The 233,038-nt window shown below is 51.7% G+C and overlaps 7 protein-coding genes and 1 pseudogene across 23 annotated transcripts; 5 read left to right on the forward strand and 3 right to left on the reverse strand.

The window, feature by feature from the left end:
• Positions 1–14,233: 14,233 nt before the first annotated feature.
• On the reverse strand, positions 14,234–32,332 carry NOL9 (nucleolar protein 9). The gene is made up of 12 exons (XM_047791287.1): positions 31,925–32,332; positions 30,244–30,463; positions 29,102–29,229; positions 26,175–26,310; positions 25,957–26,053; positions 24,842–24,939; positions 20,701–20,862; positions 19,487–19,784; positions 19,022–19,133; positions 16,505–16,682; positions 15,411–15,544; positions 14,234–14,828 (listed from the first exon to the last, which is right to left on the reverse strand). Exons 1-12 carry the CDS (start codon positions 32,294–32,296, stop codon positions 14,679–14,681), a joined length of 2,085 nt encoding a protein of 694 aa, XP_047647243.1. The 5' UTR covers positions 32,297–32,332; the 3' UTR covers positions 14,234–14,678.
• Positions 32,333–32,406: 74 nt separating this feature from the next.
• Positions 32,407–46,786, forward strand: TAS1R1 (taste 1 receptor member 1). 4 transcript variants are annotated; one of them, XM_047791286.1, is made up of 7 exons: positions 32,407–33,450; positions 37,323–37,629; positions 39,993–40,754; positions 43,367–43,588; positions 43,908–44,028; positions 45,595–45,671; positions 46,223–46,375. In XM_047791286.1, exons 1-7 carry the CDS (start codon positions 33,260–33,262, stop codon positions 46,247–46,249), a joined length of 1,707 nt encoding a protein of 568 aa, XP_047647242.1. In that variant the 5' UTR covers positions 32,407–33,259; the 3' UTR covers positions 46,250–46,375. The 4 variants fall into 4 exon arrangements, with proteins under 4 accessions (XP_047647242.1, XP_047647239.1, XP_047647240.1 ...); XM_047791283.1 differs by having other exon boundaries at positions 45,595–46,786; XM_047791285.1 differs by having other exon boundaries at positions 33,388–33,450; positions 37,363–37,629; positions 45,595–46,786.
• A 346-nt stretch (positions 46,787–47,132) lies between these two features.
• ZBTB48 (zinc finger and BTB domain containing 48) lies at positions 47,133–54,885 on the forward strand. Of its 9 annotated transcripts, none has more exons than XM_047791290.1 (12): positions 47,133–47,205; positions 47,490–48,455; positions 48,586–48,705; positions 48,924–49,171; positions 51,522–51,636; positions 52,261–52,353; positions 52,638–52,724; positions 52,926–53,080; positions 53,465–53,601; positions 53,673–53,837; positions 54,236–54,324; positions 54,531–54,885. In XM_047791290.1, exons 2-12 carry the CDS (start codon positions 47,769–47,771, stop codon positions 54,825–54,827), a joined length of 2,193 nt encoding a protein of 730 aa, XP_047647246.1. In that variant the 5' UTR covers positions 47,133–47,205; positions 47,490–47,768; the 3' UTR covers positions 54,828–54,885. The 9 variants fall into 9 exon arrangements, with proteins under 9 accessions (XP_047647246.1, XP_047647244.1, XP_047647249.1 ...); XM_047791288.1 differs by having other exon boundaries at positions 47,691–48,455; XM_047791293.1 differs by having other exon boundaries at positions 47,762–48,455.
• Positions 54,886–57,188: 2,303 nt separating this feature from the next.
• KLHL21 (kelch like family member 21) lies at positions 57,189–71,040 on the reverse strand. 2 transcript variants are annotated; one of them, XM_047791299.1, is made up of 4 exons: positions 69,919–71,040; positions 66,344–66,749; positions 61,774–61,846; positions 57,189–60,357 (listed from the first exon to the last, which is right to left on the reverse strand). In XM_047791299.1, exons 1-4 carry the CDS (start codon positions 70,937–70,939, stop codon positions 60,064–60,066), a joined length of 1,794 nt encoding a protein of 597 aa, XP_047647255.1. In that variant the 5' UTR covers positions 70,940–71,040; the 3' UTR covers positions 57,189–60,063. The 2 variants fall into 2 exon arrangements, with proteins under 2 accessions (XP_047647255.1, XP_047647256.1); XM_047791300.1 differs by lacking the exon at positions 61,774–61,846 and having other exon boundaries at positions 69,919–71,020.
• An 11,888-nt stretch (positions 71,041–82,928) lies between these two features.
• On the forward strand, positions 82,929–90,874 carry PHF13 (PHD finger protein 13). The gene is made up of 4 exons (XM_047791608.1): positions 82,929–83,311; positions 85,718–85,819; positions 87,404–87,938; positions 88,316–90,874. The coding sequence occupies exons 1-4, from the start codon at positions 83,273–83,275 to the stop codon at positions 88,540–88,542; spliced, it is 903 nt and encodes a 300-aa protein (XP_047647564.1). The 5' UTR covers positions 82,929–83,272; the 3' UTR covers positions 88,543–90,874.
• Positions 90,875–91,960: 1,086 nt separating this feature from the next.
• Positions 91,961–100,283, forward strand: THAP3 (THAP domain containing 3). 5 transcript variants are annotated; one of them, XR_007136432.1, is made up of 6 exons: positions 91,961–92,098; positions 94,850–95,042; positions 98,170–98,229; positions 98,450–98,554; positions 98,675–99,046; positions 99,338–100,283. XR_007136432.1 is itself a non-coding variant. In XM_047791409.1 (5 exons), the coding sequence occupies exons 1-5, from the start codon at positions 92,025–92,027 to the stop codon at positions 98,939–98,941; spliced, it is 699 nt and encodes a 232-aa protein (XP_047647365.1). In that variant the 5' UTR covers positions 91,961–92,024; the 3' UTR covers positions 98,942–99,331. The 5 variants fall into 5 exon arrangements, 2 of the variants coding, with proteins under 2 accessions (XP_047647365.1, XP_047647366.1); XR_007136434.1 differs by having other exon boundaries at positions 99,394–100,283; XR_007136433.1 differs by having other exon boundaries at positions 98,675–99,040.
• A 16-nt stretch (positions 100,284–100,299) lies between these two features.
• On the reverse strand, positions 100,300–166,709 carry DNAJC11 (DnaJ heat shock protein family (Hsp40) member C11). Its single transcript, XM_047791408.1, has 16 exons — positions 166,600–166,709; positions 141,028–141,157; positions 138,502–138,575; positions 131,694–131,795; positions 114,348–114,476; positions 113,309–113,431; positions 111,931–112,004; positions 108,525–108,714; positions 108,002–108,087; positions 107,630–107,746; positions 104,348–104,503; positions 102,976–103,045; positions 102,508–102,565; positions 102,293–102,435; positions 101,406–101,535; positions 100,300–100,848 (listed from the first exon to the last, which is right to left on the reverse strand). Exons 1-16 carry the CDS (start codon positions 166,669–166,671, stop codon positions 100,823–100,825), a joined length of 1,680 nt encoding a protein of 559 aa, XP_047647364.1. The 5' UTR covers positions 166,672–166,709; the 3' UTR covers positions 100,300–100,822.
• On the forward strand, positions 145,611–149,586 carry LOC125132167 (succinate dehydrogenase [ubiquinone] cytochrome b small subunit, mitochondrial-like; annotated as a pseudogene).
• Positions 166,710–233,038: the final 66,329 nt, after the last annotated feature.

Genomic DNA, 233,038 nt, shown 5'->3' on the forward strand with positions numbered 1-233,038 from the left:
CCCCCAGTCCATCTGGGCCCTGCAGGATTTCTCAATGGGGAGTGGACGCACTCATGGGGTGCTATGGCACGACCCTAGTACTGTTTTCAGCTGCCCCAACGGGGGCCCCTTCCCCAGGAAGCATAGGCGTGTCTCCCAACTCCATTGAACCGAGGCCTGGACAAGGCCTCCAAGGGTCAGAGGGCACGAGCTACGGGCCAGGCCTTAGCCTTAGGCAGCTGGAGAGGCCCAGAATCTGCCCTCTGGGCTCTCACCAAGTGCCTCTTCCTCCCTGAGCTGGCCCAGCTTCACCAGGCTGCCCACTTACCCCTGCCACCCTACTCCACATCCCTACACTGATGGCTGTGCCATGCACGGAGCCCTGTGCAGGCTCAACTGATGAAAAGAGCCTTGAGCCTCATGACAGAGCATCACAGCCCCCTGCACCGTGGGCACAAGGGTGAGGTGGGAGCCAGCAGGTCAGAAGGGCCCGTGGGGGCAGAGCCACCCACAAAAAGAACCATGAGAAGAGTAAAGAATAGCTACGCAGAAAATGAAAGTCACCAGTCAACTACTCCCGAACCTTTGTAAAAATTGCACATTTTTATCTACTTGGAAAATAAAACTAAAACCCGTGGCCACCTTCCCGGAAAGAGAGCTGCCCTCAGATGCAGGAAAGCTGTGTCTGCCTGATGGTTTCACCTTTCCCCAAGGAGCAGGAATTATCCCCATGGCACAGATGAGAAAACTGGGGTTCAGCTAATAAAAAGCAGAACTTGAATTTGAACCCAGGACTATCTGGCTTCCAAGCCACTTGGGGGCCCAGACAGCCGCCCTGGGGGGAAAAGGCCGGGTGGGGGAGGGGCACCGTGCTTGGCCTCCCAGCCCGCCTCTGCCACGTTGCTGAGCCTCCTCTGTGTGACCCTCCATGGCTCCACAACCTTCCAGGGTCCCAGAGGAGCTAGTCCGGGTGGGGGTGGAGCTGGCTGTCCCCATCCCCACCCCCGACCAGATGCCAGGCAACGGAGAGCACGAGGCCCAGGCAGGGGGAGCCGGCAGCAGAAGACTCTACTTTTGGGTGGGGGGTCACCCCAGGGCTGTGGTGGGTGGGAGGGTGGTCGGGGTAGCAGGCCAGGCAGCCTGTGGACCCCCAGCTGAGGGCTAAGGTGCCAAGAGGCAGTTCAAGTAATTCCAACCATATGCCCGCCAGCCCACCCTCCCGTTCCCCCTCCCCCTCGGGCCTGGGGCCAGGGCCAGACAAATGCAGGCCCCATGGTTCTCCATCACTGGCACCCACGTAACCTGGGCCCACACAAGGTCTGGGCGGGGGGCAGGGAAGGGGGGCAGGGGAGCCCTGGCTCATGTTTACAGGCAAGTGGCCAGAGTGGGGGTGTCAGACCAAGCGAGATGCTTCATCCCCAGCAGCCACGGCTGCTTTCAGGGCCCACCCATCAGGAGCCAAGGCTGCAGGGTGGAGAGGGTTCCCTGAGCAGTTATCCAGGCCAGACCCCTCTGCATCTGGGCCTGGAGGGGCTCGCTGGGTTACGGTTACAGAACAGTGAGCCCCAAAGCCGCCCCACTGGGGGGTTAGAGGAAGATGTCTTCCTACCTCAGCTTTGGGGTGAACACAGGGAGCCCCCATCCCCCGCCTGCACCCACCTGCAGAGGCCCCACTGAGGGGCCGCTTATGCTCAGGCTCCGGATGCCCAGAGACGACGACGAGGCCTGGCTGCGCCCCTCCTACCCCCTCTCCAGGGCACATACCGCCTCCTCTCAGAGGTTCTGTCTGTCCCCAAATGTGCCTTCTGCTTCCCACCTCCCCGCCTTGGCTCGTGCCAGTCCTGCTGCTTGACGTCCGCCTCCTGCTCCCATGGAGAGTCGCCCACACCCTTCCTATCCAGGCCCCCATCCTCGGCCTTGCCTCCATCCTCCCGAGCAGGAGAGCGTGAGGCACCAGGCTGGGGGTCCAAGAAGGCCCACCCAGCTGATAAAAGGGCCCTGGCAGTGTCCCAGGGTGGCACAGCAGCCCCCACCACCCCAAGGCAGGCATCAAAGGCAGATGGACAAACCTGGGCCTTTTCCTGGGTCTGGGGGAAACCAGGAAGCTAGACAGCTAGTGATGCTGCTTCCAAACGTGGGGAGAGGGCTTCTCCTCGCCTCCAAGAGAGCTGGGGTGCAGCAGGTCCATCTCATCTGCTTGTGTCCCCAGCCCCAGATGGGGAGTGTGGTGACAGGCCTCAGGGGCCAGATGCCGCTCTGAGCACTCTTTGTGCGTTAAATCCTTTAAGCCTCATATCAGCTCCATGAGGCCGGCACTATCCCGTGTCGGAGATGGAGAAGCTGAGGCCAGGGGCCACTTACAGGCCCAGGGCCACACAGAGCTGGAAGGGGGCAAACCGGGGTGAGCTCCAGAGCTCTGCTCTCACTACGAGGCTTCCCAGCCTGGCCCTTGATGACGCAGTCACAGGGCACAGATGGGAGCCCAGGGCCCAGAGGGAGACTGGGCAGCCCCGAGCCGGAAGACCATCCTCCCAGAGTCCCAGGCCCACCTCTCCTGCCTGGCTCCTCCCAGAAGATCATGGTCTCTGGATAGGATGGTCCCAGGGAAGCCAGGTGACCAATGGCTCATGCCTTCCTCTCAGCAGGCCCCTCAGGACGGGGAGCCTTGGCCCCAGGCAGGGAGACCCCAGAAGCCAGGGACCAGGGCTGGGACAGGCAGAGGGACCAGGAGATGCAGACTGAGGCGGCTTCATCCAGTGCCTGTCATTTGCCTTGAACGTGGGGAGAGGGGTTGAGCCCTCTGCAAACCCAGCTGTTTCCTTGAGAGGGGAAGTGCCACGTGAGGGCCCGAGCAGGAGGCCAGAGAGACGTGATGAGTAAGGGGCTGAAAGAGGAAGAGGAGCAGGTGGCCTAAGCTGGCCATCCACCCCACCCCAGCTGCTTCTTGGCAGGCCTTGGCAAAGAGGGACCTGGGCCCTGGAGGGTACCTTCCCTTCCTGCGTTCACAGACCAGGGGTCCCTGGGCCCTCTAGATGCCCCTTTGGCCCTGGCTGATCCCTATCCCACCAGCTCCCTGAGGGCAGCTCCTTAAGGACTAGGATGGGTCCAGGGCCTTGCCTCTGCCTCACTAGCTGGGTAGCTCCAGGCATGATGCTTTCTAAAGCCTAAAGTTTCCACATCTGTGAAATGGGATAAGGAGAGAGCCCCCCCCCCCGCCATTGTATTGTCTCCAAAAGATCCCGCTCACATGAGGCTAAGCAGAGAGCAAGGGCTTGCCCCATGGGGATGAGGACCTGGGGGTCCCCCACATTCTGCCAAGGGTCATGCCCCTCCCCCTCACCAGGCGAAGTCCTCTGCCACTCTCGGTGACCCCCTGAGTCCCCCCGGAGCAAGTGTCCACATCTCTCATCACCTTCGGCCTTTGGGGAAGCCTATCTCCACCCTCCGGGGCAGCCTGGGGGCGCCAGCTGTGGGGCTGGGGGTGGGGAGGCTGGGCGGTGCCCAGCGCCAGCTGTGCAGCTTTGCGTGAGAAGCGGCCTCACAGGCTGTGCTAGGCTTAAGTACTCCCAGGTCAGACTGCAGAGCCTGTTGAGGAATGATGCCTGGCCTGCCAGCCAGAGGCTCGTTATATAACACGGGCCTGGGCAGGCACAGCCAGCCCCCAGCCCCCAGCTCCCCAGCCTCTGCCCCATCGGCCAACCCTGAGAGGAGACGTGTTCCAGCCACCCCTCCCCCTTACACACACACACACACACACGCACACACACAGGACACACCAGACCTCCAGCTCCAGGTAAGGGGCACAGTCTGCTCCCACCTGCCAGAAGCACATGCCAGCCAAGGACTTTCCAGGACCACAACCTGACGGTGGCCTCTGGGGGGGCCCCTGTGGGGGGCGGATACCATCTCCCAGCCAGCAGGCAGTGTGCCTGGGGCTGGCACCTGCAGGAGAGACCAGCAGGATCTGGCATGGGTGGCATAGAGCCCTTGCCACAGAGTGAACCATTCGAGAGGATGGATACTGGGGACCGAAGCTCAGCCCTCTGCGGATCCATCACTGTGGGAGGGGCTGGGGGAAACCTGGGCGGCGGCCACCTGGCTGAGAGCCAGCCTGGCCCTTAAGCCCCGCCCTCTCCCCAGACACCCGCTCAGGGCCCACCAGAGCTGGCTGAGCTCACCATGCCAGGAGGGGTCTCCCCACGTACCTCCGGGCCCAGATGCCTTTCTCAAACTCTCAGGGGCCCCAGGGGCTGGGACTGAAACTGCTGGGATGTCCAAGCGTAACAGCGCCCAGGACAGGGTTTGTCGAACCCAGGACTAAGGCGGACAGAACCCCGCAATGGGCTTCTGCTCCATCCCCGCAGTGGGCAGCAACTCCACAGCGGCCCGCACAACCAGGCTGTCCCAGGACTCAGAGTGCATGTCTGTGAGCTGTCACCGGGGAAGAGGGGAAGGGTTTAGGGAGCAGGGAGCCCTGTGCCCTGCCCAGAAGAGCCTGGGCCTCTGTGGCCCCTCCAGGGAGCCTGTGCCACTCTAACCCAGGGGCTCTGACAAGCACCCCTCAGAAGCAGAGGCTTCCGCTTGGCCAGTGACCCTGACTCAGTCCTTGTTCTCCAGCTGCCAGCTGGGCACACAATAGGCACATTGCCATTAGCCAAGTCCCCCTGTGTGCTAGGCCCTGGACCCAGAGCCTTCGAGGCTCTTCTCTTTAATTTGCATAACCATCCTGCCATTTTCTCACGTTCATCCCATCTTGCAGAGCAAGGTTCAGAGGGGCCTGGAGATCTGACCAAGTCCGCCAGGAAGTGGTGGTGGTGGGGGGCACCAGAGTCTCCTCAATCCCCCCGCCCCCCTGCCCTGGGCCACACTCTGCTCCCGCCGTGGCTGAGATACCAAGTTCCACGTGCCAGCAGGGTCCAGTCAATAAATAGCCCTCCCTGCTCATCACAGCAGCAGCCTGAGCTGAGCCATGGGGGTTCGGGGGCCCCCTCCCTTACTGGATGCCCCCCTGCTTTGCGACGCCAGAGTCCTTCAGGCCTGTTACTGATCCAGGCCTCAAAGGGAATGAAGAGCTTTCTGGACTCCCCTGGGTATTGGTGGGGGGACGTCAGACAACAGGCCCCCCAGACTTAGGCAACTCCCCAGAGAAGACGGGGTGCAAGGTCTAGTCACTGGCCAGCATCTGGCCTGACCATCGTCGCCACCCATCTCCCCACCGTGGCCTGGGGACAAGCACACCCTGGGGAGGAAGGGCCAAGGAAGAGCCACCCATGCCTTTCTAAGCTCTGCCGCTAGAATGCTGTGGCCCCAGCTCAGGACGCCATCAATCTGTTTGGGCCTCAGGCATCACTCTTTTTTTGTTTGTTTGTTTTTAGAGCCACACCCGCGGCATATGGAGATTCCCAGGCTAGGGGTCCAATCAGTGCTACAGCTGCCAGCCTACACCACAGCCACAGCAATGCCAGATCCAAGCCGCATCTGCGACCTACACCACAGCTCACGGCAACACTGGATCCTTAACCCATTGATTGAGGCCAGGGATCAAACCTGCAACCTCATGGTTCCTAGTCAGATTCATTTCTGCTGCGCCACGATGGGAACTCCCCCAGGCCTCTCTCTTGACCCTCCAAATTGGCCTCCAGAATGCAGTTTGGCACCTGGGTTCAGATCCTAGCTCCTGCTGGCTGTGTGCCCTTGGGCAAGTTGCTTAGCCTCTCTGGGCCTCAGATCCCTCATCTATCCAGGGAAGGTACTCTCAGTTCTATGTCCCAGAGTTGTCATGGGGATTAAATGACTTAATCCGGAGGAGTGGCCTCCACACTCAGGGTCTGCTCCATGGACAATGGCTGACCCTCCTAATAAGAGCACAGTCCAAATCTGAAAATACTTTTTTTTTTTTTTTGGTTGTGCCCGCAACATGTGAACTTTCATGGGCCAGGGATTGAACCCATGCCACAGCAGTGACCTGAACCCCTGTAGTGACAACACTGGATCCTTAACCTGCTGCACCACAAAGGAAGTCCAAAATGTCCCTGCTTTCATGAAAAACCTGCTCCCCACCACCTGGGAGGCAAGGCCACCCTCCCTGGTGAGGCTGCTCAGACCCTCCCGGACCTGCCCCCACCCGCTGCTCCCCGGTAGAGCGATGGTGCCACCCCCAGCCACGGAGGCAGGCTGCCCTCTGGTCCTGCCTCTGTTGCAGGTGATCACAGCGAAAGGAGCCGTCTGGATCCATTTGGACTGGGCATCCCTGGCAGCTACTGGCTCCATTCTCGCCTGAACACAGGACCCAGGCCAGCCTGGCCCACAGCAGGTGCCAGGGGAATGCTCATTGACTTGAACTTGAATCAATTCACTACCAACCATCTCTAGCAAGGCTGACTTCCGAATACCTCTAAGCTTAGTTCAGTAAAGGTGGCAGGACACCCTGGTCTCCAAGGAGGGTCCCGGCTCAGAGGGAAGCCCACGGGCCTGGACACCCGGCCTGGGGTCAGATCTGGCCGCCCCCTGGGAGGAGCTGAGACCCCCGCCTACAAACGCAGGCACTCTGTCAGCTGGTGCGCCAGGGTTTTCCCGGCCCGGGAGGGGCAGGAGGAGGAAATGCAGGCCTGCCCGTATCCCAGGACTGTCTGTGGCTCAGGCAGGATGGCTACATTCCAGTCTCGCTGCCAGCCGCTGGCCACTGCAGAATTTTAGACCTGGCCAGACAGTCTGAGAGGCTGGGCCCTCTTAAGGGCCAAGTCTGTCCAAGGAACAAAGGCGTCTGAGCCAGGATCCCAACCACAGAAAAGATTGGCCAGACGTCCAGATCCGCCGGGATTTCAAAACATCTGACCCATGGTGGGCGCACTGATCCCAATGGTTGGAAACTATCATTTCTGCCCCTTTGGACATCCCAGCAGGGACCCAGGTGGCCTGGGACAGGCTTTGTCTCCCTGTTGGCCCACGAAGGCCGGTCGTTCCCCCAGGATGCAGGCCCAGCCCATGGAGACTGCTTCTGGGCAGGGCGGCGGCTGGGTGTAGCCTGGCATGGCTTTGTAGTGGATGCTGGTGCTCTAGAGCCTCGCAATGGGCCTGGAGAGGTTCTGCCTGGGTCCTGTTCGTTTGCACCTTAAGAAAAATAAAGCAGATGATGGGCAGGGAGGGACCCAATGTGTGCGTGTGTGTGTGTGTACGCACACGTATCTTACTTTAGATAACCCTGAGTAAGGTGACTTTGGGCAAAGACGGGAACCACGTGAGGAGCCAGCTGTGCGGATGTTGGGAGGAGCCTCTCAGGCTGAGAAACAGCAAGAGCAAAGGCCCTGAGGTAGGGACATGTATTGTGGTCAAGGTATGGTGACCAGATAGTCCAGTTTGCTTCGCCCAGACTAAGAGGACTCCCAGGATACAAGACTTTCAGTTTTATTTATTTTTATTATTATTTTTTTTCTTTTTAGGGCCACACCCAGGCATATGAAGGTTCCTAGGCTAGGGGTCGAATCAGAGCTACAGCTGCCAGCCTACACCACATCCACAGCAATGCCAGATTCAAGCCGAATCTGTGACCTACACCACGACTCATGGCAACGCCAGATCCTTAACCCACAGAGCGAGGGCAGGGATTGAACCCGCAACCTCATGGCTCCCAGTCGGATTCATTTCAGACGCGCCACGACAGGAACTCTGCCCCCCCATTTTTTTTTTTTTTTAATTTAAAAATATCAAAGCAGACAAAGCACAAGAGGGGAGGATCCAAGGAGGTAAACGGGTGATAATTTATGCATATTCTAAAGTGGGGAAACAGCCTCACTTTTCATGGCCTTATGGAACTGGGGGAAAAGCTTGAAGTGCAGGGCACCTCAGACCTGAGCTTGGATTAAGGTGCCCGCAGACTGCTGGTGTCCCCAGGCCTAAGGCAGAAGCACATGAACATCCTGTATCATCCTAGGCCTCAATTTTTTTCCTGCAAATAATTTTTTTCCTTTTTTTGCCCGCCCCGTGGCACATGGAGTTCCCGGGCCAGGGATCAGATCCGAGCCACAGCAGTAACGTTGCAGTTGTGGCAATGCCAGATCCTTTATCCCACTCTGCCAGGCCAGGGACCAAACCTGCGTCCTGGAGCACCAGAGACACTGCTGATCCCGTTGAGCCACAGTGGGAACTCCCTTGCAAATGATTTCTAAAACACAATGTCCAGGAGTTCCAGTTGTGGCTCAAACCCAACTAGTATCCATGAGGATGCGGGATCCATCCCTGGCCTCGCTCAGTGGGTTAAGGACCTGGCGTTGCTGTGAGCTGTGGTGTAGGTCGCAGACGTGGCTTGTATCCCACATTGCTGTGGCTCTGGTGTAGCCTGGCAGCTACAGCTCCTATTCGACCCCTAGCCTAGGAACTTCCACATGCAGTGGGTGTGGCCCTAAAAAAACAAAAAAAAATATCTTCATAATATGCAAGAGAGAAAACACTACCTACCCTGCTCCAGTGCTGAAGAGCTCATTGACCCAGGATGAAATCTGGATTCTGTAAGGTGCTCTAGCGTCGTCTCGGGACTGACCTCTGCATATCGCTTTCCAGCACCCAGCCCCACCCATTCCTCCCTAGGCCCCCTGGGCACCCTGAACATCCCAGCCATGTCAGACGCATGCTATTCCGAGCTCCCGTTTTTTTCTCTTCCTGAGGTGGCCTTTCTCCCCCTACTCTTTTACCCAACTGGCCCCAGTTTATCTTTAAGTGATATCACTTCTTCAGAAAATCCCCCAGATGGGTGCTATAAGCGGCATCTTTCTTACGTGTGAACCTGTTTCCCCACAATCACTCTGTTTACGACCCATCAAATTGCTTTTCTATTTCCTGTTTACAGGTTCTTGCCACGTCTTAGGATTCTAGAAGGCTGGGCATTTATCTTGCTCACCGCCCCCTGGCCCCAGCACAGTGCCTGACAAGCAAGTGTTCAAGAAACATTTGCCAAGGGATTCCGTGGGGAACTAGGACACACTGAAGCCTGTTAAAACCCTAAACCTTGGAAATACAGCAAAAACATAACTAGTGGTCCTTTTGATGTCAAAGACAACATAATAATAAAGGGCTTAGAGACAGTCATGCTGAAGCAGCACAGGTGGCCGTCCTCTGGCACCCGCGTGACAGTCGTCATCTGGGGACCTGCTGAGAGGCCCGTCGCCCACATTTCCCCCAAGCCTGGAAACAATCTCCCCTGCAGAGAGGGAGCAGCGATGGAGTCTGAGTTAACTGGACGTCGGCCACTGGCGGGGCGACAGTGTGACAGACCAGCTGGCACACCTGCAGTTCCCTCTCTGGCTGCTCCCAGCAGAACCCAGTGTGCTCGTTGAGATGGGCCTGGGGCTGTGAGGGGGACAGACGGCAAGGAGGCCTGGGTGGGTGCTAGGACGAATTCTCCGTGACTCACTGTCTGCTTCCTCAATCCGTTTTGGGCCCGCCTCGGGGTGGGGGTGGGGGGCCAGCCAAAGTGGGAATGAGGGCTCTTGCAGAAGCTCAGTGGCCAGCACACCCTCAGGCCATTCCTCTGGCCAGGGGTGGGGTGCTTCCAGGACACGGCTCCAAACCTGGGTGCTGAGCGGCTGTTTCATCCCATGCACACCATTCCCGATCCCCCAGCTTCCAAATGCATCATGGCTGCATCAATAGTGAACTTAGCGACAGTGGCGGTTTAGGAGGAACGTGATGGGCCTTCTTGAAAGCTACAAAGACATGCTCGGGACCCTGTCTCAGCCCCTCCTAGCAATGGGGACACAACCTGAAGGCACAGGACTGAAGGACTGAAGGTCTGGGGTCCCCCTTCCCACCCCACCTTCCATCTCCCCCAGTCCCTCCGCAGCAGCTGGCCGGGGAGCGGCCCTTCCCGCGGGACCTTAATTTCTTCTTTCAGGAGCTGAAAGCCTCCCTCCTCGGCCTTCTCAGAAGATAGGACATTGTCTGCACCTAAACCAGAGCCGATGGCAAACACTCTGGGTGAGTCTTGCCTTCCTTACTCTCCACTCATTAAATCACCGCTAAGGACAACACGGGCCCAGCCTGCAGGAGGTGCTCTTAAAGGGCCCAGCCGAACTCAGCAAGTGAGGGGTGGCAGCGACCCCCTTCAAGGCCCACATCACTTCCTCTTCTTACTTCTCATCAACCCTCCTTTCTGGACACAAGAAGAAGCAAACGGACTCACCGGTTCCTGAACGCAGGCTGAGCCAGCTGCAAGGTGGAGACCCGCTTTTGGTCAGGGCTGAATTCATGTTTGACCTCTGGGGTGGTGGCACCTCGTCCGGCCCTTGAGCCAGGTGCTAGCCCTAGCCCCACAGTCGCTGTCCCTCTTGGCCCCGCTGCAGTCCCAACAGCGGAGGGCTTTGCCCAGACTCAGGTCCAATCCCAGTTTCTCCAGCTGAACCGTCTGCACAGAAAACCAGCGAGCTCTCAGCCCTGCCAATTCGCTTCTGTTCCAACACAGACCCTCTGGGCGTCGCATATTTTAACATATGGACTCTGTGGCCGCGTTTTGCACCACGTCTCCTTGCTGGTGGCTTTCTCCCCTTGGATTTTCCATCCCCAAGTACCCATATGCTCCCTGGCATGCACGTCTCACACTGTGGGCCGCCTGGGCGGGTGACCGCCCTCCTTTCCTGGAATCAGCGCCACGGAGACCCTGGTCTCCGCAGTCCCACCAGCCTGCGGCAGTCCCCTGGCTGGACTCCTTGGCCAGGAGGAAGGCCTGAAAGTTTGGCGGCTTCTCCCTCCCTGCCCGGCAGACCTTCACAGACTGGAGACCAACCCAGTTCCAAAGCATTGGAGAAACCCCAGCCACAGTCCACCGAACACCACGGCAGCATCAGGGCCGGTCACCATGGCAACCCTTGGCTTCCCAGCCCAGCACATCGTCTACCCGGCCGGCTCTGTGTGCTGACTCCCAAGACTGCTTACTCAGCTCCTGGGATCTCCAGATTGGACCTGCTGCCCCCCAGGTCCAAGTGCGGCTCCTCTCAGACGGCTCCCTCGCCCCGCGGGCTGCCCTCGCCCCATTCTTTTCCTGGCAAAGCCTTGGAAACCTTTAACTCGGCAGGGCCTCCATGGAGGCCTGACATCACGTGGCTTCTTCCCCCCGCTGCACAGATGGCCCCCATATTTATTTTAGCCACTGTTTGGGCTGGCTCGTCAGCCACGTCTCGGTCCCTCTGCCAGGCCCCACCCTCGGTGTGCGGGCCGAGGAGCTGAGCGCTCGCTCGGGGACAGGCAGTGACAGCACAGACCCCTGGCCTGCTGGCTCGCTTTCTGTTTGAACCCTCCTGGGAGCAAAATTATTTCTCCCCCTGACACACGCGCGAAGAGAGTCCAGAAATGATTTCGTTTACATACTTGGGCCCAAACAAATACATTAATGTAAAATTCCCACTGCAGTTTATCCCACTCAATACTCAAAAAACGGAAAGAACAGTACAGGCCCTTTTTTCCAGACAGGTTTCCCGTCTTCCCCGCTGTGACATCCAGAGTTCACTACCCTCCTCCAATGGTTCTGCCATAATTTCTCTTAGGCACTGAAATGATTTCCTGGAATAAAATGATCTATTTATATCTGTAACAGAATTACACAATTAAATTCATATTCTCAAAAATATTTAATGGTATAGAAGTTCACATGTTCGGTGGTTTGTTTTTTTTTTGGCAGAAGTTCACATGTTAAGTGAAAAGAGCTGAACAGGAAACCATACATACAGGAGGACACCAACCCTGTCAAACACCTGCAAACATGTGCATTAAAAAAAAAATACCAGACGAGACAGCGCCGCAGCATCACAGTGATTACGTGGGAGGGATTTCAGGGTCACTTCCTGCATGGGTGCGTCAGTCGCATGATTGGGGTTATGAAAAGCTCCTGGGAAGGGGATCTCACTGGACGCCACAGAGCCACCCGCCCAGGCCCTCAACGGCACCTGCAGCAGGAGGAGGAACAGCGTCCGCAAACCTGCCTTGGGGCTGCCGGGGAAGATGGTCAGCGATGCAAACATTTTGTTTCGGCTTCCACCCGACCTGACTGCGAGGGACACCATCATGGACCTGCCTTCCAGGATTCACAACCCAACCAGAGACAGGCCACATGCGAAGAGGCACCCCCCACGCCTGCCAGAGATATGCCTCATGCCCTTCTCAAGCAGGGTCCCCTAAGGAAGCGCTATTGCCCATCTTAAAGAAGGAAACAGGCTCCGATTAAATACCCCCCCCCCCAATTCTACTGCTTGCCAGTGGCCCAGCCAGGATTTGAACTCAGAGTGCTAACATCAAAGCCTGTTGTCATAGCCACACAGCCACATAGGAACCTAAGGGCAAAAACTGCCAGACAACTGAAATGTCCCATGTTACTTGGTCCTCACACCACCTGTCCGGCAGGGGTCCTGGTAGGGGCAATGGCTCCCTCGGCTTAGCCAGGGCCTCCTCAGCTGGCCACTCCAGATTTTAATTTCTCAAAAATCACAATGCAAGGCAGCCGAAGGCCCAGTTCAACCGCCCGGCCCCCTCCCTCAGGTCTTCTGTTCTACATGGAGGTCTCAGATACCCTGGCTCCTGCCCCCGGGCCTGACGGGGGACAGATGGGGACAAGGGAACCACCTCTGTTCCAAAAATAAGATCAGCCCTAGAACTGGAGACTCCTTCCATTTTCATGTCTGCCTGTTCTAGAAACAGATCTAGAGAATGGACTTCAAAGAAGCACAAAATCGGTCCCGTGTTCCAAGTCAACATAGAGCCCTTTCTCTTGAAAGAGCAGGTGCTGCTCTGAAAATCACACACAGACATGATTAAGACTGTTGGTTGAGATTAACTCTCACTACCCTCCTGAACCACCACCGGCTGTGGAAACGACAAGAGGCCCAGGCCATCGACACTGAGAGTAAAACGGGCAGACACCCAAGGTGGTTGCCCAGCCTGGCACACCCCAGGCTGACCCCAGAGCCTGACCCCAGCATCTCTGGCCAGCTGACCAATGGCTGACAGCTCCCTCTAGCGGCAACGCTTATCTTCTTCACTGACGGAGACTAACGACAGGGAAGCTTAAAGGCTCGGGACACAGGACACAGGTAAGCCTGGGCTTAATGAAAATGCACATGATCTGCCACCACTTTCATTCGTCCTGAGACGTGCTGCTAAAGACCTACAGTGAGTTCTCTTGTAAAGACACAGGACCTAGGGAAGGAGGCAAAATGCTGATGGACTGTTAATATTCTCTGCGAGATCACGATAGAGAAACATGTACAAGATAAACCGAGATATAAATAGATCTTAAATGGCCTCTAGGGTATCAAAACTAACCCTAGAGCATCCACGAGGTGAGGAGAGGCCACCAGAGTACTTTAGACAAATATCAATAGTTTAAATGAACGTACATGTAAATGCACACATCCTAAGGGTCCTTCAGGTCCAGCTGAGATGCTGCCTCAGGAAGTCTCTCACCGGCCTAAACACAGAAATGACACGATCTGACCGGGTTGTGCTTTTACCAAAACCCCTTCCGACCTTGGAGGGCAAAGAATCCTGACCACCAGGGAGAAGATGAAGACAGGACGTCCACTGTTCCCCAGAGTCTCTGGGAGGACAGCACCATCACTGGCACAGAGTTCATGTCCTCCCGCCAAAGCCAAGGGCACGGCCCCCCTTCCAGTCCTAAGTCTTCCAGACCGCCTGGTTTCCGGCTCTGCCCACCGTATGTTTTCAATCTCAGATCAGAAGTCAGTTAGGACAGATGTAGTTTTAAAGAGGCCCCAGGACAGGCTTCTTGGATTTGAGAGCATTTTTTTCAGCACAAGACCATCAGATTTTTTTTAAAAGGCTCTTGAATCAACCTTTTCTCCATGGAAACTTGATTAAATTTAACAGGTGAAATGCAAGCAGAACCCTTGACCCGTGTGCATGGCATCAAATGAGCAGGGGTGGGGGAGGGAAGGGTGCCCACCTGGTGAGGCCCCAGTGGCCGCCACATCCTGTGATGTGATCCACCTGCTGGCCAGCCTGCCTCCTTCCCGGTACGTTTCTGCAGTCTCAGTTTCCCCAATTTTTTTTTTCTTGGTCTTTTTTGGGCCGCACCTGCAGCATATGGAAGTTCCCAGGCTAGGGGTCAGATCAGAGCTGTGGCTGCCGGCCTTCACCACGGCCATGACAACACCGGATCCTTAACCCATGGAGGCCAGGGATTGAACCTGCATCCTCTCGGTCACTGTATTGGGTTGTTAACTCGCTGAGCCACAACGGGCACTTTTTTTTTTTTGGCCACATGTGCGGCATGTGGAAATTAGCAGGACAGGGATTGAACCTGTGCCACAGCAGTGACAACACCGGATCCTTAACCACCAGGCCACCAGGGAACTCCTTCAGTTTTTCTATTCTTATCCAGATTCCAACAACCAGGTCCTCGAAAACCTTTTTGAGGAATCTACCACGTTCTTAAAACTGTTTTAAAATGGTGCTCAAACTTTTCCCTGCTGCTTTGTCCCTTTAACGAGTAAAAGAGAAGGCTGGGGGAATCTCCAGGTCACCTGGATTCAAAAAGAGGCTTTCACGTACTCTAAACACCCATGAGTTGTGCAGGAAAGACTGGCCGCCGGTAAGAGTGCCGTTTGGGCCACAGAATCTTGTGAGTCTGCTGCCGCCAGGCTGGAGGCGGAGTCCAGCTCCTGGGGGAAAAGTCCCTCGCCGAGGTGGGGGCATCGCTGTCAGTGTGTGTTTCGATAGAGTTTAGGTTTGGGGTGCACCTTCTCTCTCTGTGTTTCCTTGATTTCTCTTGCTCCAATTTTCTCTGATGCTCCAGGAAGTTTAAAATTATAATCTGTTGTGACGTAAGGGATCGTCCCTTCGAGCCCACGCTGAAATGCAGACACAGAGCAAATACGTGGAAACACGTCAAATCTGGCCACGAAGAGCCTGCGGTTTCCTTATCCCCCCCCCACCCCCCGAAGGCAGCGTTAAAGGCCAGAGTCCGGGTGAAATCCTCCGGCTCCTCGGTCCCACCCACCACTCAACCCCACAAACACATCACATGGCACGAGAATGGGGGGTGGGGGTTCTCTCTCAAACCAGCAGGTGACGGGGGGACACTGGCTGCCTTCCCAGTCTGGGGTCACACAGATGCTCTTGGCCAACACGACCCTCTGTGACCTTCCCCCGGGCGCCCCTGAGGACGGTCTTCAGGAAGGGCCACCCTGGGGTGCCCCCTCTCCTCTCACCCTTGACCCCCTGCTGCGATGACGGCTCTACCCCAGGGGCACCTGACCATGAGTGCTGCCCATTCACAGCCCTGGACCTCGGAGGCCACGTGGACACCGCACTGTGCCTGGCTTGCCTCCGAAATAACCTGCTCCCGGGACTCTGGCCCCGGCATCGGGTCCGCACAGCCCACTGTGGGCACGGCCAGCGGGCTCGGGGGCGGCCCTGGGAGCCGGGCTCACCTGGCTCTTGAGGACACACTGCGGAATGGAAATGGCTCCGACCAGCAAACAGTTCACGAGCCTCAGCTGCTCCGGGGGCACAGGTGTGAGTATGTGGTAAAGCCTCTTCTCCATGTCAACCCCTCTGCAGATTCCTGGACGGCACACAACACGACATGCACACAGCCCACCCTGCTGGACGACGGCGAACCTCCCCACCACCCACAACTGCAGAATGGCCTGGAAGGCAAGACTTTCAACTCCAGAACTATACCCTGCTGCGTACTGACCTCAGCGGGAAAGGGAGGCTTGGCGAAGGGGGCAGGGACCCACACCCGCTGGGCATGGCAGGGCCGGGTCCAAGGCTGGACCCGCGTGAAGGGAAAAGCACCAGGGGGGCCCAGATCACGTGTGTGCCAGGTCACCCCTGAACGGAGTCCAGAGACGAGGCTTTCCCACGGGTCCAGGACAGAAGTGGGGTGAGTACAGTGAGAAGAGATGAGGTGGGGGACTCTGACATTCTGAAAACAGAAGGCACCAGGCCTGCGAGCGGGCTGAATGTGATGACAAAGGCAAGGGGTGCCAGGAGGCCCCAGGGGCCTGGCCCAAGCACCAGAGTAAATCTTGAAAGGGCCATTGATGGTCTGGGAAACAGTGACAGTGCAGGGACGGGAGGAGGAGATCTGGGGAGGCCACTGGGGAGGAGGAGGCTGGACACCCGTGACCTCAGTTTGGACCTAAGGCTCAGGTGCCGCCAAGCACACTGGCAATGGAGGCGTGGCACCCGACACGCCGCTGCACTGGAGAGATGCACGGAGGTGAGCCCACAAGTGGCCTCTGAGCCCCCGCAGTGGGTACTGGCCTACAGAGAACGCGTCCAGCAAGGAGGCCGTGGCCAGGCCCAGAGGAACCCTACTTAGAGGAGCTGCCAGGAGAAGCAGAACAAGGGCTGCTCGTCCTGCCCTCCAGCCCCCAAGGCCCACCGTACAGAAGGCAGAGAAGCTCTCTGATCACTCCGGCCAAGTGACAGCTACAAGGTCAGGACCCGGTAGCCACAGCCCAAGAAGTGGATCACCTTCAGGATGTTTACAAAGGCATCTGTAACTCGGACTCACCAAACCCCAGACAATCACAGATGGGCGTCTGGGCCAGAAGGATGGGCCCGTGTGCATAACCCCTGACATCGTCCAGGATCTTGCAAAGGCCGACCCAGCTGGCGTTCACCGCGTACAGTATGTGGGTAGGAGCCACGTCGGCGTGAGTAACCCGCAGCGCAACGGCATTGAAAGGGACCTGGAAGATAGGCTCGCATCACCCTCTTTTCATTCGACTCAAAAGACGACTTTTCCCTTTTCCCTTTCTGGCCGCATCTGAGGCATGTGAAAGTTCCCAGGCCAGAGCTGGAACCCACGCCACAGCAGTGACCCGAGCTGCTGCAGGGACAACCCCGGATCCTTACCCTGCTGTGCCGCAGGGGAACTCCAATTTTAATTTTCACAAGATGACTAAGGTTTTATCTGCCAAACTGCCTACCAAAAAGCATCTGGGAGTTCCCATTGTGGTGCAGTGGAAACAAATCCAACTAGGAACCATGAGGCTGTGGATTCGATCCCTGGCCTCGCTCAGTGGGTTAAGGATCCGGCGTTGCCATGAGCTGTGGTGTGGGTCGCAGACACGGCTTGGATCCTGTGTGGCTCTGGTGTAGGCCGGCAGCTACAGCTCCGATTAGACCCCCAGGCTGGGAACCTCCATATGCCACAGGAATGGCCCTGGAAACGGCAAAAAGACAAAAAGAAAAAGAAAAGAAAAATCGGAGTTCCTATCCTCATGCAGTAGAAATGAATCCGACCAAGAACCATGACGTTGAAGGTTTGATCCCTGGCATCGCTCAATGGAATGAGGATCTGGCATTCCCGTGAGCTCTGGTGTAGGTGGGCTCGCATCCGGCATGGCTGTGGCTGTGGTGCTGGTCGGCAGCTGCAGCTCCGATTCAATCCCTAGCCTGGGAACTTCCATATGCCGTGAGTGCGGCCCTAAAAGGCCCCCCCCCCAAAAAAAAAGAGCACCATGCACCCAGCCAACCCCATCAGGGATGGATGAGCACCATGGCAGAGCTGAGTGCTCTGAGCTCTGGAGTCAGACCGCCTGGGGCTCCTGGCCCAGCCCAAACTTTTACTGTGGCCCCTGGGCACACTAACTCAGTGCCCTTGGCCTCGGTTCCACCATCAGTGAAACAGGGAATAATAACAGGGCCTCAGTGAGCGAAGGGTCAGCAGAGGCTTAGGAGACAGCATAGCGCAGAGGAAGTGTTTAGGAGATGCGGCCTGTTTCTCTCTTCTATTCCTGCATCATCTAGAATCCTACTCTTATGGTTTCTGCCCAAAATAATTTTTTTTTTAATGGCCGCACCTGCAGCACATGGAAGTTCCTGGGCCAGGGGTTGAATCTGAGCCACCCACAGTGACCTGAGCTGCTGCAGTACAATACCTAACCCACTGCGCCACAGTGGGAACTCCCCGAAGTAATTCGTAAGAGTTTGGGATCCAAGATGTAAATACTTTACTGCTAGAATCTACTTTTTTGTTTTCAGCTGCCCCAAAGCTCAGGGAATTCCTGGGCCAGGGAATTCCCTGATGCAAGCTGCAGTTGTGACCTAGGCCGCAGTTGGGGCAACACTAGATCCTTAACCCACTGTACTGAGCTGGGGATCAAACCTGCATCATAGCGCTGAGAGATGCCACCTGATCTCCCTGCACCACAGCAGGAACTCCTACTTTGGGGAAGGGGGGGCCTGGGGCATGAGGAAGTTCCTGGGCCAGGGACTGAACCCACACAGAAATGGCAGCAATGCCAGATCCTTAACCTGCTGTGCCACATGGGAACTCCTTAGAATCTACTTTCATGATAACATGAAACTCTTTAAGAGTGAGCTCTGGGTACCAAGCCCTGCTGGGGACGCCGGGCCACTCTGTGAGGTCTGGTCCTGTTCGCAAATGACAGCCCAAGTTGCCCTCAGCTCAAGCACTGGAGCTGGGCTGCCTGGGTGTAATCCCGGTGCCACTTCCAGCATTCGGCAGAACATTAACCAGGATGGCAGTAGTCACGGCCAGCGCAGCAGTGAAGGTCACAACTCTGGAGCTAGGCTGCCTGGGTCTGGGGCCAGCACTGCCACACATGCTGGATCACTCAGCCTCCCGTCTATCAAATGGGGACAGTCACCAAATAAATGCCACAGAGCTGCTCTGAGGAGAAAACGAGTGACGTGCTATAAAGTGGTTAGACGTGCACTTGGGGAGTTCCCACTGTGGCTCAGCGGTAATGAACGCAACTAGTATCTACGAGGATGTGGGTTTGATCCCTAGCCTTGCCCAGTGGGTTAAGGATCTAGAGCGCTGGATCCACAGCGTTGCTTTGACCTGCGGTGAAGGTCGCAGACGCGGCTCGGATTCCATGTTGCTGTGGCTGTGGCGAAGGCTGGATGCTGCAGCTCTGATTCAACCCCTAGCCTGGGAACCTCCATGTGCTGCAGGTGCGGCCCTCAAAGAGAAAAAAGGCATGCCCTCGGTGGGCAGAAAGGCGCTACGTGTTCATTAAGTAAAGAAAGTAAAGCGGTCCCCCCACAGTTGAGTTACCTGATAGGGTGTCAGGCCATGTAAGGGACAAAGTGGTTTGGGCACTGGGGGCTGCAGCTGGCCCAGGTAACCGAGCACGGCCAAGTCACGAAGAATCTTGTTATGGGATTCCCTGCAAAGCCAACGGGAGCGAGGTCAGCAGAGCTCTGGGCTCACGGGCCCACCTCCCACTCGAGGCAGGATACACCTGTCCACACGGCCCCGCACGTGCAGACCCCGCCTTTCTGCAAACCCACAGGAAATCCCTGGAGTCAAAGCCCCCGGCAACCAGACCCCAAGGCCAGTTCTGGGTCTTCCCCCCGGGAAGGTGACCCAGTGGAAACAAGGGACCTCCTTCACACACAGGAGCCGGGGCAGAGATCTGAAAGCCTCAGAGGACGTCTTCCTGCGGAGGAAGTGAGGGGGACAGACGACTCGTTCAGCTGAAGGACACCTGCTTCTGCGGCCGGGCTGTGGCTGCCTTACCTATTTCTTTCGGTTTTTCTAGACACAAACTCTGACTTAACGGACATCAGCTTGTATCCGGGAAACACAAGCGGGCTCTCTTTTTCTTCATCAGCAAATTCCAAATGCTCGGCAAACTCTGCCAGATGGAAACCCCTGTTTCTGACTTTGGATTTGCTCTTTGTGTACAAGCCGTCCATGTCGTCCACGTAGTCAGGGGTGAGGTTCGGCATGTATTTACTCCGGCTGGAGCTGAACTGAACGACGTGGCTCGGGGACAACAGTCGGATCAGGTCCACGAGCAGCAAGAGACCTTTGTCTGCGAGGAACGAGATGACAGCAGCACAGTCAGGGCACAAAACAATGACACACCCCTATAAGAAGCTGCAACTCTGCTTCCAAGACACAGATGAGAAGAATCTCAGTATTTTCACACGCCTACATATAAAACAGATAAAAGACAAGGTCCCACTCTACAGCACAGGGAGCTGTGCTCAATGTCTTTCTTGGGGAGTGGGCACACCTGCGGCACATGGACGTTCCCAGGCCAGGGGTGGAACTGGAGCTGGAGCTGCCGGCCTACACCACAGCCACACCAGATCCTTAACCCACTGAGCAAGGCCAGGGGTCAAACCCACATCCGTGTGGATACTAGTCAGGTCTGTTTCCACTGAGCCACGACGGGAACTCCTCAGTATCTTGTAAGAAGCGTTCCCTGGTAGATCCAGTTTTGTCACTGCGTGGCTCAGGTGGCTGCTGTGGCTCGGGTTCAATCCCTGGTCTGAAACATGCACAGGCCACAAGTGCGGGGGGAATCTTGTAATAAACAACAGTAGAAAAGAACATGCAAGTGAATATACGGTGGGTTAAGGATCTGGTGTTGCCACAAGCTGTGGTGTAGGTCGCAGACACAGCTCAGATTCTACAGGGCTGTAGCTGTGGTATAGGCCAGCGGCTACAACTCTGACTCAGCCCCTAGCCTGGGAACCTCCATGTGCTGTGGGAGTGCGGCCATAAAAGCAAAAAAAAAACAACCCTGAATATATAACTGAATCATACAGCAAAACCTAGCAGGAGCATTATAAACCAACTCTATTTCAATAAGAAAAAAAAAAAGGAATCTCCTAAAACCCAGGCTTCCGCACTAATCATTAACGCCTGAAAGTCAGGCTGATTCCCACTGGCTGTCCCTGTAGGATGAGCACCCCACCCCCCCGCCCCCGCCCCCGGCTTACCTGCCACCCAGCCCATCGTGTTGACGATAAGCGGAGCCTCTCTCTTGTAGGAGCTGAACACATACTTGATTATCTCAATATAATTCTCGAAGTTGTCTTTACAAGAAGTCTTCCCGTAATACACCATCTTCTGTGGTGTCCTCTGGTGAGTGAAAGGTGGGCCTGAGGAGATGAAGGTGAGACCCATCAATCCACAAGTATTTATTCATGTATTTATGCTTCTGTCTTTTATTTCAGGGGCCACACCTACCGCATATGGAGGTTCCCGGGCTAGGATTTGAATCGGAGCTGCAGCTGCCGGCCGAGACCACAGCCACAGCAACGCAGGATCTGAGCCATTTCTGTGACCCGTAGCACAGCTCACGGCAACACCAGATCCTTAACCCACTGGGCAGGGCCAGGGATCAAACCCACATCCTCATGGATACTAGTCGGGTTCATATCCACTGAGCCACAACGGGAACTCCAATCCATGAGTACTTAAAAGGTGGCAAGGGTTTGCTTCAGTCACTGTCCCTGACAAAGCTCCTTAGGAAATCTGGGACCACCCTACACTAGGAATAGCTGTGCTCTCACTTTCACAAGTCTAAGCTCCCAACTTTGTACAAAGACGCACTCACGTTTACCGACAGAGTTGACCCCAATTATGTGCCAACGTGGCCATGCACTCAACAAACACTTCCTGATAGTTAGGGCATCTTCCTAGACACTTAGGCTATGTCTGTAAGCAGAACAAATACCCCTGTCCTTGTAGGGCTCACAGGCTAATGAAAGAGCGATCATAGCAGCAGCAGTTGCTCGCTGGAATAGAGCACTTACTGTGACCCAGGAATGCGACATACAGTCTCTAGGTTTCAGAAACACCCTGTAAGCAGGTAGCATTACTTTCCCCATTTTTACAGACACAGATAGTAGCCATCAGCTGGGCTTGAACCCAGGGGGTCCAGCTCCAGAGCTGATGTTTCCCAAGCCACTTCCTGTCCCCACTGGCTGGGGCCAGGGTCGGCACCCGCGGCAGAAAGGTAACCAGGATGAGGGTACAAGGCTGTCGGCAGGGCAAGGGCCTTGGTGGGTTTGGCTGGCACGAGGCCACCTGGGCTGGGCTGGCTCCCCTCAAGGCTGGGGCCGGCATTCCGGGCAGCCCACAACTGAGAGTGGCTTTTATCATGGAGGGACAGAACCAACACAAAAGGAATGAGCAAATATGCCTAGAATCACTGTTAACCACAGTTCTTACGATCAGAGATGGAACTTATCAGCATGGAAAGAGAAGGTTGGAGTTCCCGTCGTGGCACAGCGGAAACGAATCTGACTAGAAACCATGAGGTTGCGGGTTCAATTCTGGCCTCGCTCAGTGGGTTAAGGAGCCGGTGTTGCCCTGAGCTGTGATGTAGGTCACAGACGCAGCACAGATCCAGTGTTGCTGTGGCTGTGGTGTAGGCTGGCAGCTGCAGCTCCGACTCCACCTAGCCTGGAAACCTCCATATCCCTTGGGTATGGCCCTAAAAAGCAAAAAAAAAAAAAAATAAAAGAGGTTAACTACAGTGAACCCCCAGGGTGCCAGATTAGAATCAGAATGATCAGTGCAAACTCATGGTTCTGAAAAAAACAGCAAGACATAGGAGTTCCCTGATAGTGCAGTGGGTTAAGTATCTGGCATTGCTACAGCTGTGGTACAGGTCACAGCTCTGGCTCAGACTGGATCCCTGGCCTGGAACTTCCATACGAACAGACTTGAACAGACATTTCTCCAAAGAAGACACACAGATGGCCAACAGCTCAACATCCCTGATTATTAGGGAAATGCAAATCAAAACTACTATGAGGTACCACCTCACACCAGTCAGAATGGCCCTCATTAACACATCTACAAATAACAAATGCTGGAGGGGGTGTGGAGAAAGGGAACCCCCCTGCACTGTTGGTGGGAATATAAATTGGTACAACCACTATGGAAAACAGTATGGAGGTACCTCGGAAAACTAAACACAGAACGACCATAGGACCCAGCAAATCCCACTCCCGGGCATCTATCCAGACAAAACGTTCCTTGAAAAAACACACATGCATCTGTATGTTCACTGCAACACTATTCACAATAGCTAAGACATGGAAACAACCTAAATGTCCATCGACAGATGAACGGATTAAGATGTGGTATATATACACAATGGAATACTACTCAGCCATAAAAAACAACAAATGATGCCATTTGCAGCAACATGGATGGAACTAAAGACTCTCATACTGAGTGAAGTCAGTCAGAAAGAGAAAGACAAATACCATATGATATCACTTATATCTGGAATCTAATATACAGTACAAATGAACCTTTCCACAGAAACAAAACTTACGGACTTGGAGAACAGACTTGTGGTTGCCAAGGGGGAGGGAGAGGGAGTGGGATGGACTGGGAGTCTGGGGTTAATAGATGTGAACTATTGCCTTTGGAGTGGATAAGCAAAGAGATCCTGCTGTACAGCACAGGAAACTATACCTAGTCACTTGTGATGGAACATGATGGAGGATAATACGAGAAAAAGAAAAAAATATATACACATATATATGACGGGGTCACTTTGCTGTACAGTAGAAACTGACAGAATACTGTAAACCAACTATGTTGGAAAAAATAAAAATCATCAAAAAGAAAGAAATTATAGGAGATCTAAAAAATTGGGACCACATCCTGTGTGGATGGACAGGAAGACTACTCAATCTAGAGACTCAACACAAGCCCTATCAAAATCCCGAGTCTTTTCCCCAGAAATGGAAAAGCCTATTCAGATTCATACGGAATTGCAGAGTCTGGAAGCCAAGACAATCCTGGAAAAAAAACAAAGTCACAGAACTCACATTTCCCAACTCTGAAAAGATATAATAGTGGGAGTTCCTGTCATGGCTCAACGGAAACAAATCCCACTAGTATCCATGAGGTCACAGGTTCGATCCCTGGCCTTGCTCAATGGGTTAAGGATCCGGCATTGCCGTGAGCTGTGGTGTAGGTCGCAGACGCAGCTCAGATTCTGCATGGCTGTGGCTGTGGTGTAGGGTGGCAGCTGTAGCTCCGACTGGACCCCTAGCCTGGGAACTTCCATATGCCTCGGGTGCGGCGCTAAAAAGTAAAAATAAATACATAAATAAATAAATGAGGTGGCCAGAATAGGGACCTGGCCTGGGAATTTCCACGTGCCAGACACAGGTGCCCCCACCTCCCCAGAAAGCATGGAATTCTGATTTTGATTCTGAACCATTAAAAGAACGTTAGTAGGATAATTGGTGAATTCTAAATAAAATCTATAGATTAGTTAACAGTATCATATCAATGTCAATTTCTTGGTTTAGATCACTGTGCATGGTTATATAAGATGCTAATTATTAGGTAAAAAGTATGTTCCTAATTTATACTTAAAAATGAATGAGGGGGAGTTCCCGTCGTGGCTCAGTGGTTAAAGAATCCGACTAGGAACCATGAGGTTGCGGGTTCGATCCCTGCCCTTGCTCAGTGGGTTAAAGGATCCGGCATTGACGTGAGCTGTGGTGTAGGTTGCAGATGCAGCTCGGATCTGGCGTTGCTGTAGCTCTGGCGTAGGCCGGCGGCTACAGCTCCAATTTGACCCCTAGCCTAGGAACCTCCACATGCCGCAGGATCGGCCCAAGAAATGGCAAAAAGACCAAAAAAAAAAAAAAAAAAAGGATGAGGCGTTCCCATCATGGCTTAGTGGAAACTAATCTGACCAGTATCCATGAGGACGCAGGTTCAATCCCTGGCCTCACTCAGTGAGTTAAGATCTGGCGTTGCCATGAGCTGTGGTGTAGGCCAGCGGCTACAGCTCTGATTCAACCCCTAGCCTGGGAACCTCCATATGCCATAGGTATGGCCCTAAAAAGAAAAAGTAAATAAATAAATAATTTTTAAAAATAATAATAATAATATGGAGCCATAGAAAAGTACCACTGGGTTTTGTTTTTGTTTTTTGTGGGTTAGAGGAATAGTTATGGGCAGACCATGAATTTGCTGGGGGGGGGGGATGATCATTTTTCCATATTTTACACTTTTCTTGAGCTTTTTGTAAACATCATTACTTCTGCATTTTACAAAAGCAAAACATTTAAGAAACATACAATAAGTGATACATACCTAGAACTGGTTCTGTAATATTAAGTAAGGAAACACAACCTGGAGGAGTAAATTCTGTCTGTCCCAGATCACATTCCAAATAGTCAATGCAGGGTATGCTGACAATGGAAAAGAAAGAAAATCTTAGGCAGTTTTACTGTGTCCAGAGGAGAAATAAGATCATAAAGATTTTATGTGATACACAGGCTTAATCCGCCCTAGGTGGCCTCAGGTGGAATGTTGCCAAGATGACAACCAACGTAAAAAGAACAGTGAAGAGAACATGGGATACAGGCTTGGCCATGGTGCCCACTTATATGGATACAAGTTTCTCTTTCCTAAAATTTTATGTTTTTTAAAAATTTTTATGTATTTACTTTTGCTTTTTAGGGCTGCACCTGTGGCACATGGAGCTTCCCAGGCTAGGCGTCGAATCGGAGCTACAGCTGCCTGTCTACACCACAGCCACAACCACACTGGATCTGAGCCACATCTGTGACATGCACTGTAGCTTGTGGCAGTCCCGGATCCTTAACCCACTGAGTGAGTTCAGGGATCGAACCCACGCCCTCACAGTTACAGCCAGATTTGTTTCCACTGAGCCACAAAAGGAACTCCAAATTTTATCTTTACTTTACTTATTTTTCTATTTTGGCCGGGACCTTGGCGTGCAGAAGCTTCCAGGCCAAGGACTGAACCCATGTCACAGCAGTGACAAGTCAGGTCCTTAACCCACTGAGCCACCAGGGAACCCCTAAAATTTTATCTTTATTTTCTCTGCAGCTCCCATTCGACCCCAGCCTGGGAACTCCCACATGCTACAGCCACAGCTGTTTAAAAAAAAAAAAAAAAAGGGTGTTCCCGTCGTGGTGCAGTGGTTGATGGGTCCGACTGGGAACCATGAGGTTGCAGGTTCGATCCCTGCCCTCGCTTGGTGGGTTGACGATCCGGCGTTGCCCTGAGCTGTGCAGATGCGGCTCGGATCCTGCATTGCTGTGGCTCTGGCGTAGGCCGGTGGCTACAGCTCCGATTCAACCCCTAGCCTGGGAATCTCCATATGCCGCGGGAGCGGCCCAAGAAATAGCAACAACAACAACAGACAAAAAGACAAAAAAAAAAAAAAAACCAACTCTTACCTATTTAACAACTGGTTCATCAGGTATCTAATAAACGTTGACTTCCCTACGTCCTGCGAGCCACAAACCAGGATTACGGGGCAGCCGTCTACCTCTTCTGGAGATGAAACAGACAACGAGCCTGAGGATGAGCCTTTTCCCGTCAGACTCCGCTCGCAAACCGGAATCCTCTGAGGCTCCAGGGGATAAACACCGACCCACCCGTGTCTGCCACTCACCGCAGGAAACGCTGACTAACTCTTCCATGACCGAAAAGGCGCTCTCAGTCAAACGAAGGCCGGTTTTTTTCTTCTCTCTTCTGATCCCCACAGACCTCAAGGTGAAATACTCCAGGTTAATCTGGAAAGGCGGGACCTGAAAGGAACAAGCCCCGTCAAGGAGAGGCGAGACCCGACGCTCGCCGCCCTGCAGTTCCAAAGGAGTGCGCCTCGCAAGCTGTGAGCTGGGCAAGGTCCACGTGATCCCGCCCTCTCTCTCCCCCCACAGCCGACCCCTCCGTAAGTCTTGCCAACTGCCTTCCTAAGGTCGTCCACGTCTCTTTTCAGAGCTGACGCTCACTTCCAAGCGGCCATTGCCTCTGCAGGAGACACCAGGGAAAATGCAAAAGTAACGGTGACGGTCGCAAGAGAAATTCACCCGCAGACCCAGCTGTAGATAAGGCTGGTGGTTTGCAGCAGAGTTAGGACCATCTCCAAAAACATCGAGCAAAAAGACCAAGAGCTGGAAGGATGTGGAAGACAGAGCCACGAAGGCCAAAGGTGTTCCTGCAGAGGCACCAGGAAATCACAGGACCGTCCCCCGCCCCAGGCATGAAGAGCGGGACCCCAGCAGGAGCGAGAGGCAGCAGGGAGGACCGGGGGGGGACCAGGGGGAGACCCAGCCGAGACCACATCCTCAGGCGATTCATCAGCCCTGAGGATAAAGACACCGTCGAAGGAGCGAGACTGCCTGGCGTGAGGATTCCTAGCAGCAGCTCCATTCTAGAAAACAGTGGGCCAAGTCCTTCAAGGTTCTGAGGAAAACTCCTTTTTCAACTTATAGTTCTACACTCTGCTCCGCTACCAATCACGGAGGATAAATAAGAACAGCTTATAATAATAATTATAATAAATTAAAAAAAAAAAAAAAGAGTTCCCGTTGTGGCACAGCAGAAACGAATCCAACCAGGAACCATGAGGTTGTGGGTTTGATCCCTGTCCTTGCTCAGTGGGTTAAGGATCTGGTGTTGCTGTGAGCTGTGGGGTCCGTCGAAGATACAGCTCGGATCCCGTGTTGCTGTGGCTGTGGCGTAGGCCGGCAGCTATAGCTCCAATTAGACCCTAGCCTGGGAACCTCCATATGCCCTAAAAAGCAAAAAGAGATAATCTGAAGTTCACTCTCCGCCGTATGTGAGAACACCACTCCAGGTGTAGTCACACCTGGAGAAGGTTACCCAAGAAAAATCAGAAGGAACATAAACAGTGGTGGCTCAGGAGGTCACGGGCCGGGGGAGGGGGGGGGGGAAGCTGGAAATAAATGAAAAAAAAAAAAAAAGATGTGTTTGACGCTGGCATTTGGGACATTCACTTGGTAAGGCGGGGTTTCCATTTCCTTCTCCACGCCCCGACCAAGCCTCTGGATTACATCCCCATAATCACAGTGGTCCATTCTTCATCCTGCCCTCATTCCAGACCTTCTCCTTTCAAACCTCCGCCCCTACCTAGGCCCCACCCAGGGATCACCCAGAGCCATTTCACAAAGTAACAGCAAACCGTCAGTTTGAGGAGAGAGCTTCACCTTGCCCCAGGCCCTGTCCTGGGCACTTCCTCTGGCCACTGTGAATGACCTACCTCTGCTCCTAAGGCCAACCCCTCCCCACCGGCAGCAGAACCTCTCCCTGGAGGCCTTCCAGGCGCCCCATCTCTACTGTGCCATCAGCGTGTGCTCTCCTATCAACCTCTGCCACCCACTCCGTGCAGGCCCGAGGTTTCCCATCCATCCTGACAAAAACCTAAACTCTCTAGCTCACACCTACTCCTCCAATCACTGTTCATTTCTTTCTTCTTCCTTCCCTTCACAGCTAAACTCTCTAAAAGCAAAACCCCTTTGGACTAAACCTCCGAGTTCCTCTCTTTCCCAGCTCCTGACCCTCCAACATTCGGGCTGCCCCTCAGCAACCCAAGCACAGCCCTCCTGTCCACACTGGCCCTGCACCCAGCCTCCCTCCTCTGGCCTCCTCTCACTGTCCGCAGCTCTGGGTGCTTCCCGTACTTCCCAGGCCCTGACGGCACCCGCCTGCTCCCCACCAGGGTTCACCTGAGCACCCCTTCTCAGCCTTGGCTGTTCCCTCACCTAGATCGCTGGGGCCTGCCTCCGACTCAGACCCTGGCCCTTCTCATTTCTATCCGTAGCAAGTCCTCGGTGCTTCTACCCCCTCTCGTGGGCTCTGGAACTGTCTTCTGCTGAAAGCTCCCAAATTTACACTCCCAGCCTCTTTTCTCCAAACTCGACTCACATGTCCCAACTGCCCACTGACACCTGCAGCAGAATGGCTAAGAGGCATCTGAAAGCTAACAGACACCCATCTCCTCGGGCAGCGCCCCTAGCGCCTCGCACCACAGTGGTGTGGCCAGAAAGCCTGGTGTTGGTCCTTGAACCGTCCTCACACCTCACCCCAGTGTCTCTGATGTTCCTAGAGACTAGACACAATCGACTGGCTCAAGGGTGACAGTCACAGAAGCAGGCTTGACTTTAGGCTGTTTTTTGCCCAACAATATGGGCAAAAAAATTTGGAGACACGGAAAGAGATGAGGGGACGTGTACATACGATGAAATCACTCATTTAGAGTTCAGAGAAAATGTATACTGCCTGAACTTCGTAAATCAAGATATAAAGACAACCGCCTGAGAAAATGCCAAAAGGCACGGAACCAACGACAACAGAGAGTGACGGCCTTCTCTGGGGAATGAAACTAAGGCGGCAGCAGAGGCAATGATCACGATACCTCCTTCTACGCTGCTTCTTACTGTACACACGAATTACACTCAGGGCAACTTACAGCACAGTATCACAGACAGACTGATCTTCCCAGGGAGCATCCTATACGGGCCTCTGACTGTTTGGGTGAAAGTAATTAGCAAAACTCTGAATGAAAACTGGTTCTACCTCTTGTACGAAAACGTAAGATAAACCTGGATGGCTGGTTATGAAGTTCACAGTGGAGGTTTTCAGGTGTTCTAGCATCATAACGGAACACAGAGGAGAGAAATTCTTCATCAACCAGCGTCTGTCATCTGTAAAGAGAAATACAAGCTGCTTTAGAAATAGAGCAGAGCTCCCGTCGTGGTGCAGTGGTTATCGAATCCGACGAGGAACCTTGAGGTTGCGGGTTCGATCCCTGGCCTCGCTCAGTGGGTGAAGGATCCAGCGTTGACGTAGGCTGTGGTGTAGATCGAAGACACAGCTCGGATCTGGCGTTGCTGTGGCCATGGCATAGGCCGGCAGCTACAGCTCTGATTTGACCCTTAGCCTGGGAACCTCCATATGCCACGGGAGCGGCCCTAGAAAAGTCAAAAAGACAAAAAAAAAACAAAAAAAAACACAACAATGAAAAAAAACAGAACTCCATTAAGCTCTATGCCATTTAGGACTTCCCTCCCTTCTGCTAAATTCAAACTTTTTGAGAAAAGGAACTATGTTTGAGAGCCTTTCTCGGGGGCCATACTGCATAACAGGAAAACACATGGGTAGAGAAGTCACCCCAGGTTTGCTACATAAAAGCCTGTGGCATCGGGCAACTTTCCTCATCTGTAAAATGGTGAAAACAATAGTTTCTCCACTGTAAATCAACTCTAATAGAAAAAATAAACATCTTAAAAGAAAAACAAAAAACAATAGTTTCTCTCTCAGGACCCTGGCGAGGGTTTAAATAAATACAGGAAAGAATACAAAGCCTAGGTCACAGTAAACATCTAAAAATTATGAGCTTTAGAAGTTTCCATCATGGCTCAGCGGTTAGCAAGACCAGCTAGCATCCATGAGGATGCAGGTTCGATCCCTGCCCTTGCTCAGCGGGTTAAGGATCCAGCATTGCCAGGAGCTGTGGTGTAGATCACAGACGTGGCCCAGATCCCACACTGCTATGGCTGTGGCCTAGGGTGGCGGCTACAGCTCCCACTGGATCCCTAGCTTGGGAACCTCCACATGCCACAGGTGGGGCCCTAAAAAGGACAAAAAGACCCCCCCCCCCAATTATTAGCTTTATTATATGGTACATCCTCAGAAAATCACTCAGTTCTTTTCATTACCTCGGTTCAGATGAGACTTGAGCAAAGTCCGGGCTTCCCTTTTCATCTCCTTCTTGCTTTTCTCAGACACTGAGTAGTGAACTGCGGTGACAGTCAGGCGAGCGTGGGTATAGGTGGAGTACACGTCCTGAGCGGGCTGGCCTTGGCTGATGTTAAAACCGAGCACCTGCACTTGACCGTAGAGGCAGGTCACACGACAGATCCCGCTAAAGATGAAGCTCTAGATGGAAAGAAAAAAGAAAGGGAGAAAGAAAGTTACAGAGTCTGTTACTAACGACTAAAAACTTCAAAGTTCTTAACTGGCTGTGCAGACATCAAAAGGCGGCTGATTTCTAGTAACAGAGTACCTTGTAGGTGACTATCTAGTATTCCCCCCCACCCTGCTGTACAGCATGGGGATCAAGTTATTCTTACATGTAAACATTTTCCCCCCCAACCTTTGTTCTGTTGCAATACGAGTATCTAGACATAGTATTTTTAACTAATAGTATAACTATCTTTTTTTTCTTTTTAGGGCCACATCTGGGGCATATGGAGGTTCCCAGACTTGGGGTCAAATTGGAGCTGCAGCTGCCAGCTTACACCACAGCCGCAGTAAAGCCCGATCCAAGCCGAATCTGCAACCTAAGCTGCAGCTTACTGGCAACACTGGATCCTTAATCCACTGAGAGAGGCCAGGGATGGAACCCACATCCTCAGGGACACTATGTTCAGTTAAGAGCCACAATAGGAACTCCAACTAACAGAGTATTTTAACTAATTAACATTTTAAACCTATGATCATATCCTACGGCAGCTATAGGGACAGAGAGTCTGTTTTTGCTTTTTGTTTTTCTTTTTAGGGCTGCACCCAAGGCACTTGGAAGTTCCCAAGCTAGGGGTCAAATCCAAGCTGCAGCTGCTGGGCTACCCACAGCCACAGCAATGAAGGACCCTAGCCAAGACTGCCACTTAACCTCAGCTCATGGCAGTGCTGGATCCTTAACCAACTGAGCAAAGCCAGGGATCAAACCTGTTCTCATGATACTAGTTAGATTCGTTACCGCTGAGCCACAACAGGAACTCCGGGACAGGCTGGTGAACACTGACCCAAGTGGGACTCCCAAACTCAGCTCTGCTGTTCTCACGGCTCTCTGTCCTCACAAAGGCCCAGGCCTGCAGAGCCTCTGCCTTTCTTAGGGTTTTACTTCCCTCCTGCATAGAGGGGGACTGCTTAGACCAAGGTCCAGGTGAAGAGCAGGGGCCCTGCGATCAGGCTGCCAGAATGTGACTGTTGGCTCTGCCTCCACGTATACTTTTTGCCAAGTTACCTAAGCTATACTCTTCCTCTCTGTAAACATTCCTAGAGGTAATGACTCCATAGAGAGCTGGTAGTGTTAACGGAGTTCATACGCCCAAAACACTCAGAACACTTAAGGGCCCGGCATACCAAAGCACCCAGTAAATGCGGTCTATTCTTATAATTATTATTCTATTTTAAGTCCCTCCAGCTCCGCAGACCTAGAATTAGGGAGGTCCTTGTTACCCTCTGCTCAGCACCACCGCCCGAGGAATGCGCCCGCCTTGCAGCCGGAGAACCCGCAGAGGGATACTGTCTCTCCCAGTCGGCAGCTGCCAGTCGGCAGCTCCCGGGGCTCCCCTCCACCCGCCCTGCCCGCCCGGCTCCCTCGGCGCGACCCACCTGCCCAAGCGGCAGCAGCACCAACGCACGGCCCGGGCCGGCCGGCCGCACTGGCGGGATGGAGAGGATGGCGGAACAACTCGTGGTCAGGTCCGCGGCCACGTCTGGGCTGGGGTCCGGCCTGGGGACCGCGGTCTTGGGCCTCCGGGGCGCCGCCGCGCGCGACACCAGGCAGCCGCCCTCCCGCCAGTCCACGCCGGCCGCCTGGGCATGCAGCAGCCGCCGCCGAAGCCGCCTTCGGCCGCACCAACGCAGAGTCCTGAGCCGCCGGCGGGGCCGGTGGCCGAGAATGAGCTGGGACCGGGCCTTGCGGGCCCGCAGCCACGTGGAGCGGGAGGAACCCCGCTTGAGCACCAGCACTGAGTCCGCCATGCTGGTCCCCGGCGCCTGTTTCTGGAGAATCTCGCGAGAGAGCCCGTCGCTCCGCCCCGCGGCTCGTCAAGCCGGCTGGGAGCCACGGGCGCCCTCTGCCGGCGGCCTCGGCAGCGCACCCGGACCTTGGCGGGCCCCTCGGAGTCTCAGGCCCGCCGGAGACCGGAGAAGGGGCCGCCTGGATGACACCTAGCCGGGCGGTCCCAGCGAGGGTGCTATTTACATTATGCAAAAGATCTAATCTGGCCGCCCGGGGGCGGAAGTCGGTTACCCCGAGTCCAGGGCCACCTCTCCGGAAATCCACCAAGGATTTTTTTTTTTCCCCTGGCAGAAAAACCTCCAGGCTTGGCGTTGTAAACAAAACCGGTCTATTTGCATAGCCTCTGTTTGCATGCATTTGTCTTTTGAGTTGTAGCCAGCAAGCCTGTAAAACCTGGCGTAACTAGGATGATTCACTCAGAATTTCAACTTCAGCATCCTGAGAACTGGGGTGGGGGTAGGGAGCAACGCAGAACTTTGTCTCACGTGGTGAACGGAGGCCCGGGTAAGAGGTTCTAAAGTCTGCAGCTCCCTGATGGAACGGTCCCCGTTCCCAGCCGCGCCCCCGCAACTGTGTTCCAACCTTCCCCTCCCCCACCCGAATACCGGGGCTCCCTTTCTGAGCTGGGTGAGGCCACAGGCACCAGAGCAAGGACAGAACCCACAACCGTCCAGAGGAAGGGTCAGGGGGTGCCACCTGGCTTGCACCTGTGCCTTGACTCTGCCCAGTTCCTGAGGAGGACCGCAAGCCCGGAAGGCCAAGGCCAACAGCCGGGTTCCTACAACCGGGCTCCCGTCCCACCCCTTTGAAAGGCATGAAGCTGGGAGGCATCCTGGCAGCTGCAAGTTTTCTATTTAAACAGCCCAGCCTGGTCGGAGGGTGTCGCTCGGCCATGCCAGGCGCAGGGCGGAGGTCTGGCCAGCATGTTGCTCTGGGAGGCGTGCCTGCTGGGCCTGCAGCTCTCCCTTTCCTGCTGCTGGACTTTGGGCTGCCAGGGCCCAGAGTCCTCCCCTGACTTCAGCCTCCCTGGGGACTACCTCGTAGCTGGCCTCTTCCCTCTACACGGTGACCACCCAGAGGCGAGGCGCAGACCCACAGTGGCTTTCTGTGACAGGTGAGTGAGGGGTCCATGGAACAGTCACCGAGGGGGCCCTGTGCCTACGGGGTCTTTGCCAGACCTCCCCAGCAAGACTTTCTGCCTCTGGGGTTACTATTTGAGGGGTTTTTTGTTTCGTTTTGTTTTTTTTTTTATTATTACTCAAATGAATTTATCAGCTCTGTAGTTGTATAATGATCGTAACAATCTGATTTCCCAGGATTTCCATCCCACAGCCCAAGCACATCCCTCCACCCCCCAAACTGTATCCTCCAGAGACCGTAGTTTTTTTTTGTTTGTTTTTGTTTTTTGTCTTTTTGCCATTTCTTGGGCCGCTCCCGCAGCATATGGAGGTTCCCAGGCTAGGGGTTGAATCAGCTGCCAGCCTACGCCAGAGCCATAGCAACGTGGGATCCGAGCCGCGTCTGCAACCTACATCACAGCTCACGGCAACGCTGCATCCTTAACCCACTGAGCAAGGCCAGGGACCGAACCCGAAACCTCATGGTTCCTAGTCGGATTCGTTAACCACTGTGCCACAACGGGAACTCCAAGACCGTAGTTTTTCAGTGTCTGTGAGTCAGCATCTGTTCTGCAAGGAAGTGCAGTCTGTCCTTTTTTCAGATTCCACATGTCAGTCAAAGCATTTGATGTTGGTGTCTGATTGTCTGGCTGACTTCACTTAGCATGATAATTTCTAGGTCCATCCATATTGCTAAAAATGCCGGTATTTTGTTCTTTTTAATGGCTGAGTAATATTCCATTGTGTGTATGTACCACATCTTCTTGATCCAGTCCTCTGTCGATGGACATTTAGGTTGTTTCCATGTCTTGGCTATCGCAAATACTGCTTCAATGAAAACATCGGAGTACATGTGTGTGTCTTTGTGAGTTGTGGTTTTCTCTGGATAGATGCCCAGGAGTGGGATTGGGGTTTTGTTTTTTATTTGGGGGTTTTTGGTCTTTTCAGGGCCGCACCCACAGCATATGGAGTTGTCAAGGCTAAGGGTCCATTCGGAGCTGTAGCAGCCAGCCTACACCACAGCCAGATCTGAGCCATGTCTGCGACCTATCCTGCAGCTCAGGCAACACAGGATCCTTAACCCACTGAGTGAGACCAGGGATCGAACCTGCAACGTCATGGTTCCTAGTTGGATTCGTTTCCACTGCACCACAATGGGAACTCCCTGTTTTTTGTTTTTTTGTTTTCTGGCTGCCCCACGGCATATGGAGTTCCTGGGCCAGGGATCAAATCCAAACCGTAGCCCCGAACTAAGCTGCAGCTGTGGCAATGCAGGATCCCTAACCCACTGTGCCAGGCAGGGGATCGAACCCACGTGCCAGCACTCCGAAGACACAGCCGATCCCTTGCCACAGCCGCAGCTCCTGGGTTACTATTTAAACTGCCTCCACCCTCTATCCAACCTGCAGTCTCCACCTTCAGGCGCTGGCTACCCGTCCCTGGCACACACTCCCAGTTTCCAGTTTGTCACACATTCTCTTGACCTGGCTGTTAGAGTCCTTTGTGTTATAATCCCATGCCACTTGCTTCCTGGCTTTGTGACATAACTAGACAAGGCAGGGATTAAGCAAGGGTGGCCTTGCCTACTTCAGCTCCTCCCTGGTTTCTCCCCCAGTGCCCACTCCTTAGTCCCCCAGGGGGCAAGTATGGTTCTCAGGGGAAGGGAAGTGGGGGACCTAGCAGCAGATTTTTCCAGAGCTCAGCAAAGATAAATCAGGTCGGTGCTTTCATGAAGTTGAGCGTCTAGGTAGAAAGAAACAACTGCTTTTCTTATAAAGAAGATAGTTGCTTGGAGTTCCCTTATGGTGCGGTAGGTTAAGGACCCAGTGGTGTAGCTGCAGCAGTTCGAGGCGCTGCGGTGGCTCGGGTTCGATTCCTGGTAGGGGAACTTCCACGTGCCAGATAGTTGCTTGCCGTCTGTATGAGCTCTAGATTGGGGCCGCTCGAGGATGTATCATGGTTCAAAGGCAGTATGCCCTGAACGTGAAGCACACCTGATGGCCGGCCCAGGAGGAAGGTTCTGGAAAGCCTGGTGCAGGAGGACTGGCCCAAAGATCTTGGAAAGGTCTTGGGAAGAGAAGATATGGGGGGGGGAGACGTGGGAAGACTGGCTTCAGATAGCTGAAGGGCTATCAGGCAGGAGGGGCTGAACTTCCTCCAAGGGACTCAAGGACAGAGGGATATAGGAACAGTGGACAAGCCTGACAACGGGCAGAGAGGCCAGACGGTGGAATCCTGTCCCCGATGTGTCCCTTATCGCTGTTTCCCAGAGAGGCCATGAGGAACACAGGCCATCACCAGACTCAAGATGTCCCAAGGAAAAGGACGAGTTAAGGGACTTCCCACTGTGGCTCAGCAGTTTAAGAACCCTATATAGTGTCTGTGAGGTTGCGGGTTTGATCCCTGGCCTAATTCAGTGGGTTAATCTGGCATGGCCGCAAGCTGCAGCATAGATTGCAGATGCGGCTCGGATCTGGTGTGGCTGTGGCGTAGGACGGCAGCTGCAGCTCCTGTTCGAACCCTAGCCTGGGAACCTCCATACGCCACAGGTGAGGCTGTTAAAAAGAAAAAGAATAGCATAGTCGTAAAACTTTAAAAGTACTAGTTAAACTAGTTAAGGCTAAGCAGGTGCCATGGGTAAATTTCATATGGCAACTTGGCTAGGATATGGTGCCCAGTTGTTTGGTTAAAGCCCAGTCTAGATGTTGCTGTGAAGGTTTTTATAGCAGTGGTTAACATTTAAATCAATAAACTGAGTAAGACAGGAGTTTTCGTCGTGGCACAGTGGAAACGAATCTGACTAGTATCCATGAGGACGCAGGTTCAATCCCTGGCATCACTCAGTGGGTTAAGGATCGGGCGTTGCCATGACCTGTGATGCAGGTCACAGACGCTGCTTGGATCCCGCGCTGCTGTGGCTGGGGCGTAGACCGGCAACTACAGCTCTGATTCAACCCCTAGCTGCAGGTGCAGCAACAAAAAGATAAAAATTTTAAAAAGAAAGAAAGAACTGGAGTTCCCGTCGTGGCGCAGTGGTTAACGAATCCGACTAGGAACCATGAGGTTGCGGGTTCGGTCCCTGCCCTTGCTCAGTGGGTTGACGATCCGGCGTTGCCGTGAGCTGTGGTGTAGGTTGCAGACGCGGCTCGGATCCCACGTTGCTGTGGCTCTGGTGTAGGCCGGTGGCTACAGCTCCGATTCGACCCCTAGCCTGGGAATCTCCATATGCCACGGGAGCGGCCCAGGAAATGGCAAAAAGACAAAAAAAAAAAAAAAGAAAGAAAGAAAGAAAGAACTGAGTAAAACAAATGGTCCTCCGTAATGTCTGTGGCCTCACCCAAACAGTTGAAGACCTTAACAGAAAAGACTGGGGGAAAAAGGAGTTCCCTGGTGGCCTAGAGGGTTAAGGATCTGGCATTGTCCCTGTGGTGGCTCTGGTCACTCTTGCCAGAGATGGTTTCAATCCTTGGCCCTTGAAATTCTGCATGCTGCGGAAAAAAAAAAAAAAAAAAAAAAAAAGTAAACTATCGCGGGGATTTCTAGCCTGCCCTGCAAACTGTGGACTTGCCAGCCCCCACACTCACACGAGCCAATTCCTCAAAATAAACCTCCGGATGGATCACTCTGTGTGTCTATTTGCGTGGCTCCTCTTGGTTCTCTTTCTCTGCTATAGGTCTTGTGAGCCTTTCAATGTTAATTTTATGGGGGGGAGGAGCACGACAGGTGTAGTTCTCCATTTGGTCCCCCACCTCTCTGAAGACCTGTACCACATCTCTGTGTATGCCGTGGGGCCCATGCGGAGGCCACGGAGATAGGGAGCTGGATGGGCGACCTTGGCAGTTCCTTTCCCCCCTGGCTTCCCCTACAGGCCCAACACCTTCAACGGCCATGGCTACCACCTCTTCCAGGCCATGCGGTTTGGCATCGAAGAGATAAACAACTCCAGCACCCTGCTGCCCAACGTCACTCTGGGGTACGAGCTGTACGACGTGTGCTCGGAGTCCGCGAATGTGTACGCCACGCTGAGCATCCTGAGCAAGGCTGGGACAGGCTACGTGGACATCCAAGAAAACCCTGCCCTCTATTCCCCCAAGACCGTGGCGGTCATCGGGCCCGACACCACCAGCCGCGCTGCCACCACCGCAGGTCTGCTGGGCCCCTTCCTGGTGCCCCTGGTAAGCTGGGGCCCCAGAGTCCACTCATCTCCCCTCCCATCACCTGGGGGAGGGAGCGGTGGGAGCTGGCGTGCCCCAGGCCAGCCTGGACTCCTGGACTCCTGGTGGTCACTGGTCTTAGTCACCCGCCCGGTGTTCCCGCCTCTCCTGGCACTGCTTCCAGATCTCTCTGCTTCGGGGCTCCCTGGCACATCTGTTCTCAGTGTTCCCCTTGGGGCTCAGTGGGAATCCAATATAGTATCCATGAGGATTCGGGTTCAATTCCTGGCCTCACTTGCTTAGCGGGTTAAGGATTCCGTTGCAGACTGGGCTCGGATCTGGCCTTGCTGGGGTGTAGACTGGCAGTTGTAGCTCCGATTCAGCCCCTAGCCTGGGAACCTCCATGTGCCACAGATGCAGCACTGAAAAGGAAAAGAAAAAAAGGAAGGGAGGGAGGGAGGAAGGGAGGGAAGGAGGAAGAAGGAAGGAAGACAGGCAGGGAGGGAGGGGGGAGGCCGGCCATCCTCCTTGGGAATGTCTGCCCTTCTCTCTCTTCCCACCGTCCCATCACCCTTGGGCAGAACTGAACGCCCACGGCACAAACCTCACCTTGACCTCCTTCCTCCCCTCTCTCCAGGCTCCTGTGCAGAGGGGTGGGTCAGTCCTGTGCCTCCCCTGCTCTGCTCGTCACTCTCGCTTCCTCCTCAGCCTGCATGCTAGCCGCCTCCCCTCCACCCTCCCAGCATCCTCCTCGCAGACCTGGCTGACTCTGCACCTTCCATGGAGACCTCCCTTCTCGCTAGAGAACTGCAGAGTTCTCTATTCCTGGGTTTTCTTTTCTTTCTTTTCTTTTCTTTTCTTTTCTTTCTTTCTTTCTTCCTTCCTTCCTTCCTTCCTTCCTTCCTTCCTTCCTTCCTTCCTCCTTCCTTCCTTCCTTCCTTCCTTCCTTCCTTTCTTTCTTTCTTTCTTTCTTTTTCTTTCTTTCTTCTTTCTTTCCTATTTTAGTGCTGCACCCGCAGCATATGAAGGTTCCCAGGCTAGGGGTCTAATTGGAGCAAGAGCTGCTGGCCTGCACCAGAGCTCATGGCAATGATGGATCCTTAACCCAGTTAGTGAGGCCAGGGATGGAACCCGAAACCTCATGGGTGCTAGTCAGAAATTTTTTTTTTTTTTTTTGGTTGCACTGTGGCACATGAAAGTTCCCAGTGCAGCATTGACCTGAGCAGTTGCAGTGACAACAATGGGTCCTTAACCCACTGAGCCACGAGGGAACTCCTCTATTCCTGTTTGCTTCTCCCTCTTTTCATTCACTGCCCCCTACACTGTCCTGGACTCTGCTATTCCAGGCGGGGCTTGAAGGTGGTGACTGGGGGTTGGGTGGGGCTGTGATTAGAGGCGGTTCCAGTGGTACTCCCAGCAGGGGAACGCACAAGGTCCTTTGGCCTCACTTGTGGCACTTCCTCCTTGGTCTCCTTTAGAGAATTCTGACCGCACCCCATCGAGGCTGGGCAAGGGGGTGACTCCTAGGGCAGGCCCCTCCCCTTCCCAGGTGGGCCAGGGTTCCCAGCTGAACTTCCTGTCTTCCACCTTCTGACTTGTGTGCACCAGCCTCACGTCCAGATGCTGGCCCAGCCTCTCTGCTCCATGGGCGCCGCAGGCCCCAAACAGAACTTACCTCCCTCCATAACAAATGCCTCTTTTCTTCCTGCACCCCGTCCCCAGCCCATCTCGCAGAGCAACGATCTCTAAAGAAGCCAGAAACCCCCAAAGTCCTGCCTGTGTTACCTTTCCTGCCTCCCCCCCATCGCAGCCTCTGCAGGGGTCGGAGGGTGGGGCTGGGGGGCCTCCAAACCGCTGCCAGCTCCATTCTTCTTCTTCTCTGCTTTAACCAACTACCCTCCTCTCTCATCCAGATGGTTCCGTCAGCTCCTAGGAGTTCTTCCTGACTCTGGCCCTGAGCCTTATTTAAACATTCCTCAGTGAAATCAGAGATCCACGCCCAAGACACAAGTCTGATGTCAGTTTGCTGCCTAGACCCTTCAGGGTTCCCTGCAGCCTTCGGATAAATCCCCAGCCCCGCCGCAGTGATCAGCCTTCCTGCCCTGACCAGACACGTCTGACCTCAAGCCGAGGGGACATCCTGAAGGGCCCCACACGCTTAGCGCTTCCCTCCCTGCTCGCAGGTTTTGGTCCCTGTGTCCCGGGGATGGATTCCCATTCCTTTCCTCGGGGCCTGCCCCCTTTCCCGCGGGGAACTTGCCAGCCTCACGTGTGGACCAGGGCTCTGCTTGAGATGCCGGGCCAGGACTTTGTCTCCATCCTCCCCTGTCCCTGCGGGTGGGGCCCTTGGTCAGGGCTGATGCCACTGAACTTGAACCCCACAGGTCAGCTACGATGCCAGCAGCATGGTGCTGGGTGTGAAGCGGGTGTACCCCTCTTTCCTGCGCACCATCCCCAGCGATGACCACCAGGTGGAGGTCTTGGTGCTGCTGCTGCGGAGGTTCAGGTGGGACTGGATCTCGGTGGTGGGCAGCGAAGGTGACTACGGGCAGCTGGGGGTGCAGGCGCTGGAGGGCCAGGCCCGCCGGCAGGGCATCTGCATTGCCTTCAAGGACATCGTGCCGTTCTCCGCCCAGCCGGGCGACCAGAGGATGCAGAGCATGATGGGCAGCCTGGCCCTCGCGAGGACCACTGTCGTGGTCGTTTTCTCCGGTCGGCAGCTGGCCAGGGTGTTCTTTGAGTCTGTGGTGCTGGCCAACCTGACTTCCAAGGTGTGGGTCGCCTCCGAGGACTGGGCCATCTCCAGACACATCAGCAGCGTGCCCGGGATCCGGGGCATCGGCACAGTGCTGGGCGTGGCCATCCCCGGGAGGCTGGTGCCCGGCCTGAAGGAGTTTGAGGAGGCCTACGTCCGGGCAGAGAAAGGGGCCCTCGGGCCTTGCCCCAGGGGCTCCCGGTGCAGCACCAACCAGCTCTGCACAGACTGCTGGGCTTTCACGGCCCAGGAGATGCCCACACTTGGAGCATTCTCCATGAGTTCTGCCTACAACGTGTACCAGGCTGTCTATGCTGTGGCCCAGGGCCTCCACCAGCTCCTGGGCTGTGCCTCTGGCATCTGTTCTCGAGGCCAAGTCTACCCTTGGCAGGTGAGGCACTTACCTGCCACTGAGCCACGGCGGGAACTTGGGGTGCTTTCCCAAGGCAAGGGACACTCTTCAGCTATCCTAAATGCGGGGGTGGGGGGCAAAGGCCCCCGGCTAGGGGGCTGATCCCTTCTCTGGGGCTCCTCTTGCTCTTCTCTGAACTACAGGCTCTCCACCCACCAGGACTCACATCCAGGGCTTGAAACCTCTCTAAAGGGTTCCTTTGGGAGTTCCCTGGTGGCCTAGTGGGTTAAGGACCTGGCATCATTGTTGCTGTGACATGGGTCCAGTCACTGGCTTGGGGAACTTCCATGTGCTGCTGCTGTGGACATGGCCAAAAAAAAAGGGAGGGGGAGATTCCTTTGTTTGGGTGAAGGAGAAAATTTTTCTTTGTTTAGCCATAGCCAGCTAATGCCCTAAAGACTGTGCCACCCTCGGGAGAGAATAGGAGGAGGTTTTATAGTTTGGGGGGTGGAAAACAGGGCCACAGATAAGGATCAGGGTAGGTGCGAGCAAGCTCTCATTCTTCTTTTTCTTTTGGTATTTTGTGTGTGTGTGTGTGTCTTTTCTTTTCTTTTGTCTTTTTGCCTTTTCTAGGGCCGCTACCACTGGCATATGGAGGTTCCTAGGCTAGGGGTCTAATTGGAGCTGTAGCTGCCGGCCTACACCACAGCCACAGCAACGTGGGATCCGAGTCGCATCTGCGACCTACACCACAGCTCATGGCAATGCTGGATCCTTAACTCACTGAGCGAGGCCAGGGATCGAACCCGCAGCCTCATGGTTCCTAATCCAGATTTGTTAACCACTGTGCCACAATGGGAACTCTTTGTGTGTCTTTTCTAGTGCCACACCCACGGCATATAGATGTTCCTGGGCTAGGGGTCTAATCAGAGCTGTAGCCACCGGCCTACACCACAGGTCATGGCAACACCGGATCCTTAACCCACTGAGCGAGGCCAAGGATCGAACCTGCAACCTCATGGTTCCTAGGCAGATTCGTTAACCACTGAGCCATGATGGGAACTCCTCTTTTGGTTTTGTTTTGTTTTTTTTTTTTTGTCTTTTTGCCATTTCTTGGGCCGCTCCCGTGGCACATGGAGGTTCCCAGGCTAGGGGTCTAATCGGAGCTGTAGCTGCCAGCCTATGCCAGAGCCACAGCAACGCGGGATCCGATCCGCGTCTGCAACCTACACCACAGCTCATGGCAACGCCGGATCGTCAACCCACTGAGCAAGGGCAGGGACCGAATCCGCAACCTCATGGTTCTTAGTCGGATTCTTTAACCACTGAGCCATGACGGGAACTCCCTCTTTTGGTATTTTTAAGGCCGCACCTGCAGTATATGGAAATTCCCAGGCCAGGAAGAGGTCGAATCAGAGCTGCAGCTGCTGGTCTACACCACAGAGGATCTGAGCTGCATCTGCGACCTACACCACAGCTCACGGCAACACCAGATCCTTAACCCACTGAGCAAGGACAGGGATCCAACCCACGTCCTCCTGGTTACTAGTCAGGTTCATTACCACTGAGTCACAACCGGAACTCCCAAGCTTTCATTCTTCTTCAAAGCTGCTGTTTAGTGGCTGGATCTGGTTCTGGTGGTCCTCCTTTCTGGAATGAAGCAGGCTTCATCAAGTGTGATTCTTCCTCAGGAATGCTTCATCTTTCATTTGTTGGAGGTTTTAGTTCTGGGGTCTGAACTTACTGAGGCTCAGGTTCTTTGTGTCTCAGCACAGAAGGAATTCAGCGAGAGACAAAGTTATAGGCAAGAAAGGGATTTATTAAGATAGGGGAGTTCCCATCGTGGCGCAGTGGTTAACGAATCCGACTAGGAACCATGAGGTTGTGGGTTCGGTCCCTGCCCTTGCTCAGTGGGTTGACGATCCGGCGTTGCCGTGAGCTGTGGTGAAGGTTGCAGACGCGGCTCGGATCCCGCGTTGCTGTGGCTCTGGCATAGGCTGGTGGCTACAGCTCCAATTTGACCCCTAGCCTGGGAACCTCCATATGCTGCGGGAGTGGCCCAAGGAAATAGCAAAAAAGACAAAAAAAAAAAAAAAAGATAGGATGCTTGTGGAGTTCTCCTTGTGGGTCAGCTGTAACGAACCCAACTAGTGTCCATGAGGATAGGGGTTCGATCCCTGGCCTCACTCAGTCGGTCAAGGATCCAGTGTCGCTGTGAGCCGTGGTGTAGGTTGCAGATGCAGCTCAGATCTGGCATGGCTGTGCCTGTGGTGTAGGCTGGCAGCCACAGATCTGATTTGACCCCTAGCCTGGGAACTTCCATATTCTCTGGGTGTGGCCCTAAAAAGACAAAAAAGAAGAAAAAAACAACAACAACAACCAAAAATAGGATGCTTGTGGGAGAGACAAGCGGGCAGAGGAGAAGGCTCTGTCAAGGGCTCCTTTGTGAGAGGTTTCCTCTCACTCTGGAGGCTGGATGGGAGGGGCCGAGGGGCCTCGTAGGAGGGGAGGGGCCCTGAGGAAGGGACCAGAATGTGCAGATGGGCTGAAACTGCTCAGATAGCAGCTCAACAAGGCCCCACACCCTTGCTTCCTGGGCTGTCTGGGTCTGCGAGGGTCACCACTGCAGCTCCGTCACCCCGTTGTTTCAGCTCCTGGAGGAGATCCGCAAGGTCAATTTCCTTCTACACAAGCACACTGTGACATTTAGTGACAGTGGGGACTCGCTCAGCAGCTATGACATAATTGCCTGGGACTGGAGTGGCCCCAAGTGGACCTTCAGGGTCATCGGCTCGTCATCGTCATCATTGTTGTCGCCAGTTCAGCTAGACATAAATACTACCAAAATCCCATGGCGTGGCGGGGACAACCAGGTAACATGGACATGGTCACTTAGCAGGTGACTGCCCAGTGGGCTGTCCGGAGCCTGGGGACAGGGTGGACACAGCCTACACAGAGCAGGAGAGGGGGCCCCGGGGACCCGGCCGCTATGCATCTACCCAGCCCTGCTGGGGAAGCCCCACAGGCTCCCAGACAGATGCCCGTTTGTCGCTGGTCACACAACCCAAGGCTCTGCCCTGGGAATGAACTGTGGGCGCAGATGCCAGGGAGCCAGTTTTCTGTCCCACGTGGGAGCATCCCGTGATTTGGAACCCCCGTCCATGGTTGCAGAATGTCGGTGGCTTCTTGCAGGTGCCAACGTCCGTGTGTTCCAGTGACTGTCCTGAGGGCCACCAGAGAGTGATCATGAGTTTCCACCACTGCTGCTTTGAGTGTGTGCCTTGTGAGGCCGGGACCTTCCTCAACAAGAGTGGTGAGTGACTGAGCGGTGATCGGGTGACCCAGTGGGCGCTCTGAAGGCGTAGAGCAGAGGACAGGACCTCTCTCCGGCTGTACACGTGCAGAACCAGGACTTGGTCACTTTGCTGCCAGTTAGTGACAGGTTGGAGACTGAATTCTGATCAAGCAGAAAGAACCAACCAGTTGAAGGCCTCAGGCCTAGCTGCGTCCTTTGTTTGAGAGCTCCCAAGCCAATGCCTGCAGAGGCAATGATATCCTAAATACAACCTTTTTTTTTTTTTTTTTGTCTTTTGTTGTTGTTGTTATTGTTGTTGTTGCTATTTCTTGGGCTGCTCCCGCGGCATATGGAGGTTCCCAGGCCAGGGGTTGAACCGGAGCTGTAGCCACCGGCCTACGCCAGAGCCACAGCAACGCGGGATCCGAGCTGCCTCTGCAACCTACACCACAGGTCACGGCAACGCCGGATCGTTAACCCACTGAGCAAGGGCAGGGACCGAACCCGCAACCTCATGGTTCCTAGTCGGATTCATTAACCACTGCGCCACAAAGGGAACTCCACAACCTTTTTTTTGTTTTGTTTTTTGTTTTTCGGCCATTTTAGGGCCGCTCCCACAGCATATGGAGGTTCCCAGGCTGGGGGTTGAATCAGAGCTGTAGCTGCCGGCCTACGCCAGAGCCACAGCAACACAGGATCCGAGCCACGTCTGTGACCTACACCACAGCTCACAGCAATGGTGGATCCTTAACCCACTGAGTGAGGACAGAGATTGAACCTGCGTCCTCATGGATACTCGTCGGGTTCGTTACCACTGAGCCACCACAGGAACTCCCTAAATTCAACCTCTGTATCCAAACAGATGTGGCTGTCATTTCCTTTGTACCCTTCCATGCTATCTGTATGAAGTCCCTCCCGTGATCCATGCCACTGACAGCCAGCACCTCGAAGAGCTTGGCCTGAATGCAGATACTCGCATGTCTACAGCAGAAAAACAAAACAAAGCAAAACAAGCATACTCTCCTCAGTGATGCAAGGTCAAGATCAGTGGCAAACTGAGGTTTCTAAGGGTTCAGCCCAGAGGTGGACTCCAGGAGCCACACACTTGCCTTTGAGTGTCTCCCTGGGCATGAAACTGTATCTCCTCTAACCCGAGAAAGTCAAATCAGAGAAACCTCAGAGCAGCAGCTCAGGCAGGTGGATCTGGTTAGTGGTAGGGCCACGGAGAGATGAAAATGCCCTTCCTTTCGGGCCTGGCTGCTCCCATTGGATCATAGCCTCCCTAGCATGTGGGGAGATTTATAGGGTAGGGTCCTCCATAGGACCTCTCGTCTGTAAACCTCTTCTGGGGTCATGAGTTGTACAGAACCTACCCCAGTGTCGCCCTAATCAACACAGGCATCTGGAGGAAACACGTGACCTCTGGAACCCCCTCACTCAGGGATACTCCCGTCTTGCTGTGCCTGGCAGAACCTGGCTCCTGCGGGACAGCCCTCCCAGCACCCTGCAGCCTTGCACACCTCCCTTCCCCGTTCCTGCTGGGCTCACCTGGCTCTCAGGAACCCTCTCCGCCTTCCCTTCCAGACCCCTACAGCTGCCGACCCTGTGGGAAAGAAGAGTGGGCACCTGAGAGAAGCCAGACTTGCTTCCCACGCACCGTGGTATTCTTGACTTGGCACGAGCCCATCTCTTGCGTGCTGCTGGCAGCTAACACGATGCTGCTGCTGCTGGTGGCTGGGACTGCTGGCCTGTTTGCTTGGTACCTAGACACCCCCGTGGTGAGGTCCGCTGGGGGCAGAATGTGCTTCCTCATGCTGGGCTCCCTGGCAGGGGGCAGCTGTGGCCTCTATGGCTTTTTTGGGGAGCCCATGCTGCCCACATGCTTGCTGCGCCAAGGCCTCTTTGCCCTTGGTTTCGCCATTTTCCTGTCCTGCCTGACAATCCGCTCTTTCCAACTTGTCTTCATCTTCAAGTTTTCTGCCAAGATGCCCACATTCTTTCACGCGTGGGTCCAAAACCACGGTGCTGGCCTGTTTGTGGTTATCAGCTCGATAACCCAGCTGCTTATCTGTCTGGTTTGGCTGGCAGTGTGGACCCCACTGCCCACCAGGGAATACCAGCGCTTCCCACAGCTGGTGGTGCTTGACTGCACAGAAGCGAATTCACTGGGCTTAAGGCTGGCTTTCACCTACAATGGTCTCCTCCTGGTCAGCGCCTTTGCCTGCAGCTACCTGGGTAAGGACCTGCCAGAGAACTACAACGAGGCCAAATGTGTCACCTTCAGCCTGCTCCTCAACTTTGTGTCCTGGATCACTTTCTTCACCGTGGCCAGTGTGTACCAGGGCAAGTACCTGGCCGCCGTCAACGTGTTCGCCATGCTGAGCAGCCTGAGTGGAGGCTTCAGCGGTTATTTCCTCCCCAAATGCTATATCATCCTGTGCCGTCCAGATCTCAACAGCACGGAGCACTTCCAGGCCTCCATCCAGGACTACAGCAGGTGCTGTGGCTCCACCTGACCACTGGTTCGGGGAGGGCCAAGCGGGAGCAGGGTGGACTTGAAGTCTCCGCTTCCCAGAGGGTCACAGGTGGAGCAGGGCGCTCAGGACCTGGTGTGTCCGGGAGGCCTTTGGGCTCCTCAGCCTTAGCTTGGGAAGTATAAACCCAGGCTAAAGTTCAGTCTGGGCTCCGCCAGCCGCCAATGAAGAGGTGAAATGGGCAGAGCCTCCTTGCCTGCCCACTTGCATCTCTCACAAGCGTCCTACCTTAATAAATCTATTTTTCGCCTTAAAAACAACAAAAAAAAGAGGTGAAATGTGCGTCTTAGCTGTGTCTTCCTCTCTAGGGCGAGGGTGGGGCGCTGCCTCTTCAAGTCCGGGGGCGCCAGGCGGGGATAAGCGCAGCCGAAACCTCGCGACTTCGCCAGCGTGAGTCCAAATCCCAGCCGCCAGCTTGGCGTTGCTAGGCAACTCTGGGAAACGGGCCCAGAGCCGAAGGAACAGGGCTGATCCTGCCTCTCCTCGCATCCCATTGGCTGTTCTCTAAGTGGTACCGCCTCCAGAGGCCGGAGGCAAAGACCTGCTCCTCCGAGGCGTCCCGCCCAGGCCGGCGCGCCCTGACGTCACGTCCGGCGGCAGCGGCGACGGCGGCGTCGGCGTCTCTGCACGGCCGGCAGTGCACGTACGGCTCGGGCAGTTGGTTAGTGGGGCTGTATGGGCGACTTGGCCTGGGGCCGGTGGGGAGGCCCGGCCTGGGTGAGGAGGTCCGGGGACACGGGGCGAGGGAGGGGGCTGTGGGCCGCGGTGGCCGCTGACGGAGTGTGACCGCGGCCGTCTTCCGGGACGTGTGGGCGCGGCGTGGGCTCTGTTCACCTGTCCGCAGCCGCCGCCCTCCCCTGTCTCGGGTCCTCTCGTTGTGCCCGGCTGATCAGTTTGCGCTGATCCTTCGCCTCTTTTCCCAAACTTTTGATTTCCTCCCACCAGCACCCCTTCACGACTCGGTCCCCACCTAGTCCGTCTGCGCCTCCGCCACCCACTCTGGCCACCCCCAGTGATGGGCTGCTTACTTGGCCCCCGCCCCCAGGAAGACTTTCAGTTCCTGTGAAGGCTTGCATCTTCTATCTCGGTCTGAGCCTCATTGAAATAAACTGAGTAGAGTCCCTCCTCCCCTTCCCCTCTTCTCAGATCCAGAGGCTTTCTCTTGCTACCCTGGTTTGGACTGGTGAGGGTGTCACTGCGGCCTTTCTCCCCTGCAGAAGGACCATGGACGGCTCCTTCGTCCAGCACAGCGTGAGGGTTCTGCAGGAGCTAAACAAGCAGCGGGAGAGGGGCCAGTACTGTGATGCCACCTTGGACGTGGGGGGCCTGGTGTTCAAGGCACACTGGAGTGTTCTTGCTTGCTGCAGCCACTTCTTCCAGAGCCTCTATGGGGATGGCTCAGGGGGCAGTGTGGTCCTCCCCGCTGGCTTCGCAGAGATCTTTGGCCTCCTGTTGGACTTTTTCTACACTGGTCACCTTGCTCTGACCTCAGGGAACCGGGATCAGGTGCTCTTGGCAGCCAGGGAGTTGCGAGTACCCGAGGCTGTAGAGCTGTGCCAGAGCTTCAAGCCCAAAACCTCAGTGGGACAGGTGCCAAGCGGCCAGAGTGGACTGGGAAAAGCTGGCCCCCGGGATGTGAACAACCACCTCAAGGAGCCAGCAGGCTTGGAGGAAGAGGTGTCGCGGACTCTGGGTCAGGTCCCCAGGGATCAGGAGCTCAGTGGCAGTCCCAGCCCCCAGAGGCCCCAGCTCGGTCTCCCTGCTCAGAGCGAGAGCCCCTCCTTCCTCCGTGGGAAACTCAAACAGGCCCTGAAGCTTCATCCCTCCGAGGACAAGGAGCCTGAGGATTGCAAAGTGCCCCCAAGGCCCTTCGAGGCTGAAGGTGTCCAGCTGCAGGGCGGGAGTAATGAGGTACCATGCCCAGGGTGCTGGAAACGGGGAGGCAGGAGTAGGGAGAAGACACCCACACTTCTTTGGGGAAAGTGTGACTGCGGGGTAACCTAGACCCTAAGGCCGAATCTGTTTGGTGGGTTTGGAACAGGTTTTCTCCGAATCTAAGAAGCCGGCTCCATTCTGCAGCCTCAGGCTGATCTGTCGGCGAGTCGTGTCGGTGGTTGCCAGCTTCTTGGGGTGGAGTGGGCACATCCAGTCTTTCCCCAAGGTAGTGAAATCCAGGCAAACCCCCAGTTACCCACCAGTAGCTCAACTGTCCTCCAAATCCAGGATTCGGATGCTGCCTGCCCTGGGCCCTTGAAGGGAGCAGTCACTAATGAAGCCTGGATTGGGACTTAGAAGGGGCCTGGGTGGAGCTGGCTGCCCTGTAGATCTACCACCAGAACCGTTGTGGATTAATTTGGTAACTTCGCTCTTCTGCTCTAGTGGGAAGTGGTGGTTCAGGTTGAGGACGACGGGGATGGCGATTACGTTTCTGAGACTGAGACTGAGGCTGTGCCAACCAGGAGGAAATCAAACGTAGTGAGAAAGCCCTGTGCTGCCGAGCCGGCCCTGAGCGCAGGCTCCCTGGCAGCCGAGCCTGCCGAGAACAGAAAAGGTACAGCGGTGCCGGTCGAATGCCCCACATGTCATAAAAAGTTCCTCAGCAAATATTATCTAAAAGTTCACAACAGGTAAACGTTCTGTTTTTCTATTTTCTTTTCCCATCTGCTGTTCCCGTGTTGGGGGAGGGGGCCTGCGCTCCCCACTTCTGGGCTGTGTGGTGGCCAGGGGCTCCGTTTGAGACCTACATAGTGCCTGGCATTGGCATCCCCTGACCCCTGGGGCGTGAGAACCTGACCTTGGTGCCTTCCTTCCCCGCTCCCTCCTGGGAGCCCTCTGCCTGGAGTGGGCTTGTGGACACCTTAGCAATAGGTTGCACCCAGCATGGACCTTGACCTCCAGCTGGCTTCTGCCAACGGCATGAGTGAAGCTGGTGGCCCCGCGCTGTGGCTGAGGCCTGACTGTGGTTATTTCTAAAGCCCGGCAGTGTGGGCTTTGGGCCAAGGTATGGATCTTGAGGGTTGGTGCCGCCTGCCTTTCTGGGGCTAGGTCAGCTCTGAGGCATTGGCAAAACATTAAAGACCATTGGTCTACAGCTGCAGTGTCTGATAAGGTCATCAGATGCCCTGTGAAGCTATTTTAACTGAAAAGTAATTGAACTTGGGAGTTTCCTGGTGGTCTAGTGGTTAGGACCTGGTGCTTGCACTGCTGCAGCCTGGGATCAGTCCCTGTGCTGGGAGCTGAGATTCCATGTCAGGTGGCTGCACACTTTGCCCCCCGCCCCCAAAAGAAAGAAATTAAAATTAAATGAGTTCAGTTCCACAGTCACATTTCAAGGGCTCAGTAGTCACATGTGGCTCCAGCTGCTGCCGATGCGACAGCCCAGACATAGGATGTTTCCGTCCTCCCAGGAGGTCGTCTAGGAAGTCTGCTCCAGAGGCTCTGCGAGGCCTCCAGGGATGGCAACTAAGTGACATGCCTTTCACTCCTGCCCTCCCCAGCCCAGGGGGCCACTCATCCACCAGGGCGTGATTTCTCACCCAGCTGGGTTGGGCCGTCCACACTTCCGTAGTGTGACACTTGGGGACACCTCTAGGGACTCAATGGAGTTGGAAGTGGGGGCAAAGCCCATTTGCTCTCCCTGCTTTGGGGCAGCTGCTGCCAGGAGTCTTTAGGGAGGTCGCCCTGGGGTGAGCCCTGTCCGCCTGGACACTCCCCCAGTGTAAGGTTTGGCTGCAGCACTGACCCTGAGAACTGGAGGGGGTGATGGCCTCCTGAGGTCATGGCGATGGGGGACAAGGGACGTCAGTATAGCAGTGGAGGATGAGAGGAGTGTGGCCCCTGGCAGGTCACAAGTGAGTTCATTTAGTTCATCCAGGGAGCTCTCTGCCAGGCGCCTGGAGCTTGGGATACCTGAGTGAACAGAACAAAGAGGCTTTGTGGAGCTTGGCTTCCAGCAGGGCCATAAGACTGTGAGCTACCAGATAGGAGACTTTGCAGTGTGATAAAGGGCTGGAAGTGCCACGGAGCAAAGGAAAAGGACTGCAGTGCCAGGGGGCTGGGAGCTCAGGGTGGGGTCAGGTTGCAGCAAGAGACCATCCAGCAGACTCAGAGGAAGCGAGGCAGGTGGTCTCATGGATGGCTGCGGGCAGCGATCTGGGCTGGAGGGGTGCCGGAGGCTCTGGGGTGGGTGGCAGGGAGGCCAGCCAGGTGAGGGGCAGGGGGGCAGTGCCCTCACGGGCCCTCAGGCCTCTCTCAGGGTGAGAGGGGAAGCCTTAGAGGGTTGTTGGCAAGGGGGTGGTGAGATCTGATCATACTTGTGGGCCTGTCTCGCTCGTGAAGTGAAAAACTCTCAGCAGGCAGACTGGACCCAGGGCCTGCGTGGCTGCCCTAGGGAGTAGCATGGAGGCCAGGTGAGGTGGTCAAGTTCTGGCCATGGTTTTTTTTGTTTTTGTTTTTTTTTCTTCTTTTTTGGCCACCCCATGGCATCTGGAGTTCCTGGGGCGGGGATCAGATCCAAGCTGCAGTCTTGACCTAAGCCGCAGCTGTGGCAACGCTGGATCCTTAACCCACCGCGCCGGGCCAGGGATTGAACTTGCGTCCCTTGCTCCTAAGACGCTGCCGATCCTGTTGCACCTCAGCTGGAACTCCCTGGCTATGGTTTTGAAGGCAGAGCCCACAGAAGTTGCAGGCAGCCTGCGTGGTTTCTCCAGGAGTCAGGGCCCAGGGACTGTTTCTGCCTTTGGAGAGATGCTGGCATCTGGGCCTCAGGCTTGGAGCTGTGCGATGCTCTCCCTTGCAGCGTCCCCACAGGGAGGAGGGTTTCTGGGCTCCCCCTGCAGCTTCACCAGCCGGGTCTGGCCTCGTGCCTGGTCCTCCGCCGTGGAGCACAGTGCTGGCAGCCAAGGTGCTGGAGGGGGCACTGGGTGAGGGAGGGCAGGTGGTCCTCTCAGCCCCCACACCCCCTGTGGCTTCTCCCAGCAGGAAGCACACTGGGGAGAAACCCTTTGAATGTCCCAAGTGTGGAAAGTGTTACTTTCGGAAGGAGAACCTCCTGGAGCATGAAGCCCGGAACTGCATGAACCGCTCGGAACAGGTACTTGGGAGCTGGCCTGGGTTCTTGTGGGGAGGGGCACGTGGGTCTCTGTCTCCACCATCCAAGAGCCCCCCCCCCAGCCCCCTGGCCCCGGGGACTTGAGACTTGAGAGGTGCAGGGTCCTTGGATGTCATTGAGTCCACTCCCTGGTATTACAGGTGGGGACACTGGTCCCAAGGGCAGATGGGACACGCCCAGGAGGGACTTTGTCAGAGACACTTGGGGTCTGCCTGCCCGGTCCCCAGGCCTGGAGAAGGGTGCTTGGTGGGGGTGGCTGCTGAGGAATGCCCCCAGCTACCTCCCCTAGCCCCCCTGGGAGGCCCGTGTGACTTAGCCAGCTAACTCCCTGACTCTCTTCCTAGAGGCCTGCGCCCGCAGGGTAGAGGCTGCCAGGGAGGCCGTTGGACCGTGTCTCCAGCCTGGCCCCAGGCTCCCATTGCTCAGCGATGGTCAGGGTCAGGTTCAGGGTCAGGGTCTGGGCAAGCAGGTTACCAGGTGCCCTCTCCCACCCTAGCAGCCCCCCTCAGGCAGACTCTTCCCAGCAGCAAGTAGAAGCCGGGCCAAGGCTGCAGGGACAGGCGGGGGCCCCGCTGATGCCGGCCTGCTCGCCCCTCACCCCACCAGGTCTTCACGTGCTCCGTGTGCCAGGAGACCTTCCGCCGGAGGATGGAGCTTCGGGTCCACGCAGTGTCCCACACGGGGGAGATGCCCTACAAGGTCAGGCCCGGCCTGTCCCCAGGGATCCCCCTGCCTAGCCCTTTGTAGGGGATGGTGTCGGGCCCTCCCTCCCCATCTGGTGCTCCTGTGGCTTCTGGAAGGGCCACTTTTTCTTCCCCCGGAGGGCGGGCTCAGCCTCCCACGGGACTGGCCCTCACACCAGGTCAAGGAGCCTCTGGCATCTCGGGCTTGGCCCTGCCTTTGGGTTCCCCTCTGGGGGTGACCAGGGTTCCATGGGTGTGGCTGGCCTCAGAGGTGCCTTTGGGCCTGGCCTGTCTTTCCAGTGCTCCTCCTGCGCCCAGCAGTTCATGCAGAAGAAGGACTTGCAGAGCCATATGATCAAGCTGCACGGAGCCCCCAAGCCCCATGCTGTAAGTGCCAGGCTGGGCTGAGCATCTGGGCCGGCGCGTTCCCAGCAAGAGTGAGGCGGCCGTGGCTGCGTCTACAATGGGTGGGCTGTGAGGTTGCCGCCAGGTGGCAGGGGCGGCCGGGGGGGTTCCCAGGGGCCCTCTGGGGCCCCAGGGGCAGCCCTTCCTGCCCTTTACTCTGGCCCTGCTCCCTCTGCCCCTTAGTGTCCCACTTGTGCCAAGTGCTTCTTGTCCCGAACGGAACTGCAGCTGCACGAGGCTTTCAAGCATCGTGGGGAGAAGCTGTTTGTGTGCGAGGAGTGCGGGCACCGGGCTTCGAGCCGAAACGGCCTACAGATGCACATCAAGGCCAAGCACAGGTGGGTGTCGGCACGACATTCCCAGGGCCCTTCCCCCTGCCCGGGGTTGCTACTCTTGCCCCAAGTCTGGTGGCGGCCCCTTTCTGGGTGGGGGCGCCTGAGGGATGAGCAGGCCTCCAGGCAGGGAGGCTGGCGAGGGGATTTCAGCTAAGCTGGGGCTCTGTACCTCCCGGGGCAGGTTCAGTTTCCTGTGGCTCCCAGTATGGAGCTGGTGCCCCTCGCCCTGCACTGCCCAAGCCCTCTTCCCACGGGGCAGCTGGTCGCAGCTTGGGCCCGTCCCAGCCTGTTTCCTTGGCTCTGGGGCCAGGCGTGTTCCCAGCTGCAGAGGAGTGAAGGGGGCCGCTTCCCTCGGTGAGGCCCTGCCTGTGTCCCCCGCCTGGGCAGGAACGAGAGGCCGTATGTCTGTGAGTTCTGCAGCCACGCCTTCACCCAGAAGGCCAACCTCAACATGCACCTGCGCACACACACGGGCGAGAAGCCCTTCCAGTGCCACCTCTGTGGCAAGACCTTCCGCACCCAAGGTGAGGCTGCCCATCCCCTCCCTGGCCTGCGGCCGAGGCCCTGCGGCTGAGCCCTCACCCTGTGCCCACAGCCAGCCTGGACAAGCACAACCGTACCCACACCGGCGAGAGGCCCTTCAGCTGCGAGTTCTGCGAGCAGCGCTTCACGGAGAAGGGGCCCCTGCTGAGGCACGTGGCCAGCCGCCACCAGGAGGGCCGGCCCCACTTCTGCCAGATCTGCGGGAAGACCTTCAAAGGTGCCCGGGCCTGTGGAAGGCCGTCCCCATCCTTGTCCCCGGGCCATCCCCCCAGAAGTGGAAGTCTGGGCCGTTGCCCACTGGCCAGCGCTGGCAGGGCGCCCCCGGAGGAGCATTAGTGGCTTTCACAGACCCCTTGGCAGCGAAGGTTCCTGCCAGCAAACCATGTCATGTCCCCAGGGGTGAATGACTTTGACTGAAGGGGAGTGAGTGGGGGCTCCCAAGCGTCCCCTGCAGTGGTGACCTCAGGGCAGCTCTGGAGAGTCTGGCCGCCCGACAGCAGTAGCAAGGCCCCCAGGCCGCCTCTCCTCTCCTCTCCTCCGTTCTCCTCTCCTCTCGGGCTATCTGCCCACCTCCTCCTCCTCCTCCCTAACCCCGGGCTCCCTTCCCTCCTGCAGCCGTGGAGCAGCTGCGCGTGCATGTGAGGCGGCACAAGGGGGTCAGGAAGTTCGAGTGCACCGAGTGTGGCTACAAGTTCACGCGCCAGGTAGGCCTGGGCCTGGCTCACCCCCATGGGCCCCTGAGCCCCCCTGTACCCAGCCTGAGCCCCCTCCCCACCCTGCCTGACCCCCCCCTCCCCCAGGCCCCTCCCCACCCAAGCCAAGCCCCCCTCCCCCCAGGCCCCTCCCCACCCAAGCCAAGCCCCCCTCCCCCCAGGCCCCTCCCCACCCAGCCTGAGCCCCCTCCCCCCAGGCGCACCTGCGGAGGCACATGGAAATCCACGACCGGGTGGAGAACTACAACCCACGGCAGCGCAAGCTCCGGAACCTGGTCATTGAGGACGAGAAGATGGTGGTGGTGGCCCTCCAGCCGCCTGCCGAGCTGGAGGTGGGCTCGGCCGAGGTCATCGTGGAGTCTCTGGCCCAGGGCAGCCTGGCCTCCCAGCTCCCTGGCCAGAGACTGTGTGCGGAGGAGAGCTTCACGGGCCCGGGCGTCATGGAGCCCTCGCTCATCATCACGGCCGCCATCCCCGAGGACTGTGACACATAATCCCCTGCCCGCCTCAGCCTGCTGGGCCCCAGCCCCCAATAAACCACGTGACTTTGGACTTGCTTGTTCCCGCCCATCCAGCCCGCTGTTCCCCAGCCACCGGACCCAGGGGTGTGTTCCTTTTCTGTGTGTCCTGCAGGAGAAACGGGCCCCTTGGAGCTCAGCCAGCAGCCCCCCGATGCAGGGAGACCTCACCTGAGTGAACCGTGGGCGGGAGCTGCAGGGGCTAGGCCTCCCGCCTGGGACAAGCTCATCTTCGTCCTGTCTGGGTTTCGAACCCGGAACGGGTGGCCGGGTGGAGCAGCAGTGCCTCTAGAGTGCAGCTGTGGTGCTGCCAGCTCCTGAGGGTCGGATTCCAAAGTCGACCTCTGCCGTCAAACCAGGCTGGCCAGGACACCCGAGGATGGCGCCTGACCAAAGCCAGGTGCCTGGTTGTGTGCGGCTGATTGGATCTGGGGCCTGAGGAGGGTCGGGCCTGCCGCTGAGCGTGCGCTGGCTCTGGGCTGGCAGCACGGCCCCAGACAGGACCTTTCCCTGGGGAGAAGCCTGGTTGGCTGGTCCAGGAGGCCTGGGGCACAGGCCAGGCCAGGCCAGGCCTAGAATGGCAGGAGGCCCTGGTGGTCCCCAAGTCCTGGGCCTCGGCCTGGGGAAGAAGTGCGTGTGGGCGCTGGCTGCCAACTGCCTGCATCGACTCCTTCCCAGCTCCTTTCTTTTAGCTGTGACCCGGGGCAGCCATCACTCGCTGCTTCCCTTCCTGACGTTTAATGGAATTAGGAACGGTACAGATCCATAGATGAGGATCGAACGAGGAAGCCTGTTCCAGTCTCACTGCTGGGTAACAGGCCACCCAAGCCCGGACGGGGAGGGGCTGCTCTCGAGATGTCTCACTTAGGTGCCTGCCTGGGTGTCCTCACAGCATAGGGTGGCAGGGTGCCGGGAGCAAATGTCCCAACAGGCCAAAGCTGCAAGGCCTTTTTGTGAGTCATTGTCACTGTGCCACCGTGCCATGTTAGGTTGGTTTTGGCAGTCACTAAAACGTTCCTTAAATTCAAGGGGAGGGGACAGAGACCCCACCTCTCCATGGGAGGGGCGTCAAAGAATCTGCACGTTTACAGCTGTCCATCAAGAGAGGTAAGTGGAGTTCCTGCTGTGGCTCAGTGGTTCACAAATCCAACTAGGAACCGTGAGGTTGCAGGTTCGATCCTGGCCTCACTTAGTGGGTTAAGGATCTGGCGTTTCTGTGGCTCTGGTGTAGGCCGTCGGCTAGAGCTCCAATTAGACTCCTAGCCTGGGAACCTCCATATGCTGTGTGGCCCTAAAAAGAGACACACACATAAAAAAGTAAGTGCTTCTGCTCTGTGCCCGGCATGGAGTAGACAAAGAATCAGAGTTGGTGACACTGTCACCCCCAAGAAGTGTCAGGCGCCATTCACGCCTCATCACTGGAGGATTCCCGAGGCACCAGCTCCACTCTATGCTAGGGACCTCCTAGGGTTTGAGAACTCCATTTTAAACCACCCATCCCTCTCCCTTTACTCCTTGACCACTAGGGAGCTCAAAGGTGAAGCCATTATTATTATTTATTATTGTCTTTTTGTCTTTTCTGGGGCCGCACCTTTGGCATATGGAAGTTCCCAGGCTAGGAGTCTAGTCAGAACTGTAGCCGCCAGCCTACACCAGAGCTGCAGCAATGCTCCATCCAAGCCGCGTCTGCAACCTACACCACAGCTCACGGCAACGCCGGATCCTTAACCCACTGAGCAAGGTCAGGGATGGAACCCGAAACCTCATGGTTCCTAGTTGAATTCGTTAACCACTGCGCCACAACAGGAACTCCTGACGCCGTTATTCAAGTGCCGTAACTGCAGGATGGTCCTGAGATCTTTCAGACCTGGCAACGGGACCAGGGCACACTGTGGCCTCACAAGGCCCCCTTCCCAGCCCAGCCCTGGCCGCTCCCTTGGGTTCAGTGAGTTCTGCAGATGTGCAGGATGTGAGCATCATGGTTCTTCCCAGGGGCCTCTATGTGAGGCAAGAAGTGGTCCCGACCTTGGAAACAGCTTAGAAGCAGGCGAAGGGAGGCCTCCCATCCCTGGGGATTGGCCTCATCTTTCCGCCACCTCCTGCCTTGTAGCAATCAAGTTGAGAAAGAGCCTGAAAGTCTTCGCCCCCAGAACCGTTCCCATGAGCCCTGGGTGCTCCAATTACTCCCCGTTTCCTGCTAGCACAGGGCCGGCCCCAATGATTAAGGCGCACTAAGCATGCTCCTTAATGCGCCTTCGCTCCCCCTCCACCCAGCACTTGGCCTCGCCTAAGTTCCAAGACACAGCCGCGGCAGGACAGAAGCAATGACACCAAATGTATAGGAAATATTTTTATTTCAAAAAGTTACATATTGAAGGCATCCTAAACCCTTCAACAGGATTCTGGACATGGAAGCCTACAGAACGAACAAATAAATACGCCCATCTGCCCCATCCTCTGGGGCTGGCACTGGGTATTGGACACTGCAGGGAGGGTGTCCTAGTCCATGAGTCTCTGAAGTCATATAAATATAGAATCTTTTAGCAGTAGATCAGCATTAAATACTAGTCACTGAATTTTTATAACTTAGCTTTTGCCGCAGACTGAAAAAGTTGTGTCCATCCAACAGAATGCCTCTGCTGCTGGCCCAGCCTGTCTGGTGCACAGACACGTGCGTGATGGGAGCCCAGAACCTGTGCCCACGAGGAGCGAGCAACCACCAAAGATGGGTCTGGGTGGTGGGGACCTTCGTCTTTCTAGAGCGTGAACCTCACCGGCCCCACCCAACTGACTACCAGCTGAGCAGCCGCCAGAGTGGGGCCTGGTGAAGGACCAACATACAAGGAACAGCAGACAAAGGCCGGGGCCCAGGCTCTGGCCAGAACCGCCGCAGCGGGCTACACAGGCTGGTTTAGATGAGGGAAACGTGAATGTCTGCAGCCCCCTTGGCCCAGCAAGAAAGTTCTGCCCGTAAGTCGGCATCTGCGGGAAAGCCACGCCCTTGACCTGCAGGGAGGTGGGGCGCTCTGGTGACCAGGTAACCACTCCACGCCCTGTCCTACCTCCTCGGGCCATCCAGGCCCTCTACAGACAGCCCAGCAAAGGCGCAGGGACTCATTCCCACGAGGGCCAGGCCCAGAGCCGTCCCCTGGGAAGCCCCCAGGTGACCTGTCACTGCAGGTAACACATCGCTCTGTGTGGCAGGTCGCACTCACCATACAGGGGAGTCTGGGGCTGAGCTTGGTGACTGGTACATACATACTCAGGGCTCCATCAATCTCGTGCAGCCCTCGGGTGATGAGCCATAGGCCTGCAAAGGCACCTGGGTCGGCCTCCCCAGGGAGGGGACAAGCTCTGGATGGGCTCGGCCTGCTAAGAGGGAACCTGGGCCAGAAAAAGGTCTCGGTTACCCCTGGGAAGTGAAGTGCAGGCTGTGGAGAGGGAGTGTCCAGGGCTGTGACCATCCTGGGGGGAGGGTGCCCAAGGGAGCAGAGGGTAGAGCACCCACCCTGGCCAAGGTCTAAGGCAGTAAGTACCACCGCCCCCCCAAGCCCTGTGTTCCCACCGTGCCAGCCACACAGGGCATTTGGGAGTGGCCGGGTGAGCCATGACCCAAAGGGACCAGAAGGGCTGGCTGTGAGCTGTGGCTGCTCCAGTGAGGGTTCCAGAGTGAAACGCTGACCTGATAGTGATGATACCCACCAGGGCTTCTCTAGGGACACAGGAGGGAAGGCAGGGAAGGCCACAAGGCTTCTGGTCAATGAAAGGGTTTTAGGTGCCATTTATGCAGTGATGATTGAGAACGTTTTTCTTCTTGGTGAGGACAAATGAACGCGTATCTAACGGGGGAAATGTAAACACCTCCCCCTTGGGAAGGGAAGGAGGACAAATTCAGGCAAAGGCTGCTTTGGGGACCTTGGGGGGACAAAACCACCAATATACCGAAACGCTCACACTCCTCAGAGAAAACCAGGGACACTGGTTATGGGGTCTCCGAGGAGCGCCTGCCACCTGCCTGGACAAGCCGGGCCTCCTAGGAGCTTAAGGCATCCCTCACCTGCAGAGAGCTTCAGAAGCGGCACTGGGGTAGAGGGAAACCCAAACTGGGAGTTCCCCGATGGCCTGGCCGTTAAGGACTCAGAGCGTCACTGCTGTGGCTCGGGTTTGATCCCTGGCACAGCCAAAAAACAAACAAACAAACAAAACTCAAACAAAGCAGATGCTGCTTCTAGCTGCCTCCCCGTCTTTGAAGGTAAGGCCAATGATGTTTGAAACTTTGCAACCAACTACTGAGGCCGCCCTGCCCCAGGCTTCCTGGAGAAGCAGCAAAGGCCCTGCAGCTGCCTGCCTGGGCTGCAGCGACCAAGTCCCAGGGCCTCCCCCAGGGGAAAGCTACAACCCTGCACTTACAGGTTGCATCCTCTCCTGTGCTGGCCTGGGACGAAGGTCTCAGATGCCCCCAAGCCCGGGGGGGACACACCAGCACCTGCCTCAGCCCGGGTCCACCAGAGACAGAAAACACTCGGTAGGTCCCTCTGGGCCCCCTTGAAGGCCACACCCCGTCCAGACCCACGGCCTCGCGCCCCCATGTCTGAGCTCCCCCCGGGAGGTTCACCCTTGAGGGATGTTGTGGTGTGAGACCCCAGCGGGGGCGGGGGGCTGGCAGGCAGACCCTCTCCATTTGGGGAGCTGGCCTGCCAGGTGTCCAGGACTGGCTGTGGAGTTGGGGACCCCACCCCACTGCAGCCCTCCTCGATGCCCTGGGACAGCAGGGCCTGGAGGAAGGCAGGGTGAGGCCAAGGCCACTCCCAGATTTCTGGAAGGACCCCTCCACTTCTGCTGGTACTCCAGAAGCGGACCCCCTCTCCTGATAGGGGAACAAGTAGGCACAGGTGGTGGCTGCAGGAGGGGCATGCGCTGCATGGGTAAGGTGACAGGGGACTTGCTGGAGCCAGAGACGTGCTGCCAGGGAGGCTGCTCTTCCTGGGCCAGGGGTGGGGCGTTCACGACGGGCTCGGGCCCCAGCAGCTGCGACTCAGGCTCTAAAGGCACAGAAACCTGCCGGGTGTCAGAGCTGCTGGCTGGCCCGGTGGCCCCTGAACCCACGCTGCACCCATTGAGCCCAACCTGTCCTTGTGCAGGAAGGAAGCGGCTGCAGCCCCCAGAGGTGCCGGGTTACCTGCACTGAGGCCCTCCCCGGGCCAGGCCGGGGCTAGTGCAGCTCGGCGGGGTTCTGTGGTGGCCGGGGCCGGCCCACGTCCATGTCACTGCCGCCACTGTCCAGCTCAAAGCCGCGTCCTCCCAAGGGCGTCTGGGGCATGAACTGGCGGAAGATGCTGACGCTGCCATGCCAGAAGGTGGGCTCCGGGAGCCGCCCCACCACGCTCCACGCCCGGGTCTCCGGGTCATAGGCCTCCACCACGTCGGAGAGTTCAAACGTATTGTCATAGCCTCCGGAGACGTAGAGCTTCCCTCCGAGGACGGCCAGGCTGCCCCCGACGTGCACCTGCCAGCAAGAGGGGCCGTGAGTGGAGGCTGGCCGCCAGGCAGCGGAAGGGGCCTGGGGCCCTCGGGAGGGGCGGCCCTGCCACCTCCTGGAAGCGATGCGGGAGCCGCCCTCCGCACACTCCAGGACGGGCCAAGGCCCTTCCAACACCACGGCTAGGAAGCGAGGCCTCTATGGTGGTCAGGGGGCCGCTGAGGTGGTCTCCCTTTGAGCAGCCATCGGCCCTGTCGGCAGGCCTCAGTGTCCTCCCATCCGACAGACGGAAAACTGAGCCTCGCGTGGCCGCCAGAGGCAGAGCTGGGACTTGATCCCGAGCCTGGGCCCTGAACCGTGAGACGAGATTACGCCATCTTTCCCCAAATCGCTACCGAGTATGTGGAGCTCGTGATGGGGAGAAACCGTCACATTTCCTAAAAGCGAGGATGCCAAGTAAGCTGTGACCCTGGAAACTGGGACACCTGCCATGCAGAGCTATCGCGACAGCAGGCCTAGAAATCTGGGTCTTTTTTTTTTTGCTTTTTAGGGGCACACCTGCGGCAAGTGGAAGTTCCCAGGCTCAGGGTTGAATCAGATTTGTTGCTGCCAGCCCACACCACAGCCACAGCCACGCGGGATCCAAGCCACATATGCGACCTACACCACAGCTCATGGCAATGCTGCATCCTTAACCCACTGAGCAAGGCGAGGGGTCGAACCCACATCCTCATGGATACTAGTCGGGTTCTTAACCTGCTGAGCCACAACAGGAACTCCAGGTGTAGAACTTTGAAGGAAGGTAGAAAATAAAGATATGGGCAGGGGTGGAGGTCTACCTGGGACTAAGGAGACTGCCCGTGTGGCCAAATGCCACTGAGCCCTCCCAGCGCCATCACACTGTCACACTCAACATCCTCTTCTCAACAGGCAGAGCGAGGAGAGACCCTCATCAGGCAGCAACAGTGTGAGTACACAGCAGGTGCTCAATAAATGCATCCCCAAGGACAATCCCCAAGACGTCCCTGTCTGACCTCACCCCACTGGGGTCCCCTCGTTCAGGCTGCTCCAGCCACACCAGGCTGAGGGTTTGCTATGAAGCACCAGGCATGCCCCACCCCAGGGCCTTTGCACTTGCATCTCTTGGGGGAACACTTCCCCAGCAAGTGCCCTGGCTCACAGCAGGGACTCCATGAACACTCCTCCGAATGGATGAACCCACTAAGCTGTGTGATCCCGGCATCTTATTTACTGTCTCTGTTTCAGTGACACGCCCCCTCCGCCCCAAGTACAAGCTGAGGACAAGAGCCGCCCTCTGTGCAGTGAGGTAACACCAGGTAAGCGCCCTGCCCCCCAGGACGGTCTCCCAAATACTTAAGCGGACCCACTGGTTGGGAACCAGGAGAGCCCGTGCTCCCAAGGCTGGCGCGCCTGCAGCTTTACCTGATTCATAGGCGGGATCTTATCCCACTCGTTCTTGGCGGGGTTATACACGTCCACCTCAGCCGAGTCGTCCCTGAGGCAGGGAGAGGGAAGAGCCGGTCAGAGTGAGTAGGACGCACCCGGGGTGAAGGCCTGGAGAGAGGGGGGTCCTCTCCTTTGGGGACCTCTGGGGTGCTCCTGGGAGGTCCACTGGCTAGTGGGACCCTACCCCTGGTGCGCAGAGGCTGATTCCCGGCCCCTACATCTACCTGGCCTGGGATCTGAAGCCAGAACCCAGCCTTGCTCTGCAAACCCAAAGAGCAGAGCTCTCAAGCCCTCCCTGCAGCCCTGCACCAACGTGGCCGCCCCCTCGCCGTGGTCCCACAGGAGAGCTTCAGATCTTCAACCTCACGGCCCTGCCCCCCCCCCCCCCCGCCCCAGCGAATCTCCACTCACCCTTCTTTTTTCCTTTTTTTTTAAGTCTTTTGTCTTTTTAGGGTCGCACCCATGGCATATGGAGGTTCCCAGGCTAGGGGTCCAATCGGAGCTGTAGCTGCCGGCCTGCACCACAGATCTGAGCCACACCTGCGACCTACATCACAGCTCACATCCACGCTGGATTGTTAAGCCACTGACCAAGGCCAGAGATCGAACCCGCGTCCTCATGGATGCTAGTCAGGTTCATTAACCACTGAGCCACCACGGGAACTCCTTGACTCATCCTTCTGACGTGGACTTGTGTCTTCCACGGCTGACCAGCCCAGGCCAGGGCTCCCACCCCACCGCACATTCCCACGTGCCCTGGACCACTCCTCGGCCACGACCCCACCGCTGCTGCTGGCCGCCCCCCGATCCCGTTCAGTGCTGTGTCCTGGGTGACCAGCAGGATGGCCACAGGCACAGGAATGAGGACACCACCCCCGTCCTTCCCTTTGGGCTCAGCATCCTTCAGTCCTGTTTGACACGCTCCTGACCCCTGCAGTAAAAGGCTCAAAGGCACTGCCCTGAAAAGCAAAGGCACGATCCCCCAAACAGCAGCAGTAACAGTATCGATGCCGACAGGTCAGGGGTCAGCAGGCGGGCCAGATGGGAAATACTTTAGGTCTTTAGAGCCGACGGCCTCTGCAGCAGGTCCCCGAGGCTGCCGCCGGGAACAAAAGCAGCCAGACGTATAAATACAGGGGCTGGCTGCCTGCCCACAAAGTCTTATTTGTGGACGCAAATTTGAATTTCACATAACTCTTCACACATCATGAAATATTACTCTGGCTTTTATTTTATTTTTTTTCCTGCAACCACTTCAGAATGTAGAAACCACTTGGTTGGTGGCCAGGGTGAGGATAATGAACCTGGGGACGCACTGGCTGCCCTTCCCCTAGAGAGAAGCTTCAGCCAGAAGGTGCCAGGCTGGAGGCGGCTCTCCGCCAGCCACTGCTCGCAGCCAGGGACAGCAGTAGCGGACCGGCTGAGCCCTCACGCATCAGGGGGTGCCTCCCTGTTCCAGCACCTTCTGGACAGGAGCTACCCCAACAGGTGGCATTCTGAGCAGGGGAGTGGCTGAAGGGCCAAAGTGCATGAACAGGGTTGGCTCTGGGACAAACGGTCAAGGGCATGAGACCCAGGCCCCCCCTGCGCTGCCCACACTCTTAGGCGAGGCCAGGCCCCCACGACTCACCTGGAGGACAAAGAGTCTGCCTTTCTTTCTTTCTTTTCTTTCTTTTTTGTCTTTTTAAGGCTGCACCTGCAGCATATGGAGGTTCCCAGGCTAGGGGTTGAATCCGAGCTGCAGCTGCTGGCCTACACCACAGCCACAGCAATGTGGGATCCCAGCCACATCTGCGACCTACATGGTAGCTCACGGCAATGCCGAATCCTTAACCCACTGAGCAAGGCCAGGGATTGAACCCACGTCCTCATGGATCCTAGTCAGGTTTGTTACCACTGAGCCACGACGGGAACTCCCTATTTATTTTTTTCTTTTGAAGGACGCACCCACGGCATATGGAAGTTCCCCGGCTAGGGGTCCTGCAGGAACTTCAGCTGCCGTCCTACACCACAGCTGCAGCAATGCCAGAACCGAGCAGCATCTGTGACCTATGCCACAGCTTGTCACTGGATCCTTAACCCAGCCGCATCCTCATAGAAACTCTGTCGAGTTCTTAACCTGCTGAACCACAACGGGAACTCCTACTTTTTTTTTTAATGTTTTGTTTGTTACATTTAATACAGCACATTTTTTGGCCACACCCAGAGCATGCAGAAATTTCAGGGCCAGGGATTGAACCCGCATCACAGTGGCGACCTGAGCTGCTGCCGTGACAATGCAGGGTCCTTACTCCACTGTGCCACAAGGGAACTCCAGGGCTGCCTTTCTAGACGGCTCACTCTCTCGGTCAGGTTTGGTGCTTGGAGTGGGGGTGGACACGAGCAGAGCTGAACCCACCTCCCCTGGCCCCCTGTGGCTCAAGAGAACCTGTACAGAGTCTAACAGTGGATCTGGGAGGAACCCGGCCATTTTCACGAGGGGTGCTTTAGCAGCTGACCAGCAACACCGACGAGGAGGAGGAAGGCCAGGGTCCTTCCCTCCACGGAGGCAGAAGCACAGTCCTGGGCACGTCTCGCAGGGTGGCAGGTGGGGAGGACGTTCTCAAGGCGTCCAGCCTGGAAGTAGCAGGAGGGGCCAAAGCCAAGGCTCTGGCAGTCTCCGAAGTTGTATTTATAGCCGTCGCCACCCCCTCTCTGAAGACATTACCATGACTTGGGGGAGGGAGAGCTGGGCGAAGAGTCAGATGATGCTTTATAACCGGACCAGGAGCTGGCTGGGATTCTGGGTCTTTCTCTGAGCAGACCTTGGCTTCCTGGGACATGGTGAGGCCTGGCCCCTTGGCCACTTGCGTGACAAGCACCACCACCTCTGTTCCAAATATGTTCTCCCAGAAAGCCTGAGGGGGAGCCTTGAGTCAGGGGAGAGGCTGACAAGGGCCAGCTCAACTCAGATGGCAAGAGGGGGGTGGGCCGAGAAGCACTCTGTCCTTGTCCCTGAGGTTCCCAATTCAAAGCCTCAGATGGGGAGTTCCCATGTGGCTCAGCAGGTGGAGGATCTGGCACTGTCACTGCAGTGGCCAGGGTCGCTGCTGTAATGCAGGTTCGATCCCTGGCCCGAGAACCTCCCCATGCCACCAGTGTGCCCCCTCTCCCAAAAGGCTCAGGTAGAAAGGGGACAGAGGGGGATGGCTGCTCACGCCTTACCCTTCCTACCAGGTCCGATAGCTTCAGGCAGGCTCTGGGCCAGGGAGGGGAGCAGCAGAAAAACACACCCACCAGCATGTGTGTATGTGCACACACACGCACACACGCAGAGGCCGTGAGCAGCAGGCAGGGGCTCCTAGCTCCCTGGATGCCCCCTGGCCCATCAGGAGGGGACATTTGGCTGGGACATGTCATCAAGATCCACAGACGTCTGGTGTCCCATCAGCTGCCCATCCATCCCCGCTGCCCACTTCCGAGCCTGGCCCAGCGAGGCCATGATGTGGTGACAGCCCATGGCACCAGGGTTGGATGGCCTCGGTTCTAACCCTGTGCTACCACTTAAAGCCTGTGGTTGCGAACAAGTCCCTTATCACCCCTCTTAGCCTGTGCTTTGCCACCTGTGGAATGGGGACCAGCGTGGTGCCCATCTCACGGGGATCAGCCACGAAAATGCCTGCAAAGCAGGCAGCCCTCGGCCCCCCATCAGGGACCCCAACAGGCCCGGCGGGAAGGGATTAGACAGAACCCATGGGAACGCGCTGAAGGTGAAAAGTGCTGCCTTCCGCAGGGGGCAAGGGCTGATCCCTCCACCTGCCAGGGAGGAAAAGGTCCCTCTACCAAGACCCGCCAACCTCCCCAACAACCAACAACTCAGATGTCCAGAAAGTTCTCCCCTGGTCTTAAAGCTTCAAAGTCCCTCTCTGGTGGGACAGGTTCCTTTCAGTAAACGCCACGTGAGACCGACCAGAGCTTTCAGTGGGACCTCCCAGGTGAAGTCCTGCTAGAGACACAACTGATTGGGCGTCTATGACTCTCAAAAACTTCTCTGAAAAGACCCGGCTCCCTCGGGCCCCCCGAGACATGTAGGGTCCCCAGAGGCCCCAGAAACCGCTCTAAGACATGGGGGCAGAACAAAGGCTGCAGGTCAGAAGGACCCCGCCTCAGAGCCCCCCCTGTGGCCTCAGCTTCCTCACCTGTGAAATGGGGAGACCAGGGGTGCTGTGCTCAGCACAAGGCCTGGTAAAAAGATCACGCGCTGGAGTTCCTGTCGTGGCGCAGTGGAAACGAATCTGACTAGGAATCATGAAGTTGCGGGTTCGATCCCTGGCCTCGCTCAGTGGGTTAAGGATCTGGTGCTGCCATGAACTGTGGTGTAGGTCACAGATTCGGTTCGGTTCTGGTGTTGCTGTGGCTGTGGCGTAGGCTGGTGGCTACAGCTTCCATTAGATCCCTAGCCTGGGAACCTCCATAGGCCGCAGGTGCAGCCCTAAAAAACTAAAAACTAAAATAAAATAAAATACAAAAATAAATCACGCACCAGCCTCAGCCCCTGCAGACTCACCTAATGAAGTACATGAGTCCGTTCAGAGTGACCGTCTTGGGGGCAAAGGACCAGGGCGGGAGCTGGCCGCAGTCTACCAGCGACCACAGGTCCGTGTCCGGGTGGTAACACTGCATGACCATGGTCTCCTTGCCGGCCAGGGAGCCGATGGCGTAGAGGCGGCCGCGGCAGGCCGTGGTCGAACAGTTGTCCATGGGATAGGTCATGGGCTGCAGGGCCTCCCAGGAGTCGGTGGTGTGGTCGTAGCGCTCCGTGCTGTCGGCAGCCACCACGTACAGCAGCCCGTCCAGCACGGAGGAGCTGTGGTACTCCCGGGCCTTCAGCATGGGTGCCACCTCTGTCCACTCGTTCACGCTCGAGTTGTACCTCCACACGCAGTCGTAGAGCCGGGAGCCATCGGAACCACCTGTGGGGGTGCACAACGGGCGGACAGTCAGCCTGTGCCCACCCGGGGCGAGTCACGCCCTAGTGACTCCCTGAACTTCCAAGAGGGCATCTCCCGGGGGAGGAATGCAATGCCCTCCCCCCCGCCCCCTGGCTCCATGTAAACACACATCGGGAGTTCCCTGGTGGCCTCGTGGTTAGGACTCAGCGCTTTCACTGTGCCACCACTTAAAGCCTGTGGTGACGAACAAGTCTCCATCCCTGGTCTGGGGACTGAGATCACACATCAGGCCACTGCATGTCATGGCCAAAACCAAACCAAACCAAACCACACATCCTCTCTCCCTGAGGCCCAGGCCAGGGGCTCCATGCTGGGGCTCAGACAATGACGCTGACCACAGTCCAGGAGGATGGTTGAGCCTCAGGCCACAAAGAACACACCACCCAAATCTCTGTGGGCTGAGCCAAGGCCCAGGGGCCGCAATTCTAAGTAAACAGCAACCTCAGTCTGGACCCCCACACCCGGTCAAACACCTCAACAGGACTGGGGCATCAAATCTTAGAACCCACGCTCCCAGGAAGCCACAAAGGATATGGGAGGGTGCCCGGGGACTTGCTCACCAAATTCTAGGCTTCCTGTGCATCTTCTAACCAGAGCTGTGCCAGGATGAGGGGAGAGGAAATCTAACACGTCGCAGGCAAGAACCTAAACCAGAAAGTGATGCGACGAGTGGACTTTTTGGCTTGTGTTTCTTCCTTTCCTTTTTTTTTAGGGCTGGACCTGGGGCATATGAAACTTATCAGGCTAAGGGTCAAATCAGTTACAGCTGCCAGCCTGCACCACAGCCACAGCAATGCCCGATCAGAGCTGCGCCTGGGACCTACTCCACAGCTTGAGGCAACGCTGGATCTTTAACCCACTGAACGAGGCCAGGGATCTAACCCACATCCTCATGGAGACAAGGTGGGTTCTTAACCCCCTGAGCCACAACAGGAACTCCAGAGCTTGTATTTCCTTATGTACAGGGGTTTTTTTTCTTTGCTTTTTCTTTTCCTTCCTTTTCTAGGGCCACACCCGTGGTATACGGAGGTTCCCAGGCTAGGAGTCTTTTCGGAGCTGTAGCCACCGGCCTATGCCAGAGCCACAGCAACGCGGGATCCAAGCCGCATCTGCAACCTACACCACAGCTCACCGCAACGCCGGATCCTCAACCCACTGAGCAAGGCCAGGGATCGAACCCGCAACCTCATGGTTCCTAGTTGGATTCGTTAACCACTGCACCACGACGGGAACTCCTGCTTTTTCTTTTTTAAGACCACACCTGCGGCATATGGAAATTCCTGAGCTAAGGGTCAAATCAGAGTTGCAGCTGCTGGCCTACACCACAGCCACAGCAGGGCCAGATCCGAGCTGCATCTGTGACCCACGACACAGCTTGTGGCAACGCCGTATCCTTAACCGAGTGAGGCCAGGGATGGAACCCACATCCTCATAGATCCTAGTCAGGTTCATAACCCGCTGAGGCACAACGGGAACTCCGATTTATGTGCAAGTTACTGACATGTTTGGTTTGGAAAAACTCATCAAGCTGGACAAGTACGATGTATACTTTTCTGACTATATTTCAAAAAGGAGCTAAAAACCAGCTAACCCACCAAACAAACCCCAGCAGTGCTGGCTGTAACTATCCATTAAACCATCGATTAAACTAGGACGTCTGAATTCCCAGTGTAAAGGAACCCCAAGACCCTGGGGGTTGTGTTCCCCCCTGCCCCATGGCCGAGGCCACAGGACAGAGCCGAGCAGGCTGACATTCTATCTGGCTCACTGCCCTAGGCTTTTAGAAACAGGACAAAGTCCTTGCTAAGTCCTTTCTGCCTGCTTCTTCCTTCTAAAGGAGAACTGCGGCAAAGGCAGCTGAAGCCACTTTGTCGCCCCCATGAAATTCTCTACAGGCAGCTGTAGGGAAGGACCCAGCCACCTGTCTTAAACCCAAAGGATTAGTTGCTCAGCTGAGACATTTATGGAAGGGTGTGCGAAGCCGGGGCGAGTTGGACCAGTTCTGGGAGTTCACAGACCAGACCTCTGTGGTGCTGGGTGGGGGGGTGGGGGGTGGAGGCAGGCGGGAAGGTTCCCAAACACAGGGCCCACCTGAGATGAAAGGGACTGATTCTAGCAGATTCCCGCAGAGGCTGGACCTGGAGCTGGGGGCCAAGGAAGCTGTGGCCGCAGAGCCAAGCCAGTCCTTAGGCTGGGACGCACCCCACCCGTCAGCTCAGAGCCCCACAGAGTACCAGCGCGCGTCCGGGAGGTGGTTTTCTCCTGAATGTGCCAGGCTGGACAAGGCCTTGTGATGGCCCAGCCGGCGTCTCCCTGCCTGATCCAGCCCCAGCCCCGCAGGCCCTGAGTCGGGATCTTTCCTTATATAGCCGTCCCACAGACCGCCCCTCCTCGGCCCACGCGAGGCGGTGGCCTCCTGTTTGAACCGGGATTCATCTTTTACAAAAAATGCGGGCGATGCCCAGGACTGGGGCGGGCTGGGACCCGCCCAGCATGACTCGGCACTGTTTTGGGGTTTGGGCCAAGTTAACTGGAAGAAAACCTCTTAGCATGTGACTCTGTTTACAGTCGCTGAGCAGGCAGCAGCCTAAACACCACGTGACCCGCTGCACTGGGCCTAGGTGCACGGCGAGGGAATGCTGTCACTGGTGACTAAGTGAGGGTGTCAGGAGGCCTGTGCTGCTCAGACGTGAGGGAGAAATGCCGGAGGGGGAGAGGGGATGTGTCACAGGGCGTCTGTCCCTGGCCTGTCCCCGGATTCCCTAGGGAGCAAAAGAAAGCACTCATTGTGCAGCGTGACTGCTCCTGTAGCTTCCAACCAAAAGGGGGCAACTCCCCACAAGAGGGGGGCTCTCCAGGCAGGCCCTGCAGGCGGGGAGGACCAACAAACAGCAGCTTGTCCTCACTCACACAAGGGGTTCTTCTTCTCGGTCTTAAGTATCACCCTGGAATCGCACCCGCGTGCCAGCCTGGGGGTGGAGGAGGGGAAGGGAAGCGGCTGCTTGAGCCCAGGTGCGGGGCCGAGATTCCAGGGGCTGTGGGTTCTCCTGCAGGTGGATGTGGTCCCCCAGGTGCGCCGGGTGTCCGGCCAGCCCAGGGGGTCCTGCTGACCAGCCCCCGGCCCACTCACCCGTCACGTAGATGTCGTTGCCCAGTGCCACGATGCTGTAGCCCCCGCCCAGGTGGTCGGGGAACTCGGCCAGGTAGCGCCACTGGCCCGTCTGCGGGTTGTAGCAGTCGACGGTGACCAGCTCGTCGCAGTCTTGGTCGCAGCCGCCCACGAGCACGAGGATCTCGGCGAGGCCGGTGGAGGGGCGCGGGCGCATCCTGGGGCAGGGCCCGCGGTCGTGGCGGTCGTAGCGCGCCGCCTGGAAGTCGCGCGCCTCGCGCAGCAGGCGCAGGCAGGGCGGGCAACGGGCCACCAGCGGCTCGGCCTCGACGTGAGCCAGCAGGTAGAAGCGGCGCACGAAGGGCAGGCGCACGGCCTCGAGCAGCTGGGGCCAGTGCACCGCGCGGCGCGGCGGGTCTGCGCGCACCCAGCGCAGGGCCAGCTGGTAGGCGGCCTCCTCCTTGGGCACGCACAGCCCGTCGTCGCGCAGGTAGCGCAGCAGCCGCGCCAGCGGCAGCCGCTCCAGCTGCTCGGCGCCCAGCTCGCCCACGTGGCGCAGGATGAAGCGCTGCGCCGCGCTCGCCAGCCCCGCGCAGCTGAAGGCCTCGGCGAAGTCCTGCATGTCCAGACAGTTGGCCAGGTCGAGCTGCTGTTGCAGGAAGGCGCCGCACGCCTCCTTCACGGCCGGGAACTGCAGCAGGTCGGCGGCGCGCAGCAGCGGCTCAGCGTTGTCGCCGCTCACGGCCACGCGGCCCGTGTAGCTGAAGTCGAGCAGCAGCTGTAGCATGTCGGGCGGCACGCCGTGCAGGCGCACCCGTTCAGCGCGGCTCTCGCGCAGCTGCCCCGCGAACATGGCGCGGAAGTAGGGGCTGGCGGCCGCCAGCACGGCGCGGTGCGCGGGGAAGTCGCGCCCGCCCGCCGCCTCCAGGGTCACGTCCAGGAACTTGCGCTCCGCGCGGAGCTGGCTCAGGCCGCGAAGCAGGCTCAGCGCGTGCGCGGGGTCCGAGAAGGGCAGCACGGCCAGGGGAGCCGGCCGCTCCATGGCGCCTTCACGGGGGAAGCGGGGCCGCTGCGCGCGCTGCTCGGGAAGGCCGCGGCCGGGGCCAGCGGGAGAGACGCTGGATGCTGGAAGCCGCCGCTATAAATACTGCCGGGCGCCTCGGCCTCCGGGGAGGGGGCCGGGTCGGGCGGGGGCGGGGCGCCGACGGCACCGCCCACTTAACCCCTGCGAGCCTGGCGCCGCCTCCCGCCCCGCCGCGCTGCGGAGCACACTGCCTCGCCTCCCCTCGCGCGCTCCCGCCCGCATACTCCAGGCTGAGTCACCGCCGCCCGCGCCGCCCCCCCTCTCCGCCCTTCCGGGGCTTCCTGCAAGCCTCCCGCCGACGCCTGAGCCAGGGACACCGAGTGACAAGTGTCCTCTCCTAGGGGCGGCTGTGCGCTGGGATCCGGGGCCTCCAGGGCCTGCCATCACCCACCCACAAAGCTCCGCGCCGGGAAGCGAAGGCACCCATTTCGCGCCAGACTTCCCAACCGCCCCAGGGCGACTGGGGACAATGACTTTTTTTTTTTTTGGATTCCACTAGTTCCAAGAGTTGCTAGTTAACCCTATCTCAGGACAGGTTTCAAACGACAGAATTTTTTTCACTTCGGGACCAAAAGCATAAATAAGTGTGAGGTTTTTAGGGGACGCTTTTTCCTTGGCGCGTCAGCGACATGGGGCCAGATGCCAGGAATCTGCCTCGCTATGTTCCTGCAGGAGGTTCGAACTTGACCGACTGGGTCATTAAGTTCCGTCTGCACGCAAGGCGCGCAGTTTTCGTTTCCGACTTATAGCGACTCTTTGAGTCTCCTGAGCTGCCCTCTGAAGGGGGTCAGGCCTGCTCTGGCTGCATTAGGTCACGCTGGCCTCCTGGTCGGGAAATGGAAGTGGGGAAGGCAGAAAACAGGGTAGGAAAAACCCATGAAAATTTGTAAGAGTATAAAAATTCAACACAAAGCTGAAGCACCAGAAAATAATTCTGGGGAAAAACAGCAGTTTGTCCTATTTCATGAGAGGGGCACTGGGTTCAGGGGTGGGGGCGGGGCGGGGGGGGGTGGGGCACAGGGCCCTCAGCTCAAGGTCAAACAGAGGACTACCTTAAAAACCAGGGAATATTGGAGGTCCCCTTGTGGCTCAGTGGGATAGGAGCCAGACTAGTATCCAAGAGGACATGGGTTCAATCCCTGGCCTCACTCAGTGGGTTAAGGACCAGCATTGCCTTGAGCTGTGGTGTGGGTGGCAGACGTGGCTGGGAGCTGGCATTGCTGTGACTGTGGTGTAGCCTGGCAACTGTAGCTTTGATTTGACCCCTAGCCTGGGAATTTCCATATGCCTTGGGTAGAGCCCTTAAAAAAAAAAAAAAAGCAAAAAACCCCCCACTAAAACCACCCCCCAAAAAACAGAGAATATGGCTGCTCAGATATGTCACAGTCACTTGTGGGTGAAGAAAGAAATCTTCCTTACTCTGGTTCCAATATATACAAAACCCGGGCTGTGTTTTCAATGAAACCATATGAAAAAATTCTCTCACTTGAAAGCCATTATTTTCTTTAGTTTAATGTATGTTTTGCTCAGTTTCAGAAAAGACCCTTATTCCAGGGTGTCTGATGTGGCTTCATGGACTCTGTGGTGTCTCTGTAACGCTGGGATACAGGTTGGATCCCTGGCCGGGCACCGTGGGTTAAGGATCTGATCCAGGGCCCTGGAACTCCATCAACCACAGAGCAGCCAAAAAAGAAAAAAAGAAAACCCTTGTCGCACTTGTTTTGCAGATGAAGCCTGGGTTTCTGTTATACGATAGCCCCCACCCTTGCCCTGTAAGCCCGGCAAAGACATTCCTGATGGAAGCCTCACTCTGCTCACGCCCACGTGTGTCCCAGGGCAGACGGGGCACCCCGAGAGTTGCTGTCATTTCTCGGTTCCAGCTCAGTCGGCACAGCCTTTGGAGAAGACATGTTTTTATTCCACCTCTGAAAGGAGAAAGGTAGACTTTCTCTTCTGCTCACGAGTCTCTCATCATCTTGCCTGGAGAGGAATATGGGTCTAAATTGCAGCACGGGACGCACAGCTCAAAGTCGGAGACATTCAGGTACCCAGGCGGGCTGCCTCTTGCCCATAGATGGACTGTTCACACAGCTATTAATGGCAGCGGCAGCATTCCTGGGCCCAGGAGCCGGGCCAATAAGCTTCCTTGCTCAGGCTTTGTGACAAGAAAGTCTGAGGAGCCAGGAAGTGGGATTTTGTAGGGAAAAGTACTACAGTGCCTCTAGGTCAGAACTCAGCCACCTGGCTTGAAGCAGATCTTTATTTAAATTACTAACGTTTCTAGAGGTAAGGACCAGAGTTCAGTTTTCTGTATTCCTAACAACAGGGGCATTTGACTCATGTTCAGCCTCCCTCTCAAGAATGATGATGTGGATATCTACTGAAATGGAAAGATGTAAAAAAAAAAGAAAAAGAAAAAAGATGTTCTTGTCACAATATCTAGAAAAAAATCTCATTAGTCATAGTAAACCCAGTTTGCTATACGTGTTCATACGCCTACCAAAAAAATAGTGCAGATAACATTTTCTCTAGGTGGCTAGGTTTGCTTCCTGTCTTTCTCGATTAAACATATAAAATCTGTGTATTAAAGTAATATTAAAAGTTCACCATAAAATTAAAAATTCAGCTATTGAGAAAAAAGTATATTATGAATATCCTAGACCTCACAGATAAAATCTGTGCATTAAAAAAACACTAAAAGTTCACCATAAAATTAAAAATTCAGCTATTGAGAAAAAAGTATATTATGAATATCCTAGACCTCACAGAAGAGCATTTGCAGCCATGTGTATCTAAGTCAATAAAGGAATGTGGTGACAAGAGAAAGGAACAGATTTACTTATCAGCTGTGTTTGGAATTTTGAATAACCTGCTAACCCAAGCATGCTATTGAGTTGCTTTTTTTTTTTTTTTGCTCATTAATCTCATGAGTTCAAAATGGGGATGTGAGAAATTCATTCAGTGCACATGACAACGTGGTGGATGCAGTCAGCACACTGTATTAACTAAGGGAATTTAAATTTCTCAGATGTCCAACACTGGCCTGGTGGAAACACCAGTGTTTGGTGAGGAAGGTGTTAACTCTAGCCCACAAAGAACGGTTTGTGGGCAAATGTATTTTTATTTATTTATTTTTTTAATGGGGGGAGGCAAAACCACATATGGAGGTTCCCAGACTAGGGGTTAAATCGGAGCTACAGCTGCTGGCCTACACCAGAGCCACAGCAACACAGGATCCGAGCAGCGTCTTCCACCTACACCACAGCTCAAGGCAATGCCTGATCCCTAACCCACTGAGTGAGGCCAGGGATCGAAGCCACGTCCTCATGGATCCTAGTCGGATTTGTTTCCACTGCGCCAAACAGGGATTCCCCCGGAAAATTTATTTAAAGACAAAACTTGAGCCTTGAAAGTTGTTGTTTTGTGTGTGTGTGTGTCTCTTTTAGGGCTGTACCTAGGGCATATGGATGCTAGTAAGATTTGTTACCACTGAGCCACGACGGGACTTCCTAGCCTTGAAAGTTTTAGAAGCATATATCTTCTAAGATCACGAAATGGTCTTTCTGCAAGTAACTCTGTAATAATGTAATTTAACGTGATTTAACAAATAATGGGGAGTTCCCTTCGTGGCTCTGCGGTTAATGAACTGGACTAGGATCCATGACGATGCAGGTTTGATCCCTGGCCTCGCTCAGTGGGTTAAGAATTCAGCGTTGCCTTGAGCTGTAGTGTAGGTGTCAGATGCTGCTCGGATCCCATGTTGCTTTGGCCATGGCTGTGGCCGGCAGCTGCAGCTCTGATTCAACCCCTAGCTTGGGAATCTCCATATGCTGCGGATGTGGCCCTAAAAAGCAAAAACGACAACAAAACAGGTGCTATCATTAAAAAAATGAAAACCTTAATTTTGATATTTGGATTCTAATAGTAGGCAGGCAGGCCAAGAGGTAACCAAGATAATTTCAAAAACTGCTGTTACCAGGAGTTCCCGTCCTGGCGAAGTGGAAATGAACCCGACTGGTAACTGTGAAATTGTATGTTTGATCCCTGGCCTTGCTCAGTGGGTTAAGCATCCGGCGTTGCCGTGAGCTCTGGCGTAAGTCACAGACGCTGCTCGGATCCCGTGTTGCTGTGGCTTCGGTGTAGGCCAGCAGCTGTACCTCCGTTTTATCCCCTAGCCTGGGAACTTCCACATGCTGCCAGAGAAGCCCTAAAAAGCAAAACAAACATACCAAAAAACACAAAAAACTGCTGTTACTTCCTTTTTTTCCTTTTCTTTGAGAACACATAGGAACATAGACCATGATATTTATAGAGTCAAAAGAAATTGCATCTTTTTCCTGTTTATACTGATTTTTCTGATTCTGGACTGCCTAAGGTGTAATTTGTAATGCACTGGGTACACATAAACTTTTTCCTCTAAGGAGTGGGAGTGTTACAGTATTTAAGTGCTTTATTTATTTATTTATTTATTGTCTTTTTAGGGCCACACTCAAAGCATATGGAGGTTCCCAGGCTAGGGGTCGAATCAGAGCTGCATCTGCGACCTACACCACAGCTCACAGCAACGCCAGTCCTTAACCCACTGAGCAAGGCCAGGGATCAAACCCACGTCCTCATGGGTATTATTAAGGTTTGTTAACCACTGAGCCATGCCGGGAAGTCCTTAAGTGCGTAATTATATATAAATGACATATTGCAAGTAAAAACATTTAGTTTGGCACATAGTGTTAGCCGGTTAGGGTTAGGGTTAGGGTTATATTTTACCTGTATGAACTGTAACACAAGAAATTGGATTTATGGGTTATTCTCCTCACCATATGCAAAGATGACAGTAGCAAGGTTAGCAATTATTTATTGATGATTTAAAATTATTCACACCTATATTCACAACATAGTCAAGGTACTAAAAGTTGAAAACAATATATATATATATTTTTTGTCTTTTTTTGCCTTTTCTTGGGCTGCTCCTGCGGCATATGGAGGTTCCCAGGCTAGGGGTCGAATCAGAGCTGTAGCTGCCAGCCTACGCCAGAGCCACAGCAACGCGGGATCCGAGCCACGTCTGCAGCCTACACCACAGCTCACAGCAATGCTGGATCCATAATCCACTGAGCAAGGGCAGGGATCGAACCCGCAACCTCATGGTTCCTAGTCGGATTCGGTAACCACTGTGCCACGACGGGAACTCCGAAAACAATATAGTTTTGAAGATTTTCACTTATTTTCCTCTTCTGGAAACAGAGGTGAGAAAGCAGAAATGTGCATAAGAATCCATAAGCATATGCTATTAAGCCAACAAAAAGGTGCAACACCAAAAAATAATTCCAGGAAAAACAAACTTTGGTCATTTTCATAACCACAGTCAAGCACAGAGTTAAAATGGGAGCCAGAAAGCTTTCCTGAATTCTCCCCTGAGTGAATGCAGTGTCGCTAGTGAGATTTAGGAAGGTGAAGCTATATTTGGTAACCCAATTAAAATAACTACATTCTCAAGTTACTTACTGGGAAACCATGGTATTCTTAGTATTTTAAAACTTGTCACAACCTGTGCTAATGTTGGCTTTTTCTTCCTCTTTCTTGAGTAACTATAGTCATCTGAGAATTAGCCTTCAGCAGCAGGTGTTTCTTTTCTTTTTTTTTTTAATCAGAAAACAAGGATTTGGTAACTGTGGCTAGTATTCTTGCATTCATCATGGGATTCCAGATTTGTCCTCTGTAGCCCGGAAGCAGTACAATATACCTGAGAAATACATTGAATATACTGAAGAAACCTGAGCCTGTCATACAGAAAAAAATTGGCTTTAGGAGTTCCCAGGCGGCACACTGAGTTTAGGACCCCAGTGTTGTTGCTGCTGTGGCGTGGGTTTGATCCCTGGCCCAGGAACTTGTGCATACCCCAGGTGCCACCAAAAAGATTAAAAACAAACCCCAAAACTCATTTTAGTATTCCCATAGCTACATATTATGCTTTTTTTTTTTTTGTAATTCCAAAGCTTGGATTTATTTATTTATTTTTTAGTTAATGATTTTTATTTTTTCCATTATAGGTGGTTTACAGTGTTGTCAATTTCTACTGAACAGCAACGTGACCCAGTCACAAATACATATACATTTTTTCTCACATTATCCTCCATCATGTTCCATCACAAGTGACTAGATACAGTTCTCTGTGCTACACAGCAGCATCTCATTGATCTCTTTGCTTATCCACTCCAAAGGCAATAGTTCACATCTATTAACCCTAGACTCCCAGTCCATCCCACTCCCTCCCCCTCCCTCTTGGCAACCACAAGTCTGTTCTCCATGTCCATGAGTTTCTTTCCTGTGGAAAGGTTCATTTATGCCGTATACAAGATTCCAGATGTAAGTGATATCATATGGTATTTGTCTTTCTCTTTCTGACGTACTTCACTCAGTATGAGAGTCTAGTTCCATCCATGTTGCTGCAAATGGCATTATTTTGTTTTTTCATTGCTGAGTAGTATTCCATTGTGTATATGTACCACATCTTCTTAATCCATTCATCTGTTGATGGACATTTAGATTATTATCATGTCATATTAGGCTATTGGATTTCAGTCAATTATTGGTGTCATAGTCCTCCTCCTTCTTTTTCCTTTTTTTTTTTTTTTTTAGGTCTACACTGGAGGCATATGGAAATTCCCCAGGCTAGAGCGTGAATTGGAGCTATAGCTGCTGGCCTACACCACAGCCACAGCAATGCCAGATCTGAGCCGTGTCTGTGACCCACACCACAGCTCATGGCAACGCCGGGTCCTTAACCCACTGAGTCAGGCCAGGAATCAAACCTGACTTTTCATGGATACTAGTCAGAGTCATTACCTCTAAGCCATGCCAGGGACTCCTCTAGTCCTTTTGGAGTCTAGGGAAGGGATGGCAGATATTAACATCTAAACTTCCTCCAAAGGGGTAAATTTCTAAGGGAAATCACAGGGAGGAGACACAAAGTAGGTCTTCCTCCATTAACTCTTCTGGTTCACTGGAGTGGAGGCGAGGAGACAGAGTACTCCAGGCAGTACAGGTCAACTCTGTGCACTAAAACCTAAGGTTCACATGGCCAACAAACGCATGAAAAAATGCTCAACATCACTGATTACTGGGGAAATGCAAATCAAAATTACTCTGAGGTACCACCTCATACAGAATGGCCCTCATTAATAAGTCCACAAATAACAAATGCTGGAGGGGGTGTGGAGAAAAGGGAACCCTCCTGAACTGTTGGTGGGAATATAAATTGGTACAACCACTGTGGAAGACAGTATGGAGGCACCTCGGAAAACTAAATATAGAACGACCATATGACCCAGCAATCCCACTCCTGGGCATCTATCCAGACAAAACATTCCTTGAAAAAGACACTTGAACCTGTATGTTCATTGCAGCACTATTCACAATAGCCAAGACATGGAAACAACCTAAATGTCCATCAACAGATGAATGCATTAAGAAGATGTGGTATATATACACAATGGAATACTACTCAGCCATGAAAAAGAACAAAATAATGCCATTTGCAGCAACATGGATGGAACTAGACTTTCATACTGAGTGAAGTACGTCAGAAAGAGAAAGACAAATACCATATGATATCACATCTGGACTCTGATATATGGCACAAATGAACCTTTCCATAGAAAAGCAAAGCATGGACATGGAGAATAGACTTGTGTTTGCCCAGAGGGAGGGGGAGGGTGTGGGAGGGACTGGGAATTTGGGGTTAATTGATGCAAACTCTTGCCTTTGGTATGTACAAGCAATGGGATCCTGCCATATAGCACTGGGAACTATGTCTGGTCACTTGTGATGGAACATGACAATGTGAGAAAAAAGAACATATGTGTGACTGGGTCACCTTGCTGTACAATAGAAAATTGACAGAACACTGTAAATCAGCAATAATGGAAAAAATAAAACATTATTAAAAAAACCCCTACAGTTTACTAAGTACTCAAACAACTACTGGAAGAGTTCCTGCTGTGATACAGCAGGTTAAGGATCCAGTGTTGCAGCAGCTGGGGCTCGAGTTGGATCTCTGGCCTGGGAATGTCCATATGCTACAAGTGCAACTAAACAAAAAAAGGAAATAACTATTGTGTATCTTTTCTTTTCTTTTCTTTTCTTTTTGTCTTTTTGCTGTTTCTTTGGGCCGCTCCCGCGGCATATGGAGGTTCCCAGGCTAGGGGTCCAATCGGAGCTGCAGCTGCCGGCCTACGCCAGAGCCACAGCAACTCGGGATCTGAGCCGCGTCTGCAACCTACACCACAGGTCATGGCAACGCCGGATCGTTAACCCACTGAGCAAGGGCAGGGACCGAACCCGAAACCTCATGGTTCCTAGTTGGATTCGTTAACCACTGCGCCACGACGGGAACTCCAATGATCAGTTTTTTAAAAGAATTTCCTCTTTACTCATTTGGACTTTGCCTCTGACAATTTTTCTTTTTTGGTATTTACACCTTTAAACTACCAATAGGATAATATCCTTTTTGGCCCTTTCATATTTAGGCTAAACAGGGTGCTTCTGGTCACCCTGACCCTGAGCAACACTTGCTAACCTCAGGACATCTGCTCTGGTCACAGTGACCAGAAAACATTCCAAATCTGGCTAAATCACCTGAATGTGACAACTCCATGAGAAGTTTTTTGTTTTGTTTTGTTTTTTCTTTTTTTTCTAAGGGCTGCACCAGAGGCATATGGAAATTCCCAGGCTAGGGGCTGCCTATACCACAGTCACAACAACGGGGGATCCAAACTGTGTCTCAGACCTGCACCGCAGTTCACACCAACGCCAGATCCTTAACCCACTGATTGAGACCAGGGGTGGAACCCGAGTCCTCATGGACCCTAGTCCAGTTTGTTACCATTGATCCACAATAGGGACTCCAACGAGAAGTTTTTACAATGTTGTGCCAATTTCTTCTGTTGGGCAAAGTGACTCACTTATTCACATGTATACATTCTCTTTTGCATTCTTTTTTTTTTTTTTTTGGTCTTTTCTAGGGCCACACCTGCAGCATGTGGAGGTCCCCAGGCTAGGGGTCAAATTGGAGCTGCAGCTGCTGGCCTACACCACAGCCAGACAATGCCTGATCCGAGCTGCGTCTGTGACCTACACCACAGCTCACGGCAGTGCCGGATCGTTAACCCACTGAGCAAGGGCAGGGATCAAACCTGCAACCTCATGGTTCCTAGTCGGATTCGTTAACCACTGCGCCACAATGGGAACTCCCTCTTTCACATTCTTTTCCATCCTGGTCTATCCCAGTTCCCTGCGCTGTATAGCAGCATCTTATTTATCCATTCTCAATGTAATAGTCTGCTTCTATTAACCCCAAGCTCCCAGTCCACCCCAGTCCCTTCCCTCTCTCCCTTGGCGACCACAAGTCTGTTCTGTTTGTTTCTGTTTTGTAGATAGGTTTATTTGTGCCATACTTTAAGTTGCACATATAAATGGTATCATATGGTATTTTTCTGACTTAGTGTGACAATCTCTAGTCACATTCACATTGCTGCAAATAGCATGACTTCATTGTTTTTTTTATGGCCGAATAGTATTCCAGTGTATACATTAACCACATCTTCTTTAGGCATTCATCTGCTGATGGACATTTAGGTTGTTTCCATGTCCTGGCTTTTGTGAATAGTGCTGCTATGAAAACAGGGTTACATGATTCTTTTTAGGGCCACACCCGAGGTATATGGAGGTTCCCAGGCTAGGGGTCGAATCGGGAGCTGTAGCCACTGGCCGACGCCACACCCACAGCAACACCAGATTCAAGCTGTGCCTTTGACCTACAACACAGCTCACAGCAGCACTGGGTCCTTAACCCACTGAGGTCAGGTATTGAACCTGTATGCTCATGGATGCTAGTCAGATTCGTTTCTGCTGCGCCATGACAGTAACTCCCACATGTACCTTTTTGAATTACAGTTTTGTCCAGGTATATTCCCAGCAATGGGACTGCTGGATCATAAGGTAATTCTATGCTTAGTTGAAATAGTATTTTATTTCTGCTTTTTAGGGCCGCACTAACGGCACATGGAAGTTCCTAGGCGAGGGGTCACATCCTAGTTAAAGCTGCTGGCCTACACCACAGCCACAGGAACTTGGGATTTGAGCTGCATCTGTGACCTGCACCACAGATCATGGCAATGCTGGATCCTTAACTCACTGAGCGAGGCCAGGGATCAAGCCCGCATCCTCACGGATGTTAGTCTGGCTCGTTACCACTGAGCCAACATCGGAACTTCCAAAATAATTTTTAAAAAGTAGCAAGGGTAAACTACTATTATGGGGCAAGCTAAACAATTCATAGCTCAAGTGACTGAGGCTTGGAGATGTATTTCTAAGATAAATCCAGTCTCTCTTTTTTTTTTGTCTTTTTTCGTTGTTGCTATTTCTTGGGCCACTCCCGCGGCATATGGAGGTTCCCAGGCTAGGGGTCCAATCGGAGCTGTAGCCACCGGCCTACGCCAGAGCCACAGCAACGCGGGATCCGAGCCGCGTCTGCAACCTACACCACAGGTCACGGCAACGCCGGATCGTTAACCCACTGAGCAAGGGCAGGGACCGAACCCGCAACCTCATGGTTCCTAGTCGGATTCGTTAACCACTGCGCCACGACGGGGAACTCCAGATAAATCCAGTCTCTTAACTACGAAATGTTTCCATCAGAATTATCTTAACCAACCAATCAGCAAGAGTCAACTAATGGAGCAGTCACTCCATCGGAAATTATCCGCAGCTTTTAGGGGTTCTTCCAATCAGTGTTCTGATTTAGCACAGGATGACTTGAATTTAAAAATTTATGTCATTTCTCTTTAACATTTGTCTTTGAAACTACCAAATACGTTATCGAATCATTTGCAGTTTGTATTTTTTTTCTTTTAAATGGTTATGAAAAACATTCAAGCACCTCAGGCCTCCGCACGGTCACTTTAACAAAACAGTTTAATTTTCAACTAAGTGTTCAGAGTCTATCAACCTTCAACACCAAAGTCGTAAAATACTCCAGCGTCCAGCGTTTAAACACGGCCAACTCCTCAATTAAATATCAATTAAAAAAAGTCAACGTCAATACCAAATATCTCTATCAGGTTTTCGCCTCCCCCCCAATGTGGTAAACCTGTGAGGAATCTATTCGGGAACGAATTCAAGGTAAAGTGAGAAAACGAGCGGTCCCAAGGTTAGGCAAGAAGAAAAAAAAAAGGGAATTTAAAGCCAACATCTTCCCAAACACTGGTAGCACCGGCATAGTTTTTGAAAAATGCGGTGGTAATCCGACCACCCGAGGTGCTTCCTATGGGTAGTCAGGGAGTCCGACCGCCGCTCGGCCTCGGTCCCGCCGTCCCCGACCCCCGGGCGAGCTGGAACCGGCCAGAAACCCGCAGCCGCCAAAACAAGTTCGCTCAGCGGACCTGAGGCGAGGGAGGTGGGGGGGCGGCAACTACGTCAGCACCCCCCGCCCTCGCCCGGACGCGGTGACCCCAGCCCCACAAAGGGGCACAGACCCCGAGTCCCAAAGGAAAAGAGAGGGGGCGCTAGCCGCTGCCGCCCATCGCGACCGAGGCCGTCAGCGCCGCCCCCACCCGCCGCGGCGACCCCTGACCTCCCTCGCCCCCGCAGAGACCGAGGCGCTGCCTCTCGCGCCACCCCTCCCCCATCGCCGAGCCGGCGCGAGGCCCCGCACCTCCCCCGTTCCGGCGGCCTCAGGTCCCGGAGCCACCGCCTCCGTAGACCGGGCAGTTGCCCCAGAGCTCTGTGGGGATTGGAGTCCTCGAGGTGGCCTTTGTGTGGCTCAGCCATGGAGCTGGAGACTACGAATCCCACAATGCCCCGCGCCCCGCCCCGCCCCCTCGCCGTCGGCTTTCCGTCGCCTCCAGACTACATTTCCCGAAAGCCCTCGCGGCTCTCCCGCCCTCCCTCCCGAGACACGAGCCGAACTGGGCGTCAGGTCGGGGAGCCGGTCGGGTTCCCGCTCGCCGCCGCCGCCGCCACCGCCCCCCGCAGCGACTCTCCCGCCTCTCCAGTCGCGTTGGTCGCGGGGAGCTGCATCAACAACTCTGCTCGGCTGTGGAGCCGCCTGCCCGAGAGCACGGTGACTGGGACGCGACACGCCGAGCCGCCCATCATCTCTAGTCAGGGCGACCCCTCCCGGGTCCGCCCTCGCCCTGCGCGGCCGCCGGAGCCCCCAGTCCCCGAGCGGCCCCGCGACTCGGCGCCCGCATCCCGGCCCCTGCACTCCCGCGGCCGCCGCCCCCCACCCTGAACATGGACTCCGACTCCTGCGCCGCCGCTTTCCACCCGGAGGTGAGTGAGAGCTGCGTCTGGGCAGCCCCCGACCACCCTCACCCCGGTCTTGTGCTCTCGGAGCCGGACCCTCGCCGGCCGAGCGCCTCTCTCCCCTCCCCCAGCTATCCCTCGTCTCCCCCCCACCCCGGGCGCACAACCCCGCCCCCCACTCGGGCCCGCGCCCGTTCTTCCCCGCCGGTCTTCTCCTCGGCGTCCCTTCCGCGGGCGTCCGCGTCCTCTCGGCGCCCCTTCCCCTGATGTACTGTGCCCACTCCTCTCCGGCCTCGCGTAGCCCGGGGACCTGTCGGCGCCCCCGGCCCCTCCCTGCCGGCCTGGCTTACCCCTTCCCCGCCCCCGGGGACTCGGCCCGAGACCCTGCCGCTCCACGCTCCCGCTTCTCGGAGGAATCCCCCACCCCCTCCCGCAGGGGCTCGCGGCCCCCCTCAGACGGGGACTCTGCTCCCCGCGCCCCCGCTTTCTCCCCTAATCCCCCGGGCCTTGTGGCCCGCGCCCCGCCCCCTAACTCCCGTTCGGCCCCCGCCCCCTCCGGCCGGGGAGGTGTGGGGGGGAGGACTCGTCCTTCGGGGTCCCCACCCTTGCGGGGGCCCGAGCGGTGCTCCCACCCCCGGCGCGCTCGCCTCCCCCTCCGGGGCCCCCGCCCCCGGGCTCTGCTCGCCCCGCCCCGGCTCCCCCTCCTTCCGGGGATCGGCCCTCGGTTCTCCCGGCCAGAGCCCCCCCTCCTCCGGCGCCCCCGCCGCGGTCCCCTCCCCCTCCCGAGGCCCGCCGAGTCCGGGGTGCGGGTCCGGCCGCAGGCGGGTGGGGGAGGGGAGGCGGCGCCGGGCGCTCTCTCCCGCGGCGCTGCCTCCTCGGGGGCTCGCGGGCCTGCCCGCCCGGGTCCCCGAATCCTGGCCGGCTCTGCGCGGCCCCTTCCCCCCGGGCTGGGCCCCGCACCTTCCGGGGCCGAGTGTCGGCGGGGGGCGGCTTCCGCGGGAGGGCGGGGAAGGGGCCGCACCGCCATCTGCTTTTCCTAAAGGCGGCGGGGCGCGGGCGGCGGGCGCGATGGGGGCGGCGCGGGTTCCCCGCCCCGGGCCCGAGGGCGCCGCCGCCTTGCACACTTGGTCTGGGCTGCTGATCCACTTGTATACGTTCCCCGCCGAAATAAAAGTTCTCCCCGAGAGTTTGAGGGCCGCAGCCCTCCCACCCACCCGGCCGGAGGGAGGGCGGCCACTTCTTCCCGGGCGTGGGGGCAGGATCTCCTCGGCGCAGGAAGCAAGGGGGTACCGCGCGGAGTCTGGCGCGTCGCTGACCTGCCCCCCGCCCCCCCCAGGGTCCGGGCGGCCGAGCGGGTGGTGGGGAGAAGGTGGTTTGCTACCACCGAGGGGAGAAAGTAAGTGGAGCCCTTGGAAGGAGACCTGCGGGCCGCGCTGCTCTCTGGGCACTCGGTGCTGCGGCGGGGCGGGCTGGGGCGGGCCCAGGAGCCCACCCCCCTCACTTCCTCCCCTGCCTGCACACTGGTGGGGAGTGGGCCCCTAGGTTCTGGACCTTAGGTTAGCGCCTGAGGGTGGGGTTGGAATGGGTGATAAAATGATTAAAGAAAACCTCAGTGAATTCGCTAGGCGCATGAACCGAAGTGAGGCACAGTTGTTTTGTTTAGTAGCAAATCAGAGCTTTTTCTCCTTGAGCTCGTCTCTTCAGGAGAGAATCCGCTCTTGTTGAGGGGTTTCTGGATTTAATGAGGACGGGACACGCAAGCCAAAACTTAAGAGTGTTTCATTTTCAGCGTGCAAGTGATATTAACGGGATTGTTTCTGGTTTAGTGTCTGAGTTGGGGATATTTAGGTGCCTGGCCTCCGGATGTTGGAGCCGCGGAGGGACCAGCAGGAAATGTCTCCTTTGCAGGAGAGGGTCCTTAGGAGCAGGGGGCCCTCAGGCAGCCCTGCCTGGGGAGGGGTCACGTGAGATTCCGCTCCAGGGTCTCAGGCCCGAGTTCTGAAGGTTACATCCTTGAGTTTTGAAGTTTCTCAGAATGCTTTAGTTCCAGCTGCAGCAGGAGTTTGTTTCCAAAATGGAAAATTTGTGGCAAAAAAGTAGTTGTAGGGTTCTTGATAGGCCTGTAGAAACTAATAGATAATGTCAGAAAATGCCCTGTGAGCACCGAGAAAAAGACTTTTGTTTCTTAAGCTTTTATCTCCTAACCAGTTTCCCAGTATTCTTGGCATAATATCTTAATACCCCCCTTTCAGCCTTCTGAAAACTGTTATTTCTTGATCCTCACTTATCTTGTTTGAGAGTGTTTGTTTGTAAATCTGGCGGTGTGTTTTTGAGTGGCTGGCCCTGAAAGCCCCCGCTTGCTTAGTTTTGTTTCTGCCCACTCTCCTCCGAGTGTCTCCTTTCAAACGTGCCCCTCTTCTCCTCTGTTCCCAGGAGTACTCCCCCGGCTGCAAGAGGCGCAGGACCGTGGAGGATTTCAACAAGTTCTGCACCTTTGTCTTGGCCTACGCGGGCTACATCCCTTACCCTAAGGAGGTAACGTTCAGCACGTGGGAGAGCCTGCTGGCAGCAAAACCAGAGCTTTTGACAAGGCGGTGGGTCTGGAGGGGTTGCCTGGAGGGGGGACTTCAGCCAGTAATGGGCCAGAAATCTTTCCTGTTATCATAGACCAGCCTGGGAAGTGGTTCCTAAAACTGATGAAACATGCAGGCTTGTCCAGAAATGAGTTGATCAACTTTCAGAGTTTGCTTTTGCACATAATGTATCTGATATCTACCTGCTCCTGATGGCTAGTACTTGCTCATGGAGTGCGTGTTACTGCGGCCAGGCACAGGTTCTGGCCAGGTCATGGTTGTGTTATGAGGTATAAGCTGTTAATCTGTCTCCGTTGTAAAGATGAGCAACACTGGGGCCTGGGGAGGGAACGCTTTCTTTACACTGGTCACAGGTGAAGCAGGAGAGCCTGGGGTTCACCAGATCAGGTGGTCGGGCCCAGTCCACCCTGCCCTGCCTGGTGGGTGGCCTCCTGGTCACTTTGCCCACCACATTACAGATCTTAGGGACTTGTGGTCAAAGTCCCATGTAAATTACAGCTTTCTTTATTCTCGGGGAGAAATAGGCAAAACCATGGACTAGGGCTGCCACGGTGCTCCAACTTCAGTGCCTCATTCATGTTGTGCGATCCTAAGGAGAGAGGAATCCAGCATTGCTAGGAGGGCAAATCCCAGCGTTTGCTTTTGTTTCCATGTTTGTTTCGTGCCACGGAGAATGTTGACACTATTGGGCACTCCCTTTGTGGTGCAGTGGAAACAAATCCAACCGATATCCACGAGGATGCGGGTTCGATCCCTGGCCTCGCTCAGTGGTTAGGGAATCCGGCGTTGCCATGAGCTGGTGGTGTAGGTCGCAGACAAGGCTCGGGTCTGGTGTTGCTGTGGCTGTGGTGTAGGCCGGCAGCTGTAGCTCCGATTTGACCCATAGCCTGGGAACTTCCATATTTCTTGGGTGTGGCCCTGAAAAGGCAGAAAAAAAAAAAGCATGTTGCCACTATTTGCAAATTAAATGCTTGAATGCTCAGAAGGAAGCCTAGAGTGGAAGTCACTGCTTTGGGGCAGTGATTTATGCTTTTGGAGTAATTACCTACTTAGATTTTGCAATATTTTGGGATATCTCCAATTTTTAAGAAGAGCGTCAGGAATGTCTCACCATTAATTTACCGTCACTTGATTAAAAAACTACATCCTTTGGGAGGATAAAAGGCAGGTAGGTGGTGCCAGCTGTCAGGGAAGAGAAGCGAGCGGAGGGCATCTCCAGCATGCCCCTCCCAGATGTGTATTCAGCATCTACCAGGTTCCCAGCTCGAGCAGGAGTGAAGGTTTAGCAGGGGCTGGAGGTTCCCTCCTCTTGGGTTTACATTCTGGAGGGTCACACCCAAGTACTGGTGACACCAGTGAGTGACTAATGCTGGTGAGGGCTGCGTGCTCCGGGCTTTGTGCTTCCCACACCTGTGGGCCTGACCTGGCTGGGAGGCCCTGGTGAAGACCTGCCCGGGGCCAGCCCTGGGTGCAGGGGGCCATTTGGAATAACCAGAAGCTGTCCCCTTTGTCTCCGTCCTTTCAGGAACTCCCTTTGAGGAGTAGCCCCAGCCCTGCCAACAGCACTGCTGGTACCATCGACAGCGACGGCTGGGATGCTGGTTTTGCTGACATCTCGTCCACGGTGCCCTTGCCCGTGTCTGACCGCTGCTTTGGCCACCTGCAGCCTACTCTCCTGCAGCGAGCCAAGCCCAGTAACTTCCTGCTGGACAGAAAGAAGACCGACAAGCTGAAGAAGAAGAAGAAGAGGAAGCGCCGGGACAGCGACGCGCCTGGGAAGGAGGGCTACATGGGGGGCCTGCTGCAGCTGGAATCCGCCGACCCCTACGCAGAGACCCCCACGAGCCCCACCCTGCAGGATAGCCCCCAGGCCCCCGGCGACCCCTGCTCGGGCTGGGACTCCGACACACCTTCCAGTGGATCTTGTGCCGCGGTGTCCCCCGACCAGGTCAAAGAAATAAAAACTGAAGGCAAACGGACTATCGTCCGGCAGGGCAAGCAGGTGGTGTTCCGGGACGAGGATAGCACTGGCAACGACGAGGACATAATGGTGGATTCAGGTGCGTTGGCCCCGAAGGACTGCGGGCCCCGGGCTGGTGGTCGGACAGCAGGTGGGGAGAGGGGTCTCGCAGCAGCTTGGGTCAGGGAGGAAGGTGCAGGAAGGTGGACCTGAGATGTTTAGGAAGCGGTTACCAAAGCCCAGGAAGCTGAGATTCCAGAACAGGCTGCAAAAGGCAAAGACTCCCGAACGCAGAGCTTGTAAGCCAGCACCTCACCCGGGCACCGCCCGCTCCGGTGCCCTGCGTTGTGCTCCCCTTTGCTCTGTCCCACTGGAGAGTGGCTTTAGTGAGGGGTGGGGGGCCCCGAGCAGTGGCGGGGGGGGCGATGGGGAGGGTGGGGGGAAGTTCTCTCCTCTGAGGGCTCTCTCTCCTCTCAGATGATGACTCCTGGGACCTCGTCACCTGCTTCTGCATGAAGCCGTTTGCCGGCCGCCCCATGATAGAGTGTAACGAGTGCCACACCTGGATCCACCTGTCCTGTGCCAAAATCCGCAAGTCCAACGTTCCCGAAGTGTTCGTCTGCCAAAAGTGCCGGGACTCCAAGTTCGACATCCGCCGTTCCAACCGCTCCCGGATGGGCTCCCGGAAGCTGTTCCTGGACTGACCTGGGAGAGCGAGGAGACGGTGGGCGAGGAGTCGGGAGGGACGGGGGGCCTCCGGCCCCCTCTTAGTGGAGCACAGAACTCTGAGCTCTGGTGCGGGCAGACCCCTGCCATTCAGGTGCCTAAGCGGACGGACCGGCTGTCCAAGGTAGAAACTGTACATACAGCCAGTGACTGAATAAACCCTCGTTGGCCGAGCCGCCGCTGCGGCGCTGTGTCCTCCACGGTGGAGGCGGACTGCACGCCTGCATGCGGCCGGCTTGGTCCAGCTGAAGCAGAGGGTATGTGGTAGTTGTGAGTTCTTGCTGTCGTTGTAAACAAGCTCCCGCCGAAGGGAACGCCTGCTGGCTGTCATCCTGCTTCCGCCGTGTCGGGGAGGGCGGTCGGCGTCCCTGGCCTGTGGACGAACAGCCCCGCGTGTGAGCTTCTTCGCGATGTCAGTCTTTTGCCATAAGTGTCTACAGCAACCATCGGAGCTGCCCCTACCTTCCTGGTCCGCTCTCTCCCCTGCCTGGGGGGCCGCCCGGGGGCCTAGCTGGTGAGCCCCGTGTTTTTTCGGTTTGTTAAAAGGGACACTGTGCAGCCGTTTCTCTCTGGAAAGGGGGTCAGTTGGGGTTCAAGGTGGCCCATGTTCATAACTCAGTTTCCTGTTTTGCACGATGTAAAAAAACTGTCTTTTTGCACGAAATAGCCCAAAGTATTGGCAGACTTCTGCCCGGGTTCCCTTTCTCTCCAGTTGGCTTTTGAGGGCCTGGGGGTGGCCCAGGAAGCAGATTTCAAGCGGTGGCACTTGGATTCTCTCCTGGCCTCTCCCTCTCACGTTATTCTAGTAGCGCCCTTAAGGGTTAGGCAGTCACGGGGCCGAGTTCCGCTGCCTAGTGGGGTCAGGGAGCGTTGGAGGAAGGCCTCTCCCGTGGGTTGTTAGTAGTGTGCCCCTCACACAGGCTGGCCTGCTGGTTCCACGGGGCAAGGTAGGATCTTTGAAGCCTTTTTTTTTTTTTTTTTTGGTTTGAATTGGTGAGTGAGACGGTAACACTGCCCTCTAGGAAGGTACCATTGAGCTGGGTGGAGTTCCTTCGAGCTAAACTGGGACCCCGGCCTGGGGGAGACCCCTCTGCGGGCCAGCTCTGGAGAAGCTGGGAGGTTGAAGGCCCTGCTCTGCTCGAGGGCGGCGTCGCGGGGACACTGGTGGTTCCCGGGCGCCAGGGAGAGGGAGGGCTCGAGCTTTCTCCAAAATTGACGTTTTTTAGCAGTTCAGATGCTTGTTCTCAGAAATGTTTTTTTTGTAAATTGATGGGTGTGTTTTGCCTAAACATTGTTCCTTATGAAGCATGAAAAGGGAAGGGTGCCCAACTCAGTCCTATTTATGTAGAGCAGGATGGGCCCTCGGCCTCCCTGCTGGGGCCTCTCCCCGGGGACCCTTGTGTGGGGCTGCGGGGGGACTTGGTCCACGTCCCCTCACTGAAGCATCCAGGGGGTTGAACTTTCATTGGCTAATCAGAGCCTATATCTTGTCCTAGTGTGTTTCATGCTTGACCAGCCAACTGCCTTTTTGTTTTATTTTTTAATTCTGTTGCTTATATTAACACAAACCTAGAGAGGAATAGTTTCTGAGACCCATTTTATTGTGAACATTCCCCAAGGGAGACGTTCTGCTGTAGAGAAAAATAGTAAGAAGCTGGCTTAGAAACAACCTTTTCCCCAGACGACTGTCTGGCTCTGACCAGGGCAAACCTCCAGGCAAAGTTGGAGAGGCATTTGCCAAAGATCTGCCCCGTGACGTTGCCTGTCCAGTGTCTTTACTATGATAGTAGCCAAAGCTGCAAAGTGTTTCTCTCTTAAATGAAAACTCCACCAAGTTTTAAAAGTGCATTTAAAAACAGGCGTGATTTTTAGAGTGGTACTGCCAACCCTGGCAACTGCCATGTTGCTTTTAGAAGGTTCAATTCCTGGTGGCGCCTCTGGAAGGCATTTGAGATTCATCTCGATTTGTTTCCTTCGTTTCCTTTTTGTTCTTGCAACAGATTTCTCCCCGTGGGTGGTGTCTGAGAGGTTCAGGATACCTTGGTTTTTGTGTTAGATTGAGCTGGGCAGCTGCAATCAGCTTTATGCAAATGAGACACGGCCCATCTAGGGGTTCCTGGTTGGTGGCTGATGGAGTGAGGGGAGGGAAAGGTGTCACCCCAAAAGCCCCTCCCATTGGCTTTGGCCAGGCCAGACACTTAACATCGTTTACATGGTTCTGTGTAATTATAAAGTTTATGTGTATAAAGCAAAGCTGTTTCTGTGAAACTGTATATTTTGTAAATAAATATATTGCTACTTTGAGGTTCATGTCTGTAGCTTCAGGTGTCTGTGTTGTGTGGAAGGACCCTTGTGCTTCTGCTCCCATCATCACCTCTCCCAAACCATGACTACATGAAGAATTGGGAAGTTAGAATTTGGTTTAGCAGGATGAAAAATGCCCGAAGCCCTTATCTTGCTTTTCTCGTACATTCTCCAGAAGTAAACCGCAATATGAATAGACATCAATATCTTTCACATCCATTTGTGCATTAGCTTGAATCCTAGGGAGTGGTTAACCTGCCCTGGAAAAGCTGCAGTCGCCTCTGAGGTTCTGATGGCTCTGGCATCTCCCTGGGGTGCTCATTCTGCCTTTACCCTTGGGGGTCCCCAGTGGCTGAGCCTGTTCTATCAATCAGCTGTGTCTGCCTTAACTAGTCTGGGACCAGCTAGTGGTCAACTTGTACCTCTTGTGACATTGGAACAGCCCAAGTCCATGAATCAACACCTTGGAGTTTCTGTTGTGGCTCAGGGGGTTAAGGACCCAACGCTTTCTGGGTGAGGATGCGGTTTCGATCCCTGCCCTGGCACAGTGGGCTAAGGAGCCGGCGTTGCCGTAAGCTGCGGCATAGGTTGCAGATGCAGTTCGGTGTTACCATGCCTGGGCCAGGTGCAGCTCCCATCTGACTCCTGGCCCAGGAACTTCCATAAGCTGCCGGTGTGGCCACGGAAAGAAAAAAGAGAACACGCCTCCTCCCCTCCCCCCGCTTAAAAATACTGAGCTAGGTGGGCCTTGAGCCTTCCCCGGTTTCCGCTTGTCCAAGGCTGTGGGTGGGTGTGAATTTTGGAGGTTTCAAGGCAAAGAGGTGAGAGTGACCGGCGTCAGCAAGCTGGGGTGACACTTGGACCGGCTGGCCCAGTGGAGGGTGTCGGGCTTGAGTTGAGCCCAGGATCACCCCTTGATTCGGCTCGGGGCACCGAGCAGAGGCAGGCCCGCCTTCACCTACCAGCCACCCACCCACCAGATCCCGCTGCGCCCGCAGGACCCTCCTCTCCTACGGGCCCCGCCCCGTCCAGGCCCCGCCACGCCAGGTAGCCCCGCCCCCGCCGGCCCGCCCCGCCCCCCGCGGTGGCCCCGCCGCGCCCCGCAGGCCCCGCCGCCGCCATCTTTGTTGGGGGCAGCAGGGCCGGGCGTCTGGAGATGCCGAAGTCGTGCGCTGCCCGGCAGTGTTGCAACCGCTACAGCAGTCGCAGGAAGCAGCTCACCTTCCACCGGTGAGGGGCGGGGACGCCGGGGGACGCCGGGACTCGCCTCGCCCGGGCCGCCCGGCCGCGGCCCCCGCCGGAGCCCCGGGCCTGGAGCGCCGGGGCCGCTGCCGGGCCACCAGGGAGGCCCGAGGGCGTGCGGCCGAGCCCTTCGCGCAGCGGTGGCGGCCCCGGGACCAGGAGGTCCCGGGCCAGGAAGTCTGGCGCCGCCTCGGCCGCCGGGGCGCGCGGGGAGGCGGTCTGAGAGGCTGGGGCACCTGCCCAAGGGCGCGCCGCCTCCCGCCGGTCGGGGGAGCCCGGGGCTGGGGGTGCCGCCCCGCCCAGCGCCCCCGCAGTTGGGCGTGCGTCCCCTCCGCGGCCCGTTGGTTTTCTCTCATTCTCAGATGCAGCCTGGAACGTGGTAGGGGTGCAGTGTTGGCTGCATGAATGAGAGATGCCGATGTCTCTCAGGTGTGCGGTGCGCGGGGCGCTCGCCTCTTCTGGCCTCTGGTTGGGAGGGAAGGGTAGGGTGGAGGAAGGAGCACGTTCCGGGGGGTGGGGGCGCGGGGCCGGGACGCCCGGCCTTTCCCGGACCCCGGGAGGATGGCGGGGCTTTGGAGTCTGTCCCTTTGCGGGTGCCAGGCCCGCCGCGGGAACGGCTGCCCGCCCCCCCCCCCCCGCCCCACCCGATCAGGTGCTGCACGCCTTCTTCAAGGTTCCAGCCCCGGCCCCTTCCCCTACCCCGTTCAAAGTGGGAGTCCACGGGGCTGCCGCGCTCCTCGTCTCCTCTTTCCTCCTGTTAGCGTTTGCTGTTTCAAAGCGAGGATATAACACGCATACAGAAAAGTGCACCGGCCCTAAGCACACAGCCCAACCGGCTTAACAAAGTGAGCCCCCTGCGGCTGCCCTGAGCTGGGCTTCGCAGCCCCACCCCCTCCAGCCCTTCGCTCTCCCGCCCCCTCAGGGGTGAGGCTCTGCCGCCTGTGTCCCAGGGGCCTGCTTTGGCCTGCTGGGAACCTCACCCGAGTGGAATCCCAGGGTGCACTTTCTCTTGCTCAGGGTTGTGCTTGAGGGTCCCCCGCAGCGGCTCGTCCTTTTCATTGCTGCGCGGGTGTTCCTGGAGTGTATTTTCCAGGGTTGACTGTCCTGCAGCTGAAGGGCCTTTGGTCCCTGTGATTTTTTTTGGCCATTATGAGCACATGGCTCTGGGCACTTTTGCTGGGACTTGTCTCCCAGCTCTTGTGTGTGTGGGTGTCAGGTGTGTTCCTGGGGGTGGCGTTGCCTGGGGTCTCTCTCCCATTCCTGTCACTCTTGTCCCCACCCCTCCCACAAAAGCGCTCTAAGTCCCCCGTGGCCCTTATGGTGCTCAGTGCAGTGGTCCATCTTCATCTGAATGGACCTCTGCAGCCTCTGACGTGACCGACCGCTGACCGCTTGAGACCCTCTCCCTTTGGCTTCTAGGACACCTCTCAGCTGCTTTGTTTGTCACTGTCCCTTCTCAGTCTGGCTGGATTGTCCTCATTTACAACACTTGATGGAGCGCTTCAGGACCAGAGCTTGCCTCTGGTTCGTCCCTGTCTGTACTCGCTCCCTAGGGCACCCATCTCACCTGGACTTACTGCTCTGCCACCCTCTACCCGGGGACTGCCACAGCGATATCCCCAGGCATGCATGCTACCTAATTACTCAACTTCAGCACTTGGATATCTAAAAGTCACCTTGGGGAGTTCCCTTGTGGCTCAGTGGGTTAAGGACCCAGCATTGTCACTGCAGTGGCTCAGGTCACTGCTGTGCTACAGGTTTTTTTTTTTTTTGTCTTTTTTACCATTTCTTGGGCCGCTCCCGCGGCATATGGGAGTTCCCAGGCTAGGGGTCTAATCGGAGCTGTAGCTGCCAGCCTACGTCAGAGCCACAGCAACGCGGGATCCGAGCCGCGTCTGCGACCTACACCACAGCTCTCCGCAACGCCGGATCGTTAACCCACTGAGCAAGGGCAGGGATCGAACCCGCAACCTCATGGTTCCTAGTCGGATTTGTTAACCACTGCGCCACGGCAGGAACTCCTCACCTTAGATTTAATATCTAAAATATAAAACCAAGCTTCTAACCCCCCCAAAGCTCCCCTCCGCCTAATCTTAGTGAAATTCCTTCCTTCTCTGTTTCACGGCCCACGGGCAAACCTTATTACATGACTTTGAAAATAGATCCCAGGTCTGCCTGCTCCTGCTGATGCCCTGATCCCAGCCACCAGGTGCCTGGGTGGCTGCAGCAGCCAGGGTGGACTCAGTCTGTCACCCTCTGCCAGAGCCTCCGGGAACCCCCTTCTGCTCCAGGCCCAAGTCCTCGAGTCCTCCTCTTGCTCTGTCTCAGCCACACCTGCCCCTGACCGCTCCTCACACACGCAGGCGCTTCTCATACCCGCACAGCTCGCTGTCCCAGTTCTTGCAGCTCTCCCTGCTCCCTTGTCACCTCTCAGGTGGTTGTCCCCAACCACTTACAGCAGCACAGTCTGTGTCTGTTTGTTGTATTGCCTGTCCCCCTATTCTAGAAAGTAGCGTCATGGCCACGTCCCCAGGGAACGGACGGCCAGGCAAATGCGGCTCCAGAACATGGCTCTTTGGCCATGTTCATGGTCTCAGGTTTCCTGCTATGGATGCTGTACCTGCTGTGACAGAAGCTTCCTGAATGGATGGGGTTTAGAGGATGGGGCTGCCCCATTTCCCAGGCTGTGGTGCTGCCTTCAGCCTCTCGAACCCCTGTCACGTCTTCGCTGTGCCCCAGGTTCCCGTTCAGCCGCCCAGAGCTGCTAAAGGAATGGGTGCTGAACATCGGCCGCGGCGACTTCGAGCCCAAGCAGCACACGGTCATCTGCTCAGAGCACTTCCGCCCCGAGTGCTTCAGCGCCTTTGGGAACCGCAAGAACCTGAAGCACAACGCGGTGCCCACGGAGTTCGCCTTCCAGGGGCCCCCGCAGGTGCGCCCGGTGTGGGGTGGGCGTGCGGGTCTGGGGCAGGGACAGCAGCCCAGGCAGTCCTGTCAGTCCTTGAGGGAATCCACAGCTTAAAGCTGCTTTCTTTATTTCTGGTTCATTTTGTGTATCTTTTTGATTGGTTGGTTGGGTTTTGGCTGCATCTGCGGATGTGGAAGTTCCCAGGCCAGTGATGGAACCCATGCCACAGCAGTGACCTGTGCCACAGCAGTGACAATACTGGATCCTGAATCCTGTTGAGCCACCAGGGAACACCAACACTGCTTTAAAAATAAACCACAGTCTATCAACTATACTTTAACACGACCTAAAAAAAAGAATGGGGAGTTCCTGTCGTGGCACAGTGGTTAACGAATCCGACTAGGAACCATGTGGGTTCGGTCCCTGCCCTTGCTCAGTGGGTTCACGATCTGGCGTTGCCATGACCTGTGGTGTAGGTTGCAGATGCGGCTCGGAGCCAGCGTTGCTGTGGCCCTGGTGTAGGCCAGCGGCTTCAGCTCCAATTAGACCCCTAGCCTGGGAACCTCCATATGCCGCGGGAGCAGCCCAAGAAATGGCAAAAAGACAAAAAAAAAAAAAAGTACACCCCCCCAGGTTTCCTTGTGTCTCGTCAGTGCAAAGACGACAGAGATAGTCCTGATGTAAGTCCTGATGAATCTACTCGAGTATATAATTTAGTGCAATGAAAAATCAAAATGTAAACTTTATTTATTTTTATCTTTTGTCTTTTTAGGCCCGCACCTGCAGACCCAGGCCAGGGGTCCAATCGAAGCTACAGCTGCTGGCCTACACCACAGCCACAGCCACACAGGATCCATGCCATGTCTGCGACCTACACCACAGCAATGCAGGATCCTTAACCCACTGAGCGAGGCCAGGAATTGAACCTGCAACCTCATGGTTCCTAGTCAGGTTCATTAACCACTGAGCTACTACAGGAACTCCCCCAAATGTAAACTTAAAAAAAAAAAAAAAATCACTGCGTAGGAATGGTGGCTTAGTGGATTAAGGACCCAATGTTGTCTCTGAGGATGTGGGTTTGACCCCTGACCTGAGTCAGTGGGTTAAGGATCCAGCATTGCTGCAAGCTGTGGAGTAGGTTACAGATGCAGCTTGGATCCTGTGTGGCTGTGGCTGTGGTGTAGGCTGGCAACTGTAGCTCCGATTTGACTTCTAGCCCAGAACTTCCATAGGCCGCAGGTGCGGCCGTAAAAAGAAAGATAAATCACACTTGGGGAGTTCCCTGGTGGTTTGGTGGTTAGGACTCGGTGCTGTCACTGCTGCGGCCCTGGTTCAGGGTGCGCCAAGAGCTTGGTCCTTGCTGCGTTTCACTGTTGGGGCCTCCCCTGGGCTTGAGGGTGGCGAAGACCTTCTGGGCTGTGCTGCGTTCAGACCTCGTCCTCTTGCTCAGCCTGGGCTCAGAGCACGTGGCGCCAAGGTCCTCCTGTGGCTGCTCTGTCCTGGGCGCAGGAGGATGGCGCAGGCAGAGTGCTGGGGGGTGGCAGGGGCTTGGCAGGCGTGGGGATTTGGGTCCGCTCAGCAGCAGCAGCTCAGGCTGGCTGGAGGGCGCAGGGCCAGTTGGTGACAGGCTGGGACAGGTGGTGGGTTTTTGGGTGAGGCCGGTGGGGAGGGACGCAGCTTTGGAAGCCTCCGCCTGGCCGGAAGCTGGTTTGGAGGCCGCTGCAGCCTTGCAGGTAGGGGCAGTCATGGTGTTTTGAGCCCAAGGTGGGCACCGTGATGAGAGGGGGACTTGGGACTGACTTTGCGGTCCTGGTGGGCTGAGAGGGAGGTGGTCTGGGAGAGCAGAGCCCTGAGTCCTGAGTTTGGCTTCCCAGTGGGACACGGAGGCGGATCTGGCTCAGGAGAGGCATGAGCAGATCAGGGTGGGCCAAGCAGGCGCCTGAGCCTGTGGCAGGGGAGCGGTAGGAGCAGCAGGCGGCCTGTAGCCCCGGTGCTGCTTTGATTTCATTGGGAGTGAGGAGAGGGAGCCGCTGGAAGCCCTGAGTTCAGGGTGTGGGGAGAGGCCTCTGCCTCCCTAGCTCAGGCTCCTCACCACCACCCTTCCGCCCCACCCCGGGGACCCACCTGGCTCCACTGCTTTAGTCCCAGTGCCCAGAATGTTGCCTGGCACAAAGTAGGTACTTAACTTTTTTTTTAAGGTGGAAGGCCTTTTATATATATTTAGAATTTTATTTTATTGCGTTAAGAACACTTACCATGGGATTTACCTTCTTAATACACTTTTTCTTTTCTTAATTTTTTTTTTTTTTGGGGGGGGGCTTTTTAGGGCCGCATCCTGGACATATGGAAGTCCCCAGGCTAGGGGTCAAATTGGATCTGCAGCTGCTGGCCCATGGCCTAGGCCACAGCCACAGCCACTTGGGATCCGAGCCATGTCTGCAGAGGACACCTCAGCTCATGGCAATGTGGGATCCTTAACCCACTGAGTGAGGCTAGGGATCAAACCCACAACCTCATGGATACTAGGTGGGTTCGTTTCCGCCCAGCCATGCCGGGAACTCCGCTTAATATGCTTCTAAGTGCACAGCCCAGGTTGCTGACAGTGGGCACCATGCTGCACTGCAGGGTGTGTAACCTACTCTGCTCACCTGAAACTTTGTCCCCTGATTAGCGCCCCCCCATGCCCCGTTCAGTGCATGTCTGTTCACGGGCTGGTTACTGTGACACGACTGTGGGAGAGGTGACAGGCTAACACCTGGGGGGCATTTGTCATCCTGCCTCTCAGCACTCCTGGTGCAGGGGAGCTGTTGGTTCTGGCCCCAGGGGCCCCAGCTCCGCACTGTGGTGGCCTGGGGGCTGCAGGCTCCGAGCTGGGTGTTCCCCACCACGTGGCTGCCACTCTGAGTCACCCACTGTGTGCCTTGAAGAGTGCCAGGCCCTGGGGCAACGCATACGTGTACGGGGTAGATGGGTGAAGCCAGGGGCCCCACCTGAGCCGGGAGCATCTTTGGAGAAGGGCAGCGGGTGGTGGGGAGCAGAGCTGGGCTGGGTTTGAGCATCATGGGGCTGAGCGTGGGGCCCTCGGGGAGCAGGTCTCCGGCTCGGATGCGAGCCTGGGTGCCGGTCTGCAGCTGTGCTGTGTCTCTTGCAGCTGGTGCGGGAGACGGCCGACCCCGACAGCCAGAGCGGGGCCGCCTCCGAGAAGGGAGAGGTGAGTCTGCCGGGCCACCCGCTCTGCTCTCCTCTCGAGCTGGGGTCTAATCCTCTGCCTCCCGGGCCTTCCTCCTGGTCACGATGTGGGGCCACAGGTTGCGCCCCCCCCCCCCCCCCCGCCCCGGCAGAGAGAGGGGATCGCTAGCGGGAGGGACAGGCAACAGCTGGGGGAGGATCCGGTGTCCCAGCCTCAGCCTCTTCGGCCCTGTGGCTCCTAGGTCTGCCCTGAGACGGGGCCCAGCGAGTGTGGCCCGGGGAGGAAGAGGGACACGGCGCTTGAGGCGCGGCAGCCGCCCCCGGACACCGGGGGCCCCCGAGCACAGGTGAGGCGACAGCTGGTGTCTGGGCCTGAGGGGCTTCGCGGTGTCAGGAGAGCCTGGGGTGGGGGCGGGGGCGCCCCCCTGCCCCAGCTGGGCCCCCGCTTCTCTCACCTCTGTCCCCAGGGCTGGGCTGGCAGAACGGGAGCCGCGGCCAAGGCCCCGGGGCAGCTGGCCAGCCCCCCGGGGGCCGGAAGACCGCCGTCCACGCAGCCACCGGACCACAGCTACGCCCTTCTGGACTTGGACGCCTTAAAAAAGAAACTCTTCCTGACTCTGCGGGAGAACGAGAGGCTCCGCAGGCGCTTGCGGGCCCAGAGGCTGGTGATGCGGAGGATGGCCAGCCACCTCCGAGCCCGCAGGGCCGGGCCACGGCCAGAGCAGCAGAGCTGAGCCCGACAGCCGGGCTTCCTCCCTGGAGCCCCTGGGATGTGGGGCAGGACCCTGGGCTCCGACCCTGGCGCCGCCAAGAGCCCAGCGCTGCAGCCGCAGGTGAAGGTCAGCGGCGTCGGGCATGGAGGGGGCAGGGCCGGGAGCAGACCCCCGGGGTCCCCGCTGTCCCCCCCGCACAAGCTGGGCCAGTGTCTGGGGAACGCCCTGAGCGACATGGGCAGGTGCTCCCAAGAGGGGTAGCGGGCGTGGGGTGGCCGGTGGGGGCGCTGGCCGACTCCGGGGCAGCTGAGCCGTCCCCTCTGTCGCCTGGACAGCCCGCTGGCGCTCTGGGGCCGACACTGGCTTCTGTTCTAAGGAGCCGGTCGCGCCCACGGCGTAATAAAAGCATCTTCCTAGGCCGCGCATGTGTAGACAAGTGCATCCTGATTCACGTTCTCTCTCTCCTGCTGAAGGGCCAGCAGGCCCCGACCACCATCGACTCCCAAAAAAGTGACCTCACTTAAAAAAGGAGCAGGAATGCCAGCCTCGGAGACGTCCTATCTCTGGACTCCCCGTTTCAGGCAAACGTCTGACAAAACCAAACTGCAGCTTCAGGTTAAGCCTCGTGGTTTAAAACGTGGTTTAAACAGGAAGAACATGGGTAGGATGAGGCCTGGGGGTGGGGGCCGCCCTCAATCGGCTCCCTCCTCAGACGCACAGATGCGTGGACACACCGGCTTTCGGGAAGGTTTCTTGTGGCCTCTGTACAGCCCGCTTCAGACAAAGCGCCGAGCTGGAGCTGGAGCCGGAGCCGGAGCCGGAGCGGCGCAGGGACTGAGGCCGCAGCTGAGGGCAGGCCTGGCCACCGCGCCACTCCCTGCATTTCCATTCACAGCCGCAGCTCGGAGGAAGCTGCCTAGAAGTGGAGAGAACATTCTCACAGGACCGGACACACTGAACTGGCTGAGAAAGGGGCCGAAGGAAGGGGTTGTGACGGATTCCTCTGGGCCCGGGGTCAGGAGTGAGGCCTCTGCCCCTCAGGAAGCCGCCAACCAGTTCACACCAGGCTCTCCAGGAGCCGTCTGGCTCCTGAACTAGTCTGCAACCCTGAGAGGCAAGTGGGGAAAGGAGTTCCTGGGAGCAGACCCTCAGAGAGGGGTCCCGCAGGCATGGCCCCCTTCTCCTCTGAACCCCCTCGTCCCCCTGGCTCCAGCGTGGGCTCCGGCAGGCTGGGCTGAGGCATGCGCGGGGCTCCTGGGACGCAGTGGCCTGGGACAAGGGGGCCCTGGGACCGGGAGTTACTCCGTCCCAAGCCAGGTGCCCCGGGATGACTCGAGATGTTCTGAGAGGGGTGAAAGAGAGACTCGTGTTCAGAATCATTTGTTCTCAGATAAAAAGCAGATTTATAAACCCACGCAATCCTCTAGTGACATTTCAGCAGGAAAAGGTGGTTCTCTGGACGCGGACGGGACAGAGGCTCACTTGATCTGGAGACCCGCTCGCTCTGCCCGGGGGAACTACCCCTCCTTCTATCCGATTGCTGAGCTCAGCATGGGTTTTAGGAAAAGTAGTTCACAGTCCTGTGCGTGGGGGGAGGAAGTTCATAAATACCTACGGCGGCCCAAGGGCTGCTGGGTGGCACAGCCGGCGCCTGAGCTCAGGGGCCTGGGGAGGCCCCTGCCTGCGGGGACTCGATCCTTGGGAAGCGCGGAGGCTCGGGCCCCAGCTCGGCCCCCCAGGGAGGCGGCGCCCGTGCCCCTCACGTGACCCATCCGGCACCACCCTCCACGGAGACACGAAATAAACACGCCTCAGGTCTGGGTATTTTCCCTGCTTCCAAATTTGTAGATTCCCAGGAAATGATTTTTTGCAGCCTCCTTTTAATCCGGTTTCTCAAGCCCTTTATCCATCAGTATCAATCCTGTGAGCTGTAAAAGAGGCAAAGGCGGGGTCTAAACGCGTTGTCTAAAGGCACCTGTTTCAGCGTTCCCGCAGAGGCTCAGTGGAAGCAAACCCGACTAGGATCCACAAGGACGCAGGGTCGATCCCTGGCCTTGCTCAGTGGGTTAAGGATCCAGAATTGCTGTGGCTGTGGTGTAGGCCGGCAGCTACCGCTCTGATTCAACCCCTAGCCTGGGAACCCCTATATGCAGAGGGTGTGGCCCTGAAAGACAAAAAACCAGATGAACAAAAAACAACACCCAACAACTAAAAGGCAACTGTTTCCACGCCTTCTTTCCACTTAGGAGGTTCGGCCACTGCCAGATGGCTGAGCCAGAGTCACCTTGGTTCCCGAACACAGGATAGCAGCTGAGTCTGCCTCTACCCAAGCTGCAGTTTCCAAGCGGAGAGCTCCCACCCCTCAGGGCATCGCCTCCTGGCTCAGAGCAAGCCGGGAGCCCAAGCCCACTACTCCGGGCCACCCGGGGGAAGCTGGCTGTCCCCCACCCCGAAGGCCCTGGAGCCACCAGGGGCAGCTACTCACACTGCTTTGGTATCCTGAGCGCCTCGCTGTCCAGTGCCATCACCTGATGCAGGACGCCTCGGAACTGGTAGAGCACTTTCAGGTTCTTCTCTTCACCCACACACGGGTCATAGAACCCCGGCAGCCCCGCCTGTAAGAGACAGATGCGCGCTGGGGACGGAAAGCCCGCAGCACTGCCGTGTGCTGCCACCTGGAGGCGCAGCGGGGAAGGGCCTAGACTTGCCCTCAGGAGCTCCCTGCAAAGCGCGCCCGCTTGGGGGCTAGAGGAAAACAAAGCATTTCAGAAAGGTGCCTAGAGTCCTAGGCTTCCCTCTCAAAACGGGCCCCTTGGGGGTAGTTCCCTTGTGGCTCAGTGGCTTAAGGACCTTGCACCATCACTGCAGTGGCTTGGGTTGCTACTGAGGCACAGGTTTGATCCCTGGCCTGGCAATTTCCATGGGCGTGGCTAAAAACCAAACCAAACCAAACCGGGCCCCTTCTGCCACACTATCCGCAGCTCCATCGTCACTGAAGCCCCACTAAGGGGGAGGAAGCTGGAGCCTGCTCAGGGAACCCGAAGTTCTTTGGCCCAAGCTCCTCTGCACTTTATTTTCTGGCTGCGACGTGCAGCGGTCTGATGTGGGATCTTGGTTCCCAGATGAGGTTTTGAACCTGGGCCACAGCAGTGAAAGCCCCAGCCCAGCAGGGACCCCCCCCCCCGCACCTCAATTCTCCTCCGTCTCCCCCCCCCCCCCCCGGGCTCCAGGGGTCTCAACCGTCTGGGGAGTCGAGGGGAGCAGGCTGAGCCCCGCCCAGGCAGCGCGCAGGTTCTGTCTGCAGTGGGCGCGGCAGGGACTTGGCAGCAGGGGAAGCAGGGCCGCAGCGCGGTGGGGGCGGGGGCGCCGCACCTTGGAGGCCTCGGTGAGGATGAGCTTGGAGTCCCTGACCAGGCACTGCAGGGGCACGGTCACGTCGATGGCCTTGACCCTCTCGTGCCTCTTGCTCCTGTCGCTGACGAACTTGCCGTACCAGGCGTTGACAATGATGAGCCCTGCAGACAGGTGCGGTCAGGGCGGGGCCCCCAGCACCCCCCACCCCAGAGAGGCCCCACCATCCACCTCACCCATTCTGGACTCTTCGGCCTCGATTATTCTTCGGACCGATTCCTGCATCAGCCGGACCTGCGAAGGGCGAGGACGGCGCCATCAGGGCCTCTCGGGGCTCCGCCTTTGGTCAGAGCCGCGGCCAAGAGCCCGCGTCCCCACCTGCCAGGAACCCTGCCGAGACCCCGGCCGTCAGGGATCTCCAGTCACGTCACAACTCACTCGGGGTTACCCGCTGCTTTTACTCAAGGACCCTGTTTTGACTTTGGAGGGTGACGGTACCTGCTCCCGGGAAAGGGATCACTGGGCCCAGGACGCAGCCAAGGCAACGGAAAGACCTAACGACCCGTGAACTCTGGGGAAGAGCCCGAGCCCTGAGGCCCTGGTTTAAGCAGTGGGGACGGGAAAAGCGGGGCTCACGCTGTGGTCCAGGCTGCAGGACGGGCGGGACTGCCCAACTCCCGGAGCCCAGCGGCCGCGGCACTCACCGCAGCTTCTGCCTCCTGTTTCTTCTGCAGAATGTCGGTGGCTGTGCTTTCCCTCTGCTTTTCCAGCTCCCTAATTCGAGAGAAACACAGGGCACACGTGAGCGCGTTGCCAGCAGGGAGCAACAGAGCCCCGCGTTGGACCCGTGCCCAGCAAACAGCCTGTGATCCTTGCGCTCCTAGTTCCAGAACTTTAGGCAACATTTCCAAGATGGTCCCAAGCAAATCTTCCCGTCTCAGGCCGGGGCAGCTTTCCTGCTGTCCCCAGACGGCGCTTTTCCACCGCCTTGGCAGGAAAGCCACTGCCATGGGAAGTCTCGGGAAAGGGGATGGTCGGGCAGGTGACGGTCCCGGGAGGTGCCGCGACCTGGGGAGACTGCAGACACCTTGGGCAGGGACAGCGCACAGCACCCTGGAGATGGAGACGCACTTTGCTCACAGAGGAGCCTGGGGACCCGGGACAGCAGGCCCCGTCCCGTCAGACCTGACCCAAGCCCTGCTCCAAGCCCTGAGCCTCCTGGGAAATCTGAGCCCCAGTGAGTCAAAGGCTGGAGGGGCCAGGCGGAGATTCAGTCCTCTCTCCCAGACTCCAAGCTCAGTGGTTTCCTAATGAGACCATTATGAAGTCACGGACCTAAACCACCTCTCAGATTTGATGTTAGGCTGGGTCATCTCTAAGAAGCTGCAAAAGAAAATCGTCCCTCCATGTGCCTTCTGAGATCTTGTTAAGGCGCATGCCTTGTATGTAGGAGCTCAGAACCAATCCTCTTGAATTCAGAAAAGAAATGGGGAGAGCGGGAAAGAGGAAAACTGTTGATTGGTCATGGTTTACAGGCCTGACAATTCTGTAAACGAACACTAATTCTTCCTGCAAGGAGGCAATGTGGGTTGACAGTAGTACTGTGACACTAGCTAATGCATACTGAGGGCTTACTATGGACTGGTCACCATGGTAAGAACTTTATATGTATTAATTATTTTGGAAATTCCTGGGCCAGGGACTGAATCTGAGCCGTAACTATGGCAGCAATGCCAGATCCTAAACCCGCTGCACCAGGCCAGGGATGGAACCCATGCCCTTGCAGTGACCCAAGCAGGTGTACTTGGAATCCTAACCCACTGAGCCACTGTGGGAACTCCTAATTTAATCTTCCTAATAACCCTTGCAGGTAGGTTCTATCATCTCCATTTTTTTTTCCCTGCCGTGCCTACAGCATGCAGAAGTTCCCAGGCCAGGGCCTGACCCCGAGCCATAGCAGCGACAACACAGGACCCTGAACCTGATGAACCACCAGGGAAACCCTCATCTCCATTTTAGACAGCAAGCCGAAGCTCAAGGCTGTTCTGCAGTGTCCCCGCGACGCGGAGCACTCACTTCTCCTTCTGGGCCCTGAGGTAGGGTTTGATGACCAGGCGGTGCATTGCGAAGTAGAGCACGAGCGGCCCCACGGTGGCGTAGAACACGGCGCTGGGGAGCAGCTGGTCCGTCAGGTGAATCGGGAAGAAGTAGGTCTGACTGGCCCTGTTTAACCTGCAGATCAGAGAGAAACACCCCAATGGGTCAGGGGTGCAGCAGGGGATGGGTCTCGGTCAGGAGGAGACCCTCTCCATATGGGATGCCAGCTGCCCTGTGTGTGTTTCCCCGTCCACCCCCCTCGGCGGTTCCCTGTCCCAAAGCTTAGCTGAGGGATCTGATGTAAGTGACAGAAGAGAGGTCTCACCACCTGCTGACCGCAAGCAACAGACCAGTGTAAACACAGCCCTCTTCCAGGTGTTCTGGACAAAGAATCAGCTCTCAGCCCTGATTCGTCTGTGTAAACGAAGCGTGTGAAGATTCCCAAAATCAGCAAATCAAGGAGGTTCTGGGCCAGGGATCAAACCTGAGCCAAACTACTGAGAATGCTGGATCCTTAACCTGCTGTGCCACCAGGGAACTCCTGCAATTATTATTTTTTTTCTTTTTCTTTTTAGGGCCACACCTGCAGCACATGGAAGTTCCTGGGCCAGGGGTTGAATCGGAACTATAGCTGTCAGCCTATGCAGCGGCTACACTGGATTTGAGCCACATCTTTGACCTACACCACAGCTTGCAGTAATGCTAGATCCTTAACCCACTGAGCAAGGCCTGGGATTGAACCTGCATCCTCATGAAAACTATGTCGGGTTCTTAACATACTGACCCACAATGGGAACTCCATGCAATATATCTCTGAAAGTGAAATTAGAAAATAATTTGAGCTCACTGCTATGGAACAGGTTTGATCCCTGGCCTGGAAACTTCTGAATGCTGTGGGCATAGACAGAAAAAAAAAAAAAAAAAGAAAAAAAAGAAAAAAAAAAGAAAAAAAATTGAACTGAATGATAATGACAATGTATCCAAATTGTGGTATGGAGTAAATCAGTGTTTAAAGGGGCGTCTCTAGCCTTAAAGGTTTATATTAGAGAAGACGGGAAGGTCTCAAATCAATAACCTAAGGTTGGGCCCTACTAGTTTCCATGAGGATGTGGGTTCGATCCCTGGCCTTGCTCAGTGGGTTGGGGATCCAGTGTCACTGTGGCTGTGGTATAGGCTTGTAGCTACAGCTCTGATTGGACCCCTAGCCTGGGAACTTCCATATGCTGTGGGTGTGGCCCTAAAAAGACAAAAAAAAAAAAAAGGAATCAATGAAACAGAAAACAGGTAAACACTATAGGAAATGATGAAGAGTGGAAAGCCTTCGCCAGACTAAGAAAGGTAGAATGAACACAAATTAGCAACATTAGGAGTGGAGAGAGCCTCTGAAGATAATACTGACGTTAAACGGACAAGGGGATGTTAAGAGCAAGTTCAGGCTTTTTTCTGGCTGGGCCTGTGGCTTGAAGAAGTTCCTGGGCCAGGGATTGAACCTCCGCCAAAGCAGTGACCTGAGCTGCTGCAGTGATAATGCTGGATCCTGAACTTGCTGAGCCACCAGAGAACTCCTACAGCAACTAAATGCTGACAAATCTGACACTTAGATGAAAAAGACAAATTCCTTGAAAAATACAAATTAACAAAGCTGACACAAGGTGAAACAGAGAGCGGGTATCCTCGAGTTCTCATCACAAGGAAAAAAAATTCCTTTTATTGGCATAACACCTGCTCAGGAGCAGTGTTTACACCAGAGGCGCAACCTCCGAGGGCCGGGGTAAGGATGCAGGAAGCCTGACAGCCTGACAGCCTGACAGCTCTGTGCTGGTCCCCAGATCTCATGTGAGAGAAGAGGTGCTTGATGCCAGCTCTGATCTTGGTCACCCACCCTGGCTCAGCTTCCTCTCACTCGTTCACCAAGTCCCTCTCAACGGCCGGGCTGCATTCTTATCGACAGGAGTACAGAAGGGAGCTGACTGCGTTAAAGAGCTTCTGACGAGGGCAGGGGGACATGGATGGCCTGTCAGCTGGTGGGGGTGCAGGGGGACAGGGAGAGGGACACCTGGGGAATGTGAGGGCCGCTCTCTTTTTACGGGGCAATGAGGGATGGCTTTAGGAATTAGGGGACGTGTGGGCAGCGCCTGGGGGGAACCGGAGTCGGCAGTGTGGTCGCCTGGGGACTGAGAGCCGGCAGGTGCCGAGTCCAAAGCAGGAGCAGCCTGGCTGGAGCGGAGGGAGGAGGGCACAGAGGACAGCGAGGGGCTGAAGCAGGGAGGTCCCGAGGACTCTGGCTTTTGCCTGAATTGAGGGGCACCGAGGGCTGTAAGCAGAGGCTGCCATGCACCGACTCTGATTGTATCAGCCCGTCTGTGGAGGGCAGCGTCCCAAGGGTGAAGGACATCAGCCAAAAGGACACCAGAGCTCAGACACGAGTTGGTGGCCGCAGAGCTTCTGAGAAATGGCCGGATTCACGATATGCTTTCAGAGGAGCAGAGATGGCCGAGACACATTAAATTCAGAGGCTGGTGAAGGGCGATGCAGGCTAACGCCAGGGTTTTTTTGTCAGAACCAGTGGGGGACGGAGCTCCAGGCAGAGCAGGTTTTGTGGGGATGTGTGGCCACGGGTGGGGGAGGACGGGGCTGAGATATGACACCTGAGATGCTGTGAGATCCGAGAGGACGGGAAAAGGAAGATGGGTAACGTCAGCTGGAAACGTGTGCGGAGGGCCAGGCCGGAGCTGGACACGTGAGCGTCATCAGAGCCAGACAGGATTTAAAGCCGGGAGGCTGGGTCGAGCTACCGGGGGTGTGTCTCAGCAGACAAGGACCGGGCCCTATGTGTGGCCTCCATCTAGAAGCACCCAGCCAGCGAAGCCAGAGGCAAGCCGGCTGGCCACTGCAGCGGGGGACAGAGGGAAGGGTCTGGAAGGGGAAGCAGCGCTGCCTGCACTGATGCCCATGCTGCTGCACCTGTGACCCTGTGAACTGCTGCAACCGGTGCTGAGCCGTGTGCGAAGCTGGCACCCAGGCTGTTTGTCCGGGGCCATCGGGAAGGCAGAGGGAAGGAAGGGCCAGGCCAGTGGGGCTCATGCAAGTCCTCGGAGCACAGACTCAGACAGCACTGACTGAATGTCCGGCAGCTGGACCCTGGCCCACGACAGAGCGACTGTGTCCTTAAGGACAGAATTACCAAGGAGAGTCTCTTCCCTAACGCAGGGGGAGCCCAGGAAGCCTACAAGGGGTCAGAAAGAGCTGAATTCAACATACTTGACTTTGAGAGAGACGCCCTGGGGGACTCCAACGCTGACCACTGCCCCTAAGACGCTGTGCCTGGAGATCTTCCTCTCCGCTCCGTACTCCACCACCGTCCCGAAGAAGCCTGCCCTGCAGGAGCAGGCGGCAGTGATCGAGCAGGGCCCCTCAGCTCCCCACCCCTCCCGGTCACCAGGGGCAACTGTCACGGGCAGAGACCCTCCCCGCCCCCAAGATTCACGACCAACACCCTCGGTCAAGGAAGAGAACTGTCCAGACAGCAGTGGTGCAGCTCTGCCACCAGCCCCCATTCAAGGACAGGGCTGACAGGTCAGGGCCACGTGACCGACATGAGCAGGAGCCCCCGCCACCCGGGCCGGGACTCACTTGAGGGAGCCTTTGACGCGGGTCTGGTCGTCATCCTGGAACTTGTGCTGATAACTGATCAGTGCGAAGGAGTGAGGGATTCCGAGCTGGGGAGGCAGTGCAGGAGGGCAGCGGGGCTGAGGCAAGCGGGCCGTGCTGCACGGCCTCCCCGAGTGTGTGAAAACCCGGGAGCTTCCCCACAAACACCCAGGAAAAACAAACCCCGAGCCTGCGTCCTTTCAGGCAGCAGCTGCTGGCTGAGGTGCCCCCCCGCCCCACCCGGCCCCTGCCTGCAGGACGGCCGTGGGCTCCCTGACCGACCAGGGCCTCTCCCACCAGAAATGGGGGAAAGCCCTTTGCTTTAGGACAGAAGGGACCCAGCTCCCCTGGGGGCCTGAGAACAACAGTATTTCAATGCCCGAGGGCGGGGGAGCAGAACCTGCCCCGAGGTCCCACGGTGCTGGGACTTGGGGTGAGCGGGGGGCGGGGGGGGGGTGTGGAGGGCTGTCGAGGGCTCCCAGGGGTGGGGAGGGGCCGTCCTCACTTGCAGCGCCACGGTGAAGTGGCTGGTTTTGGTGTCCCGCACGATGCTGGTGTTCATGGCCGACTGGATGCCCCAGCGCCACTGCAGGTAGCCCACGGTGTTCTTGTCCAGGTTCCGGGCCAGGACAGTGGTGAGGCCGGGCCGGATGCCACGCGACGAGAACTGCAGAGCACAGTTCGTCGTCACGAAGCTGGGGGGACACAGAGAGAAAGGGTCCTGGCTGACACCTGCTCTCGGCTGGGCTCGGCCCCTTCCTCTCTGCCACCCCCCACGCCTCCCTGGGCTGGCTCTCCAAAAGGCAGGCAGGGGCCCGAGCCCCCTCCATGGGGCCGTTTCCAGGTAATCCTGCCTCTGAGCCGCACTCCCCACCCCGTCCCACTCCAACTTCAGCTACAACCAGAGGCACCTGCTGTCTGTGCTCCTAAACCAGCAGGTCCAACCCTGCTGCAAGTCGGAACCAGCTGCAAGGTTCCCAAGCCGGGCCGCCCTCTGCAAGCACCTGGCTCATCCGAAGGTACCAAGTGCTGGCTCCGCCCCGGCCGTTCTGACCTCCAGGCGGGGGCAGAAGTGTGGAGTCAAGAGTCTGACGTGGTCAAAGCTGCCCAGGTGAGGCTCACGTGCAGCCATGACTGAGAACCCCTAACCCAGGGCCCAGCCCAGCCCAATGAAGGCATGCCAAAGCCAGAGTGAACCAGCTCCCAGAGAGGCCTCTGAAGTTTGTTTCCAAGGGAGTCAGCCCCCTCTTCTGGTAAAGAAAGGGTATTTCATGTCCATGACAAAGGAATCTCGGCGCTTCACTCAGGAGTTAAAAGCAAACGGCTGGCCTGCAGTGACCAGGTCATTCTCCTTCCTAAGCTCTGGAGGCCCCGCTTTTGCCACTAAAATAACAGTACATGGGGTACCTCTGATGACAGTGGCCCCGGTACTCACACACCTCCCCCGGGCCAGACCAATCAGGACTCAACTCCGTGCTCTCTGCAGCCCCCCACTTCCCTGCGGACCACATTCCTCTGCTGAGCCCCCCGGGGTCAGAGGGCAAACAGGGAGAGGAGATAAAAGTCACCCTGAGATGCTGCCCAGTGATATGTGAAAGAATCAAAATGCAGAGAATGAGACCGCTGTTTATTTGAAGTTATGTGATGTAGTATTTTTATGGAACGGGCCCGAGAGAGAGAGGCTCTGGGGAGATCAGCAAGATGGGCAGAGCCAGGGGAGAGGGGGGGCTTCACACGGGCTGCCTGCCTTCGGGTTTCACACCTGCACCCCCCGCCCTTTCTTTTGCTTTTTAGGGCCACACCAGCAGCATATGGAAGTCCCCAGGCTAGGGGTCCAATTGGAGCTGCAGCTGCCAGCCTACACCACAGCCACAGCAACACAGGATCCAAGTCGTGTCTGTGACCTATTCCACAGCTCACAGCAATGCGGCCAGGGATTGAACCCACGTCCTCATGGATACTAGTTGGGTTCAGTATCACTGAGCCATGATGGGAACTCTTCACCAGCTAACCTTCTGATCACTAGTTTGGACTGGTAACTGGGAACAGGGCCCCCTGGACAAGCAGACACTGTACATTAATAAGCTGGCATCCTTTTAATAAATCTGCACTCTCAAGTCTGACAAACTGGGTGCTTTGATGAAATGCAATTTCCAGACCTGCAAAAGCTGCTGACTGGCCACACCTATAGACCAGGTGGCCACTTGATGGACAGACACTTTGAGGCGCCACCACATGAAACTGTCCACGGGTTTTCCTCAATTGAGTGTCTTCTAAACATGTCTGATCTTCAGGATGACTGGAGCTGCCTGGTAAAACCACAGACGTGTTTTGTTTTTTTTTTCGTCTTTTTGCCTTTTCTAGGGCTGCTCCCATGGCATATGGAGATTCCCGGGCTAGGGGTCGAATCAGAGCTGTAGCCACTGGCCTACGCCAGAGCCACAGCAACACAGGATCCGAGCTGCATCTGCCACCTACAACACAGCTCATGGCAACGCCGGATCCTTAACCCACTGAGCGAGGCCAGGGATCAAACTTGCAACCTCATGGCTCCTAGTCGGATTCGTTAACCACTGCGCCACAGCGGGAACTCCCCTCCTCTCTTTTAAACTACAGATTCCTCTAGGCCCCTCTCTCAGAGGACCCGAGAGAGGGCTGGTGGCGGGCAGGAGTCCATGCTTTCAGTTGGAAGCATGGGAGGTGACAACTGTAAGCAGACAAGGTAAAGAGAATGCTGACATGTTCTGGTTCAAAGCCTAAATCCTTGTCCTTTCCCAGACCACTGAGTCCAAGAGCAGAGGCCGAGAAGCCGTGTTCTAACTGTGCACGGGTGACCCTGGTGCTAGGGTGTCTCTTCTGCCTACTTCCGGGCCTCTGTTCGGCTGTGCTCCCTCCATGGGCTCCCAGAAGCCATGCCCTCTTTCTCTCCACACTTCTTACCTGTCCGTGGGACCACCCTGCAAACCCGCTTTGACTCCAGGGCTGGAGGGCAGGCTGGGCTTCCCGGCAGAACCTGTCCGGCACACAGGTGCCCATCCAACCCAAAGTGACAGGCCCTCCTTTTCAAGCATCTGCTCCATTCCAGGACTCCTGCAGCTGTGTTCTATCCCCCAGGGGGAAGAGTTTTGACCTTCTACCCAATTCTTTTTTACATGAGCTCACACAGGTACCCCGAGTGGAAAGTAAGGACACTTCCGTGGTTCTAGAAGGGACAGTCCTAGGAGAGTGACGTCACTGCAAGAGCAGAGAAGAAGGCGAGCAGAGGCTGGAGGGGTTTAAAGCTCTGGCCTAACAGATCCATTTGATAACCAGACATGCTGCCTCCCTTCCTAAATAAGCCCCCTTTCCCAACTTAAAACACATTCTCTGGGACAAAGAAATGACCCACAAGTCCACGCACATTCCAGACCCTGAGCAACTGCCCTACGAAGGTGTGTTCCTCCAGTGCGTCATGGGCCTCTTGGCCCTCGGGGACCGAGCAGGGAAGGGGACTTACCCCAGGGACGAGGAAACTGAGGTCACGGCCAGGAGGCTGGCCCTGGGCTGAGACAAGCAGCAGGGTCCACCCCACCCCCAATCCAGAGCTTTTTCTTTTTTTGTCTTTTTGGTCTTGTTTTTGCCTCCAGTGTGGAGAGGCTTGATGCAGGATCTCAGTTCCCAAGACCAGGGACTGAGCCTGGGCTGTGAAGGCACTGAATCCTAACCACGGGACCACCAGGGAACTCCCCCTCAACCTGGTGCTCTTGCAACAAGCACGCTGCCTAGGCTCCGCGCTGGCGCTGCTGGGTCTGCCCTGAGGGACCTTGCAGGACACACACAGTAAGTCCAGACGACCCTGACAAAAAGAACACAGGGTCTGGTCTCCTAAATCCACAAAGACCAGCAAAGAGCCTGGATCTCTTGATATTTACCATCTTGGTGTGAGATTACGGAACAGCTTCAGGCCAAATAAAGGTCCCTGCAGATCCCCAGCTCCGAATTCTAACTGTTCAAAAAAGAAAAAGAAAAAAGTATTAATGGTGTTTTATCTCACGGCAGCAGCCCAGGCCTCAGGGAAGCATCTCTGGTGAGAATCCCTTTACCGAGTTCAAAGCCATCCTCCCTTGCCAGAGCTCTCCAGGGAGGGGCGGGGAGATTCTTTTTTTTTTTTTCTTTGTCCTTTTTAGGGCCGCACCCACGGCATATGGAGATTCCCAGGCTAGGGGTCTAATCGGTGCTGCAGCCACCGCCTACACCACAGCCACAGCAACGCCAGATCTGAGCCTCGTCTGCGACCTACATCACAGCTTACGGCAACGCCGGAGCGAGGCCAGGGATCGAACCCATGACCTCGTGGTTCCTAGCAGGATTTGTTAACCATTGAGCCATGACGGGAACTCCAGGATGGGGAGGTTCTTAATACCTCATCTTAACCCTTGCCAGACAGACCCCGAAGAGGCAGTTTTCAGCGGCGTTCCGAGAGGAGACCTTCCACAGGCACTGCTCACCCACGGTCTCCCTCCCTGTGTGCCACTTGCAGGGCACCTGCTGCAGTCAGGTGCCCCACCCCATGGTGCTGGCTTCTGTGCATTGTCACCTGCTCTGCTTCCCTGTCTGCAGGTCTCACAGGTGACTGGAGATGGCTCTCATGGATCTGACCTTAAACCCACCAGCAGTTCCACACGTGTAAGTACAGCCTTGAAGTCCAGCTGGTTCTGGCTGCCTCATTCCTAGTCTGGGTGACTTTCAAGGCAACTCTTCAATGTTAATTTAATGCAGCTCAATTTATTTGGCAGAACTGGCTGCTAATGACCGCCAATCAGGGATCCTTGGAGTCCTGACACCAAGCACTTGCCTTCTGAATTGTGCAAGAGAAGGGGACAGCCTGCAGGTGTTTTGTTTTGTCCCCCCCCCCCCGCCTTTTGGCTGCACCCTCGGCATATGGAGGTCCCCAGGCCAGGGACTGAATCCGAGCTGCAGCTGCAACCTATGCCACAGCTGCAGCAACGCTGAATCCTTAACCTGCTGCACCACAGCAGGAACTCCCCAGCCTGCAGTGTTTTGTTTCAGGGAGCAAAGAGCTGAGTTTCTAGAGGTTGGATTTCCTGAAGTTGGCATCTCAGAAGAAATCTCGTTTTTCTATCCTAACTCTCAGATGGAGAGGATTCCTTCTCAGATGTGAGACATGGCTTTCTCTTTGGGACAGTCACACAATGGTGTGAACAACCAAGGTCATTTTGAGAGTTAGTTTTGAGCGGGTAAAATAAATAAGGCCGTATAACAACATGATGCCGCCTGTCGCACTCTTACCTCACCCCATCCCTTTGCAGAAGTGACTCGTCTGAGCGCGAAGTTAATGGACCCCCCTCCGTTCCCATTCTGGGTTGAGAGACTTCCAGAGAGGATGGCTGTGTCTGAAGCGGTCAAGGGTGCCTAGGAAATTAAATCTGCTGGTAATAAATCACAGCAACGGAAAGTGCCTCAGCTGGCAGCCTGACGAGCACACCGTTAAATGCAAGGCCACAGGTGCAGGTGAGACGAGAGCCCAGGGGTGCAGCTTACAGAGCTGCCCGCCTGCCTCCCTCCTCTCGCACTTTGCTGTCTGAACTGCTCCTGGCACCAAGATCATGTTTTGCAAAAGTGTCAACGGGTAAATTAAAACACCCGGGGGAGACGCAGATGTCGACACTGGTTCTGTGTGTACCAGTGGCATCCGAATGCACGGGGACTTTATCCTGTGCCATCCTACGTGCGATGTCTGGGACTCCCTGGTCCTTCCCGTGGTGATAGGGACAGACTCTGGAAGCCCCAAGGGGAGGGCGAGTTTCCCCGAATCAGGCTGGACGTTCTAGGATGATGTACTGGAGGATAAGTAAGTGCATCCGGGAGGCAGAGACCTACGCTGTCAGCAAAATGGCCTGATGCGGCCACATCCACACAGTGGCTGGAAAGATGACATTTTCATGACCCCAGGGCTCAGCTGAGTATGTAGTTTTCAGCACACAGTGGAGTGTGCCTTTCAACTAAGACAGGTTCCTGGAATTTCCCACAGAGGTCAGCTTTCTCTCTTAAAATCATCATGACCTTGGCTCCCACTTTGGACAATTAGTGTTTCCCAACAGGAGAGCCCTGAGACTTTGGAAGCTAAGTGCCCGCCACTGCCAACCACCCCTGCCCCTGCAGGCACTTGCGCTGCTAGCATGTCGGCAAAGCAGTGTAAACAAGGTTGTGACCGGAGAGCTTCTTTTTTAAGGGGCTGACAGCATCCTTCATAAATAAAGAGGACACCTGAGCAGACTCTCTCCTCCGGCTGGGGGCGCTGCCCTCGTTAACCCATGGGGCGCTTTACCTCAATGGACTGCGATATGTGCATCTTGTTAATTTCAATCTGCGGAAAGCCACTTCCCGACACATCTTCGTACTCCTCCTCGTAGCGATCGAAAAGGTCGGTGGCATCAATGCCGACGCTGATGGTCCCCTGGGCAGAGAAACAGGCAGTCAGCACCAGGCTTACTATTTGCAGACCGAAAGCCACTGCGCTGCTTCCGAAGCTGCGTGGTTCACCGGGTGAGCGCAGGACTCCGAGGAGCGTGAGGGTCAGGGGTCAAGCCAAACCGTGGCGAAGAACCAGTGACTTCCTGAGTCAGAAAACCAGGCACAACACAGATGAATGACTTGCCAAAGACAAGTGTTGGGGGAAAAGAAAGATGAACCTGCTTCATGGTTCCAAACTGCTAATTTCCACATGTTACCCATGAATGCAGAAAACAGCTACAGATTAAATACTTCTAATACTCGATTCTAAACTTGACTTACGTCCCAAAACTACCTCAAAAATACCTTCAAAGACAAAGTGCAAAAAAAAAAAGAAAAAAATTATGAACAAGTGGGAGATTTGAAAATTGTTCCAACTTCTAAAATTTGAAACTTAAGTTATGAGAAACAGACCCTCATATTCTCTCAAGAAAAACTAAGCTAAAATTCTGCTGATAAAAATGCTTCTGGAGTTCCTGTTGTGGTGCAGTGGTTAACGAATCTGACTAGGAACCATGAGGTTGCGGGTTTGATCCCTGGCCTTGCTCAGTAGGTTAAGGATCTGGTGTTGCCATGAGCTGTGGTGTAGGTCACAGACAAGGCTCGGATCCTGGGTTGCTATGGCTGTGGTGTAGGCCAGTGGCTACAGCTCCGATTCTACCCCTAGCCTGGGAACCTCCATATGCCGCGGGAGCGGCCCAAGAAATAACAAAAAGACCAAAAAACAAAAAAACAAACAACTCCTTACTCAGAAAATCAATGTTAATTGTTTTCTTTGACTGTCTTTTATCTTCAAAGAAGCAGCTAGATCTTAATCCAACACAACACACATATTTTTTTTTTTAGGGCCCCACCTGTGGCATATGGAGGTTCCCAGGCTAGGGGTCTAATCAGAGCTACAGCCGCCGGCCTACAACACAGCCACAGCAACGCCAGATCTGAGCCACGTCTGCGACCTACACCACAGCTCACGGCAACGCCAGATCCTTAATCCACTGGGCAAGGCCAGGGATAGAACCCGCCACCTCGTGGTTCCTAGTTGGGTTTGTTTCCGCTGCACCACGATGGGAACTCCACCTCCACATTTTTATTAAACTTCCTGGAGCCCATTAAATACAATTTATGGAGGTTTACTTTCCATATAACAACATAAACTGCTCCTGTTTGAAGGGTATAATTTTTTTTTTGGTCTTTTCTAGGGCTGCTCCCAGGGCATATGGAGGTTCCCAGGCTGGGGGTCCAATTGCAGCTGTAGCCATCAGCCTATGCCAGAACCACAGCAACCCGGGATCCGAGCTGCGTCTGCAACCTACACCACAGCTCACGGCAACACAGGATCCTTTTTTTTTTTTTTTTTTTTTTTTTTGCTATTTCTTGGGCCACTCCTGCGGCATATGGAGGTTCCCAGGCTAGGGGTCGAATCGGAGCTGCAGCCACCAGCCTACACCAGAGCCACAGCAACGCGGGATCCGAACCGCGTCTGCAACCTACACCACAGCTCACGGCCGGCAACGCCGGATCGTTAACCCACTGAGCAAGGGCAGGGACCGAACCTGCAACCTCATGGTTCCTAGTCGGATTCGTTAACCACTGCGCCACGACGGGAACTCCAACACAGTATCCTTAACACGCTAAGCGAGGCCAAGGATCGAACACGCAACCTCATGGTTCCTAGTTGGATTCGTTAACCAATGAGCCACGATGGGAACTCCAAATGTACAATTTGATGAGTTTTGACAGGTCTGTACACTTGTGAAGCCACCACTGAAATCACAACAAGGAATGTTCCTGTCACCCCAAAAGTAGCCAGGGACAAAGTGTTTTTCTCCCCATGAAGGGGACGAGTGCAGGAAATAAAGAGTGAGCCTGAGGGTACCGCGTGGAGGAGTGAGGAGGCCGCTGGAGCTGGAGCCGGGGAAAAGGCCAAGGGGGGACGGAGGCGTGCCGGGCATGTGGGGGCCTGTGGAACGCCACGGGTGGGGTTTATCCGAGGTGATACCAGATTAACCTCGAGGTTTTGGGTGGATATTCTTTTTTTTTTTTTTTTGGGCCAGGGAGAGAACCCGCGCCCTGGCCAATCCCACTGTGCCACAGCAGGAACACCAGGGGATGGTCAATTTTAAACAAAGTGATATCGCCAACAGCAGTATTCTCATCACCGACAGTCCTACCATCGTCCGAGCTGCGGAAGCTGAGAGCCAGGGCGGACCTCGTCCAGGGGTGTGGTGTGCACCCTGACTTTCGGAGGGGACAAGGCTAACCCGTCACTCTGCTCCTGTCTTGGTCCAGGTGGACAATGAGCAGCACCTCCCATTCAAGGACCGAAGGCAGGTGCTCGCAGAGCCGGTGGCCAGACACAGCTCACACATTCCGGTCTCAGCTGCTGATGGGAGAAGTGTTCGCTGCTGCCGCCACCTGGGGCACCAGGCAGGCGGCCACTGCCTTGGCCTGTGGTGTGGGTGAAGCCATCACCGGGTTGGCCCCGCGCAGGGGCAACTCTAGTGTATGTGAACGCAGGGGAAAGGCGGAAGGCACCCGAGCCCGGTCTTAGCACAGCTGCCACCGTGTCCCCCCAGCTCCTCCCAAATGGTTCAGTCAGGAGCCCATAGACTTGCTGCGAGGAGCCACAGGACACACTTCAGGAGCCATGGGCCACACTGTCTCTGCTGCATCTCCACTCTGTTGTGGGGAAAGCAGCCAGACTACCCAGTACAGCATTGGGCTTAACTGTGTTCCAGTAAAACTTTTATTATCCTGGAAATGGGAATTTCTTATAATGTTCACATCTCAGAAGAGTATTCTTCTTTTGTTTTCCCCCGACTATTTAGACATGTAAAAATCACTCTTAGTTCACAGGTCACAGAAAAAGCAGCAGTGGGTTGCCTCTGGCCGTTCCCGATGTCAATCTGCATGGTGTTTCCCTTTCTTCTGGGGGCGGGGCTAATGCTGTATGTATGTATTTATTTATCCAGGCTGCATCTGAAGCACATGGGAGTCCCTGGACCAGGCATCAGACCCGTGCTGGTGCAGAGACATCTCCAGATCCTTCACCTAGTGCTCCACAGCGGGAACTCCCTTTTCTGATACACTCTTCCAGCAGGACTGAGATTAAACATCATTATGTTCAATGGAAAAAAAAAAAAACAAACCAGTATTAAATTTCCATTTTCTCAGAGAGTTGATGAATTTGTACCTTGTGCAAAACGTTTGTCAACGAGACCATCCACAGTGCTCTTTCTAACCACATAAAAAAAATCAGGTCTCAGACGTGCTACAGAAGCATGAGCATCTTCTTCATAGGGAGTCTTTCTTTAAAGAAGACTATGGCCAAAAGTGAGACTGTAGCAGCAGGTGTACTTAACACATGGCTGTGAAAAATGACTTTTCATTTGGCTGAAACGGGGCCTCTTTGTTAATTTCACTTATGCCTCCATTCTAAGGTGTGCAATGCACGTGTGAAAGACAGGAGTTTCCACTGTGGCCCAGCAGGATGGGGGGTGTCACTGAAGTACCAGGACCTTTGATCCCCAGCAGGCCCTTGCCGAAGCGGCAGAGCAAAGGTCACAACTGTGGCTTGGAAACTCCGTATGCCACAGGGCGGCCACAAAGGATAAAGCAATAAACTCCTAAGTTGGTTCTATTAGCAAAAGAACTTCTCAACTGCTAGTGATGACAGTTTTGTACCACTGTCAACCAGATGCTTCAAATGAAAAATCGCTGACATCAAAATTTCAATCAAAAAAAGATGCTCAGTGGGAGGCCCCACTGCGGTGTGGGTTAAGAATCCAACTGCAGTGGCTCGGGTTGCTGTGTAGGCTCAGGTTTGATCCTGGCCCAGCGCAGTGGGTTAAAAGATCTGTTGTTGCCGCAGCTACAGTTCAGATGCAATCCCTGACCCCAGGAACCTACACATGCCACAGGTTCGGCCATAAAAAGAAAAAAGGAAAAAAAAAAGCTAAGTGAAATGTCAGTGAAAGACAAAAAGAGAATACTATGCTATAAAGAGTCAACTAATATGCTAAAAACATCAAATTTACTAAGTAAATTGGCAACTTGTATGAATATAGCAGATAGTATACTCAAAAAAAGAGGGAGTTCCTGTCGTGGCTTGGCAGTAACAAACCTGACTAGTATCCATGAGGATGCAGGTTCAATCCCTGGACTCCCTCAGTGGGTTAAGGATTCAGCATTGCCATGAGCTGTGGTGCAGGCCACAGGTGTGGCTTGGATCCTGCAATGCTGTGGCTGTGGTGTAGGCTGGCATCTGCAGCTCTGATTTGACCCCTAGCCTAGGAACTTCCATATGCTGCAGGTGTGGCCCTTAAAACAAAACAAAACAAAACAAAGGACAGAAAAAAAGACAGGAAGCCCAATAGCAGGTGGAGAGGCCACATGGGAGATGCCAGGCCACTCCTTGCCACTGAGGCACAAAGAGGCACATGAGTGCACCTGCACCTTCACTGTGGTCCAGGTGGCATCGGGCTGCAAGCACCCCAGTCAACCCAGAATAAGGCTGATTATGGTTTTCTTTCCTTTCCCAAAGAAAACTTTTCTTTTTAATGTGGCCACTTCTGCAGCATATGAAGTTCCTGGGCCAGAGATCGAACCAGAGCTGTTGCAGAGTCAACACCAAGCAATTATGTTGTGAGCCACAGGGGAGGTCCTCCCAAAGAGAAGTTTTTGAAAATGACAAATATCTGTGTTAACTCTATAGTGACAATCGACTGACTCACAGGAGGGTAGATTTTATTTTATTTTTGTCTTTTTTGGGCTGCACCCATGTCATATGGAGGTTCCCAGGCTAGGGGTTGAATTGGAGCTGCAGCCGCCAGCCTATGCCAGAGGCACAGCAACGCTGGATCCAAGCTGTGTCTGTGACCTACACCACAGCTCACAGCAATGCCAGATCCTTAACCTACTGACCAAGGCCAGGAATAGAACCCGCAACCTCATGGTTCCTAGTTGGATTCGTTTTCACTGTGCCATGACGGGAACTCCAAGGAGGGCAGATTTTAGAAGTTTAAAAATACTGCTCATCACTTTCCCAATTATTTTGTTGTTTCTTTTTATTTATTTATTTTTTGCTTTTTAAAGGCCGTACCTGCAGCATATGGAAGTTCCCAGGCTAGGTGTCGAAATCAGAGCTGTAGCTGCCGGCCTACAACACAGTCACAGCAATGCTGGATCCTTAACCCACTGAGCGAGGCCAGGGATGGAACCCGCATCCTCATGGATACCAGTTGGGTGAGCCACAATGGGAACTCTTCTGTTTCTTTCTTTTTTTTTTTTAATAATTTTATTTTATTTTTATTTATTTTATTTGTTGTTGTTGTTGTTGTTGCTATTTCTTGGGCCGCTCCAGCGGCATATGGAGGTTCCCAGGCTAGGGGTCGAATCGGAGCTGTAGCCACCGGCCTACGCCAGAGCCACAGCAAGGCGGGATCCGAGCTGCGTCTGCAACCTACACCACAACTCACGGCAACGCCGGATCGTTAACCCACTGAGCAAGGGCAGGGACCGAACCTGCAACCTCATGGTTCCTAGTCGGATTCGTTAACCACTGTGCCACGACGGGAACTCCTCTTCTGTTTCTTTTTAAACAAGGCCCTGGAGTTCCTGTCGTGGCTCAGCGGTTAACGAATCCAAATAGCATCCATAAGGATGCGGGTTCTATATCTGGCCCTACTCAGTGGGTTAAGGATCAGGTGTTGTCGTGAGCTGTGGTGTAGGCCAGTGGCCACAGCTCCAACTGGACCCCTAGCCTGGGAACTTCATATGCCGCAGGTGCGGCCCTAAAAAGACAAAAAATAAAAAATAAAAATATTAAAAAATAAACAAGGCCCTAAATAACCAGAAACTCTAATAAACTCTAATGAGATGGTGACCTTGGTGACAGCCTTTGGCCATGATCCAAGTCTATGGAAATGATCCCAAAGAGTTGAGAGAGAGACAGAGAGAGAGAGACAGAGAGAGACAGAGAGAAAGAGACAGAGAGGGAGGGAGGGAGGGGCAGAACCTTAGGCTCAAGTGCCAGCCACGCCTGAGGAACCGCCCCAGGGAGGGGTGACCCGTCCCTCTCAGGTCACAAGGACACGTCTTAATACTTTAGAGGGTGGTTCAGATGCCTGCCTTCTGCTCTGCTTGCATTTCCAGGAAACGACCTTTTGAAAATGGACTGGTCACAGTACCAGAATCTGACAGATTTCCTCTCTATGAGAGAAACAGGGGTTTGGCTGCAAATACAATTCATTTTCAATTTCTACATGATATGCTTTTTATACAATGAGAAGTCACAGCTTAGAGAGGAAAGAGAATCAGGTTTGAACACGAGATCAGAGGATTGAGAAAAAGAAAAATGGGAAAAGATAAACAGTTCTGATCACTGGATAAATTAATGCGTTAGATTTTTTTCAACAACTTCTAATTCAATATATGTGAGTTTATGTGCTTTTATTATTAAATTATTACTAAATCCTATTTTTCAAATTAAAAAGAAGACTTTTACCTGCAGCAGAGTGGCTGAACGTTTTCTGTCAAGAGCCAGAGAGTACTTTAAGTTTTGTAGGCAACTGCTGTTGAAACCTACTCAACTCTGCTGTTATAGGGCAAAATAGCCATAGGTAACATGCAAATGAATAAATAAACTTTGCTGTGTAACAACAAAATTTTATGGAGTGAAATTTAAGTTTCTTATCATTTTTATGTGTCACAAAGTATTATTCTTCTGATTTCTTAAGAAACATTAAACATGTAATAAAAATGATTTCTCAGCTCACAAGCTGGACAAAAGAGGCAGCAGGCCACGGTTTGCTGCCCCATGGTCTAGGGATCTAACTCTGCTATCAGACTATAAGGGGACAACAGTGACAAGCTACAGACAGTCCTTTCTCTACAATGACAATGCTACTAAAATACTGCCAGTGGGACACCCAGCAGCTACAGATTCTCAGTTGAGAACTCTGAGACTTTTTGGAGCTGAAAGATGCAATCTACACCATGGGACAGTCCGCCTCCTCCCCCAGCCCCCCAATACCAAAGACTGCACGGTGAAAACCCTCACACTGTCATACGGTCCTTGGTCAAGTCGAGGTCAGAAGAGTGTAACACAGGTGGTCAAGAGAATCTGATTTGGTTCCTTGAGTCTGAGCTCCGCGATGAAAACCACAACCTGAGAAGCCTCAGAGGTGTAAGGAGCTAAACACAAGAGGAAGTGGCTGAACGTCAGCACCTGCTCCCGCCCCCGCTGGGTCACCATCTTCCCGGACAACCAAATACTCCACCCAGATAGATGTCAGCCCTTTGTGCCTTTAACCATTAACAAAACACGAAAAAAGAGAGCCTTTAATTCTCTCTACAGACTACTGCAGTAGTTCTCAAATTCAGCCACCCATCTGAATTCCTGGCGTAGGTGCTTATAAAAAATACAAATTCCCAAGTAGGCAGCCTGATAGACTCCTAGTTATTTGCTCTGAGGCAGGGTCTGGGAATCTTCCTTCCTTTTTTTTTTGGCATGTGGAAATTCTTGAGCCAGGGATCAGCCTGCACCACAGCAGCAATCCAAGCTGCTGCAGTGACAATGCCAGCTCCTTAACCCACTGAGCCACACGGGAACTCTTAATTTTTAATAAGCAAACATACTGCACATAGCTGCGTTAACTTATTGGCTTTGGGAACCATAAACTAGTTGGGAGTCTTTTTAACATGTGAATATTTAATTTATTTTTTGGCTGTGCCCAAGGCCTGTGGAAGTTCAGGGGCCAGGGACTGAACCCACGCTATAGCTGTGACTTGAGCCACAGCAGGGACAACACTGGATCCTTAATCTGCTGAGCCACCAGAGAACTCTGCGAATATTTTATTTAGATTGTTGTGGCGTCACATGCTGTTGTGAGAAATGAGACCCCGAGTTCTGCTTTTTCCACAGTGATAGCACCTGCAAAACTACAGCACATACCACAACTCAGGTACTGACATCGATATGGGCCAACAACCTTATTCAGAGTTCCTCCTCCTCTGAGGAACTGTGTGCTCGTGCCACATCAGTGACAGCGCCAGCTCCTTAACCCACTGAGCCACCAGGGAACTCCCTAACAGTCTTTTCTAATGCAATTACCTCCAATAAGTAAACGTGGATGGGTTAAACCAATGGGATTAAATACACACTTGTTTATCTCGGTGTCCTCCTGAAACCCTCCTCCCACCCAAACTAACAATAAAGGGATGACAAAGTTATAGACAGAAGAACAGGCTACCTAAAAGTGACACATAAGAGGTGTTAACCAATTTTCAGAAACTGGGAACAGGATGAAGAAATGATAACTGATTTGGCAGAGAAAGCTGAAACCTGAGTGTTATTTATCGGCAACTGGAGGAACCAGGTACCTGGGAGTCAGGGAGCATGGACCCCTGCCCACACCCCTGAGGATCCAAGGGACAGAGGCTTGTTCTCTGGAGAAATTAAAGGATGGCATTTACTCAACACAGCAAACGGTCCCATCCCGAACTTCCTAGTCCACTCAACTAGGAGACTGCTGGCAGCCAGGCCATAGGCAGACCCGAGGCTTTGTCTCAAGAGACAAATCACCTGCTAATTAGAGATAAGGCTTCAGACACTGACCATTGGCTGGAGCGGGGTCCATTCAAATACCCCAGCGTCAAGCCCACAGCAACAAACCCTGCCAAGTGCACGCAGTGTCTACCTAGCCTCACTCCTGGCAGATGCCAAGGATGGTCCAACATCTGAGGAAAACCCCCAACATGAAAGACTGACACCATGTGGAGGCCCCAAAGCACCGGAAAGATGCAGAGGATACAAACACCGAAGAAAATGGCAAGAAATCTGTAAGTAATGTCCTTAGGAAAATAAGAGGTATTGCATTACAAATAAAAAACAACAGTTACGAATGCTTACTATGTGCCAGGAACACGTCTAAATATTTGACAGGTATTGTTTCATTTAATCCTTTTTTTTTTTTGGTTTTTAGGGCTGCACCCGCGGCACGGCACATGGAGGTCCCCAGGCCAGGGGTCCAATCGGAGCTACAGCTGCGGCCCTACGCCACAGCAATGCCAGATCTGAACCTCGCCTGTGACCTATGCCACAGCTCACGGCAAGGATCCTTAACCCACTGAGCGAGGCCAGGGATCGAACCCAAAACCTCACGGTTCCTGGTCGGATTCATTTCCTATGCGCCACGATGGGAACTCCTCTGTTTAATCCTTTTATCAACAAGCAGGTACCATAATTTCCATTTCAGATGAGGAAACTAAGGAACTGAGAGGTGAAGTATCATGAGGTCACAGCTGGTAAGTGGCAGAGACAGGATCTGAACCCAGGGCATCCATCTCTGGAGCTCAAACACCAAAGCCCTACCCCATGAATTAAAAAAAAACAAAAACCAAAAAACAAACCACAACATATTTAAGAATAAGAAAGTCTAAGAAATTTAAAAAATATTACAGGCGTTCTCTTGTGGTACAGTGGGTTAAGGATCTGGTGTTATCATGGCAGTGGCTCTGGCTGCTTCTGTGGCACAGGTTCCATCCCTGACCCAGGAATTTCCACATGCCATGGGCGTGGCCAAAAATCATATAGAAAAATTTTAGGAGTTCCCATCGTGGCGCAGTGGTTAACGAATCCGACAAGGAACCATGAGGTTGCAGGTTCGATCCCTGCCCTTGCTCAGTGGTTTAAGGATCTGGAGTTGCCGTGAGCTGTGGTGTAGGCTGCAGACGCGGCTCGGATCCCGCGTTGCTGTGGCTCTGGCGTAGGCTGGCAGCTACAGCTCCGATTCGACCCCCAGCCTGGGAACCTCCATACGCCGCGGGAGCGGCCCAAGAAATGGCAAAAAAGAAAAAAAAAAAAAAGACAAGAAAAATTTTAAACCAAAAATTTACAATAATTTAGGGGGAAAAAAAAAACTCAAAAAAAGAAATAAAAAAATATGCAAAATGTAGAGAAAAAATAGACAAGACAGCCCAAAGGGTCCAATGTGTGAAAAAAAATAAGAATCTGGAAAGAGAGAAAAGGAGGGGAAAAATACCAGAAAACTTCCTGGAACTGAAGACCGCTCAGTTTTCCAGGTGGGAGGGGCTGCTGTGAACATCAGTAAGAAGGTCACTCCCGCTCTCAGCTGGGAAGATGCAGCAGCCCAGAGGGAAGGGCTTTAAGGGTTATCGAAGGGGGAAAAGATCACACCCAAGGACCAGGAACTGGAACCAGTCTTTGCAACAGCAACGCTGGAGGCTAGAAGCCTCAGAACAAGGGCTTCTGAAGGCTCGAAGAAAAAAATGATCTCCAAACTGGAATTTACATGCAGTCAAACTAGTAGGTTGAATTCTCTTCATGGCTCAGCAGTTGATACACCTGACTAGGATCCACAAGGATTCGTGTTCGGTCCCTGGTCTTGCCAGGGATCCAGCATTGCCATGAGCTGTGGTGTAGGGTGGCAGCTGCCGCTCTGATTTGACCCCTAGCTGGGAAGTTCCATATGCTACAGGTGGAAGTTCCATATGCTAAAAAGATAAAAAAATAAAAAAATTAATAGGTTGAATTACATAAAACTGCCATTTTTTAGGTACAAATTGACAGAAATCAGCAATTCCTATTATTAAATATTGAGAAATGAGCAAATATTAAGATACAGATACACTTGTACGTGTGTGTATATATAGGTAAATACACATATATACCATAAAAAGTATAAAGATACATGCTTTATAGTACTTAGCATCCAGTATAAAGATACAATGAAGACATTCTGAGTTATGCAAAGTCCGGATGTGACCTCTGGGAAGCCGTCTGGCGAGGTCTCCCAGGGCTGAACACTGACATATGATATGACCCATCAGCTTCCTGTTTAGGAGTGTGGCACGTGCGTGTATGTGCAGAGCTGCAAATATACACCCACACTCAAGGGGCAGCCTTGTATACGGGCACCAGGAAAAAACACGCACCAGAATGTCCACAGCAGTAATATTCCTGACAGCGAAGACCTGGAAACAATCCAGACATCCCGCAGCAGGAGAATGGTGAAGTGGAGGCACCCAGGAATGAAGATGACAAGCCACAGCCTCCTGCAACAAGGACGCTCAGCAGAGGATGAGCGGTGGGGAGAAAGCACGTCCCAGAGCAACATCTACAGCATGGCCCTGTTTGCACAAAGCTCAAAGCCAGTTATAACCAGACAAAAGACAGTGCCTGAGCACACAGCCAATTGATGACACCATTTAAAAAGCAGCAGAACGATGACTGCGAGTGAGTTTCTCGCTCGGGCTGATGTGGGCTGATGTGGAACGGATTCTTCCCACTGGGAAGTTGAGTCCTTCAGTTCAGGAAACTTCTCATATTCCTTCTTTTCTTTCTTTCTTTTTTTTTTTTGTCTTTTGTTTTTTTTTTTGTTGTTGTTGTTGCTATTTCTTGGGCCGCTCCCGCGGCATATGGAGGTTCCCAGGATAGGGGTTGAATCGGAGCTGTAGCCACCGGCCTACGCCAGAGCCACAGCAACGCGGGATCCGAGCTGCCTCTGCAACCTGCACCACAGCTCACGGCAACGCCGGATCGTTAACCCACTGAGCAAGGGCAGGGACCGAACCCGCAACCTCATGGTTCCTAGTCGGATTCGTTAACCACTGCGCCACGACGGGAACTTCGAGGCATCTTTCTAAAGGAGCTTCTGGAGAATGTGTTTTCTGCACAAAAAGAGGTAAACCAAAAAGAGGAAGGTGTGGGAGCCAGCCAAGGAGAGGGCTGAAGGGAACCAAACTCCGCCAGGGAAGGGGCTGTCTTGCTGAGCAGCTGGCAGCGCCTCCCACGCTGGCACCAGCACCAGCTTGTCCAACGAATGAACGCAGAGGCAACCCTAAGAAGGTGGTGAGCAAAGTCCTGAGGTCACAGCTGCACAGCAGGCCTAGAAAGTGGAGTCTAGACTGAGCTGGGATGGCAGACGATGAAGGGGGGCTCCAGGGGGATATGCTACCGAGAGCCAAACGAGGAGGAGAGTATGCAAGGCGCAGGCCAGGTTCACACAGTGCCAGCCAGAGGGGCCAAAGAGACTTCACCAACACCAAGGGCAGGAAGCTTACTAAGAAAAGGCAGGTGATCACAGATACTCCCTGGTTTGACAGAGCATTCAAATATAAAAAGACAAGAACAAAAACAAACAAAAAACAGAGAACAGTGTAAATATGCAAGTTAGAAATACCTAGGGGATGTCAGAAGAGCTCAGAGAGGTAGGAAGGGCTGCCTCGGGGAACAGGTGTCAGGAGTCCACAAGGAGAGGAAACCTGTCTCCCCACCCCCGCCACCCCACCCTCAAGGCATATGGAGGGTCCCAGGCTAGGGGTCAAATCGGAGCTACAGCTGCTGGCCTATAACACAGCTACAGCAACACCGGATCATTAACCCACTAAGTGAGGCCAGGGATGGAACCTGTAACCTTACGGACACTAGTAAGATTTGTCTCCGCTGAGCCACAACAGGAACGCCACCTCCTCTTTTAAAACAATAAGCCCAGTAACGATTTGACTTTCCGAACTATGTACATGTATTACACTCAAATACACACACTGAAAAACAAACAAACAACTTCCCACCCTTTAGACTAGGGGCCACTTAAAAACTATTTCTGGAGCTCCCCCTGTGGCACAACAGGATCGGCAGCATTTTGGAAGCGCTGGGACTCGGGTTTGATCTCTGCTCCCAGCACAGTGGGTTAAGGATCCGGCGTTGCCACAGTTTCGGCTTAGTTTGCGGCTTGCAGCTTGGATCTAATCCCTGGCTGGGAGTTCCATATGCCGTGGGGTGGCAAAAAAAAAAAAAAAAAAAAAGAATTAAAGGAAAAAAAACTATTACTATCTCAAAAAGGTCTTATATGCATATTTAAGAATTAGCAGACTTCTGGGAGTTCCCGTTGTGGCACAGGGGAAACGAATCTGACTAGGAACGATGAGGTTGCAGGTTCAATCCCTGGCCTCGCTCAGTGGGTTAAGAATAAGGGGTTGCTGTGGGTGTGGCTGGCAGCTGTAGCTCCGATTTGACCCCCCGGCCTAGGAACCTCCTTATGCCACGGATGTGGCCCTAAAAAAAAAAAAAAAAAAAAAAAGAATTAGCAGACTTCTTATGCCCATCAGTCTCAGATGTTCCTGGAGCAGGAGGACCCAACACACTACCACCCACAGACCGGGCCTGGTGTAGGAGAGATGGGCCCGGAGGCCATCAGACATCATCACAGGCTCAGCCATTCCGGATCCAAAGGAACCTACGCCTGCTGGGAGCACTGCCTGCCAGCCCAGAGTCTGCCCCCATATTGCTTCTGTAAACAGTCTGGAACTTATCGCTAGCTTCATTACATACCCACTGCAGCCCACTGCCACGCGGATAAAAGTGCAGTGTCCATTAATCCCTGGCAGCTTGCCTGGCTCCGTGTTTCCTCAGCCAAGCCCAAACCACCTTCCCGCCGCTGGTTCTGTTCCTCGTGGCTCATCTTCTCAAAGCCAGCGAGTCAGTTAAAGACCGTCCCCTCCCCGTCTCCCCTTCTCTTAGCCAGAACATGCATCCCCTCTGTTCCAGCTCACTGGGACCTTCCAGAATCTTGGTTGTGTCCTTCCACCCTGGGTCACCGAGGTGTGACGGCCACGTTTTCACTGACGTCATTCACAGCAATTCTGAGCAGGTCAGGCTAAAGCCCTTCTCCCACAAGGAGCTTCTCAGCAGGCTGGAAACGAGGAACCCGTCAACCTGGTGAGTGGAATCAGTTGTTCGCTTGGCCCAGAATGTTCCCTTCTGAAATTTTTCTTTTGGCTCTGCCTTGGGCACGGGCAAGTTCCTGGGCCAGGGATCGAGCCTGAGCCACAGCAGTGACAACACTGGATCCTTAACAACTGGGTCACCGGGAAACACCCCAGTCTGAATACTACTGTGTTTATTACTTCTTCATCTGGCCACGAGGATAATGTGGGAAATTCCTGTCAAATGCAACCTCAACAGTAACCACTTACTAGCTGAAAATTCCACCAAAAGAGGCAATTATGATACGAGGCGATGTGAAATTTGCCCATTTTATAGCTGAAGAACCTGCAGTGGCTCTCGTGAGACTCTCCCCCAGAACCACTCCAGATGAGAGCTGGAACCCCTGTTCCCCAGCTGAAGAGAGGATCAAGCTCAAACTTCCAGGGGCTCCCACCCCTTCCCCCGGCCTTTAGTTCCGTGTTCCCAGGTGGCCGTTCTCCAGCCGCTGCCCACCTGGCCAGCGTGCGCTCGTCTCTCCTGTCAGCCCCTTTCTCTCCTCCAGAGCCGCGTTAGGGAACAGCCCTCCCCAGGCCTGACCCCTTCTCCTTGTGTGTTGATGCCCCGATTTCTTCAATTTTAATAGAGACCATTTCTGCACATGGTAAACTGCCCCTCTCTGCCAATGAGCACAGTAAACATATGGGTTCAAACAGCTTTTTTCTGCACGGTTATCTTGCCAGCCAAGTCGATTCAGTTTATGACATCAGCATTGTTTCTCAGAACAGACTGAAGCCACAGCCCTGGGCTCATTCCGATGGCTACGATCATTAGCCACGGCAACCAAAACAAATCTTTAAAAAAAATCCCCTAAGAATAATTGAGTAGTGCTCATACATCTTTACAAAAATACTTAGGGATTATGGTTATATGTCTTCCTTGATACTTTTTTTTTTTTTTCCCCGCTAATAAAGCTGAATTTTTTTTCAGCTATTACAGGAACTGCACTGATAGGTCTTTGGGTCTTTCTAAAACCAGAAAGGAGGTCTCACCAGGGAGTTTTTCTGTCAACCTCTGTAACAGGAAAAGGAGAACAGAAGGGTCCAGGGAACATGGCGACAATCTCCACGAAACCTCCACGTGACAGGGCCACAGGGAAGGAGCTGGGCCTTCCTGCTGTGGCACAGTGCGTTAAGGCCTTGCCATGGCTGCAGCTGTGGCCAAGAGTCCATCCCTGGCCCAGGAACTTCCATATGCTGCAGGTGCAGGCAAAGAAAAGAAAGAAAGGAAGGAAAAAAGAAAAAAAGAAAAGGAAAGAAAGAAAGGAAGGAAGGAGCTGATATTCTCAGAGTCAGACAATGCAGCCCCCCAAACAACCCTCAACTCAATGCCGTTTCTTGGGGGGTTTGGACAAGCTCATTAAGAAGGTGGCAGTGAAAGGCCCGACTCCCCAACTGGCTGCCGTCCCTAGAGAGAGAAGATTGATGGGTATTAACTAAAGAAAGGAATGACAATAATCAATACGAAATGAACACGCACAGAACAACCTATCGTACGATCTTAAGTCGCTAAAAGGCAAGGAATGGCGATGGTTATGCAAGGAAACCAGGGATCTCAGAGACAGAGAGGAAGGCCAGGGTGGTCCGGCCAGATTCTAGTCCCCCATAGCCCTCAAGGACACAGACAAATCTCACTGTCCATCTGGGCACAAATCCCCCCCGACCCCAGCCCACCCCCGGCTCAGTGTGGAAGGCTGTGGAGACCCAGGATCCAGCAACCTGGGCTTGGGGTCTCCCAGCAGGAAACAGAGATGGAGGAATTTACCCCCCCAAGGCCCGAGAGACAGAAAACAGAGGCAGTTAAACGGAGGACCCCGGAGTTCGAGGGTCTGACCCCAAGCACCGGGCCTCGCGGCAAACCTCCCACTGCACATAGGGAGATGCGGGCTGAGGGTGGAGAAGTGACTGGCCCCAGGGCACAGAACCAGGGCTCTTGAGGACAAGTGCCAGGCTCTCCAAGGGCCTCCAGTGCCTATGGGCCCGTGTGTCTGCATGAGGGGTCCTGCTGGCTGCAGAGCTGGCGGGGAAAGGATGTGCCCTGGAGCTGGGACCGTGCCCCCTCCGGTTGGTGTTGGCCACAGCACCTTTCACAGACCACAACTCCCAGGCCCTGGGCCAGGACCGAGCTGCAGGTGGGTGGGGTGGGCAGAGGGCTGTTTGGAAACCCAGCCGACGGATGCCACCCAAGCCCGGCCACTACCTGACCAAGCCGATGCTTCTCACACCACACGGTGCCGAGCAAGACACTGAAGCAACACGTGGGCCTGGACCTCACCTTGGTACTCGTGCCATCTTGCTCTTACCCAGCAGGCTCGTCTTTCTCTAACACCTTAACGTGCACGTCGCTTTTTTTTTTTTTTTGGACTTGGCAGAAGTCTCCAGGCTGGGGATGGAATGTGCGCCACAGCAGTAACAACATCGAGTCCTCCGCTGCTGGGCCACCATGGACGCCTCATCTACTTTCTGTTTTTTCAATCATTTACAACCTGTGTGGTGTTCGGATCTGTGTCCTCATTTTACGAATGAGAAACCAGGTCAAAGGCGAGCTCTGGGTCCGGCATCGCTGTATCAGAGCCACTGTTTCCAACCTAGGTTTCCCCACTTGACCCTGACTCCCTGGTTACCTAGTGTGCCATCCCCCACAAGCTGTGGTCCTCTGTGGGGTCTGGGTGACAGGCCAGAGACACACCCCACAGTCGCCAAGAGCGTCCTTTACCCTGCGGCCTTCCTAAACGAGATCACCCCTTTCTTTTCCGGACGAGAACATTCTGAACCTTTCTGCTCACCTTGCAAAGCAGAGCACTCAGAAGTGGAATCAAAGATGCAGCTCAAAACCTCCCCTCTAAATGCTGCATAGCCAGCAGCTGGTTACCACCCCGTGCTTCTGGTTAGGAAATGTCTCATTTATTCGGCGGCCATTTATGGAAGGAGCAAAGTACTGGGAACTGCACGATATCCTGCATGCTTGTGTGGCACGGTCACAGCTGTGCTGCCTCATTCCACAGAAACATGGCCTGGAGACACACTTGCACAGAATCCCAATAAGCAATCGCTGCGCATACCCAGATGGCTCATTTTATCACAGGGCGTGAGGCTCAGGCTGCCGGGATGCTCTTTCCCCCTCACTGCTCTGAATGCACCAAAACTTCAGCCAGCAAAGCAGAGACACCAGCAGCAACCTGCTCCCACCAGGCTCCCCCCAACCCCATGACGCTCGCCTCCGCCTGAGGACACTCCGACCTGACCACCCCCAGGGCACCGGCTGGGATATGCACAAGGGCACCATGAGCACAGTTCAGGGAGCCTGGGAGGTTTTCAACACCCCAGCTCGGTCCCGTGTCACTTCAGACCTGCCTCCGGGACGGAGCCGGCTCACCTTGGGGTTGGTCCGCTGCTGCAGCCGCCTCTCCTCCCTCTCTCGCTGCAGCCGCTCATACTCCTCTCTGATTTCGGCTGGAGTCCTCCTCCTTTCCACAACCTGCGGGCAGAACCGAGCGGAGAGGTCACAGAGAGGAGAGGGCCCGGAAGGTGGGGAGAAACCCAGGCGCCGCCGTCCTCCCCCCGGGGCCCAACCCCATCCGACGGCCCGTCCCCGGGGAGTGAGGCTCACCACACAGCCACTCACTCCCAGGGTCGATCTTCCCTCAGCTCTCGAGACTGAGGCATTATTTTCTCCATTTTACTAACTTATTTCCGAGGCTGCAGGGATCTTACAAAGAAAATGTCACCTTAAGGTTCACAGTTTGGGAGTTCCCCTCGTGGCTCAGTGGTTAACAAACCCGACTAGGAACCATGAGGTTGCAGGTTCAATCCCAGGCCTCGCTCCGTGGGTTAAGGATCTGGCGTTGCTGTGAGCTGTGGGGTAGGTCACAGACGCAGCTCGGATCCCGTGTTGCTGTGGCGTAGGCCTGGGAACCTCCATGTGCCGTGGGTGCGGCCCTAGAAAAGATAAAAAGTCCAAAACAAACAAACAAAAAGTGTCACAGTTTAAATTTCGTAATGAGTCCCAGGGAACAGAGGCTGAAAAATGGCAAGACAAAGACGAGGCCGTGCAGAGCAGCACTGGCACGTTGCTCTTGCCCACTCCCTGGACCGAGGGGCCTGCAGCACAAGGTCTGGGTGTTTCCGAATTGGGGCGCTTCCTCCTACAACCTGAAATGAGCCCCGGAGTGTGTGACATCAGCCATGCTCGAGAATAAACAATACCCAGGTTCCCGAGGGCACAGCATGCTGGCCCTGGGGGACGCACAAGGACAAGGCGTCCCCTCAGCCCTTCCTGGCGAAGAGTCCAGCTGAGATGTCACACGGGCAGAGAAGGGCCCCGTGGGCCTGGGCACCACACCCATGAGAGACAAAGCCGCACCCTGAAATCTTGAAGGGCCCCCAAGGCTACGGCCCATGGGAAACTCAGAGCGGTTCGGAAGTAACTGGTCACGACCGTGCGAGGGGGGAGGGCCGGATGGCACAGACCCCGTGTCAGCAGCGGGCACACAGGGGCGTCCCGAGCGGCTGAGCAAGGGACATCTACAAAGGCAGGTGATGTGGGAAAAGGCGACCTTGGAAATCACAAGTTTAAAAAATTATTCCAAGAAACCCCCATGCTTATAGCAAAATATCAAAATATTATAGAAAGATAACGAAGTAAAAAGTATACCCCCCCATTCTTCTCACAGGCTAACAGTTAACTTTTCATGTATCTTTCTAAAAATCTATGAATATATAAGTAAATAGAATCCTATTACAGGTTTTGTGCAGATTGATTTTATTACTCAGTATATAGAAAAATATATACAAGAACTGCCCAGTCCCCCAAAACTGGGAAGTTTGTTCACTACTGTTCTCAGCAAGCGAACAGAAACAAAACAAAGCAAAACAAAAAGAACAAAACCATTTTCTCTTTAATCACCCAGTATAAACGGCTCATTACTAAAAAGGGGGGATGTTTCTTTTCAGGGAAGTTTTAGGAAAAAGGTGCTACTAAAATAATTCAAGAACAAACTGAAGGTCCAGGTAGCGTGGCAATGATGCTTCGGGGCCACAGAGAGACACACACAGTCATAAGGGACTGACTGGGCTCGCTCACGCTGCTAGTTCTTCCCAAGGCCGAGTGTGTACGTGACTATTTACGGCACTTCCACTTCCCCAGAGCCATCCCATCTGCAGGCTGGACAAAAGCAAGCATGGTTTTCCAAAGTTTCTACTATCTTCGCAACCCCGTCAGCCTCTCCCTTCATCAACAGATAGTAACAGCTAAGAGAGCGTCAGGGAAATGGAACCACCTGCTAACCATCTCAACCTTGAAGATCAAGAAAGACCAAGAAAAAGTGATTTTAAATACTCCACAAACCATGTCCAACTCTTATCTGGGGCCATGACTGTGGCATGCACAAGTTCTGGTCCGGGGACTGACTCTGAGCCACAGCAGCGACAACTCTGAAGCCTTAATCTGTAGGCACCTGGGAACCACCACTTACATGGACCCCCGCGGGTGGTCTGAGGGACTCATTACTAAGGACCAAGGAGGGTCTGGGGTCTGGACGGGAAGGGCTTCCTCCATGGGTCAAGCGCAGGCAGGATGTTGCACCCAGATGAAAACTTTCCTACTGAATAGTCTAGCCAAAGGATGCCCGTGTTAAGAATGCAGATTAAACAGCAGTGACAAGGCTGGATCCTTAACCCACCAGGCCACCAGGGAACTCCCTGATTAGTTATAACTTTTAACCAGTAACATGGACTCCATGAATATGCCCCAAACTGTTTTTTTTTTTTTGTCTTTTTGCTTTTTCTAGGGCCACTTCTGCGGCATATGGAGGTTCCCAGGCTAGGGGTTGAATCAGAGCTGTAGCCACCAACCTACGCCAGAGCCACAGCAATGCAGGATCCGAGCCGAGTCTTCAACCTACACCACAGCTCACGGCAACACTGGGTCCTTAACCCACTGAGCAAGGGCAGGGACTGAACCCGCAACTTTATGGTTCCTAGTCGGATTTGCTAACCACTATGCCACAACGGGAACTCCCCCAAACTGGTATTTTAAAAAAAATTTCTTTTTTAATGATTTTTATTTTTTCTATTATAGCTGGTTTACTGTGTTTTGTCAATTTTCTACTATACAGCAAGGTGACCCGGTCACACACACACACACACACACACACACACACACGCACACACACACATTCCTTTTTCTCACATTATCCTGCTCCATCCCAATTGACTAGATACAGTTCCCAGTGCTACATAGCAGGATTTCATTGCTTATCTATCCAAACTGGTATTTTTTTTGTCTTTTGTCTTTTTTGTTGTTGTTGTTGTTGCTATTTCTTGGGCCGCTCCCGCGGCATATGGAGGTTCCCAGGCTAGGGGTCGAATCGGAGCTGTAGCCACCGGCCTACGCCAGAGCCACAGCAATGCGGGATCCGAGCCGCGTCTGCAACCTACACCACAGCTCACGGCCGGCAACGCCGGATCGTTAACCCACTGAGCAAGGGCAGGGACCGAACCTGCAACCTCATGGTTCCTAGTCGGATTCGTTAACCACTGTGCCACGATGGGAACTCCAAAACTGGTATTTTTTTAATAACACATCTGTAAGATTCCAGAGTTAAAATCCTAGATCCAAACCCTTCAGGGAATCCCAAAGACTGCAAAGTGTCAGAGGTCAGAGCAGAACAAGATTTGTTTTCAGGAATGCTCGCTCTTTGTTGACTTTCCTTTGCAAATGACCTTTTCTCTGTGACACTCTGCGACAGAGTGAAGAGGCCAATATTCCAAAGTCATCCCATTTCATTGCAGAAGTTCTGTAAATGGCTAGTATATGATCCGAGCTAACTGCCAAGTCAAGATGCTGGCCCTCTAGAGCAGGCAGGGCACCTCACTCCAGCTCCCACAGGCCCTCAGCAGCCACAGGGTATGTTAGTTATGACGGAGAAGGGAAGAGGGCTAAGCCGGCTGCGAGTCACCTTTCTCCCCTTCAGTGACCCTTAGACACCTGTGTTCAGTAAGGCAGGGCCCTGAACTGCATTCCAGCTGGTAGGCAGAAGATATGTCAATGTTTTTCATCAACGGAGTGTATCATGTGCAGCCCATGAATCTACACACCTGCACTGTCCGCCTCTGGAGACGAGGGGACTAGAGACCTATACAGACCTGTACGAGCAGGTGGCCCGGCAGGAAGACAGATGCCGAGGCTCTCGGACATGACCTGAACCTCCCGAGGGTCAGGTCAGCCAGGCAGGCCCCTTCCCTCCTTGAGCCTCGGTTTCCTCCACTAAATGAGGAGGGGGGATGTTAAACCCACACAATTCCTGAGGTGCTGTCGGACTCAAAAATTCTATGGTTCAAGGTAGGCGATTTCCCCTCTGGAATAATTTGAGGAAGTCGTGTAGGACGCAAGGTGGTGCAGAAAGCTCCTGCTTACCCTTCACCCGGCCTCCCTGTGTCAACATCCGAACGCGACCACAGGACGGAACCCCATCAAATCTAAGAGACTAGCATTCCTAAGTCACTGTCACCTGAACCCAGGCTTTGGGATTTCACTGTCTCTCTGCTCACTTCACCGTTGGGTCCCAGGGTCCAGTCCAGGATTCAGGACCGCACTGCGTCACCCGCTTCCTGAGTCTCCCCCGGCCCTGGGAGTTTCTGTTCTCACTTGCATTATCTTGACCACAGTGCGGCCCTGGATACAAGTCGACTTTCTCAGACCCTCGAAGAGGGATGTCAGAGGTGGGAGTGACATACGGATGGAGGCAAAGGGCTGGGGACAGAAACCAAAGTAGGGATGGGACCCAGAAAGGCTGCGCCTCCAAATGGGATCCGCTGGCCGAGAGCGCCGTCATGCTGCGTGGTTGCCGCTCTACTTGCCAGCCGTTAGCAGAGCTCTCACAGCCCAGAGCTGGATCTTCGTTGTCTTCAACGCGAGCGTCTGCACAAACACTGCCAACTAACTTTAAGAACACAAATGGCTGGGTCTCATTCCTTGGGAATCCTGCCAGAGAATGACCAAGTCTCTAGAAAAGTTTTAAAAAAAGGCAAAGAACCTACCCAATGCCTGGAAACAGGGCCCATATTTTAAGCCACCTGTACAAGCTCAATTCACCTCCAGCGTCGCCAGCAGAAAGAGGACAACACCACTGCTGGGACCGGAAGTGACAGTCAGGTCTGTGGCTGCTCTGACATCTTTGGACGACAGGTGTCCCAGACACCAGGGGTCTTAACTGTGTCCTCCATCCCTCGCTGCCTATCTGCGTGTTTAGACTAACAGGCATGTGGCAAAGGGACAGTGGTCATCAGCTGGGAGAGTATGAGAGTGTGACAATTTCGGCAAAAGCATCAGGGGAACACAGCTTCCCCCGCCTGGGGCGGAAGCTACGACTGAAACGGGAGAATCTTTGTGTGAACAAGCCACCAGCTGCAGGAATTCCTTGAACGGATGATGACCCAGCTCCACAAAAGGCCAAGACTCTTCCTCTACGGTATAAACAGTGGGCTCAACTTCCCTGTCATATGTTAGAGGCCGCTACATCTCTGATAAATACCTGAGGAGGAACCTTTATGTAGTTTTCCTTTAAGGCATTTTTATTGTCAGTGAGGGCTTAGCTTCAATACCAAAAAAGCCAATTCTGATCGATGAGAACTTGATTCCCTTAAAGTAGATATTAAAAAATGGGAAAAGGAAGTCTTATCTAGAGAGTTCCCATCGTGGCTCAGCGGAAATGAATCTGACCAGCATCCACGAGGATGCAGGTTCGATCCTTGGCCTTGCTCAGTGTGTTAAGGATCCGGCATTGCTGTGAGCCGGGGTATAGGTCACAGATGTGGTTTGGATCCCGTGTTGCTGTGGCTGCGGTGTAGGCCAGTGGCTACAGCTCTGATTCTACCCCTAGCCTGGGAACTTTCATATGCTGCACCTGCGGCCCTAAAAAGACAAAACCAAAAGCCAAAAACCAAAAACTAGGGACTTTTAATGTGTGGCATGAGGGAAAATTTAGTAACTACAACAGGATTCTATTCCCCCCCACCACGGAGCCATGCCCAGGAAGTTCCCGGCCAGGGACTGAACCTGTGCCACAGCAGCGACCCGAACCTCTGCAGTGACAACACTGGGTCCTTCACCTGCTGCACCACAAGGGAGGTCCTAAACCTCCCAAATTTTACATGTCAGCAAATAACAATTGTGGTGTGGCAAACCAAAACATGGCTATACGCTGAACATGGCCCACAAGCCACCAATACTAAGCAGTGGTGAAAAGGGCTACAGAGCCCGCATCTAAAGGCCTTTAGAAGGTTTTCACAGTAGAGCAAGAGACAGGCACGCAGGCGCAAGATCAAATACAGAGGACCTTTGAGGGAAGTCCTGCGTGATGATGAAAAATAGCGCAGTGGCGGTTCATTTCCTGTTAATGGCCTATCAAGAGTCCTTGGGCGCCAGAACCAAGTTTCTTTAACAAAAGTAAGCACGAACCCTCTATGTTCTTACAGCAGCACAGAGTTTTACCACTAATTTTCATATTAAGTTTTCTACTCGATCCCATTATCATTTTTTGGAATAACAACATGGAAGCCCAAAGCAATCAAATGACTTGCCCAAAGCGGAAGAAAACGGAAGCTTGTGACTTGTAGGGACTGGTCTTCCATGGCCTGGCCGCCCAGGATAACCTGTTTCATAGACACTGGCTAGCTCTTTTGCTTTTCTCACTGTGTCTGTAACATTCTAGTGCTGCAGCCCACTAGAGCCAGAAGGGCTGTTCCAGACCATCTAATCTGCTCCCATCTTGTTCCTGGTACCAGCCAACACATCCTCAGTGCAGTTACGGCCTCAGGGGGAGAGAAGATCGGGCGTGGAGGGCGGAAGGGTATGTGTGTCCTTGCAGAAATCACCTCCAGCCCCCCAGAGCGGCCCCTCCAGCCCGGCTGGAAAACCGCTGGGCTCAGCCATCCTTCTTATGAGTCCCTTGACAGGTCAGGAAACGGAGGACTAGCTGGATGGTGGAGCGCCCCAAGTTCACAGAGCTACCAGGGGGCAAAGCCGATCCTGGAACTCAATCCCTTAAACTGAAACATAAGGTGACGGGGGACTCTGGTGTCTCCAAATACTCTCGACGGTGTAATGGCAGGCTGCTGGACGAGGCAGTGGTTGTGTAGCTGCTGAATGACTTTCCAGAGACAAAAGACACGGCTTCTCTTACCTCCCATCCTTCCATTTCCAGTCCTCTCTTGCCGTAGATGTCATAGATGGCCCTGGTCTGCGGGTCGCTGAGCACTGCGAATTAAAACCAAACACGTTTGCAGCAGGCGTCACTCCCGGTTCTGAGCACAAGGTCATGAGGCAAGGCCACCCGATCTCACTCCTCTCCGTCCAACCACAATCGTCCCGGAGACCCTGCTCCCAGTGCGGCTCTCCTCTTAACTGCGTTAGATCCACTTGAGGCTGTTTCAAGGTGGCTACTACCCACAAGAAACAGCGGAGGGATGTGCCCAGGCTACTCTCACCACCCCAGTCTCACTCAAGGACGGCAGTCTTGAAAAGAACTTGGTAAGCTTCCGCCACAGTCCACCAAGGACCGACCGTGGCTTGAGAGAGTTAACTCCAGTTTCTAACGAAGCCTAACGTAAGAGTTGGGACAGGCTCTGACCAGAAAAATCCGACTGATTATTTAGTTTCACTAACTCCTGCAATAGTCTATGTGAGTTTTGGGGCTTTTTTGTTTGTTTGTTTACTGGCACCTCTCTTCTTTATCTGTAAATCATTTTATTTTATTTTATTTTGGCTGGGCCGGTGGCATGTGGAAGTTCCTGGGCCAGGGATTAAACCCTTTCCTCCACAGCAGTGACAAAGCCGGATCCTTAACCCACTGAGGGAATTCTTATTTGTAGATCACTTTAAAGGACACAAATACCTGTCACTATGGTGACATAAACACCTATCACTTGGGTCATGTTACCTAAAATACATCAGAAAAAGATTTTTTTTTTTCCGGTGAGGGCAAGAGCCCTTACTCAAAGGATGGCAAACTGAACTGAAATCTCCGTACAGCTGCCAGCCGGCATCTCCTCCTCGGCCGGGCCCATCTCTGCTCAAGACCCTTGAACCTTGTCTCCTCTGAGACGGCCCTTGTATATTTTTAGGCCTAATTAAAAAACGATGTAAATGACTCTATCCATATTCAAATCTAATGGGGAAGAAAGAAATGCTGACCACTGAAAAACTCGGGTGCCAAGCTTGCGTTAATCTCTAGGATTTAAGAAGGAATTATTTATTCACCGTTGCAGTCTCCCTTCAGGCTGAACACTGGGACCAGGTCTGCTACTGCAGCATTTTCCCAAGCCCTGGGAGGGTTTTTCCGTTAACTCTTTCCCAAATCATCAAACCAGTACAAACCAGCGAGGTGGGTAACTGAGACAAGCAAATACAATGAAGGGGACAGGCTTCTGGTCAAGCTGTATTCGGATCACACAAACAGTCTGAATAGGGACGTTTGGTGCAGACACAAGCTTGCTGTACACGACACGCATCACAGTCTCAGTTTTACTGGTCATTAAAATCTAACTTGTTTGTAACTCTGTAGCGAAATATAGCACACGCTTTTCTGTCTGTGACAAGAAGTCTTTATTTTATAAAGAAAATCTAATTCTGGTCTAATTAAGGAGCAAATCGCCAAAAGGCTCTGGAATGACTAACCTACCCTACCTGCCATACACACTAAGAGGGATGTAATATTTTTAAAATTCGTATTTTTTTTTTTTGGTCTTTTGTCTTTTTGTTGTTGTTGTTGTTGTTGCTATTTCTTGGGCCGCTCCAGCGGCATATGGAGGTTCCCAGGCTAGGGGTCGAATCGGAGCTGCAGCCCCCTGGCCTACACCAGAGTCACAGCCACGCGGGATCTGAGCCGCGTCTGCAACCTACACCACAGCTCACGGCAACGCCGGATCGTTAACCCACTGAGCAAGGGCAGGGATCAAACCCGCAACCTCATGGTTCCTAGTCGGATTCGTTAACCACTGCGCCACGACGGGAACTCCCTAAAATTTGTATTTTTTAAGTTGTGGTCAAATGTACACCACACGAACTCGATCGTTTTAACCACGTTCAAGTGCACAATTCAGGGGTTAAGCACATTCACAAGGCTGTGTAACCACCCGCACCATCCGCTTCCAGAATTTTTTCATCATCGCCAACAGAAACTATACCTGTTAGGGACTTCAGTAGCTTATAAAGAAATATATCACCACACTGACAGATGTAAGTATAAAGATCGGAATTACTTGATTCCATTCCCCTTAGGCTTCTGACGAGCATCTTCTTTGGTTAGAACCTGAACTGAATGCTGCGGAACCAATAAAATCCCTTGCAGGTGGAAACATGGGCTCTGTAATTTCGCCCAAAGAAAGCTTGTCTGCAGCCCTCAGCCCTGTACCGCTCAGAGGGCCCTTCTGAAGGAAACCGGTGAGCGATTTAAAACTGGAGCATCCCCTGCAGTTCGGTCCTGGCTGGTACTCGATGCGTGTGCTCATTTCCTACTTACTGGACACATATTGATTCTGCCAAAGCAAAACACTGCTCTTTCAAAGGGCCCTGTCAGTAAAATCACTAACCTAAGCACCTCTTTTATAAACCTCTGAGGACACTCTTCTTCTGTCCTCTACAAATCAAGCCTCTTCAAATCGAGTACCTGCTACCAGGGCACTTCTCTAAAGCCAAGCCCTCCACTGACCTTCATAAGCCTGGTGAACAAGGTTAAACAGTCGTTCCGCCTGTGATTTGAGCTCTGGGTCTCTGTGCTTGTCGGGATGGTAGAGCATACACAGCCTGCGGTAGGCAGCTTTCAGCTCTTCAGAAGAGGCCTACAGAAAGAACAAATCCAATTAGCGGGCCATCAGTGCGACTTAAACATTATCAGGATCAGAATCGGCCTGGAAATGGGACGCTGTCAGCCGCTTTCCAGCATGTTTGCTCTTTACATACAGGACATAATGAAGTTATGCTTTATCACTTCAGTAAGGGTCCTCCCCCCCCCCAATTAATAAAGTGATCGATTATGTACAGCAATAACCACTGTGTCCTGCTGGGAAACGCTGCTATCAGATGCAGCCAAAGCCTGTGTCCCTACATGGGTTCTCTGTGTGCTGAGCTGGAAAGGAAAACGCTAAAGAGACCTGCTTACATGGCGACGGCATAAGGGCCGAGGTGTGGCACACGGAGGCTCCTGGGCTAGGGGTTGAATTGGAGCTGCCGCTGCCGGCCTAGGCCGCAGCCCTAGCAATGCCGGATCCTTAACCCGAACCCTTATGGAAACCAGTCGGGTTTGTAACCCACCGAGCCACAACAAGACCTCTGAACCTGCTTACCCTTTTCTTTATGTCTGTTGAGAGCTGCATTCCTGGTATATGGAGGTTCCCAGGCTAGGGGTCAAATCGGAGCTGTAGCTGCCCGCCTACACCACAGCCGCAGCAAAGCGGGATTCGAGCCGCATCTGCAACCTACACCACAGCTCACGGCAACACCGGACCCTTAACCTGCTGAGTGAGGCCAGGGATCGAACCTGTATCCTCATGGATCCTAGTCGGGTTTGTTAACTGCTGAGCCACGATGGGAACTCCCTCTGCTTACTCTTTAACCTAAGTTATTTAAAGTAAATCCTGCCCAGGTACTCTGGACAGAGAATCTGTTCAGAAAAGAAAAAAGCTATATACTGTAAGACAGAAATGCCATGCTTTTAATCATTTTTCTGACAAAGGAATTTCAATGAATATTCATATTCTTAAAAATCAAAGATGGCGCTCCCATCCTGGCTCAGTGGTTAACGAGCCTGACTAGTATCCATGAGGATGTGGGTTTGATCCCTGGCCCCCCTCAGTGTGTTAAGGATCCAGCATTGCTGTGGCTGTGGTGTAGGTTGCAGCTGCAGCTCCAATTCAACCCCTAGCCTGGGAATGACCATATGCCGCAGGTGCGGCCCTAAAAAGAAAAAGAAAAGAAAAGAAAAGAAAAGAAAACAAAACAAAACAAAAAAAAAGAGGACTGTTCCAGCTGGAGCACACGGGATAAAGAATCTGACTACAGCAGCTGGGGTTTCAGCTCCGGCCACAGGCAGTGGGTTAAAGGATCCAGTGTTGACACAGCTGTGGTGCAGGTCACTGCTGTGCCTCAGATTCAATCCCTGTGCCTATATGCCTTGGGTGCAGCCATAAAAATATATAAATTTTAAAAAGGCATAAAATGGTAAACTCATCACACATTTCTATTCAACTTGAATCTAAAAGGCAGCACGTAAAGCAGGCAAAAATGCTTTACGACCCTACAGTAAAAACAAACTGCCCCCCCACCAGTGCCCAAGGGGCTCCCACCCCCACATGCAACTCCCCAACTCTTAGTAGTGGTCAATTTGAGGGGAAAACACATCCTAACAGGGGCACAGATGGACTCTGGGTCTGTTTTAACCACACAGAGGGAGGGAGAAAGAGTGAGGACAGAAAGCCACTTTCTACTCTGCCTCATGTGCGGCAAGAAGTCCTCAGCAAGAGACTTTGTCAGAGGCTCTAGGGACACCGTATCATCCACCGGGCCAGGCCCTCAGGTGGCTTCTGGGGAAGTACTATGTCTTTTTTTTTGGCTGGTGTGCAGTGGCTGACGTGGAATCTCAGTTCCCAGACCAGGGATTGAACCCAGGCCGCAGTGGTGAAAGCGCTGAATCCTAACCACTAGGCTGGCAGGGAACTCCTGCTATGCCTACGTCTGTAACAACCTCAGGGACCATTTTTATCAGTTTATCAGAGGTGATGCCAAATGGGTAGCTCTGGCTAGATGATTTGCCAAGGAAAGGCATTTTATTTGGGGAGGCAATGCCACCATTACGACCACATTAGCAGGCTCTGGGTCACTGACAACATGCCAGAGGGGCCTGAAAAGCCAGTCCTCTGGGTAGAGCACTGGAGCCAGGTCCCCCGTGAGGATGCACGGTGCTGGGGTCCACAAATTTTATTTTATTTTTTGCCCTTTTAGGGCCGCACTGGCAGCATATGGAGGTTCCCAGGCTAGGGGTTGAACAGGAGCTGGGAAACAGGGTACATAAGGAGAGCGGGTCACAGGGACAGGACCAGTCAAAGGGCCGTGGTTACGAGGCAAAATGGTAAACTATATTTTCCCTAAATTTCCACAATTTTTCAACATCTTCCAATTCCACGAGTAATGGCTGCTTTTACCAATGAAAAAAGGCAAAACTTTAGTAATAACTCTTGGCATGAAATTTAAGTACTTTAGATGGGATTAAGTTATCCAGATGCCAAGAACTTTGTGCACGTTTACCAGAGATCTCCAACAAGGAACTCGGAAGACACTGAACGTCCTGGAACGCCAGGGGGGTCAGTCACACTGCTGGGGGCCCGGGTGCCAGTCCCCAGGCTGCTTTCTCTGTCTGAGGAGTGGGTAGCTGGATGGGTGACCGCCAAGGGCCTTTCCAGCTCCAACATGCCCGGGTCCTGTTACGAGAAGAGCCCAGCTAGACCCGGACCCCTCGGCTGTCCTTTAGCCCAGACAGAGACGTGGTGGTGTTTCAAATCAGGAGCTTCTTGGAGTTTCCATTAACTGCTTCACTGGCAAACGGTCAGGGATCTCGCTGGCGGAGGGAGCATCCTTCTGCCGCCGAGGCTTAGGCCAGCGTCTGTGCCGGGCGGCACTCGTCTCTTCCTCCGTCTGCTCTCTGGTGTGGCCTTTGGGGACCCCGAAGTCCTCCTCCTTCCCCGCCTCTGGCCCCTGTGTGATGTGTTCTGTGCTCACACACCAGCCTTCAAGGGGAGTGGTTGTGCACACAGGCCTTCGGGCCAGGGAGCTTTCTGATCCTGGCCCTTCTCAAAGGCTAAAGGGCGGGACAACTGTGCTCAGGGGCGGAGCGGGAATGAAATGACAGGGTGGCCGTGAAGTGCTCTTGCAGTGCCCAGCACCCAGCAAAAACCTACTAACTGCACCTCTTTTAAAACCTGTTCTTGGTTTTCTCACCTCGCAGGTGTAGACAACAGCACCTCTCTCACGCTTACTGAGGGGAGCTGATGAGCTAACAAGTGGAGATGCTCTCAGCAATCCCTTGCGCACAGTAGGAATTTATCATTATCGTCACAATTCAGTTTTCTTTCTGGGCTGCGTCCCTGGCATGTGGAACTCCGGGCCAGGGATCAAACTCAAGCCACAGTGTGACCACGCTGGACCCCTGACTCACTAGGCTGCCCGGGAACTCCTGTCACAATCCAACCCTGATATGCCTCTGCAGACTGACCAGGACAGTTCTGAGAGGAAGCTCAGCCCTGGGACGCGGATCCCAGGAACCACGGAATCGTGAAGTGGCCCGTGTTTGTGAAAATTCACCGAGCAGCAAAGTTGATGACGTGTGCTTTTCTATACATCTGTTCTATTCCAGTAGAAACACAAGACGTAGAGAGGGGCCTCAATGCCCCCACCTCCGTGGTCCCTCTTGCTTTTTCCTACCATGGGCGTCTTGCCCTGCTTATGTCAATTATTCAGTGCATTCCTTGCCACCCTTACCAATATGCCACCTTTGCCAACCCCCAATGTTTAAGCAAAGAGATAACAGTTAACTAATGGCCAACGAAATAATCTTCTCCAGTAGGTTTACTTCTGTGACGATGGAAAAGGGCTCCTTCCTTCCTGAGTGGGCATGACAAACTATTCTCTTTCCACAAATTTTATTTTATTTTTTGCCCTTTCAGGGCCGCACTGACAGCACATGGAGGTTCCCAGGCTGGGGGTTAAATAGGAGCTGCAGCCGCCGGCCGACACCACAGCCACAGCAACGCCAGATCTGAGCCACGTCTGCGACCTACACCACAGCTCATGGCAATGCTGGATCCCTAACCCACCGAGAGAGGCCAGGGATCAAATCTGCGTCCTCATGGTTACTAGTCAGATTCGTTTCTGCTGAGCCATGACGGGAACTCCTTTTGATTTTATTTTTTAATTTATTTTTGCAAATTTTAATTGTTCTTTCCAGCATCTCATAAAAATTCCAAGTGCAGGATTAGACAGACTCGACTGACTTTAGGTTATACTGCTATTTCTTGGTGGTTAAAAGTAAACCAGATGACAAGGGAGTAGACTCTTTAGTCTGCTGTGCCTTCCTTGAGCATATTAATAAATGGCTTCATGTGCTATGGATTAATAGAAATGAGAAGTTTCATTTTTAATAAATATCACATTCAATAAAAGGTTAGATTGGACCTTTTATCATAACTGAATAGCTAAGGCCATAGGTTCGATATTTCATAAATGATAAACTCTTTCGCTATCATGAAAATACTGGTATCATGTCAAAACATGTGATCCCACTAAAAATGATACCTAGGGGAGTTCCCGTCATGGCGCAGTGGTGAACGAATCCAACTAAGAACCATGAGGTTGCGGGTTCGATCCTTGGCCTTGCTCAGTGGGTTAAGGATCCAGTGTTGCCGCGAGCTGTGGTGTAGGTCGCAGATGCGGCTCAGATCCCGCGTTGCTGTGGCTCTGGCGTAGGCCAGCGGCTACAGCTCCAATTCGACCCCTAGCCTGGGAACCACCATATGCTGCGGGAGCGGCCCAAGAAATGGCAAAAAGACAAAAAAAAAAAAAGATACCTAAAGTTATATACTTATTTCTAAAATTCTATATCAAATTAAAAGAGTATCACACTTTACATCTGAAAAGTTTCATCATCTCAATCATCTGGTTATCATTTCAATGGAAAGGACATCTATCATAAATTCAACCTTTATATATCACAAAATTCATACTGAAAGGGTCCCTAGGCACTTGCAGAGTTTAGTGGTCTGTTAAAACTGTTGGATTAGATGCCGTATGTTACAAAAACGTAATAAAGCATAAAAAAGAAATTCAAGGCAAACAGATTAGAAAGGAAAAAGTAAAAATGTCTGTATCTGCAGATGTCATCAAAGTAGAAAACCATAAAGAATCTATTAAAAAATCCTAGCACATGATTTTCAGTAAAGTCATGTGATACAGGCTCACTGTGCAAACATCAATTTATTTCTATATTCTAAAAACTGAAATTTAAAGACGGTATCATTTAGAGGACCGTCAACAAACACAAACTACTAAGGGACAAATTTAACAACTGCAAGACGCATACAGGGAAAACTACAATGCACTGCTGACAGAAATGAAGAGAGACCAAAAATAATGGAGCAATAAGCTGGCTTCCTGCATCAGAAGATTCAGTATTATTAAGATGTCAAAAATTTCCCAAAGCCACCTGTAGACTGAACACAATCCAATCAAAATCCCAGTTGGCTTTTTTGGGTAGAAACAGACAAGCCTAAAATTTATATGGAAAAATGATATGGAGTGAAAATAATTTCACTTTCCTAGTTATTTTACTAACCAAAATAAATTTGAAGGGAACTGGAGGACTCGAGCCACAGAACTTTAAGATTTCTGACCTGCTACAAGACAGGGGGACGCCAGTGAAAGAACAGATATGCAGCTCAGAGAAACAGACGTGAGTCCACAGGCAGACCCCCATATACATGGTTGGTTGATTTTTGACAAGGTGCTGAAGTAGTGCCATGGGGAAAAGGCCGTTTTGCAATATGTGATGCTAGAAGAAGCGAAATCCACGTGCACAAAAATGCACCTTGACCCACGCTGTGCAAGCCTCCACCTGCCTGCAAGAGATGCTCAAGGGAGTCCTGCAGAGTGAGATGAAAGGATACCAGGCCGTACCTCAAAGCCACATGAAGAAATGGAGTCCTCAGTAAAGGTAAATGCATGGGTAATTATAAAATCTAGTATTACTATAAAAACCTTTTCTAATTCCACATCTTAGTCTCTCGATGACTGAAGAAACTAACACATTAGGAGTTTCCTGGTGGCTGCAGTGGTGTGGGTTTGATCTTGGCCTGGGGACTTGTGCACGCAGCAGCAGGGAAGGAAGAAAGGGAGGGAGGGAGGAAGAAGGAAAAGAAACTAACTTAAAAAAAAAAAAAAAAAGGATTAGCTAAAGCTAGTCTTATAATTCTAGCTTGTAACTTTACATTTTGTTTCTACGTAAGAGACTAACGCATTATAAAGAACGATGATTGCTTCATTGTTTAGGCATATGATATGTTTGTGGGACATTACTGAAGGTAGGATGGTGTAAATTCAAAGTAGTGTCCCAACTTAAGGATGTTAAATGTAATGTAAGGTGTTAAATGTGACCAGAAAGGAAATAATTACAGGACACACATGAAAGGAAATGAGAGCTGAATTAAAACATTTCACAACAAAAAGTCAGCTAAACACAAGACAGTGATGTGCGAAAATGTGGGACAACAAGAGGGCACATAGAAAACAAACAGCCAAGTGCAGAAACAGTCCCTCTCATGAGTCGCTACCTCAGAGGTCAACACATTAAATTCTCTAATCAAAGGTCAGAGGCGGGCAGAACGGGTGAAAACAGGACCACACTATGCTACTGACAAGAGACTCAACTGAGATCCAGACACAAACAGGTGGAAAACGAAAGGATGGAAAAAGACATTCTTTGCAAATAGTAATCAAAAGAGGGAGAGTGGCTGTACCCATACCAGACAGAACAGACATTAAATTAAAAGAAGTCTATAAGACACAAAGAAAGATTTATGAACAAGGTTCTGTACAGTAAGACAGAATAATTAAGAATGTATGTACCTAATAGACCATCGAATATATAAAGCAAAAACTGACAGAATTGAGAGACATAATAGTTGGAAAAGTCAGCATCCTAGAAACAATAAGACGTAAGGAAGGAAGCGGAGGACTTGAACGACGCGATGAGCCAGCCAGATCGAGGGACACACAGGGCGTTCTGCCCACTTTCTTCTCAGGAGCCTATGGGACATCTTCCAGGGCTGACCACTTGTCACGCCGCAATTTAAGTCTCAATACACTTAAAAAGAGAGACGTCACACAAAGCATCTTCTCCAAACACAATGGGATGAAACTGACTACAGAAGGAAAACTGGGAAACTCATAAATTTGTGACACACAAGGCCCTCTTACATGACCAACAGATAAAAGGGGAGAAATCACAAGGGGAAAGTAGAAAACATTTACGAGATGAAGGAAAACGAAAACACAACACACGGAAACTTTAGGGATGCCGTCAACACAGCGCTAGAGGGGAAATCTACGGCTATAAACGCGTGCGTCGAAAACCAAGAAATCAGAGTCCCTGTTGTGGTGCCACAGAGGCAAATCCAGCTAGAATCTGTGATGATGCGGGTTTGATCCCTGGCCCCGATCACTGGGTCAGGGATCTGGTGTTTCCCTGAGCTGTGGTGTGGGTCACAGATACAGCTTGGATCCTGAGTTGCTGTGGCTGTGACTGTGGTGTCGGCCGGCAGCTGTGGCTCCAGTTCGATCCCTAGCCTGGGACCATCCTTATGCTGCGGGTGCCACCCTAAAAACAAACAAACAACAAGAAATCTCATAAGTTCCCTGGTGGCCTAGTGGTTAAGGATCTAGCATTGTCACCGCTGTGGTGCAGGTTCCATCCCTGGACAGGGAACTTCCACCTGCTGCAAGTACAGCCAAAAAAGCAAAACCAAAAACCAAACAAACAAAAATCTCAAATCAACAACTAACTTTACAACTTTTAAGAAACTAGAAAAAGAAGAAAAACTAAACCCCAAGCTGGCAGAAGAAGGAAACCATCAAGATTAGAACGGAGATAAATGAGAGAATAGATAAAAAACAGAAAAGAATGAAACCAAAAGCTGGTTCTTCAAAAAGATCAGCAAGGGAGTTCCCTGGTGGTCTACTGGTTTGGAGTTGGCACTTTCACCACGGCAGCGTGGGTTCAATTCCTGGTCCGAGAACTGAGATCCCACGGCAGGCCGCTGCACACTGTGAGACCACCAAAAACCCCAAACCAGAAAAACCAACAAGAGTAATAATGATAATAAAAAGATCAACAGGCGACTCTCCGGAGGCTCAGTGTTCTCTGCGGCGCCCGAGCAGGAAGAGCGCTGGTCCTCCGAACCCCAGTGGTCAGAGCTGCTCGTGTCTCAGCGTTTCTCCAGGACCGACCTACCCTGGGGTAGTGTGGAGTATAGCACATTCCCCTGTCACCCAGACACCAGTGGGCACTGGACGGGTCGTCGCTGACCACGTTCGAGGGGATGCACGGCAGAGAGCTGCCAAGGCAGGCCCATCGACGCTCTCGGCTTTCCCCTTGGCTGGGCTCTGCTACTGCAGCGATCATGATGTGGGCATCTGCAAAGCTGTTGCCCTGCTGTGGAAGCTCTGAGCTTTTAGACCTAGTGCCTTGAGAATTGACTGGACACCTCCTTGCCTCTGCTCTGCCCATGCCCTTCAGCTCACCGTAAGGAGGAAATAACAGATAAGCCCATCAGTGAGACAAACCTCTTCTCCTAAGTGGTGGGTTATTTTTGGAATTTAATCTTTGAGCAAAGATTTGAGAGGAATTGTATCCAAGAAATTGTGAGACTGAGCTCTCACAAGACTCAGTGTCTCTCAGCTTCTCACGAGACGCAGTGTAACTAAGCAGTACACACAAGCTTTTGCCTTTTCATTTATCAAACTCTTAAAGGGAATTTAGCTTTGATTCTCAGTATCTGCTCACACTTCTGTATTTGTCCCAGGATGATGGAGAAAGGGAAAGACTGTTAATTCCTAAGGAAAGACTTCGAGGAAAAGTAGGCAGTGTTTTGTTCTTACAGACTTCCCTCTCTGTTCAGCTGACACCAGTTACTGATGGTTACATGTCCCAGGGAAGTCAGAAAATTGGAAAGGCTGATATGTCATATTACTGACTTCTAAATCCCAGGAAGAAGAGCCTGGAGAGTTTCTGATATAGAGGTTCCACGTAGGGAAGAGGTCCCAGTATAGATGTTTCAAAGTGTTACAGATTCTAAACTGAGACCTAATCCTCGCATGTGTTTATTTTACTTGTTCAAAAATAATCTGTCCACAAATATAAAATTATAAGTAATAACTTGTTTTCCTGCTGTGGGGATTGCTAATGCGAAAATGTATTCTATGAAGATAAAGACTTTTTAAAAAAATAAAATGCTCTATAATTAAAGTTAAAAAAAAATCAACAAACTTGATGAAACTTTGGCTAGACTAAGGAAAAAAAGAGAGAAGATTCAAATTACTAAAATTAGAAATGAAAATGGAGGAGTTCCCGTCGTGGCGCAGTGGTTAACGAATCCGACTAGGAACCATAAGGTTGCGGGTTCGGTCCCTGCCCTTGCTCAGTGGGTTAACGATCTGGCGTTGCCGTGAGCTGTGGTGTAGGTTGCAGATGCGGCTCGGATCCCGAGTTGCTGTGGCTCTGGCGTAGGCCGGTGGCTACAGCTCCGATTCGACCCCTAGCCTGGGAACCTCCATATGCCTTGGGAGCGGCCCAAAGAAACAGCAAAAAGACAAAAAAAAAAAAAATGGTGCTGGGATAGCTGAATATTGACCTGAATGAAGTAAGACCCTACCCAACGAAATATAAAAAAATTAATTCGGGGAGTTTCCACTGTGGTGTAGTGGGTTCAGAATCTAGTTGTAGCAATTCAGATTAAAATTTTAAATAAAAATTTAAAAAGCTGTATCCATGGGATACACCAACAGTTTTGAGACTTATAACCCAAAACAGCATGCAGCCCCACTCCTCGGATGCAAGCACTTTAAATCTTTCAGCATTTTTCTCATATTTCTAAATCATTTATACCCTTAATTTTTAAATTTTGGACCTAGTTCTCTTCCACTTCCTTCTGCTTATCATTCCCCTTCTTCCCACGTAATTATCACAACTTTGGTTCAAATCAATACATAAGTTTTCTTTTAATTAATTGAGTTTTTATTAGGACTGTTCAATGAGTTCAAAGCTGAATCTAACAGTGATTTCTTTTCTTGAACTACTTTTTATTTCTTGGAGTTAACAGCTGCCTCATTTTTCATTTGCTTTAGCTTTCTATGTTATCTGTTCTGTTTCTTCTGTTATCTGTTAAGACTTCTAATATTCCTCTCAATACAAAAATATCAAATAGTCTGCCATTGTCATTTTTCCATCTAAGGGGCATATTCCCCCCAGAGCTTCTGCACTGTGCTCGCTGTCAGGCATGTGTTGAACAAACTCCCTCCTAGGCCTTCCTGTCACCATCTCCCTGGGTATCTTTCCTAGGCTGCTCCCTCTTCTGTATCCTATGCTGCGAGCCGGATGGGACGTCCTGTATCCTATGCTTTTCTCACTCTTGGTTTTTCTTCTTTATTGTGAAGGAGCAGGAGCTCTAGCAGTTTTCTTTACAGAGATTGACTGGGAGGAAAAATGCTTTAGGCTTTGACCATCTCGAAATATTCTTATATTCTGCCTTTATACTTGATAGATAGTTGGCGGGGTCTAGAATTCTAGCATGGAAGTAATTTTTCGTCAGGATTTTCACTATATTGCTCCACTGCCTTCTAGGTTATGGTAATACTGGTGAGAGAGCTAGTGTCTTTCCAATTTCCAATCCTTTGTGACTTGTTTGGAAACTTTTAGGATTCGCTTTAATCTAGGATTTTTTTTTTTTTGGCCACAGATGCAGCATGCGGAAGTTCCCAGGCCAGGGACTGGACTCATGCCGCAGCTGTAACCAGAGCCACAGCAGTGACAACACTGGATGCTCAATCCACGGCATCACCAGGGAACTCCTGATCTATGATTCCTTTTAGTGTGGGGCCTCCCTCCCATCCACTGTGCTAGTTACCTGATCGGCTCTTTTTACCTATAACCTCATATCTTTTGAGAAATTTTTTTCATATTAACTATTTCCCCCTCATTTTGCCTTACTTAATGTCTTAGAATTGGTCTCTAGTTTTTAAATCTTACTTTTGTAGATACTTCCTCATCTTTATCCTCCAGCCTTTCTATAGAATTTTTTATTTTTAATTTCCAAAAGCTTCTTCTTTTTTTATATACTATTTCTTTTGACATGTCACCTTGCTCTTCTTTCTTACATGTAATATAACTTATCTATCTCAGGATGATCCAGTTTCTAAACTCCCTGCATTGTCTGCTTCCTTCGCGTTTCCTCCCTGCTCTCTGCAGGATCTCAGAATTCCACGCTGGAGCCTCTCCTCAAACGTCTGATGTTCTCTGGCCATGGATTTACACGTCGAAGTGGGACAGGAGCAGCTCCCTGGAAGCTGTGTGTGAACAAGCCTCGCCATCTGAGGAGTTTCTCTGTGAAATGCCTGGGAGGGCACCTGGAGGTTTTGTGTGGCAGTCTTTTCTCTTAGATAGGTTAGGTCCTTCACAGAAGAGCCCAGAGAACAGGCTGGGAGTCTCGCTGGGCAGGGTGCAGACGCTAATGTGCCCCCTCACCCTCCAGTGGCTACATGTCTAGGCTCTAGAGCGTCTGGTTCAATTTCTCCAGAGGATAATTCTCCTGTCTCCTGGCTGCGTGGGCTAACAGATTTCATTTCGTAGAGCTCAATACTGTCATTAAAAAGAAAAAAAATCTGTCAGTCTGGTAGAAAAAAAACCAAACACACAACCTCCTTCCTTTTTTTTTTTTGCTTTTTACGGCCACACCTGAGGCACATGGAGGTTCCCAGGCTAGGGGTTGAACTGGAGCTACAGCCACAGCAATGCAGGATCCAAGCCAAGTCTGTGACCAACACCACAGCTCAAGGAGACACCAGATCCTTAACCCACTGAGCGAGGCCAGGGATTGAACCTGCATCCCCGTGGATACTAGTTGGGTTCATTACCACTGAGCCACGACGGGAACTCCCCAAAACCCTTTTGTTTTAACCGGCATTTGTTTATCAGTGAGGGTGAGGATTTCTCCATAAATTGATTTCCACTTTAGATTTCTTCTTTTATGAAATAACCTATTTATTTCCTCTGTATTGTTTGCCTATAAGGTTTTCATCTTTTTCTTGAAATTTTACCAAACATACCGCAGATTCCTTTTGAGTCTTCTGTGTTGCGAATTTTAAAACAAGTTTTACTGTCATTTAATAAATGCAGATGTTTCTCATTTTTTCAAAATCACATCTATCGATTCTCTCTTTTCTGATTTCCGCTATGGTATCATGCTTAGAAACGTCTCCTGGAGTTCCCTGGTGGCCTAGTGGTTAAGGATCCGGTGTGGTCACTGCAGTGGTACAGGTGCAATCCCTGGCCAGGGAACTTTGAGCATGCTGAAGAATGAAAAGTCTCCTGACTACAATTTCAGTGTATGTGCTGCCCTTAGGAGATAAGTCAGCAGTCAAAGTCACGGTTACCTCTTCGCTTAGAGTGATGGAGACCAAATCTGGAATCTCTGTGACAGCACATATTCAAAGAGTACATGGCCACTCTTATTTTCGACCTTCATTTAAGCAGAGTAAGCCAAAGCGTGAGAAGAACATCAGTATGTCTGAACCATGTTTGGACTGGTCAGGATAGGCTAGGTCAGTGGCTCTTAAGGTGTGTCATGAGGCCCCTGGGAGTCCCTGAAACCCTCTCAGGGGGTGAACATGGCAAAACTATTGTCATAATAATTATCAAGATGTTACCTGACCTTTTCTCATCCTTATAGTATACAGTGGGATTTTCCTGAAGCCATACGATGCGTGAGGATATTATTATTATTATTATTATTTTGATGTTTATTTATTTATTTATTTTTATTTTTTGTCTTTTTGCCATTTCTTGGGCCGCTCCTGCGGCATATGGAGGTTCCCGGGCTAGGGGTCGAATTGGAGCTGTAGCTGCCGGCCTAAGCCAGAGCCACAGCTACACAGGATCCGAGCCACGTCTGCGACCTACACCACAGCTCACGGCAACGCCGGAACCTTGACCCACCCAGCAAGGGCAGGGATCGAACTCGCAACCTCATGGTTCCTAGTCGGGTTCGTTAACCACTGTGCCACGACGGGAACTCCAGGATATTATTATTTTGATGGGTAATGAAATGTGTACTTTGGTTTTTTTTTTTTTGCTTTTTAGGGCCACACCTGTGGCATATGGAGGTTCCCAGGCTATGGGTCGAATCAGAGCTACAGCTGCTGGCCTACACCACAGTCACACAGGATCCAAGCTGCGTCTGTGACCTACACCACCAGCTCAGGGCAACGCTGGATCCCCAAACCAAAGAGCGAGGCCAGGATGGGAACTCCCTGTACCTGAGTATTTTTATGTTTTCCAGAAATTTCTAAGGTGGTAGCTTTACAGTATAAATAGGAGTTTTCCGATTACTAGCTATCTCTTGTTATACCTGCTATCTGTGTATCTGCAACCTCATCATGCAACACACAGTTACTGTGAAGTCCTTAAATCTTTTTGCGCATATGCTGAAATATAAGAAGTACACTTTGTGTCTTATTTCACCTTTTATCAATTATTCAGTTTTAACCTCAAATTAAATATTGATGGCTGTAATCCATACAAACAACAGCTCTTTGGAGTCCTTGATAATGTAAGAATGTACAGGGTCTTGCCATCACAAGGTTTGAGAACTGCTGGGCTGCGTGATACTGCGGTAACAAACAACTGAAAAATCCCAAAGGTTTACTTTGTTACATGGGTCCATCTCAGATCAGATGTGTCCATCCCAGTTCTCTGCCTGGTAGTGTCCTCAGGTCCCAGGTGGACAAAACAGACACCCTCTGGAACCACTGGCGGTCACGGAGGCAGAGGGAGGGGCATGAGACTCTGGCTCCTCTGGGCAGGACACACCTCCACTCACACCCCCAGCCAGAGCGAATCACCTGACGCCCTCCGCCACTTGGGGCCTGGTAAGTGCAGTCCCCTCTAGGTAAGGGCCACCCGTGTCTGGGGGTAGAGCCCTTGTAACTACCACAGTGATGACATTTAAGTCAATACTCTGAAGATCTCACAGAGCCTGCAAGCAACGAGGGACCTCACACCTTCATTTCAAGTAAAGGAGAGCTACCCAAGCTCTTTGTGCTGAAGCCTATCGGTTTCAAGCTCCAACTTCCAGACTGTATCTATATTACTGTATTTCAGCAACGAAGTCTCCATAAACTACATTCTACTGGATTTGGGGAAGTCTGCCTAATTACCACAATTGAAGATTCATGACTGCCCATATGTTCCACGACAATCTGATGGAAATAAACTACATCAGCTAATAACAGGCTGTAATTTTTTTTATGATACTTGGTGCTCATACAATTTAAAGGAAGAAGCAGATTTCAGAGCTAATTAACACCAATGGGTACTCTGTGCTGAGTAAGAGCTGTTCCATGAAGAAAAAGGGCATTACAGATTAGATGGTGCCACTGAGCAGATACTGACTCCGCTGGGAAACTAAGCCAGTCACTCATCAGGCACTAAAATGCAACCCTTGAGCTGGACTTGGAGAAATTTCTTTTTTTCTTTTTAGGGCCACACCCACGGCATATGGAGACTCCCGGGCTAGGAGCTGAATCAGAGCTACAGCTGCTGGTCTACATCACAGCCAGAGCGGATCCAAACCGCACCTGCAAACTACACTGCAGCTCATGGCAGTGCTGCATCCTTAACCCACTGAGTGAGGCCAGGGATTGAACCTGCATCCTTGTGGACACGAGTCGGATTCTTAACCCGCTGAGCCACAGTGTGGAACTCCCGGAACAGGATTTCAAGTGAGACCAACTTAAGTCCATTGTAAAAATTCGGCTCTTTTAACTGATGAAAGAAAAAACTGTACAAAAATAAATCTAATCCATTTGAAGCGATTTACTTTTACAAACATCACTACTGGTGCCAGGGCAAAGGATGATAAACAAGTCACCTTTTCCCACCGCAATAAAGAAACGTGAGAGGAAGATAATCAGTATCTGCCAGATGAAAAAGGACAAGCCCGCAGGGAAAGCACGCTTCCCTCTTTTTGCCTCCACCGGCTCTGGCTGACACAAAGGCCTGTGTCTGAACTGGCGCTCATCCTCTGCTACCTGACTTTAATAAGGCATTTTTATAAGAGAAAATTTAGATTCACCAGGCTGACAATCGATGCACTCCTTCTGATAAATTCCGATTTGTTGCTGCAACTGCAATGTGGTCCTCAATACATGCATTCCACAAAGTAAACCCACCTCAACAAGGTCAGGAGGGCATCAGCAAAGAGTCATCATTTCAAACCAGCACGTGTACTGAGCACCAGCCTGCTCTAAGTACCACGGGAGGCACCGAAGAAATGTCATCCCTGCCGGCAAGGAGATGCGAAACTAGGGGTGTGTGTGTGTGTTTCCTCTAAAACTACACACACGGATTTAATTTAACTCAACAATATAAAGCAAGAAGGCTAATATTGCTGACAAAGAAATAAGTTCAGAGCTGTCAGGATGCAAAGAAAACTTCATGGAGGTAGTGGGGTCTAGACGGGGTTCAGGTGGATTTCAATTTGCTTCAGTATCCAAGACAGGCTGGCACGGTGGGGGAAAAGGATGCCCTGGAGCTCATAGCTGGCAGAGGCAGGGGCAGAGGTGTGAAAGGTGTGTGTGTGTGTGCAATTAAAAAAAGAAACAAAGGAGAAGAAAACAAGGCCCTGAGGAAGCAGGACAGATGATGACTGACGAAATGGGCAGAGGGGAGGCAGGAAGTAGGCAAGGAAGGAGCGTGGACATCCACCCATCCACCTGCTTATCAGCAGCTGCTCCATACCTGTTATATGCCTGGGCCGTTCTAGGACGAGGACAGTAAACCAGGCAACCATGGTCCCTGACCACATGGAGCTTGCTCTGCAGTGGAAGAAGGCAGAAGGCCACCACAAAGTAGGTAGAAAATACAGAAAATACCTACTCTATAAGGGGCTTTAAAAATGGAGCTGAGGAGTTCCCACTGTGGCACAGGAGTTAAGAATCCAACTACAGTGGCTTGGGTTGCTGCAGAGGTGCAGGTTCCTTCCCTGGCCCAGTGTGCTGGGTTAAAGGATCCAGTGTTGCCACAGCTGTGGGTATAGGTTGCAGCTGTGGCTTGGATTCAACCCCTGGCCCAGGAACTTCCGTATGCCAAGGGTGCCGCCATAAAAAGAAAAAGAAGGTATGGAGTTCCCTTCGTGGCTCAGTGGTTAATGAATCCAACTAGAAACCATGAGGTTGCGGGTTCGATCCCTGGCCTTGCTCAGTGGGTTAAGGATCTAGCGCTGCCTGGAGCTGTGGTGTAGATTGCAGACGCAGCTTGGATCTGGTGTTGCTGTGGCTCTGGCGCAGGCCAGCGGCTACAGCTCCAATTTGACCCCTAGCCTGGGAACCTCCATATGCCGCGGGAGCGGCCCCAGAAATGGCAAAAAGACCAAAAAAAAAAAAAAAGAAAGAAAGAAGAAGAAGGGAAAAAAATGGAGCCAAGAGTTTGACCTCTATCCAGTAAACAATAGGAAGCTGTGGTGAAGGTCAAAGACATGGCTCAGATCCTGTGTTGCTGTGGCTGTGGTGTAGGCTGGCAGCTGTGGCTCTAATCTGACCCCTAGCCTAGGAACTTTCATATGCTGCAGGTGTGGCCCTAAAAAGCAAAAAAAAAAAAAAAAAAGGGGGGGGGACCTCAACACTTTATGGAGAGGAAGAATCAAAGAGCCTAGGTTTTTGATGGGGATACATGGTTAGGGAGGAACCAGGAAGGTGTCAGGCTTGGGAGGAAGAGGAATCTGAACACAGAAGCTTAGTGGTCAGAGGGCAAAGACACAGGGCCAAAGGAAAGCATTTCATTTTATTGTTTATTTCCTTGGCCGCGCCCGAGGCATGTGTAAGTTCCCGGGCCAGGGATGGATCCAGCATCACTGCAGTGACAATGTTGGATCTTTAACCTGCTGAGCCATCAGGGAACTCCCAAAGCAAAGCATTTTTAACCAGCTGAGCTGGTGAGGACGGCACCTGGGGGAATTCTAAGGAGGGCAGGAAACGGGCACCTGGCAAAGTGAGACAGGAGGACAGAGAGAGCATTAGCAAAGCCCAAGGGGATCTCAAGGGTGTCAGCGGTGTCGCCCATGTGTAGATTTATAGCTAAAAGAATATCTGCATGGCTATTTCCTCACTTAATTCTTGAATACTTGTGACCCGTGCTGAGGTTGGTATCGGAACCCCCGTTTTACAGATAAGAACACTGAGGATCAAAAAGGTTACTCAATGACTAGTCTGAGATGGAGGAGTTGATGTGATTACCAACCCCTGACTCAAAAGCTGGTGAGAAACGATAACTTCGTGAAGGTTTACCCGGACGCCAGGCAAGCTGCAGAGAGGGAATAGGTATCTATGCTCATCTATCAGACAAAGGACTCCTTCAAATTCTACAAAGAATTCCTACAAATCGGTAAGAGCATTCCTTATTAACTTTTATGCTCATGATACTATTAAAAATATACTGGCATTTACTTTACATAATAATATGCCCATTACTATGCTAAGCACTTACGTGCATTCTCGCTTAATTCTCCCAACAGCCCTATGACAGTAAAATTATTGTCTGGATTTTATGGATGAAGAAAAGGCTCAGAGAGGTTACGTAGCTTGCCCCAGGTCAGGCGGCTACAAAGTCAAACTTGGACCTGACTTCAAACGCTTTGCTCTTTAAACCACTGACCTCTTTGGAAGCTCCACCTCCATCTTAGGCTCTTTCAAATGAGCATCAACAAACTCACAGGTGCCTAACATGCCGGGTCCTGGGCTAAGTGATCTCAGCTGCCCCTCTCAAAAACCCGCCTCAGTTGGGTCCAGAGGTCAGGTGCACACATTGTATTTCTCATCATTTGGGGCAGCCTCCTACGACCCCTTTAGGACTCTTCATTTTGAACACATCATCAAAGCTAAATACGAGGCTCATGAAACAATTTCGAGTTTCTGCAACTAGGAACAACCTTGGAAAACAAAGTTCCACTAAACACAGAAGGAAAAAACTTACAACATTTACAGAATCCATGACTCTAAGATGGCATTATAAGTTCAAGAAAGGATTAGCCAATCAAACAAGCAAAAAGGCAGAGCCCCCACCAGTTTAAGGTTGGGGGGGGGCACCCTGCTGGCCACATACCTCTCTTACTGACAACATGTGAGAACAAAGGTCTGCTTCCTGACCAGAGGGCATTCCAAGGGCTTAGGAAAGACTTTCCTATGGCCACACAATTTTTTCTTTTCCTTTTTTTTTTGGTCTTTTTAGGTCTGTACCCACGGCATATGGAGGTTCCCAGGCTAGGGGTCGAATGGGAGCTGTAGCTGCCAGCCTATACCACAGCCACAGCAATGCAGGATCAAGCTGCGTCTGTGACCTACACCGTAGCTCAAGGCAACGCCAGATCCTCGAGCCACTGATCGAGGCCAGGGATCGAACCTGCATCCTCGTGGATGCTAGTCAGGTTTGTTTCCACTGAGCCACAATGGGAACTCCAAATTTTGTCTTCGTTTCTCCTTCCAGATGTGTGTAGGCTAATTTGGCCTCTCTGAGACACAACAGTAAAGAAAAAGGCCAGCATCTGAGGGAAATGAACTCAAGTTCCTTTCTGGGTCAAAAGTGATGGTTCAGAGCCTCTCTTCACATCAAGAGTTTGGTTTCTTTTTCCCTAAAAGCCTGACCTTATACTTTCCCTCGTCCGCATCCATCTGTTCTACCCTGCCTGCTCGCGAAGATTTCTTGTGGCTGATGTCTGCTGGCATTTCACTACTGCAGAACGTTCTGGCCCCAGCAGGCTAGGAGGGAACGCCGTGCACTCAACTGCCTGCAGAAGCGGCTCCAATGGTCCAAGAGCCAAGCAGGACCAGTCATCGGGCAGGCTCTGGGCTCCAAGTTCCACCTCAGACTACACGCTTCCCGATGGGGTGCGGTCCGCATAACGCCTGTGCCACAACAGAGGCAATAACACGGGAATATTCCCATGGCCTTTTTGTGTGTGTGTGTGCCCTCTTTGAAACACTTATGCCATTTTATTTTTTCATCTCTGTGAGTTGCCTTAAATCCTTTTTTGAACAAGTAGGACATAAATAAAATACACAAGTAAAATTAAAATGAAGCCTTTTTTTTTTCCTTTTTTTGGCCTTTTTAGGGCCACTCCTGCGGCATATAGAAGTTCCCAGTCTAGGGGTCGAATCGGAGCTGTAGTAAGGCAGGACCTGAGCCTCATCTGCAACCTACACCACAGCTCATGGCAGCGCCAGATCCTTAACCCACTGAGTGAGGTCAGGGATTGAACCCGTATCCTCATGGATACTAGTTGGGTTCGCTACCACTGAGCCACAATGGGAACTCCATAAAACAAAATTTAATAGAAGTTAAGCACGAAAATTCCATAGCCAAGCAAAACGTGCTGCTCCCATCTCCCGTATTTTCTTCTCTGTTGCTTTATTACTCAACTCACAGGAAATACAAAAGCTTTCAATTGAATTCTCTTTAAGGGGAAAAAAAGAGGTATTTTGGTAGATAATGCAGAAATAGAGCATTAAAATTTCAAAATGCAATTGTTTGAAATGCCCAGAGCAGAAAGGTAATAATCAGCTTATGGTTCATTAAAGAAACAGTTTTAAAATTCAACCTCACATCACGAGGGGACCGTTGAAGGAGCTGGCCATCCTAACGGCTCCCTCCCTACCCACAGGCGAGAACCCCTGAGGCCTCTCTGAGCCCCACCCGGGCACCCACCTCTGCCTCTGCCGGGCCCTGCAAAGCCGAAGGCTGACAACAGCTCATCTGGGGGCCCCGCTCCACCTTTCCTCCAGACACGGTCTCTGGGGACTCCCCCTGCGCTCAGCACCCTCCTCCCCAGCCTCACCCCAGCTCTCGGGGACCACGGGGGACCACGGCCCTCTGCCACCCAGGTCAAATTCATGACCTTGCAGGAAGAGTTCAGAGAGAGAACTGTCTTTTGCAGAGAATAAACTCAGTATTTTGAACAGAAAGAATGAAGAGGGAGTTCCCGTCGTGGCGCAGTGGTTAACGAATCCGACTAGGAACCATGAGGTTGCGGGTTCGGTCCCTGCCCTTGCTCAGTGGGTTAACGATCCGGCGTTGCCGTGAGCTGTGGTGTAGGTTGCAGACGCGGCTCGGATCCCGCCTTGCTGTGGCTCTGGCATAGGCCAGTGGCTACAGCTCCAATTCAGCCCCTAGCCTGGGAACCTCCACATGCCGCTGGAGCGGCCCAAGAAATAGCAACAACAACAACAAAGACAAAGACAAAAAAAAAAAAAAAAGAATGAAGAAAGCTTTGGGAATTCACAACCTAAGGCTTAGCATAAATTCTGACACTGTGTTTTCTAAAAAAAACCACAATAGCGCATTGACCCAGGATGAGGCCTGCCAAAATCATCTATGTACATGCATGTCTTTGCAAAAATAAGCAAAACCTCATGCTCACCTAGATCCAAGGAGCAACAATAAACATTATTATTATTATTCGGCCCTGCCCACAACATACAGAAATTCCCGAGTCAGGGACTGAACCCAAGCCACAGCAGTGCCAACCCTGGATCCTTTAGCACCAGGCCACCAGGGAACTCCAGATTATTAGTAACTGAGTATCTGCTTACACACAACATCCTGGTTCACAGTAAGTTCTTAATACATTTTAACCAGTAACCTCCACTCCAATGTCAAAGGAGATAGGGAGCCAACAGGTTAAGCTGCTAGCCTGGAGGCACAAACCTGCGGGAGATAAAACTGGGATTCGAAAATACAGGACCACCAGGCTGCAGAGCCCAGTGCTGCCTCCCCCATGAAGTACTCCTGCAGATCAGTAAAGGACAAGGTTAACCGGCTTGTTCAAGGTCACCAGAGCCTGAGATTCCGGCTCCTAAGGACTGTGCTCTTTGGCTAAGTTAGGTCTCTGGACAACTGAGGCTCACACTACTTGCCTGATGCACGCACGTTCAACAGGGCCACTGTTGTGAATGTCGAACTTTGAACCCGAAGCAGGAAACCTGTTGAAGGAGAGACCTCTTCGCGCCCTCACCAGGACGAAATTACCCGCCCATCAAGCTGGAGAAGCAGCCAACACAGGAACACACAGCACCTCGCCGCCCTACGGCACCGAAGCACTCACCCAGTTTAGCCGACCCTTTACAGCTGATTTCCCCAGATGCAGTCCTGGCTAGGGGGCCCGGTGACTCTGGTCCCCCCAGGCCAATCCTGGCAGTGACCAGCAGGCCTTCCTCTACTGCTCTAGCCTCTTCCCACCTGCGGTCCAAGCTGGAATTTTTAGCCCCACTGTGTGACTGTAACCTGCAGCCAGAGAAACCCAGACAACCAAAAGTTGTGGCAGGAACAGTGTACCCTACACCAGGGAAGGAACGAAACCGCAGGGGCTTTGGGAGACCTTTTCACTGAGTGATGATTCTGCATTTCCAGTTTCACGGCTGTTAAGAAGAATGAAGAGCCTGGAACATGAGCCTCTACATGTGGGCTCCGAGAAAACACTTTTTTACTTAAGTTTGTTTTTTGTTTAACAACTGTGTTTTTTTCAAAAGTGTTTACAACGTGAAAAAGAGACTGGCTCCTTTCAAACCAAACTGACTGGGGCTGAAGATCTTAAAATGGCTTGTAAACGTTGCTGACTGACATGCACAAAAATGGAACTCTTTCAAACAAAACGTGGGTAAAGGAGAAATAAAACTCAATTATTTAGGAAGCAATTAGGTTTGAAATGTGTCAGGTCTGATGTCTATAAAAACTATACAGATCAAGAAAACTTCCCTCTGATTTATTGTTCAGGAATCCTTTCTCCAAATAAATTTTGGAAAATCATCTCAGAAATTGCAGCAGGCACCTGATGATGACTACAGAGGACCGGAGACGCAGGCGTGGTAGTGCTCCCAGTTAATGATAAACTACGCCGCTCCATAAACAGGAAATCCAGGGCACTAGAGGAAGGGAGTGATTAAAAATCCTAGAGGTCTTGCTGACAGCAGATGTTGGTTCTGTCTAGCTGCCTGCTTTCCTCTCTGGAATACAACCGAAGGGGATATTTTAAAGTTTTAAACATGGGAACGGAGTTTCCTGGTGATCTGGTAGTTAGCATTTGGTGCTTTCACCTCTGTGACCCAGAGTTCATTCCCGGGTCTGGGAACAGAGATCCCACATCAAGCCTCTGCTCAGCACAGCCAAAACAAATTAAAAAAAAAAAAAAAAAGGGAAAGGAGATTCTTAAACTAACATCTGACATTTCTGTATTACTCCATCTGTTATAATCGTGTATTATGCTTATAAACTTGAAATTTTTTTTCCTTTTTACTGTGGCACCTGTAGCATATGGAAGTTCCTAGGCTAGGGGCTGACTTGGGGCTGTAGCTGCAGGCCTACATGCACCACAGCCGTAGCAATGCCAGATCTGAACTGTGTGCAACCTATGCCACAGCTTGCAACAAGCTGGATTCTTAACCCACTGAACGAAGCCAGGGGTCAAACCTGCATCCTCACAGTGACAGGTCCTTTGCCCACTGAGCCACAATGGGAACTTCTAAACTTGAAATTTTTAGATGGAACTACTGGTGGAAGAGGACCTCGCCTCCTAGTTACACTTCAATGCCATCGAGCTGCAGACCTGATAGAAACACATCAACAGGGGTTATTACCTGCTTTTGACCCCACATCTGAGAATAAAGATTACTTCTGTTTTTTCTGAAATTCTTCAGCTAAATCGTAGTATCTATCAACTTCAGGTTGATTTCTAATTTCATTAAAAAATTCTAGGAAATACCGAGTCCAGAGATCACCTCCAGAGCTTCCAGTAGAATCCTGAGAGAGAACACCTGCCCACCACACGGGAGGATGTTTTACGTAGGGTTTGTTGACAATGACAACACAATGGGACTTAAGCAGGAAGACGGGTTTCTTCAGGATTTCACCTACAGCAAAAAAGGCGGGAGGTGCTGCCACTCATCTGGAGAAGTGTTTTTTTAAAAGAAGTATTTCTTGGAGGTCCCATCATGGCTCAGTGGTAATGAACCCGACTAGTATCCATGAGGACTTGCGTTCAATCCCCGGCCTCACTCAGCAGGTTAAGGATGTGGCATTGCTGTGAGCTGCGGTGTAGGTCGTCGCAGACCCGGCTCGGATCCCATATTGTTGTGGCTGTGGCGTAGGCCGGCAGCTGCAACTCTGATTCCACCCCTAGCCTGGGAACTTCCACACGCCTCAGGTGTGGTCCTATAAAAAAAAAAAAAGTAAAGAAGTATTTCTTTGGCTCTCACCCATCAGTCCAATAACAATGACAGGTCCTAGCATTCTGGCAGTTTCAAGGTGTACCTCAGACAAATGTTTACTTAGGACTCTGGCCAAGCCTATTATTCTAGGTCTATTTTTTTTTTCTTTTTAGCACCGCACCCGTGGCATATGGAAGTTCCCAGGCTTGGGGTAGAATCAGAGCTACACCACAGCCACAGCAACAAGATTCGAACTGCGTCTGCAGCCTATACCACAGCCACAGCCACGGAGCAAGGCCAGGGATCGAACCTGCATCCTCACAGATCCTAGTCGAGCTCATTAACCAGTGAGCTACAAAAGGAATTCCTATTCTAGATCTTTTGATCATCTGCAGCAACCTAAGATTCAGTAAGCCGGATAGACAGGTAAATGGCTGCTCAATTACTAACAACCCAGACCAACTACGAATGAGTACAAAAGGATGATTTCAGAAAAGCTGCTTTCATTAACTGCTTTGCTTCTGAGAAGTGGAGAAAAAGAGTAACTGACTTACTTCTTTCAAAGGGAAAAGAAATGAAGGCCAAAGAAGCGGTTTACTCAGACAGAGCCTTATCGCTGATTACTTGCGAGACTGTCACTGCAGCAGCCTAATAAAATCTGCAATTCCTCAAAATAGTTCAATGGGCGTTTCTGTAGTAAACTGTGGCTAATATATTCAAGGAATTTTTTTGTGTGGGATGCCCAAGAAGTACCCTGGCTTTGTAGCTTGAGGACTGGCAAGCTAGGGTGAGAGTACAGAGAGATCCAGAGCTGGGGCTCCAGAGTCAGACTGCCCAGGGCTGAATTCAGGCTGCTGAACTTTCTAGTGGTGTGACTTTGGCTAAATTACTTAATCTCTCTACACTTCAGTTACAAATCAAGAATTATCTTAATACCTACCTCAAGGGCTGATATGAGAATTAAGTGCAGTAACATAAAGTTTCTTTCTGCACCACGGCCCTGCACGAAATAAGCACTCAGAAACATTAGCTGTTTTGCTTTGTTTTGTGTCTTTTCTAGGGCCACACCCGTGGCATATGGATGTTTCCAGGCTAGAGGTCTAACTGGAGCTGTAGCCACAGGCCTACACCACACCCACAACAACACGAGATCTAAGCCGCGTCTGCGACCTACATCACAGCTCATGGCAATGCCAGATCCTTAACCCACTGAGCGAGGAGGCCAGGGTTGGAACCTGCAACCTCATGGTTACTAGTCGGATTCGTTAACCACTGAGGCACGAGGGGAACCCCTCAAAAACGTTAGCTGTTATTAACATCACGTACACCAACCTTCACTGACAACACAGAGCCTTGACCCGCTTGCTCTAGGAGTCAAACGTCATGACTTGACCTTGGAAGCCTTCCCGCCCTTCACGCTGACCTCAAATATACTAGTCAACAAGAAAGGAAACTTACTGGGCCCCTACTACGTGCCAGACGCAGTGTGAGGCTCTCTCGTGTTATCTTTTTATTCGGTGAGGAAACCGAGCAGAAGCACGTGGAGTCGAGCGCTCACGCAGAGGCCGTGCTCAGCTCATCACTTCTTTCCTGACTATTCTTAACTTGGGCCTCCGAATTGAGGCTGTTTTTCCAGAAGGCTCTTCCTTCAATTTCTCTACAGCCGCTCAGGGGAAAGGTCAACAGACACGTGCCTCCGAGCCTGGACTCACGTCAGAAACCAGATGTCCCCATGCAAGACTCGGGAAGCCAATAGACCCCTGGGGAGGTTCCCTAGTGGCCTTGACCTTGGTGTCTAAGACTCGGTTGCCCATCCTACCGGCTGGGGGCGAGGACACAGCCCCTGAGCCAGGGCGGGTGTGAGCCGAGCCGGGCAGCGGTTCCCGGAAGACTTGGACCCCTATTCCACTTTCACCTTCGGGACTCATTCCTTCCCGGGGGTTTCGGGGGCCTCTGGCCTTATCCGGACGCAGCGCGCGCAGCGCACCCGCCGCGGAGAGCCGGGGCAGACAGCGGCCCGGACACCCCCGGCGCAAGGGTCGGGGCGGTGGGGACGGCCCGGTCGGCCGGCGGTCGCGCACGGCGGCCAGGGTCACGCGGCCTCGCTGCCGGGCCCCAGCCACCCGTGGCGGGAACGGGGCGGCCGCCGCCAGCCTGGCTGCCCCCAGAACGACCCGACCGGGCCTCAGCCCCGAGAGCGACCCGCCGCAGGCCTCACCTCCCTGCGCACGTTCAGCAACGAGTAATAGTCTTCATTGTCCAGCTCCTCCTCGCTCAAGGCCGTCGCCATCTTTGCAACCTTTCACCCCGCCGAGCCCGCAAGGCCGTGCTCAAGAGGGACCCTCGGTCCGCGGCTCCAACAGCGTCGGCCGGCGCGGCTGCCCCACAGCGTCCCCTGGCGGCCGGGAGTCGCGCCACCGCCGTCTCCGCCCGGAAGGAGCGCGCCTGCGCCCTGCGCCCCCGCGCGGCCGAGGGCTGGATGCGGCGCTCCGGGGGCCCAGCACGTGCCTCCCGGGGACCTAAAGCCCCCGCGGATTGCCCTAGGGCTGTACCTGGGCTGGAGAGGGGACTTTGCAGCCACACCTGGGGGTTGTCACCATCTGGGCGCCGGGGAAGACAATCTTCTGCAACATCCCCGTCTCCCTTTCCGGGCCCCGGGGCAGAATGCATCGAAATCCCAATGCCCTCTGGGCCACACCGCCAGCTACCCCGGCGAAGCCACTCCAGGCCCCATTTGCTGCCTTGTCTTTATACAGGAGACATCCAGAATGGCACGTATTTCTGCCTCCAATGGTCGTCCCCTCGTCTCCTGACCACCTGCAACCCTGCCCAGACGGTGACCTTCCTCGTTTTCGTTTTTCATTCTTACTCCATATTTAGGGGCACCTGGCCATTTTTCTGCTGCTTAAATGACGAGGCAATAGCCGTTGGGTTCCCACTATTATTGTCTCTGGCAGGCGTGCATATACCTGCAGACTCTATCCCAGAGCTGTTCTCTTGTAAATTTCTATCTTCTAGGTTAGCCCCGGAGTCTAATTGATTTCAACCCGGTGCCTGCTGTTCCGTGCACTGTTAAAGCTGTCTCCCTTACAATCATCTAAATAATTTAAACGTCTTTGAAATGATGCCGTTATCAAGAGAAGCTGGACAGGAGAGCGCCTGTGCTCTTGTCACCAGCTTGGCCGACCTGTGCCAATTCTTCATTATTTCTCAATAACGTTTGTTCCTTAACTAACCATTGATTCAGAAGCATCCTGGTTGCCCTTCCTAAGCAGGTCCCCTGGGAAGCTCCAAACACCTGTCTGTGGATTTGAGAAGTTGATTTCTTTCTCTTCCTAATTTTTGACCAGATGTGCGCCATCTGGGCCTGTGTATGGTCCTTTCCAAGTTGCCCAGCCTTCTGAAGGATCTTTTGGCATGAGACACTTGGGTGTGCGGAGACACGTTGAGTCAGCCTGGAACAGACTGTCAGCCCACGTTGTAAATGAAGAGCTATTTTTTTATTTGCGTGAGGTTTCCCTGTGATTGCGTTCACAGACATTCCCGGTTCATCCGCTATTCCAGCGATTTTTTAATGGTCTCCCTTTTTTTTTTTTTTTTTCTCCATTGCAGAGCAGTGATTAGGGCTAAACTGCATGCTGACATTTGCTGGTCTTTAAGGATTTCTCTCAGAGAGGCTGGGGGCGAAGCTATGATGGTGAGATATCCCTTTTTTCCTTTGGGTTGTAGACATTAATTGGGACATGATGCTCAGGTGGGTAGAGGAATCCTTTGCCACATTCCCCCTGTTTTGGAAAACACTGCCTCAAGGGATTACGTGAGCGGAACAGAACATACGTCTCGGAACACCCAGGTCTGTGGTTCTGTGATTGAGAATGATCTGGTTTTTATCACCACTCAAACAAAATAAATAGTGGCTCAGGGATGTCTGCGTTTCGGTCCTCTCTTGGGTCCGCCGTGTTTTGCATGACGGTTACTTGGAAAGGGGTTGTGACAAATGGGAAATAAAGTAAAAGATGCCACATGCCTGAGAATAAATTTAGTTTGGAGGTTGACTTTCTTGTTTCTCCCCTCCAGAAACCCCGATCTAGGATGGGCGAAATAACGCGAAGCAAGAGCAGTACAAATTTATAAGTTAACACCCATCCAACAAAATACTCATGCCAGAGCAGTGACAAAAGTCAGCCACATTAACTCATTGTCTTGCACTTTTGTTTTCTTTGTATTGGGTCAGGTCACTAAGGAATTTGTTACTTGGCTGCATTGTCTAATATACTTATGTCATATGTTTCTATTAAACATGGATATTTATACACATAGGTAAGTATATATTATATATGTATATGATTGCATTGAATTCTCTCATCTTTATTATTATTTATTTTCTTGGCTGTGGCAGGCAGTGGCTTGATGTGGGCTCTCAAATCCCAGGCCAGGGCTTGAACTCTGGCCACAGCAGTGAAAGCACCGAATCCTAACCACTAGACCGCCAGGGAACCCCCTGAATTCTCTCATCTTTAAATGGTAACGATAAGGTCATTTACCTCCATCGTTGTCATGTTCAGAGTGACCCCAGAGTAGGTGGCTTCAGCACAGCCACTCAGGAAGTTTCATCTGTTTAAGGACTCGACCCTGGGCCCTCCCTTCTAGCATGCAAGGTTAGGGTTGCTGGATGAAATGCAGGATGGTGATTAAATTCGAATTTCAGATAAACAATGATTAATTGTTAGTAAAATACATTACTCTTGTCAGGGACATATACTAAAAAATTCACTGTTTACCTGAAATTCAAATTTAACTGGGTATTCTATATTTTTATTTATTTTATTACCTTTTTTTTGGCTGTGCCTGCAGCACTTGCAAGTTCCTGGGCCAGGGATCGCACCTGAACCACAGCAACAACCCAAAGCCACAGCACTGACAATGCAGGATCCTTAACCTGCTGCACCACATGAGAACTCCATCTTGTATTTTTTTTTTTGAGGGCCCTACCTGAGGCACCTGGACATTTGCAGGCTAGAGGTTGAATCAGAGCTGCAAGTGCCGGCCTACACCATAGCCACAGCAACGTGGGATCCGATCCGCATCTGTAACCTCTGTCAAAGCTTTACAGCAACGCTGGATCTTTAACTCACTGACTGAGGCCAGGGATTGAACTTGCATCCCCATGGATACTATGTTGGGTTTTTAGCCTGCTGAGCCACAAGGGGAACTCCTGTCCTGCATTTTTTTTTTTTTTTTGAGAGTTAAGCTTTATTGGGGGCAAAATTAGGACTTAAACCCGGGTAGTTCTGGAAAAAACGACTCCCCTGTCCTGTATTTTTATATGTTTTGCATCTGGCAACCTCCACTAGAAACCTTGTAACCTTCCCCATTCCCTGAATGATACTCTGAAGAGATGAGGTGAGCAGCCTGAACCCCCACCCCTTTGCTACAATTCAGGAGGAAGGATCACCCTTAATCTCTGTCTTATTCCCTGGTCACTGAGTTCAGACTGGGATTTAGTGACTGCTGGCCAGAGATTCCCACCTGTTTTCCCTCCCCCACCGCAGAGCTCTGGTAACCCTGTTAAGAGGCGTTGTGTGTGTTTGGGGGGAATCCTTAGCTAGAGAAAGAAGGCAGATCTGCAGACACTCAAGGATTAAATTTCCCCTGGAGTTCCCTGGTGCCATTAAGGATCTGGCATCGCAGCTGCCGTGGCTCGGGTTCGATCCTTCCACATGCTGTGGGCACTCCCCCCAAAGAAAATTAAATTTTCTTGATGTTCTGTCGTCCTTTCCCATTTCAGTGACTTGTCATTGTCATCTTTAGCCAAGATGATAATTGCAGGAGGGTCAAGTCGCCAGAGGAAGCGGCGCAGCTGCATGTGGGAAAGAGCCTCGGCGTGGCCGCAAAGTCTGACCCCAGAGGCAGATTGACCGGCAGGAGTGGCAAGGCGGGGGTGGCCTGGAGGCCTGGGGAGTGGCCCCTTTGTGACCTGGCCATCCGGTGGGAGCGGAGCGTGCATCTCGGAAATCTCCAGCTCAGAGCTTCTGCCTCTGGACCTCAGCATTCCACCTCCGATGTCATCCGTCTTTTGTGCCCATGGTACTCACCAGTTTTCCCTGCTGTTTGCAACTTCAGATCCTCCATCCCTGTGTGTTCATCTCTCCTGATGCTCCAGCTCCCAGCTGGGGTCCCGTTCCTGGCGGCTTTCTTGGCCGCTCAGTGATATCATAATCCCTTGGCCTTTGGCTCCGGTCACCATGGCCATTAGCGGTTGGGTTTGCTTCTTTTCTCTGCCTTTGCACACGCGTCCCAGGCTGCCAGGAGCAGCTGAGGACCATCTTGGGAGATGCAAAGTTGACCAGCAGTCCTTTGTATTCAACTCTTATTAACACGTCATGCATCGCGCCCCCCCCCCCAGCAATTTACAAGAGGGAAATGATTTCTGTTCTAATGAATGTGTGGGAGCGGAGCAGACGCTAAGCAAGGCAGTTAATAAACAAGGTACTAAAGTAAAATAAAACCATGATGTGATGGAGAAACATCTCGGAGGGAGGTCACGTGAAGCGGGTTGGTTTCGAAACCTCTACCTGGGTGGTGACTTTTTTGGACATTAACGACTTCGGTACAGGGAGTTCCCTGGTGGCTCAGCAGATTAAGGATCTGGTGTTGTCATTGCTGTGGCTCAGGTCACTGCTCTGGCACAGGTTTGATCCCTGGCCCAGGAAGTTCTGCATGCTGTGGGTGTGGCCAAAAACAAACAAAAAACTCCCCCAGTACATTTGGATGGTGAACTTCTATTTTCTTTTTTTTTTAATTGAAGTATATAGAAAAGTGAAAATAATTTTAAAAAGAGTTCCCATTGTGGCTCAGCAGTTACGAACCCAATTGGTATCCATGAGGGTGCAGGTTCCGTCCCTGGCCTTGCTCAGTGGGTTAAGGATCCAGCCTTGCCGTGAGCTATGGTATAGGTTGCAGACGTGGCTCAGATCTGGCATGGCTGCGGCTGTGGCATAGGCTGGCAGCTGAAGCTCTGATTCAACCCCTAGCCCGGGAACCTCCGTGTGCCACAGGTGTGGCCCTAAAAAGACAAGAAATAAATGTTGATTTACAATGTTGTGTTAGTTACAAGTATTCAGTTGTACATGTATGTATCTATTTTTTCCAGATTCTTTCCCCTTATAAGTTATCACCGTTAGGTTTGCTGAGGGAGGACTGTTCAAGGCCAAGTTGGCAAAGCAAGAGGCACCTGAAGCACGTGGGCTGAGCTGAAGATGGTGCCAGCAGCGGCTGCGAGGAGATGCTGAGTTTATACAGGACTCGTGGCGGGAATCTGTGGTGGGAACAATGAAGAAGGAGGAGAGGAGGGTCAGGGGAGGCACAGAGGGCAGTTCGTCTTTGCTGGTGGTTAATCTATGCACACAGGTGTCTTCCGCAGGCCATTGTTTCTTGCTGCCCAATTTGAATCTCTACATACCTGGAGAGGGCGTAAATTCCGCCCTGGGCTGGGCACACATGTCCCCAGCATGTGTCCAAGGTGAACAGCTACCTTCCGGGTGGGGGTGGGGGTGGGGAGGGTCTGTCACCATTCTCCTGGGAACCTGTCAATTACGAAATGTTGGGCATGGTTCCCTGTACTATATGGTAAGTCCTCGTTGGTTGTCTATTTCATTACATTCCTTTCTTTATTTTTGTTCTTTTTTGGTCACTCTGAGGCATATGGAGTTCCTGGGCCAGGGATCAGAGCTGCACTGGATCCTTAACCCATTGTGCCGGGTGGTTGATTGAACCTGTGTCCCAGCTGATCCCATTGCCCAACTGGAGGAACTCTGGTTGTCCATTTTATTTTATTTTATTATTTATTTATTTTGTCTTTTCTAGGGCCGAACCCGCGGCACATGGAGGTTTGTTCTTACTGGAATTCAGTTTATTGTGATGTTGGACCTCTTGGACTGAGTCCCTAATGCTTCTTCTTCTTTTTTTTAATCTCCATTCTTTCCCATTTTAGTCTTTGTTTGGAGATCTCAACTATATCCGCCATTCCTTTTGTGGATTATTAAAAATATCTGTAAAAATATTTTTTTTTTGACTTTTTGCCATTTCTTGGGCTGCTCCTGCGGCATATGGAGGTTCCCAGGCTAGGGGTCGAATCGGAACTGTAGCTGCCGGCCTACACCAGAGCCACAGCAACTCAGGATCCGCGTCTGCAACCTACACCACAGCTCACGGCAACGCCGGAACCTTGACCCACTGAGCAAGGGCAGGGATTGAACCCGCAACCTCATGGTTCCTAGTTGGATTCGTTAACCACTGCGCCACGACGGTAACTCCCTAAAAATATTTTCTGATTGGAGTTCCCATTCATGGCTCAGTGGTTAACGAATCTGACTAGGGACCATGAGGTTGCGGGTTCCGTCCCTGCCCTTGCTCAGTGGGTTAACGATTGGACTCCTAGTCTGGGAACCTCCATATGCCTCGGGTATGGCCCTAGAAAAGGCAAAAAAAATTAAAATAAAATAAAATTCTGATTATCCAGAGTTCTTTCTTGTTCTCTAATTTTTTTCTTTTTTTCTTTTCTTTTTTTTTTGTCTTTTTGCTATTTCTTTGGGCCGCTCCCGCGGCATATGGAGGTTCCCAGGCTAGGGGTCGAATCAGAGCTGTAGCCACCAGCCTGCGCCAGAGCCACAGCAACGCGGGATCCGAGCCGCGTCTGCAACCTACACCACAGCTCACGGCAACGCCGGATCGTTGACCCACTGAGCAAGGCCAGGGACCGAACCCGCAACCTCATGATTCCTAGTCGGATTCGTTAACCACTGCGCCACGACGGGAACTCCTAATTTTTTTCTTTAAAACAGCTTCATGACAGAGTTCCCGTCGTGGCACAGTGGTTAACGAGTCTGACTAGGAACCATGAGGTTGCGGGTTTGATCCCTGGCCTTGCTCAGAGGGTTGACGATCCGGCATTGCCGTGAGCTGTGGTGTCAGTTGCAGACATGGCTCGGATCCTGTGTTGCTGTGGCTCTGGTGTAGGCTGGTGGCTGCAGCTCCAATTCGACCCCTAAAGCCTGGGAACCTCCATGTGCTGTGGGAGTGGCCCTAGAAAAGACAAAAAGACAAAAAAAAAATAGTTTCATGAATGTTATAGTTCTTTCATCATATCTCTCAGGATGTATCCAGTTTATTCCACTCCCTCACTGTTTCTATTTCCTACTAGTTATTTTTTCCTGTTTTCTTCCCTCACAGATGTAGTGGTCCTTGGCTGTCTATTCATGGGAGCCAAGGACCGTGTACATGTTCAAGGCTAGTCTTCTCTTGGACCAACTTGAGAGATGTCAGTTAAGCTCCCATAGATGTCAGATGTGTAGGTCTTTTCTCTTAGATGGGATGATTTTCCCGGTGAGAGGTCTTCCTTTCGCCTGCCTGGAACAGGTAAAAGTCCTGCAGATGAAGGGGTCAGGAACAGCATTGCAGTACTGAGACATTCACAAAATTCCCATTTTTGAGTATTGCATCCAGTGTCTACCTATACTCTGGTATCTAGACTCCAAAGTCTTCTCTCATGAGACAATAAACCTGCAAAAGAGGTGAGGATGGTATTATTGTCTGGCTGGGTAAATGGGGGCTGGGGAATCTGGAATCTGGGTTTTTTTTTTTTTTTTCCTCTTCGTGGCTATACTTGCAGCATTTGGAAATTCCCAGGCCAAGGGTTGAATCAGAGCTGTAGCTGGGGCCTCTGCCACAGCCATGGCAACACTAGAAAACGCTGTTGTTTTCCTTGGCATCCATGCTGAGGAAAGCCCTAAGGCTAAGATCCACTGAGAGAGGCCAGGGATCAAACCCGCATCCTCACAGAGACAATGTCAGGTCATTAACCTGCTGAGCCATGATGCGATGTGAGCTCTGAATGTGGGGTCCTTAATTCTTTATTTATATAGACTATCAACACCCCCGCCCAGCCTCCAATTCCTGAACCACTTCTGGATCCTGCAGGACAAACCAGCCCACCTCTAGTTGCCTTCCCACACCCTATGGGCATTTACCAGAGTGGACGAAGCTGGAGCCAAAGTCTATGCCAAGGGCCCCGCCAGTTTACATTGTCCAAAATTGTGTTGCCGTCTTTTGTCCGATGTCATCTCCTCTCCCATTCATTTTGTCCATATGCATTTGTACCTGTTTAATTCCTTTATTGTGATTTTATTGGGATTTCAGGAGCGAGTAAAGACAAACTTCTGTGTGTGTTCGTCCGTTTTCATCTGAGTCCCTCTGTGTAACATAATGTTATGGTATTTCCCTGTCGGTACCACTCATATTGCATTGATGAATTTCCATCTTCTACACAGTGGTTTCCTCTATTAGAATGTAAGCTCCTTGAGGCAAGTGTAGTTTGTGTTTATACCTCCAACAGCATTGTGTGCTTGGCATAGAAGAAATGCTTGAGGCACATGCCTGTATTTAGCGTTTGCTAAAACCAGGAGCGGGGAAAAGCTGGAAACAAAAGGTGATAGAGAAGCAGAGAGCTGTTTCATACACTGAGCGCAGAGGAGCAGAGCTCAGGTTGGAGTGCCAAGGCCCCCAGGAGCAGAACAATGCCGAGGAAAGCCCTAAGGCCCTCTGAACCGGGGCAGATCAGCCTTCTTCCCTTTGCCTGGACCCCAGCAAGAGGATCCTCTGCAGTTAATAACTGTCCACCTGCCTTCCCCATCCTGTGGGAATCCCAAGAAGAGCCAGGGTGCCTCCATCACAGAGGGTGCTTGGGTGGGCACCTGCATTCACCTCAGAGTCAGGCCAGGCTGGAAGAAATGGCTCCTTAAAAAAAAATTAACAGTCTAGTTGACTTACACTGGTGTGTTCATTTCTTTGGACAGCAAAGTGATTCAGACACACACACACACACACATATGCACACATTTTTTTCATATTCTTTTCCATTATGGCTTATTGCATAGGATATTGAATGTAGTTCCCTGTGCTGTACAGTAGGACTTTGTTGTTTATCCAGCCTATATATACTAGTTTGCATCTGCTAAAACACCCAACCCTTCCCTCCCCCCACCACTTCTCTGGCAACCACAAGTCTGGTCTCTGTGTCTGTGAGTTGAGTCTCTGTTTTGTAGATAGGTTCGTTTGTGTCGTATTTCAAATTCCACATGTAAGTGATAGAAATGTGGTATTTGTCTTTCTCTTTTTTTTTGTCTTTTTGTCTTTTTGTTGTTGTTGTTGTTGTTGCTATTTCTTGGGCCGCTCCCATGGCATATGGAGGTTCCCAGGCTAGGGGTCTAATCGGAGCTGTAGCCACCGGCCTACGCCAGAGCCACAGCAACTCGGGATCCGAGCCGCATCTGCAACCTACACCACAGCTCACTGCAACGCCGGACCGTTAACCCACTGAGCAAGGGCAGGGACCGAACCCGCAACCTCATGGTTCCTAGTCGGATTCGTTAACCACTGCGCCACGACGGGAACTCCCTGTCTTTCTCTTTTTGACGTACTTCACTTAGTGTGCTAATCTCGAGGTCCATCCATGTTGCTACAAACAGCATATTCTTTCATTCTCTCTTACGACTGAGTAATATTCCTTTGTATGTACGTATATCTTCGGTATCCATTTCTCTGTCCGTGGACATTAAATCTGCTTCCATGTCTTGGCTATTGTGAATAGTGCTGCTATGAACATATGGGTGCACGTATCTTTTTGAATTATAGTTTTGTCTGGATATGTGCTTGGGAGTGGGATTGCTGGATCATACGGCAACTCAATTTTCAGTTTTTGAGGACCATCCATACTGTTCTCCCTAGTGGCTACACCAACTTACATTCCACCAGCAGTGTAGGTTTTTTTTTTTTTTTCTCCATACCCTCTCCAGTATTTGCTATGTGTAGACATTTTTTTTTTTTTTTTGGCTGCACCCACAGCATTTGGAAGTTCCTGAGCCAGGAATCGAATCCACACCACAGCAGTGACCTGCGCTATTTCAGTGACAGCACTGGATCCCTAAGCCACTGAGTCATCATGGAATTCCCTATTGGTCGACTTTTTAATGATGGCCATTCTGACCAGTGTCATGTGGTACCTCACTGTAGTTTTGATTTGCATGCAATGGCTCATTTTGTGTTGTTAACTTAAAAGAAAAACCTCTGGGGTTTTTTGGGTCAGTTTTTTTGTTTTGTTTTGTTTGTTTTAGTTTGTATTTACATGTTTTCCCCTAATGGTAAGAACTTTATTATCCAGCATAACAAGAAGCCCAAGGCAGGGCTGAAGTAGATGGGCCAGCTGCTCCATTATTACATCTGAAGGAAGAAGGTTCATTTCCATGTTGCCTCCTTCCGTTCTAGGGAATTGTATCTGCTTGGACTGGATGCTATTGGTGTACCTAGATGGCTTGGAAGGTCAATAAATAATGAGTGTTTTCCTTAAAAAGTAAGAGGCAGGGGGAGCAAGGAGTTGTTTATTGGGTGTAGAGTTTCAGTGTTGCTGGATGGAAAGGGTTCTGAGATGTGTTGCATGACAACATGAACGTACTCAACACGGTAGAACCATACACTTAAAAATGGTACGTTGGTACAACCACTGTGGGAAACAGTATGGAGGTTCCTCGGAAAACTATAGAACTACCATATGATCCAGCCATCCTTCTCCTGGGCATCTATCTGGACAAAACTATGGTTCAAAGAGATCCATGCGTCTGTATGTTCATAGCAGCACTACTCACAACAGTCAAGACACGGAAGCAACCTAAATGTCCACCAGCAGATGAATGGATTAAGAAGATGTGGTACACATATGCAACGGAATACTACACAGCCATGAAAAAGAACAAAATAATGTCATTTGCAGAAACATGGATGCAACTAGAGATTCTCATACTGAGTGGAGTAAGTCAGCAAAAGAAAGACAAGAACCATATGATATCACTTATATGTGGAATCTAAAAAATGGCAAAAATAAACCTATTTACAGAATGGAAATAGACTCACAAGCATGGAGAACAGACTTGGTTGCCAAGGGGGAGGGGGAAGGGGAGAGAAGGGGAAGGGGAGGGAGAGGGATGGACTGGGAGTTTGGAATTAGTAGATGCAAACTATTACATTTAGAATGGATAAGCAATGAGGTCCTGTTGTGCAGCACAGGGGACTAGATCAAAATTTTTGTGATAGAACATGATGGAAGATAATGTGAGAAAAGGAATATATATGTATGACTGGGTCACTTTGCTGTATAGCACCAATTGACACAACACTGTAAGTTAACTAATAAAATTTTTTTAAAGAAAGGTTAAGGTGGTAAATTGTTATGCATATTTTATCACAATTTTAAAAAGTTAAAAAAAAAAACAAAAACAAAAACAAAAAACTGGGAGTTTTGGCCTTTTGACTTTGGGAGTCTTTTGAATCCGGAGGCTTTACTCCTAATCGTACTCTCATCTAGGAAGCTGAGCAATAAGCAGAAATGCTACCCCTAGGTCAGGCATTGAAAGTTCTGGAACCTGGCAGAGAGTCACCCCTGCTAAGGGGCTCCCACCTGACACACAGCGAGGGCTTGTCGCTGGCATCTGTGAATGAGTTTGCAGCTTGAGTTTCAACTGTCAACAGTGGCTGGCTGAGGCCTTAGTTCTCTCTCTCTCTCTCTCTTTTTTTTTTTTTTGGCTGTGCCCATGGCACGTGGAACATCCCAGGCCAGCGATTGAATCTGCATCATAGCTGTGAGCTGAGCCGTAGCAGTGACAAGGCTGGATCCTTAGCCCACTGAGCCACGAGGGAACTCTCAGGCCTTGACTCTTCAGTGTCAAAGCTAAAGACACTTCTAGAAAGGCTGGTGCCGTTTCCAACCTCAGTGCTAATAATATTTGGGGCTGGGGACGTCTGTGCTGTGGGTCTGTCTTGGGCCCTGCGGGAGGCTTAGCAGCATCCTGGCCTTCACTGCTAGATGCCAGTGGTACCACTCCCCAACCGGCATGGCCAAAAATGTCTCCAGACATTGCCAAAAATTCCCTGGGAGACCCAATCACCCAGGGTGAGACGTCTTGGGCCAGAGGTAACAATGCTGTTTGCAAACCACAAGGATCTCAAAGCCCACTTTTCTTCTCCAATACTGGCTTCTCCCACTGCGGAGAAAAGAAAAATATTTACACTACCATTTATGGAATATTTACCGTGTGCCAGACGCTATGGCAACCAGGTCATTATCGCATTGAATCTTTTCGAGAACTCTGATGTAAGGACTTGGGGCCTCGCTTTATAGATAAGGAAATTAGGTTTGCAGGATGTAAGTGCTTGTCCCACGTCCTGGTGCTAGTAAATAGCAAAACCAGGATTCGGATGGTCCATTTCCATTTATTTACATATTTACTGGGAGTTCCTGTTGTGGTGCAGCGGGTTAAGAATCCGACTAGTGTCCATGTTGATGTGAGTTCGATCCCTGGCCTCGCTCAGTGGGTTAAGGATCCAGCGTTGCTGTGAGCTGTGGTGTAGGTCGCAGACGTGGCTTGAATCCTGAGATGCTGTGGCTGTGGTGTAGGCTGGCAGCTGCAGCTCCGATTTGACCCCTAGCCTGGGAACTTCCACATGTCGTGGGTGTGGCCCTAAAGAAATAAGAATAAAAAACAAGAAAATCATGGACATGCATGGAGATCAGACTTGTGGTTACCAAGGGGGAGGGGGAGGGAGTGGGATGGACTGGGAATCTGGGGTCAATAGATGCAAACTATTGCCTTTGGAATGGATCAGCAATGAGATCCTGCTGTATAGCCCTGGGAACTATATCTAGTCACTTATGATGGGGCCTGATCATGTGAGAAAAAGAATGTATACATGTATGTGTGACTGGGTCAGCTTGCTGTGCAGTAGAAAATTGACAGAACACTTTAAACCAGCTATAATGGAAAAAAATAAAAATCATTATAAAAATTTATTTATTTATTCATTTATTTTTGGCCACATCTATGGCATGTGGGAGTTCCTGGCACAGAGTTCGAACCGGTCCATAGCAGTGGATCCTTAACCCACTGAGCCACGTGGGAACTCCTCCGCTTCCTCTTATGACTGCCTTTACGGCTATGTGCTCTCTTTCAGATTAATATATATACAATGACGCTTCAGAGGACTTTAAGCCATGTATCTGTGTGACGACACCAGACTTATCGTTCCCTGGGCCCCGTGGTGGTAAAGGTTTTATTGGTGACCCTCCGTGGCGGCGGATGCGTTGTTGCCCACTCAATGGCTCGGACTCTGAGATAAGGTCTCTGCGTTAGGAGAATAAGTACATTTCTGCATCCCTGGCAAGGCAGCTGGCTGAGGGGCCCAGCCTCAGTCCCCTTTCCAGTTGTCATAATGCTCCGATGTCCCTTAGCCAGCAGAGGGCAGACCTGTGGTCCCTATCAACAGAACTGGGCAAAGAAAATTGTTCTTGAGGTTTGGAACAAAGGGGAAAGGTTTCAGGGAAGTGCTACTTGCATCACTTCCTTGCCCAAAGGTGGGGCCCTTTTTATCTCATTTTTTGTGGACAATGTATTTATTTGTCCTGTTCTTTTAAAAAGGCACAACCTCCTTCCATAAAGAGAATTCAAAGACCATTTAGTTGTGCCTTCCTATTTTTTTTTTTCTGCACCTGTGGCCTGTAGAAGTTCCAAGACCAGGGATCAAACCCACACCATAGCAGCCACCTGAGCTCAGCAGTGACAACGCCAGGTCCTTAACTCGCTAGGCCACCAGGGAACTCTCTGAGTTTACATTTTGATCTTGGTCTGTAAGGGTGAGAGGAACGAAAACTGCTTTTGCTGTGAAATACCATTCAGAAAGAGAGGGTTTCCTCTGCATCTTTCTTTTGCGTGGGTTCTCAGGGGCTCTGGGCCTCACCTGCCACGTGGGGCCAAGTGTTCAGGCTCCAGCCTGCTGCTAAGGCAGGGTGCCGAATCCAGAAAGTGATGGAGGTATTGAAATAGGGCCTATTTTTATTTAGGGAGCAGGAAATCACCTGCAGAACCTTTAGCCAAAATTCTGCCCCAGCTGAAACTCAGAGGCATTTACTAAAAATCTTCTCTTTGACAAGCTTACCGGCCTGAAAATCCCAGGAATGGTGAACAAAAGCCAGGATCTCTGCAAGTGGGTGGAGGTTCTTGGAGAAACAGGCTTTCACCTGCTGCCTGGCCCTTCTGCCGGCTCCTTGTAACGAGTCCTGCGCCTGGCAGAGCCATATCCATCCTGATATGCTACGGATACAGAGGTTTTTTCTTTCTGGTCTGTATTACCACCAGCATCTTTGTGGACACCAGCGTTTTCAAAATCTCCTGGATTGGTGGCGGGTGGTGAGTATGTGAAGCACTTCTTCCCCTTTTCTCCCAAATGTGTCTGATTATGTTTAGGGTTGAAGGTTGTTGCTAAGGCGAGGACAGTGGTCATTTGGGAACAATCCAAAGACTGTCACAGATTTTTGTGTGTTTGATGAAGAGGAAAGTCACCACCCTGAGCACCAATTTTCCTCCAGAAACAACCCACCTATTTGACTCATGAATTTTATGTGATGTTAGAGCAATTAGTTCCTTGCAAGCGATACAAAAGGACAAAAGTTTCAAGGCTTGGAATCGCCATGGCAACGTCTCAGGGTCCCTGCTCTGCCCAGGTCTCAGAGTGATAGGAACAGGTCTTGCCATTTCTCTGAAATTGGCCAAAGCCTCAAGACCCAGAGGGCCCCCCCATTTGGGACATAGAATGAATGTTGGCAGCTCCCAGGACAAAGTCTCCAGTGATGTGGGTCTGGTGGGTAGAAGAGGGGTCCCCAAAAAGATATGCCCCCAGTTCTAATTCTTGGAACCTCTGACTGTAACCTCACTTGGGAAAAAGGTCTTGTAGATATAATTAAGGCTCTCGAGGTGATATTATCCTGGGTTTAGGGTGAGTCTAAAGCCCCTGACAGGTGTCCTTAAAAGAAGGCAGACGAGTTGCCACTGTGGTGCAGCAGGATCGGTGGTGTCTCTGCAGTGCCAGGATGCAGGTTCAGTCCCTGGCCCAGGGCGGTGTGTTAAAGGATCTGGTGTGGCCACAGCTGTGGCTTGGATCTGATCACCGCCCTGGGAACGCCATATGCCGTAGGGTGGCCAAAAAAAAAAAAAAAAAGGAAAAAGAAAAAAAAAGCAGAGGGAAATTGGAGACACGATGCAGAGGGAAGGAGGCCACGTGCACATAGAGGCAGAGTTTGGAGGGGTGCTGCCATCAGCCAGTGAACGCCAGGAGCCACCAGAAGTGGGCAGAGGCCAGGAAGGACTGTCCCCCAGACCTTCAGAGGGAGCATGGCTCTGCTGACACCCAGATTTCAGACTTCTGGCTTCCAGAACCATGAGAGAATAAATTTCTGAGGTCTTTTTGGGGGGCTGCACCCTTGGCATGAGGAAATTTCCAGGCCAGGGATCAAGCCCCGCCCCCGTGCCACAGCAGCAACCCAAGCTGATGTAGTGACAATGCCAAACCCTTAACCACTAGGCTACCTGGGAACTCCTACATTTCCATTTTTTAAGCCACCTCGTTTGCGGCACGGTGTAAGAGAGTGTCACAGGAAACTCACACCAGGGGTGACTTCTGCTCCCTCGTCCTGTGCCTCCCCCTGCTTGAGTTATAGCAGGGGGCTCTTTGACACTGATCGAAGGACATACTATTTTTCTCTTAAGAAAACAAAACGGTAAAGCCATTTTGGATGGGCCACCCAGCCACCGAGATCGTCAGAATCAACTCTGGGGAGCTCCCCTTGTGGCTCAGTGGCTTTAGGACATTGTTTCTGAGGACGCAGTTTCGATCCCTGGGCTGGGTCAGTGGGTTAAGGATCTGGTGTGGTCACAAGCTGCTGGCGTAGGTGCCACAAATGTGGCTCAGATCTGGTATTTTCTGTGGCTGTGACAGGAGGCTGACAGCTGCAGCCTGGATTTGACCCCTAGACTGGGAAATTCCATAAGCTGCACATGCGGCAGTAAAAGGAAAAAAAACCCCAACAGATTCTGGGGTCAGAGGGCTCTGCTTGTGCTGCAAATGCTCATCAGTGGTGTATTTAGAGCTTCATTTTTCCTTTGCAGTAGCTCTAAGTACAGCGCCTTGGTTTTTTTCCTGTCCTCCCTCTACCAGAAGCTTATCTGAAAGCTAGCTTCATCGCTGCTCGTCCTTTCTCACTCTGGTCAGAACCCTCTTTTTTGTAGCATCATAAATGGTTTCCATGGAAATGAAAAGTTGAGATAGAAATGGTACCAACCTGCATGTAAACTTCAGGATTAAACAAGGGCTATTGTTTCTGCCTGCATGGAGCTTCATTCATTCTGAGGATGTTATGGGGATTTTGGAATGCATACCCTCAACCTCCCGATTTTCTCCCTCCAGCCCTTTTTTGGCTTTTTAGGGCTGCATCCACAGCATATGGAAGTTCCCAGGCTAGGGGTCAAATGGGAGCTATAGCCGCTGGCCTATGCCAGATCCTTAACCCACTGAGAGAGGCCAGGGGTCAAACTTATGTCCTCACAGTTACTAGTCGGATTTCTTACTGCTGAGCCACGATGGGCGCGCCCAACCTCCTGATTTTCTTCTCTTTCTTTTTTTAAAATTTTTTTAATTTTTAAAATTTTAGGGCCACACCAGAGGCATATGGAGGTTCTCAGGCTAGGGGTTGAATCAGAACTGTAGCCACAGCAACGCCAGATCCGAGCCATGTCTGCGGCCTACATCACAGCTCACGGCAACGCTAGATCCTTAACCGAGTGAGGCCAGGGATCAAACCTGTGTCCTCAAGAATGCTGGTCGGATTCGCTGCCGCTGAGCCATGACCGGAACTTCCAACCTCCTGATTTTGGACCGTATTCCAGCCCCGCTGGCTGAGGAAGCTTGGAGATGAATGGAAACACCCCTGACCTTCCTGTTGCTCATCCTCAGGCTTTCTTTTGGTTTGGGTCTGTACCTGTAAATGTCAACAGGTGACCTGAGATTTGCTGGGAATAAGCACATGGTGCCCCCAGGGTAGGCTGTGGGTGAGGTGAAAATTCTAGCCGGAGCTCTCAGAGGCCGAGCCCCTGCCGGCCGAAATGCATCCTTTGTCAGAACAAGTGAGTGGAGGAGGAGGAAAAGCAATCCAAGCTGAGTGCTTGGCCTCGGGACCCGAGCCCAGGGGCCTGGAGTTCATACCTGCTTCCTGCCAGGACCGAGATACAGCCTTCCACGTGCAAAAGCTTCTCCAAGGTGGTTTAATCGTAGGGGAGAAACAGACTGTAACCAGTCTTCGAAATCGCTCCCAGTAATGAGATGAGCACATGGTGGAGCAGCCCAGGTGGGGGTTCTGAGTCACTGCAGCGCTGCATCTTTCCTTACAAAAGAGGCCACCTGGGCATTCATTTTTTTTTTTTTTTTTTAACAGCCGCACCCACAGAATATGGAAGTTCCCAGGGTAAGGGTTGAATCAGAGCTGTAGCTGCCGGCCTCCATCACAGCCACAGCAACATAGGATCTGAGCCACTGACCTACACCACAGCTCACGGCAATGCCAGATCCTTTACACACTGAACAAGGCCAAGGTTTGAACCTGTGCCCTCATGGATACTAGTTGGATTCATTACTGCTGAGCCACCACGGGAACTCCTGACCTGAGCATTCTTACTTCAGAGTAGGTGGGTTGGCCATGCTGTCACCCACAGTGGAGGAGTCACTATTTTTTTGTCTTTTTTTTTTTTTTTGCCTTTTCCAGGGCCACTCCTGTGGCATATGGAGATTCCCAGGCTAGGGGTCTAATCGGAATCCGAGCTGAGTCTGCGACCTACGCCACAGCTCATGGCAATGCTGGATCCTTAACCCACCGAGCAAGGCCAGGGATGGAACCTGCAACCTCATGGTTCCTAGTCGGATTCGTTAACCACTGCACCACGACGGGAACTCCGAGGAGTCACTATTAATTATACCAAGACCATAAGCACAATTTGGGCTGTCCTCGGGGGAGAAGGTTACCAGCTTTAGGCCAGCCTGTACTCAGCTCTGCTAGAGATCTCAGTAGGTTTTTTTGTTTTTTGGCTTCTGGATTTTCCTCTGCTGCTCTATGACTATACCTCTATTGTTCGATTTTCCAACTTTTTAAACATTTTTTGACCATGTCAAAGTTCCCAGGCCAGGGACCAAACCTAAGCCACAGCAGCGACCTGAGTCACAGCAGTGACAACACCAGATCCTTAACCTGATGAGCCACCAGGGAACTCCTCGATCTCAGTATGGAAGTGCCCTTGGACTCTGGGCTTGGGCCTCTCCTTTCTTATGTCTTCCATATGCCTTACACCAGGCTGTCCAGCGGGGGTTTCTGCAATGATGGAAATTTTTACATCTGTGTCCAGTAGAGTAGCCATGAGTCACATGGGTCTGTTGAGGACCTGAAATACGGCTCGTGTGGCTAAAGAAGTCAAATTAAATTTTTCTAATTTAAATGAACTTATACGGAAATGGCTACATTAACTAGTGGCTACTGTACTGCACAGAGCAGACCGAGGTGATTTCAGCCAGTGTCATGGCTTTAAATACCATCTGCAGAGTTCCCGCTGTGACTCAATGGGTTAAGAACCTGACTAGTACCCATGAGGATGTGGGTTTGATCCCTGGCCTCGCTCATTGTGTTAAGGACCCGGCATTGCCACAAGCTGCAGCATAGGTTGCAGATGTAGCTCGGATTTGGTGTTACCATGGCTTGGCTATGGCATAAGCTGGTGGCTGCCGTTCCAGTTCAACCCCTAGCCTGCGAATATACTGCAGGTGCAGCCCTAAAAGGAATGAAAAAAAAAAAAATCTGAAGGCCCTGATTCCCAAATTGGCCTAGCTGCCCCAACCTCTCTGCTAAAATCCAGATGGAGGATATGGAGAAATTGGAAGCCTAGTGCATTACTTACAGGAATGTGATATGGTGCAGCTGCTGTGGAAAATGGTAGGACAGTTCTTTGAAAACTTAAACAGAATTACCACATGAGCCAGTAATTCTGCTCCTAAATATATACACTCAAAAGAACTGAAAAAAGGGACGTAAACAGATATTTGCACACCCAAGATCACAGCAGCACTATTCATGATAACCAAAAGGTGGGAGCAACCTAGGTGTCTCCTAAAATGATGGACAAACAGAATGTGGTACCCACCCATGACGGGATACGGTCCAACCTTAAAAAGGAAGGAAGTGTTGACAGGCTACACTGTGGCTGAACCTCAAAGACATTAGGCTAAGTGACAGAAGCTGGGCACCAAAAGACAAATATTGTATGATTCCTCTTATATGAAGTTCCTAGACTAGTCACATTCTTAGGGACAAAGTCGAATGGTGGTTGCCAGGGGCTGGGAGGAAGTAGGGGTTTCATGGATACAGAGAGTCAGTTGGGGAGATAATAAAATTTCCAGAGGCAGAGTTCCCGAGTGGCCTAGCAGGTGAAGGATCAGGGGCTGTCACTGCCGTGGCTCAGGTTTGATCCCTGGCTGCGTGCTGCAGGCTCGGCCAAAAAAAAAAAAGTTCCAGGGATGGAGCATGGTGGTGATGACTGTGCAACCATAAATGAATTAAATGCCGCAGAACCGAATATTTTACCATGTGGTTCAGCGTTCCGGTTGTGGCTCAGCAGTAACGAGCCCAACCAGTACCCATGTGGATGTGGGTTCAATCCCTGGCCCTGCTCAGTGGGTTAAGGGTCCAGGGTTGCTGTGAGCTGTGGTGTAGGTTGCAGACACGGCTCAGATCCTGTGTTACTGTGGCTGTGGCATAAGGCTGCAGCGGCAGCTCTGACTGAACCCCTAGCTTGGGAACTTCCATAGGCTGCACATGCAGCCCGCCCCCCAAAAAAAGCTGTACCCTTCGCTGTATGTCTGAGACTATTGTAAATCGACCATATTTCAATAAATTAAAAAATATGTTTAAGTATCTGGCAACGTGATCTTCCTCCTCTTTCTTCTTTTTTTTTCTTTTTGGTCACAATGTGGAGCAGCTTGATGTGGGATCTCAGTTCCCAGACCAAGGACTGAACCTGGGCTTTGGAGGTGAAAGTGCGGACTCCTAGCCACTGGCCCACCAGGGAGCTCCCCAATGTGATCTTTGGAAATGGATGTAGCTACAAGCCAAGGGATGCCAAGTTTTGCCAGCAGCCTCAGAAGCTGCAGGGGGAGTGCTCTTCGTGGTTTAGCAGTTCGTGAACTGGACTAGAATCCATGAGGATACGGGTTTGAACCCTGGCCTTGCTCCGTGGGTTAAGGATCTGGCGTTGCTGTGAGCTGTGGTATAGGTCACAGACGTGGCTCACAGTCGGAGTTGCTGTGGTTGTGGTGTAGGCCAGAAGCTGTAGCTCTGATTCAACCCCTAACCTGGGAACCTTCATATGCCGAGGGTGCGGCCCTAGAATAGGAAAAAAAAAAAAAAAAAAAAGTAGCACAGCAGCAGCAGCTGCAGAGCCTTTAGGGAGGCAGGGCCCTGCCTGCACCTTGGTTTCGGAGTTCTGGCCTCCAACTGTGAGAAGATACATTTCTGCTGTTTGAAAACATCCAGGCTTGGGTACTTTGGGCGGCCCCAGGAAACCGCTGCAAGAGTAGATCCAGCGCTAAACCCAAACTTGATGTGTGTGGGGTCTCTTCCCCGTGACAAATCCATTTCTTGGAAAGATGAGAGACTTTGCGGGGACAGTGGGTCCCCTCCTGTGGCTGAGGGAGACGATGAAGGAAGTTCAGTTCTCAGGGTATAAACCCTCCTGACCAAGGGCGCGTGTATAATGCCCGTTCAGACCCACCGGTCTCCCCAGCCTTTCCCGGGAAAATCACCCTCACCTGTGGGTGCTTTCTGCCAGTATTAACTTTGGTTCTGGTTCAGCTCAGTGGAGGCAAAACCCAGGAGCTCCTCTAAATCCCACTGAGCTTGTCCTAGCTGCCACATTCCGCCCTGATAAAGGTTCTTGTGGCTAAAGTTACAGCTGGTCACTGGGCATGGATGCGGGTGGGAGGGGACTTTCTGGAGAGCATCTGGCCCATCGTGGTGACACTTACAGAGCAGTATCTGAAGGCTCTTTGGCTCTAATAAAGGGGGAAGCTTTGGATATGTTTGTTTGTTTATTTATTTATTTATGTATTTGGGTCTCTTTTAAGGCCGTACCCACAGCACATGGAAGTTCCCAGGCTAGGGGTCGACTTGAAGCTGCAGTTGCCGGCCTACGCCACAGCCACAGCACCTCGGGATCCAAGCCTTGTCTGTGACCTACACCACAGCTCATGGCAACGCTGGATCCCCGACCCACCGAGTGAGGCCAGGGATCGAACCTGCATCCTCATGGATACGAGTCGGGTTCGTTTCCACTGCACCACAACGGGAATCCCAATAATGGGGATAATTTTTAAATAAACAAAGGTCCGGATTTAAAATCCTCTTATTGTCACAGGACCAAGATTAATGGTGAATGGCAAATTTTTGTGACGATCTTCTGTAGCCCGATTAGCTGGCCTGGGATTCCAGAGAGATAATGCCTTTTCACATATAAAAGATGCTATTGATTTCCTGTTAGTATTATCCTGAAAATGCGCAGTGTGTATCTATGGAACAGAGAAAATCTTCCATCACTTACTTTATGGGAAGAGAATGGTTATTGCGTCTTTTCCCATAAAATATAATCTCTTTGTCTCATCCAAAAATCTAGCTGTCCCTCCGGGAATTTCCAGTTGTAATCTGTGCGAGTGAATTGATTTTTCTCTTCTTTTCTTTTGCATGTGCCAGGATTTTTATATTTGACTTCCCTACGTTTTCTCGTTTGTTCTCTGGAGTCTGGCTTTTCTAGATTGCTATTTGAGCTGTCTCAAAAAAAAATTTTTTTTTTTTCCCTTTTAGGGCCGCACCAGCGGCTTATGGAAGTTACCAAGCTAGGGGTACCAGCCTACACCACTGCTCATGGCAATGCTGGGTCCTTAACCCACTGAGCAAGACCAGGAGATTGAACCCACATCCTCATGGATACTAGTCAGGTTCATTACTGCTGAACCATGACAGGAACCCCCAATTTTTTTTTTTAATCAGTCCCATTGAAACACACACAGGATGGTGGATGTGGGGTTCGAGGTGACTTGCTCAGGTCTGAAGTGACTCTCCCTCTCGCTCCTTTGGGGGCGATGTTAATGCCTGGAGTGGTTGGGGGGCCCTGAGAGGTTGCCTAGTGAAGTCCAACAGGATAAAGGTGCAAAAACCCCAATCGAAGAAGGAAGGAAGTTCTCTTTCACATTAACTCTGGGCGTGTCTTCAGAATTGGTTAGGATACAAGGGTGAAGTTCCCTGGGGCTCAGTGAGTTAAGGACCTGGTGTCACTGCTGTGGCTCGGGTTCGATTGCTGACCCAGGAACTCCCGCATGCTGCAGGCACAGCCACGGAAAAGTTGCAAGTGCAAAGTCCTCCATATTTAAATATTGTGCTCTGGAGTTCCTGTCGTGGCTCAGTGGTTAACAAATCCGACTAGGAACCATGAGGTTGCGGGTTCAATCCCTGGCTTTGCTCAGTGGGTTAAGGATCCGGTGTTGCCGTGAGCTGTGGTGTAGGTTGCAGACGCGGCTCGGATTCCACGTTGCTGTGGCTGTGGTGTAGGCTGGCAGCTACACCTTCGATTCGACTCCTAGCCTGGGAACCTCTATATGCCTCGGGTGTGGCCCTAAAAAGACAAAAGACATAAACAAACAAACAAACAAACATCATGCTCTGAGCAGCAGCTCCCTAACCGATGCATCTGGCTGAGAAACCCCCAGCTACGCAGCCTCGTCCAGACCTTACAGACAGAGAGAGGGCTGCAAACTCTGGTTCTGGCAGCAGAGCCTGTGTTGGTCGTTGAGGCTGCCTTCACCTCTTTCATGCAGACCCTCCCTCAATCCTCCTATCCCAAACCCCCCACCCTTTGAGGGTGAATTCTCCGCAAGCCCCCTGCCTCACTTTCTTCCTTCCCGTTTCTCCCTCTGCCCTGAGCTCCCGTGGTACTTACAGGCTGGGCTGCAGCACCCAGCCGGCATTTAATTACCTCCTTTTATTCCCGGCTTACCACGTGTGCAGGGTTTCACAGCTCTGCAGCGGCCTGCGTCTTCAGGCTTCACTCTTTTCTCACTCTCTCCACTTCTGCCCTGTGCCTGGAGCCAACCAATTTATTTTGCACTATTGCCAGATGAATTTTTTTTTTAAAGCCTAAACTATGTATGTTTATGTATGTAATAGAAATATACATCTCACCTGTCCAAACTCATATGTCGAAGTCCTAACCCCTGTTACCTAAGAAGGTGACTGTATTTAAGATGGGGTCTCTAGGAGTTCCTGTCATGGTGCAACAGAAACGAATCCAACTAGGAACCATGAGGTTGTGGGTTCGATCCCTGGCCTCGCTCAGTGGGCTAAGGATCCGGTGTTGCCGTGAGCTGTGGTGTAGGTTGCAGACGCAGCTCGGATGTGGCGTTGCTGTGGCTCTGGCGTAGGCCGGTGGCTACAGCTCCGATTTGACCCCTAGCCTGGGAACCTCCACATGCCTTGGGAGCGGCCCTAAAGGGACAAAAGACAAAAAAAAAAAAAAAGATGGGGTCTCTAACGAGGGAATTGATCCGAAATGAGGTCATTAGGGTGGGCCCTAGTCCAAGATGATTGGTGTCTTTAAGAAGAGGAGATGAGGAGTTCCCTTGCGGCACAGCAGATTAAGGATCTGGCACTGTCACTGCAGTGGTTTGGATCACTGCTGTGCCACTGGTTAGATCCCTGGCCTGTAGGGGAAAAAAAAGAGGAAATCAGGACACACACACACACAGAGGGAAGATCACATGAGGACACAGGGAGAAGACGGCGGTCTGCAAGCCAAGGAGGGACGCCTCCGAGGAAATCAACCTGCTGACCTCTTGATGTTAGACTTCCAGCTTCCAGAAAGGTGGCGAGATCACTCTCTGAGGTTTAGGCCATCCAGCCGGAGGTGCTTTGTTGTGGCAGCTCGGCACAGTAATAGTCAGCTAGTCACAGACCCAGTTGCACAAGACAAAGCCCAAGTTTCCTGGCTTGCTATTCCAGACCCTCTGTTCTTTTCCCGCCCTGTTTTCCCAGTCTGTCTTCCTTTCACCCCGTCTTCCTGCCTGCCCTATTTTTTTTTTTCATTCTCTTTAGGGTCGAACACTTGGCATATGGAAGTCCCCTGAATTGGAGCTACAGCTTCGGGGGTACACCACAGCCACAGCAATGCAGGATCTGAGTTGCATCTGTGACCTACACCACAGCTCACTGCCATGCCATATCCCCGACCCACTAAGGCCAGAATGGAACTGCATCCTCATGGATGCTAGTCGGATTCATTTCCACGGGGCCACAGCGGGAACTCCCCTGGGCCCTATCTGATGGACTCCAGGTTCCTCACACCCGATTTCCCCCCATCCCCACCCCTCGCCTGAGTCGCTTCCCTTCCTGGTCAGGGCTCCCCTCCCCTCCCCACAGACCCCAACCAAGGTCAACCCAAGGCCAGCCGTTCCTCAAAGTTTCAGTCTATTAACTGAGAAAGAGACCTGGGGGTTTGCTTTGGATCCTGCGGTGGTTTTCAAACTCTTCTCTCCAGGACGCTTCCTCTGGGGCTCCTGTGTTTAACGGGAGAGGACAACGCAGGGAAAAGGGTCAGGCCCTCCTTGTCACTCACTGAACAGAACCGCCTGGTCTTTTTTTTCCTATGTGATTTGTTTTCTCCACGTATTATTCAGAAAAGGTTCTGTGGGGTGGAAAGGTGCTGGAGAGCTCGGCTGAAAAGCCTATCTGGGATGTAATGACAGCAAAATGTCCAAAAAAGTCATAGGAAGCTAATGGTCCTTGCTCAGGAAACACTTAAGCAAACAAAGCCCGTAACGCTTTTATCTAGATTTCCTAGAACTGTACTCTTGGAGAGGGATAAACTCAATTATCAGAACTCATTGCCTCTGAAAACGTGACGTCCCTGTATCCCTGCCCCTTGCGGTTCATCAGAATTACTCCTCTATCTTGGAAGTAGGGAAGGGGGGTGACTTGGGTTCTCTCATACAGATGTGGGCCTTTGCCAGGGGGTCGAGGCACCATGACTTCATGCCCAAAGCAGTTCTGCTGACCTGAGGGCCATCTTTTCAGGCCCGCTTTTCTCTGTCGGGGATGTAAAAATGAAATCTCAGTCTTGATGCCGTAGGCAGTGCTGTTTCTTCCAAAAGCTAACAGCGCATTGTGTATGTCAGCGAGGTCCTGATGAGGCGTGAAGGGTGGTCTGTTACTACTTCTCTCTGACAATTAAGCGAAGGGCCCGCTCCAAAGATTAGAGCCAATTTCCTGGGACTTTTTTGCTTCAGAGCCCTGGCCAGAAGATTTCACACCCATAGGACTTCATGCTTTCTTTTTCTTTTGCTTTTTTTAGAGCCACACTCGAGGCTCATGAAAGTTCTCAGGCTGGGGGTCAAATCGGAGCTACAGCTGCCGGCCTACACCGCAGCACCGTGGGATCTGAGCCGCATCTGTGACCTACACCGCAGCTCAGGGCAACACCGGATCCTTAACCCACTGAGCGAGGCCAGGGATGGAACCTGCATCTTCATGGATCCTAGTCAGGTTCGTTAACTGCTGAGCCATGAAGGGAACTGCCTTTCTTTCTTCCTTTCTTTCTTTCTCCCTCCCTCCCTCCCTTTCTTCCTTTCTTTCTTTCTCATTTTAAAAGTTTTACTGAAGTATAGTTGATTTACAAGGTAGTGATAATTTGTGCTGTATAACAAAGTGATTCAGTTATACATATACATGCTCCATTCTCTTTTAGATTCTTTCCCCCCATAGATGATCCCAGAATATTGGGGAGAGTTCTCTGTGCTGTACAGCAAGTTCCCATTGGCCAGTCATTCCTTATACCTCAGGGTGCATATGCCAATCCCAAACCCCCAGTCCACCCCCCCAACCATAAGTTTTTCAGTCTGTGAGTCTGCTTCTGTTCTGCAAATAAGTTCATTTGTATCTTTTTTTTTTTAAGATTCCACATATAAGTAACATCATATATGTGTCTTTCTCTGTCTGACTGACTTCACTTAGCATGAGAATCTCTAGGTCCATCCATGTTGCTACAGATGGCATTCGTTCATCCTTTTTTATGGCTGAGTAGTATTCCATTGTATATATATATATACCCCCTCTTCTTTATGCATTCCTCTGTGGATGGACATTGAGCTGCTTCCAGGTCTTGGCTACTGCAGATAGTGCGCAGTGAACATTAAGGTGGATGCGTCTTTTTGAATTATGATTTTTCCTGGATAGATGCCCAGGAGTGGGATTGCTGGATCATATGGTGGTTCTATTTTTAGTTTTTTAAGGACCCTCCATACTGTTTTCCATAGCAGTTGCACCAGTTTCCATCCTGCCCACCGTGTGGGAGGGTTCCCTTTTTTCTGCACCCTGTGTCAATCTGTGAATTACAGCGGATATTTTGAATGCCCATTGGAGGAGTCAGGAGAGGGCGGCTGGCTAGATGTTCCCCAGAGAGACATATAAGCTTTCCCTCCTTCTCCCACTGTGCCCTACCATCAACCCTGCTGCTAAACACACAGCTTTTCAGTCTCAGATGCCTGGACTTTTTCAGGGAAAAAGACAATTCTCTTGGAATCCAGGTGAGGTTCTTTATTCTGATGCAGATGGATTCCATGTGGATGTGTGGACTCCTCCCTGGAGTATGATTCTTTTTCTCATAAAATGCCTTCACTGGCTTCATTAGTCAATGTCCTCTATTCCGATTACTGTGTCATCAGAGATTCCTGCATCATGGATTTCCTCTGTTTCTGATCAGTTACCATGGATATGGTTTGGTTATCAGCGTTCTTAGTAACTACCAGCTGCACTTTTGTGGCTTCACCCACTGTAGGAACCGATCTTAGCAAAGCTCTCAAGATAAACCTGTTGGTTGGTTTGTTTTTAATTCCTTTTCGTGGGATGGAAGGATTATAGAACCAGGGGAAACAGTGGGGAGGGGAATAGAAACAAATTTGCCATATGCTGGTTTATTATCAAACGCTTGCATCTCATCTTCACTCAGAGCATAAATTTTCGAATGTGGTTTCAGCTTTGGAGACACTTTCCTCTGAGGCGGCTGGGACCCTTTCAATCATTTCCTTCCTCTCCGGATTCTGCTCATCACATCACAGCGTAATTACTTGTTTACCTGTCTGTCTTCTCCCTTCCCCCCACCCGACTGTGATGTCCCTGAGAGGGACCGCAGTTCATTGCTGACGTCCCTAAAGCCTGATAGAGTAGCTGGAGGCACAGAGTTCTCAGTATGAACGAATGGAGGGATGGAGGGAGGGATAGAGGGAGGGATGGAGGGAGGAAGGGAGGGATGGCTATTTTCTTGTATTTCTCGCCTCCCACTCAGCTGAAAAGTGCAGTTACATCTAAAATCCCTTGTTTGGGAGTTCCCGTCGTGGCGCAGTGGTTAACGAATCCGACTAGGAACCATGAGGTTGCGGGTTCGGTCCCTGCCCTTGCTCAGTGGGTTAACGATCCGGCGTTGCCGTGAGCCGTGGTGTAGGTTGCAGACGCGGCTCGGATCCCACGTTGCTGTGGCTCTGGCGTAGGCCGGTGGCTGCAGCTCCGATTCAGCCCCTAGCCTGGGAACCTCCATATGCCGCGGGAGCGGCCCAAGAAATAGCAACAACAACAACAACAACAATAACAACAACAAAGACAAAAAAAAAATCCCTTGTTTGGGACAAGGCTCCTCTGGTTGTGGGAAAAAAACAAAAACAAACAAAGAATGGGGATGAGAGAGAAAGTGAGGGCTGTGCCCAGTCAAGGATCCCAGGAAAATTTGAACCTGCAGACTCCGCAGTTACAGCAGTGCAGGGGCCGTTCTTGTCTAGGTTTGCCGGACACTCAGGAGCAGGGGCTTGTGAGTTTTACTCTGGCCGATGTCATCAATGTGAGGCAGCCAGCCCCTCAGGGCCTCTCTCTTCCAGTCTCCTCCTTCTCATCTTTTTTTTTTTTTCCTTTTCTTTTTTTTGGGGAGTTCCCAACATGGTTCAGTGGAAGTGAATCTGACTAGCATCCATGAGGATTCAGGTTGGATCCCTGACCTCACTCAGTAGGTTAAGGATCCGGCATTGCCATGAGCTGTGGCAGACGTGGCTTGGATCCTGTGTTGCTGTGGCTGTGGCATAGGCTGGTGGCTATAGCTCCAATTCGATCCCTAGCCTGGGAACTTCCATATGCTGCAGGTGTGGCCCTAAAAAGCAAAAAAAAAAAAAAAATTTTTTTGGTGCCTGGGGCATGTGGAAGTTCCCAGGCCAGGGATTGAACACGAGCCGCAGCAGTGACAACACCGAATCCTTAAATGCTAGGCCACAGGGAATTCGCATGCTTCTGATTTCTCTCCCATTTTTTTTTTATTCTTTTTTGGCTGTCCCACGGCCTTCGGAGTTTCTGGACCATGGATCAGATCTGAGCCACAGTTGCGACCTACACCACAGCTGCGGAAAAGCTGCATCTTTAACCCACTATGCCAGGCGGGGGGATCAAGCCTGCATCCTGGCGCTGCAGAGGCACTGCTGATTCTGTTGCGTCACAGCAAGAAATCGGCTTCTCATCTCTTAACGTCTTTTCTCTCCTCTGCAGCTTCTGCTCCTCCAAGGCTTTCTTCTCCCTCATAACTTCAGTTGCACAAGATCCTCTGCAAATTTCTCTGACTGCTTTCTACGTCGTCATCATCGTCATATTTCAACTTCACCTTTCGCACGTGTACCATCCTCTTCTCATGGTCCCGGACCCGTAGTTTTGATAGGGATAGAGGAGGCACAGGTGGTTGTGAAAGTCCCAACAGGGGATCACAGTCAAAGAGAGAAACCTGGCGGAGGTTGGGAGACCCCTGTAATTCAAGAAAGCCATCAGAACGAGGCAGGCTTGCTTAACCAGAGGAGGGGCGAGCCTTGCCTCAGGTCGTTGGGTGGGGTTGGGATGAGGCCTTCGCTCCAATTCAAAAGTTTGAAGAAGGCCCTTCAGCTGATTTGAATACACACCTTACCACCTAAGGAGGAGCTACTGCTCCTCAAAGGAAGAGGCGGGCCTTTCCAACAACCGCCCCCACCCACCCCACACCGCCCCTCGGATGATGAATGCATGGCCCAGAAGATCCTGGGGCCAGAGCTTCCTTTCCTCCCTGCTTGCATCTCTCACAAGCGTCCTATCCTAACAAATCTGTGTCTTGCCCATCACTCTGTCTCTCGCTGAACGTCTGCACAGAGGAGGAAAGAACCTGAGCCTTAGTGAGTCCAGACACAGGGTGAGTAATTTGAATTTAAAACTGTGCATTTAAATCCCAGTCTGGCTTTAGGTTGGGTTCCAGTCCCAGCATCTGTGTCAAGCCCCAGTCTGCGTTCCTGCCGGGTTCAGGCCGTTAGTGCTGTTGGTTTCTGTGTCTACTTCGAATGGCCAGAGCCACAATCTGGCTCATTCATCTTTATAGGGCAGCGTCACGATCAGTGGATTGGTGGCCCCGTGGTCAGGGTACCCGTGGTCTTATCAGACACAGGTGGAAGCCAGTGTCGTTTGCTAGAACACTGGCAGCTTTCACCCGGCGACGTGGCAAGGTCCCTGTAACACCCTCCACTGTAGAGCAGCTGTGTGGTTCAGGGGCTGGACCTCAGCTGGATCAGGAAGGGGCAGCTGAAACCAATGGAGATAATTTCACGTACCCGACCTCACCCGTTCTTTGTTAAAGAATCCAAGGCTGGGTCAGCCCATGCCATCCCCCTGTGCAGGGACGGGACGTGGTGGGTTTGTAAATCAGTTCCACGTTTCACAGGGATGCTAAGTGGAGCACTGCTGGGGTTTAATATCCCTGCTCTCAGGGTACAGCCATGGAGGGAGACGGTTCTCCTCCAGGAGATGGTGTGGTGCATGGTGTGTGGGGCCCAGAGCCGCTGGAGCCATTGTGGCTCCGGCCCCAAGATGAAGTTCCCCCCAAGAGGGCAGGACTCTGAGCAAGCCGGGAAACAGCCAGAGCCCCTGGATGAGGTTCATCCTGAAGCCCACCCTTTCTCTTGACCTCTAGTCACGAGATCCAATACACATCCTGATGGTTTAGGCCAGTCGGCATTGTGTGTTTGTGATGTGTGGCTGCTCTACAGAGGTGGAGGGGTAGGGGCGGGGTAGGCAATGGGTCCTTCATGTGTTTCAAATGATTGATTTGGAATTTCAACAGGGGCAGGGCCAGTTTTACAGGTGATCTAAGAAGTCACACAGGGCCCTGTGCTTGGCCTACTGCTCCGATGTTGCCATCCTGAGATTTCTAAAAACATTTTTTTTTTTGGAGATTCCTAAACGTATTTATTTATTTATTTATTTAGTCTTTTCTAGGGCCCCACCCTCGGCATATGGAGGTTCCCAGGCTAGGGGTCGAATCAGAGCTGTAGCCACCAGCCTACACCACAGCCACAGGAACATGGGATCCAAGCCACGTCCACGACCTACACCACTGCTCACAGCAATGCTGGATCCTTGACCCACGGAGCAAGGCCAGGGATACTAGTCGGGTTCATTACTGTTGAGCCACAGTGGGAACTTCTGTGATTCCGACAAATTTGTAATTGAGAGTTTGTGTTTTCTTTCTTTCTTTTTGGAGATGCTCAACATCACTACTTATTAGAGACACACACATCAAAACTGCAATGAGGTATCACCTCACACCAGAGAGCATGGTCATCATCAAAAAGTCAACAAATAATAATGCCGGAGGGGAGGGGGTTGTGTGGAGAAAAGCGAATGTTCTTACACTGTTGGTGGGAATGTAAATGGGTGCAACCTCTATGAACAGTATGGAGGTTCCTCAAAAAACTAAATGTAGAACTGCCATGTGATCCAGCAGTCCCACTCCTGGGCACATATAGAGACGAAACAATAATTCAAAAAGACACATGCAGCCGTATGTTCATTGCAGCACCATTCCCAATAGCCAAGACATGGAAGCAACCTCAATGTCCACTGACAGTTCCCAATAGCCAAGACATGGAAGCAACCTCAATGTCCACTGACAGAAGAATGGATAAAGAAGATGTAGGATATACACACAATGGAATACTACTCAGCTGTAAAAAAAAGAATGAAGGAACGCCATTTACAGCAAGATGGATGGACCTAGAGATTCTCATACTAAGGGAAGTTAGTCTGACAGAGAAAGACAGATATCACAGCTATCACATATGTGGAATCTAAAAAATGATACAAATGAATGTTTCTAAAATAGAAACAAACATCCAGATTTCAAAATCCAACATGCTTCCCATGGGGGAAACTGTGGGGAGGATGGGGCTAAGCCACAGACCTACTGTGCGTCAAACAGTTAAGGACCTACTGTGTAGCACAGGGAAATCTACTCGATAGTCTGTAATAGACTATACAGGAAAAAAGAGTGGATATAGTCATACATATAAATAACTCGCTTTGCTGTACACCTGAAATGAATACAACATTGTATCAACTATATTCCAATAAAATTAAAAAAAATTAAACTGTTTAACTGTTAAACAAGCAAATATGAGCAGCCACACACACACACAGACACACACACAGACACACCCCTTTGTTTGCTGGGCCAGATTTAAATCTACTACCTGTTTGTGGTCTTCCTCTGTCCTTCAGGGACCCATCTTTAGCCCATGGGCCAGATTGTCCTAGCTTTATCCCGCCTGTGTGTGTGTGTGTGTGTGTCTCAGGCGGAAAGAACTGCTGTCTGGTTCAGCCTGTCCTCGCATCCTGCTAATGTGGTTACAGAGTGAGTGTTACTTTGGAGATAATTAATGTGTCCCATTTTAGTGCAAAAATATACCTTGTCCCAGGTCACATGACGAATGTAACCATAAAAAGTTTAAAATGCTATTATTTAAAATTTATTTTCTCATAAAAAATGGTTCCTGAAATGATCATAATTTGAATAACTTACTCTATAGTTATAATACATTATGCCCTGGCCCGGGGCCAGGCCTGGTAATCCTGCAGCCTCGGGAGATCTCTCTGTCAAGTGAGGACTCCTGGCCCAGCAGCCAGTCTTGCTTGGGAAGCTCCGTCCATTCCAGTTTGCATCCACCTGGAACTCGGGCTGCCGAGCATCCATTTTGTGTTCTTTCCCCCTCTTTGTGCAGTTATTGTGAAAGTATAGCCGTTTGAAAAATTGGACTCATGGAGTTTCCTGGTGGAGCAGTGGGTTAAGCCTCCAGTGTTGTCACTCCAGTGGATCAGGTCACAGATGTGGCTTGGGTTCGATCCCTGGCCCAGGAACTTCCACATGCCATGGGAACGGCCAGGAAATAGAGAACTAAGGCCTCAGCCAGCCACTGTCGACAGGTGAAGCTCAAGCTGCAATCTCATTCAGAGATGCCAGTTATAAGCCCTCGCTGTGTGTCAGGTGCGAGCCCCTTAGCAGGGGTGACTCTGCCGAGTTCCAGAACTTTCAATGCCTAACCTAGGGGTAGCATTTCTGCTTATTGCTCAGCTTCCTAGATGAGAGTAAGGTCTCTGGATTCAAAAGCCTCCCAAAGTCAAGAGGTCAAAACTCCTAATATATGTTATATAAATATTATATTTATATATTATATATATATATATTATATATATATATTTTGTCTTTTCTAGGGCCACTCCTGTGGCATGTGGCGGTTCCCAGGCTAGGGGTATAATCGGAGCTGTAGCCACCAGCCTACACCATAGCCACAGCAACACGGGATCCAAGCCTCATCTGTAACCTACACCACAGCTCACGGCAACGCCAGATCCTTAACCCACTGAGCGAGGCCAGGGATCAAACCCGCATCCTCATGGATCCTAGTTGGATATATTTCCACTGCGCCACAGTGGGAATGCCAACATCTTTGAATTCTGGAGGGCAAGGGTCATCTGAGGTTAAAACCGCAGTGTGGGAAGACTTACATTCCTTCCAAGGCTCTCTCCTCGCCTTTTCCAGCTTCTGGAGGCCACCCACATTCCTTGGCTTGTGGCCCCTTCCATCATTTTCCGAGCCAGGAGCTTGGAAATGTGCCAGTCACCGAAGGACAGATATTGTAGGATTCCATCCATACGAGGTCCCTAGAGGAGTTAAAGTCAAAGGCAAGGGAGTTCCCCGGTGGTGCAGAGGTTAAGGATCCAGCATTGTCCTGGATCGAGTTTGATCCCTGGCCGAGGAACTTCTGCATGCAGCAGGCTCGGCCAAAAAAATTAGAAGTAAATTCATAGACATTAAGTAGAATGGTTACCAAGGGCTGGGAGTGGGGGGAGAGAGTTAGTGTTTAATGGAACACAGTTTCAGTTTGGCAAGATGAATAGAAATGGATGGTGGTGATGACTGCACAGCAATGGGAATGTATTTAATATCTTTGGATGGTTCCTTTTAAAAATGGTTAAAAAAAAAAAAAAAAAGGTTAAAAGGAGGAGTTCCCGTAGTGGCGCTGTGGTTAACGAGTCCGACTAGGAACCATGAGGTTGCGGGTTTGGTCCCTGACCTTGCTCAGTGGGTTAAGGATCTGGCATTGCTGTGGCTCTGGTGGAGGCCGGCAGCTGCAGCTCCAACTGGACCCCTAGGCTGGGAACCTCCATGTGCCATGGGTGTGGCCCTAGAAAAGGCAAAAAGACAAAAAATAAAAAATAAAATAAAAATGGTTAAAAGGGTAAATTTTATCTTATATATATTTCACTACAATTTTTAAAGTAACTTTTTTAAAAGCTTGGGCTTATTCTGTTGGAAAAAATACCACATTGTAACGGCATACTACTCAGCCGTTAAAAAGAATGGAATGGTGCCATTTGCAGCATCACTGATGGATCTAGAGATTATCATACTAAGTAAACTAAGAACGAGAATGACAAATATCATATGATCAAACCTCTATGCGAACTTTAAAATATGACACAAGTGGTCCTATCTACAAAACAGAAACAGACTCACAGACCTAGAGAACAGAGTTTTGGCTGCCAAGTGGCAGGGGTGGGGGGGATTGTGGAGGGATAGAATGGGAGTTTGGGTTTAGCAGATGAAAACTATCACAAATAGAACAAATAACAACAAGGTCCTACTGTAGAGCACAGGGAACTATATTCCATATCCTGTGATAAACCGTAATGAAAAAGACTGTAGGAGTTCCCATCGTGGCTCAGCGGCTAACGAACCCGACTAGCATCCATGAGGATGCGGGTTCAATCCCTGGCCTCACTCTGTGGGTTAAGGATCTGGCGTTGCCATGAGCTGTGGTGTAGGTCGAAGATGAGGCTCAGACCCCATGTTGCTGTGGCTGTGGTGTAGGCCGGTGTAGCTCCAATTCGACCCCTAGCCTGGGAACTTCCATATGCCTCCGGTGTGGCCCTAGAAAAAAAGACAAAAAAAAAAGGAAAAATAATGTAGGGGTTCCCTTGTGGCTTAGTGCATTAAGGATCCTTAGTGCATTAAGGAATTGTCACTGCTGTGGTGCAGGTTCAATCCTTGCCCAGGAACTTCTGCGTGCTACAGATGCAGCCAAAAAAAAAAAAAGAAGAATATATATATGTGTATGTGTATATATATATATATATATATATATATATATATATATATATATATACATATCTGAGTTGCTTTGCCGTGCAGCAGAAATTAACACAACCATGTTGTAAATCAACTACTTCAATTAAATAATTACATAACAAAATAAGGTAAAAATATGATGTGCTTTGTTGTAGGTGTACATGTGATGTTGAGATCGGAGCTCAGGGCAGGGGGCATCTGAGAGGGATGTGGAGACGGGGAGGGAGGAAGCTTACCCTGCCTGCGAGTAATGACTGTGGTTTGCTGGCAAACATTAAGGAGGAAAGAACTAAAAATACTTAGCGGCCACTCTGCCAAAACTCGCAGCGCGCAGAACGTACCAGGCCAACATGTTGACGTGCTCTCGGAGTAAGAGGAATCGGACCAAACACCAAGGTCAAAGTCACTTCACACTTGCCCTTGTTGGTGCACAGAGGACAGACCCAGTGCCCAGCACTGCCCCAGAGACTGTCCAGCTGCTGACAGGCACAGGGGGTGGGGGTGGGTGCTCAGGAGGAACTGGTGGGGACCCCCCCCAGACATGCCACCCCACCAAGCCCTGCTGACAACTCACAGAAGCCAAGACGGAAAGAGCAGCGCAGTTGTTTCCCTGCCGCTTCCTCCCAGGCTGATGGAGTGAGAGCCCCAGACACCTGCGGAGGGGCTGGGAGAGAAGGTGGCTCGGATGGGGCATGGTCCCCCAGACCATGCTTCTCAAACTTCCTCATGCAGGTGAATCGCTAGGGGTTCAAAGTTGGTTTCAAATTCAGCAGGTCTGGGTGGGGCCAGAGAGTCTGCCTTTTCAACATGTGCCCAGGTAGGCTGATGGTGCTGATAACATGGACCAGGATGGACAAAAACCCACCCGGAACACAGAGCAAATTGGGACAGGGATGTGGGTGAGGCTGATGGCATCGCAGGTGCAGTGGGCTCTTGGTTTGGAGGGCGGAGAAAAGTTTTCTGAATCCTGGTCTTGACACGCAGATCAGCATCAATGCCAGTGGCCCATGCTGGATCCTTAACCTTTGTGCCACCAGAGAACTCCCCTGCCTATGAATTTAACTCCAAGGACCTCATGTGAATGGAATTCTACAATATTTGTCCTTTCGGGACTGGTACATTTCATTTGGCATAATTTTTCCAAGGTTCATCCTCATTGTAGCATCCTCAGCTTTTTTTAAAAAAAATCACTCACCTAATTGATAAAAGGGGAAGCATGACTACATTTTTTGCTTTAGGCAAGTAGTTTCTGATGAGTCCTAGCACATGTCTGCTGAGGTAGGGCAGCATCTGTTTTCAAAAAAAGGGATGGGAAACTAGGAGTGTGCCAAAGGCGGACCACCCCTCTGCCTCATGGTCTGGGGAGAGCTGGCTTGGCACTGTCAGCCCAGGAGAGCGAAGTGTACACAAATGCCAGGATGCCAGTTACCTCTGCCAAGGGGAAAGTGCCTGCATCCTCAGCATCTTCAATTCTCGTTCCCTGTGTGGATCTTATTTTTAATGGCAGTAACTCCCAGACCACAAGGGATGAGGCTCCCTCGGAAAAAGCTCGCCTTTGGTGGAAGGATAATGGCCCTAAGGATCTAGTTCAGTAAACACAGGATTCTTTTGTGATGCACTTTCCAAATGAAGCGCACACTTTGGGATTAATTAAACTCTTTTCTAGCTGCCTGCCAGTGTAACCTTTCCTTTATGCTTCTTAGGGGGGCGCACGATGTAAAAAGTCAAATCTATTATGTTCATGACTTGGAGGGAAAGATCTGGGACAAAATTACCTTAGACACTGTGCGGGTGTTTTTTTTAAATTTTCTGAGTATTGGATCCAATTGAAAGCCCTCTGAGCTGTATGTTCCCTGAGCAACAGATTCAATCCTGAAGAAGAGTGATTTGGAATTAAAGATGGAAAGACCACTGACAGCAGTGTGAGCCCCCAATTTCTTGGCACACCTGGTGGGGGGATGGCAGAGACAGTTGTGAAAGCTGAGCGCTGCTTGTTTAAGCCACCGTCCACATTCTTGTTCCCATCTTGCTGTGACACTGAGCACATGACATTTAATTAATTTTACTGATAGTTCTTTTCACTGTTCCATTTTTGGACAGTGTCCCTCTGTGGTCTCTCAGCTGGTTGGGGAACATCTGTATCAGTCCTCACCCTTGCTGGAGCCCAGATCATCATCTGGCTGCAGCTGGAGGCTGGGAGCCCCAGCAGGTGTGGAGGCAAGATTTCCACGTGAGGACAGTTTCGTGGAAGAAGCTTGGTCCAGAAGCTCCATCTCCATGTCCCATGAGTACCTTTTAAAACTTCTCTTTCCCTGGCCTCCATCTCCAGGAGTTAAAAAAAAAAATGCTTATGGTTTCACAAATTTAAATAAAAGCTTTGTATCAAAGTAACACACACACACACAGGCGCGCGCGCGCGCCCGCGTGCAATAACAAATAAAAAAACAGACAGAAGGGAGTTCCCTTTGTGGCTCATTGGTTAATGAACCTGACTAGGATCCATGAGGATGCGGGTTCAATCCCTGGCCACACTCAGTGGGTTGAAGATCCAGCGTTGCCTTGAGCTGTGGAGTAGTTCGCAGAAGTGGCTTGGGGCGTGCGTTGCTGTGGCTGTGGTATAGGCTGGCAGCTACAGCTCTGATTTGACCCCTAGCCTGGGAACTTCCATAGGCGGCCCTGAAAAGAAAAAGAAACAAAAGAAAAGAAAAGAAAGTGGACTGGAGAAAATGCTGAAAACGGCTTTCTTACTGCAGCCCTCTCCCCAAATCGACTTCCTGTTCTTTGCTTTAATTCTTTGGGATGAGACCTCTTTCGCTTGATTGTCCGATTTTTTCTTTCTTTTTTTGCTACGCTGGAGGCGGGCAGAAGTTCTTAGGCCAGGAACAGAACCTGGGCCACAGTAGTGACAGTGCCAGATCCTTAACCTGCTAAAGCCACCAGGGAACATCGGATTTTCCTGTTTCGAGCACTGTCTATTCCCTCCCAGGTAGACAGATAAGGATTTTGCTCACGTCCCCCACCCTTGCCTCCTCTTCATCTCTTTTATTTTTATAACTGCTTTATTGAGCTAGAATTCACATGCCATAAAATTCGCCCTGTTAAAGTGTACAATTCAGTGGGTTTTAGTATATCCACAAAGTTGCACAACCGTGTCTAAACCGAGTGTGCCGTTCTCTGAATCCAGAACGTTTTCCTCCCCCACAAAGAAGCCCCACACCCACTCGCAGTCGGTTCTCCTTCTGCAATTCCCCACCTTCAGCAACTACATATTTTTCCGCATCCCACCGACACGTATCATCTCTCTTTTCTCTTACAGGCACCCTGGTGAATGTGAAGTAGCTTCTGCTTGTCATTTTCACTTGCATTTCCCTAATCATGAATGATTTTGAGCATCTTTTCATGAGCTTATTGGCCGTTTATAGCTCTTTTTGGAGAAAGGTCTGTTCAAGTTATTTGTTTGTTTCTTTAAACTTAGCAGAGGTCTTTTTATTTTTATTTTTTAAATAAAAATTATTTTTTATTTTTGGTCACCCCATGGCATATGGAATTCCCTGGCCGGGGATTAGATCTGAGCATCGAAGCTGCAGCAATGCCAGATCCTTTAACCCTCTGTACCGGGCCAGGGATCAAACCTGCATCCTGGAGCTGCAGAGATGCTGCCAATCCCATTACACAACAGTGGGAACTCCTCAAGTCCTTTTTAAATATTGGATTTTTTGTTTATTGTTGAGGTGTAAGAATCCTTTATATGTTCTGGATTCAGGATCCTTATCAGATATATGGTTTGCAAATATTTTTTCCTGTTCTAGGCATGGTCTCTTTGTTTTCTTGATGGTGTCCTTTGAATCACAAAGTTTTAAATCTTGATGAAATCTAATGTATTTTTTCTTTTGTCACATACTTTTTGTATTACATCTAAGAAACCATTGCCTAGACCAAGGTCACAAAGTTATACTCCTACTGGAGTTCCTAATGTGGCTCAGCCGGTTTCGAACCCAACTAGTATCCATGAGAATGTGGGTTCGAAACCTGGCCTCCATCAGTCGGTTAAGGATCCCGCATATTGTGGCTGTGGCTTGGGCCGGCAGCTGTAGCTCTGATTCGAACCCTAGCCTGGGAACTTCCATATGCCACACATTACGTCTTCTAGTCTCTGAATATGCATTTTGTTTATTTAAGTCTTTTTAAATTTCTTTCAATAATTTTTTGTTGTTGTCAGTTTTTGATGTCGTGAGAAATGGAATTATCTCCCCCCCCCCCTTTCTTTTGGCCGCACCCATAGCCGGCAGATGTTCCTGGGCAGGGGAATCGAACCTGCATTGCAACAGTGTCCTGAGCCACAGTGGTTACAATGCTGGATCCTTAACCTGCTTCACCACCAGGGAACTCCTGGAATTGCTTTCTTTTTTTTTTTTTTTTGCTATTTTTTGGGCCGCTCCCGCGGCATATGGAGGTTCCCATGCTAGGGGTTGAATCGGAGCTGTAGCCTCTGGCCTACGCCAGAGCCACAGCAATGCAGAGATCCGAGCCGAGTCTGCAACCTACACCACAGCTCACGGATCGTTAACCCACTGAGCAAGGGCAGGGACCGAACCCGCAACCTCATGGTTCCTAGTCGGATTCGTTAACCACTGCGCCACGACGGGAACTCCTGGAATTGCTTTCTTAATTTCATTTTCAGGTTGTTCATTGCTAGCATGTAGAAATACAATTGATTTTTTATATGTTGATTTTTGTATCCTACAGCCTTGCTGAACTCGTTTACTAGTTTCTAGTAGTGTGTGTGTGTTTGTGTGTGTGTGTGTGTTCCTTAGGATTCCTTGTATATAAGATCAAGTCATCAGGAGTTCCCATTGTGGTGCAGTGGTTAACGAATCCGACTAGGAACCATGGGGTTGCGGGTTCGATCCCTGCCCTTGCTCAGTGGGTTAACGATCTGTGAGCTGTGGTGTAGGTTGCAGACGCGGCTCGGATCCCACGTTGCTGTGGCTCTGGTGTAGGCTGGCAGCTACAGCTCCGATTGGACCCCTAGCCTGGGAACCTCCATATGCCGCGGGAGCGGCCCAAGAAATGGCAAAAAGACAGAAAAAAAAAATCAAGTCATCAGTGATTAGGTAGTTTTACTTACTCTTTTCCAATATAAATGGACTTTTTTTTTCTTGCCTAGTTGCCTTAGGTAGAACTTCCAGTGCAATGTTGAGTGGAAGTGGAAAGAGTGGCTGTTCTTGTCTCACTCACAATTTTAGGGGGAAAATACTCAGTCTTTGACCATTAAGTATGATGTTACTGTGGGCTTTCCATAGATGGCCTTTAGCAGGTTGAGAAATTTCCCTTCTATTCCTCGTTTCAGTACTTAATGTGAAAGAGTGTTGTATTTTGTCTAACGCTTTTATTTGTGTCTATAGACAATTGTGCAGATTTGGTCCTATCTCTTATTAATAGAATGTATTACATAGATTTTCATATGTTAAACCAACCTTGGATCCCTGGGATAAATCCCACTTGGTCATATAATCCTTTATATGTTATTGGATTTGATTTGCTGGTATTTTGCTAGGATTTTTGCATCTACTGATTTGTTACTGAAAGAGGGTCTGGCTGCTCAGAGCTCAGAAGCAAAGAAAGAGGCAAGGTTGGTGGAGAGGAAAGTTTGCTTTATTTCCAATGCCAGCAACTGGGAGGAGGGGGAGGGTAGACATCTGTCCAAAGGCCACCTCCTTGCAGTGACAATCAGTGGCAAGAGCTTTTGCGGGTGGATGGAGGTGGCTCCATGCAGCAGAGTGTGGTCAGCTCTGACAGTCATAAAATAAAAATAAAAATAATGATTTTTATTTTTTCCATTATGGCTGATTGACCGTGTTCTGTCAATTTTCTACCGTACAGCAAGGTGACAGTTACACATACATGTATACATTATTTTTTCTCACATTGTCATGCTCCATCACAAGTGACCATAGTTCCTAGTGTTATACAACAGGATCCCATTGCTTATCCATTCCATTCGTTTGCATCTATTAACCCCAAATTCCCAGTCCCTCCCAGTCCCTCCCCCTCCCTCTTGGCAACCACAAGTCTGTTCTCCATGTCGGACAGTCATCTTGAAACTGGTCATGCAGGGGTCTGAGCAGCGTCTTTTTTTTTTTTTTTTTTTTCCCAGTCTTTTAGGGCAGAACCCGTGGCATATGGAGGTTCCCAGCCAGGCCAGGGTTCAAATCGGAGCTGTAGCTGCTGCCCTACATGACAGCCACATGGGATCCAAGTCGCATCTGCGACCTACACCACAGCTCAGGGCAACACTGGATTCCCAACCCACTGATCGAGGCCAGGGATGGAACCTGCATCCTCGTGGATACTAGTCAGGTTTATTAACCACTGAACCATGATGGGAACTCCTGACCAGCATCATCTTGATTGTTTAAGTACAGGCCATCTGTAGTTCTAGGGTCAGTTTGTTCCCACTTCTTTGAGGCCAGTTCTCAGAATTGTGGCAGCTGATGTCAGGGCTAAAGTCCGGCCATCATGCCAGTAACTTCTTCCACCTGGTGGGGGTTTCTGCATCTACAACGCAGCTGATAGGACACAGCTCAGAATAGGATCCACAGCCTTTGAGGAGGAATTAAAGGTCCTTGTGTTTGCTTAGTGACTAAATCCCTATTATTTGGTCTTGTTTCACTGTTTTCCTTTGCTTTTGCGTTTTAAAAGTTCTCTGATTAAAGGATTTCTCTTATTCTTTGACCAGAGTTTTTCTACAGACAAAAGGCCGGCAGAGGGCTTGGGGTGGGGGAGGACTGCAGGGTCCTGCCCCATTTCACATTCAAAACGGATATTGGTATGTGATTTTTTGGCGATGTTTTAATTCAATTTTAGTGTCAGGGATTACTGGTCTCATAGAATGAGCTGGGAAGTGTTCTCATCTGCTTCATCTTTTGGGGAAGAGTTTCCAAGGGAGTGGTGTCGCTTCTTTAAACCTTTGCAGAATTTACTGGGAAGCCATTTGGGCCTGGGCTTTTGTGTGTGTTTGGTTATGTGTGGGGGTGGGGCAAGTTTTTTGACTGCGAATTTAATCTCTTCACTTATTTTTTACGTATATATATATGTACATATATACATATATATTTCTTATTTTCTATTTCTTCTTGAGACCTCCTTGAGTTTTCCTTCTTCTCTCAATTTTTGGTATTTACACTATTATTTTAAATTCTTCCATTAGTCTAACTTTTCTAATTCTAAACAATGGTTTATCTCTTGATTTCTTGTACATCAGCTATCCACAATTTCTTTTCTTTTTTCTTTTTTTTATCTTTTTAGGGCTGCACCTCCGCATATGGAGGTTCCCAGGCTAGGGGTTGAATCAGAGCTGTAGCTGCCAGCCTACACCACAACTACAGCCGCACCAGATCCGAGCCGTGTCTGTGACCTACACCACAGCTCACAGCAATGCCGGATCCTGAACCCGATGATCGAGGCCAGGGATCTAACCTTCATCCTCATGGATACTAGCCAGATTAGTTTCGGCTGCGCCACGACGGAACTCCCACAATCTCCATTTCATCCTCTATGTTTTCAGATAAGGCGATTTACACCCAATTCTTCCTCCTCTTCCTTGTTATAACATCTTCCAGCTACCCTTTTAAGACATCAAAGTTGGTAACTTTTGTGACCTGAAGACACAACCAACCTTAGGTGTTATGTCTGCCATTGAATGAAAAGTTAAAAACCAAACCCATGACTGGTTTACATTCTAATGGCATCTTCAGAAGTGTTTGATGCCTGTCCCAAGAGTGAACTCTGTGCCATTCTTCCAAGTAGAAAAAATTAGTATCATATTCTATTGATTGCTTAACATGACACATTTTTTTTGCTTCATTTTTGTATACCTTTTTTTGTTAGTTTGTTTTGTTTTTCCTACAAGGTCTCATTGCCCTTTTCTTCCCTCCCTCCCTCCGTTCCTTCCTTCCTTCCTTCCTTCCTTCCTTCCTTCCTTCCTTCCTTCCTTCCTTCCTTCCTTTCTTTCTTTCTTTCTTTCTTTCTTTCTTTCTTTCTTTCTTTCTTTCGACTTACCTTAATCCTATTCTCTGTTCTTTTTCGAGCTCTCAATTATTCTCTCTCTTCTTACCAGAGACCACCTCCCAGAGCTCTCTGCTTTCCTGCTCCAAACTGGGTGGTTGCTTCTTAGAGTCCCGGCTACTTTTGAAGGCGTTCCTCCTTGCGTCATCACTAACCCCCTGGCCTGGTCCTCACTCTTTTCCTGGTTGGGTCCTTTCAGCAACTCAGCACTGGCTCTTCCTCCCTCCCTAGTTCATCTCTTTCTGAGGCATCTCTTCTTCTCTTTTTTCTGACTGTCATCATAGAACTTTGCTTTACCTCAGTGTTCCCATTTCTAAAAGGAAAAGTCTGGATCTTTCTGGAATATAACTTCCGCAGAATTAGAAAGCAATGAGCTCATGCTGGAAATCTGCCTCAAAATGCCCAGGAGAAAGAGGTGTGACGCAAAATCAAGAAATTGATTTCATTGTTAATTTCTTGTGACTTTTCCCTGGTTTTGACTAATTATCCATCCTGCAGGCTAGATTAATTTTTGAATTTAATATCATTGTATAGCGTTCAATCCGGAAAAGGGATAATGAAGGTTAAAACTGTTGTACAATTAAATCATAGGTTTCCTTTCCTCTTCAAAGGGAAATGTTAAGAATTTACTTCTTTAGCATTAAAGTTAGGAGTTCCTGTTGTGGCTTAGTAATAACGAATCTGACTAGTATCCATGAGGATGCAGGTTCAACCCCTGGCCTTGCTCCGTGGAGTTAAGGATCCAGCGTTGTCATGAGCTGTGGTGTAGGTCACAGTCGTGGCTCAGATCTGGCGTTGCTGTGGTTGGTGGTGGCATAGGCTGGCAGCTGTGGCTCTGATTTGACCCCAAGCCTAGGAACTTCTGTATGCTACATGTGTGGCCCTAAAAAGAAAAAAAAAATTAAAGCTAATCCAAATATTGGTAAGCCCATCAGCAAGTTTTTGAGGAAGATAATTTAATGCATAATCCCTGCTGAGCGCTTGGTAAACCTAAGAGCGGAATTTGTGTTTGCATCAGGTGCTTCCCTGGACATTTTCTGGTGAAATTCAACTACATTTTTTTAAAAGGGAAAAGGATGAGCAAATTTTCTTTGTAGAAAGAGGGAAGAATCATTTCATTATGAATAGTAAATCAAGAAATCAAGCTTTTACATCTAGGAGGTTTAGGGGCAGGCTGAGTGGTTGTTGAGATTCTGACAGATCTTCTGGTGTCCCATTTCATATTATGGAACAAATGGCACCCATTCAAATTTTTTAATTCGCATGAAAAATTCAGGCCCGAAATACATTAGGATACATTGAAGGATGTCAAAATCATATAAAAATTAAGATGCTTGGCATCACATGTGACTTTTAGGACTGTTAAGAAGCATTTTTGCCTTTATCCACACAAGCCTTTGGGACAACGTTTGCTCAGATGTGCAAGTAACTACAAGAAAAATTGCCAGCTCAGAAAATGTTTTCCTTGTCTGCCATTCCCTCCTGCAGTAAAGCAGGAAGAAAATATCCTTTTACCACCTTCCTGGACGAAATAATAGTTTAGGCAAGTGGGCTAGTAGCTATTTGAGAAGCAGAGTTAAACAGATGCCATGCCAGAGATAACACATATCACTTAGAACTTGAAATTGACACGTCATAGGTTTCCCCCAATGATTTATAGCACAATAAAAGCAGTAATAAATGTAGGTGAATGCCACCCTTGCAAAGAGTTACCATTTTTACGATTTTGACGTGTTCACACTCCTGGTTTTACCCTCACCCTGTCCTGGGCTCTAGTATTTAATATTTAACAATCTGTATTCTATAAATAATAGATGTGCCTGTCTTCACAACTGAAGATCAGCAGCAGATTTTATTGTTGACACGAGTGATAATGTTCTCTCACCTTCTTAACTTTTTATGTGACTGTTAATTTTCCCTTTGTCGCTGAGGGTTGAGGGAGCGGTTTGGGTCATTCCAGAGGGAAACGGGCTGTAAGAACCCTATTGGGACCAAGCACTTGGAGAAGCTTGGATAAGTCCAGACCATTTTAGCAGTTTGAGGTCACGGACTCATATAAACACTGGGGCTGGAAACATGCCAGGCATCCTCCACCAATGTCCTATTACAGTGAGATGGCCAAAAACCATCCAGCAAGGACAGGGCTCATGCCTACCAAGTGCAAAGATGCCTCTGCAGGAGAATTGTTGGTGAAGGGTTTTGGCCAAGGTCATATGGCTGATATTGGCAGAATGGATGAAAATCAATTGAATTTAATAAATGGTCTGAGACCTATACCACAGCTCTCCACAACAGCAGATCTTTAACCCACTGAGCGAGAACAGACTATTTGAGTTCATCACTGCTGAGCCACAACGAGAACTCACTATTTTGCATTTTTGAGAGAGCTTTTTCAGGTGTGCTGACATTCATAACGACAGGTGCCATGCCACAGAATGTATTACAAACATGTGCTGATGAAGAGGTCAAATCTGAGAAGCCATATGACCTGCCCCATGTCAGCAGCCCAGTGACTTTGACAGAGGCAGGCACAGAGTCCAGCACCAATTGGTCCAGCACGCATGCTCCCATATTGCAAAGCAAAGCTGGGAACCACAGCAAGGGAAGCCGAGGCACTCATGCCGATACCACGATAGGGACAACCCACTAGGAGTTCCCTCAGATCCCCTCTCCTTTGCCCTTTTGTGTGTCCCTGCCATGGGGGCTCTGGTTTAGAAATTTAGGCTTGAGAGCGGCTTCAGCCTGTCATCATCCTGGTGGCTCGGAGATGCTGGGGTCTTGTTCAGTCGTCCTCTGTAGGATCGCATCGTGTCTTTGGGGAGGTCTGCATGTGAACCGTGAGGACGTCCCTGCTCCTGGGGTGAGCGCTTCTGGAGAGGCTGCTCCCTGGGTCCCTCTCCTGCCCCTCCCCCATCTGGCATTGGGTGCCCACCGAGTCTGTGGCTGGTAGGGGCCTGCTGGGGGTGGGGGGGAGACCTTTGTGTTAGTTGAAATCACCATCTTTTTCTTCTTCATTTTTTCCCCAAGTTTTATTGCAGTAGAGTTGAGGTACAGCACTGTGATCGCTTCTGCTGTACAGCAAACGGATGTGGTTATGCACATCCATGCTCTCTCAGATTCTTTTCCCACATAGATGATCAAGGAATGGGGTAGCGTTCTCAGTGCTCTATAGCAGATCCCCATTGGCCATATGCTCATCTCAGAGCCCCAGTCCACCCCTCCCAATCCCACCCGTGCCCTTCGGGAACCATAAGATTTTCCAAGTCTGTGAGTCTGTTTCCGTCCTGCAAATAAGTTCATTTGTACCCTTGAACTTCACCCTCTTGGGCTCTGGGTGGTCCCAGTCTGGGCAAACTCTCTTTTCTACTTACCGTCAAGCTCCTCTCCCTGCCCCGCGTCCAGGAGCAGACTCAGTTTATTTCCTGATGAAGAGCAGCTCTGACAGGTCTTCCCTTCCCTGTCCCAGAGCCTGTCATTCTAACTCGGGACAATTTTCACCCAGAGAAAGGGACCTCTGAGGCACAGCCTGGAAAACGAGAACGTCTCTTCCTATACTTGACACAGAGTCCCTGTGTGCAAAGCAGCGGGGGCAGGGGGACAGTGCCTTCTCTGTCTGATTCAGGATTTGCAGCTCTGGATCGGGGGCGGGGGAGACAAGCCTGGTGACCTGTCTCATCGGACCGATAAGAAAATATTGTATGCCAAATCTGTGCTGACTCAGCACTCGCTGCTCATATGAAATTCCTGGCATAGCTCTTTTCCTTCAAATCCCAGGAACATATCAATGAAGACAAGAAGACAAGACAAGACAGTCACATTAGATGGATGGGCCCGAAGAGGGTGGGGCTGGAAGAAAGGACAGATAATGCTGCGTGGTTCTGAACCCGTATTTGGGAAGCTTGGCGGTGTCTCATGAAGCATACAGCTGGACTGCTGCAGAGACTCAAACTTTTATAAGGAAAAAAGAAAGCAAAAGGGCTGAGTTTTCGTGCATTCCCAACTGTAAGGCAGGCTGGCTTCGAAGGGTTTCCCCCATACCCTATTTAGAAAGAAGGATCCGGGAGGAGACGCCACGCCAAAAGAACAGTTGGTTTTATCTCAATCACACAAACATTGAAAAAGGGAGCCTCATGTTTGACTAGTGTTGAAAAAACAACAACACTTGGCATTTTTACCACTGCTTTCCTCTGCAGAGAAACTCTGGAACTGGCACAAGAGAAAAAGCATTTCAACATCGCCATTCTCACCATTGGAAATTGTGTATGTCGTCTGGCTGTGTTGCACCTGCCAGAGCAACTGGACACGGGTGCGTGTAATTGGTTGGGTGTCTTCCACAAAATGCTTGGATGTGGTCCCCACACCTCACATGTGTGCATCTTCAATAAGCAGAGTCACTCTATCAATTAAGAAAGCTCTTGGAGTTCCCATTGTGGTGCAGTGGAAACGAATTTGACTAGGAACCATGAGGTTGCGGGTTCGATCTCAGGATCCAACATTGCCATGAGCTGTGGTGTAGGTCGCAGATGTGGCTCGGATCTGGCATGGCTGTGGCTGGCGGCAACAGTTCTGATTAGACCCCTAGCCTGGGAACCTCCCTATGCTGTGGGTGCAGCCCTAAAAGGTCAAAAGACCAAAAAAAAAAAAAAAAAAAAAGCTCTAAATAGGGCGCCTAGAAGGGACAGACATAAAGAAAAGCCCCTCTCCACTCCACCCTCCAATTTATTTTTTTGTCTTTTTAGGGGTGCTCCCAAGGCATATGGAAGTTCCCAGGCTAGGGGTCAATTGGAGCTACAGCTGCTGGCCTACACCACAGCCACAGCAACTTGGAATCTGAGCCACGTCTGTGACCTACACCACATCTCACTGCAGTGCTGGACTCTTAACCCAATGAGCGAGGCCAGGGATCGAACCCACATCCTCATGGATACTAGTCAGATTTGTTTCCACTGTACCACAATGGGAACTCCCCGCCCTCCAGCTTTTTTTTTTTTTTTTTTTTTTGCCACATCAGCTTGATGTGGGATCTCAGTTCCCAGACCAGGGATTGAACCTGGGTCGAAGCTGTGAAAGCACCAAATCCCAACCACTAGACCACCAGGGAACACCCAGCCTCCAACGCTCTAAAGTTTACCCTCCCAAAGGTAAGGACGCCACTGGAGTGGTGCCTCTCTAACTGCAGTGCATCTCAGAATCACCCATGTGATTTAGGACACAGAATGTGGGGCTCCTCTCCTCCCGGAGTTTCTGATGTAGCAGGTCTGGGGTGGGATCTCAGGATCTGCCTTTCTCACAATTTCCTGGAAAATGCCAATGCAGATAACGCAGGGACCCCACCTGGAGAACCATGGGAGTGGACACACCCACTTCCCCACACAGTCAACTCCCCCAAATCTGAAGGTGAATAGGTATTTACAAAATGGTCCGCATTCAACAAAGAAAACCTGAAAATTCACCTTTCCTGAAGTGACACTGTTATGGCCTCGTCCAGGAATATGAGGCTGTCTTTTGACTGTATTCTCCTTCTCTAAGGAGAGGCACCGGCTACAAAATTATTAACATTTTATTCTTGACAGTTCTTGATGATTAATATTGATGAACATTGACAGCAGGTTTATTTTTGATCCGCCAGTGGCAGAATAAATGGAAAGTAAACAAGTAAACTCTTCTTTTTTCCCTTTTTTTTGGCTGCACCCTTGGCATATAGAAGTTCCCAGGCTAGGGATGAAACCTGTGTCATAGCAGCCACCGGAGCCACTGCAATGACAATGCCGGATCCTTAACCTGCTGTGCCACAAGAGGACTTTGAAAGTAAACTCTTGGTCATGAACTTCGTGACTCCAAGTTCACATCTCCAAAATGAAGCTGGAGGAAGCATCCTGGGAAGGGGTTAGCTCATTCCAGGCAAGAATTGGTCCAGAGGGTGATGCAGCCAGTCAGGGGTGAGCTTAATCCTGCCCCACAAACAGGCTTCCCCTTCTAGGAATCATTCTTATTAAAAAAAAATTATTGAAGTAGAGTTGATTTACAATATTGTGTTAGCTTCTGGTGTACAGCAAAGTGATTCAGTTATACATATATGTATGAAAAAGTATACATATACATACTTTTCAGATTCTTTTCCATTATAGGTTATTATAAAATATTGAGTATCGTTTCCCAGTGCTATGCAGTAGGTCCTTGTTGCTTATCTATTTTATGTATAGTAATGTGTATATTAATTTCAAACTCCTAATTTATCCCACGCGCTTTCCCTTCGGTAACCTTAAGATTGTTTTCTGTGTCTGCAAGTCTGTTTCTGTTTTGAAAGTAAGTTCTTTTGTATCATTTGTTTCGCTGCCATCATTTTGCTTCTCCCTTTCTCCCTGCAGTCCACCTGCAGTCCACCTGCAGTCCGCCAGCAGATCCTGTCTGTTCTGCCTCCAGTATCGATCCAGAGCCTGACTTTTCTCACCACCCCTGCTGCTCTCACTCTGGAGCCACCCACCACCACCTCTTGTCTCTCTGCTTTTCCTGTTGCCACCCCGCCTGGCCCCCAAGTGTTTATTCTTCACACCATGGCCCGATTTCAATTCCTCTGTCAGATCAAGGTGTCTCACCCTCTCAGAGGCTTTCCCACCACAGCCAGAGTGAGAGCTGCAGCCCTCACCTGCTGGCAAAGTCCCACTGCATCATATCAGCTCACTGCTTTATGATCTGAGCACATCTCCCCTGGTGTTCTCCAGCGCTCTTTCTATTACTATAGTTTAGCTTTCCTGCTCTTCCTCTGATTCACCAGGGAAGCACCTGCCTCAGGGCCTTTGCACTTCTGTCAGTCTGGGATGCTCTTCCCTCAGAGACCCACAAAGCTCTTTCTCACCTGCTTCCATCTCTGCTCAGGTACCCCCTGAGGGCTGCCCTCCCCGACTGCCCTTTGTGAAATTCCAATTCTGTCCTTCACTCTTGCTCCCCTCCTCCTCCTTTCCAGCTTTAATTTTTGCCCCATAGCACTTACCTCTATATGATATATGTGCCTAACTTTTTTATTTTTAATTTTATTTATTTATGTATGTGTATATGTACATATGTATGCTTTTTAGGGCTGCACCTGTGGCATATGGAGGTTCCCAGGCTAGAGGTCAAATCAGAGCTGCAGCTGCCGGCCTCCACCACAGCCACAGCAACGCCAGATCCGAGCCATATCTGTGACCTACACCACAGCTCACAGCAACGCCGGATAGTTAACCCACTGAGCAAGGCCAGGGATGGAACCCGCAACCTCATGGTTCCTAGTCGGATTCGTTAACAACTGCGCCACGACGGGAACTCCTGTACTTCACTTTTTAAATTTGATTTTTTTTTGTCTTTTGTTTGTTGTTGTTGTTATTGTTGTTGTTGTTGCTATTTCTTGGGCCGCTCCCGCGGCATATGGAGGTTCCCAGGCTAGGGGTCGAATCGGAGCTGTAGCCACCGGCCTACGCCACAGCCACAGCAACGCGGGATCCGAGCCGCATCTGCAACCTACACCACAGCTCACGGCAACACCGGATCGTTAACCCACTGAGCAAGGGCAGGGACCGAACCCGCAACCTCATGGTTCCTAGTCGGATTCGTTAACCACTGCGCCACGACGGGAACTCCTAGGAAAATTTGATTTTTATTTTATACTGGAGACGGGCTGGTTTACAATGTTGAGTTAGCTTCAGTGGGTACTGAAGTTTTAAACTCTCCTGTCCGTATCCCACTAAGAATGTGAAAATCTGCAGGGGCATTTTTGCTGCAGGGCCTGGCACTTAGTAGGTGCTATTAAATATTTCCTGGATGAACTCCGATGTCATGTAAGGGTGGAGGGCCAAGGGATGAGAGGAGGGAGGGACGAGAAGCTGGGTGTTGAATCTGAGCCGCAGCTGGAGAAACTTGCAATCGTTTAACCCACTGGGCCGGGAATGAACCCGGGCCTCTGAAGCAACCTGAACAACTGCAATCGGATTCTTAACACACTGTGCCACAGCGGGAACTCCTCTCTTTTTTCTTTTCTTTTCTTTGCCACCCAGTGGCATATGGAAGTTCCCGGACCAGGGTTCAAGCCTGCACCACAGAAGCCACAACAGTGACCATACTGCATCCTCAACCTCTAGGCTGCTGAGGAATCCCGGGGTACCCATCATCTGAGCTTCCCTCTCCACACCTTTCTCCTCTCCCTCCTCCCCCTCCAGGTAGGTGGCTGGCTCTGCATCTCCTTGCCTCTGACAAGCTCTGGGACAGGCAGACCGCAGGGGTAGCTGCAGGACTCTGCTCTTGTTTCTGAAAGCCTGAACCCATAAGGAAACTGAGGGAGGTTCACAAAACAGGCCGAAGGGGGAGCTCCCTGGTGGCTCGGCAGGTTAAGGGTTCTGCCTTGTCCCAGCTGTGGCGATCTCATGCCCAGGAACTTCTGGGTGCCGAGGGTGTGGCCAAAAAAAAAAGGAGATGAAAGGGAGGTGTGCCGGGGGTTTTGGGGGTTGGCAGATGCAAACTTCTTACATTTAGCATGATAAGCAATGAGGTTCTACTCCACAGCCCAGGGAACTCTATCCCGTCTCTTGGGATAGAACATGATGGAAGAGAGTATGAGAAAAAGAATGCATATGTACCTGGGTCGCTATGCTTTTCAGCAGAAATTGACACAATACTGTAAATCAACGATACCCTAATTTAAAAATTAAAAACTGAAAAAAAAGAAAGGGAGGTGAGCCTTGGAGGAGCAGAGAGGATACCTGGGAGGGGGCCTGGCACGCTCCCTCCCCCACCCTGTGCCTCGGCACAAGCTGGAAGGCAGGCATGCCCAGAAGAGCAGAAGGGCCAAGGCTGCACCCCCCCCACCTTAAGTGTCACCTCATCTTTCCCCTGCCTCCCCCTCTCCCCATGTAGTCTGTCTCCACTGTCCATCTTGCTTCCCTTCCCTTCCCTCAGTCTGTCCTCTAGTTTGGCTTCTGCCCTTTTGCTTCCCTGGAAACCATTCTCATCAAAAATCTCTAGTACCTTCCAGGTTGGATTCACATCCATCCTCTAACTTGATATACTTTTGTAGCTATAAAATATACATAATGTAAACTTTACCATAAAAGTTAAAAAAATTGAAATACAGTTAATTTACAATGTTGTGTTATATACTTATAAATATATATACTTTTCAGGTTCTTTTCTGTGATTATTGCAGGGTATTGACTATAGTTCCCTGTGCTGCACAGTGGGTCTTGTTGTTTATCCTTTTTTTGTTTTTTTTTTTTTTCTTTTCATTTTTGGCCCCCCTGAGCCACATGGAGTTCCTTGGACAGGGATCAGACTGGAGCTGCAGTTGCAACCCAAGCCGCAGCTACGGCAACGCCAGATCCTCTACCCACCGTGCTGGGCAGGGGATTGAACCTGCGTCCCAGGGCTCCCAAGATGCTGCTGATCCTGTTGTGCCACAATGGGAACTCCTCTATCTTATATATAGTAGTTTGCATCTGCCAATCCCAAACTCTTTTTCTTTTCTTCTTCTTTTTTTTTTGTTTTTGATTTTTAGGGCCACACCCATGGCACATGGAGGTTCCTAGGCTAGGGGTCCCATCAGAGCTGTAGCCACAGGCCTACACCACAGCCACAGCAACCCCAGATCCGAGCTGTGTCTGTGACCTACACCACAGCTCATGGCAATGCCAGATCCTTAACCCACTGAGCGAGGCCAGGGATTGAACCTGCAACCTCATGGTTCCTAGTCGGATTCGTTTCCGCTGCGCCATGACGGGAACTCCCAATCCCAAACTCTTGATTTATCCCTTCCCCTACCCCTTTTCCCATTTGGTAGCCATGTTTATTCTCTATGTCTCTGAGTCTGTTTTTGTTTTGTAAATAAGCTCATTTGTATTACAGTTTAGATTCCACGTGTAAATGGATATCCTGTGGTATTTGTCTTTCTTTGTCTGACTTACTTCACTTCGTATGATATACTCTAGGTCCATTTATGTTGCTGCAAATGGCGTTACTTCATTCTTTTTTATGGCTGAGTAGTATTCCATCGTATATATGTACCCTACCTTTATCCATTCCTCTGTTGATGGACATTTAGGTTGCTTACTATTGTTGGGAGTGTAAATTGGTGCAGCGACTGTGGAAAGCAGTATGGAGGTTCCTTAGAAAAACTAAAAAGAGGAGTTCCTGATGTGGCTCAGTGGGTTAAGAACCAGGCATAGTGTCTGTGAGGACGTGAATTCGATCCCTGGCCTTGTTCAGAGGGTTAAGGATCCAGCGTTGCCACCAGCTGAGGTGTAGGTCAAAGATTTGGCTTGGATCCAGCTTTGCCGTGGCTGTGGTGTAGGCCAGCAGCTGCAACTCGGATTTGACCCCTAGCCTGGGAACCTCCATAATGCTGCAGGTGCGGCCAGAGAAAGGAAGGAAGGAAGGAAGAAACCTAAAAATAAGAGTTGCTCTATGTTTCAGCAATCCCACTCCTGGGCATATATCTGGAAAAAACTCTAATTTGAAAAGATGCATGCACCCCAATGTTCATAGCAACACCATTTCAAATTTGCCATCTCTAAGTGCCCCGTTCAGTGGTGTTAAGTACATTCACACTATTGTGCACCTGCCACCACCATCGTCCCCAGAATTTTCATCTTCCCCAGTTGAAACCGCACCCAGGAAACACTCAATCCCCCCCCCCCCGCCCCCGTAGGGAGAATCCTACAGTATTTCTCCTTCTGTGACTGGCTTATTTGTGACTTAGCCTAATGTCCTCAAGGTTCATCCATACTGTAGTGTTGTCGGCATGTCATTCCTTCTTACTGCTGACGAGTCTTCCATTGTAGGAAGGCCATGCTGTGTTTATCCATCAATGGGTGCTTGGGCTGCTTTTACCTTTTGTCTATTGCAAACAGTGTACTATGAACACGAGTGTGCAGCATCTGTTCGAGTCCCTGCTCTCAAAACTTTGGGGTGTTTGCCCAGGTGGAATTGCTGGATCATATGATCATTCTGTTTTTTTTTTTTTTTTTTTGCCTTTTAGGGCCTCACCCACAGCATATGGAGATTCTCAGGCTGGGGATCTAATTGGAGTTATAGCTGCTGGCCTACACCACAGCCACAACACCACCAGCAAGCCACATCTGCAACCTACACCACAGCTCACGGCCACATGGGATCCTTAACCCACTGAGCAAGGGCAGGGATCGAACCGGCAACCTCATGGTTCTTAGTCAGATTTGTTTCCGCTGCACCGCAACGGGAACGCCTATGTTTGATTTTTTGAGGATGCTCCCTACTCTTCCACAGCAGCTGTACCATTTTATACTCCCCCTAGAAAGGTGCAAGCGTTCCAGTTTCTCTACATTTTTGTTAATACTTGTTACTCTGTTTTTCTTTTTTCTCTTTTTTGATAATAATCAAGCCAGTGGATATAAACTGGTTCTACCCTGGCTTTTCTGTGGCATTTTTCTCTAAGGACACTTCCTCCTCAAAACTCCCTTCCCAGAGTTCCCGTTATGGCTCAGTGGGTTAAGAACCTGACTAGTATTCATGAGGATGCGGGTTTGATCCTTGGCCTTGCTCAGTGGGTAAGGATCCGGCATTGCTGCAAGCTGTGGCATAGTGTAGATTTGGCTCAGATCTGGCGTTGCTATGGCTCTGGCGTAGGCCAGCAGCTGCAGCTCCAACTTGACCCCTAGCCTGGGAACTTCCATATGCTACAGGTGCGGTTCTAAAAAAAAAGAAAAAAAAATCAGAAAGCGTGGGAGAGTTTCCCAATGATGTGTCTCTGGACCCTGGGTCTTTATCTCAGAAGTCACTTCCTGTTCCTGGTTTCCTGGCTATGTCTCCAAAGTCTGCTCGGCACACACAAGCATATATAAATGTCCGCCTCCATCCTTCTTTTTTAGACAAATGGTAGCCCCTTGTTCTGCACATGGATTTTTTTCACTTTTTAATATATCTTAACAATTGTTCCATATCAGTGTGTGGAGAACAGCCTCATATATCTTCACGAGCATAACCAGCATTGCTTAAACTTTTCTTTCTTTCTTTCTTTCTTTTTTGTCTTTTTAGGGTTGCACTGGCAGCATGTGGAGGTTCCCAGGCTAGGGGTCAAATCGGAGCTGTAGCTGCCAGCCTACACCACAGCAACACTGGACCCAAGCTGCGTCTGCGACCTACACCACAGCTCAGAGCAACGCCAGATCCTTAACCCACTGAGTGAGGCCAGGGATTGAACCCACATCCTCATGGATGCTAGTCGGGTTTGTTAACCACTGAGCCATGACAGGAACTCCATGCTTAAATTTTTCTTACCAAAGCACGTGGGACAGGAGAAACACAGAGGCTGCAGCAAGGACACGATTTATTTGAAATCTTCAGTTTTGGCCTTTCAGGCCAATTTTCCATTCCTCTTTCTAGTGCTTATTTTAATACAAAGATCATATTTTGGAGTTCCTGCTGTGGCATAGTGGGTTAATGATCCAGCTTGTCTCTGTGGCCTTGCCAGTTGAATCCTGGCCCAATACATTGGGTTAAAGATCCAGGGTTGCCACAGCTGTGGCATAGGTCGCAGATGTGGCTTGGATTTGATCCCTGGCTGGGGAACTTCCGTATGCCAAGAGTGAAGCCAAAAATGGGGGAAAAAAAAAAGATCATATTTTAAAACAGGTGCTCTAGGAGTTCCCTGGTGGACTAGTGTTTAAAGGAGCTGGCATTGTCACTGGTGTGGCTTGGGTTGCAGCTGTGGTGTGGGTTGGATCCTTGGCTTGGAACTTTGGCATACCATGGATGAGGCAAACGGAAACAGAAACAAATGCTCTGGGAAGATGGCTTTGTTTATTCTCACGGCTTTGTTTACATACCTCTGCAGGCCCATGGACTTAGTTTAACATGGAAACATGACCTTGAGGGACCAGCACAGTGATTTTGTGAGGCTGGCAGGGCAGGTATTAAGCCTTTTCTGAAGATGAGGTGCCCGGCGCTCAGGACTGATGTGTGATCTGCCCTGGGTGATAGAGTCTCCGAGGGCACAGGCACCTCATAAACACTTGACAGTGCCTCTCCGGACACAGGTGAGACAAGATGGGAAACCAGGATCTTAGACCAAATGCAGCGGGGTTTATGTCACACAGCACACTGAGCGTGGGATGAAAGACCTGGGAAACGCAGACTCAGTAGAGCAGGAGATGGGACTGGTACCCTTTTGTTTTAAGAAGCACCGAAGTGTTGAATTTTAGCGTGAGAATTGTCCATGTAAGTTACGGAGTGAATTGTGTTCCCCCCAAATTCATATCTTACTTTTTAAAATTTTCTTTTAAAAATGCCATGGATGCTATGGATAAGCAGTGAGATCCTGCTGTATAGCACTGCGGGCTATATCTAGTGACTGGTGATGGAGCAGGATGGAGGATAATGTGAGAAAAATAATGTATGCATATGTGTGAGACTGGGTCACTTTGCTGTGCAGTAGAAAATCGACAGAACACTGTAAACCAACTATAATGGGGAAAAATAATTCATAAAAAATGCAATGGATTCTGATTTTTTTTTTTGTCTTTTTAGAGCTGCACCTGTGGCATAGGGAAGTTTCTGGCCTAGGGATCCAACTGGAGCTCCAGCTGAGCCACATCTGTGAACCACCCTGCAGTTTGTGGCAACGCCGGATCCTTAACCCACTAAGCGAGGCCAGGGATCGAACCTGCATCCTCAGGGACCTATGTTGGGTTCTCACCTCGCTGAGCCACAATGGAAACTCCTCCAAATTCATATCGTGAAGCCCTAACTCCGGGTACCTCAGAATGTGATTACATTTGGAGATAAGGCTTCGCAAGCCAGTGATTATGTTAAAATGAGGTCTTGAGGGCAGGTCCTGCTGCAGTGTCACTGGTGTCCTTACAAGAGGAGGAAGTCCGGACACGAAGACAGACGGTGTGTAGGCTTGTGTGCAGAGCAAAGACCCCGCAGGAGGAGACAGAGAAGACGGCCGCCTGCCAACCAAGGAGAGAGGCCTCAGGAGAAACCCAAGCTGCTGACAGGTGGATCTTGACTTGACCTTAGACTTCCAGCCTCCAGAAGTGGGAGAAAATGCATTTCTATTGTTGCTGCTGCTGAGTCCATGGTACTTTGTTATGGCAGCAGAAGCAGGTGAATCCAGTTTCCATCCAAGGGCGCTTTTTTTTTTTTGGTCTATTTAGGGCTATACCTGAGGCATAGGGAGGTTCCCAGATTAGGGGTCGAATAGGAGCTGTAACCTCTGGCCTACGCCACAGCCACAGCCACATCGGATTTGAGCCGTGTCTGCGACCTACACCCCAGCTGGCAGCAACGCATCCTCATGGATGCTAGTCAGATTCATGTGCACTGAGCCATGATGTGGACGCTCCAAGGCCTTTCTTGAATTTGCCTCTATGTGAGTTTCCTCCCCCCACAACAATCTGGTTACTTCGGGTGGGGCTGTGTTGAGTGTTCACTCCCTCACTCACTTGTTCATTCAGTATTTATCTCACAGGGTCCTGGGCCGGGTCCAGTCCAGGTACCAGGCACAGAGCAGGAACAGACAAGCTCCTGTTTCCCTGGAGCCACCATCCACCACCCCACCTCCAAAATGACCGGCTGTCCATTGCCCCCCACCCCAGCCCCCCACCATGTGAGACCCAGCAAATATTTACCAGGGAAAAGAAGAGACATTAGAAATACCCCGAATGGGAGTTCCCGTCGTGGCGCAGTGGTTAAGGAACCCGACTGGTATTCATGCAGAATCCAGGTTGATCCCTGACCTCGCTCAGTGGGTTAAGGATCTAGCGTTGCTGTGAGCTGTGGTGTAGGCCAGCAGTTATAGCTCTGATTCGACCCCTAGCCTGGGAACCTCCCTATGCCACTGGTGCGGCCCTAAAAAGACAGACAAAAAAAAAAAAAAAGAAAAGTACCTCAAAAGACCCACATCCTGAGCTCCAAATATTTGCCTTTGTTTTTGCATTTAAATGGAAGCTTCGCTTATGGATGGCCTTGCTGAACAGGGACCTGCAGAAAAAGTAACTGAGGTGGATGGTAATTAGGCCTCTCCTCATTATGAAAGTGGCTCAAAGCGCCCAGCACAGCCCATTTGGAGTCTGGTGGCTCTGACAGCGCTCAGAGCTATCAATTTCCTGGCCTGTGTTTGTGCGTTTCCAGAGACCACCCAGATGCAGCAAGGAGGCTGTTTAGGGTCGGTTTTCCCCTCTTGGCAGAGGATGGGGGCTGAAGACACGCCAGGCTGGAGGCCGGCGGGGGGCAGGGGGCGGGGGGCAGCTTCTGTCTCCATCCTCTTGGCCCCACCTGCTTCCCTGGCCCTTTATGCTGCTGGGTGCCAGAAGGACCTAGAGAATCTGGCCGTGACTCATCTGCCTCCCCAACTTTGCTCTCAAATTGTGCTTTCTGGACTTTTTCAGGCAAGCCTGAGTGGCTCATTGCCGATACCCATCATTAACGTGACTTTCACGCTTCTTAATTCCCTCCAGAACTTCAACAACCACCGCAAACACGGGCAAGGGATTCTTCCCTGAGAAAGACATTCATCACGCCGGTACCCAGCCTCCCGAATCCAGCGCCGGCATTGCTTCCAGTTGCCAGTGGGAAGAGGGAGCCAACAGGTATTTTTAAAGAGGCGCTATCCACTGGAGGACCGAAAGGAAAATATCCCCTTTGAGCATTTAGTCACACACATCAAAGGAAACAACAGTTTCAATCTTCATTTGCATCGTACAGGCATTAGATGTGGTCCAGTTACACCCAGCTCCGCTTGAAAAGGCAGAAGTGCCAGTACTTTCCAAGCCTTGACGGAGACAGAGAGAAAATGCAGCCAGGCAAATAATATATCACCCTGCCAAGGCATTTTCCATTTTTAAAAGGACAGAACAATTTTGCATTATTTCTGGAGCCTCTTTGCAGCAAATATCCCTTCACATGTGCTCCAGAGCCCTGTCCAGCCGGCCTAAAAAGCCCCGGCTCGTCCCAGCCTGCTGCTCCTGTGTCCTGGGGACCACATTCTGCCTTTTGGTCTTGAAGCATCCGATATGAGGCAGGCAAAGGGCCTGCTTTTTTTCCCTCTTTTTGTTTTGTTTTTTTAGGGGGAGTTTTGTGAGCACAGGCCGACCCAGGGTGGCTCTGCAGAAGGGGGCCAATTAAGACACAGCCCTGGCGGAACGAACACGGCACTTCGGATCACTTGAAGGTGGCTGATGAAGGTGAGATCATCAATGAGCAAGACAGCTTGGGGTTTTTCAGGGATGTCTCTGAAAGACCTAAGGGGATTCAAAGCTAGAAACAGTGAAGGGTGCCTGCATTTGATGTTGAGGCCTCTTGGGAAAGCAGAAAAGAGCCACTAGTTCTGGAATAATTAGCACAAATGACTTCTAGTTAGGGTGACAAATGAACACATTTTCCCAGATCTGGAGACTCAAGGCTGGGCTCTTTGGTGAAATTTCCCAAACCTTAATCAGGTGGTCTAAGGGCCACTCCTGGCCAAGTGTGAGGTCTTTTGGTAGAGGGCGAACCTCGCGTTTTATTGTTTCTCATCCTCAGCCCTGGCTGGCCTGAAAAATCTCGGGATGCTGAATGATTAATTCCAACCTGCCCTAGAAAACGTTAGTCAGCTGGCAAAAGGAAATAGCCCAACACGAAGGCAAAAAGAGCAAATTGACTTTATCTGTGAGTGATTATGTTTGACAAGAGGAAAAAGAAAGAAATCTTTTGTCACTGAAGAAAATTGTGCTTTGAGAAATCTTTGCACAGGTCTTAAGGCTCTGCTTGAGATGGTTTGAATTAAAATGGAAATAATCCCAGCCCCCACCTCCAAAAAAGGAGTAGAGAAACAAAACTTGATTCTCCCACCTTTACTAGAGCAGAGTTTTGGAAATCAAACTAGGAGTTCGAGAGCAGCATTTTCATTAACTAGCGAGTATTCTCTTTCAAGAACCCTATTTTTGAATCGCTATTTACTACGAAAATTTTAATTTTCCTTTAAGCATTGTCACACATGCCGCCTGATGCTTTGTGGGTGGGAGAACAAGGCAGAGGAGTCTTTCTGCCAGTGAGAACGAAGAGCCAATTTCCCTTCGTGAAAGGGGAAAAGATCAGGACTGTTAAAATTATTCTTCTGATTTCACATTTATCTTGTACTCACAGCATCCTTCTGCTGAGGATTTGAAAGAATGAGTCGTAGGCAGGAAAACAAACTGTTTTGACTCAAGCTAGGATTCCAATTTTACTGCTTACATTTTTTTTTCCTCTTCACTAATTAAAAACACAATGAACCTTCTTTAAAAAATTTTATTTTGTCTTTTTAGGGCCACACCCTCGGCATAGGGAGGTTCCCAGACTAGGGGTTGAACCGGAGCTGCAGCTGCCGGCCTAGACCACAGCCACAGCAACACAGCTGCAGCTGCCGACCTACACCACAGCTCACGGCAATGCTGGATCCCCAACCCACTGAGCAAGGCCAGAGATCAAACCTGTGTCCTCATGGATGCTAGTTAGATTTGTTTCCACTGAGCCACGATGGGAAATCCGCTTGTTAAAAATTTTATTTAAAAATTTTTTACAACCGCATCTGTGGCATCTGGAAGTTCATGGGCCAGAGATTGATTCCAAGCCACAGCTGTGGCAATACCAGATCCTTGAACCCACTGTGCTGGGCTGGGGATGGAACCTGCTCCTCTGTATCGATCTGAGCTGCTGTTGTTAGTTTCTTAACCTGCTGTGCCACTGAGGGAACTCCAAAATTAATCTTCTCTTAAACATTCTGAAGTCTTAGAGTTCCCGTTGTGGCGCAGTGGTTAACGAATCCGACTAGGAACCATGAGGTTGTGGGTTCGGTCCCTGCTTGCTCAGTGGGTTAACGATCTGGCGTTGCCATGAGCTGTGGTGTAGGTCGCAGACGCGGCTCGGATCCCGCATTGCTGTGGCTCTGGCGTAGGCCAGGGGCTACAGCTTCGATTCGACCCCTAGCCTGGGAACCTCCATATGCCTCAGGAGTGGCCCAAGAAATAGCTAAAAAGGCAAAAAAAACAAAAACAAAAACAAAAACAAAAACAAAAAACAAAAAACAAAAAAACCAAAAACTGAAGTCTTGGAGTTCCCATTGTGGCTCAGCAGTAGCAAACCCCACTGGTATCCATGAGGATGCAGGTTCGATCCCTAGCCTCGCTCAGTGGGTTAAGTATGCAGTGTTGTTGTGAGCTGTGATGCGGGTTGCAGATGCAGCTGGGATCCCTCATTCCTGTGGCTGTGGTGTAGGCTGGCGGCTGCAGCTCTGATTTGACCCCTCGCCTGGGAACTTCCATATGCTGCACAGCCGCCCACTGCCACCCCCCCCCCCTGCAAAATTCTGAAGTCTTTTTTTTTTTTGGCGCACCTGTGGCATGGGGAAGTGACTGGGCCAGGCATCCAATCCAATCCGAGTCAGAGCAGTGACAATGCTGAATCCTTAACTGCTAGGCCAGCAGGGAACTCCTCACCACTCTTTATATTTTAAGCATTTTTCTCTCTGATATCCACATAGCTAACTTCCTCAGCCCCTTTGAGTCTTGGTCCAAATGTCAATTTCTTTCTTTCTTTTTCTTCTTTTGTTTATTTTGGCTGCACCCAGGCTATGTGAAAGTTGCTGGGCCAGGGATCCAACCCATGCCACAGCAGTGACAATGCCAGATGCTTCATCTGCTGAGCCACCGGGGAACTCCCAACGTCACTTTCTTACGCCATCCACATTGACCAAAAACTGCATCTTCCCGATATGGGTATTCCTGATCCCCTTCGAACTGTTCCACTTTCTATTCTTTTTCTTTTCTTTTCTTTCTTTCTTTTTTTTTTTTTTTTTTTTTTTGTCTTTTCTAGGGCTGCACCTGCAGCATATGGAGGTTCCCAGGCTAGGGGTCTAATTGGAGCTGTACCTGCCAGCCTATGGCACAGCCACAGCAATGCCAGACCCAAGCTGCATCTTTGACCTACACCACAGCTCACTGCAATGCCAGATCCTTAACCCACTGAGCAAGGCCAGGGATTGAACCTGCAACCTCATGGTTCCTAGTCGGATTTGTTTCCACTGTGCCACGAGGAGTACTCCCACTTTCTATTTTTTTCCCTGCCTTCTCACACCCCATAGAATCTCCTTCTGTATGGCGTTTATTGTGCTGTACCCCCAGAACATACATACCCAGAGACCACGGATTTGCCTTTTTTTCAGTGACGTAGTCTAATTGTGCCGAGGGGTGCCTGTCCCTCAGGTGATGCTCCGTAAATGCCGAGTGAGGATGTCAGGATAAATTTGCCTCTGATTTGGAAACAAGCAAGAGTGTCCTTTCAGCCAAGTGCCGGGCACTGGCCTCATGGGCCCTCAGGGGAGGATCCGATGCTTCTGGAGTTTCAGGAGGGAGCACCTGTATCTGCCTTTCTATGGACTCAGCAGAAGAAGGCTGGAAGTAATGCAAACAATTCTTGCCCATGGATGTAATTCATTTTTGTCGTACAGAAAACATAAGACCAAACATGACATTTGGTTGCCCTGTAAGAAAGGAGCCAGCTTTGCATCTTTTAGCAAGCATCCTTCTTTATCTGAAAACAGACCTCTGTTCTTCAAATTCTCCTTTGAACTGGTTTCAGTGCCTTACTAGTTCCCTCATTAATGAAAGAGTTAAAGAAAATTCTCGAGGCATATCCACTTTACATTCTTGTGAGGGTTATGATTTAAAACGTTTTTGGAAATTATGATTGAGTAAAAGAGTAAAATTACAGGAGCTCCTGTTGTGGCTCAGTGCATTGAGAACCTGACTGGTATCCATGGGGATTGGGGTTTGATCCCTGGCCTTGCTCAGTGGGTTAGGGATCTGATGTTGCCAGGAGCTTTGGCTTAAGTCACAAACAAGGCTTGGATCCTGTGTTTCTGTGGCTGTGGTGTAGGCCGGCAGCTGCAGCTCCAATTCGACCCCTAGCCTGGCAACTTCCATATGCCGCAGGTGCAGCTATGAAAAGAAAGACGAGAAAGAAAGGGAGGGAGAAAGGAAGGGAGGGAGGCAGGGAAGAAGAAAGAAAGAATCTCTCTGCAGTGGCTGTTTGATCCCTGGCCAGGCGCAGTGGGTTAAAGGATCTGGCTTTGTCGCAGCTGTGGCTCAGATTCAGTCCCTGGCCCAGGAACTTTCATATGCTGTGGGTGCAGCCATACAAAAAATAATCATTGCACTCTGCTCCCTAGGAGACCTTATCTAGTCCCACAGAGGCAGAACCCATTGAATGAAGATACTCTCTTTGGCGTCTCTAGTCACCACCTCTTTGTGCCCCAGATGTGTATCCAGTGGTCCTCTTGTTTTCTCCACTTGGAGTTATGTATATTTATTTATACACTTCAGAATTCACAAGTCCCAAATGGAATTCTTGTCCTCAGCTTGCCCTGCCCCAGTCTTTAAGTGGTAACACCATTTACTCAGTTACTCAGGCAAAAATCTAAGAGTCAAACTTTGGCCCAAAGCACTTCTTTCTTATGCATTTCATATCCAATCCATCAGCAACACCTGGCCAATATCTCTACCTTCAATACATATTCCAAATCTATGTACCTCTATTTTTTTCCCTTTTTAGGGCCGTACCTGCAGCACGTGGAAGTTCCTGGGCCAGGGGTCAAATCAGAGCTGCTGCAGCAGGCGTATGCCACAGCCATGGCAACGCCAGATCCCAGCCTCATTTGCTACCTATGCCAAAGCCTGAGGCAACCCAAATCCTTAACCCACTGAGTGAGGCCAGAGATCGGACACACATCCTTTCAGAGAAGCACTGGGTCCTTCACCCAATGAGCCACAAGGGGAACTCCTGTACACCTCTTAAGACCTCTAGTTTGGTCTAAGACTTTCGGCCCATTTTTATTAAGTTTTTTTGGGGGGAACAGAGGCACACCTATTTGTCTCCATATTGTCCATGGTGGCTTTTGCACTGCAATGGCAGTTGCGACAGTGACCATAGGTTCTGCAAAGCTTAAATATTGACTCTCTGAAAAAAATTTGCCAACCTCTGGTATGGTAGATGAAAAAATGGCCCCTCAAGATATCAGCTCATAATCCCTGGAGCCTGTAACTTTTACCTGATTTGGAAAAAGGGTCTTTGCAGCCTCGATCAAATTAAGGATTCCAGATGAAGAGATGACCCTGAATTATCCATGGGGTCTCTAAATGCCATCCCACGAGTCTTTATACGAGAGACAGAGGAGTTCCCTGGTAGCTCAGGGGGTTGAGGATCTGGTGTTGTCACTGCTGTGCCTTGGGTCACTGATGTGCTGTAGGACTGAACGCTGGCCCAGGAACTCCTGAGTGCTGTGGGGGTGGGGCAAAAAGGCAAGAAAGAAAAGAGAGACACAGAGGGAGATTTGGACCACACACACGCAGGAGGGGGCAATGTGAAAATGGGACATGGAGAGGTCTGAAGATGCTTGCCTGGAAGAGGGGTGTGGTAGCCACAAGCCAAGGGCGGCCGGCAGCCACCAGGATCTGGAAGAGACAAGGAGCAGATACTCCCTGGAGCCCGCAGGCCCCCCAGCACCTTGGTTTCTGCCCAGGGATTTCGGACTTCCGGCCTCCAGCACCATAAGAGAGCACCTTTCCATTGTTTTCTAAGGTAATTTGTTATAATAAATGCACCTCGCTGTCAGGTCTTGACACCCCCCCCTCCCCCGCGGTAGTCTGCCCTGGGGTCTCTCTGCTTCCTCTCTTACCCCTTGCAGCTTATTCCCCACATCATGGATGACGGAGCCTTTTATTATTTATTTCTTTATTTCAAATTAAAAAAATTTTTGGCCACATCCACAGCATTAGGAAATTTCCGGGCCAGGGATGGAACCTGCACCACAGCAGTGACAACGCTGGATCCTTTTTTTTTTTTTTTTTTCCAGTCTTTGTAGGGCCACAGGTGCAGCATATGGAAATTCCCAGGCTAGGGGTCGAATAGGAGCTGTAGCTGCCCGTCTATACCACAGCCACAGCAACGGGGGATCCGAGCCACGTCTGCGACCTACACCACAGCTCACGGCAACACTAGATCCTTAACCCAATCAACAAGGCCAGAGAACGAACCTGAGTCCTTCTGGATACTAGTTGGATTGTTACTGCTGAGCCACAACGGGAACTCCCAGTGCTGGATCCTTAACCTGCTGAGCCACCAGGGAACTTATTTTATTTTATTTACTTATTTTTATTTTTTATTTTTATTTTGTTGTCTTTTTAGGGCTGCACCCAAGGCATATGGAGGTTCCCAGGCTAGGGGTCGAATCGGAGCTGTAGCCGCCGGCCTACGCCAGAGCCACAGCAACTCGGGATCTAAGCTGCGTCTGCAACCTACACCACAGCTCACGGATCGTTAACCCACTGAGCAAGGGCAGGGATCAAATCCCTAGTCGGATTCGGTAACCACTGTGCCACTACAGGAACTCCCGTTTTATTTTCTTAATGGCTTCACTTGAGGCATATGAAATTCCCCAGCCAGGGATTGAATCTGAGCGGCATCTGAGACCTACCCCAAGGCTATGGCAATGTCAGATCCTTTAACCTACTACGCTGGGCTTGGGGATCCAACCCACACCTTGCACTGATCCAAGCCATTGCAATAGAATTCTTACCCCCTGTGTTGTATTGGGAACTCCCCCCTCCCCTTTTTTTCTTTCTAGGGCTGCACCTGCAGCATATGGCAGTTCCCAGGCTAGGGGTAGAATTGGAGCTGCAGCTGCCGGCCTAAGCCACGGCCATGCAACACCAGATCTGAGCCGAGCCTGAGACCCATACCTCAGCTTGGGGCAACACTACATCCTTAACTCACCGAGCAAGGTCAGGGATTGAACCTGAATCCTCGTGGATACTAGTCATGTTCTTAACCTGCTGAGCCACAATGGGAACTCCCCCTTACTCTTATTTTACCTTGGAATATAGTAGATTTACAATGTTGTGTTAACTGCAGGTGTCAGCAAAGTGGGTCGGTTATACATACATCCATTTTTTTCAGATTGTTTTTCCCATATAGGTTATTACAAAATATTGAGTAGAATTCCCTGTGCTATGTAGTAGGTCACTGTTGATTATGTTCTATATAGTAGCATATGTACGTTAATCCCAAACTCTTAATTTATCCTTTCCCCCCTTTCCCCTTTGGTAACCATAAATTTGTTTTTGAAGTCTGTGAGTCTGTTTCTATTTTGTAAATAAGTTCATCTGCATCATTAAAAAAAAGATCAGTCTTCTTTCTTTTTTTTTTTTCGGTTGCACCTGAAGCATGTGAAAGTTCCGGGGCAAGGCAGTAACCTGAGTCATAGTGGTGACAATGCCAGATCCTTAACCCACTGAGCCACCAGGGAACTCCTATATCTTTTTTTTTTTTAGATTCCACATATAAGTGATATCTATGATATTTGTCTTTCTCTATCTGACTTCCTTTAGTTAGTATGGTAATCTCTAGGTCCATTCCTGTTGCTTCAAATGGCGTTATTTTTTTTTGTCTTTTTTTGTTGTTGTTATTGTTGTTGTTGTTGTTGTTGTTGCTATTTCTTGGGCCGCTCCCGCGGCATATGGAGGTTCCCAGGCTAGGGGTTGAATCGGAGCTGTAGCCACCGGCCTACGCCACAGCCACAGCAACGCGGGATCCGAGCCGCGTCTGCAACCTACACCACAGCTCATGGCAATGCCGGATCGCCAACCCACTGAGCAAGGGCAGGGACCGAACCCGCAACCTCATGGTTCCTAGTCGGATTCGTTAACCACTGCACCACGACGGGAACTCCCAAATGGCATTATTTCATTCTTTTGATGCCTGAATGTATTCCATTGTATATATGTACCACGTCTTTATCCATTCCTCTGTTGATAGACATTGAGGTGGCTTCCATGTCTTGGCTATTGTGATGAGGGCTGCTATGAACGTTGGGGTACAGGTATCTTTCAATGATAGTTTTCTCCAGGTATATGCCCAGGAGGAGTAGGATTGCGGGATCACATGGTATGATGGCTCTGTTTAGAACACACCACTGAGATAATCCTTTCGGCTCAACCCGTCCATCCATGTTCGAGGACCCTCAGAACAAAATCCAAAGAATTCACCATAGAC

Source organism: Phacochoerus africanus, chromosome 8, assembly GCF_016906955.1.
Source record: "Phacochoerus africanus isolate WHEZ1 chromosome 8, ROS_Pafr_v1, whole genome shotgun sequence".
NCBI classification, from domain to species: domain Eukaryota; kingdom Metazoa; phylum Chordata; class Mammalia; order Artiodactyla; family Suidae; genus Phacochoerus; species Phacochoerus africanus.

Coding starts and splice junctions, on each gene's coding strand:
- TAS1R1 (XM_047791283.1), top strand. CDS start 33,260: ATGTTGCTCTGGGAGGCGTGCCTGCTGGGCCTGCAGCTCTCCCTTTCC. Junction 37,630..39,992: donor GCCCCTTCCTGGTGCCCCTG/GTAAGCTGGGGC, acceptor TGAACCCCACAG/GTCAGCTACGATGCCAGCAG. Junction 43,589..43,907: donor GGCGTGGCGGGGACAACCAG/GTAACATGGACA, acceptor GGCTTCTTGCAG/GTGCCAACGTCCGTGTGTTC.
- THAP3 (XM_047791409.1), top strand. CDS start 92,025: ATGCCGAAGTCGTGCGCTGCCCGGCAGTGTTGCAACCGCTACAGCAGT. Junction 98,230..98,449: donor CCGCCTCCGAGAAGGGAGAG/GTGAGTCTGCCG, acceptor TGTGGCTCCTAG/GTCTGCCCTGAGACGGGGCC. Junction 98,555..98,674: donor CCGGGGGCCCCCGAGCACAG/GTGAGGCGACAG, acceptor CTCTGTCCCCAG/GGCTGGGCTGGCAGAACGGG.
- ZBTB48 (XM_047791290.1), top strand. CDS start 47,769: ATGGACGGCTCCTTCGTCCAGCACAGCGTGAGGGTTCTGCAGGAGCTA. Junction 49,172..51,521: donor TATCTAAAAGTTCACAACAG/GTAAACGTTCTG, acceptor GGCTTCTCCCAG/CAGGAAGCACACTGGGGAGA. Junction 53,081..53,464: donor CACATCAAGGCCAAGCACAG/GTGGGTGTCGGC, acceptor CCGCCTGGGCAG/GAACGAGAGGCCGTATGTCT.
- PHF13 (XM_047791608.1), top strand. CDS start 83,273: ATGGACTCCGACTCCTGCGCCGCCGCTTTCCACCCGGAG. Junction 83,312..85,717: donor CCGCCGCTTTCCACCCGGAG/GTGAGTGAGAGC, acceptor CTCTGTTCCCAG/GAGTACTCCCCCGGCTGCAA. Junction 87,939..88,315: donor GGACATAATGGTGGATTCAG/GTGCGTTGGCCC, acceptor CTCTCCTCTCAG/ATGATGACTCCTGGGACCTC.
- KLHL21 (XM_047791299.1), bottom strand. CDS start 70,939: ATGGAGCGGCCGGCTCCCCTGGCCGTGCTGCCCTTCTCGGACCCCGCG. Junction 66,750..69,918: donor CAACGACATCTACGTGACGG/GTGAGTGGGCCG, acceptor GCACCCCCACAG/GTGGTTCCGATGGCTCCCGG. Junction 61,847..66,343: donor GGACTCATGTACTTCATTAG/GTGAGTCTGCAG, acceptor TCCCTGCCTCAG/GGACGACTCGGCTGAGGTGG.
- NOL9 (XM_047791287.1), bottom strand. CDS start 32,296: ATGGCGGACTCAGTGCTGGTGCTCAAGCGGGGTTCCTCCCGCTCCACG. Junction 30,464..31,924: donor TGCTGCTGCCGCTTGGGCAG/GTGGGTCGCGCC, acceptor CTTTCCATCTAG/AGCTTCATCTTTAGCGGGAT. Junction 19,785..20,700: donor CACGATGGGCTGGGTGGCAG/GTAAGCCGGGGG, acceptor CGTTCCTCGCAG/ACAAAGGTCTCTTGCTGCTC.
- DNAJC11 (XM_047791408.1), bottom strand. CDS start 166,671: ATGGCGACGGCCTTGAGCGAGGAGGAGCTGGACAATGAAGACTATTAC. Junction 138,576..141,027: donor TGTTCACCAGGCTTATGAAG/GTCAGTGGAGGG, acceptor TTTAATTCGCAG/TGCTCAGCGACCCGCAGACC. Junction 131,796..138,501: donor TGGAAATGGAAGGATGGGAG/GTAAGAGAAGCC, acceptor TTCTGCCCGCAG/GTTGTGGAAAGGAGGAGGAC.